Source organism: Papio anubis, chromosome 1 (genome assembly GCF_008728515.1).
Source record: "Papio anubis isolate 15944 chromosome 1, Panubis1.0, whole genome shotgun sequence".
Lineage (NCBI taxonomy): Eukaryota > Metazoa > Chordata > Mammalia > Primates > Cercopithecidae > Papio > Papio anubis.
Window position 1 is genome coordinate 29,182,559 of NC_044976.1, and position 288,358 is coordinate 29,470,916.

The 288,358-nt window shown below is 45.5% G+C and overlaps 4 protein-coding genes, 2 long non-coding RNA genes, 3 other non-coding genes and 1 pseudogene across 42 annotated transcripts; 1 reads left to right on the forward strand and 9 right to left on the reverse strand.

The window, feature by feature from the left end:
- Window positions 1–29,770: 29,770 nt before the first annotated feature.
- On the reverse strand, window positions 29,771–33,054 carry LOC108586076. Its single transcript, XM_017959011.2, has one exon. The coding sequence runs from the start codon at window positions 32,903–32,905 to the stop codon at window positions 31,994–31,996; it is 912 nt and encodes a 303-aa protein (XP_017814500.2). The 5' UTR covers window positions 32,906–33,054; the 3' UTR covers window positions 29,771–31,993.
- On the reverse strand, window positions 29,771–40,525 carry SDC3 (syndecan 3). The gene is made up of 4 exons (XM_009203364.4): window positions 38,891–40,525; window positions 36,830–37,443; window positions 34,581–34,872; window positions 29,771–33,661 (listed from the first exon to the last, which is right to left on the reverse strand). The coding sequence occupies exons 1-4, from the start codon at window positions 39,207–39,209 to the stop codon at window positions 33,495–33,497; spliced, it is 1,392 nt and encodes a 463-aa protein (XP_009201628.2). The 5' UTR covers window positions 39,210–40,525; the 3' UTR covers window positions 29,771–33,494.
- Window positions 40,526–79,621: 39,096 nt separating this feature from the next.
- Window positions 79,622–89,121, reverse strand: LOC108586085. The gene is made up of 3 exons (XR_001902832.3): window positions 88,820–89,121; window positions 83,287–83,409; window positions 79,622–79,656 (listed from the first exon to the last, which is right to left on the reverse strand). It is a non-coding gene; the product is annotated as an uncharacterized LOC108586085 (long non-coding RNA).
- Window positions 89,064–91,126, forward strand: LOC110743298. Its single transcript, XR_004183824.1, has 3 exons — window positions 89,064–89,126; window positions 90,669–90,744; window positions 90,934–91,126. It is a non-coding gene; the product is annotated as an uncharacterized LOC110743298 (long non-coding RNA).
- A 489-nt stretch (window positions 91,127–91,615) lies between these two features.
- PUM1 (pumilio RNA binding family member 1) lies at window positions 91,616–228,224 on the reverse strand. Of its 34 annotated transcripts, none has more exons than XM_031666400.1 (24): window positions 228,056–228,224; window positions 221,006–221,379; window positions 190,026–190,094; window positions 167,508–167,613; window positions 166,370–166,548; window positions 155,930–156,096; window positions 153,238–153,508; window positions 148,815–148,886; window positions 141,805–141,898; window positions 140,555–140,671; window positions 135,192–135,343; window positions 133,732–133,764; window positions 129,221–129,359; window positions 128,024–128,167; window positions 126,839–127,135; window positions 125,536–125,772; window positions 114,384–114,651; window positions 112,933–113,062; window positions 110,805–110,939; window positions 105,627–105,764; window positions 102,278–102,403; window positions 101,431–101,552; window positions 97,047–97,239; window positions 91,616–93,459 (listed from the first exon to the last, which is right to left on the reverse strand). In XM_031666400.1, the coding sequence occupies exons 2-24, from the start codon at window positions 221,366–221,368 to the stop codon at window positions 93,328–93,330; spliced, it is 3,684 nt and encodes a 1,227-aa protein (XP_031522260.1). In that variant the 5' UTR covers window positions 221,369–221,379; window positions 228,056–228,224; the 3' UTR covers window positions 91,616–93,327. The 34 variants fall into 34 exon arrangements, with proteins under 34 accessions (XP_031522260.1, XP_031522268.1, XP_031522266.1 ...); XM_031666408.1 differs by having other exon boundaries at window positions 140,555–140,656; window positions 167,508–167,616; XM_031666406.1 differs by having other exon boundaries at window positions 140,555–140,659; window positions 167,508–167,616.
- LOC116272146 lies at window positions 96,088–96,173 on the reverse strand. Its single transcript, XR_004180865.1, has one exon. It is a non-coding gene; the product is annotated as a small nucleolar RNA SNORD103/SNORD85 (small nucleolar RNA).
- Window positions 109,786–109,871, reverse strand: LOC116272148. Its single transcript, XR_004180868.1, has one exon. It is a non-coding gene; the product is annotated as a small nucleolar RNA SNORD103/SNORD85 (small nucleolar RNA).
- LOC116272149 lies at window positions 129,031–129,103 on the reverse strand. The gene has a single exon (XR_004180869.1). It is a non-coding gene; the product is annotated as a small nucleolar RNA SNORD103/SNORD85 (small nucleolar RNA).
- Window positions 228,225–259,893: 31,669 nt separating the features above from the next.
- Window positions 259,894–261,816, reverse strand: SELENOW (selenoprotein W). Its single transcript, XM_031666458.1, has 2 exons — window positions 261,180–261,816; window positions 259,894–260,512 (listed from the first exon to the last, which is right to left on the reverse strand). The coding sequence occupies exons 1-2, from the start codon at window positions 261,316–261,318 to the stop codon at window positions 260,004–260,006; spliced, it is 648 nt and encodes a 215-aa protein (XP_031522318.1). The 5' UTR covers window positions 261,319–261,816; the 3' UTR covers window positions 259,894–260,003.
- A 12,280-nt stretch (window positions 261,817–274,096) lies between these two features.
- Window positions 274,097–274,900, reverse strand: LOC110743303 (annotated as a pseudogene).
- Window positions 274,901–288,358: the final 13,458 nt, after the last annotated feature.

Sequence of the window (288,358 nt, forward strand, 5' to 3'; positions counted from 1 at the left end):
CACCAGCCCAAGAGCATAGGGTCTGGCTCACAGTGGGCATCAATAAATGTTTGATAGATGAATGGATGCATGGATGGATAAATGAGGGCTGCATGGATGGATGAATCGCTATGTGGATGATGAGTGAATGGAAGATGGAAGGAGTGGCTGGCACATTTGCCTACTCAACAGCCACCCCCTTCTTCCCCTGCCTTCTTCGTTGCTAAATGAATCCCAATTTTATTCAAGTCTCTTGCAGCTTAGGAGAAGCCTGTGCCCCCTCCACAGGCAATGCATCTTGTTTAGTTTAAGGCCATCAGGATGATCTCTTTTCCCTTGCCAGAGACTTGTTTAGGAATCGTCATGGGATGCAATTCTGGCCCAGGAGATATGAGGGGAAGTCTACTGGGGACCCTCTGGGAATATTTTCCTCATTAGAGGAACACAAACAGGAGATGTTCCTTCTTCTGCCTTTGAACACTAATGTGTGAGGATAACATGCATAGAGACGGTGCAGCCATCTTGCAACCTTGAGGAGATGAGAGAGAAGAAAAAAGCCTGATATTCTCAGGACCACACAGCAAAAATGCAGAAAGAGCCTGGGTCCTTGAAGCTTGTCATCGAACCACTGAATTAACCAATGTGTGTGGGTGGGCATCTGGATGAACAAATGGATGGATGGGAGGATGTGTGGGTGGATGGTTAAATGGATGGGTTGGTGGGTAGATGGGTGGATGGGTAGATGAATGGGTGGGTGGATGGATGGGTGGGTGAATGTGTGGATGGATGGATGGGTGGATGGATAGGGAATGGATGGGTGGGTGGATGGATGGATGGGTAGATGGATGAGTGGATGAATGGATGAGTGGGTGGATGTGTGGGTGGGTGGATGGGTGGATGGATAGGGAATGGATGGGTGGATGGGTGGGTGGATGGCTGGGTGGATGGATGGATGGGTAGATGGATGAGTGGGTAGATGGGTGGATTCTTGAGGGGATTGGATGTGTGGATGGATGGATGAATGGATGAATGGATGGTTGGATGGATGGATGGATGGGTGGATGGATATTTGTGGGAGATGTGAGGGTAGATGATTGGGGGTGAATATATATATATCTCCACATATAAAAAATATAAAGGACTAACAATAGTATTATTGTCTTCCTCTGAGTAGTGTTATTGTCTTCCTTGAACTCCAAAGTGTTCAAGGTCAGAACTGGCTGAGGACAACTGAACTTTTCCAGTACTTTCCTCCAACATCCATGCTCCCTACCTACTTCATGTGCCCTGGGCCCACCTGTCAAGGCTGATACATGCCTTCAGTGCCTGTCATCTGGAAAGTCTTGTGCCCCCCTGACTCACGTGCAGGGCCTTGCCCTGCCAGAGAAATGTTTGATCTGTAAAGAAGCTCAGGTAAGATAGTCTGGCACAGTGGACTCAGATGGTCTTGAATCCAAATCCTTGCCCTGCCTCTCATGAGCTCCCTGTCCATGGGCAGCTCCCTAACCCACCTGAGCAGCCTTCTCATCTACAAAAGAAGAACAGAGTTCCATTAGCGGGTCCGCTATAAAGATCCAAGCACCCAGCACCGTGTGAAGCCCCCAGTATGTCCTCAATAAATGCTGAGTCCTCCTGAGTTACTTTAGCCAGCTCAGCCACAGTTGGGCAAGCATGGGCTGTGGCCAGGCAGCATCCTACATACAAATGCAAAGGAGACCTGACCTCTGCCCCCTCCAGTCATTCTGCTGCAAAACGCTGTCTTGAGGCATTGTTTCTTGGAGCCAGCCACAGGGCTCACGGAAGGACTAGAGGAAACTGAGCAAACCTCAATTACTTCCTGCTTTCTTGTGCCACTGGATATGGCAGGGCGGATCAGCAACTGGAAACCTTAAGAGCTTGCAGGTTGAGAGCTGACAGAGTGGACAGCTGGCTTAGCAGGTTGGCCCCGGGCCAGCCCAGGGTTGCAACCTCACATCCTGCAGCTTCCAGTGCCCTCTTGGACAGAGACAAATGATTCCAGCTCTCCACGTCCAATTCTGCTTCTCCTTGGGATATTCCCTAATGCCTGAGATCACCACCATGCCCTATTACCTCCTCCATTCTTTTCCCTCAAGACGTTCATGATCTGTCCTCTTGTTCCTCTCCTTTCCTCACGCTCACTTGTGGATCCGACTGCTGTACTACCCACGGCACCTGCTGCACCAAGCCTTCCCTCCCTACAGGCCCCTGCATAGGCTGTTTTCCCCGGCTTATTTATTCCTCCCTGCCTTGTCCCTCATCTGTTAAGACTCACCCTAACTCACCCTAACTGTCAAGTGTGCCAGGAAAACCTTCTGGGTTCCCACCCAGGTCAGGACCACACACAGGACTCGGAAGCCCAGCATTTACTGCATGTGCCACACTGTCTTCTGGATCGGTCTCCCCAACTAACCTGAGCATTCCTTGACATAAGAGATCATATCTCGTGGATCTCTGCAGCGTATAAAATTGTGCCCCATTCATTCTTTCATTCATTGAATGTGTATTCTGATGCATCCCAGTGGTCCTCTCTTTATTGTGGACATGTGACCATGCAATGATGGTGACACTGCCTTTAGCTTATCCTTGGTCCTGTATACTTTTCAAAGCCCTTGAACTCTCTCCTCTCATTAGTATGAAGCTCTCAAACAGATTGATTCTTGGCTCTAAGAATGATTAACTGTCTGTTCTTGGGCAAGTTACTGAACCTCTCATGAGCCTTAGTTTCCTTATCTGTCACTCATTGATTCAACAAACATTTATAAAGACTCTACTAGAGATTCTGTCCCAGGGGACACCAACTACTGGGGATACTAACATGAGTCAAAAATTGTCTTGGCCTTTGCAGAAATCTCAGTTCAGACAAAGACAGTTTTGGACAGTTCAACCCTCAGGACAGTAAAGACCCCACCAATGGCTGGGGAGTGGGGTACAGAGAGTCATTTGATCCACCCAGAGGACCCCAGGAAGATTTCCAGTGACACCTTGGTCAAGCCTTGTTTGGAGGATTAAACGGAATCTCATTTGTGATCCATAAAAGGAACTCCACAGTATTTGTGAAAAGTCTCAGCACTGCGTCAAGCACAGGGTGGGTGCACACTGAGTCAGCTTTCCATGCCACCGAGGAAGGGGGCGTGACAGACTGCAAGCCAGCCCAAGACCCTATCCCTACTCCTCAGATAGTCCCCACAAGCAGGTCTCTCCTCTCACGGTGGCTGGGATACCTGTCGGAGTGCAGACCACCTCCAACCCCAGATAGCTCTTGTGCGACGCTTCATAATCACGCTTCACTCTGAGTTTGATAAATAAAGGTAATTGTAGGACAATTAGACTCTATTCTCTTCCAACATCGTAATTGGCATGAGATGCATGATCCTTTCTTGCACATCATTTTGCCAGGTGTATTTGAAGCTTTCCATCTTGGCCTCCTCACATAGTGCGGAAAGAATAATGGCTCAGAAGCCACTGCTGTGACACACCAGAAGCCAGTAGGCAGCCCCCACGCGGCCCCTGACTAATCACTGTAGATGCCTCCTGTCACATGCTGGGAGGGTTCCCAAGTAGATGGTGCCCTTGTCACCACTGTCATCAATCACATGGTCATAAAGCTCCCCAGAGTGCCTGCGTGAGAGAGAAGCACATGACTTTTGGAATCAAGGATCCAATTTCAAATCCCAGCTCTGTCACCAACTTGCTGTGTGACCTTGGACAAAGTGCTCACCCTCTCTGAGACTCAGTTGCCCCAAGTAGGAGTGATTATCCTTAATGCAATCAAATAAGACAGCACATATGACAATGCTTCCTAACAGACCAGGCAGATAGCACCTGAGTGCTTCCTACCCCTACTGCCAGCCTCTACCCACATAACTAGCAAAGCACAACCTGACCAAAGAGGAGGGAAGGACAAAGGTGAAGATGAGCATACGCTTCTCCCAGTATATAGGGAGCTTGGAATTACACACTAGGATCCAGACACACAAAGGGAAAGCAAATGTAGCTCTCTTCTACTTCTTACACGTGACCTAATCTCTTGCTCCAACCTCCATCCCACTGATGGGGAATAGGGGTAGAAGAGAGGACTCTTTTTTTTTTTTTTGAGATGGAGTCTTGCTCTGTCGCCCAGGCTGGAGTGCAGTGATGCAATCTCGGCTCACTGCAAGCTCCGCCTCCCGGGTTCCAATGATTCTCCTGCCTCAGGCTCCCAAGTAGCTGGGACTATAGGCATGTGCCACCACATCCAGCTAATTTTTTTACTTTTAGTAGAGACAGAGTTTCCATGTTGGCCAAGCTGGTCTCAAACTCCTGACCTCGTGATCCACCCGCCTCAGCCTCCCAAATTGCTGGGATTACAGGCGTGAGCCACCGTGCCTGGCCGAAAAGGGGACTTTTAATTGGCAAGTTCATCACCAGTTGAGTACGGCTCTGTTCCCTCCGGTTTAATATGCTCTCTCTGGTGTTCACACCATTGCCTTGGGTGAATACTCAGTGTTTCAAGATTTCTCCCCCTTCCTATTTCTCCTCCAGACATGGCAGCCTAAACGTGAGGGTGATCTGGCGGTGACATCTGTCGTCCTATTGATGGCAGGGTTGATTCAGTTGATCTGGCTGCCTAGGCGGGTGTCCCCTTCCTCCCTCACCACCCTTGTGCATTCCTCCTGAAGCTGCACACTCAGTCTAAGAGGACAACCATCCTCGATAGAGGAGGACCGTTCTTCAGTCAAGGGTATATGAGTAGCTGTACTCTTCTTCTAGAACCTTCCAACAAGTTCTCAAGGTCCAAATATGGCAGCCAGGAAAGAGGCAAGTGGAGGAAGCTGGGAGTCTCCTGGGAGCAGTGGGTGGGGTCTCCTGTCGCTGTGTTACACACCTGGTCCACAACGGCACCCATTCAAGGCCCCTTTTCCTGCTCCTCTCAGCACTGGCCACAGTCCCCACTGGCTCCATCAGCCACGGAATGGGTTTCACCAACCTGGTCCTGAGCCACCCTCTCCTGCTGTGGCCCAGGAAGCCCCCCTTCCCTCCTGGCCACAAAGTGCCCTGCTCTGCTGGCCTCTTGATCTCAGGCGCATGCTGGAGTTCTGGGCCTCCTGTGCACCCAGCACAGGTCATGAGGACCCCCTCAGTGCCCAGTCAACCTCATCTAACCAGTTCCCTCTTTCTACCCACGTCGTGTTTCCACCCCCCACAATCCCGCCTCCTTCCCCAAGTTGGATAAGTGGTAAAGTGGATGTTCTAGGACTCTGTCTAGGATTTCTAGTATCTGTGGTCTCATCCCCACTAGGGGCTGATGCCCAGGAGGGAGGGCCCTCAGGGCTCTCCTTGGGACCCACACGTGTCCTCACCCTGGCCCCTCTTCACCAGAATCCTTGTCTCCCCACCCTGTGCTGGCAGACCCTCCGACCTTCCGCTTGCTAGTCTTGTCCGGTGAGAATGTCCCTCTCCATCTCCTTCATCCTTTCCACATTCCTCCTGTGATCTCAGAGTCTGCCAGGCTGGGCTCTTGATATGCAAAGAGGGCTTTGGGGACTTAGAAAGCCTTTCCCCTCTCTCAACAAAGCCTGGCTTTCAAGACCATTATCTGGCTAAAGACTGCAGGATCCTATTCCATCAAAAGCTGAACATCAATTCTTTCCTTTTGTACTCCTGATCCCCAATCCTATTGCTCTATAAGACCCTGGATGCCTCTGGCTGAAAAGGAAAAGAGTGGCATAAAAGCAGTTCAGAAACACATAGGTACATTAAAAATATCTATCATTCCTGTTACACCAGACTCTCTGGATGTCAGCACACAAAGAGACCTTGGAAAGAGTCTCTCCCATCCTCTTCCCCCAGTCACGCTGGAGGCCCAGAGAGGGCAAAGATGGGGCTCAGGCCAGTGGCTAAGCGGGAATGAGAAGACATGTCCCTGATGCCTGGTCAAAGCCTCTTCCCATGATGTCTCCACTAGGGAAAGGGGTGCAGGCCATTCCTCTGTGGAGCACCCTGCATCTGAGCACTTTCCAGAACTCTGTGAAGCAGGGATGGAGCCTGTCTTGCTCACCAGTGCACTCCCATCATTGAGCCCGGAGTCTAGAATGCAGTGACAGGGACATCTCAGCCCATGTTCCCACTGCTCCTGTGTGTTACTTCACTGCTCTGTCAAAGGCGTTTGAACCACAGCAACTCCATCTTGAATAGGGACTGGGCAAAACAAGCCTGAGACCTACTGGGCTGCATTCCCAGACAGTTAAGGCATTCTAAGTCACAGGATGAGATAGGAGGTCGGCACAAGATACAGGTCATAAAGACCTTGCTGATTAAACAGGTTGCAGTAAAGAAGCTGGCTAAAACCCACCAAAACCAAGATGGTGACGAGAGTGACCTCTGGTCATCCTCGCTGACTGCTACACTCCCACCAGCGCCATGACAGTTTACAAATGCCACAGCAACGTCAGGAAGTTACCCTGCATGGTCTAAAAAGGGGAGACATGAGTAATCCACCCCTTGTTTAGCATATAATCAAGAAATAACCATAAAAATGGGCAACCAGCAGCCCTCCTGCGGCTCTGCCTATGGAGTAGCCATTCTTTATTCTTTTATTTCCTAATAAACTGGCTTTCACTTTACTGTAGGGACTTGTCCTGAATTCTTTCTTCTGCGCAAGATCCAAGAACCCTGTCTTGGGGTCTGGGTCAGACCGCTTTCCTCTAACAGTCACAGTGAATTCTTCTATCCAGGCACCTCAGAGGCACTCCGTGTCTGCACCTGTGTTCACGGGGCTGGCTGCCACCTGAGATGGAATCTTACTGCCTGCTGCCCCTTGCTTCACACCAGGTGCTGTGGGGCATCTTTACCCTACCCTGCTGTTCTCAGCTTCTGTCCACCATGGTCTCTCTGAGCCTCAGTTTCCTCACCTTCTCCGTAATGGTTTGACTGGGCGTGGCTTTTAGACATTTTTTAGCAGCAGAAAAACAGAGCTTCTCTTTGGTAAGCAAGGAGATGGGGTCCTCCTGTAATGCCTGGAAACTTGAGAGGTAGACATACACATCTGTGTAATTTGAATCAGTGGTTTTGGCTTTACAGCTCCCCTAAAGCACAGACGCACAGAATTTGAAAATCAACTAGATATTTCCTCAGGGTTCTTGCAACACCAACTTGATTAAAATTTAAGACTCAGACAGTCTAGACACAAATAAGTAAAAACTACATCAGCTACAAGCAACAAAATTAAAAACAAACAAAAAAACCTGAGCTTTGAATCAAAGAGGGATGTTCTCCCCTAACAAGAAGTCCAGGAGAAGGCAGACCCTGGGCTGGGAGAAGCGTACCCCAAAGCTATCGGGCACCCTCCTCGCTCCACTCAGCCATATTCCACCTGTGGCTTGCTCCTCAGTTTCACAGCTTCCTCCTCAGATTCGTGGCCTCAGGACCACAAAGTGGCTGCTCTGGCGCCAGCGTCTTGCCTGTGTTCTGGGCAGGACAAAGGGGACTGGCAAGGAGCCAAAAGTCTATAATACCAGCTGGGTGGCCTCCAGACTTTCCTGAAGACCCACCCAGTGAATCTGCTCAGATTTCATGGGCTAGAATGTGTCATATGGCATCCTAATATACCAGGGAGAAGGGGGGAAAAAATAGTTTTGGTTTTGTAATCTGGGTGCCCTGCCACCATGAAGAAAGTCTGGGCTCTGTGTGTAAAAACGAAGAGGGTGGCAAGCAACTGGGTCCACCCCAGGGAACCTGAGACCAGCCCCCGCCTGCCATTAACCTGTTGTGTGGTTTGAAGCATGTCCCTTCCCCTCTCTAGCCTCAATTTCCCCATTTCAAAATGGGAGAATTGGGCCAGATGCTACCGGACTTTATCCAGCTCTGACTGGCTGGTGCAAATCCCGATGCTGCTACCTACCAGCTGTGTGACCTGGGGTGGTTATTGGACAAACCTTTGGCTCAGCTTCCTCATCTGTAAAATAGGGGTAATCGGGGAGCTGCCCCACAGGGTTCTAAGGACTGGACGGGCTGTTACTTGTAGGGTGTTCAGCAGAGTCTGACAGGAAGGCAAAGACAAAAGCCATCAATGACGTTGTTATGCTAAGCTCTGAGAGTCCACAAGTCCTGAGTCTTGTTTCTGCATGCCTCTGTGTGCTGGGTGACCTGAGGCAGATGCCCTTCCCTCTCGGGGCCCAGCAGGTCTGAGAGTTGCCTTCAGAAGCTGAGCCTGGCTGTGACAGGACAGTGAGTCCCTTCCTGGGCTGGGAGGGGGAAGAGGAGTGGACGGAGTCAGCCGGTTTCCTGCAGCCGGGGCAGTGACCTGGGCAGCAGGGACTTCCTGTTTCCCAGAGGGAATCCAGGCCACTACATCCAGCCCCTCCCTCCCCTCCCGGCAGCTCCCCTCTGTACTGGAGGAAACTTGTCGCTGCGGCAACGTTCCCTGCGTCATCTCCCGGGGCGGGCGGCCCTGTGTGGGTGAGAGAAGCACCAGCAACAATCGCCCTTTGTCTCCAGCTCAGCCGCTCCCAAAGCGCTTTCTGACCTTGCCCTCATCTCAGCCCTGAGAGTCTCATGCCCATTTTCCAGATGAGGAAACTGTGGCCCAAGGAGGTGAGGTGACTTGCCCCAGGTAGTAGGTCACACGGCTGGTGAGAAGTAAGGCTGGGATTAGAACCTGAGTTTTCTGAAAACATGGGCCAGCTTCATCTGGGGCCCTCGGTACCCAGTGGACTCTCAGTCAGCGCCCCCGAGACCCTGTCAGAGGCTAGAGCTTGACTGTTCGGTGCCCTGATGACCTAGGATGTGATCCTTGGCCACTGTTGCCTCCCTGGCTGGTGCCCTGAGGAAGGAGGCTTGGGGTCTCCTGCAGGATCCCTTTGTCTTTAACATGCACACACCGTCCAGCTTCGTGGCACTGGTCCCTGGGGACACAGAGACCAACCAGATCCACTGTGCAAAACCTGGGCACAAAAAACCCTAACTCAAGGTAGCCAGTCTGACATGCCACTGGCTAGGAGCAGAGGCTTTGCCTCCCCAGGTGCACATCCTGACCTTGGTACTTGCCAACTGTGTGCCTTAAGCTGGTGACTTAACATCTCCGAGCTTCTGTTTCCTCGTCTATGAAACGGAGGTCATGTTAGTTCCTTAGTGCTACCATAAACAAACTGCCACACGCTTGTTGGCTTAAGACAACAGATACTCAATCTCTCGTAGTTCTGGGGCCAAAAGTCTGAAAACAAGAATTTTGGCAGGGTTGGCTCTGGGGGAAAATGAGGCCCATGTTTCTCTCCTAGCTTCTGGTGGTGGCCAGAGATTCCTGATGTTCCTTGGTTTGTGGCTGCATAACTCCCGTCTCGGCCCCCGTCTTTGTCTTCCCTCTGTGTCGGTGTGCATCCAAATGTCCCTCTTCTTATAAGGACATTGGTCAGTGGATTAGGGCCCACTCCAATCCACTGTGACTTCATTTTGACTGGATTACATCTGCAAAGACCCTATTTCCAAATAAGGTCACATTCACAGGTACAGGGGTTAGAACGTGAGCCTGTTTTTCTGAGGGACATAATTAGACCCACAACACTGTTGTGGGTTGGGGTGCAGATCATACAAGTAGTTCATCTAAACTGCCCAGCCCTGAGTCAAACTCACAGAAAGTCATCAGACAGGAGATGCTGTTATTCTCACTTTGAATCTCCCACCCCAGCAACCAGCCCCAGCTTTGACTGTCTGCCTAGTGCCCAGCCCTCCGGGTCTGAAATCCTGACTTGTGCCCCCAACCTCCCAAAGGCTGCACTAATAATAAGAGCCTTTTTTTTTTTTTTTTTGAGTCAGGGTCTCTCTCTGTCACCCAGGTTGGAGTGCAGTGGTGTAACCCCAGCTCACTGCAGCCTCCACTTTCTGGGCTCAAGTGATTCTCCCACCTCAGCCTCTCAAGTAGCTGGGACTATAGGTGCACGCCACCACATCTGGCTAATTTTTGCAATTTTGTAGAGATGGAATTTTGCCATGTTGCCCAAGCTGAAGAGCTCATACCTTCTGAGCACTTACTGTATGCCAGGCACAGTCTAGGCACTAAACAAATATCGTCTGATTCTGTCCTGATAATAATCTTGTGAGGTAGCAACTATTCTTACCTTCTTTTATGAAGGAGAAAACAGATTCAGAGAGTTTTAGCAACTTACCTGGGGTCACCAGCTAGAAAGTAGCAGCACTACTCAAACCTAGTGGGTCTGGCTTGGAGCTTTTAACTCTATAGCCTTCCTGCCTTTCGAACAGCAGCCCCCAAGCACAGACCACCAGCCCAACTCCATGCCTGCTTCTCCTCTTGCCTATTGCTGCAACTGTCCCCAAGCATCTTTCTCGGGGCATTCTGCCTCACCCTTGTCTTTGTTCCTCCCACTGCTGAGCCTGCCCAGGCCTGGGGCTCAGCCACACTGCTGGGCTCCAAGGAGAGACCCCATTTTTTTCTTTTTTTTTTGAGACAAAGTTTCACTCTTGTTGCCCAGGCTGGAGTGCAATGGCGCAATCTCGGCTCACCGCAACCTCCGTCTCCTGGGTTCAAGCAATTTTCCTGCCTCAGCCTCCTGAGTAGCTGGGATTACAGGCATGCGCCATCACTCAGCCAATTTTTGTATTTTTAGTAGAGACGGGATTTCTCCATGTTGGTCAGGCTGGTCTCGAACTCCCGACCTCAGGTGATCTGCCCGTGCCTCAGCCTCCCAAAGTGCTGGGATTACAGGAGTGAGCCACTGCTCCTGGCCAGGAGAGACTACATATTAAGTGGCACAACTGGAAGAAAGAACCCCAGTCCAGGCAGGAAAGCAACACAGGTGTGGAATTTGGAAGGAGTGAGCAGTGGAGCCACAGGAAGTGGATGCTGGGCAAAGAACAGCAGGAGATAAGATGGGAAAGCAGGTTGGAACCTGGTTGTGGGGAGCCCTGAAGGCCACACTAAGGTTTCTGATTGGGACCCTGCAGGTGACGGGGGACACGGGAAGGGGATGGGAGCAGGGAAGGGACGTGGTCAGGCTAGTACGGAAGAAACCCTCCTCCAGCACCGCAGGCTGGGCGGGGTGGTAGAGAGCACCTGGAGGCGGTCCCCAGAGTGAAAGCTGTCACAGACTTAGCAGATGAGGGGCTTGTGGGCCGATGTTTCCCGGATGTAGCTGGGCTGAGGCCCTGCTATGGCCCCTGCAGCCCTGCATGTGTGCAGAACCCCATGGGCTGTCTCATCACCAGGACAGTCCCCAGCCTGGTGGCCATGTCTGTCCTCATGAGTTAAATGGATGTCCTCATTTGTTAGCAGGTGTAGAGGTGACCTGAGAGCAGGGGCCCCATCCGGCCTCCACCCCGTCCTGAGCTGAGTCTCCCCAAAATAGGACAGGTCACAGTAATAGCTAAAATCACATTTACAGAGTAGCGATCATGTGCCTGCTGCTGTTTTAAGCATTCACTGTGGATTAATTTCTTTACTCTGATGAGCAACCCTGTGAAGCAGGTGCAATTATTATCCCCATCTTATAGATAAGAAAACTGAGGTTAGGATAATTGCTAAGGTCACATTTGCTAAGTGCTGGGGCTGGACTTGGCGCACACACCCAGGTCCAGAAAAAACTCTGTGCACCTGGGAGGAGCTGAGAGCTGGAGTTGGACAGATTTGGGATGGAACAAAAGTCAGTGTGGCTGTGACTCTGAGTGCCAGCCACAAAGGAGGGGTAGCATCTCAACGGGGGCCAGACAACCCTGAGGACATGGCTCCAACCACAGCACCTGCCACTACAGAAGCTCCTCTGCCCAATCTCCCCAACTTAGACATAATCCCCAGGTAGGAGGTCCCCAAATAACTAAGAGTATGTTTCTGCTACACTCAATGAAATGGGGGCTCAAAGTAGAAATCCAGTCAGTGATAAAAAAGAAAGTTACATTTCTTATGCATCAATTTTATGACTTCATACCTGATACACTATCATTGAACCCATTGTACAGATGCGAAAATTGAGACTTAGAATAAGCAGTGAAGATGAGTGTGGATGGCCTCCAGGGCCCCAGCAATGAGCTCACACTTCACTATTCAGTTTGAGTAAACCTAATATACAGTGGAACAAACTGGGGTTTGATACTTTGACAGTTCCTAGGTTCTAATCCTGTCTCTGTCCCTTGGTCACTGTTGAACAAATTGCCTCTCTGAACCTCAGTTTCCATGTCTGTGAGATGGACTGGTAATGCCCTCCTTCATTGATTTGCTCCACATACATTTATTGAGCATCTACTATGTGCCAGGCACTGTACTAGGAACTGGGGATATAGCAATAAATAGACCTTTGGGGGTATGTCAGGATATACCTGGTAAATGATGGGCCATTCCCTCTTCTATCCTCACCCTGTGGGTGTGCCCCACAGCACCTGCAGGGTATAGTAATATAAATACCTGTCATGGTGGCTCTAAGACGCCCTGGCTAGAAGACTGCGGTGCTCTTGAGTGTTGTCTGAGAAGGGAGACAGCTGAATGAGGTTCCAATACCTCTGTGTTTTCCAGAACCAATGGCCTACAGGGCCAGCCTGCTAGCCTGCTGTCAGAGGTGTGGCCTCCGGAGTGGAAATGGAAGTTGCATGGCAAGGCTGGCTCTTAGCCATTGCTTGTGCACAGGAAAACATTCTCATGTGAGGAGGGAAAGTCCCGGGAATCCACCCCAGCCAGGCTGCCTGGGACAAGGGCTCCCAGCCTGACATCTGAAGGGTAGCCCCATCCACAGCCAGCCCTGGACAGGGTTACGGGAGGCAGGGGTGTGTGTCTGCGGGCATGTGTGTGTGTGTGTGTGTGTTTGTGTATCTCTGTGTGGGTCTATTTCTGTGGATCTGTAACTCTGTGTGGATCTGCATGTGTTTATGGGTGTATACCTCAATATTACCAAGTCCCAGAGGGGAGGAGTACCCCAGACTACCTTATACACACAGTCACACTGAGGCAGGAACACACAATTCATATATAAAGACCACACCCAGACACACAGACACATACGCATATACTCAAACATCCATGGTCACAGTCACACCACACATCCACAGTCTTCTAAGTGCATAGATTTATATGTATACACAGACACACACCCGTAAGCACAGACACACACAAACATGCCTTCACCCAAGGACATATACAGAGACACAGGCAGATACTCAACGGCTGGTGGGACCAAAGCTCAGGGAGGGAGGCCGGAGCAGGAGGTGATAACTAAAGGCAGGCAGTGCACGCCCGAGGGCTCCCAGCCTAGGAGGACATAGCTATGCGGGTTCCTCACTGGAGCACAGGGTGAGATGTACCTGGAGAGAGGGCCCTAGCAGGAACGTTGGGCCCAGAGGAGGGAGCACCAAGCTCTGCTGGACTGGGCTGAGATCAGGGAGGACTTCCCAGACCCAGTGACAGAGTGTGCTTTAGAGAAGAGCCTATGCTGAGTGTGGTGGCTCATGCCTATAATCCCAACACTTTGGGAGGCCATAGCAAGAAGATCGCTTGAGCCCAAGAGTTGGAGACCAGCCTGGGCAACACAGCAAGACCCTGACTCTACAAAAAAAAAAAAAAAAAAAAGTTCTTTAATTAGCCAGGCATAGTGGGCACGCCTGTGGTCTCAGCTACTCTAGAGGCTGAGGCCAGATCATCATGTGTGCCCAGGAGTTCAAGAACAGAAGAGAAGGAAACCAACAGAGTAGAGAGGGGAAGAGTCCCAGCTGATCCAGGTGCGCCTGAGCAGATACCACCCCATGCCTGCCAGGGGTGAAGCCAGTGCAGCCCATTTTTCATGTATTCTGGTTGGATTTCTGGTACTGAAAACTAGAAGAGACCTGACTAGCACAGTCCCCTTCTTCATTATTTCTCCCATTTGTCCTTGCCCCATCACCATCGCCTACACAGCCCCTTCCCCAATAGGGTCTGTCCCATCTACCTCTCCCTCCTCCCCAAATCCATCCTCCAGAGCCCCTGCCTCCTGCCTTCAGTCCTGCATGACGAACTCCCCAGAAAGGGCTGTCCTGGGCTCTACTGGCAGCTGAAGGTCAGATTTCACAAGGGGGCCTCTGGGTTGTATTCAAGGCTGGAAATTCTGGAAGTAATGGGAAGGGACAGTGACTGCAGGCAGCCCACAAGGCTGGGCTTCAGGCCTGGGTAGGGAACCTGGCCTTCCCTCTGTTAGCAGGCACCGACAGAGCTGGCCTGACCTGGGTCAGGCTTGGTACCTCTGCCCCATTTGAAAGCATCAACCCCTTCTCTAGTCTCTCGGCCTCCAGTCTCTCTCCCCTCCAACCCATCGTGCATTCTGTGGCCAGAGAGAGCTTTCAAAAATGCAAATCTGACAATGTTACTGCCCTCCCCACAGAACTCTGACAGCTCCCTGTGCCCTAGGAGATAATAGCCTTTAGTCTGGTTATTAGCTAGGATATAGGTTGAGCTTCTAAAGCAGAGACCCAAAATAACTCTGGCTTAAAGAAGAGAGAAGTTTATTTATCCCTCATATAATAATTTACATATCAACCATTAATGGCTGGTGCTCCTTGGCATAGGAGACCCAAGTTCCTTCTGTCTTGTTAAGCTGTTGTCATTCCGTGTTGCCCTCATTCACATGTTCAAGATGGGACCACATGCACCTTCCACCAATGGCAGGGGAAAAGGGACGGGTCAGGCTCACCACTATCTTTAAGTGATCAAAGGGAAACAGCCTACCCTTCTGCTCGCATCCTATTGGCCACATTAGTCACATGGCCCCACCTAGCTGCAAGACAGGCTGGGAAACGTAGTCTTTCTTCCAAGCTGCCATGTGTCATGGATATGAAAGGAAAAACAGAGATCATTGCAAAGCCAGCAGTCTCTGCCATAGCCTGGCATTTGGGGTTCTTCCTATCTTTGCACATTCTGTGCACCACTGCCTACCTCCCTCTTTCTACCTCCTGGGTGCCTGTTCATTTATGAAGACTCAGCTCAGGCCAGGCAAGGTGGTTCATGCCTGTAATCCCAGCACTTTGGGAGGCCGAGGTGGGTTGATCACTTGAGGTCAGGAGTTCGAAACCAGTCTGGCCAACATGATGAAACCTCTTCTCTACTAAAAATACAAAAATTAGCCGGGCGTGGTGGTGCATGCCTGTAATCCCAGCTGCTCAGGAGGCTGAGGCACCAGAATCGCCTGAACCTGGGAGGCAGAGGCTGCAGTGAGCCGAGATCATGCCACCACACTTCAGCCTGGGTGAGAGAACGAGACTCTGTCTCAAAAAAAAAGACTCAGCTCAAATGACCCCTATTCTGGGAAGGCTTTCTTGACTGCCACCACCCCAGCCTGGAGGAAGAGTCTTCATGTTCATTGACAACATGGTGACATGTGTAAGGAAGGATTCATCTCCCACCCTAGATTGGAAGCAACATCAGGACAGAGACTGCAACTGATTCAATTCTGTGTCCTCCTGCCCAACATCAAGCCTGAAATGGATGGGCATTAGGGAATACAGAATGAATGAATGAATGAACGAAAAAATGAGTGAGTAAATGAACTACTGAAATCAGAAAATTTTAACTGTTAAGTGATGATTGATTGAGTGAATGACTGTGGGCCTGAGGAGACACCTGAGCATTGATGGTGAACTGATTAGCCGGGCAGGACTGCCCTGGGGTTCTCACCTCCTCATAGGCAGGTTCCTCCGCCGGAAATGCTCTTCCTTTTGGTGACTGTCTAGCTCCTGCTCAGCCCTTACATCTCATCTTAAATTCACCTCCTGAGAGAGGGCTTCCCTGCCTCACTCCTCCCTCACTCCAACAGCACTCTTCCCTCCCGCACAGTCCACAGACCACCGTCCTTCCACTGAAGCACTCAGAAAAACTGACACTAAGTATACGCCATGTACTAGTTTGTCCATGAGACTGGGAGCTCCATGAGGACGGGGCAGGTCTGTCTCTCCCATTGTTGTGTCCCCAGCCTGGCACAGTGCTGGACAGAATAGCTGTCCACTAAAAGTTAAATGAGAACCCAACTTCTTAGGGTGTTTCAAAAAGGATTGACATTTTGGCCCCAAGAAGGGCCAGGATAATGCTTGTGGCATAAATGTGTAGGTGTAGGTGGCAGCCTCAGTTCTTCATGGCGGGTGGCACTAGGAGTCTGTGCCCAGAGGTGACCTGGCTGAGGGGGCCTGTGGGGACAAGAGACAAGCAGAAAACTGCCCACAAGCATCTGATCACAGAGCCTTGAGTGTGGTCGGCTATACAGAGAATGACCAAGGGTTGGGAGCCACACCTTTACCCTGACTGCTGGAGAGAAAGGGGCTTGCTGGAAGGCAGGAGACATTGTGATGCAGATGGCAAGTTACTTAACTACTGTGTGCCTCAGTTTCCTCATGTGGAGGGAGTTAACAAGAGCACCTTCCTCGTGGCACTGTCATGAAGACTAAAAGATTAACCCATGTAAAGTGCTAGGTCTCAGCTCATTGTCCATGTTTGCAGATAACATGAAAGGGTAATAAAAATATCAATGCTCCCAGGTCAGACAGAGCCCTTGCTGAGCCTCAGTTTTCTCACCTGTAAAGTGGGACCGCCAATATTTAACCCCAGGGGTTTGGAAAGATGCAGTGAGACAAGGCTATAAGGGGATTGGCACTGTGCCTGGCACCAGGGAATCCTCACCCCTTCCCCTGAGACAGAGAGAAGAGTGGTGGGTGCAGAGAATGCCTGCCAGCCTCGCCTGCCATAGGCACGAGCCTGGTGAAGGGGGGAGGCTCCCTGGTGACTAATCTCGTTAATAGTAATCATCACCCTGGTTCTCATTAATATAATAACACTGGGCTCCTAGCCACCGCCTGGCTCCAGCGCTGGCTCCTCCGTGCCTCTCATCTCTGCCTGGCGGGGGGGCTCTGCAAACACTCATTACACTCCAGTCCCTGGGGAGGCCGCCAGGAGAAGCAGCTATTCCGGGCACAGCTCAACTCTGGGCCGCAGGCTCTGCTTTTAATAAGCACCATCGTACACACTCGAGCACACACACACACTCACATGCACACACAGGTGCTCACACACACAATTGTGCAGTACTTTGCAAGCTCTTCGCTGACCATTCATAATAATCGCTCACAGTGACTAAGCCTTATGTGATAACAACGATCGTGGATGCCTGCTAAACACTTCCACTCGCCAGGAACGGTTCTAAGTGCTCGCTCCACTTGTATTAACCCGTTTCACCTAAACGAGCATTCCTGTTGTTTCCATTTCACAGCTTTGGAAACTGAAGTACCTGAAGGTTGTGAGACTTACCCCAAATCACCCACCCTTGGAGCGACAGAGCTGGGATCCGAATGCTTCACGCCGTCTCAAGGGATATTAGCTCCTTGAGTCAATCCTCATGGTGATTCCATCCTTATTCTCCCCATTGCACCAGTGAAGACATGGGCTCAGAGAAGTGAGGTCATTTACCCAGGATCACACAGTCAGGGAGGCCTGACCAGAGTGGCGGCCTTACCACTCCCCAAGGGTGGAAGTAGGAAGGGAAATACTATTCTCTTTTAAAAAGGGAGAAACTGAGGCCCAGGGAGGTTACACAGGGATTAGTGGAGCCCTGGCCCCTTCTTCCTGCCTCCCACCCTCACCCCCACCTCTTGTCCTCCCACCCTCACCCCCACCTTGGAGACCTTAATTAAGACACAGACCAGCTGGCTTGGCCATGGGGGACTCAGCGTCAGTGGCCCTCAGGCCACCTGGGGCTCCCTCCCGGCCACTGATTTGCTGTGCCACCACCTCCTAGCTGCATGTCCCCGGACAAGTCACATCACCTCTCTGGGCCTGGGTTTCCTCAAAATGGGGAAAAAAGTTGACACTTAGGGAGTGTTTACAACATTCCAGGCCTATTCTATGTGTGTTTTTTTTTTTTTGACACGGAGTCTCACTCTTTCACCAGGCTAGAGTGCAGTGGCACAATCTCAGCTCACTGCAAGCTCTGCCTCCCAGGTTCAAGCACTTCTCCTGCCTCAGCCTCCCGAGTAGCTCAGACTACAGGTGCACGCCACCACGCCCAGCTAATTTTTTGTATTTTTAGTACAGAAGGGGTTTCACCATGTTGGCCAGGATGGTCTTGATCTCTTGACCTCAGGATCCTCCTGCCTTGGCCTCCCAAGGTGCTGAGATTACAGGCATGAGCCACTGCACCCGCCCTCCATGTAGTATTTCATTTTATTCTCACCACACCAGAAGGAAGATATTAAAAGAGTCTGTGGGTTTTAAGATTCTGTTATTCTGTAGAATAGAATTCTGATTCCCACAGAGTCTGTTATGAAAGATTCCACAATCTTAGAAAGATTCCATTATTCTAGAATTCTCAGGTACTGGAAGGTTCCATCATTTTATAGATCATGGTGTTAAAGAATTTAATGAATTGGTGATTCGTTGTACCTCAAGGGCAAGAGGCAATTTGTCAGCCCTTGGACAGCCTTGAAGGCCACCACTGTCCGCCCCCTGCCCCGTCCCCTCCCTCGGCAATGACATCAGAGCCAGCCAAGGCAGAACAACCTGTCTCTATGGCCTTGAGTGTAAGGTCAGTGAGGACTGTGGAGACCGCCAGAGCCCTTGGTGGGTGACTCGGCAGACAAAGGGCTCTGTGCACCCGCCTCCGCTGTCCTGGCTGGGCCTCACGCACAATGGAAGGACCTTTCGAAGCTGCACCCAGCCTGCCCCCTCCCTCAGCCAGAGACACCCAGAGATGCAGCTGAGCTCAGTCTCACAGCACGCCCCCTCCCTGCTCAAAAGGTCCACAGAAAGGAGGTGGGGAGGACAAGGCACAGAAAGGCAAGAGTCTCCCCACTCTTTCTTAGCTACCAATGGTTCCAACCTCTCTACCTTTGCTCACGCTGTTCACCCTGCCCGGCATACCCCTATCCCTCTATGAATCCTTCAAGAGCCCCCTTAAGTCCTACCACTTCCAGCAAGGCCTACCTGGTTATTCTACCCCACCCCCATCCCATTTCCTCTTTCTCCAAAGTCCTGTTGTGTGGCATTGGGGGCTCACGTGGGGCTCAGAGACTCCCGTCTCTCCTTTCCTATCTGTCCTCCCTGCTACCACCAGAGTGATCTTCCTGGAACACAAATGTGGCCTTGTCACGCTCTTTCTATAAATGCAGACTCAGAAGTGTGGTATTCAAAACTTCCCAACTCAGGCCCCATTCTTTGTGTCTGGCTTCAATTTCTGCCTCAAATCCATGTGCTAAAGCTTGGCCAGATGAAGTGGGGATCTGCCCTCCAGACACATGGGCACCTGGGCAGCCTTTCTGAGACAGGAACAGCTGAGACCCTGTCTTGATCGCAAGACACAGGCACTGACGGTTCCCTTCCCCACTCAACTTCACAGACACACAGACACACACACACACACACACACACACACACACACACACCCCGTAGGCTGCCACCAGGGAGCCCACTGGGATTGCAATGGTGTGTGTTAGTACCATGGACAGTGCTGGGGGAGGGCAGGCTCTGAGGGCTGTGAAATCCACCGACTCAGGACATGCTTGTGTTTCATACAGCAGACATTTGTTGAGCACCAGCTGCATGTCCCATCCCTGCTGGGTGTTATGGAAAATTCCAGAGGAAAAGACATGTTGTCACTGCCCACAGGGGCCTTAACAGCCTGGCTGGGGAACTGATAGTCCTGCCACCAACCTCCCACCTACCTCCCTACAGACTGCCACAGCCATTTTTACAAACCACAAATCTGACCATATCTCTCCCCACTTTTTTTCCCTTGAGATGAAGTCTTAATATGTCACCCAGGCCGGAGTGCAGTGGCATGATCTCGGCTCACTGCAACCTCCATCTCCTGGGTTCAACTGATTCTCCTGCCTCAGCCTTCCTCCCAAGTAGCTGGGATTATATGTGCATGCCAGCACGCCCAGGGAATTTTTGTATTTTTTGGTAGAAACAGGGTTTCACCTTGTTGGCCCGGCTGATCTAGAACTCCTGACCTCAGGTGATTCACCGCTTCGGCCTCCCAAAGTGCTGGGATTACAGGCATGAGCCACCGCTCCCAGCCCCATATCTCTCTCTCTTAGAAGCTCCATGGGACGCGCACACACACACACACACACACATTCATACACACACACACACACACACATCAATTGCTTATAAGATAAACTCCATCTTAAAAGCTCCATGGGATGCGCACACACACACTCATACACACACACATATATACACATCAATTGCTTATAAGATAAACTCCAAACTATTAAGCATGACAGTCAAGGCCCTTTCTGACCCAGCGGGCCAGCCACCCTCCTGCCCTTACCACCATCCCCACCCTCATGAGCCCAACACTCCAGCCCTACTTGACTTCCTTCATTCCCCAGACATGCAAGGGTGCTTTTCTCATTTTTGTCCCCTAATCTGGGGAGTATTTGCCCCTCTTCTTTTCACAGAGAACTCCTACATAGACTTCAAAATTCCAACCAAATATTTCCTCCTCCAGGAAGCCACAAAGTTAGTTGCTCCTTCCTCTGTATGCCAAGTGGCCTTGTACCTGTCTCTATGTCACTTGGCGTATTGAGTTCTGAATTACCATGCGTCCCTCATGTCAAACAGAAGTTAGCTACATTTGTCTGGGCCTGTTAGGAAAGGCGTGGTGGCTGCCAGAAGTGGAGGGGCTTTCTAAGAACTGTAACTGATCAATCACTATGTCAGTAATAGTTGTATTTGACAACTTTAGATTTTCTGGAAGCCTAAAAATAATGTCGAAGCTGTGCTTTGTGTGCTACTTTTTAACTCTAGAAGCCTGTCTGTCTTATCTTTGGGAAGAGAGAGCATTGTTTATTGTGTCGACCATATGCCCAATAATTGTTAGAAAATGATTAAATAAAACATAGCCTCTAGCAGATCAATGCAGACATCAGATCCAGCCCTCCTCCTTCAACGTTATCAATGTTCTCAGGTATCTGACTTCACATCTGTGCTCCCCACGCCAGGCTGTGAGTTCCCTGAGGGCCAGGACTGTGGTGTCTGGCACACGGTAGGTATCCATCGGTACTGGGAGACTAACAAACTAGAAAGAATCACATGGGCTTCAGGGTCAGATTGCCTGGGTTCAAATCCTCATTCTGCCATATACTTGCAGTATAATTTTAGACACGGTTTTAACCTTTCAAAGAGGCCTCTATTTTCTCACCTGTAAAACGCGCATATTACTAGTATATGCCTCACGGGGTTATGGTGATCTCTACGACACTGTGTGAAAAGGACCAGACATACAGCCTGCCCGGTAATAAACACCTCATAAAAGGTCACTGTTATGGTCACTAATGTTGCATTGAATTGTGCGGTTTAGACTTAAGCATAACAGGAATTCAGAGAAAAGAGAGGGCACCTTCACCAATAATCCAAGATGACTTGGATCATCCAAGTCAGTATTTACTGAGTACTTCTTATGTACCTTGAATTAACGATAAAACCTCATGGCAATTCTATGACGTGGGTGCTGTGATTATCCCCATTCAATTTCCATAAGCAGCCAGGTAAAAAGGGTCAAATAACTTGCCTGGGATCACCTAGCCGGTAAGCAGAAGAGTCAGGAGTCAAAGCAGGGCAATTTGGCCCCAGAGTGGGGCTCTTCACTTGCACGCCACAGAGTCAACCTCAAGGAAGCTGGAGGCTCAGTTGGGCTTTGCAGGACAAGCCACAAGACAGAGGCACCTCTGCTGGGAAGAAGGACTAAGGACTTCCCCTCATGCACTTCCCATGAGCCAACCCAGGGTGTCTCCCAAAGGCCTGCATCCCTCTCTGTATTCTGTCACTCCTGCCTTTCCCACCCAGCCAGCCTCCCTCATGCCCTTCTTTTCCTTCCTCCTACTGTTGTCCACGTCTAAGAGTTCATCCTGGCCAATGATGGGGAGCTCCCAGAGCGGGTGATGTTGGAGTAGGTGATACGGATCCTTTGAAGGATCCGTAGGAGTTTGCCAGGAGAAGGTGGAGGAGAAGTCAAGGTTGACTGTACAGTTGTCTCACCTACATTGTCGGCATTCTGGGAGTCTCCGTGTTTCAGTTTCCTCATCTGTAAATATGAGAGTAATGAGTACCTACTGCTTCTCAGGGTTTTTGTAAAGATTAAATAAGCTACTACATGTACAATAATTTTACTTAATAAACACTCCTGTAGTGCTTACCACATGCCAGGCACTGTTCTAAAGGCTCCACACTATTAAAAAGTGCTTAGAGCATACCTGGCACATGGTAAGTCCAATATGTGTGTCTTCTGCTGTTATTATTACAGTCATGCTCCACATAACAATGTTTCAGTCAACCACAGATCGCATATACAGAGGTGATCTCATAAGATTATAAGGGAGCTGAAAAATTCCTGCCACCTGGTGACATCATACACTGGTGTGAACAAACCTACTGCACAGCCTGTTGTATAAAACTCTAGCACAGGGCCAGGCGTGGTGGCTCAAGACTGTAATCCCAGCACTTTGGGAGGCTGAGGCGGGCAGATCACTTGAGGCCAGGAGTTTAAGATCTGCCTGGCCAACATGGTAAAACCCCGTCTCTACTAAAAATACAAAATTAGCAGGGCGCGGTGTCGCGTGCCTGTAATCCCAACTACTTGAGAGGCTGAGGCAGGAGAACTGCTTGAACCCAGGAGGCAAAGGTTGCAGTGAGCTGAGATCATGCCACTGCACTAGCACTACAGCCTGGGTGATGGAGTGAGACTCCATCCCCCGCACAAAAAAGAAAGTCTAGCACATAGGATTATGTACAGCATATAATACTTGATAGTGGTAATAAATGACTGTTACTGGTTTGTTTACTATATTATACTTTTTATCACTATTTTAGAGTGCATTCCTTTTACTTATTAAAAAAGTTAACTGTAAGACAGCCTCAGGCGGGTTCTTCAGGAGGTATCCAGAAGAAGGCACTGTTACCACAGGAGATGACAACTCCATGCATGCTATTGCCCATGAAGACCTTCCAGTGTGACAAGATGTGGAGGTAGAAGACAGTGATACTGATGAACTTGACACCATGGAGGTCTAGGCTAATGTGTGTGGTTGTGTCTTAGTTTGTAACAAAAAAAAAGTTTAAAAAGCAAAAATAAAAATTCAAAAATTCAAAAATTGCTAGAATAAGGACATAAATAAAGAAAATGTTTTGTAGAGCTATACAATTATTATTATTATTATTATTGAGATGGAGTCTCACTCTGTCACCCAGGTTGGAGTGCAGTGGTACGACTTGGCTCACTGCAACCTCCACGTCCTGGGTTCCAGCGATTCTCTTGCCTCAGCCTCCTGAGTAGCTGGGACTATAGGTGCACACCAACATGCCTGGTTAATTTTTGTATTTTTAGTAGAGACGGGACTTTACCATGTTGGTCAGGCTGGTTTCGAACTCCTGACCTCAGGTGATCTGCCCACCTCGGCCTCCCACAGTGCTGGGATTACAGGCGTAAGGCAACACAACCGGCCTACAATGTGTTTTAAGCTACGTGTTATTTCGTGAGTCAAAAAGGTACTTTGGGGTTTTTTTTGTTTTGTTTAGCTTTTTGGTTTTTGTTTTTTGTTTTTTTTGAGACAGAGTCTTGCTCTGTCGCCCAGGCTGGAGTGCAGTGGCGAGATCTCGGCTCACTGCAAGCTCTGCCTCCCAGGTTCACGCCATTCTCCTGCCTCAGCCTCCTGAGGAGCTGGGACTACAGGTGCCTGCCACCATGCCTGGCTAATTTTTTGTATTTTTAGTAGAGACGGGGTTTCACCTTGTTAGCCAGAATTGTCTCGATCTCCTGACCTCGTGATTCGCCCACCTCGGCCTCCCAAAGTGCTGGGATTACAGGCGTGAGCCACTGCACCTAGCCTAAAAAGTTTTTAAAACTTAAAAAGTTTATAAAACTCTGAAAAAGTTACAGTAAGCTAATTATTATTGAAGAAAAACATTGTATAAATGTAATGTATGCAGTGTGCACTGACAGTCCTGCTAGCTCCATTCATGGCAAATGCCTTATACATGTGCACCATTTTTTGATCTTTTATAGAATATTTTATTGTACCTTTTATTTATTTATTCTTAGAGACAGGGTTCCACTTTGTCACCCAGGCTGGAGTGCTGTGGTGTAATCATGGCTCACTGCAACCTCAACCTCCTAGGCTCAAGTAATTCTGCCTCAGCCTCCTGAGTGGCTGGGACTACAGAAATATACCACCACACACAGCTAATTTTTTAAAATTTTATTTTTATATAGAGAGAGGCTCACTATATTGCCCAGGCTGGTCTCGAACTCCTGGCCTCAAGCAATTCTTCTGCCTCAGCCTCGCAAAGTGCTGGGATTACAGGCATGAGCCTCCGTGCCCAACCTCTTGAGCTTTTTCTATGTTTGGATATGTTTAGATACATAAACACTTGCTGTTGTGTTATAGTTGCCACAGTGTTCAGCAGAGTAGCATGCTGTGCAGCTTTGTAACCTAGGAGCAATGGGTTGTACCATATAGCCTAGGTGTGCAGCAGGCTATCCCACCTCAGTTTGTGTAAGGACACTCTATAATGTTCACAAGGTGAAATCGCCTAACAACGCATTCCTCAGAACACATCCCGTCGTTAGGTGACGCATGACTGTACTGCGGTATCTTTGGCATCTTCATTTTTAGTGCTGTGCACCTGCTGTGTGTCATTGTGCTGGACACTTAGATCTGTCCACTTTTTGGGTCCCCACAAATCTTCTCTGCAGCAATCATCACCGTGCCCATGACACGGAGGAGGAAGCCAAGGCTCGACGGGTGGGGAGGAAGTGAAGGGGCTTCCCCAGGATGACCTAGGAAGAACTTACTGTGGCTAACTATGAATGACACCTGTATGCCCCCAAACCCATGCCCTTTCCTTACAGCATGCTGGTAAGACTACTTCAATATTTCCAGCAAGGCAAGATAAGGGTCTAGGCTTGGCCAGAGCCTTGAAAATGGGCAGGGGCGGGCAGTGAGGGTAGGGGATGGTGATGAACAAATCTAATGTCCTCCAAGGTGGGAGGAGTAATCCCCAGCCAGCTCATCTCCCAGGACTGATGTGAATGGCAAGCAAGGCCAAGGACTTCCTGGACAGTGCTTCATGAGCTGAAACACGTGGCTCATTGGGAAGAGCTGCTTTTGCTACTTTCTCTGGCAATGGACAAACACCTCTGGAGGAGGGAAATAGCTGAAGCCACGTCATTCATGACCATTTCATGCAAATTATTTCAACAGAGCCATTCATGAGAGTCAGTTTTCATAGAAGGGGAGGGAACAGGGTCCATGAAGGCACTGACCACCTGGAAGTGGATGACGTAGAGCCGAGGAAGATAGGGCATTGCAGGAGTTCAATGCCCTGGGCGAATGGCCAGGGCCCTAGACTTGCAGCAGGGGAGCCAGCTCTGCGTTTCCTGGGGGTGCAACCTTAGGCAGTTCCCTGTGCCCATCTGGGAATTGCTTTCTTTTTTTTCCTTTTTCTTTCTTTCTTTTTTTTTTTGGAAACAGAGTCTCGTTCTGTCTCCCAGGCTGGAGTGCAGTGGCCTGATGTCGGCTCACTGCAAGCTCCACCTCCCAGGTTCATGCCATTCTCCTGCCTCAGCCTCCCGAGTAGCTGGGACTACAGGCGCCCACCACCACGTCTGGCTAATTTTTTGTATTTTTAGTAGAGACAGGGTTTCACCGTGTTAACCAGGATGGTCTCCATCTCCTGACCTCGTGATCTGCCCGCCTCGGCCTCCCAAAGTGCTGGAATTACAGGCGTGAGCCATCACGCCCAGCTGCTTTCTTTTCTTTTAAGCACTTTATTATGGATAATTTAAAATGTAAACTTAGAGTAGATAGAATAATATAACGAAGCCCCTGTGTGCCCATCACTCAGTGTCTACAATGATCAACTCAAGACCCATCTTATTTCCTCTGTTCCTTCACCCACTCCTCCCCATATGATTTTGAAGTCAATTCCAGATGCCCTGTCACTTCATCTACAAATATTTCAGTCTGTATCTCTAAAAGGTAAGGACTCATTAAAAAAAAATAATAAATAACTACAGGGCCCTTATCACATCTAAGAGCATTGACAATGAAGCCTTAGTAACAAATATTCACTCGGTCACTTGAGCCCAGGAGTTTGAGACCAGCCTGGACAACATGGCAAAACTTTGTCTCTACAAAAATACAAAAATTAGTCGGATGTGGGGGCGAGCACCTGTAGTCCCAGCTGTTTGGGAGACTGAGGTGGGAGGATCACCTGAGCTCGGGGAGCTTGAGGCTGCTGTGAGCCATGATCAGACCACTGCACTCCAGCCTGGGCAACAGAGTGAGACCCTGTCTCAAAGAAAGAGAGAAAATATAAATATAAATATACACATATATGTTTTTACTCATTCACTCAGTATTCAATTTCCACTTGCCTCATAACTGGGACATTTTAGAAAATACAATTTATTTGAATCAGGATCTGAGTCAGGTTCCCACAATGGTTAGCTAACATGTCATTTAAGCTTTTCTATAAATTCTCCATCTCTCTCTCTTTTTTATTTGTCTTGCTTATAATTTATTTGTTGAAAAAAACTGGATTGTTTTTTCCTACAGAGTGTCCCACGGTGTGGATTTTGCTGATAGGGCCAATGTGTTCATCGTAAACACATTGTTGATGATAAAAATGGGATAATAATTGTCTCCAAGAATTAAATAAGATCATGTCTATGAATGAACGACAATAATTGGAAGGCACCCCACAAATGTCATGTGTTAGTGCTTCATTAGAGCCTTTCAATAACACCCTAGTGCTCCTGTTGTTCTGATGATATAATTGACGTTCAGAGAAGCGTAGTAACCTGCCCACCCTCACAGCTAGCTCATGGCAGGGAGGCAGCAGAATCCTACCGCACCTTCCCATTGCTCTAGGGCTTTGGGATTCTGCTGTTTGAGCCTCAGTTGCTGCAGTTGCAAAAACAGGCCAGGAGGCCAGGCCTGGGGCTTCAATGATCTAACAAGATGCCCCGTACCTGGCATAGTGCCTCACTCCATTCCTTTCGCTGCCTCTCTCATCCCTACTGGTTATCTAGTGGTGATAAACCTAGATCCTTGTCTGCCCTGAGCCTACCCTCAGGCCGGCAGAGGCAGGGTGGGCAGCCCTGGAAGCTGAGCACACTCTGTTCTCAGGGCAGCTTGAGCCGGGTGGCTGTGACCTCTTGGGCTGCAGGAAACAATCAGCTCTTCTTCCTCCTTCCCTCTTGATTCTGTTGCTCTTATCTTGGGTGACGGGGCCCAGAGGGAAATGCTCCAACTTCCAGCAGTGCCCAGCCTATCTGTGCCCAAATACATAGTTTCCAGGCTCTGCCCTTGGCTCTAACAAGCCTAAGGCGTAGTTCCTCCTAGAGCTGACTCTGATAGTTTGATTTCTACCCAAGCTCAGTGTCACTTAATCAATAGACAGTGTGCTGGGCCCTGCAAATAAGAATAACAGTAACAGTGATAGCAACAACAGCAGTAATAATTGCCCACATTTGTACAGCACCTACTCTCTGCCTGCCATAGTTATAAGCACTATGCATATGAGGCCAGTACTAGTATTGCCCCCATTTTACAGGTGAGGAAACTGAGCACTGAGCTTGAATTGCTCACCCAAGGTCACATAGCTAGTCACTGACAGAGAAAGGATTTGAATAAAGGTTTGCCTGGTAAAAGGTAGGTGCTGCAAAGAGAAGAATACAAATCCAACTGCAGATTGGCATATATGCCACGCTTCATGCCTCCATATACCAACCTTATTGTTCTCATTTGCCTTCAAGGATATCGAGGCTCAGAGAGGTAGAGCAATGAGTCTGCTTGACTTCAAGGCCATGCTCTTTCTACTCCTCCAAGCTGAAAATCAAATCACATCACTAGAACTCAAGAGAGGAGGGGAGAAGAGTAGGAGGGAGACAGCAGGCTGACAGCACTCAGAAGCTGGGGCATTGCCTTCTGAAGCTCCCTGCATGAACAGCCACGCATGCTTGGCTTTGAATCTTGGTAAACCAACCCCGCACATCATAGCAGGTGTCTAACTGACTCACTCCTGTGAGGACCTCCCAGCGGCAGGTCTGGCCCCTTCACCCCATTTTATAGCTGTGCAGACTGAGGTTCTAAGGTGTCAAACTGTCTGAGGTCCCACAGTGAGGCCCTGGGGACCAGGGCTCTGTCCCTGAACTGCCTAGCAGTGAGGGGCAATCTTGGGGGGGGCTTGGAGGTGGCCGTTGAGGAAGAATGACCCTCCCCCACCAAAGACCAGTGTCATCACAGTCACAAGACTCTGGTTATCAGCCATCTCCCGGATAGACTGTACATGCTCTAGGCAGAGAGGCCGGAGCTGTCATGGGGACCCCTCGGCTCCCAGTTCCAAGCACAGAGCCAGGCACAGAAACTTTACTGGAAGGAGGGAGGGATGGGTAGGACGGTGTACCAGAGCCATAGGCCTTAGGCTCCAACCACTCCCAGGGCCAACAGCACCCTGGCTATCACATATTACGAAGAAGAAAATTCTTTTTTTTTTTTTTTTTTTGAGACAGGGTCTCTCACTCTGTCACCCAGACTGGAGTGCAGTGATGAAATCCAGGCTCACTGCAACCTCTGAATCCTGTGTTCAAGCGATTCTCCTGCCTCAGTCTCTCAAGTAGCTGGGATTACAGGCACCCGCCACCAAGCCCAGCTAAGTTTTGTAATTTTAGTAGAGATGAGGTTTCACCATGTTGACCAGGCTGGTCTCGAACTCCTGACCTCAAATGATCCAGCCGCCTCGGCCACCGAAAGTGCTGGGATTACAAGCTTGAGTCACCACGCCTGGCCAAGAGGAAGACATTTCTAGAAGAAATATTTGTAGGACATGTAGAGCTTTCCCTTGAAGGAGGGAATTTTGCGACTGTTACACCCATACCTGGGGGCTGTCCCATTGCAAGGGGCAGAACAATCCCGTGTGCCCCCAGAGCGTACGAGCGCTGGAGATGGGCAACACTGGAGAGATAGATTTCAGCTGAAATTAGGAAGTACTTCAAAATAGGCAGAGTGGCCCGCTGGCCCTCAGGACACACCCAGCTGGCTGGGACAGGAGTTATGCCAAGTAGGGGCTGGAAAAGGGATTTCTACACCAAGGAGGGCCCCAAGGCTGGCTTTGAGGCCTGCCCAGCTCTATAACCCCAGGTGTCAGGAGCTGACATGTGATTCTGGGTCACATTCTCCCATCCGGAGATTCTATTCTGTTCCAACGCCATCATCAGAGCACCTGTGAGCTACGCGCCGACTGTGGCAGGTGCCGTGCAGAGCATTCTAGCTCATGCAGTCTTCACAGCACTCCACGCAGAGGGTATTCTGACCCCATTTGACAGATGGGGAAACTAAGACTCACAAAGGTCAAGTGGCTTGTCCAGAGTCAGCGCTAGGAAATGTCAACACCTGGATTTGAAAACAGACTTCAGACTTCAAAGCCATCTTGTCTCATCTCGGCTGCTCTGATCCTGGTATCCTGTGGCCCCAAAATTTCCTCTGTGGCCTAAAGCCAGAGTTTTTCCCCTGGGGGTGAACCACAGGCCCCTCTCACCACTGCTTGGCCCCTCCCAACCACAGCCCCCACCCCAGCCTCACCGCAGCGGCTCCGTGGTTTCCTGGACACTCTCAACCAACAGCAGCTTTGACCATAATGGTTCCCACGAGGGGCTGTTAGTCAATTTTCCCTGCTTGGTTCTCAATTTCTTTGATGGGGGAAGATGGCTGGGGCCCAGGATGCAGCCATGGGCTGCCCTCCCCAAATAACCGTATTTATCTCATACTCTGGACACAGCACAACATTTCAGCTTAATTTTATTTCCTCTTATAAATGGGCACAGCACGGGAAGTGTTAAAAAACAAAAAACAAAAACCAAAAAAAACAAAAACAAAAACAAAACCAGTTCCTTCACAAGGCTGGAACAGGTGAGTACCCGCAGCGGGGCAGGCGCCTTGGTCTCTTTTTTCCACTGTCTTTTTCCTTATTTAAGGTTTTGGCCATGAACTCAGGACAGGTACAGTTAATAAACAGGTTACAGGGGAGAGAAGGGGCAGGGAAGGCCTGGGGGAGGGAACGGCAGACTCCCACCCACCCCCGGCCAGTTCTGTACAGGAGAAAGGACTCACCAGAGGGAGGGACACTGTCTTCAGGGGGCTCTCTGGAGCCACGCCGCCTACGAAAAATATTTACATGCATTTGCCACGCTGAGGCCAGGGTCACTGTGGTGCCAGGCAGGCACCTGGGGGATGCTGGGGCCATCGGCTCTCAGATGGCAACTCCCGGGGCCCAGTCTCGATGCCTCTGAAAATCTGTACAGTTTGTGGGCTTCTATTTACAGGCAAGAGGCCTGGGGAGGCAAGTCCAGGGTTGTAGTTGTTGGGAGAAGAAATCCAGAGAACCCAGGAGGCAGCTACTCCTGCCCTGCGAGGCAGAGGGTCTGCTCCCTGCGTCCAAGGGCCCCCACCTGGAGGCCTGACAGGCAGCTTTGCCAACCCTAGAGGGGTTTGGTCCACACACCCTAAGCCCTGCCCAGCCCTGGTTGCCACCCACACACCTCCAGCAATCAAGGGGATCAGCCTTTCAGGCAAGGCCCCATCTGGCCTCCTAGAGACAAGGCCTGGGCTCTCCACGTCCTGGCCTGCCTCGTGCTCTGGCAGCCAAGGCCCCAAAGGCTCTCAAGCCACACAAGCTTCCTCTCATTTGGAACTCACTGTGCTTCCAGCAAATGCCAAAGCCCCTCAGAACACCCCATCACAGGCAGGGGTAGGGGTACATGAGGGCCCTGCCTCGGCATTGCACCTTGGAGAACCCTAGCTAGTCCTCACTGAACTCTCTCGTACTGCCTTGCCCTGGTCAGGCTGGCCAGGGCAGATTTGGGCTGGTCAGACTCTTCGACCTCACGAGGATAAAGCCTGGACATCTGCCTTGGGTCCAGGGCTCCATGAACAAGGCCCCTGGCCTCTTCTCTCCAAATGCTAAGGACACAGAGAAGAGAAGCCAGTGCCAGGAGCCCAAGCCGCAAATCAGAAGCCAACCCCTGGGATGTGAGGAGCCAGGTCTGCTGGGGCCACCCCCACCATGGGCTCCAGCCCTACAGAGAACCTACACCAACTGGTGGGTCTCCCACCCAAGGTCCGGCGCCTTCTGGGGCTGGTGGCCCAAGCCCTTTTCTCCTCTATCCTCCCTGGTTTCTCAGCCTTGGCCTGCCCAGGCCGTCTCACCAGAGCTGTGGTCTCCAAGACAGCAGCACCCCAGGGAGCAGGGTAGGGAGGCTGAGCCTTGTGGTCTCTGGCCCCAGGACCCAGCCCTTCTGCTCCAAAAATGACTGAGGCCAACCCACCCCCTCCAGATATTGGGGGCCCCCCATGCCCACTCTTCTAAGGCGGGGTCTACCTGGCTTCCTCACAAGCCTCTGGGCCCTGTGAAGGAGGGTTTTGGGACTGGAAGATGGAGCCCAGCCTGGAAAAGACAGGCTGTGGGACAGCCCCCGGAACCTCACCCTCACTGCCTACACACTGCTACCCCTCATCCTGCAGAAATCTGCTGCCAGGGCATCTTGCAAAGGGCCCTGAAATAAAACCTGCCTTCCTGACTTGAATCTGGGCTGTGGGTGAGGGGTGGGAGTGAGTGCCAGCCAGTCACAACTCACACCACATCCCTTTGGCTCCAAGAGGCCCCCTGCCAAGCATGCCCTCCCCCGAAGATCTGTGACCCCACATTTAAAATACCGATGGAAATAGCCCTACTTGCTAGGTAACAAAGGAAGTAACCCCTCCCCCACTATCACCTGGTCTCATCCCTCAAACCCTGACCTCAGGGCCTGAGGGATTTGCAGGGGCTGCTTCCAGCCATGGCCCCTGAAGCTGCAGCCAGAACTGTCTGGCCAAATAGGTGAGGGGGTGCCCACAGGGAGGGCCTCTGGGCAGGTGGGCTGAGGTTGGCCTGGCCAGGCAGAGGGCAGAGGGTGCGGAGGGCCCGCCCTCACAGGCACTTTGGAGACTTGTGTCCTGGGAGGCAGAGTCAGCCCCCTAGCTCAGAGCAGGAAGGGGACACAGGGAGAGAAAGGAGCCCAACCACATGCCCCCTCCCTGCCCTGGGCCTTCTGTCCTGGGAGACCCAAGACCCCCCAACAACCTGGGGCCAAATTTCCTTCCTCAGCCTTAGAGGAGCCCCCAGGCTGCCAGCCAGTGGGGGTCTGGCCCCAAACCTCCCCCTTTGCCAACTGCAGTGGGGAGGAAGAAGGTAGGAGTGAGGCCAGGCCCACCTGTGTGCAATGCCCTGAAAGGGCTGTGGCCCCACACTTTTTCCAAGAAAGGCAAGGGCCTGCCTGTTTCCCTCCAGCATTGAGAGCAGGTCATGTGGAGTGAGACTGTGCATCCACATGGAATTGTGTCTGACACTGGCTGGGGTTGGTGGCTGCATGGTTGGTGTGGGCACCATGGCATGGAACTGAGTATGACGGGGCAACTTAGGGGGACCCAATATGGGCTGATTGTTCCGGCTCGATTCCACCCTCCCCAGTGAGCCTGAAAGCTGGAGACAATGTGTGTGGTGCCAGAGGGTGGGTGTACTGGGGGTAGGAGGAGGCCACACTGTCACTATCATGTGACCATGACTAGTGACTTGCATTGCAGTGACTGGGGGTATGTAAGTGATGCATGAGGATAAACATTCTTGGAAGGATGTGTGTGTTCTGTGATATGTCTTGATTGGCTGGGCAGTCAGGATTGCGTATGGTTTTGTCATTGCATGCTTTTGTCTTGTGTGTGACTGCATGAAAATATGTGTGACAGTGTGGGCAATGGTGTCTGTGCAGAGTCCCCTCATAGGAGGGACATCAGAGCAGCCCCTCCTCACCAGTGGCTGCCCCAGCACCCTCAGGAAGCTGTTTCTTGGAGGAAGATGCAGAAAGAAATGAAGTCTGGGGTACATGTGTACTTGGCAGGCAAGAGGAGAGATTCAACAACCCCAGAGAGACCAGGACAAAACAGGCTGGTGACAAGGGATACCCTCTCACCCAGGCAGAGAGAGGCCCTGGGATAGGAGCAAGAGGTTGCAGTGAGTGTCTAGATGATTTCAAGGGCTGTGTTTACCAAATGTTTGTCCTGGAAATCAGTCTGAGTGCCTCTCTGCCCCAAAAAGGAGATCTCAGTGAGCCCTGTGGGTGCCAAGTTGGGGCTCAGGCCTATCTCAAGCCCCACCCTTTCTTCCACCACCAGCCAATCAGGAGCTTTCTTCCTCTCATCCATCTGACATGAGGTCCTGAAGCCCCAGACTGGTGGCAGGGATGAGGGGAACAAGAGATGAGCTCATAAGGGCACAGTCTGGGGCAGATGGCAGTAGCCCCTCTTCCTCGGGGAAGATCTGTGTGAGGCTGGCAGCCTGGGCAGACCTTGGGAGGGAGGGCAGAGAAGAACTGGGGCCAGGTTCCAGGCCCAGTCCCAGGCTTGGGCTGGTGAGGCCAGGCTGGGGACTGGACGGCAGGGTGGTGTTGAGGCTGCAGGGAGGCACTGTGGCTCCACTAGGCATAGAACTCCTCCTGCTTGTCAGGCTTCTGGTATGTGACGCTCGCCTGCTTGGGTTCCTCCAGCGTGTAGCTGCCCTCATCCTTTTTCTTCATGCGATAGATGAGCAGTGTGACCAAGAAGGCGGCAAAGAGGGCGCCCACCACCCCGCCCACAATCACAGCTGTGGAGGAAGAGGGCAGAGGTCAAGGCCCAGAGGCCGGGTACAACCAGGGCAAAGGGTCCTCAGGGGTGGGGGCCAGGGTATGGAGTGGGCTGGGAGTCCTGGATCTGAGTTGGAGTGAAGATGGAGACAATACTACTACTACCAGCACTGGGTACCACTATAGGCCTTCACTGGCTGCATTCTAATTGCCCAACACACTAACTCACTGAAGCCTCACACCAGCCCTATGAGGGAGGGGTTATCTGAGGGCTTCATCAAATTTAAAATGCCATCAGTCATAAGATGCCCCAGTATTTTATAACTGCTAGGAAAGAAAAAACTCTGCTAACTAAATATGACATACCCCAATTACAGAAGAGTTAACATGTGAACAGATGTACCTCTTAGAATTGATTAAGGGCAAAATGACTATCCCCATTCTACCCATGAAGAGAAGGAAGGTTGGAGAGGTGAAGTACCTTGCCTTGAGTGCAAAGCCAGAATTTGAACCAGGAGTCCAGAGACTCCCTAGATGCAGCCAGGGCAGGTCCACAGGGACTGGGGTCAAAAATTGGGGAAGGTCAAGCTGAAGGATGGGTCAGAGGTTAGCATCTAGGAAGTGAGGTCCCAGGGGGTCAGCCAGTGTGGCCCAGGAAAGCAGGGATCAAAGTCAGAGTCCACGGAGGGGTCAGAGGGCACTGAGGAAAGACCTAGAGATGGACATGAAGTCAGGGTTGGATATTGGGAAGGAGAAAGGTTGGGAGGAGCCAGAAGGCAGGTCCTGGGGGGTTGAGTTCTCAGGTTTCCTTCCTATCTGGCTCCTAGGAAACCACGCCCTGATCTTCTTTCTGGGTTCCTAGAGGCAAACTGAGGCCCAGCCAGGTGCCTCACTCTGGGATCCTCCCAGGCTCCCCTTGGCCCAGACCCCAATCCTCACCTACGAGCACCTCCTTCCGCTCCAGGATACTCTTCTGAGGCAGCTGAGCAGCTGAGCTGCCCGAGTCGATGGCATTGTCCAGGAGGCCAGGGCCCGGGCGGGCACCCTTGGGCAGTGTCCCAGGTGGAGATGATGGCTTGGCCGCAGCCCCTCCCACAGCTACCACCTCATTGGCTGTGTCTGGTTGTGTGGTCTCTTCTTCTGGCAGCTCAAAGTCTCCGCTGGGCCCCCCACTCACCGGCACCTCTGGCTCATCCCGGATTGTGGTCAGGAAGGTCTCTGGAGTTGGGGTCTGCAGAGAGGGTGGCATGAGCCCAGGACAACCACACATGCATGCATAACCCCCCACCACCATCCTACTGCCCTGGGGGGGCTAACACTTCGCACTCCCTACACACCAGGCGCTGTGCTACTCACTATCCCCACGAAGGAGTGTAATAATGTCCCCAGTTTACACAGCAGGAAGTCAGCTCAGAGCGTAAATGACCTGCCCAAGGACACACAACTAGTAAGTGGGGGACAGAACTAAAATCCAGATCTATCTGCCTCCAGAGTCTGTGTTTCTAACCACTACCACACTGCCTCTGTTCTTGCTCTGGCCACATCCTGTCCCCATCATGTCCCCTCCAGCAGTCTTAGTAACAATTCTCGGGGGATTTCTGTCGAGATGTTTGGGAACTGCTGGGTGCAGCTGCTATGGATGTGGGCCTGGTCCGGGTCCATGCCTAAGGCAGGGGAGCATCCTGTAGCCTGGAGGCCAGTCCAAGAGCAAAACCTGCAGAGCATGATGGCCTCAGGGGCAGGTGTCCTGGAAACCAGCTCAGTGACTGACAATCTCTAGGACTCCCACCACTCAGAGGCAGGATCAGAGCCGGGAATCATGAAACCAAAGTGGGGGCCGTGGGAGCCATTTGGAGCAGGGATGTCGCTACTTCAAAGGTGGGCATGGAAAGGCAAGCCTGGTGTCCAGGCTGAAGAGAGGCTGCAGCAGTGCCCCAGTGTACACAGTGTGCACAGTGGCTCCTCCAGCAACCTGGGCTCTGTGCACCTTCTCCTGAGTTCCGTACCCTGTCATTGTTTCCCCTTCCAGCTGTGTGAAAGGGAAAACACCAGGCTGCCCCAGCTGCTTGAGGCGAGGGAAGGGCCTGCACCCTGCTGCAGCTGGCTGGGGAATCGGAGGGACAGACACTGGCCCCAAGGCAGCTCCACGGCCCAAGGGCCCTCCTCAGTGAGGCCAGCTGCAGAGGGCTCTGGCACCCAGTCCATGTTCCCACCTCTCCATCTTACTCAGTGCACACAGCAGGGACCAGACCACCTCTCTCATGTCTTTAGGATTCATCCATCCCTGGCATTCCTGACATCTTCATCCTCTTCCCGTCAATTCCCCTGCCCCATCCAGAATATCCCAAATGCACACACATGCAGCCCTAGCCCTGTGAGACTGCCCGGCTCTGGCGCCAACTGCCTGGGTTCAAATCCTGACTGCCACTGCTGGCTGCAGAGCCTTGGGAAGTGGCTTCACCTCCCTGTGCGCCAGCAGTTGCTCGTCTGTAAGGTGAGATGACCACAGTGTTGCCCGTGGGGTGGGCATGAGGGCTGGGGCTAACACAGGTAAAGTGCTGAGCACTGAGCCACACCCAGGCAGCCCTCCACAAGGCAAGTGATGCATTCTCATACAGCCGGCTCTTAACCACCCTCAGACCCATGGTATTAACAACCGTGATGAGGACAGCAGCTGAGAACCTACTGGCTGCACCATCACCAGGCGCTGTTCTAAGCACTGTGGATGTCAGGAGACTTCATGCTCACAATGAAATGATACACATTCTATTGTTTTCTCCTTTCCGTAGATGAGGAATAGGAGGTATAGAAAGGATCAGGGACTGGCCTGAGGCCCCATGACGAGGAAGTGGCAGCGGAAGGATTCTGATCCAGCTACCAGACTGCCGAGTTAATGCTCTCAACCGAAACACTCCGCCTGGCCTGCCTTGTCACCAATGCACATTTTCACCCAATTCCTTCCCCACCAATGGCCCATCCCATTAGGATCCAACCACCCCAGCCCTCGTTTTCTGTCCCTCTTCCCTCCCCATCTGATCTCTGTCCCTTGGTCCTGCCCCTTGCCCCCACTTTGTCTGGCTCATCTCTATAGCCTCCTGGTCCTCAGTCCTGTCCAGCTCCATCCTCCTCATCCCTCCCCTGACCCACCCTCCTCTGCCCTCCTCCCTGTCCCTTCTCAACACCCTCACCTGAGCCACCTCTGTGGGTCCAGGGGCAGTGGTCCCCAGGGGCAGGGTGCTCCTCTCAGGGATGTCAGGCTCCTGGGTGGTGGCCGGCCTGGGAAGGGCTCTTGGCCGGGAGGTAGCTGTGCTGACCAGCCTGGGTGTTGGGGCCTCAGTGTCCAAGACAGCTGCCGTGGTAGGGGGTGAGGGCGCCTCAGGGGTAGTGGCCCGTGCCGTGGCTACCGTGGTCAGTGGAAGAGGCAGAAGCCTCCGTACGCCGGTGGTCCTTACAACAGCAGTGGTGGCCGTAAAAGGGGGTGCTGCAGGGGTGCTGGGGGCGGCGGTGGCCACTGTGGCAGGCACTGTGGCCACAGTCGGGGCCCCCGTTGTTGTGGCAGCAGTGGTAGCCGTGGTAGTGGAGATGGTGGTGGCTCTCTGGCTGGGCTCTTCCGGGACTTCTGTCACCACCAGGGGGCTGGTGGCTGGCTCTGGGGTGGGGCGCTCAGAGGGGAGCTCTTCAAATGGTGTGCCCACAGGCTGGATGTTCGTGGTGGGCAGCACCGCAGGGGTGGTGGACACCGCCAGGGCCACATCTGGGCTGAAGCGCATGGCTGTCTCAATGCCCGACTCCTGCTCGAAGTCTGAGGGGGTGGGGGAGAGGGAGAGAGCTAGGGAGCTGGGTGGTTGTGAGGGGCATGAGGATCCCAGGTAAGCAATGGCCGTCAAGATTAGGTCTCCCAACCCCCTCTCTTTGCCCCATTTTCCCAGAAAAGATGAGAGAAAGGAGGAAGGCACAGCCTGGCCAGAGGTGGCCAGTTGCTGATGTTCCCCAACTTCTCTCTGCCAAGTCAAAAATTCTGGGGGCCGCCTCTCCCAGGAAGCCTTCCATGACTATTCCTGCCCACCCGACCTACAGCTTCTATGAGGTTTAAACCAGGCAGCAGCAACTGAGGCGCTTCTGGTTGCAAAACTTGCTGGGGCTTGCAGGGGAACACAGGAGTGGCATTCTGGGAAGAGTCAGACCCCAAAGGCACCCCTACCACACGGTCAAGGCAGGGGTGGTACACTAAGGGCTTCCCCCCAGAGGCACAGGCAGAGAGTAAGAGGGAGAAGAAGCCCTTGCAGCAGGGGAACAGCTTGAGCAACCTGGTTGATGCAAAGCCGGGACAGTGAAGGAACTTGGGAGGAAATGCGACAGGCGAAGCGGGAGGGAGAAGCCACAGCCAGCTCCTGGGCTCGGAACCAGGCAGGAGGGAGGGGAGCCAGGGAGCTTTGCGAGTAGAGATGTGACCCAACAGAAATAGGTTTTACAAAGAATAATTTGAAAGGGGCTCAAAGGACTGGGCTAAGGAGGGGAGACCAGAGGCAAGGGCTGTGGGGAGCCAATTCTGTGGCGTGCAGACCCCGTACCATCTCCTCAGATGCCAGCCCAGGCCCTCACTGGGCCCAGTCTCAGCCACCGTCTTTTTGCTACTGTTTTGAGAGCTCCTCCTCTGTGCCAGACCCCAACTTCCTACCCCAAACCCTCCTAGAGGCACCGAGAGGAAGGCGTATTTCTCACCATCCGCAGGTGAGAACACAGGGACTCAGGGAGGGGGAGCACCGAGGGGCACACAGTTGCTATGTGGCAGAGTGGGGCTCCCAGCGTCCTTCTCTCCCGAGACTCTGCTAGACCCACCTGGCCTGGCTCCCCTTCCCCAGGGCGGAGCCAAACCAGGCACCACTTGAAGCACCTGCCCTGTCTCGTCACAGCCCTAACCCCACCACTGGCCACAGCTTATTGGACCTGATGGGACCACCCAAACCAAGCAAGGTCTGCAGAGAGAGCCACATAGCACACACAGAGATGCAGACGGGGGGCCCTGGAGAGCTGGGCATCCTGGGCTCTGAGGTCCTCCCAGGCCTGGTTCCGTCCCCAGGAGGGTGTTCTGCCCTTCTTGTTCTGGGGATCCTGCCCAAGAACTTGTCTGACCCATACAGTAAACGCCCCCTGCCTCACTGAAGCAAGCCCCCATGGGCTGTGCAGAGAAGGGGCTGGATACAGACTGGTCACTGCCACCAGGCAGGGGTAGGGAAGGGGGTACTTACAGCCCGAGCCCGACCCTGAGTAGAGGTCATCCAGTTCATCATCGGGAAAGGAGTCATCGTCCCCAGAGCCCTCCAGGTCCACGGGCCTCTCAAAGTTCTCGCTGCGCCAGCGCTGGGCCTGGGGAAGGTAGAGGCGGACACAGGGCTCGGCACCTGAGACTCGCAGCTGGGTGTGCCCAGAAGGGCAACAGGTGCCCTTGTGGGCCGAGTGACATCCACATGGGTGACAGAGATCTTGTGTGCACCCGGAAGGAAAGTGCGTGCGTGTGAATAATTCACAGGGCAGGGGTGGGGCGGGGCAGGTCGCCTGGGGCCCCATCCCAGAAGGCTTTCAGTGTCTGGCTGATGACTTTCTCTTAGAAACTGGTCATTTTTCATCTTGACTGCACATCTGAATATTGTGAAAACTAAATTCAGTGGTTCAGTAAGTCTGAGGTGGTCTCTGAGCAGCTGCAATGTTGGACTGGCTGTGGGGAGCCCTGGGGTGTGTGTGAGCAGGGGAGGGCTAGACTGGCCCTGCATTTGGGGCCCAGCCTCTCACCCCCTGCCACTGATGGGCCCCCTTCTGGAGTTGATACAAAGCCAGAGTGAGGATCTCAGTCCTGTCTTCATATCCCCAGCCTCAACCACCTGCTCCAGAGCCCTGCCCAGCCCAGCCAGGGCAGGGAGCCAGGAGGTGCCCCTCACCAAATGCACACACACACACAGTCTCAAAGTAATGAATTAATCAGTATTTACTTTCTACCAGTGAGTCATGGAGTGGAACAATTAGTGTAATTGCTCCCGTGACGAATTGCTGGGTCTTCCTCCTTTTTAGACATTCCAGGAGCTCAGAGCAGTAAAGGCCCAACTTTTCCCCAGCTCCCCTCTGCCCAGAAAGACAAACACCCACGGTGGAGGAGCTAGAGCTCCCCATACCACTTCCCTCCACAACCGGAACCAGCCAACCCAGAGTCCCTGCTCCCTCCAGCTCTCTGGCAAGCAGCCTGAAGTCACACAGAAGAATGGGGACTGAGCAGGGACCCAGGCTCTGGCTCCTGCCCCTGCCCAGGGCTGTCTTCACTGTCTTTCTATCCTTCCCAGCAGGCTGGGCAGTGGCTTGGAGGCCTTTAGCTGGGAGGAGGGATACTAAGAGGTCTATGGTCCCTGGAAGCCCCCAACTGAGGTAAATATGGGTATCAAAACAAAGGAGTCCCCAAAATTCCTCAGTGACCAGTGACACTTAGCCCCTAAACTCCTGCTTCAAGAAAAGCCTGTACAAATCCAAAGACCTACCCCCAAGCCACTTAGACCCTTGAAATGACACACCCCAGAGACACAGCACATGCACAGACACACACTGACACATGCTCACCTAAAAGCAGCTACATAGGGCTCGGCGTGTCAGCACGCCTGTGGGTACAAACAGCCACTAGTATGGGGCAGGAGGAGCTGGGCCTGCCGTGCAGCTCTGAGCTCAGAGACAAGCATCGAGCCTCCTGGAAACCCATCAGCCTCCACTCAGGTAGCACTCACCTAGATACTATTCATCCCCAGCTCAGTAGCCATCGACATGACAACCGTTACCATGACGACCATCTTCTCCATGCTAAGGACCAGGAGCTGCAGCTCCCCACAGGGATGGGGGGGTGCAGGAGAGGGAGAGATCACAGGGGAATGGAGAGGATGACAGGGAGCGGGGAGGTGGAGACAGAGACGGGGACAGAGAGGCGAGGACAGAGGGAGGCCAGGGGGCAGAGGGGCAGAGACGGGGAGGGTGGGCTGGGGCATACGAGAGAGAGGGAGAGAAGGCAAGGATGGGAGGCAGAGGGGGAGAACTCACACATCCTAATTTAGCCTCATGCTGATGAGGCAAGGCTGGGGAAGGGGCCACCTCAGTAATTTTCCAAACCTGCTTCCAAGAGCACATTCTTTCCGAACAGCAAGCACTCCCAAGGCGGGATGGCAGGGGGAGGAATGGCCTGGTCACCCCTGAGCCCACCTGGGATGCTCAACAGGAACTTAATGCAAGGACACCTGGGACCTGCAGGCATGGGCGCTGGGACTCAGTGAGGCCTTCGCAGGAACGCTACAGAGGGGGTGCTGGTAGCTGCAACTCCCAGAGGGGACAGAGGAACGAGGGGTGGGGAACGGAGCCTGAGAGGCAGCAGGGAAAACCTTAAGAGTCACAGAATGCCTGAGGAGGAGGGTGACAAGCAGCCTTTGACCCCCAAACGACCTCTGCATTTGCATAATCCATCATAATGAGCATAACTATCCATGCCATTCCCTTAAAGGAGAACTGAATCCAAAAGCCCCAGGACGCTGCCAGCTGCTCCTTGACCCTCACTGTGCCCCCTCCAGGTAAACAGAACCCCCCCACGCCTGATAGGAAGCCTCCACACCCCCAACACACACGCGCACTCGCAGAAACACACACACACAAAACAGCCCAACATCCTCATGCGTGTACATTCTCATGCATGTACTATGCACCCCAACGGACACACACACACACACACAATTAAGTGCAATGTCTGCCCACCCCAATCTGTATACTCACCACAGCCTATAGGCAATATAGCCCAGCCCACACCAGCACACACTCACCCATCTACTTCACCCCTAGCTGCATATACACCTGCCCTAGGGTACTCACAGCCACACACACACTCCTCTCCTCACCACATACCCCACAGATGCCCCCGACAAGCCTCAGCACATTCTCCTGACCCCACGCACCACACTCACCTCACCAAGGCCCACAACATGGAGCCACTGCCACGGCCACGCATGTTCCCTAAACACACATCGCTCCTAGACATCACCTCCGGCAGGTGCATCCTCTGACTCAGACATGAACCTCAAAACTCGGATACAACCTTTCCTCTCGGCTGCACCCCCCACACACAGCGAGCATGCCCGGCAGAAACATGGAACCTGCTGCTTCCGGCCACCACCAATCTCGGGAAGGGACACCCAGCGGAGGCTCCCTGAGCAGCCCATGAAGGCCTGAGCATCGGGTCCCAGGGGAGCCGCTGAACATTCCCAGGGCACTCTAGAGACCTCTGCCTGCTGCTGCCCAGGGCCTGCCCCAGGTCAGGTGCTGGGAGCACGTTACTTATGCGGCCTCCTTTAACCACCACAACCGCCCAGGGTTTTATCATCCCTATTGCACAGATGCAGGAACTGATGCAGAGGTTAGAATTCAGGCATGAGGTCTCTGTCTCTGAAACCCTTGTCCTGGACATTCCTGGGCCACCCCCAGACCCATTGCTCGTCCAGGGCTGAATTCATACATCTGTGCCCCGCAGCTGCCCCTCACCCCCTGCATGATATCAACTCAGCAACACCCACAGCCATCCACGCCCACTAAACATCCACACCCACGCACCAGCACACAATGGTGATGAGACTATGCAGCTCACAGCATTGCAGGAGAAGGGGCTGACCACAGGACCCAACACGCCGAGCGCTCCCAACACCCTGCTCCACACGCGTGCAGCCTACTTGTCCCTCACTGAACCCGCCCCAGCAGACATACACCCACCTCACATGCCATTAACAGACCCACAACACCTGCATCCGAGTTCCCTCCCCTCACACATGCGCTCAAACACGCACTTTCCTTCCGGGTACACACAAGTGCACACACACATAGGGATGAAACGTGGCACCCTTCCTAATGGACTGACGCCCCCCGCCTTCCATTTTTCCTCACAGTCCCCTAGTCATCACACCCTCCTGAACTCACCCACAGCCTCACTCCACAGAGGCACCTCAGGCTCCCAACCCAGAAGGGACCAGGACCAGCAGTGACCCACGGGCCCCCTCACTCCACATCTACTCCCACCGATCCTCTCCTAGAGTTTTAGAGCAGCAGCTGGGGAGGCTCCCCTGGGCCAGCGGCAAGGAGGTGTCACCTCCCAGGTTGCCCGGCCCCCTCCCTCCCAAGAACACCCCGTCAGGGCTGTGATGGGTGAGGGTCCAAATGAGCTGGATATCAGCTAAGTCTCCTCACTTCCAAGGCTACCTCTGCCCTCCCTCTCATCACTCACTCTGAGTGCAGGGGACACGTTCAGGAAGGCCAGTGCGTCCCTCCCACTCCATCCTCCCTTAGAGCCCACTCCAGAGTTTGGGGTCCCTTGTGCCCAGCCCCCACACCACCATGAGCCTTCCTAGAGAAACAGGTCAGCACAGAGGCGAAGCATAATGAACCAGCTCCTCTTTACTACGCGGTTGGCTGTCAGGCAAGCCATTTAATCTCGGCACCTCAGTTTTCTCGACTGTAAAATGGAGATGATGATAAGACTATGCAGCTCGTAGCGTTGCTGTGGGAAAGGGCTGAGCACAGGACTGAACACCAAGTGAAAAATGAATAAATCAATGTAGCCACGATTACTGTTAGCTTACGTTAAAATTTCTATTATTATTTCCAAGTCTTTACCTCATGTAAGCCTCAACCTCCTCATGAGGGAAGCCGAATTGGGATGACTACACGCAGGCAGATGAGACAATTAATGCCCAGAGAGGTTAAGTGGCACTGCCAAGGCCACACAGCAGGGGAGAGTGCAGAGAGAAACAAGAAGAGAGAGGTTGGATGAGGGGGGGAGAAAGGGCAAGTTACAGAAACAGATACAAGCACACAAATTAGGTCAGCAGGCTGGGGGCCAGGAGCCCGGCACCCCTGTGCAGCACTAATCATGTTGCAAAAAGACAAGAATAAAATCGAGTGTAATTAGTTCTGCCCAAGCTTCCTTCCCCTAATTAGCCAGACTCAGGCCTCACTTTCCTGGTGACCAGAGGCGACATGAGCAAGGGTTGGGGGCCCAGCTTTAGGTTCTGACAGTCTTGGATTCAAATTCAGCTCTGCCTATTTGCTGGGTGACTTTGGACATGTTACTTAACCTCTCTGAGCCTGTTTGGTTAAATGAGGCCAATAATGATACTTCATAAAGCAGTTGTGAGAATCAAGTAAAATCATGCATGCACACAGTCGGAGCCGCATAAGGCTTTGTCTGTATTCCTACGGCCTACATTTCCCACCTCAGGCTGCAACTTCAAGGATACACTGGGCCTGAGGGATCACTGAGTTCAATTTTCCCCTCTTACCGATGTGGAAACTGAGGCACAGAGAGGGGAAAGCCTTGCTTATCACACTTGCTGAGAAGAAAGGAAGGGCAGGGTTAGTCTGCCATGAAGCATTCAGAGAGGTAAAGTGATTTGCCCAAAGACACACAGCGACGATGTAACGACTAGCTCCTTGGGGCAGGGAGGGAGAGCGTCTCAGCATGGCCCTGCAGGCTCCGTCCCCAAAAATCCCTCAGTCCTGTGAGAACTCAGTGCCCCTCACGCTCACCAGATCCACCCTGGAGACCCAGAGCATCACCGTAGGAATGTGGGCTGGGGCCAGGCTCCGGGCAGCAAGACAGCCAAGGGGGCTGCACAATGGGGAGCCTGGACCAGGAGGGGGACGTCTCAGTCCCCACCCCCACCAAGCCGCAGCTGCCCTGGCCAGGAAGCCAGCAGCCCCACACCCACTCGTGGCTGGAGATGAGGGGTATGAGGACTGCACCCGCTAGGGAAGGGGCCACAGAGCCCAAGTCCCAGAGAGCAGAGGCCTGGGGAGGAGGGGAATGCGGAGAGCAGAGAAGGCCAAGCTGAACACCACAGACCCCCCTAGAAAAATCCACCAAGCCCAGAAACACACCCTCCCACTTGCCCCAACTCTCACACACTCAAGCCTCTCACCAACCAAACCTATTCCCACACCCCACTCCCATCTACAAAGGCATCTCAGAGGGCAGGAAATGCTCCCTTTGGGCCCGTCCCATCCCAGTCAACTCCCCTGCAAAGACATCATGGCAGCAGAGCCCTCCCTACCCCAAGCCTGCATCTCCCCGTCACCTCCAGTCTGCCCTCCACCCAGTCCTGTGTTCCCACCATCCCCCCAGGATCCCCTTTTTCCCACTGGGGCAATTGCCCCCACCCACGTCCCCACCCCAGCCCCAACAGGAGAGCAGGTAGCAGCCCTGGCTCAGGCGCCCACAGCCTCCAAGACCGTGGGCAAATCCTCTTTCCCCTTCTCTGCCTTTCCTTTGCCCCATTTGCAAAATGGAAAACCAAGCATGGTGGTTTAAGGGCCTTTCTGATTCTGACACTCTGAACTCCCAAAACTTCGGTCCTTAGGTCGAGGATATCCAGCACAATGTTATTTACGAGAGGGAAAAAACAGAAATAACCCACATATCCAGCAACAGGGGACGAGTGAAATAAATGAGGGCACAGGCCGGGCGTGGTGGCTCATGCCTGTAATCCCAGCACTTTAGGAAGCCAAGGCAGGTGGATCACGAGGTCAGGAGATCGAGACCATCCTGGCTAACACAGTGAAGCCCCATCTCTACTAAAAATACAAAAAACTAGCCGGGCGAGGTGGCGGGCGCCTGTAGTCCCAGCTACTGGGGAGGCTGAGGCAGGAGAATGGCGTAAACCCGGGAGGCGGAGCTTGCAATGAGCCAAGATCACGCCATTGCACTCCAGCCTGGGCGACAGAGCGAGACTCCATCTCAAAATAAATAAATAAATAAATAAATAAATAAAAGAAAATGAGAGCACAACCGTAACATGGACTATTATGCAGCTATCAACAACTGAGTACTCACAAATCTACACTGTCTGATTAGGTTATTAAAAAACACAAATGCATCATAGAAGGCTTTTTTTTTTTTTTTTTTTTTACTTGTTTCAAGGAATATTGAAGAATGTGGGAAAATGTACATATTGATCATCAGAAGACAAGACAGGATAGCTGTTGATAGGAATCTGCAGATGGCTCTCTCTATTCCTCTGTGACTTTGGGCAGATATTTAACTCTCTCAGGCTGCTTTAACTGGTAAAAAAAAAGATAAGAATGCCCACCTCGTGGGGTTTACAGAAGGACGCTGGGCATGTTCACACATTAACAAATGGCTCAGTAAATGCCAGCTATTAATATGAGTATCATCATTATGTTTAAAAAATAGGTTACAAAAATATGTAGAACTTGATCCTGTTTTAATGAACTCACTACCAAAGTGAATTTCTAAATGCTGCATTATAACTAAAGGCTCCCAGAGGCTCTCTCTGGGTGGTGGGATTACAGGCAGCTTTAATTTCTTCTCAGGACCTTTCTGTATTTTCCACAATTTCAACGATAAACCCATAGCACTTTTGTTACTAGAGAGAGCACATTCTCCCTGAGTCTCCGTCCCTGGCGTTCTCTGGTCTGTGAAACTTCCGGGTCCCCTGGTTCTGCTGAGACCCCATTGAGACTGTCCGTGAGCAACCTTACGAGGAAACTGAAAAGGCGGGTGGAAAGGAAATGAACACAAAAGCCTCTGAGGGAGCTGGCAGGGCCCAGCGGCCCGACCGAGCCTCACCACAGGCGGGCTGGCTTGGCAGGACCTGGCTCCCTCCCCTGGCATCAGCCTGTCTGGCGGCCACCTTGGCCTGTGGTGCCCAGACACCCACCCGCCTGCCTTCTCCCATCAGCCCCATTCCTGGCTCAGCTGGCCTGGCCAGTCTCCATCAAGGTGCAGACTGACTGCCCTACAGCAGCCCACTCTGTCCCCTGTGCCTAGACAGAAGCTGACAATGCAACCCTGGGAAAGCCAGGTCCCTTCCTCAACCGGGGGCTGGGACGCCTCCATCACCGCCCCATCAGTCCCAGCCACCTGCCCTCTCACGTCACTCTTGGCCGCCCTGACTCACACTGCTCATTGATGTCTGTCCCCAAGCTCGTGCCTGAGAGCAGGACCACCCACTGAGGCCTCGTTTCCAGACCCAGCAGCACCCCCCACACCCTACTCCCAGCTGCCCACCCCCATAGTCCTCCCACACAAAACTATTTACGGCTCTGGGAACACGGGGATCCTTCAGGCCTGTTTCTGCTTCCTGGAATACCTTTCCCCACCATCTCTGCCTGGCCAGCACCTACTCAGCTGGTTAATCAGTAAAACCAATGGTTATTAAGCACTTATTGTGTGCCAAGCACCATCCTAGGCACTAGGTATGTCCTCACGAAGCTGGCTCAGCTCACACAATGACTCCTTTGTGAGCCTGCTTGAAAGTCACATACGCACGCCAACCACCTCCCTGGTCCAAATTAGGAAGTCCTTTCTTGGGGACTCAGTACCTCCACTGTGTTGTCATTTACTAAGGGAGAAGGCCCACCAACCATGCTCCGATCACTCCAACGGACCTTTCCACCGGATCTCAGTGAACCCACTTGGCCGCCTTGGGAAGCAGATAACATGGTCTCCATTTATAGACGAGGAGACTGAGGCTGTTAAGCCATCAGTGGGGTCACACAAGATTTGAATTATGGCCTTGCTGAATCTAAATCCTGTGTTCAGTGAACTCCTGAACCCCTGAGAATGCATGCAGGGAACCCCAGTTTGTGATTCAAGACTCCTTCCACCGAGCACTTTTCTGGAAAAGGCTGGGCCATTCCATCCGTTATGAAAATGATCACAGCCCCCGCAGAGGGAGCCCTCACTAAGTGCCAGGCTCCTTACATGCACATTGCCTCATTTCTCTTCTCAAACAGTTTACCAGAAAGGGATTGTCATTCCCATTTCACAGATGGGCAAACCAAAGTTCAGAGAGGTGAAGCAACTGGCCCAAAGTCACACAGCAATGGGCCAGGATTTGAACCCAAGATTAGCTGAACCCCAAAGACCATGCCCTTTGGATTACAGAGCACACCTGCTCCTAGCCCTAATCAGTTCCCCTGCCAGAAGGCTCTCAAAAGCAGGGCAAACGTCAGAGACCAGCACCACCTCACACCCAGCTCCCTGCACAGAGAAAGCCTGAAAGCCTGGGAATAGAAATGGAGGACAAGGCGTGCTCACACGACAGGTGGCCCGGCTTAGGTAGGCACCCCCCGCCCCCACCGTGACTCACCAGCAGGTGCCTTTAGGAGTCCATCTCCAGGCTCCATGACTGTCAATGCCAGCAAACATGGCAAGGGTTGCCCGCTCCTGGGGCCCATGAGTCTCCGAGGAACAACCCGGTGTGGAGTTAGGTGTTCCCGCCCTGGCTTCCCACTCCCAAACTGCTTGCCTGGTCCTATCCCTTCGCCTCACTGGGCCTCACTCTGTCCTCCTACGAAATACGAATAATGATCCCCAACACACAGAGATACCAGCTGTCATGTGCCTAGCGGTGAACAGGCAGTCAGTAGGCACTCAGACATGACACTGTGTCCCCACTCAAAGCTCACCTCCCTGACCACCAAATCCACTCAAATGTCCTCCCCACATGCCCAGCTAGTCTGCAAAACCAGGGCTAGTCCTCAATTGCTCACCACTAGCCTGAAATTGGCTGGTTTATTTCTGGGCCTCACAGGAATGTGTCTGTCTCCCCCTCCAATTGCTCCTGGTGGCAGTGACTGGGTCTGTGTGGTCGTTCCTCTAATCCCAGGGCTCAGACTGCTCCTGGAACACAGTCAGCCTCCATCAATCTTTGTTCAGTGAATAAACTGTGGGGTGGATCACCCCCCAGAGATCCACATCACCTGCCTGCTGCTCCCAATCGCTATGGGATCCCGAGCCAGGCCCTGCTCTTCTCCGGCCTCAGTCTGTGTGTAACACTGAGGAATGGATAAGAGTTCTCTCTGGTCCCTCCAAAATCCAGCCAGCAGGACTCCAAGTGAGCTGGGAGGAGAGAAGAGAAACGGACACTGATCCCAGCATATTTTGTCATAAAATGTTTATGTAAATTATATGCAAATATGCAGATCAGTGGGCTCACAGTGGAGCCTACATTCTGGCCATTTCTCAACCAGGCCTGGCCCTGGAGGAAAGCAGCCTTCACTGAGCACACACGAAGCACTGGACCCCACCTTCTCAGGAGCCAGGTGAAATGGGCCTCCTTACTCCACAGAGGCAGAAAGCCCAGGCGACTTGCTAGAGGTCAGTGAGCTCGGCTGGAGAGTGAGGATGGGGTTCGGGACTGGAGCAGGGAGGGGGAGAGCAGGCAGGGTGGGACGTGGCAGTGGGAAGGGGCTGGGGGATCACATGGAGGCCCCTAAGAGCAGAAGGATCCTCAGCCTGACCTTGGAACCACTTGAAGCCAGGTGAGGGGGCTCCAGGGACCCCGCCAGATGTCGAGCTCTGCTGGGCTGACCCCAGCCTCCTCCAGGGAACTGAAGAGACCCTGCTGGAGTCAGCCCGAGCAGGCCCAGCCCTTCCAGCAGCCCCGGGAGCCCGGGAGCTCTGACGGCTCCCCAAAGCCCTCTCCACACACAGGCTGAGCATACACCCTGGGCACACACAGCACACACACACACAACTGAAACGGCCCTGTCTGTAAGAGTGTGTGTGTGTCCAGGCCTCTCCTCCTGAGGAGGCGGGCTGTGGTTCCCCACACCCTCCTGTTTGCTGGGTTATTTATAACCAGCCCAAACTCACACACAGTAGAGATGCCACTCCCCGCCCCCAGCTTGGAGCAGTCCCACTGGCTTCTCGGCTGCTCCTCTTCAAGGGACAGGACAAGCCAGACTCAGATGGTCTGAGCCACAGCAGACTTGGGAGTCACCACCACCATCAACCAGATGGGAAACTGAGGCACGGAGCAAGGCATCAGACAAAAAGCCTGGAAGAAGGGCTTGCAGGGACCTCAAAAGCCAGCCTAGGGCCACACTTGCCCCTAGGACTGTCTCTAACCCAAGATGAGGCTCTGTGGGACACAGTGGAGTGGGAAAGGAAGGGAGAGAGGGAGCCAGACATGTCCAAGCCCTCACCCTCACCTCCAGAGGCCTAGGACACACAGCAGGGACTCTGATGCTAGACTATGTGGCTCCAAATACCAGGACTGAACTTCACCAGCTACGCGACTCTGGGCAAGTCAGTCTACTTCTCTGAGCCTCTGTTTCTTCACCTACTAAATGGGCATAGTAACAGTACTGACCTCAGGGGTTGGGAGGATTAAATAAGATGTTCCAAACAAGGCTCTCGGCCCACAGTCTGACTACTTCTCAGCCTGGTGACCCAGGACAAGCTGCGTGGCCTGAGCCTCAGTTCTGTCATCTGCAAATAGAACAATGATATGGCCCAGAGGGTCATGAGGACTGAAGCACCGGTTCCCACACACAGTACGTGGTCAGCACGTACAGATTCCATCCTCTATTCCTCCATTCCCAGGGGGCCCCATGGTTCCTGACTAGCCCCAGATCCTCTCCTTGATACTCCCTGTCTCCCATCTCTGAGCATCTACTATGTGCTGGGCCTGGTGGGGGTTATTCTAGATATTATGCCATGGAATCTTCTAAACAACTCTTCAAGGGATAAATTCCCTTCCCAGCTCTGCAGTGGGCCTTCTGCCTTGTTGAATATAGATGTTCTATAAATACTTGAGGGATGAATGGATGCAAGAATGAATGTGATCAAAAAGTCAGATAATCACAAGCGTTGGCGAGGACGTGGGGAAATCGGAACCCTCACACACCACTGGTGGGAACGTAAAACAGCACAGCCGCTTTAGGAAAGAGGCTGGCAGTCTCTCAAAATGTTAAATGGAGTTTCCATATGACTCAGTAATTCTACTCTTAGGATATACATTCAGGAAAAATGAAAATATATGTCCACACACCAAAAAAGGTAGCATTATTCGTAATAGCCAAAAGGTTGAAACTACCCAAATATCCATCAGCTGGTGAATGAATAAATAAAATGTGGTATGTTCATACAATGGCATATTATTCAGCAAAAGAAAAAAAAAAAAAAAAACAAAAAAAACTAATACTGAGGCCGGGCATGGTGGCTCACACCTGTAATCCCAGCACTTTGGGAGGCTGAGATGGGAGGGTCACCTGAGGTCAGGAGTTACAGACCAGCCTGGGCAACATGGTAAAACCCCATCTCTACTAAAAATACAAAATTAGCCAGGTGTGGTGGCATATGCCTGTAGTCCAAGCTGTTTGGGAGGCTGAGGCAGAATTGATTGAACCTGGGAGGCAGAGGTTGCAGGGAGCCAAGATCATGCCATTGCACCCCAGCCTAGGCCACACGACCAAAACTCAGTCTCAAAAATAAACAAACAAATAAACTAATACTGATACTACAATGTGGATGAACCTTGAAACCATTATGTTAAGTAAAAGAAATTGGTCACAAAAGACCACATATTATAATATTCCATTTATACGAAATGTCCGGGATAGGCAAATCCAGAGAGATAGAAAATAGATGAGCGATTGCCTATGCCTGCAGGGGATGGGGAGAAACAGGAGCGACTGTTAATGGGTACAGTGTTTCTTTCTGGGGTGATAAAAACGTTCTAAAATTAGTGATGGTTTTACAACTATGCAAATATACTAAAAAACACTGAATTAAATACTTTAGATGGGTAAGATGTATGTGAGTTATATATCAATAAAGCTGTTGTTTCAAAAATAATAATGAATATGAGACTGAGGCTCAGAGAGGATGAGAAACTTGCCCAGGGTCACACAGCAGAACCTGGACTCAAGTTCAGGTCCTCCAGAGAAGCCCAGTGTTCCTTATCCTGACAACACGCTTGTCCTGGCCCTGCTCACTTCCTCTCCCATTTGAACATCTTACCAAGCCCCAGGTGAAGCCTCCACAGCCCCCACCCCCAGACAGGCAAACGTTTACTCTGCAGACCACAAGTAGGAGAGGCCCAGCTCAGCAACTGTCTCTTCTATGCTGTTCAAAGACCACTTTGTCAGGTGGGGCCAGTGGAGGGGGACAGGCTCAGCCCAGAGCCTTCAGAGACTCCAGGGACTCCAGACCCAGGCTGGCTGCCATCCCCAACCCTCCACCTCAGCGTTCCAACTGCAGCCCTCAGTGGTTCTGGATGCCCCACCCTACCCTCTGACCATGTGCCTGGCCCCTGGCTGCACTCAGGAAAAGGCATGAGGATATGTCCCCGCCAGGGAAGGGGCAGAGCCTGTCAGGGTCCCAGTGGTAAAACACGTCTGCATTTAAACTCAAGTCCATCTGCCCTCTGTCCCCATGGCTGTCTAAGGCAACTCTGAGGACAGGCGCCTCTTCAGGCCCCACCCTTCACCCTGGCCCCAACTTCACCTGGCTCCCAAGCACCAGCCCTGCCCAGCACAGCTGGCAACCGCCAAGCCCCTCGGGTGGTTTCCACTCTACTCTCTGGCAGAGGCCTGTCTGTCCTGGGCTAGGCCTGGGCTGGAGCTACCAGGTCTTTGTCTGGAAGTTGCTCGTTAACCCCCTCTCTCCTGCCTGGCTGAACTCAGGTATGAAGCCTAAAACCCCTTAGGCCCTGTCTTGAGCCTCGACACCTTGGCTTCACCTCCCAGACTTTGATCTCTCAGCCATTAAGAAGGGAGGAAGAGGCCAGGAGCGGTGGCTCACACCTGTAATCCCAGAACTTTGGGAGGCCAAGGTGGGTGGATCAGGAGGTCAGGAGTTTGAGACCAGCTGGCCAACATGGTAAAGCCCCATCTCTACTAAAAATACAAAACTTAGCTGGGTGTGGGGGCACGCACCTGTCATCCCAGCTACTCAGAAAGCTGAGGCAGGAGGATGGCTTGAACCCAGGAGGTGGAGATCACAGCGAGCCAAGATCGTGCCACTGCACTCCAGCCTGGGCAACACAGTGAGACACCACCAAAAAAAAAAAAAAGAAGGGAGGAGGCCTCGCAGTGCCTTAGACTGCCAGGCAGAGACCACAAAGGATCCTGAGTGGGGAGGCCAAGAACTCTACAAGGACCCCCTGCCCTCAAGAATGGGGTGCAGAGAGCCAAAGAAAACCCCGTGCTCACCTCCCCTAACATCCTCCTCCAGTCTCCTGCAGGTCCTGTGTGCCCCAGGTATCCTGCCAGCCCCTCCTCCACACAGCCACAGGCTCTTCCTCTCCCCCACTGAGCTCAGATAGAGTCCAAACACCTGCCAGGGCTCAAAGACCCTGCGTGCTCTGGCCCCTACTCCTGCAGCCCAGGGATGGGGCCTGCCCTCCACTCCTCATGTGTCACCTGAACGTGGCTTCCATGACCCAAACTACTTCAGGTCTCAGCTGACCCACCCTCGCCACCAGGAATCCCTCCCTGAGCCTCCCCAGGCAGGATCAGAAGCCCAGCTGCTGCCAGTATGGACCTAGTCACACCAGCTTGGCCTCCTCCCCTGTAGGGAGCTCCACCAGGGCAAGGTTGCCCACCAGCCTTAGCCCCAGGCCCCCAGGCCCCCAGGGAATGAATGAATAAATGAGTCTAAAACAGTCTAGCCCAGAAACCAAAGCTGTGCAGTAGATAGTGCGTGTGGGAGAGGAACTGGGCTAGGAAAGACGGACTCAAAACTGGACATCAGGCAAGTGGCTGTTGCTAGAACACAGTCTTGTTCCCCAAACCCAGGACAAGGATGGGTAGTGACTGCCACCTTTGTGGTGATGGTGGGCTCTCATGGCCACTCCCCCAACATTTACCGTAACTAGTCAGCAGCCTGTGGGCAGAGCAGTGTGCTGGACTCTGTGCCAAGTAAGCCCTAGCTCTTGCAACACCCTGTAGCACCACAGTCACCCTCCAGCTTCATGGAAGACAACACAGGCTCAGAGGATGACACAAGTACAGTGACCTGCCCAAGGTCACCCAGCTGACATGCAGAGGTCAAAGTCCAAGTCCAAGTCAAGACTCAGCTGATTCATCCCCCGCACCAGGAATCCTTCCCTGAGCCTCCCCCGGCAGGGTCAGAAGCCCAGCTGCTGCCATTAGGGACCCAGTCATGGCAGTGTGGCCCCCTCCCCTATAGGGACCTCCACCAGGGCAAGGCCAGCCCAAGAGCCAAGTTGGGTTAATGCCCAAACGCCCTCTTTCCACCATTTATGATGGCCATGCCCTTAGAGACAACACAGGACACTCACCCCTCTAAATATGGAAAGGCAAAAGGGAGGGAAGTGCGGAGGGTGAGGAAGGTGCAGGGTCCGGGGACTCGGCCCGTGCAATCTCTGTGCACCCCCACAGTGCCCCGGACAGAGTGGAATGGTCCTCCTTCCCGCAGCATGAGAAAGACAGTCTCACCTCTGTGCCATGGTCCATACCCGCCCCACCCACCAGGAGCCCCACCACCACGTCTCATGACCAAACATTTGTCAAAAGAAACACCATTGATATCTGGGCAGGACGATTTTCCACCAGTGGGACTGTTCTCGACACTGCAGCCCTTTAGCAGCCCGACCCCCACCTGGCCAATGCCAGCTGCACGTCCACTACTAAGACAACCAAAAATGTCCAAATGTCCCAGGAGCCAGCACCCTCAATGCCCAGATCAGGCGTCTCCTCCTCATGGAGGTGTCCCCATCCCACCCTAGTCCCAGGCGACCACCCCTCCTCCCTGTTCAGGGCCTCAACTTCAGCATCTCTTGGTTGGGCATCATTTTCCCATAAGTCAGAAATACTCTCATCAAAGAAACAGAATCCCCCCAGAAATCAGAATCCCCACGCGGCCTTAGTGCCGAAGACTCTGATCAGGGTTTCCCCAGGCAGGCGGTGAAATAAAGGGATCCGCATCTCCTGGCCTCTCTGACCCCAGCTGTCACTCTCCTCAGGGGCACAGCCACACTCCCTCTCCTGCCACCCCCCAGCCTGCCGGCATCCAGAGTCTGGCAAATAACATACAACTGAATCTCCGAAGGAATCCAAGGTTGGTTTTTTAGTGGAGGGTGCGGGGGAGTGAAGTGTCCCTGGAGGTCAGGCAGAAAACAAAGCTCTGAGGCCCTCCACACACACACCACACACACTGTTCTTGCCTTAATCACCTCTAACGAGGCCAGATGACCAGCTGCCCCTCTGGCCTGGGCTCCTAGACCCTGGGATTAAGAGTTGGGATTAAGGACAGACATATTTTGGTAGCTCAGAGCCCCAGCAGTGTGAGTGTGGGGGTGTGTGTGTGTGAGTGACAGTGTGTGTGTGATTGTGTGTGTGATCGTGTGCGTAAGAGTGTGTGGGGGGGGGTGAGGATGTGTGTGTCAGTGTGTGGATGTGTGTGTGAAAGTGTGTGTCAGTGTGTGTGGATGTGTGTGAGAGTGTGTGGGTGTGCGTGTGTGGGGAGGTGAGTGTGTGTGGGTGAGAGTGTATGTGAGTGTGAGTGTGTGTGGGTGGTGAATATGTGTGTAGGTGAGAGAGAGTGTGTGTGTGTGTGAGAGAGTGTGTGTGGGTGAATGTGTGTGTGGGTGACAGTGTGTGTGAGTGTGGGGGGTGAGTGTGTGCGAGTGTGTGGATATGTGTGTGTGGGTGTGAGAGTGAATGTGTGAGTGTACACAGACATGCACACATCCAAGCACATTCGGGGTGTTTCTGGGCGTGTGTCTATGTCTAGGTACATCCATGTGTGTATGCCTAGGGCTGTCTGGAGTGGCTTAGATGTCTGTGTGCATCTGAGTGTGTTCACATGAGCGTGGAGGGCTGTGTCTCCGAGCGGTACCTGTGCACATGGCAGCGTATGTGTGTCCCTGTCTCTGTCTCTACATGTGTACACAGGACAAGGGTATTTGCACAGGTTCACGTTTCTTCATTTGTAAGCATGCATCTGAGCCTCCCAAGGTAGAGAGTGTCTCCAAACTTCCTTAATCCACAGTGCTGGGGGGAAGCCCCTGGAGCTGAGGCAGGGGGAGGGACAGCAGTTGGGGGACTCCTGATCCCCCAGCATAGGATACAAACACCTTTTCCTACAAAGACACCAGGGCTCCACGCATCAGCACAGACACACAGCAACACACCATCACACATGTTGCAGGCACGTGCAAACCCCTAACCCAAACTAAAGTCCTAAACAGAAACATGGCCTTAGTTCCACGTGGAAAAAAGATTACCTGGCCTCACTCGCAGTCTTGCAGACCATCCCTCAGGACACAGCTGAGCTCCCTCTGGATCTGAGATTGTCCCTACAAGCCCCCCAGCTCCCCAGCTCACATGAGAATAGGATCCAGCCAGCCAGGGCTCAGCTCCCAGAGGCCATGTAGGGGCTTCAGCCCCAGGGGAGCTGTTCCACTTCTCACTGCTGAGTGACCCTGAACAGCCACACTTCATCTCTGGGTTCAGTCTCCTCATCTGAACAGCAAGGCCAGGGCTGATTCCTGGCTCTTTGCCCCAAAACTCCATTTCAGGAAGGACAGATGCAGGCAATTGTGAGTTCTGGGGCCAGGAGGGCAAGGAACTAAAGAAGAATCAAGAATTCCTCTAGCCTTGGTCCTAGCTAACCCTTCAACCCTCGAGACCCCTGTCCCCAAGGGGAACCCTCAGGTCCTGGCCCTGGTGAGTCACAGCCAGGGAGATGGGAGGTTCCAACCAGTGAGGGAGTAAGATAAGGGCCTCTAGGGAAGCTGAGCAGGGGGAGGAAGGAGTATGAGGAGGAGGGTGGGAGGTGGGAAGGAGGGAGGGGGGCTGAGCAGAGAGGGCGGAGGAGATGGAGAGGAGGGAGGTTGGAGAGGAGGGAGGTTGGAGAGAAGATCTCCTCATAACCAAGCCTGAGCCTCCAAGCCCACAGTCCGTCCACCCTCCAGAAAGACGGAGCCAAACAGGTTCCAGGGCACCCTTCCCTGCCTGCACCTCCACAGCTCACTGGGGCTGGAAAGGCTACATCCCCTCGTGCCCACTGCTCCCTGCTGCCAGGCTCCACTTTCCTCTTCTCCCAGTCTTGGGGGTCACATGAGTGGGGGCTGGGGAGAAAGGACCAAGTGTGACAACAGGGGAGAACTAGAAGTGAAACAGAGTGAGGAGTGTGAAGGCAGAAAAAAGAAACAAAGCAGCAATGTCAGAATTTGGGGAAGTGTAACAAAGTACCATGTGTGAAGGTTGAAGGGGAGATGATGTAATGGGGAATTAGCAGCTGCAACAATGTATCCAAGTGAGAGCTCCAAGGTGGTAACAATGTAACCCTGCGGGGAAGCAGACACTATGAAGTGAAATAACAGAATTGGACTTGGCAAAGAATCCTAACTTGGAGAAGAGGCACCTGGGAACCTAGAAGAGGGAGGCAGGAGAGAGGGGGCTGAGGAGTGTCTCACTGTGCTTGGGGGCTGGTAGGAGGGGTCATTATTGGATTCCCAAAGGAGGGGACATCTGTGCTGGGTTTTAGAGGATGAGTAGGAGTTCACTGAAGAATAAAGGAACAGTCCATGAAGAGGGAACAGCACACGGGTAGGCATGAAGAAAAAAGAGACAGTGGTATGCTCTGTGCTCAGGATGGCTGGTAGAAGTGTGGGATGTACGGACTGGGCTCAGTGGCTCACCCCGTAATATCAGCATTTTGGGGGGCTGAGGTGGATGGATCATTTGACGCCAGTAGTTCGAAACCAGCCTGGCCAACATAGTAAAACCCCGTTTATACTAAAAATCCAAAAATATTAGCCAGGCATGGTGGCAAGGGCCTGTAGTTCCAGCTACTCAGGAGGCTGAGCCAGGAGAATCGCTTGAACCCAGGAGGCGGAGGTTGCAGTGAACCAAGATCATGCCACTGCACTCCAACCTGGGCAACAGAGTGAGACTCCATGTCAAAAACAAAAAACAAAAAAACAGAAGTGTTGGGAGGCAAAGGGATGAGGCTGGAGAAGCACATTGAAGGCACTGACAGGAATTAATTTGGCATAGGAAATATTGGGCATATGGGCAGCTGGGGTGGTCAAGGAAGGCTTCCTGGAAGAGGGGTATGGGGGCAGCTGAGCCTGCATTCTGGACAGCGCAGAGTCAAGTACAGAAAAGAAGCACAGTGTAGGGGATAGTGCCCTGCCCAGGAGTCAGAGACAGAGTTCTTAGTCCCAGCTCAGCCATCAACTTGCTGTGTTACTTTGGGCAAATCATTGTATTTCTCTCAGTCTCAACTTCCCCAAATGTCATATAAGAAAGTTGAATTACAGAATCTCAGAAGATTCTGTAATGATGACTTGAGATCAATGCTTTGGCCTCAGTGTCCCCTTTGGAACAGTGAACAGTTTGGACAAGAGTATTTTCAAGGGCCCTTCCAGTTGAAATCCTCTCCAGCCGTCTGATCTTTCCCCAACCTGGGTTAGCCTCTGCCCACAGCCCCATATAGACAGAAAACATGCGGCAGGAAACAGATCCATGTGGAAGCCAGGAGCCCGAAGTCCCAGGAAAGGTCCTGCTCGACAATAGCCACTCAAGTTCTGGTACCTAGCAAGGCCCAATTAGCCCTACGTTCATCCTGTAGGGTACCACACTTTACAGTTTGCAATGCACATGGCAGCATGAGGCAGTGCTTATGTACTAGATGGGACTCTGGGGGCAGGCTGCTCGGGTTCAAATCCCAGCTGGGTCACTTACTAGCTCTGTGACCTCAGACGAGTTATTTAACCTCTTTGTACCTTGATTTCCTCTTTTGTAAAATGAAGATTACAATGGTATCTCCCTCATAAGGCTAAGGATTGTTTATAGATGAGACATTTGGCAGAGCGTTTTGTGTGTGGCGGGCACTCAATGGACAGAACTCAATATTGTCACCTCCAAGCTCTGGCATCTCATGCTACCTCCTCATGACAGAAGGGCAGCACCCTGTACCTGCACGACAGTACCCAAATGCCTTGGTTTGGACTCAAAGACCACCTTGTGAGTCAGTGAGGTCTTCCATGTGGAGGACCTGTGGGGTTCAACTGTTCAGCCCAAGAACACTGAGGCACAGGGCCAGACACCCACGAGGAACCTGGTGACTGTCTCTTAAAGGCATCAGAAAGGGCTGCCCCCTACAGCAGTGACCCCTCGCTGCCAAGGGAGGTGTGTTCCCCTCTCCACATGTGGTAGCTCCCTGATATACTGCAACCGTCCCCACTACTCAGACTTTGTCCATCCTAGCCCACCTATCAATGTGCTGCCATCTGTCATGGCCTGGTACAAAGGATGCCTCCTCCATGGAGTCTTCCTAGTTTTCAGGGTCTAAATCAACCTCTCATTCCCTGACCTACTCCCGCACAGAATTGAGAGCTTCCTAATGTCAGGGACCAAGCTGAGCCCCCTGGGGGGTCCCTAGTGCTCGGCTGAGACCAGACACAGAGGGGTCATGAGTAAACAGTAGCACAGTGGCGATAAAGATCCAGGTACTGGACTCCCTGCCCAGCCCCCAGCTAGCCTGGAACTGATGATCATGTTCCAGGGTTCAGGGAGGGAGGTGGTGCCCAGCGTGATGGGCAAGGAAAGAGATGCCTCCTACCCTGGCCCAAGAGGAACCACAGACAAGCCACGTGAAGGAAGCAGGCCTCCCCTCCCCACCCAGGCCAGCCATCCTGCCTGCCCTTCCCCACCGGGCCAACCTAGGTCAGGCCCTGTCCTCTCTGGCCTCAAGTCTTTCTGATAGTTCCTCAGATCTGAAGACTGCAAGGGCCCCTGGGTCACCGCATTCACTCTTCCCATTTAACAGATGTAGAAGTGGAGGCCCAGAGAGGGAAAATGCTGCCCACTACCACTTGACAAGCTAGTGGCAGATTCATTTCTGAGGCATAACCACCTTGGGGAATGTATAATAATTAAAAGTCATCACCCAGCAGCAGGTTCCTTTTAACCAGCTGCACCTCCCGCCACTCCTCACTGCCACCGAACGGGTCAGGGATCACTGGCTCCATTTGACAGAAGAGGAGACTAAGGCTGAGTCAAGAGTCAGCCAAATCCACCCACTTCTTCGTTTTTGTTTTTCTGTTTGTTTGTTTTGTTTTGAGACAGAGTCATGCTCTGTCGCCTAGGCTAGAGTGCAGTGGCACAATCTCAGCTCACTGCACGCTCCGCCTCCCAGGTTCAAGCAATTCTCTGCCTCAGCCTCCTAAGAAGCTGGGATTACAGGCACCTGCCACCGCCTGGTTAATTTTTGTATTTTTAGTAGAGATGGGGTTTCAACATCTTGGCCAGGCTGGTCTTGAACTCCTGACCTCATGATCCACCTGCCTCGGCCTCCCAAAGTGCTGGGATTACAGGCGTGAGCTACCTTGCCCGGCCAAAATCCACCCACTTCTAATGGCAGAGCTGGGGCTCGGCCTGTCAGGGAGGAGGGGTAGGGCTTCCTCCCTGCTTCTCTTCAGCTCCCTCCTCGAGACCACACAAAAGCACATGCACCTGCCACCAATAAACCTGCCTGAAGCAAGACATGGCCAGACAAGACACAGAACACACATGACACAACTGAACACTGACAACCCCCTGAACAGGGCTTCATATACAGCAGGTGCTTAGTAAATGTCTGCTGAGTGAGCAACGCAGTCAATCAACACTGGCGCCCATGCAGGAGCCCACACGTCTGCCTGATGCCCTTGTGTGGGGAAAAGAAAGAGAGATCAAAAAGGAGTTTCTTACGTCTTCCTTTTCTACACAGACACAGTAACAATCTGATCGCTCTTTCTTTTCCCCACACCCTTGAACGAGCATCTCTGTAAGCACCCAGGCTCCAGGCTCAGAGTCCTGCTAACTGCCTCACTGTGGGCACACTGCTCAACCTCTCAGGGCCTCTGTGTCCCCATCTGTAAAATGGGATAACCATGCCTGCCTCACAGGGCCATGCTGAGGACCCACTGAGATAAAGCATGTTAAGCACTTAGAACCACACCTAGCACATGGCGTGCAGTGGTAAGTATTGGCCGTTGTCTTTGTCATCTTCATCCTCGCCATCATCTGTGTTTGTGTCTGTCTCCCTGACACAGGGAGCATCTTGAAGTCAGGAACCAGGTAAGATGCAGCTGCAGACACCCGCCCCCTACAATGGCAGCCAGGCCTTAAGGAGGGGGGCAGTGAGTAAGGGGTGGATGACAGAGGGTAAAGACTGACACAGGCACCTACACTGCAACTGTGGGCCTGGACAGGGAATAGTGTATGGCTTCTGTCCAGCAAAAATACCCTTCCCCTGCTCCCAAAACAACAGTCCACCTCCCCCCAGCTCTCCAGGAGCCTTGCCTACTCAGGCCCTGCATCCCCCATGGAGCCCCCGCAAGCCCCAGCCCAGGGAGGGGCACAGGTCTAATGAGCCGCCTGCAGCCCCCTGGTGCCCGCAATCGAATTGGCAATCAGTTTGCTGCAATTAGATTTCCCAGATCCCGCTGGTGATTGATTCTAAATTACCCTCATTAAAGTCTGGGCTGGCGGGCATGGATGGGGGAGGGCAGGATGGATGGCGGGGGGTCCTAGCTGGCAGTGCAGGGGTTACAGGAATCTCTAGGGGCGCCTGGACCAAGGCTAACCCCAGGGTGAAGCAGCACCAGACAGCAGCGTAGAAGCCCATGGCCCACCCAGAAGAAGGATGAAGGCCCGAGTCAGTGTTATCCCCAGTCCCAGCCCCACCGCCAGAAAACCCTGGCTCTGTAGGGCATGTGATGACAAGATCAGATGGGGCTCCAGGGTAGGAGAAGGGGCAAATGAACATCAGGCTCCACCAGCTCCTGGCTGTGTGTGCTTTGGCAGGTGTCCTAACATCTCTGAGCCTTCCTCTAAATAAGGGGAATCTCACCAGCCCCCCAAGAGTGGTGGGAGGCTCAGTGGGACCATCTAAGGCTGGAGAGCCAGCCCCAATCCATGGGCAAGGCCCCGGGCTGTGGTTGGGCCACCAGCTGTGGGATGTCAGGCTGTAGGGCTGGCCATCTCTCTAGGACTCTCCACCCCTGAGGTCCTGTGTAAACATCAACAGTCACCCACTCTGGGCCAGGGCCCATGTGACAGACAGAACACAGCCGAGATGCTCCCTGGCTGGGAGGAAAATGGAAAGCACCTAGTCTCACCATGTCCTGGGCTCAAGCTGCAAATAACAAGGCCTCTCTGGTGTTCCAGGACTGGAAGGGCCTGAAGAGTCATCATGCAGGATGGACTGCAGGCTGCCCAACAGCTCTGGAGAACCAGCCCCCCAGAAACTCAGCACCATGGACCCTAGAATGTGCTTCCTCTAATCTGACTTAAGTCCTGCTGGCTCCAACTGGGAGTCCAGCCCATGGTCTCCTTCTAAGGGTACCCCCACCCACAGGGTTCTCCTTCAGGCCATCCATGATCATTCAAACTTAGTTCCCACTCTCTCCAAAAGAAAACACTGCTCCTCACCTCCAAGCAGTAGTTCTTCAGTAAGACTCAGAGAAGGACAGGAAAAGAACAAAAACCAAGGCAGGTGAATGGAAAAAAACAAGATTTGCAGAAGCAAGATTTACAGCCTGCTCCTTATTTACTTTAGTACTTTATTTACTTTATTATTTTATATTACTAATTCTCAAACAACCCTGAGGCTCCATTTTAAAGAAGAGGAGACTGCAGGTTCAGAGAGGTTAGGTGAATTTGACAAGGTCACATAGCAGGAATGTGACAAAGCCAGGGTTTCAACCCTGAACCAGCTGGCTCCAGGATCCCTGCTCCTTCGATGACTTCAAGCTGCCCCCTCAGGCTTGGGACACCACAAAACAGACACAGCACCAAGGCCAGGGGTGGGGAGAAGGCAGGCCTCAGCCAGCTGGGGTAATAGGGGTTGTAGAACCCTCTCCACCTGGTATAAAAGGCCAGCATAGGCGTTCCCTGCCCTCTACCCACAGCAGCCAGGTAAAAAAAGGGCCAGATCATTTGTCGGGGCCACCGCCACCCCCACTGCTGGGCCCTCAGCCATGGCTGCTCAGGCTCCCCCTGTAATCACAGCTTCCTGTTTGGCGCTGAGACTGGGCTTGGCCAGTGGGGGAGGGGAGTGGCTGCCCCTCTGGCCATGGTGGGAGGGGGGCCGGAAGTGAAGGCTACCGGGCCTCCTGGAATCTGGGGAGGCTGGGAGCCAAGGGGAGTGAGGGTGTGGAGGGTGCCGTCAATAAATATTTACCAAGAGCCAGCCTGATGTTCCCAGGATGTGATGTTAGGACAGAGGCCTGGAGGGGCCAGTGAGATGGGTCAGGAAGTCCGGGACCAGCCCAGACCCTGCTCCCTGCTGGGACAGGGGTTTGGGGGGGATGATGGGAGCAAGGGCCTTGGGGCCTGGGCAGCTCCTGGCTCTGGCCACCCTGTCCCTCGAGACACAAAATCACAGGGATCCAAGCAGCTGGGCTGGAGCCCAGAGCCACAGTCCCTCGGTCCTGCCCAGATGTGGTGGTGGCAGTGCCTTGGCACTCAGACCTCAGACCGAAGGCCCACCCAATGCAGTCCCCTGGTGCCTCCCAGCCCACGGGCACACGCCTTGCATGCAGCAGGACTCTGCCAGCCTCACTGTCCCCAACCAACCTACACAGGAAAAGATGCAAGCTCCCGCCTGAGCTCCATAGCTCACAGTCCTGACTTGCTTCATTCCTTTATTCCCTCATTCATTCATTCACTCCTTTGAATCATTCACTAAAGCCTGTGCCAAGCACAGAGTGGTCCCTGGGGGTTCAGTGAGAAAACATGGCAGCCACGAGCCTGCCCAGGAAGCTCAAGGTCTATCAAGAAAGCACTGACATCGCTCCTGACAGCTGGGGGACCCCCACCAAGACACACCCTATCTCTAAGCCTCAATCACTATTAGGCCAGAGAGAATCTTGGCTGCAACTGGGCCAGTGCTCAGAGATGGGGCAGGAGGAACATGGATTTGGCCTCCGCACACTTTCTAAGGGCCAGAGGGGGTTAAAGGCAGGCCTGGTCACCTCTGCAGACTCAGCCAACACTGGGGGCATCTGGCACATATCAGGGCTTATGGTGGCTTTTTAGACTCCTCTCATCCTGAGATTCCAAATATTTGCCCTCTCCTGTGCCCTGATCACATGACCCAGACATCAACCCCTTCTGCACACACATGTGCAGGCACACACACAAACACACACACACACACATGCATGCACACACAATCTTGCTGACAGCCCTTCGCAGTTTATAAAGCTCTCTCTCCCCATCCCACACACCCCCAGTAGCCCTCAGAGTAGCTGCTTTTACGGACTACAGAGCCTTTCGTGGCAGTAGAGGAGGAAGAGCGCTGGCCAATCCCTCCCACATGGTGAGACAGCATCACCGACCTCCAGGGCTATGGCAGAATTAAGTGAGAAAAGGTACGGGACCAACCCCCCTCCCAGCACCCCCCACTCCCCGCCGCCACGAGAGCAGGCATTTACTAAACAGTAGCTAATGCAGACATAATCCAGGGGGTAGGGAGGCCCCAGAGAGGTAAAGTAGCTTGCCTAAGATCACACAGCAAGAGGGTAAATTTAGGACTGCAGCCCAGGTCCATTAGCCTGTCAGGCTCTGGCTCAAACCAGCTCTGCCACTTCTGGCTGTGTGACTCTTAGCAAGTCACTGAGCATCTCTGTGCCTCAGTTTCCTCATCTGTAAAAATGGGGGTTCTGGCCGGGCACTGTGGCTCATGACTGTAATCCCAGCACTTTGGGGGGGGCTGAGGTGGGCAGATCACCTAAGGTCAAGTGTTTGAGATCAGCCTGGGCAACATGGTGAAACCTCATCTCTACTAAAAATACAAAAATTAGGCAGGCGTGGTGGCAGGTGCCTGTAATCCCAACTACTTGGGAGACTGAGGCCAGAGAATCGCTTGAACTCAGGAGGCAGAGGTTGCAGTGAGCCAAGATCATGCCACCACACTCCAGCCTTGGCAACAGAGGGAGACTCTGTCTCAAAAAAAAATAAAATAAAACAAAATGGGATTCTAATAACTCCTACACCAAAAGATTATCACAAAGATGAAATAAGTCAATACATGTAAAGTGCTTGGTGGGTGGGACTCTCGGTAAACGTGACCTCTCTCTCCCTCTTGGGATGAGCCCCTCCTTGCTCTCCCCGCCACTGCCACCACTCCTGCTGCCCCGGACCCCTCAGGGACCCTATGCCCCCTTATATGAGGTAGGAGGAGCCAATGGGTTTCAAAAGGCCATTTTTTCATTTTTTGTTTGTTGCTTTCTTTTACTTTTTTCTCCAGCACAGCTCACCTCGCACCAACCCCCAACACACTGAACTCACCGCTGGAGGCATTGTGCTCACTCCTCCCCAGAGAGGAGGAGGCTTCAGGTTCAAATCCCAGCTCTGCCATGAGGATAGTGTCACATCCCCCAGTAATGATTCTAAAAGCCAAGTATTTGCCCCCAGTTGACATGTAAGAAAGCTGAGGGTCAGGGCAGGCTATAGCCTCCTAGTGTCACGTGATGACCACTTTCATTGCTTAGCTCAAAACCCTCCTCCTCCAGGAAGGCTTCCCTGACTCCATCCATGCTCCCTCCCAGAAAGGTCCCATGTCCTGAGAGCTCACTATGTGGCAGGTGTGTTCAGTCTACTCAAGCAGCTCATTTCCAAATCACAACATCCCTGTGAGGCTGACACCATTACTGTCTCCATTTTACAGACAAGGACTTTGAGACAGAAAGAAATCCCTTACTGGAAATCACACAGCAGGTGTCTGTCCCCAGAGCCCCTGGTACCTTGGGAGCTAACAGGCAGCATACATCTGTGGTGTCCCTGTGCCTGTCCCCCACATGCTGGAAGGGGAGACGGTTCACCCAAGAGCCTGGCCCAGAACAGCCCAGGGGCCCCCAACTTTCCATTTTTTTGGTGAAGACAATCTCATCCTGGTAACAGAAGGCTCACAGTCACCAAGGGGAGCCTGGAGGGGAGAAGAGCAGGGATGCCTGAAACGGGGTGAGGAGGGAATGGAAACCACCAGGCCTGGGGCTGAGACTTCAAAAGAATTCCCTACTAATTCCCCTGTCCCTGCCCCCGCCCCCACCCCCGCCCCCACCCCCACACTCTCTCTGTCTCTCTGTCTCTCTCTCTCTCTCACACACACACACACACACACACACATACACCTCCCACCCTTCCCACCTTCCCAACCACAGTACAGCAACTTTGTAAAACAACAAGAAATCCACATTTTTGAGCACTTAATAGGTACCAGCCACTGGGCTAAAAGCTTTCCAAATTAAGCCCTTCCATTCTCGCATTCTCTCCGTCTTAAAGAGGTGGAAACTAAGGCACAGAGAGGTTAGGTAACTTTCACAAGGTCACACAGCCACAAGGTAGTGGTCTTCCATCACTGGGAGTATTCAAACAAGACTAACACCTAAGATCCCTTCCAGTCCTGGACTTTTAAAAGAACATGTTTCAAAAGCTAACATTTTCAGGATCCTCACACTCCAAAACTTTGAGTGGTGACTTAAGTACAGTAGCTGAGGTGGCCTTAAAGGCAAATGTCCCTCAGCGTCCTGGTCACGTGGTCTGTCAGAAGAGGGACTCCTCAAAGGAGATGCCAGGAGACACATACATACACACACACACACACACACACACACACACACACACCACAATTCACCATCTGCAGTGTGAATGAGGCCTGCTATCCCTGCTATCCCCATCCTGAAAGACACGAAGACATGCAAACACACACACACACACACACACGCGCGCACACACACACGCACGCAGGCAGGCAACCCAAAGGTCATCATGTCCCTGCCCTTCCCTGCCCTGAGCCAGCCACCGCTCATCTACCAAGGCCACTCCTGGAGCTTCCCGTCTTCTGATCTAACCTCAGTCCCTCCTGCTGCAGGCACTGCCCTCCCCACCTGGTGTGGAACCCTGTCAACCAGGTACCACCCATTAACCCTTTTCCTCCCAAGCCAGGTGAGGACCAGAGGGATGATGCCCCTCCTTGACAGCCTGACCCCTGGGAAGATGTGAGGCCTGGAGGACATTCTACTTCCCATCACCTGGTCAGGAACCCCAATCCCTGCCCTGGCCCGGCCCCGCCCACCATCTCAGCCTCTGGACTCAGACTCTCGGGGGTCTGTTTCATCTACCACCCAACACTGGGTCTCAGCCACACCTCTCAGATTCAGGGCACCTGCCTTGCGAGGCCCTACTGTGCATGAGGTTATTAAATGCTCTCATTAAGTCCTTCCACCACCTCGTGAAGTGTGAATTGTTAGCCTTAGTCAGCAAGGAAAGTGGCCTGCCCAGCGCTCCACCTGGCCTCCAAATCTAAAGCTTTCTGTCCTGAGCCCCTTTCATTCACGTGCACACCACGTGAATCCTGAGCTCCTTCTCGGGACACTCGTCAGTCATCTCATTGAATTTTTGCCATCTGAGGAAGGTGTCATTAGCCCCATTTCACAGAGAGACAACCAAGGGTCAGAGAAGTAAGATGCCCTGCCCAAACCATGCCATGAATCGGTGGGGGTAGCAGGATTGGAGTCCAGCGTCCTGTGATTCCCAGATCTTTGATTTTAAGGATGGTCTTTCAGAAATTTGGCTGAGAAGGCAACCCCAGCTTCTAGGATGTGCTGGGTCTCTATCCCTCCCAGGGACCCCTTCCTCCCACCCCACTTCCGGGAGAGCTGGGAATGAGACATCCTGGCCAGCAGGCACTTCACACTGGTCAGCACTCAACACTTTCCCTCCCTCCAGCTGACAGCCCCCTAGCTGGGGAAGACTGAGGAGGGGCCTGTCCATCAGAGAAGCAAGCTTGGAGCCCCTGCCTGTCCTCCTCCTGTCTTACTGACTGGCCCACTGAGGCTGGAAGAGGGAAGGGACTTGCAGAGGCTGGCTGGACACCCAGGGTTGCTTGAGAGGCCTGGGTCCTTTTCAGCCTGGGGCATGCAGGACAGCATAGCTCCTGGAACCAACCCTGGAGGCTGGACCTAGAAATCCTCAGCCCGCCTGGGCCAGGATCTGGACACTTATCCAACAAGAACTCACTTGAGACCTGAGTCCCTCAAAGGGGGATGAGATCCTTCCTTCCTCTGCCCTCCCTGACAGAGCTGGGACCAAGCATGGTTGCTGCGGTCACTCAAAGGGATACTCAAGGGTCACCTCATATATACTCTCACCTCCACCTGCACATGCTTGGTCCCCTTCAGGGTCCTTGTCCCATGCCCAGGGTCCCCCATGCACCTGCATGCACACGCTGGTATGTGTGTTCACACACACTCACGGGTCCGAGCACACGCCCACCACAGAGGTCTTTCGTACACACACCCTCACCCACTGCAGGCACACACGGCCATGGCCAACAGTGGCCCAGCTGGGCACAGGCACACATCATGCACAATGGGTCACCCTCCCACGACCACGGACGGGAGGGCACGCTGGCATCCACCCATGTGGCAGACACATCCTTCACCTGCACACGCCCCACAGGTCCCTGCACCCCTCACTGAGGTGGCCACACACGCCCACACACAGGGTCACCCTCACTCCCCCCTCAGGTCACCTTCACCAAGTCACCCTCCACCTTCACCTCCCCCTCCCGGGCCCACTGCCCTGGCCGGCTGCCGCGACCCTGGGAAGAACCAAATGTATACCCTCCCCTCGGAGGGGGAACCGACCCGATTCCCAAAAAGTGGCCACGGTCTGGGCACACCCACGAGGCAAAAGCCAGACTCACTCCCACCCTAAGACACACCCAGCCTGGACGGCGACCCCCAGCCCGCCGCCGGGCCCTTCCCGCGCCTCCCAGGCCAGCGCAGGGGTCCCCGCTCCGTCCCCGGGAAGACAGTTCCCGAAGCCACTGGGAGGTGGGGGAGCAGGGCTGAGGATCCGCGATCGGGTTCCCACCCGGGATTCCCTCTGGGGAGGGGTCCCAAAAGGAAGGAGAGATGCGCCCCTGAAGATGAGACTGGCGGCGGGCGGCCTCATGGGATGCTGAAGCTTAGGTGAGATTCTGGCGGCAGGCGGAGGGGCTGGGGAGGGGGCGAGGGGCTGTGAGGGGACTGCGGCCTGGGGAAGGCAGCCTGGGAGTGGGTCCCAAGGGGGTCGTGGCGGGGGGACTGGCACTTACATGGGGACGGCTCCTGGGAGCTGTGGTGGATCTGGCAGGCATGTTTACCACCTGCCTGCCAGGAGTAGTAGTAGTGGTGGAGAAAGCCAGGTCTTGGGCCTGGCTGGTGGATGGTCCTGGATGCTGGTTTGGTGCCCTGGAAGAGGGTGGAAGCCATGATGGTGGGTGGTGGTGGTGGAGCTTGGCGGCGGCGCGGCCCGGCGCCGGGACCGACGCGCTTCAGGCCTGCGGCCCGGCTCGGCCGCCCAACTCCGCCTCGCAGCTCCGCGCCCACAGCAGCCGCGCCCGCAGGAAGCGTGCGCCGCCGCCGCCGCCGGGCCGCCCCCAGAGCGGGCGGAGCGGGAGGGAGGGGCTGGGGTGGGCGGCCCAGGTGCCCCGCGGGCTCCGCACCCTCCGGCCCCAGGCCCGGCCCCCGCCCCCACCCAGAAGGAGTACCACGCTGCCGAGTGGGCACCCGGACACCTGGGCGAGCGGCCGGCCTCGCCGAGCCGGGGGCTGGAGGGCGCGGAGCCCGCCGGACGCACCTCCGCGGCCGCCGTGCTAGGTAGAAGGGAAGGGTCCCGCTTGGGATGCCAGGGCCCGGGCCTGGCTCCCTGGAGTCGCCGAGCGGAGGGTAGCATAGGCGTTTTCATCTACAGCCTCCCCCTATGGGGTTCCACGCTCGTGTCTCTTCCTGGACTCCCATCGTCACCCTCACACACTCAGCCAGTCCACCCAGTGGGCCAGAGGTCGTTCAAGACCACGGGCTTTCATGCCTCCAGGACACCCAGGGGCTGTGTGACCTCAGACCAGGGCCCGGCCCTCTCTGGGCCTCGGTCTCCCCAGGGGACCATAGGGGTGGTCACTTCAAGGCCCTGTCACTGTGGATCTGCAGAGGAAAAGCCATGCAGACCTGAGCGCAGCTGCTTCCACACCAGCTGTGCGCCTCCAGCAAGGCCCCCAGTTCTCTAAGTCTCAGATCCCCCATGGTTGAATGGGACCACCCCCTCCTGTGCAGGGTGGTGAGAAAAGTACATCTCTGAGTGGCAGTCTCTAGTGCTGGTGGTCTTTCCACCCTGTGTGGTCACGGTGCCTTTTCCCCCTGCACCTTCATCCCCAGCGGCATACCCTACTCTGTACTTACTTCTCCAAGTCTCCAATGGCCTGTGAGCTCCAGCGGGAGCAGGGGTTTGTGTCTGTCTTGTTCACTGCTATGTCCCCAACACCAGGACAGGGCTCGGCATGACATCCATGCTCAATCCAAATTTGTTGAATCAGTGAATGTGTTTCCCATTTACTGGGGCTTACCGCCATCCAAGTGTTTTGGGGCAAGATGGGGGAGAGTGAAACATTTCTTGAACCCTGACCACATGCCAGGTGCCCAGCACTTTCATGTTTTATATCATTTCTCAGGAACCCCATAAGGTCGGTGCTGTCAATGTCTCCACTTCTTAGGTGGGGAAGCTGAGAGCCAGCGAGAAGAGGTTATTTGCTGATGACAGCTGGCTGGATGTCTCTACCTTCAGCTACTCTCCTCTCTGGCCCCTGTGTCCCAGCACCTAGCTTACGGCCTGCCATTAGAAAATAGGAATGAAACTGAGTTGAAACTGGAACAATTCCCTCAAGAAAAGGGGAACCAAAACCAGAATGAATGGAGGGGCGGGCCTAGAGGAAGAGACTCTGGGGGACCAGCCATGGGTTTTTGATGTTGGTGACAACTGGACTTGTCCTGCAGGGCCCTTGGGAGGAGGACCAGAGGACAAAGGTCAACTCAACATGAAGTAGAGATGAATTAGAAGGGGCTCCCCGGGAAGGATGGAGAGCCCAGTCCCTAAAGCGTATGGAAGGCCAGCTCACCACCCTCTGACAGGGATCCTGGAGAGGGAAGACAGGGAGATTTTCCAACTAGGAATTCTGAGGTCCCAGCCTCTGAAAATTCAATTCTCAAATCTTTTGGAATTCTCAAATCTTTGGCATGACATCAATGCTCGATCCAAATTTGACTGGCACCTTGGGGAGATGGGCAGGGAGAATCTGATGGGGAGCAGAAGGTGAGAAGTTGGTTTCTGTTGAGGTAGCACAGCTTGGAATTGAGCTCTGGCTCTGGGTTGGCCAAGTACCTGGGTTCAAATCCCAGTTCTGCCAGTTATGAGCTGCGTTGTGTTGGATGTGTGACTTAACCTCTCTGAGCCTCAATTTCCCAACTGTGATATAGAGATAATGACCATAGAGAGTTCATTCATTCATTCATTTAGCAAGTATAAATTGAGTGCCTGCTGTGTGCCAGGCCAGGTGCCAGGTTGTGAGGATTACATGAGCTCTTCCCTGCCATTTTAATGGAGTTCAACGAAGGTGGGTGGGATGAAGCTTATAAAGGAAAGGACTCAGATGCAGGGATAACATCGTCTTTCAGAGGGACTGAGCAGATCCCAGGAACAGACCAATCCTGAGGTGCTCCCAAAGGGCCGGCAGGGTTAGGGTGGGGATTATGAGGAGCCAGATGTCAGCTGGTCACAGACAGCAGTGGCAATTCTAAGAGGCAGTGAGTACCCTGTCTTGAGAGGTATTCAAGGCTTGGAGAACTATCTAGCAGGGAGACCATTAGGATGGTTTCCATGAGTAAGGTGAGCAGTGAGCATGGCCCATCTTCAGAGGTTCCTGCCAGCTCTGAGACTTCTGGAAGCAGCAACCCTACTTCCCTGACACCCCGGGGAAGAGGTGGGGGTGGGGCAGGGCAGTGGAGAATCTTTGGTCTGGACAGGCCAGGAGCGCCACCTGCTGCTCTTCAAAGACACTGGTCACAGCCAGAACTAAGACAGTTCTGGGCCCCTGAAGGTCCTTTTCGTCTTGCTTCCCCACCCCTCCTGTCCCAGGTTTCCCTGGGGTTCACAGATGCACACATTTGCCTGCCCTCGAGCACACAGGGCATCCACACAGTCACCCTTGCCCAGGCCTCCTTGTGCATTGAACCACATCCCCACATACTCAGGGTCTCCCTTCACAGCACCATAACCTTACCCACAGGCACCTGCTGCTGCCTCCTCCTGGCACAATACTCACAGTCCCCTCTGGCCTTTAGAATACACACTGCCTCCTCTGGGAAGTCTTCCTGATGTCCTCTGGGTGATCAGGCCTGGTCCTGTCCTGTCGGCATCCTGATCACACTCATCCTGCACTCCTCACCCTGCTTTCAGTCCCTACTGTCTGTCTTGCTCCAAAGTGGGAGCATTCAGTATCCCAAATGAACAATAGCTGTAGAAGAGCGCAAGTGGAGCTGATTATGGGCCAGGCACTGCTCTCTCAAATGCACACTCACATTAGCCCCATTTCCAGATGAAAAACAAATGCACAGAGAAGATAGGAGACATGCCGAGGCAGCACGACTGGCAGTGAGAGCTGAGATCCTGACCCAAGCCAACAGTTACACTGCAATGCCAGGCCCAGAGGTGTATTGGGAGGCGTTTGATGAATGAATTAGAGTCACCGAGGGGATTCACATAGTCACACGCCAACATGCAGACATACTCAGATGCAGTCTGGCCCTTGGGGAACCCCGCAAGGCATGCCTAGTGGCTGCATCTCAACCTTTCCATCTCACCCCCACCCCAGTCAGAGCCTTCTCTGTCCTTGACAGGGCCTCCTAGCTCTAACCAAGCATCTGAGGGTTGGGGAGGCCTCGGCCGCATCTCTGAGCTCCACTCAGGTGAACCTGAGATGCCTTATTCAGAGTGGCACGCCCAAGCCTGGCACACAGTAGGTGCTCAGTAGCTGTCACCTGACTCTACGTGTCCCCCAGGGGATTGGTTAAGCCAACCGGCTCTCTGGACTTCAACAGTCCCGTGGCATCCTAAGAGCCAAGATTGATGGAGGCTTTACTACCTGCCAGGCACTGTTCTGAGCCAAACACACCCTCATTTACTCCTCCCCACAGGCCTGTGATTTGGGCCCAACAAGCAAACTCGCCTCCCAGGGCTGCTACTGTGAGGACCAAATGAGCTGCCAGCCCTGGAGTCTGGCGCACAGTGAGCCCCATCCGTATGCTTGCTCTCTACTTCGTCCCATTTTACAGTTGGGGAATCTGGGGTTCGCGGGAGTTCAGTAACTTGTCCCAGGTCACACAGCCAGGAGGAGGGCAGCCAGGATTTGAACCATGTGATGACAGAGCCCTGGCTCTGATGTGATGATAGAGCCCTGGCTTTTCACCTTGTGCTGAGCTGCCTCCGTGGGCAGAGGGGACTTTGTGATCCTTACCAGACCTCCCAAACACAAGTGCTGTCTCAGCTCGAGGCAATCACAGGGCTTGCAAAACAAGTCTCCATCCTCCTCCCTCCCCACCCCAACCATCTCCCATCACAACTTCCGGTCTTGCCCAAGAGTCAGGATGGAGGCCACAGCCCAGGCTTGCTTCTGAGAAAATCCAAGTGACAGCAGTCCTGGAGGTCAGTGACCCCCAAAGCCGAGGAATTGAAACGGGGCTCTGACAAGAGGGCTCCAGATCGGGAGGACCCCAGAGTCCTCCTAGGGGAACCTGGGGAGACGTGGAGGCCATCTGGTGCCCCAGTGAGTAGAAATCTCACTGGGGAAGGATCTGCAAGGGCTGTGGCGGGGCCAGGGTGACCGGTGAGAAGCCTTGGCCTCCCCCCAACAGGGGGCCTCCATCGTGGGGAGCCTCCTGCCCGCCCAAGGGACCTGGCCTGTGTGAGGGTCTCACAGAGCCATGCCCCTGCCCTTAGTACACAGCCAGGCTCGGCCAGCCTTCCCTGACCTCTCTGTGTGCTGGGAAAGTCCTTGTAGGATGAGAGGCTAGGTGACACCCCAGGACACACAGCTGCTAGACACAAGTTAGGATTTGAACTCAGGCCTCGCCTAGGTCTGTGAGTTGAGGGTTTGCAAACTGTGGGTCCCAAAGTGTTCCTGAGAGGTCCCTCAGGGCTGGCATGCAAGGAGGGGGAGTAATCAGATTTTGTTTGAGCTCAGTGGCCTGTAGGTCACAGAGCAAGTCCTGGGCTGGCCTTGTAGGAGGGAAGAGGCTGTGTAGACTCAGCAGGGCCTGTGGCTGAAGGAGCCCCAGATGGGCAGTCAGGGAAGGGATCTGCTTGAGGGGAGAGGAGAGCTCTGGGACCCCAAGCAGGGTAGGGGTGGAAACAAAGTCGGTGCCACCTCTGTGGGGTCTGAAGCTTACACGGTTTGCAGGGATTTTGAGGACACATTTAGGAAGAAAGCTTTGGAAAGCGGCTGTGCAAATGAAGGGCCCTGAAGCATCAGCTTCATTCATTTTACTGCAAATGTGCCTCTGAATGGCGGCCCGCCACCCCGCCAGATACCATCGCCTGAGTCCAGCAAAGTCAGAGGTGGACTGGGTTAGGCATTGGCTCACTCCTGTAATCCCAGCACTTTGGGAGGCTGAGGAGGCTGGATCACTTGAGCTCAGGGGTTCAAGACCAGCCTAGGCAACATGGCAAAACCCCATCTCTACAAAAAATAAATTTTAAAAAAACGAGCCAGTTGTGGTGGTGGGCACCTGTGGTCTCAGCTACTCAGGAGGCTGAGGCAGGAGAACCACTTGAACCTGGGAGGCAGAGGTTGCAGTGAGCTGAGATCGTGCTACTGCACTCCACCCTAGGCGACAGAGCAAGATCTTGTCCCACAAAAACAAAGGAAAAAACAGAGGGAGCCTGGGCAGGGAAGGGCTACCTCCTCTCTGAGGGAATCTAGGAAGGCTTCATGGTGGCAGTGGCAACATCTCCCCTGGGCCATGGCAGGCAGGCCTCGGAGAATTGGGTGCTCTAAAGGGGTCCTACAGGGGCTGAGCCCCACCCAGGAGGAGAGCCTCCAAGGCCCTAAGCTCCAGCTTGAGGCTTCATCCTGACCTCGTGTGTGGACAAGGCTGAAAGCATTCTGGAGGCTTGTTCCCTGTGATCTAGAATGGAAAGAGCAGGCAGGGCCTACTTTAACTGACCATTTCACAGAGGAGAAAACTGAGGCCTGAAAAGGGAATGTGACTGACCCCAGGTCACATAATAAACCTGTGGCAGAGTTGGGACTAGAACCCAGCTCGCTTCACTCCTTGTCCTGGGGCCTTTCTCTCTTGCACTCCCTTCTCCTGGACCAGCTGCTCTGTTTATACAGAGCTCTTAGGATAAGCCCCCTCCCCAATCAAGATCTTCATTCAAACCCACAGGCCATCCCACTCTGGCCATCGAAGGTCACAGGAGTAGGAAATGACCTTTGGTACAGCCCAGGCCCGGGAGCTGTGCTCACACACAGGCCCTCTTCTCTGCGCAGGGGTGGGGAAGCTGGATGAGGAGAGAGGAGGGGAGGAGAGAGAAAGAGGAGGATGGGAGGAGGGCACTGCCCCAGAAGCCATTCCAGGGACACACCCCCGTGCCTGGGAATAAACTGCTCATTTGGAATCATTTTCCTGGAATCAAAAATAAGCCTCCCTAAAAATACATTTTCTTTCTCACCTCATTCTGAGGCTAGAGCAGCTCAGCTGCCTCTAGGATGTGGGCGGGGGAGAGTGACCGAGGCCTGTGGGGGGAGATCCCCCTTTCCCAGGGCTGTGGACACTGACCACTGGGTCCCCCTCTCTGAGCACAGCTGTCATTGAGATATGCAGTACATCATGTTTGTGTGTGTGTGTGTGGTTTTTTGGATTTTCGAGACGGTTGAACCCACATTCAAACTTCAACCTAGAGTTATCAAGCCCCAGCAAGGGCTGGGCACAGATGTGGACATGGAGAGAGCTCCCACAAAGGGTGGGAGGCAGGCAATAGGTAAGCAACTGCACCAGGGGACGCCCTAATGCTGAGCTCACCTCCTGTGTGCCCCTGAGCAGGTGCTTCTCCCACCCTGGGCCTCAGTCTCCTCGTCTGTAAAGGGATCAGTTGTGGGTAGCCACACTGAATTCTCTGCAGGCAGTCCTGCCGCTGGCCATGGTGGAGGGGAAGAGCATCTGCCCTGGCAGCACTGGCTCCAAAGAGAGGCCTGGGACACTCGGGGCTCAAATTCTGGGTCTGCCACTTCCAGGCCAGTGGCCAGGGCCAGTTTCCTCCCATGCGAGTTAGGGTGAGTGACGGCTCACAAGGCTGGGGGGAGGTAAACAAAAGCAACACAGGACAGCACCCAGCACAGGGCAAGGCCCACAGTCACATGCAGCAGACCCTGTGTTTTTGTTGTTGCTGTTTTTAGAGACAGTTGTTTTCAGTCTGTTGTCCAGGCTGAAGTGCAGAGGCACAATCACAGCTCACGGCAGCCTCTATCTCCTGGGCTCAAGAGATCCTCCGGCCTCAGCCTCTGGAGTAGCTGGAACTATAGTGGGCCACCACACCAACCCTAGGCCTTTTTTTTTTTTTTCTTTTTTTTTTTTTTGAGACAGAGTCTTGCTCTGTCGCACAGGCTGGAGTGCAGGGGTGCAATCTCGGCTCACTGCAAACTCTGCCTCCAGGGTTCACACCATTCTCTCGCCTCAGCCTCCCGGGTAGCTGGGATTACAGGCGTCCGCCGCCACGTCAGCTAATTTTTTTGTGTTTTTAGTACAGATGGGGTTTCACTGTGTTAGCCAGGATGGTCTTGATCTCCTGACCTCATGATCCACCTGCCTTGGCCTCCCAAAATGCTGGGATTACAGGCGTAAGCCACCACATCAAGCCCCTAGGCCACTATTTTTAAGTCATTTTTTGTCTGGTTCACCCCAGGCCTGAGGTGGGAGGGTAGGGATACCCCACCCACCCCCCACGGGAACTGAGAGAGTCTGAGGTTCCACAGGGAGGGGGCGGGTGGCTGCCAGGACCCTGGAACAGGTTGGCTTTGGCCCCTGAGAGTCGTTGGTCCAGCCCTGCTGGACAAGAACATGTTCCTACGCTGGGATCTGGGAGCACCAGGAAGTGTAATCCAATTACACACTTTAAGTTATTTCTAAATGTATGATTAAATTATGATTATTTATTTATTTATTTGTTTTTTTTTGAGATGGAGTCTCACTCTGTCACCCAGGCTGGAGTGCAGTGGCGCGATCTCAGCTCACTGCAAGCTCCGCCTCCTGGGTTCACGCCATTCTCCTGCCTCCGTCTCCTGAGTAGCTGGGACTACAGGTGCCCACCACCACACCCAGCTTATATGTGTGTGTATATATATATATATATATATATATATATTTTTTTTTTTTTTTGTATTTTTAGTAGAGATGGGGTTTCACCATTTTAGCCAGGCTGGTCTCGATCTCCTGACCTGGTGATCCACCCGCCTCAGCCTCCCAAAGTGCTGGGCTTACAGGTGTGAGCCACCGCGCCTGGCCAATTAAATTATTGTTGGCTAGGCTGAGTACGGTGGCTCACGTCTATAATCCCAGCACTTTGGGAGGCCAAGGTGGGCGGATCACTTGAACCCAGGAGTTCAAGACCAGTCTGGCCAACATGGTGAAACTCCGTCTCTACTAAAAATACAAAAAGTAGCCGGAGGTAGTGGTGGGTGCCTGTAATCCCAGCTACTCGGGGGGCTGAGGCAGGAGAATAGCTTGAACCTGGGAGGCGGACGTTGCAGTGAGCCAAGATCATGCCACTGCACTCCCACCTGGGCAACAGAATGAAACTCTGCCAAAAAAAAAAAAAAAAAAAAATAGGCCAGGGGTGGTGGTTCACGCCTGTAATCCCAGCACTTTGGGAGGCCGAGGTGGGTGGATCACAAGGTCAGGAGTTCAAGATCAGCTTGGCCAAGATGGTGAAACCCTGTCTGTACTAAAAATGCAAAAATTAGCCAGGTGTGGTGGCGGGTGCCTGTAGTCCCAGCTACTCAGGAGGCTGAGGCAGATAATTGCTTGAACTCGGGAGGCAGAGGCTGCAGTGAGCCGAGATCGGGCCACTGCACTCCAGCCTGGGTAACAAAGAGAGATTCTGTCTCAATAAAAAAAGAGAAAAGGTTATTATTGACTATAGTCACCCTTTTGTACTATCAAATACTAGGTCTTATCATCCTTTCTTTTTTGTTGTACCCATTAACTGTCCTCCCCACCTCTCCTCTAACCCCTTGCTAGCCTTCCCAGCATCTGGTAACCATCCCTCTGTTCTCTATCTTCCTGAGTTTCATTGTTTTGATTGTTAGATCCCACAGATAAGTTTAAAGTACTTCTTTGAGTGAAAAGCAATACATGAATTGGGAAACACCAAACCAGAAGAGGTTTAATGTTCCAGTGACAAATCGTCAGAGACAAGTATTTAAGGGATAAACGCAGAAGTAAAATAAATTATTTGATTGGTTGCAATTATGTAGTTGTTTATTTGGTCTATGCCATTAGAAAGTCCCCAGTTACATAAAAATTTCTGGACTACTTCTGATTGGTTGAGCTGAAGTTCTGTTTTCTTGACTAGAGGCATTTACAAGAAATAGCTCAAGTTTTGCTTATGTTTGCAAATCAAGCAAGGTTGAGGTCATGTATGAGGCCTAACTGGTTTTGTCTACCCTGGTATTCTTCAGGCCTGGTCTCCATTTTAATTTAACAAGTTAAAGTGTTATAGGGCTGGGCACAGTGGCTCACACCTGTAATCCCAACACTTCGGGAGGCTGAGGCGAGTGGATCATCTGAGGTCAGGAGTTCCAGACCAGCCTGGTCAACATGACGAAACCTTGTCTCTACTAAAAATACAAAAATTAGCCGGGTGTGGTGGTGCACACCTGTAATCCTACTCAGAAAGCTGAGACAGGAGAATCACTTTAACCTGGGAGGCAGAGGTTACAGTGAGCTGAGATCACACCATTGCGCTCCAGCCTGGGCAACAGAGGAGACTCTATCTTTTTTTTTTTCTTTTTTTTCTTTTTTTTTTTTTGAGACAGAGTCTCACTCTGTCACCCAGGCTAGAGTGCAGTGGTGCCATCTCAGCTCACCACAACCTCCACCTCCCAGGTTCAAGCAATTCTCCTGCCTCAGCCTCTGGAGTAGCTGGGATTACAGGTGCCCACCACTGTGCCAAGCTAATTTTTGTATTTTTAGTAGAGATGGGAGTTTCACCGTCTTGGTCAGGCTGGTCTCCAACTCCTGACCTCAGGTGATCCACCCGCCTTGGCCTCCCAAAGTGCTGAGATTACAGGTGTGAACCACCACGCCCGGCCTCAGGAGAACTTCATCTTGAAAAATAAATAAAGTATTACAGTACTATGGTTCCTGTGCCCACTGCACAGTAACAGACCCCATGACATGGAGACAGCAGGGTGCCCAGTGAGGAGATCCTCAAATCCATCCCTCCGAGGAGTTCTGGGCTAGGATTTCTAAGGGGATTGTTGAAGGTGAGGGGCTAAGAAATTTGGGTCATTGATGGTTTTGGGTAAGGGGGATGAAATCATCAGGACATGGAAACTGCATTTTTTGGTGAGTCAGCTCTTCAAACTAGTCAGGTCCTTCAAACCAGCTGAGTCAGCAGTTTCCTTAGTATGCAGGACGTGAAGGAATAGCTCAAAGAGAGAACTCAAGGCTTCCTAATGTTCAAGTTGTTATCTGTAGAGCAGCTAAGGGGAACTATTGTCCTGTAACAGGGTCTCGTGATTCTGGGTCAACAGGCTGCAAAAAACAGCTGTGAGGAGGCAGGTCAGGGAGTGAGCTGACCTCATGGTGAAGGCTGAACGTGCTACAAGCTCGGTTTATTTTCATTTTTTCCCCCTCTCTTCTTCCCTGATTAATTTATAAAGTTTATAGGGGCAGTTTCAAAAGCAAGCTGAGAGTATGACCAGAGTACAGCATTATTCTCAGTTACCACTGTTAACGTAGTCACTGGAACAGAGTCTTGTTAATGCTATCATCAACAGCTCCGTTAGGACGTATGGTCTTGTGGTCATTGGTATCCAAAATTGCATAGTCACTATAGGCTCAAGTGTGGGCTTGCTGAGTTCTCCAGGTTGTTAAATCCTGATGGCAATCATTCGATATGCAAGTGGCTGCTGGAAAGCATTTATTTATGTATTTTTTAGAGACAGGGTCTTGCTCGGTCACCCAGGCTGGAGTGCTGTGGCACCATCATAGTTCACTGCAGCCTCGAATTCCTTGGCTCAAGCGATCCTCCCACCTCAGCCTCCTTAGTAGGTGGGACTACAGTCACATGCCACTGTACTGGGCTAATTAAAATAGATTTTTTAAAATTAATTTTTAATTAATTTTTTTAGTTTTAATTTTTTAAATTTTTAACTAATTTTTAAATTAATTTTTTAATTAAAATTAAAACAAGGTCTTGCTTTGTTGCCCAGGCTGGTCGAGAACTCCTGGCTTCAAGTGCTCCTCCTGTCTTGGTCTCCCAAAGTGCTGGGATTATAGGGTGAAATGGTGTCATTGAAAATCCTTGAAAGGATACAATGCACAAAGCGGGTGAATACAGTAACTGTAAGGAAAATAATAGCCAAAGACTGAAAAATGCCCTGGGTCAAAGATTCCCAGGAGCCAAGATTTCACCAACTAAACCATATCGATGAAGGAAGTAGCACTTATCTGCTAAGACTTATATTTGTTTCTTAAGAGGCTTTGTTAGCCAGGTGTGGTGGCTCACACCTGTGGTCCCAGCTACTCAGGAGGCTGAGGCAGCAGGATTGCTTGAGCTCCGGTGTTCCAGGCTGCAGTGAGCCATGATCGCACCACTGCATGCATTCCAGTCTGGGTGACAGGGTAAGACCCTGTCTCAAAAAAAGAGCCTTTAAATTTTGGGCAACAATTTCTTATTAACAAAAAAACAATTTTTTTTTTTAGATAGTCTCACTCTGTTGCCCAGGCTGGAGTGCAGTGGCATGATCTCGGCTCACTGCAACCTCCACCTCCCAGGTTCAAGTGATTCTCCTGCTTCAGCCTCCCAAGTAGCTGGGATTACAGACGCGCACCACCACGCCCGGCTAACTTTTGTGATTTTTAGTAGCGACGGGGTTTCACCATGTTGGCCAGGCTGGTCTCAAACTCCTGATCTCAGGTGATCCCCCCGCCTCAGTCTCCCAAAGTACTGGGATTTCAGGCGTGTGCCACCGCGCCCGGCCCAAACATTTCTTAATCAATAAAAGCACAAGTTCCTCCTTATTAAGCTGTGAAGGTATCAAGAACTATTTTGGAGTACTCTTGAGGCAAATTGTTCATTTCAGATTGTATCCCTTGAAGGGAATTCAAGGTTTTGTTCTATGAAAACGAAAGAAAAACAAAGGTTAACCTCTGGAGCAAATTATGATTTTAGTTTTTGAGTCTGAAGGGCAGTTAACTAAGAGGTCTAGATGTGAGTTGGAAGCATGTTTAGACAATGGTACGAAGATGGCATTAACTGTTTCCGGCTATGGCATCAGGCGGTGTTCCAGTAAGCTCTCCACATGACTCGTATAGTAGCAGGCATGAAAGTTATCTGTACGTGATTTTTTGTAGTGATAGTTCTAAAACTTAAAGTCATTGAGTTTCAGCTTATAGGGCTTAGGAAAGGAGTAGTTTTAGTTTTTAGTGAAACTAGAAAGTTTCAGAATGTAATTCAGTTTACAGATAGATAACAAAACTTCAAAGAAAATGAACAGAATTAGAATTTGATAATGGGTGCACTATAGTTTTTAACTGAAATACAATTCTTTTTTTTATCATCACTCCTGTTTTTACCAAAAATAATCATAGTTGTTTTTTTTCAAAATAAGTCTAATTTCCATTAAATTTGACCTGATTGTTTACAGAAATATAACATAATTTCTATGTATATTTTAAAATATGATACTTTAATCAGCGCTCTGGTAATATCCAAGGGGCTTCTGTGACTTTGTATCAATCAACCTTAGTTTTTAAAAACTGTCTGATAATGAGAAATCTCAGAATAAGTCTTTTAAAACTTCCTGAAGAAGCCAAACTAAGAACTTGCCCAATTATGTTCTGAGAACCGATTGTTATTGAACCTATGCTAATACTCATATTGCAAATAAAAATATTGAATAAGAGTTTCCAAATTCTGAAGTAATCAGGTAGGGAGAGAAAGATAAATGTTTCATTTTTGTTTACAAAGATATATATGTATATCTTTGTAAAGATATATATGTATCTTTGTAAACAAAATACACACACACACACATACACACACACATAAATATATACTTTTTTTTTTTTTTTTTTTTTGAGACGGAGTCTCACTCTGTCGCCCAGGCTGGAGTGCAATGGTGCAATCTCGGCTCACTGCAAGCTCCACCTCCCGGGTTCAGGCCATTCTTCTGCCTCAGCCTCCCGAGTAGCCTCCCGAGTAGGTGGGTGCCTACCACCACGCCTGGCTAATTTTTTTTTCTTTTTTTTGTATTTTTAGTAGAGACGGGGTTTCACTGTGTTAGCCAGGATGGTCTCGATTTCCTGACCTCGTGATCCGCCCGCCTCAGCCTCCCAAAGTGCTGGGATTACAGGCGTGAGCCACTGCTCCCAGCCTACAAAGATATATTTTATCAAATTGCTATTAGTTGTAGACAGCTTAAGGGAAGAGAAAAAAAGGCTTCTTAAATTTAGAAAATAAAACACTTCTTAGAACCAGTAATGCTTCAAAGAAAAACTCTTAAAAGTTAAAATTATTTTCATCGGTTAGTCTCACATAATTAATTTTTGTTTTCCTTGATATTGGATTAGCAGTTTTATGAACCCATCAGTTTCCCATTACAGTTTTGAAAATTTTTATGCAGTTCCATAGTATGATCTTATCAGAAAGCTGTATTGGCAATCTTTTCTAATGAATCTCTTGTACTTTTGTATCATAGTGGCATTCAAATGCTTTCAGGAAGGAAATATAGCATCTTAAGATAATAATTAGATTTATGACTGATAACAATATACCAGGATAGATCAGATTTCTAGGAATTCTATACATTTCCTGGGATACGCACATCAATAACACATATAACTTAAAGAAGGATTAGTATCACTTATTATTTGACAACATCTTCCATGCAATTAACTTATCAAATAAGCCTAATTAGTTTAACACTTCTCATTTTACAAGGAGAGAAAATAAATTATTTTGAAATATTCCAGGGACACTTCTGGAAACTCCCAAAGTTAATTTGAGGTGGAAAACACTTAATTTAGAATTAATTTTGAGAAGCTGTCAAACATGTCAAAATGTTTAAAACACTTGATTAAATAGCATCACAAGTCACTGTGAAACAATACCAAAGTGATAAAAGATTTTAAAGGCAAATACAGAAAGTTACATAGTTAAAATGGCTTTTTAAAAAATACTGAAGACTAATTTTTCTCAAATAATCGAAGACCTACTAAAAAACAACACAATTTGGACTGCAGGGAAGACAATAAAAACAACAACAACATCAGACTGGGCGCAGTGGCTCACGCCTGTAATCCCAGCACTTTGGGAGGCCAGGGTGGGCAGATCACTTGAGGCCAGGAGTTCGAGACCAGCCTGACCAACATGGTGAAACCCCGTCTCTGTGTGTGGTGTGCGCATGCCTATAATCCCAGCTACTTGGGAGGCTGAGGCAGAAGAATCGCTTGAACCCAGGAGGTGGAGGTTGCAGTGAGCCAAGCCTGGGTGACGGAGCGAAACTCTGTCTCCAAAAAAAAAAAAAATTATCTCAATACAACACAATCTTTGTTTTCTTGGGCAATTACTTAAAAGGTAAAGAAAAAAAAAGTTCATAATCAAGAGCAAATCAACACTCCAAGAACATGTTGTCCTTTTAACAGAGAGAAAACAGACTTCTAATGACCTCAGTACGTTATTGAGCCGTTAGATACAAAACCTCGCTCACCTTAGTAGTTTAACCACACAAAAAGTTTCTTTTTCACACACCTTCCACAATTTTCTGTATCTGTTCAATTTTTGTCTTAGTCTTTTTCTTCTTTTTTATTCCGGAACAATCAGTCATCTTGCTCTAAGACAAAATTATTCTTGTTGATCTTAATGAAAATACATACCTTGTATACTTTTTCTATTAAATATACACCTACTTTATTTGTACACTTTTATATACACCTGTTTTCTTTTATCCTTATTATTTCTAGTAGTTTGAAGAACATATATTAATTAAAATTCTTAGCCCTTAGTAACCTTAATTTTACCTTCTTTTTTTGGAGACTAGGTCTCGCTTGGTCACCCAGGCTGGAGTGTGCAGTAGGACAACCACAGCTCACCGTGCCTTGACCTCCCAGGCTCAAGCAATCCTCCTCCTTCAGCCTCCTGAGTAGCTGGGACCACAGGAATGTACCAGCACACCCAGCTGATTAAAAAAAAGATTTTTTTTGTAGAGATAAATTTTCCCTGTGTTGCCCAGGCTGGTCTCGAACTCCTGGACTCAAGCAGTCCTCCCACTTCAGCCTCCTGAGGAGCTGAGACTACAGGCACACACCACAGTGCTGGGCTAATTTTTTATTTTATTTTTTTATTTTTTTATTTTTTTATTTATTTTTTATTTTTTGAGACAGAGTCTTGCTCTGTTGCCCAGGCTGGAGTGCAGTGGCGTGATCTTGGATCACTGCAAGCTCCTCCTCCCAGGTTCACGCCATTCTCTTGCCTCAGCCTCCCGAGTAGCTGGGACTACAGGTGCCAGCTATTTTTAGTGGAGACGGGGTTTCACCGTGTTAGCCAGGATGGTCTCAATCTCCTGACCTCATGATCCACCTGCCTCGGCCTCCCAAAGTGCTGGGATTACAGGCGTGAGCCACCGTGCCCGACCTGCGCTGGGCTAATTTAAAAAAAAAAAAAAAAAAAGTATAGAGATGCGGACTTGCTTTCTTGCCCAAATTGACCTTGAACTCCTGGCTTCCAGTGATCCTCCTGCCTTAGCCTCTTAAATTGCTGGGATTACAGGCACAAGCCACTGCACTCAGCCATTAATTTTTCATGAAAATTAGGAAACATGATTTCATAGTTTTTCGTTTTTGTTTTTGTGTTTTTCAACAGAGTCTCGCTCTGTCTGTCGCCCACGCTGGAGTGCAATGGCTCCCTCTCGGCTCACTGCAACCTCCACCTCCCAGGTTCAAGCGATTCTCCTGCCTCAGCTTCTCGAGTAGCTGGAACTACAGGCAACCGCTACCGGCGCCGGATAATTTTTTGTATTTTTAGTAGAGATGGGTTTTCACTGTGTTAGCCAGGACGATCTTGATCTACTAACCTCGTGATCCGCCGGCCTCGGCCTCCCAAAGTGCTGGGATTACAGGCGTGAGCCACGACGCCTGGCAATAGCATGTGTTTTCTTGGAGCATGTGCTATGCCTACCAGTGAACCCAACTCTCTTTAGTCTTTAATAAGAAACCAAAAATACATAAGCTTAAATTTATGCTCAGGAATTAATGTTTTAGTAGTTTATTTTATTTGGACATAATGTCGATATTTAATAAATATCTATCGGCCAGGTGCGGTGGCTCAAGCCTGTAATCCTAGCACTTTGGGAGGCCGAGATAGGCGGATAACGAGGTCAGGAGATCGAGACCATCCTGGCTAACACAGTGAAACCCCTCTCTACTAAAAAAAATACAATAAACTAGCCGGGCGAGGTGGTGAGTGCCTGTAGTCCCAGCTACTGGGGAGGCTGAGGCAGGAGGATGGTGTGAACCTGGGAGGCAGAGCTTGCAGTGAGCTGAGATCCAGCCACTGCACTCCAGCCTGGGCGACAGAGCGAGACTCCGTCTCAAAAAAATTAATAATAATAAAAATAAAAATAAATATCTATCATTTAATTTAACTTAATATAATGTTATTTATTTGAGACAGTCTTACTCTCTTACCCAGGCTGGAGTGCAGTGGCAAGATCTCGACGCACTGCAACCTCCGCCTCCCAGGTTCAAGTGATTCTCGTGCCTCAGCCTCCCGAGTAGCTGGGATTACAGACGCCTGCCACCACACCCAGCTAATTTTTGTGTTTTTTGTTAGAGATGGGGTTTCGCCATGTTGGCCAGGCTGGTCTCGAACTCCTGACCTCAGGTAATCCGCACACCTCAGCCTCCCAAAGTTCTGGAATTACAGGCATGAGCCACACCGCACCTGGCCTACTTAATATAATTTTAAAGTTTCAAGTTTTCACAAAGGTTTCGGAAACTTTTCAAGCAGACATCTTGTAACATTTAAAAACCTACTTGTCACCTCAGGTTACTTACCTTGTTAACAAATTTTGTAACGGAGATAACATGAGTTTAACTAGTAAAGCTAAGTAGAATATGAATATGCATTAAGAATGTCCATTTTTGCTAAATCACCAATATTCTTTTTTTTTTGAGACAGGATCTCCCTCTGTTGCCCAGCCTTGACCACAGTAGGTGGAATTACAGCTCACTGCAGTCTCCACCTCCCGGGCTCAAGCCATCCTCCCACCTCAGTCTCTCGAGTGCTAGAACTACAGGCTTGCCTAGCTAATTTTTGTGTTTTTTGTACAGACAAAGTTTCCCTATGTTGCCCAGGCTTGCCTTGAACTCCTGGGCTCAAGCGATCCACCCACCTCAGCCTCCCAAAGTGCTGGGATTACAGGTGTGAGCCACCATGCCTAGCTTAATATTCTTATTAAATATTATTCAAGTCACGTAAACTTAAAAAGCATTTTAATTAGTTACTTTCTTTTCTGAGAAAATGATTTATGTCAACACTTATTTTTCTCTAGGTCAATTAAGTATTAAGAGCTCTTTTAATATTTTCTTTTAGTAGGGAAAAAGATAATTATAAATTATTTCTGGCTAGCTGGGGTGGTTCACACCTGTAATCCTAGCGCTTTGGGAGGCTGAAGTGGGCGGATCACCTGAGGTCAGGAGTTTGAGACCAGCCTGTTCAACATGGTAAAACCCCATCTCTACTAAAAATACAAAAATTAGCTGGGCATGATGGTACATGCCTGTAATCCCAGCTACACGGAAGGCTGAGGCAGGAGAATTGCTGGAACCTGGGAGGCAGAAGGCTGCAGTGAGCTGAGATCTCACCACTGCACTCCAGCACTGGGCAACAGAGAGAGATTCCATCTCAAAAACAAAAACAAACAACATAGAGAAACCCTGTCTCTACTAGGAATAAAAAATTATCTGGGTATGGTGGCACATGTCTGTAATCCCAGCTACTCAGGAGGCTAAGGCACAAGAATTGCTTGAGCCTGGGAGATGGAGGTTGCAGTGAGCCAAGATTTGTGCCACTGCATTCAGCCTGGGTGACAGAATGAGAGTCTGTCTAATATATATATATATATATAAAAGAGTGCAGTGGTGAGATCTCAGCTCACTGCAGCCTTCTGCCTCCCAGGTTCCAGCAATTCTCCTGCCTCAGCCTTCCGTGTAGCGGGGATTACAGGCATGCACCATCACGCCCAGCTAATTTTTGTGTGTATATATATATATAATTTCTAATAATACCATCTGGAGATAGAACAGTATTACATTTAAATAACATAGACATACATAGGCCAGGTGCACTGGCTCACACCTGTAATCCCAGAAATTTGGGAGGCTGAGGCAGGTGGATCATTTGAGGTCAGGAATTTGAGACCAGCCTGGCCAACATAGAAACCCTGTTTCTACTAAAAATACAAAAATTAGCCGGGCGTGGTGGTGGCACATGCCTATAATCCCAGCTACTCAGGAGGCTGAAGCAGGAAAATTGCTTGAACCCAGGAGGCAGGCGGGGGTTGCAGCGAGCTGAGATCGTGCCACTGCACTCCAGCCTGGGCGACAGAGAGAGACTCAGTCTCAAAAACATAAATAAATTAATTACAAAATGAATAACACAGACATACATAAAGACACAAATAGAGATTCATGGCTTCTGTTATGAAATTTGAGCCACACGTCAGTCACAATAATATAAAACTCCCTAGCTGGATCCAAATTGTGTTCTTGACAGTTAAAGTTACCTGGTCAGATGGCTAAAGGCTTTCATTAATATTTTTGGAAAAGACATTCAGGATTCTTTCATTTGCCACTTTTCTAAAAAGTTCTTTTTTTTTTATTCTGATGAGTCATTCTTTGAAGTTTGCATTTTAAAGATTTAAACATTTCTAAGGCAGAAAGGCTGTTATGTTTTCACCAAAAAGGAGTTTTGGAGCATATTTACTTAGTATTGGGAGTCAATCTTACTGAGACTGTGGACTAAGTTTTAGGTGAGTGACAGGGGAGAAATCCATTTTTTTCCAATTAGTCTCAGGCGGTTGCTTTTATAATAGCCAAGTGGTGTGCAAGACCAAGATTTGCATTTAGTTGTTGCAGATACTCCTGGCTCATTTGAAGATCTTTTAAAGGAAGATGGTGTTCAGAATATTCAAATATTCAGATGCAAAAAGACAAGAGATCAAACAGCCTTGCAGATTTAAATTTTTTTTTTTTTTTTTCATTTTTTGAGACGGAGTCTTGCTCTGTCGCCCAGGCTGGAGTGCAGTGGCACAGTCTCGGCTCACTGCAGCCTCTGCCTCCCAGGTTCAAGCAATTCTCACGCCTCAGCCTCCTGAGTAGCTGGGATTACAAACGCCCACCACCACACCCAGCTAATTTTTGTATTTTTTTTTAGTAGAGATGAGGTTTCGCCATGTTGGTCAGGCTGGTCTTGAACGCCTGACCTCAGGTGATCCGCCTGCCTCAGCTTTCCAAAGTGCTGGGATTACAGGCCTGAGCCACTAAGCCAACCTCAAAATAATTTTTATAAGTGTGCTGTAAAGATTTCTTTAGAGAGGCTTTTTTTCTTTTTTAAGTCATTCTGTCTTTGGGAAGCTTCTGTGTACCATCGAAAAATGCATCTCATTGTTTCTTAAGTACTCAGGATCGTCTTTTTTTAATGTAACCATAGATGAATAATTTCATCTAGAGTCAAACTTCCCTATTGTGGCCGCTGTAATTGTAAGTTACCTTCCTGAGGCGCATCCATTTCACTAGAATGGCACAGGTTCTGAATCTTCAGTTTCTAAACATAAAATTAGCTGGAGCTCCAAACAGAGGAGTTTCAGACTCCCCAGATTCTGATGAACCCACAATGCCCTGTCCTTCTAAATATGTGCTTACTTGAGGCCTCCAACTGGACCCTGTTCATTTCCTGTCAAACACCCACTTCAACCTCCAGATCCCAATCTGGATTCCAGTCTGGAAGTCAGTATACTGGACTGGACCTAGTCCAGCTCCTGTCAAACACCCAGTTTCACCCTAGTGAAAACAGCAAGGGCCCCAACATAGCAGGGAAAATTTGGAGGTAATAATAACTTCTATTTATGGCTTACTGTGTGCCCAGTCCTGTGTGCGCCAAGGGCTTCCAGTATACCCTGTGAAATAAAACTATTATTAACCCCATTTTACAGATGAGGAAAGAGAGGAAGGCAGATGACTTACAAAGGTTACATAGGGCCAGGCGGAGCTGGGATTTGAAGCTCAGTCATTAAAATAGACTCGGAGGTGTGGGTTGTTTGACAGCTTTGTGCAAAAGCCAGGAAGTGGCCCCAGAAAGAGGCACCAGGGTTGCATTAACAGAGGCCAGGGGCTGCTCCCCTGTCTTCCTGTGTGACCTCACACTAGCCCTGTGAGAGTGACAGGCCTGGTCTACCACTCCAGGTGACGGCTGGAGAAACCACGGTCCAGAGAAGTCAGTGATTTGCCCGAGATCACAGAGTCAAAAGCAAAGCTGAGGTCCGTGAGCCAGGTCAGTAACCATACCCTCCCACCCCACACCCACCCTACCCTAACACCCCGTGTTAGGGCCTAGTGCTAGGCATTGCAGACGCTGGAGGGAGCAGGAGGAGAGGGAGTGAAGAAGGGAGAAAGCTTAGTTTCAGGGCAGACGCCAGACCTCTGGTCTCTGGGTGGGATTCCTACAGTGCTGAGCCCTTCAAGCCAGGGAAAAGCCATCCCAACTCTGACCTTGACCCCTTAGGCCTCCGTAATGCTTGCTTTAGGTGGCAGCACCCTCGCGTGGCTACAGTGGGTAACTACACAAAGTCACAGGTTTCCTCCCTCAAAAGGATGCCTCACTCCCTGGGGCCTCACCCTTCTGCAATCCCTCTGAGCCTCAAAAAGAGAAGATGGCCATTCATGGGGCTGACGGCGGGTAAGGGCAGGATGGCATGGACAGAGCACTGGGCTGGGAGTCAGGAACCCTCAGATAAAATCCTCACTTGGCTACTGACTGTGGGGCTTAGGTCTCAAACTCCTCATCTGTATAAAGGGCTGAAACATCTCCCCTCCCTGACTCCCTAAAGCTTTCCACAAAGACCAATGGTATCTCAAATACAAAGTACTCTGTAAACTGTAAAGCACCGTGAGAGGGTAAGAGTTATTACATAAACTGAGGAATACACTTTGGAGGAACTCTGGAAGAGAGACCAAGAATGCCAGCACCCAGTGCATGACAGCCCAGGTCATAGAATCCTTGGGATGGACTTGGTAGGAGAGTAATGGTGGTCAGAAGAGGGGGTGGCTCAGAGCCCAGCCCGCTCCATGAAACTCAGTCCTGCAGATGGGGGGATCTGCCCCCATGCCCACCCCCTCGCATGACGAACTAAGGGGAAAGCCACAAGCTTTATTAAATCAGAGTTGGTCTATCAAAAGACTTCCATCAGATCCTAGGACCTGTTTCCACATCTATGAGACAGGGATAGCCACATTCTTTTTTTTTTTTTTTTTTTTTTTGAGACGGAGTCTCACTGTGTCTCCCAGGCTGGAGTGCAGTGGCGCGATCTCGGCTCACTGCAAGCTCCGCCCCCCGGGTTCACGCCATTCTCCCGCCTCAGCCTCCCAAGTAGCTGGGACTACAGGCACCCGCTACCGCGCCCGGCTAGTTTTTTGTATTTTTAGTAGAGACGGGGTTTCACCATGTTAGCCAGGATAGTCTCGATCTCCTGACCTTGTGATCCACCCGCCTCGGCCTCCCAAAGTGCTGGGATTACAGGCTTGAGCCACCGCGCCCGGCCGATAGCCACATTCTTTGCAGGGCTGTCGGTCCCAGAACCGTTGTTGAGAACATGTAAAAACCATCTCATGGGTGACTTGGTGCAGAGTCGGTTCACAACAATTTACATTATTATGTAAACTAATGAACAAAGTTTTGTTCATCAAAAATGGTGCAGGAAAACTGGCATCATTTATTACACCAGTGTGCTAGACACTGAATTTAATAGCCATAACTTCCCATAACATGACAAGAGAGCCACTTTACATAGATCTGTTACCTCTGGTCCACTTCCAGCAACGAATTTGATGAAAGACAAGGTGAACTAACTTGCCGAAGTGCACAGAGTGGCAAGACCCACACGTGAGCCCAGGTCAGTGTGACTGGAGTCATGGTATCAGAGCAGCATGGACTGCAGTTCCCAATGCCTGCAGCATGCCACCTCTGCAAGCCCCATGATGGCTACCGTAGCGGCCCCAGCGACAGCTGCTGAGGCAAAATCGCATGCTGGACTGGAAACCCGCATTCCCTCAGCTTCCTTTTCTTCTCCCTCTATTCCCAGGGCCTGTTAGTGACTATCCCTTACCCTTGAGGGGCCTATGTGAAGTTCCTAAGTTCCTTCAACCACCCTGAGGCTCCACTTCCAGACACCAGCTGGTGTGGGCTTCCACCTGGCCTCTCTGGTTGGACCCAGCCTGTAACTGCCAACACTTACCAAACCTGCCCCTGGAGCAAAGTTGGTGAAGAAGGGCAGATGGCATCCTCAGGCCTGGGCCACAGGCACAATGGTGAACTCAAGTCTCCTGTGTTACAAGCTAAAAGAGGCTCCCAGTCTGAAAAGATGAGCATGCTCGGACATTGGACCACTTGGCGGGCCTCAGCAGTAGGAACAGGTTGGCAGGGTGCAACTGGAGCAGCCCAAACACAGAAAACAGGGAGAGGCCCAGACAGACAGTGCTGTAACCCAGACACCTCATCTGAGAGGCCCAAGGAGAATATTCTGACATGCAGAGTTGGAAATCTGGATTTTTATGTGCAGTATCTTGATTCTGAATGCACTGGGCAGGCTGAACCAAAGATCTTTAGTTTAAACTGGGCTCAAAGAGCCATCAGTTTGATACCCCTCCCCCAACTCTCACAAAACAACAAAAAAACCACCAGAAAGCAGCATGAGCAGGAAAGGGCTGTCCTGGGGAACTACACTGGGGGTAGGGCGGGGGGAGAGGTTAAAATAAAGCACAAACCCAGATTCCAAAGTTCTGTATTTTTCAAAATAAAGATCACACATTGTTTAGAGACAATCTACACAAGAGTTACAAAAAATAGTTGCCCAGGCATAAGCATACACAGGTTTGTTAATTATACACATATGGTTACAAGTGTGCTTGCAAAAAAGTTCATTGGAAATATACACAAGGCTCTGGAAATGTACACCGTGTAGTGTTACAATTCTATATTCAAACAAGGAAAATTGACAGTATGTTACATTCACTTACAAGTAGACAAAATGCAAAATACAGTTCATCTTCTGTACAAAAGGGAAGGGCGATTCACACTTTACAAGGTGAGAGGGGCTCTGATTGTAAGGAAAGCTCGGGCAGGGCTAGACTTTTGCACGTCCTTTTGACTGTCACAAAATCAAAACATTACTTTTTTAGGATTAAAAAAACACTAGTGAGAACTCAATCTTGAATAACATTTAGAAAGAATCTCGCTATACTTGAGACTAGATGACAAATAAAACCAAGCTATTTTTTTCTTTTTAAACATTAACTAGGCTGTATAAAGAACATTTATTCCTTCAAAAGAAAAAAATTTACTTCTGGTTGAAATTACAATTTACAATATACAACACTATATGCTACGACCATAAAAGGTGAGAATATACACTGAATGCACAGGGCTGGCTAATTCTCTTTTCTTACCAAAAAACGTGTTTATGTTGATTCAAACTTCTCCACATTTACATTACAGGTATACAAATGTACAATTGTACAATCAAAATTATGTTCGACTACTAGGGTACATTATAGATACAGATTAGACATCAAAACAAGAAAATACTACAAATTTGTATATATGCAAAGTCTACACCAAGTATACACTATATATTTATAGAAGCAAGACCAAAAGCAGAGTTGGATTTTTTTTTTTCTCATGCTAAATAATCAGATTTTGCCTTTCAATGTTAATAGAAAAAAATCCAGTAGGCAGTAAACAATCACACCCGCCCAGCCTCAAAAGACGGTTCTGGGTGCTCGCATCTCCTCCTCACGAACAGCCTTCTTCAGCATCATATAGTCTCCAAAAAAGGCATTTTTTAGAATTTCATAAACTTAATGTCACAAACTGAAGCTTTAGCAACTCTGAAACCTTTTTCATTATATATATATATATGTATATATATTTTTTATAAACAGTGTTAAATGCCAGTTTGGGGTCATTTAACTACAATTCAAACTTCTCAGGTTTTTTTGTTTTTGTTTGTTTTTTACTAAAATGAGGAGGTGGGGAAGAGCTATTTGCAAAACTTGCCGGCCAGGCAAATGAGCTAAAAACCTTTTCTTTTCTTTTTTTTTTTAAAGCTTTTTTTTTTTTTTTTTTTGTTAAACCAACCACCCTGAAAGTTTCCACATGTGAAATATAGATACAACAGTGAACAAAATATGTGGCCTCCCATGTACATTGGTTACCTATGTACAAGTATCCTATACACCAGTAAAACAGCAGGGCAATTAGTCAATTAAAAAAAATAGTACATGTTATGTGTAATAAAATTAAATTTACAAAGGCTTTTCCACTTGTGGATTTGATTCCTTTTTTGGAGGAGGGAGTAATCCTGGAGCAACCACTTGCCCGTCTCAGACTCTACACTAGAACATTTCTGGTTGCTGGTTGGATTTGCCAGTGGGCCAGTGAGGTCAGCGGGAATAAGGGAACAGCGGGTGACACTGCCTCAGATGATACCATTAGGGGGGCCACAGATGGGCCCTAAGTCAACGCCGTTCTTCATATAGTACTTCTCCAGCTTGGCCAGAATGTGCTTGCCATAGGTGTACTTACGAAGAGTTGCGATGTGGGGCCGGATCTGGGGAGGAAAAACAGTCTGTTACACGGCCTGAGAAGAGACTTGGGGGCAGGCTTCTCGGACATGCATTTGCATGTCACGCATCTCACACACACACACACACACACACACACACATATGCACACCCCACAGCAATACGTTTCACTGGTTCAGCCCAGTCCCCTGACTTCTAGCACTTTGGCAACCCATCAGATGAGGAGAGGAGCTCCTATTCTGAGTGGTACTACAGGGCCTGAGGGCCCTGGAGGCTGGGTGGCCATGGGCCACTCCCAAGACAGCACATGGAGAAAGTGCATCCTAGCTGGGAAAACACACTACCCACCACCCACCAGCTACACAGTGCTTCCCGGCAAGCATGTGAACAGGTCCCTCTGGCCCCATGCATGGCATCCAGGCTGTCCTGAGCAGTGGGGGTTATTTCTGGGCACCACGAATCCTGAGCTTACCACTTGACCCCATCTCTCCAGGTCACAGTGGATCACAGAAAGCTAATCAATGACAAGAAGAGTAATGATGAACATCAGGAGCTGGTGTGATTATCCCCATCTTACTGATGGAAAACATGAAGGCAGAGTGGTTAAGTTACTCAGCCAAGGTTGAATGGCTAACAAAGGACAGCACAGATAGCTGAGCCCAAACTGTGTGGCTCCTCCACAAATTAGGTTTCTCCCCACTGTGCTCTCAAGGCATGCCCGTCACACCAGCCTCATCCTTCACGCTCTCCGACCTACGCTCTGGGTCACTTCTTCAAGTATTCCTTTCTGTTCTTCCCTCCCTGGGCTGATCCATTTGAAGAAGTCCTGCATTCCAGAAAACTTGAGAGGTGCTTCTTCTCTGGAAGCCCCTTTTCTTTTCTGTAAGCTCAGGGAGCATTCTACATACCTCAGCTGTGTCTACAATCTTTTGCTTAATTATCAATATTTCCATATAAACAGTAAAGGACCAGTTTATTCATCAGATTCCCCAGAAAATAATCCAAACCTGCAACTGCATACATAAACACACTAGATAAATGTACTGCAGTAGACAGAGGCTCTCCAGGTTGAGAGCTCCATGAGGGCAATTTTTGTCATTTAGCTGTGTCCTCAAAGCAAGCAAGGGTCGATCCGGTCTAGAAATCACTTGCGCATGCTTCCCAGGACACAGAGCTGTATCGGGTGTCACATTCCCACTGAAGAGCCTACAAGGGGCTGGGCGTGATGGCTCACGCCTGTAATCCCAGGACTTTGAGAGGCCAAGGCGGGCAGATCACGAGGTCAGGAGATCGAGACCTTCCTGGCTAACACGGTGAGACCCCGTCTCTACTAAAAATACAAAAATTTAGGCGGGTGCGGTGGCGGGCGCCTATAGTCCCAGCTACTTGGGAGGCAGAGGCAGGAGAATGGCCAGAAGGGAGGCAGAGCTTGTAGTGAGCCGAGATCTCGCCACTGCACTCCAGCCTGGGCGACAGAGCGAGACTCAGTCTCAAAAAAAAAAAAAAAAAAAAAAAAAAAGAGCCTACAAGGGAAACTGGCTGGTGACAAACAGTCCTTGGTTCCAGTTTAACCTCCCTTAAACTCACGTGTAGAACGGCATATGTAATAATGCTACACTTTCCTTTCAGTTGTCGTACTATGTTACTAATGTTTCTGTCATGAGAACTTGAGGTTCACGATCCCCTTGCTTTTGGTAGCTTTCCTTTTAGAAAATAACCGAAATCCAATCCATTCCTCCGTCCCTGGAACTGGCTGCTGACAAGTCCAGGAACTTCACCTTTGTACTTCTCCAGAATAAACCAAACCAAAAACTCCTAACAAGCCACACACACACAACATGTTGAATTCCATTTTTTATTGGATTTAACAAGAGGTGAAACGTTAATTACCCGCTTCTCTCCTAGTGCCCCTTTTGCTGAAAAGGATACCACTTAGTAATGGAAGAGCTGAAAAATTAAGAGGGCTTCTCGGGACTCTCCCCATCAACTCCCTCAGCCAACCAACTGCTAAACCCTACCAATTCTAGCGCTCTATTCTGTCCACTTCTCTTCAATCCCAAACCATCACAATCTGGTGCCCTGACAGCCTCCCATGTGGTCTCATCACTGTCTCCCCTCCTCTAAACTACAAAGGCCACATGGCAGCCAGGACAATTATTTGAAATATAAGTGTGATTTTGTCCCCCACTAAACTTGTTTTACTTCTTCAGATACAACACGGTCTGGCTTCCAAGTCTTCACACACCATGTTCCCTCTTCTGGAAAGGGTCATCACTCTATTAAGTATCACTCACTTAGAGAGCCTCCTCTGTGCCCACAAGTTATAGAAGACACCCTGCACATTCCTGGACAACCCTTTCCCCTGTATTTCTCCAGCATCCCAGTAACTATCTGTGCACAGCACTGTCGTGTTTACCAATACAACCCTGTTGAGAAGACGACCTGCTGTACAGCAGGTGTTCAGCACTTAATGATTGAATGAATGGACATGTCTTAAGCTCCTACTTACCTCCAACACTCCCTCCACCTTCACCAGTATCCTCAAAACTTCAACTTTAAGAACTTGGGACTCCCCAAGCCTTCAACTGCCATTGCCAATACCAGTGCGGTGGTCTGGATTGGTTTAGTTTGACTCAGGGGTGGTGGGTGTCTTGTCTGGCTCAGAACTTGAGTCCATTAACAAAGATTCTCATTACCGAACTTTGTTCTCAGTGAGGGCAAGTGGGTCATCATTGCCAGACAATGGCCAACCAACCCCTCAAATGAGAAGGGCTCAGTAAGTTCACAGCCCAAAAGCTGCAGGCTCAGATGAGAAGCACCAGAGGCTGGAGGCACTGCCTAGCACAAACACAACTGCAGCATAGCCTGCCTGTGGGTCTGTTTTGCTTCCTGGGCCCTGTGGTGTCTGCAGTGCTCACTGGACCCACACCGTGACTTGTCGAGAAGCTGTGGGCCTGTTCAGGTGATTTCTCTGTCAGTTCCCCACTCACATCACTTAAGTATTCTCATTTCTGTTCCTTCTTCCCTGTCTAACCCTTCTTTAGCCTTGCCTTCTCCTGCAAAGCCGGCCCTCAGGGACTTTGGGAAGGGTGAAGGGTCCTTCTCATGTCCTCACCACTGCTCACCACCATGGCTCTTCCCCACCAGACTGCACTCTGCGGGCAGGGATCAGCTGTTAGTCATCTCTGTGCTGATGAAGTCTGGCACAGAGTGGGCTTCAGGTCAATGTACCAGGCTATGCACCACGCTGGGCAGGCCCTTATTCAATAGATGTTGGTGGGATGAAAGAACAGGAGGGAGGAGTGAGAAAAGGAAATGAGGCAAGCAGGCTGATTTGTTGGACTCATAAGCTGATTCTCTAGAGATCAGGGATGGAAATACTTCAAAAAACATAGCTTAAGACTCTCATACCAGTTTGGCTATTGATAAGGGAGGGTTGGCAAATGTGTAAGGACAATGGTGACTCCACATAAAAGAAAAACAGAACACAGCATGGGACACAGGTCAGTGACAAACTCTTCAAAAACAGCAGGGCACCCACCCTCCTTTGTGTTTCAGAAAGGAAGCCACAGCCTTGCACACTTTCTCTGATACCCTGCCCAGCCCAGCCTACCTTATGCATGACGATCTTCCGCTGGCCTGGCTCCGCCACATCAATCATCTTCTGGACCACATAGTTGGCATACTGGTCCTTCATCATGGTGTATAAGGCACTGTGGGGACCGTCGTTCATGGTGCACACCTCATCGATGAGCACAGCACGCTCCGTACGTGAGGCATGAGTAACACATTTCTCCACGACATTGCTGTAACGAGATAAAACCAGGGACAACTCTTAGAAGAGGGGCCCCTGTTAGTGAGGTTGTGCTTGCCTAGCTTCTGGCCTGACCTCAGGACCAGCAGGAAGAGAGAGCTATTTAGCATTTGAGGAAGATGAGTCGCCAACTGTCTGACTCTGTCTCTGACTCTCCACCTGTGCCATCTGTGGCATCCAACTGTAGGAAAGGGGGAACATGAGGGTGATCAAATTATACACTGCCATGCTACTGCATACTGATCACCCAGAGAGACCAGGTCTTCAAGGACATGGGACCCAGCCCTCTAACGGGTGAGGGTAAGGAGCCCAGGTAGGTGAGGAGACTTAAGCACAAGGTTTAGGGCACTGGTTCACCACTCAGCTGGTTATTATTTTAACACTTACCAAAATCTGTCCACTCTTTCCTTGCCTCTGTGAGTTCACCAAGGCCAGGAACGAACCTTACTTATGCCTATCTCCCTGCTGCCAAGCAGGGCATGGTGGCACGCACCCATAATTCCAGCTACTCAGGAGGTTGAGGCAGGAGAATTGCTTGAACTGGGAGGTGGAGGTTGCAGTGAGCCGAGATTGTGCCAAAGCATTCCAGCATGAGTGACAGAGTGAGACTCCGTCTCGAACTCCTGACCTCAAGTTATCTGCCCACCTCAGCCTCCCAAAGTGCTGAGACTACAGGCGTGAGCCACCACGCCTGGCCTCAGATAAACAATTTTTTTAAAAAACAGGAAAAATAGAAATTTTAGAAAAGAAAAATAAAACATCTGAAATAAAATCTACTGTATGACTTTAATAGTGGATTAGAGATGACAGAAGAGTCAATGAACTTACAAATAGATCAATAGAAATAAAAAAATACATCAGTAGCTTTCAGACATTTATTTTTTATTTTATTTTTATTTTTGAGACACTGTCTCTCTCTGTCACCCAGGCTGCAGTGCAATGGCATGATCTCGGCTCACTGCAACCTCCGCCTCCCGGGTTCAAATTATTCTTCTCCCGCCTCAGCCTCCCAAGCACCTGGGATTACAGGTGCCCGCCATGACACCTGGCTATTTTTTGTTTTTTTAGTAGAGACAGGGTTTCACCATGTTGGTCAAGCTGGTCTCGAACTCCTGACCTCAAGCAATCTGCCCGCCTCAGCCTCCCAAAGTGCTGGGATTACAGGCATGAGCCACTGCACCCGGCCCTAGTTTTATTTTTATAGAGGCAGGATCTTGCTGTGTTGCCTAGGCTAGTCTCGAACTCTTGGCCTCAAGCAATCCTTCTGCTTCGGCCTTCCAACATGCTGGGGTTACAGGCATGAGCCACTGTTCCTGCTTCCAGACGTTTTTGATGGTGACCCAGAGTACAAAGTAAATTTTTCCACTGTTTGAAAAAATTTTTGTTTGAGACAGAGTCTCAATGTCGCCCAGGCTGGCGTGCAGTGGCACGATCTTGGCTCACTGCAACTTCCACCTCCTGGGTTCAAGCCATTCTCCTGACTCAGCCTCCCAAGTAGCTGGGACTACAGGCATGCGCCACCGTGCCTGGCTAATTTTTGTATTTTCAGTAGAGATGGGTTTTGGCATGTTGACCAGGCTGGTCTGGAACTCCCGGCCTCAAGTGATTTGCCTGCCTTGGCCTCCCCCAAAGTGCTGGGATTACAGGTATGAGCTACTGTCCCCAGCCCCTATTTTTTCTTTTTAAAATAAGATTCACAGCCAGGCACAGTGGCTCACGCCTGTAATCCCAGCACTTTGGGAGGCCAAGGCAGGTGTGGATCATGAGGTCAGGAGAACGAGACCATCCTGGCTAACATGGTGAAACCTCGTTTCTACTAAAAATACAAAAAAATTAGCCGGGCGTGGTGGTGAGCGCCGGTAGTCCCAGCTACTCGGGAGGCTGAGGCAGGAGAATGGAGTGAACCTGGGAGGCAGAGCTTGCAGTGAGCCAAGATTGCGCCACTGTACTCCAGCCTGAGTGAGAGCGAGACTCCGTCTCACAGACAGACAGACACATAAGATTCATAATTTTCTACAAGAATCTCCTATCTTTTCATTCACTAAAGCATATTTTCCTTTACATCCTGAGTATATTTAAATAGCTGCTGTATAATCGATCCTTCTTTACTAAGTCCAATAACTGGGTCATTTTAGACTATTCATTGACTTTTATTTCTTTTTTCTTGAGTATAGGTCACATTGTCCTATTATCCAGATAGACACTGCAAGTAACAAGCTACAGAAACTCAGAATTCTGTTATGTTCCACCAAAGAGAAGTGCCCTCCACTCCTGTTTTAGTGCAGTTAACTTGGCTATAGTCAAACTACAAACTTCTCCCATACAGTAAGCAGCAGCTAGAAATCCCAGTTCAATTCTTTTAGCCTTAGTTGGAAATGTGGTTCAGGGGTCAGCGAGACTTGGGGAAGGTTAAAATTGGGCCTCCCCCGAACCCCTGCTGGCTCTCTCCCTTTCTAGGATTTCTCTTTGATGTGGTTGCCCTAAGGATTGCCTATTCCAGCTTTAGCTGCCCAGCATGGAAAAGACTGGGAAGTGATCAAAGGCTGACGGTCATCAGAAATAAGAAATTTCCCCAGTGCAGTCAATTCTCTTCCTCCAAATGGCAGCCCCCATCTCTCTGGTATCCACCTGCCCTTTGGTTACTCTCTAGTGTCTTCAGGTAGTTCTTGTATTTCTGTCCACAATTTATACATGTTATCAATGGGAGGACTGGGCCCACAGTAGCTACTCAGTTACTAATTGTAACTGCTGTACCTGGACATGGTGGTGTGCACCTACAGTCCCAGCTACTTGGTAGGCTGAGGTGGGAGGACTGCTTGAGCCCAGGAATCCTAGGCTGCAGTGAGCTAGGATTGCGCCACTGCACTCCAGCCAGGGCAACAGACTCTGTCTCTTAAAAAAATAAAAACTTTTTAAATTGTTTTTGAATTTGTTGTAATATTAATTAATGCTTAGGCTACATCCAAGGGTGAGAAATTAAATACCGTGAACAAAAATGTAAACAGGAGACTGACCCGAAGAAGAGAACCCAAGAGATTCTGTCCCCCATTCTTCAGTCCTGGCAACTGGTCAAAAGGAACCCCCCAAAACAAAACAATATAAAGTCATAAGAGATAACTCTGATATGGTTAGGCTATGGAGACACTGGATCTACAGGTACTTTCATTTCTTTTCTCTATTTTTCCATGCTGTGACACGTTATAAAATTTCACAAATTTAAAATGAATGAGGTCAAGTACTGGTGGCTTGTGCCTGTAATCCCAGCACCCTGAGAGGCCAAAGTGGGAGGATTAAGTCCAGGGGTTCAAGACCAGCCTGGCCAACATGGTAAAACCCTGTCTCTATAAAAATACAAAAAGTAGCTGGGTGCAGTGGTGTGCGCCTGCAGTCCCAGCTACTCAAGAGCCTGAGGTAGGAGGATCGCTTGAGCCTGGGAGGTGGAGTTTGCAGTGAGCTGAGACTGGGCCACTGCACTCAAGCCTGGGCGACAGAGTGTGACCCTGTCTCAAAAAATAAAATAAACAAATTAAAAACATTAAGGTGGTATGAGTCCTGCCTTGCAATTTATTCTAAAAACCAGGGAAGAATATATTCCAAAAACAAAAAATACTATGTTATGTAGGTAGTAGGAGGACATATACAGTATCTTCTCAGAAGACCATACCACTATCCACATGGAAGGGCCATAGATTCCTTCTCCAACCTCTGCTACTTATAAGTGACCTAAGACACCTTTCACAACCTGGGAATAACTACTGCATTTCATTCTTGAGCTTGCACAATATGAAGACTGGAAAAGAGATCCTAAGAACACTAAGGCCTGTACATAGATATACATATGGTAAACTGCCTTTCTTTCAGGTGCCAAAAAGGGAAACTGAGTAAACAACATTTCACAATTCCAAACAAACAAGTTAATAAAATATTCAGTTCATCAAAGTGCAACACTCACATTCTTTAGTAACATATTCTCCAGATTTCAAAGTAGCTGACTCTATCAGAGTAAGAACCCCACTAAAGGACCTCTTAGAGTTTATACTTTGTAATAAGACTATTTGACTTTTTAAGCTACATATACTTTGAAAAAACAAACAAAAAAAGACAATAGTAAAAAATAGAATCATAGTTCAATACTACTAATCCTCTCTTCTGGGAAATAGTCCTTGTAACTCAAAGCACATACCTTGCAAATTTGTGCTGACTCAATACAAGTACATTGCCTCGGATTTCTGCTACAATTTTGCTTTTATCCTCAGGACGACCATGCTCCAATACATGTTGGATTACATAATTTCCATATTGATCCTGTTTGAGAAATAGTAAGAGAAATAAAGTGTATGTGAAAGCCAGTTCTGTGGGTTACCTACGTCCTTATATCTAATTAAGACCTATCTTTCTTTTAGCACCATAATGGTTTATATGAATACTAATGAACACACAACAATTTTTAAAACAGGTAGTAACATTTTTCTCTATTATCACAAAACAGGAACATATTACTAGACAATAGAATATACATATTCATTCTTAAAAGGGGAAGGAGTGTTATGACAATAAATATTCATTTTTCTCAAACACATATACAAATGGTTCACTGCACCTATTTATAACAGAGAAAAACTGGAAATATTTATATCCAACAAAAAACAAGGGCATACCTAATTATTTAATCAGTGGTATAAGCAGAGAATGTATCAAAGCTAAAAACAAGAAATCAACAAATCAACTTATTTCATTTAACAATTATGAAACAGAGACCCAGAGGGATCAAATGTCTACCTAAGGTGACACCACAAGTACATGACAGAGTTCTGGAAGTCAGATCTCCTGACTCCAGGGCTAGGGCTCAATTCACTACTCATATTCATAAAACACAAACCAAGCTGCTCTGAATACAAATACAACCACAAGATTTAAGGGTATTTTAAACACATTAACCTCTTCTGGAACCTACACTGACAAAACACACAAACTCTGGCCCTGGACGAGCCCACAGGTGTTTGCAGTTCCTCTACTGGCAACTCCACTACCTGTACAAGTTGCTCTGTGTGCTGGTGAAGCTCCTCTAAAATAGGGAGTGTCTGGTCAGGGAGACAGTGCTCCAGGATTCTCTGAATCACTCGGCAGCCATAAGGATGTGTGGACAAGGCAAATACCTAGGGTAGACAAACACAAATGAGAGGCAAAAATGACAGTCACCACCTTCAATGCTTCAGTATTGTTTATAAATATATATATGTATTATCCCACTAATCTTCACAAATGAACTTAATGGCATTTAAGTTCTCTCTACATATAATAAGGTGTGTGTGTGTAAATAAACTCATTGCTTATTTTAGGAATTCATAGATGTGCATAATTCAGAGCGGAAAAGGACTTTTCCAAGCCATCAAGAAACAGATAACTAGTCAAAGTCATGAAGAACACACTTAGTTAAGAGAGTCAAGTGTGTCGACTGACAACCTCTCCAAAAGACAGCGCTAACAACAGAAAAGGGAAGGACTGGGACCAAATCCTGAATGCTTTCACACTGCCAGAACAACCAGAATGCAATGTTCTGATTTAACAGTGATGTTTTTCAGCAATAAGAAAAGGTTCTTTTGCTGGGTTTGGAGCAACAGAAAAGCACACTACCCTTGAGATTCTGCCCTTCCTAGCTTAATGGCATACACCTCACAACTGTAATCAAGAACAATAATAAGAGCAATAATAGCAGCTAACACTTACTGGATGCTTGCCAAGTGTAAGTCATCCCACCCAGTGCTTTCTGTATGATTTTGTTTTGTTTTGGAGACAAGGTCTCACTCTATCACCCAGGCTGGAGCACAATGGTGATCACAGCTCACTGCAGCCTTGAGCTCTTGCACTCAGGTCATCCTCCTGCCTCAGCTTCCCAAGTTGCTGGGATTACAGGCACTTGCCACCACATCTGGCTACTCAAAAAAAAAAAATTGTGTGTAGAGATGGAGACTCGCTATGTTGCCCAGGCTGCTCCTGCACTCCTAGCCTTAAGCAATCCTCCCACCTTGGCCTCCCAAAGTGCTTATTCTTACAGGTGCGAGCCAACACACCTAGCCTTATGTGTAACCTTATACATGTAGCTTTATGTTTACAACTGTAAAGATAAACAGTATACTGTATGGTTCTGCTTGAATTTAGCTTTATAAAAATGCTACACTTGTAGTCTGGAGCAACTTAATTTATTTCACGCAACATTATGATTCCCATGTTCATTTACAATACTGTAAGTTTCTGTAGTTTATTCTGCATGGTATACAGAAAGAAATTGGCTGAGTATATGAGATTTTTTTTTGGAGACAGAGTTTCACTCTTGTTGCCTAGGCAGGAGTGCAACAGCACCATCTCGGCTCACTGCAACCTCCGCCTCCTGGGTTCAAGCAATTCTTCTGCCTCACCCTCTCAAGTAGCTGGGATTACAGGCACTGGCTAATTTTTTTGTATTTCTAGTAAAATGTGGTTTCACTATGTTGGCCAGGCTGGTCTCAAACTACTGACCTCAGGTGATCCACCTGTCTCAGCCTCCCAAAGTGCTGGGATTACAGGCATGAGCCACCGTGCCCAGCCATGTATATGACATTTTTAGAAAATGCAATCCCCTGCTCATGGTTATCTGGGTTGCTTAAGTCTTTTAAGAGAATAATGGTGTTTAAACATGTCTAAATAGGTCTTGTGGTATATATGTACAGATATTTCAACAGGATCACAGAAATTACCAAGGTTGAAATTTGAAAGACAATACTAAATTATTTTCCAAAATGGTTGTGTCAATGTCTATTCCCACCAGCAGTGTATCTCTTTCCTGTCAGCACACAGCAACTGATGGGTAAGTAACAGTCTATCATTTATGGCTTAATTTTGCACTTTCCTTGTTCCTAATGTCTACTGGCAATTTGTGTTTCTTCTATGAAAAGTCAACTTGTGTTTTGGGCTCACTTTTACATCACGTTGTATTGTTTTCCTTCATTACAGAGAGGTTCTTTATACACTCTAGTTATCAATTCTTTGACAGTTTCATCTTGAAAGTATTCTCTCCTGGTGGCTTAATCGTTTTACCTTTTTTGTTGTATACTTCCATAAATGTAACATCTTAATGTTAAGGTAAACAGATCTACCCTTTTTTCATTAACTCAGAAACTCCCAATAACTACGTGGGTTGCTGTCAGTAATCAACCATTGTGGTCACTGAGCAAACAGCAAAACCTAAAGATTACTACACATCACATATCACTCTATACTCTGCAGTACATACAATTATACCTGAAAATCTATGTGCTTTTTCTCATTTTTCCCCCTTCCCTAAAGAAAAACCAATTTCACACACCCAAAAAGGGAGCTGAATTTTACTGTCCTGTCCCATCCACCTTAGGAGACTGTAAGGACCTTTGTGTTTTGGCAAAAAAGCAAAAACAAAAAAACAAAACAAACAACAACAACAACAAAAAACTATAACCAATTCAGAGGCAATTCCGGAAAAAGGTATTTATATATAAAAGTAACAATCTTACTTGGAAGTTGATGCTAAGAAGAGATTTTTTGACATACGGGAAAACAGGAGAAACTAGAAGTTATCTCTGATTATGTGGTCATTTAATACAATTCAAACCAACCTGGACTGCATCCCCTCCAAAAAAATTTAAGCAAGAAGCACCTTGTTATTTTAAAGATATATTCACACATGACCTACAACATTAGTTCCATAAATTACCTGAATTTTAAACCAAATTTAAAACGAAAGCACTGAAATATCAGAATAAATAGTACTGAACCAAGGGAAATAATTTATTCTTCAAATATGAGATTTCATCTTAACAACTCTTAATGACTGTGTTTCATCCCAATATGAGCAGACATCTGCATTAATGACGGAAATAAGGCCCAGAGACCCAGATACTTGGCAACACATAGACAGGTACTTGACAGTACTATACAGGATTGCTTTTTACTGCAGTCTAAAGTACATTAAGATCAGGCACAGTGGCTCATGCCTGTAATCCCAGCAACTGCGGGAGGTTGAGGCAGGTGGATTGCTTGAATGCACGAATTCAAGACCAGCCTGGGCAACATGGTGAGGCCGCTGTCTCTACAAAATATTTAAAAATGAGCCAGATGTGGTGGTATGTGCCTGTAATTCCAGCTACTTGGGAGGCTGAGGTGGGAGGATTGCTTGAACCTGGCAGTTCAAGGCTGTAGTGAGCCGTGATGGTGCCACTGCACTCCAGCCTGGGCAATAGAGCAGGATCCAGTCTCAAAAACACAAAGTACATGAAGCACATTGACAACATGCCACAAATCCTATTCTGTTTTCTGCTCACGAAGGAAATAAATTTGTTTCAATTATTGCTCTCCTGAGTCACTTACCTGTCCTTTAAACGCATCGATGATAAATTGCAAAGACTGGGGCTGTACACATTCAATGCATTTCTGAACCACGTGATTGCCATTCTGATCTTTCACACACTTCAAGACATGGCCATCTAGTTCCCGAACCATCTCATTCTATTGGAGACAAAGAAAGCACCACCAGAATCACAGCAAGCAAACATGTGGACAAAGAATATTCTTTTCACCAAACACGAAAGCACTACTGAACAGAGAATCTGTGATGACTAAAGTGGAATAGCAACTGTGGAACAATGACAACAAACAGGGAAACAAATGAGGACCTGAGTCTTTTCATACATTAGCAAATTTACAGTAAAATTTCCAACAATAAATTTACTGTACCAATAACCAGTAACCAAAAAGATCTCACACCGGTAAAAACAAAAAACAAAGAAAAGCCTTTTTTTTTTTTTTTTTTTTTTTTTTTTGAGACGGAGTCTCGCTCTGTCGCCCAGGCTGGAGTGCAGTGGCGTGATCTCGGCTCACTGCAAGCTCCGCCTCCCAGGTTCACGCCATTCTCCTGCCTCAGCCTCCCGAGTAGCTGGGACCACAGGCGCCCGCCACCTCGCCCGGCTAGTTTTTTGTATTTTTTAGTAGAGACGAGGTTTCACCGTGTTCGCCAGGATGGTCTCGATCTCCTGACCTTGTGATCCGCCCGTCTCGGCCTCCCAAAGTGCTGGGATTACAGGCTTGAGCCACCGCGCCCGGCCAAGAAAAGCCTTTTAAGAGTGCTTTTTTTTTGGAGACGGAGTCTTGCTCTGTCACCCAGGCTAGAGTACAGCAGTGGCACGATCTCAGCTCACTGCAACCTCTGCCTCTCAGGTTCAAGCAATTCTCCTATCTCAGCCTCCCAAGTAGCTGGGATTACAGGTGTGAACCACCACACCTGGCTAATTTTTGTATTTTTAGTAGAGACGGGGTTTTGCCATGTTGGTCAGGCTGTCTCAAACTCCTGACCTCAGGAGATCTGCCCTCTTCGGCCTCCCAAAGTGCTGGAATTACAGGCGTGAGCTACCGCACCCGGCCAACTCTTAGAGCTTAAAAGAAGTATAAAGCGTAGACATCTTCAAATACAAAGCAGCCTACATCAGGAACAGATACTCCTTAACTTACGAAAGAATTACATTCCAATAAACCTATTATAAGTTTTCATCATTAACTAAAAAATGCATTTTAAATATCCCTAATTTACAGAACATCATAGCTAATCCTAGGCCCTCAGAAATGCTCAGAGCACTTACAGTACCCTAGAGTTAGACAAAATTATCTAACACAGAGCCTGTTTTATAATTAAAAAAAAAAAAAAAAAAATTATAGGCCAGACACACTGGCTCATTCCTGTAATCCCAGCATTTGGGAGGCCTAGGCAGGCAGATCACAAGGTCATGAGTTCAAGACCAGCCTGGCCAAGATGGTGAAACCCCATCTCTACTAAAAACACAAAAATTAGCCGGGCATGGTGGTGCACGTCTGTAAACTCAGCTACTCGGGAGATTGAGGCAGAAGAATTTCTTGAACCAGGGAGGCGGAGGTTGCAGTGAGCCAAGTTGTGCCACTGTATTACAGCTGAGCAACAGAGTGAGACTCCGTCTCAAAAAAAAAAAATTATTTTATATACATATATATAAATAAAAAATAAAAACAATAAAAAATATTCAAAGTACAGTTTTTACCGAAGCATAATGCTTTCACATCATTTGTAAGTTGAAACATCATAAGTCAGGGGCTATTTGTACACTGTATTAAAGAATTTCTACATGGCACACAGCCACAGTCCCAGCTATTCTGGAGGCTGAGGTGGGAGGATCACCTGAGCCCAGGAGTTTGAGGCTGCAGTGAGCTATGATAATGCTACCAGAAGCCTGGATGACAGAGCAACACCCTGTCTCTAAAAATAAAACAAAACTAAACCAAACTAAAGAATTTCACATACAATTCATCATGTTTTTATTATGACAACCCTGTAAAGTATTCCTAGTAATGATACTAATTAAGCTAGAGTTTACTTAGGCATACCTCTAAGTGTGTAACACGTTTTAATTAAATTTTCCTAACAATCTTACAGAGTGGACACCACCATAGGTGGAGAAACCAAGGAAGAGGCAAATTAAAAGACTTACAAAACTATAGACCTAGATTCCCAAGGTTCAAACCCAAGCAATCTGGCTGAACTGTATGATAAACTACTATGTCAGTAAACCAAACTGTCAACAATACATTATCCTGAATACCCCAACTCTGCTGGTATATAAAAGAAACTGAGACAGAGGAGGCTTAAGTCACATATTTCAAACTATGGATAGAAAGTGACAGAATTACAATTCTAGCCTAAGCTGTGACTCCAACACCTATGATCTTACTACTAAGGCCATAGTGACTGCAGAGTCAGCAGGAATGGTTCTCAGTTAATTAATGAAAAGTGTGCAAACACAGGAAGTAGATGAAATGGCCAGAAACTGAGTCTGTGAGTAGGAAATGGGTGATGGTGACAGGATATATATATAGAGAGACACTGGGATTTCGACTGGAGCCCTTCCCCCAAACTCACTGTCCCAGATCTTAGGTATCTTGAAATTAAATGCCTGCACTATGGCTATACCTGGTGCCTCCTGCCTAATTTCCTTGCTGTCTCCAATCTCTGTACATTGGCTAAACTGTGTTGCCAGTGGATTTATGTTAGAAGACTGCAAGTCATGTCAAAATAGTGATGCTAATGAACGCAATGTCTTAAATGCCCAAAATGTTGAGTACCTCAAAGCAACTAAGATATCATATAATTAAAGAAATTAAAGATGACAATGGCAGGGGCTAAAGAAGCAAAAGGCAAGAGACACAGTGATTAAATGTCAGAAGGGAATTAATTTTTTTTTTTTTTTTTTGGGGAAACAGGGTTTCTTAGGATCTGTCACCCAGGCTGGAGTACAGTGGTGCAATCATGGCTCACTGCAGCCTCAACCCCCTGGGCTCAAGCAATCCTCCTACCTCAGCCCCCCAGGCAGCTGAGACTATAGGAGTGCACCATCAGGCCCAGCTAACTTTTTATAGACACGGGGTTTCACCATGCTGCGCAGGCTGGTCCTGGGCCCTAGCAATCTACCCACCTTGGCCTCCCAAAGTGCTGGGATTACAGGCATAAGCCACTGTGCTCAGCCCAGAAGAGAATAATTTACTCTGAAAATACAATTATGGGAATGATGGGAACTGTGGAAATAATTATGACAATGAAGCTTTCACAAAAAAAAAGTCAAGGAATACTTATAAACAAAAAGAAGGAGAGATGGCTTCTCTGGATATTTCTGTGATCCAGAAGGAATAAAAATTCCAACAAAGATGAGTTAGTTTTACCTAAAATGGCAAACTTGCATCTAGAAAGAGTAAAATAATCCATGGTAGGAAGCATAAGTCAGGCCCAGAACAAGATACCACAGAGAAACATGACCAGAAAAAATATGTGAAAAATATAACACAGAAAAGAACAATAGCTGGGTGGGGTATCTCACACCTGTAATCCCAGCACTTTGGGAGGCCAAATCGATCGAGTCCAGGGGTTCAAGACCAGCCTGGGCAACATGGTAGAAACCCCCATCTCTACCAAAAAATACACACATTATCCTGGGGTAGTGGCGCATGCCTGTAGTTCCACCTGCTCAGGAAGCTAATATGGGAGGACCACTTCAGCTCAGGAGGTTGAGGCTGCAGCAAGGCACAATTATGCCACTGCACTCCAGCCTGGGTGACAGAGTGAGACCTTCTCTCCAAAAAGAAAGAAAGAAAGAAAAAAAGAAAGACAAGAAAATTAAAAAAGAAAAATTCAACTATCTATGAAAATCCAAGAAAAATTAAAATTGGCAATGATCTGAACATTAAAAGAAAATTAAAAATAGCTTCACACTTGCTTCTAATTACTTATACTTTCTTATTAATGCTACATCTCCAGTACTAAGCACTGAATAAATGAACTCCAGACCTGCTCTATCTCCAGCATTCCTCTCTCCCTTCACCAGCATCATGGCACATACCTATGAAACGCACCACTTTAAAAACTTTGGACTTCTTCAGACTTTAACTGCCACTGCCAACACCAGTGCAGTGTTCTGGATTGGTTTACTATGACTCAGGGGTGGTGGGTGTCTTGTCTGGCTCAGAACTTGAGTCCATTAACAAAGATTCTCATTACCGAACTTTGTTCTCAGTGAGGGCAAGTGGGTCATCATTACCAGACAAAAGGCCAACCAACCCCTCAAATGAGAAGGGCTCAGTGAGCTCACAGCCCAAAAGCTGCAGGCTCAGATGAGAAGCACCAGAGGCTGGAGGCACTGCCTAGCACAAACACAACTGTAGCATAGCCTGCCTGTGGGTCTGTTTTGCTTCCTGGGCCCTGTGGTGTCTGCAGTGCTCACTGGACCCACACCGTGACTTGTCGAGAAGCTGTGGGCCTGTTCAGGTGATTTCTCTGTCAGTTCCCCACTCACATCACTTAAGTATTCTCATTTCTGTTCCTTCTTCCCTGTCTAACTCTTCTTTAGCCTTGCCTTCTCCTGCAAAGCCGGCCCTCAGGGACTTTGGGAAGGGTGAAGGGTCCTTCTCATGTCCTCACCACTGCTCACCACCATGGCTCTTCCCCACCAGACTGTACTCTGCGGGCAGGGATCAGCTGTTAGTCATCTCTGTGCTGATGAAGTCTGGCACAGAGTGGGCTTCAGGTCAATGTACCAGGCTATGCACCACGCTGGGCAGGCCCTTGCTCAATAGATGTTGGTGGGATGAAAGAACAGGAGAGAAGGAGTAAAAAAATATGGAAGGTGGGTTGGATGAAAGTTTGACTTGTTGGAGAAAATGATGGCTTATTAGTATTTTACCTGCTTTAATTCATGGAGGAAAAAAAAAAAAACCACCTGTAAAATTGAACCTATTAAAGGCTAAGTTCTAGCCAATGGAAGAGTATTGGATACCACAGGTTTTAATACAAGATACTTGATCTACAATAAATTTAAATTATTTGCACAGTTCATGCTTGCCATGCACAAAAAGGCAGCCATAAGCAACAATGCAAAACCATAAAAGAAAACTGAAAATTGACAGAATTACAGGGTTCACTACATGTACCATGGAGAAACATCAAACACCAAGAGAAAAGTTAAAGGGGAAACTTACAATTACCTGCTGGTCTGAAGGAATAAACTCAAGAGCTTTCTGGATAACACGGCAGCCATACATCTGTAGTGCCAACGACAGGACATGGCCTCGAATCCGTTCTGCCAAAGCCAGTTTCTGTTCAAGACTGCCAAACTAGACATAATGTGTGGGTGAACACCATTACTTAAGTAGAAGGAAATAAACCAGAGAAAGCAAAGCATTCATTATTCTGCATCAACCATTGGCATAACCTCTTTTAGCCCTGATACCTGTGATTAACTAAACCTTTCATTTAAAGAGCCATTGTCTCTTCAAGCCAGTAGTTCTCGGCCTCTAATTATGAGTAACCCTTTTTAATGTTAAAAAGTTTCTCAGATACCCAACAATAGTAGTTTCACTATTAATATCTGCTAAGCAAACACATAATTCCTCAAAACTGTCATTAAAACATACTATTAAATGAATCCGGCCAGGTGCAGTGGCTCACACCTGTAAACCCAGCACTTTGGGAGGCCAAGGAGGGTGGATCACCTGAGGTCAGGAGTTCAAGACCAGCCTGGCCAACATGGCAAAACCCCGCCTCTACTAAAAATACAAAAATTGGCCGGGCATGGTGGCACGCTCCTGTAACCACAGCTACTCGGGAGGCTGAGGCAGGAGAATTGCCTCAACCCAGGAGGCAGAGGTTACATTACAGTGAGCTGAGAAAGCACTACCACACTCCAGCCTGCCCCATAGAGTGAGACTGTGTCCAACAAAAAAAAAAAAAAAAAAAAAAAGAATCCATATTCTCTTACTGCCAAAGCACACATGGATACACTGTTTTGAAGTAGTATTCTACATCATTAACAGAATTGATTTTTTTTTTTTTCCTCCTATTTACACAAAGTAACAGAGTTGGGAGGGGAAAATTAGCACAATCAAGAACTAAGACTACACAATGTTAAAATTCTACTTAGAATGATTTTCCATCCTTGGCTTTTTATTTTCATTTGGATCACATAATCATGAGATTGGAGAAGACGTTATGAATTATCAGCCCATCCAACCTCCTCGTTCTCCCAAGGGGAACTAAGATCCAGAGAAGTTCTCAAGCTTGGTCCAAATCATGTGGCTATAATCCATTGTATATTTTGTCACCCCAAGGTACATCAGCCTCCAGAACTAGAGAGCTCAGTATTTTTATATATGTAACAAAATGGCAGTGCAAAGTCATTCTAAAATCAAAAATACAAATCATGTTTAGATTGGTTTCTTAAAGTTGAAGAATTCAGGGTGAAAAACCGTAAGTCTTCATGAAAAAACTTGGGAAGGTAACACTTGAGTACGTCATTTTTTCATCTTCATACAAATCAAACTGAATGAGATGTTAAGACGTTTACAAATTTGTTTTGTGGCAGGTAATGTGCAGAATTCCAGCATTTTCCTCCCCACACCAGACTCCTCCTCATCTCGAAGTTTTGTGCCATTCTGCATCTATAACTTAGGGTTGCCAATACCAGATAATAAGGACTACAATGGTAAGCAAAAAAATCCCTGCCTCTCTGAAATTTTGCTTTATTAGAGGAAAAAGACATTAACCTAACAATCTCGTTCTTTCCAAAGACAATGATTAAAAAAAAAGTGAACGTTATTCAAATTAACAGAAGTAAAACAAGAAATCAAGGCCAAACGATCAGCCAAGAAGCAGCATTGAACAATTCTTGTGACCCTAGCTGATAATGAAACATACTGGAGTTGGTGTCCAAAGACAATTCTCTTAAGAACCTTAGAAAAATTTGTTTTTGGCAATATTTTATTGTGATCCTGCTAAAACTACTTTACAGGGATTATTTCCTCTTTAAGTGACATGTTTTGTGAAACCATTGACACAATCTGAAATAATGTGCTGGGTCCTAAATGGGGACACCAGTTTTCCAAACACATTTCCAAAACAGACTGGCATTATCTGCTTGGGTATTTAAACCATACAGAATAGACAGACTGCTTCTAATGAATTGGAAAAACACTAAAAAGCTCTTCAAAAAGACTACTCACCCTTCATTCTGAAGACTGGAATGGGACTGCTATTCTTAAAAAGGCTAATGAAAATCAAAATGCTCTGCAGATTCTCTGAAGTCAAAGGATAGAAAGAACAAAGGCTTACTTCAAAGAACTTCTGAATGACGTAATTTCCAAACACATCTACCATGAGTTGGTAAGCAGCCTGGAGGATTTCATTGAAGACAAGCTGGCGCTCAGCTGGTGTGGCACGCTCGAGTTTCAGCTGAATGAATCTGAAGCACAAAGTAAAAAGGGCACTGAAGGAAGACCTGGAGATACGTCAGAGAACCTCGGTTTGTAGACTGCATCCGTTCTGAAATGTGTGTGAGTGAGCATGTGTGCACACACATGCACACAATAAACCAAACTTTATTTGAATGAATCACCTGAACTCCCCTGAATAATTTTTAAATAGAGGAAGAAGGCCGTAACTTAATTGAGCTTTGAAAATTACATATAAATGATGGTATATTTCATTCCAGTAGGGCATGTCTACTGAATCTTATTTATGTGCAAGGTGGGAGGAGATTAAAAGGGGGTGGGGGGGCAGGGGTGCAGGAAGAGAGGAGGGGTGGAGGGAGACAAAACACAACATGTACCCTACTTGACTTTTTCCTTTAGAAACCAGCCTCACATCAATGAACTCAAAGCTTACAGTCCTTACTATATTCTTTAACTTATTTTCATATAAAACAGCATCTATCAGCTACTCAGGAGGCTGAGGCAGGAGAATGGCATGAACCCGGGAGGCGGAGCTTGCAGTGAGCCGAGATTGCGCCACTGCACTCCAGCCTGGGCGACAGAGAGACACTCTGTCTCAAAAAACAAAACAAAACAAAATAAAACAAAAAACAAAAACAAAACAGTATTCATTATCTTCCAAAGTAGTAGCAGTCTGCCTTTTTTTAGTCCAGATGACCAGTATCAGGAAAATCATGTTGCCTCTCAATCTAGCCTATAGAATTCAAATATGAGAAATATTGGCCCAGTAGCAAGCTGGCAGAACTTAAGGAGGAGGTAGCTTCTGTAGAAACTGTTTCACTGGACACAGTCAAAAGAAAGAAACAGAAACAGAAATGGGAAAGAAGGATGGTGTTGTCACCATAATTATGCTCTATCCCCAGGACCAGATTCGCTTTCTGTGAAGCCCACTGCAGCAGCCCAACAGGAAGGGGTAACACAAACCAAATTCTGTCTTCTATAATAGTTTCTTCTCTCATCTCTACGTAGACTGTCACTTCTACAGAGTGGAACAACAAAGGAAGGTGGTAGAGCTGTCTTACTCCTAAGCACCCTAGATCAAACTTGTATTTGAATAGCATCTCTTCGAGAGCAAAAGATTCTTCATAATGTTTAAAGCAGCCAAAGTATATGTATGTCTTTGTTTTCATGTTTGTTTCTTAAATCCCTATGAAATAATGTGATGCAAACTAAGAGGCATGCTTTTAAAAAAATTACTATATGGCATTTTATTTCAGTAGATACCCATCTGAGCCAAGACAGTTAAGGCATTAAAATTTTGGTTACCTTAAAGTGCCAAAGTCAAGTACTCACCTGGACCCATGCTGGTCTTGGGAAAATTCCATTATATGTCCAGCAATCTCCCGCAGTTGTAAATTGGGGTACCGGTTGTTTCGAAAATCTTCCAAAAGCCTGCTCCTGCCAGAAGGCATGACATCAGACATTCCATATCGCAAACGAGAGGAAGAGAAAAGAGTGCTGCTCGGGCTGAAGAGGCTGGAGGCGCTGCTTGCACTGCGGTACTTGGCTTCAGCGCCTGGAGCAGCAGAGATGTATCTTCCACTGCCGTTCGTGAGTCCTCCTGTTGGTTACAGAGCAGGAGAACTTAAGACCATTCTTAAGAAACTTCATTCAAGAGAGGAAAAAGCATTCCCACACCCGAAAGCCTGCACCATTTCTGATTTCTTCAATGCTGTTGTTTTTGTTTTAAGACAATTCTATTAGCGTCATGACTTTCGTAGGTCAACTCAACAACCTGGAAGGAAACTTCTGCACAAAGATTGAGATGGGAATGCTTTTACCGTTGATGGTAGACTGCTAGTAAGACTGCAGCAATAGTTAGCATGGCCCCTAGTAATGAAATGAGGGAGAAATATGCCAACCAGGTGAACCCAGCACCTGAGTACCAGCAATAAAAACTCAGAAAATGCAAAACACACTCAGACTTGAGTGGTTTTCCATTCTGAGATCTGTGGAGATGCCTTTCATTCTTGAATAACCCCCATTTCCATCTGAAACCCACTTTAAAAAATCAGGCACCCAGATTGGTCTGTTTTATACAGAGCACCCCGTGAAAAAGCTTTCTTTGAAGGAATGATTTTGCCACTAAATAGAAGTGTGAAAATCACTAAGACATTCCAGGCCATGAATGAGACATAATGAGTAGAAGATAGCAGATACCTTAAAAACAAAAAATTTTTGAGTTTTCATTACAAATGGACAGCTCTTAACAATTTCTATTGTGACACAGCCTGAAATGACCGTAGTTTCAACAACCTTCATGCCATTGATAATGCTGTTTTGACGGGTGACAAGAGAATAATTGGGAATCTCTAGACAGATAAAATAAACATATGACCAAAAGGCATATCAAAACATACAACAGGCCAGGTGCAGTGGCTGATGTCCATAACCCCAACACTTTGGGAGGTCGAGGCAGGAGGATAGCTTGAGCCTAAGAGTTCGAGACCAGCCTGGACAACAGAGAGAGAACCCATCTCTAAAAAAATAAAAATAAATAAAAAATTAGCTGGGTGTGGTGATGCACACCTGTAGTCCTAACTACTTGGGATGCTGAGTTAGGAAGATCACCTGAGCCCAGCAGGTCGAGGCTGCAGTAAGCCATGATCGCACCACTCCATTCCAGTCTGGAAAACAGAGCAAGATCTTGTCTCCAAAAAAACAAGTATAGCAGCATAATAAATTATGAGTATTTTTAAATAACAGGCCGGGCACGGTGGCTCACACCTGTAATCCCAGCACTTTGGGAGGCTGAGGTGGGCGGATCATGAGGTCGGGAGATCAAGACCACCCTGGCTAATATGGTGAAATCCCGTCTCTACTAAAAAATACAAAAAAAAATAATTAGCTGCGCATGGTGGGGGGCGCCTGTAGTCCCAGCTACTTGGGAGACTAAGGCAGGAGAAAGGTGAACCTGGGAGGCAGAGCTTGCAGTGAGCTGAGATTGTGCCACTGCACTCCAGCCTGGGCGACAGAGCAAGACTCCGTCTTAAAAAAAAAAAAAAAACAGTTCTTATTTTATTATTATTATTTTTTAAATTTTGATTGCAACAGAAAAAAGATGTCAAGCCTTTCTGGGGTTGTTTCCCCCACCTCCTTTTAAACAAAAAGGCCAAAGTAGGTAAGAAATATTACATAAACCACAAAAAGTTTAGATGAATAACAATTAAAAATCCACGAGAAAAGTCATCCAACATTAACTACTTCTCAGCTCTTCAAAAGTTTTAATAAATGTCTGGTTTGGGGTTTAATGGTAGCCACAAAAAGATACCCAGGCTGGACTTCACAGAATTCCAGGGCCCAGCTTCAAAAGTCTGGGTCTCAATCAAAGTGATGAAACCACCAAAAGAAAACGGCTCAATGTTGAAATCTGTAAAATATTTACTGAGGATGTGTCCTAAGCCCAATTCTATGTTAGAAGATTTTTCATATACACTTTCTTTGGAATTCTCACTGGCATTTTGGAAAAGGAGTTTGTAACTCCCATTTAAGTAACAGAAAATTAAGCCCAGAGAGATGAAATGTTCATCCAAAGATATAAAACCCAAAATTGTCACGGCCAGAATTCAGAACAGGGCTCTTAACTCCAGGGTCAGGGTCCTTTTGGGGTCTGAAATTCATTTTCGGACTCAGTTTCATCAAGTTTTCTTGTTCTACAGAACGTTCTTGTCAAATTCCACAGTACTTCTGAATTCAAATGAAAAGTGATTTTTTTTTTTAAAAGGAAAGTAAGTCAGGAGATTAATATGAACAGAAAACAGCAGTCATAAGACTGTTCTTTTATTTATTTATTTTTGAGACGGAGTCTTGCTCTGTCACCCAGGCTGGAGTGCAATGGTGCCATCTCGGCTCACTGCAATCTCCACCTCCCAGGTTGAAGCAATTCTCCCACCTCAGCCTTCCAAGTAGCTGGGACTACAGGTGTGCGCCACCACACTCAGCTAATTTTTGTATTTTTAGTAGAGATGGGGTTTCACTGTGTTGGCCAGACAGATCCTGAACTCCTGACCTCAAGAGATCTGCCCATCTCAGCTTCCCAAAGTGCTGGGATTACAGGCATGAGCCACAGCACCCAGCCAAGAGACTGTTCTTTATTCCATTTCAGAAACAATTCTGTCTCACCTGTCTGAGGCTGGGGAGAAATGGGCAAAGAGGTGGTAACAGGGTAGGTTGGCAGGTATGGGGAAAGTGTGGCAACAGCAACATGCCAAAGAAGATGGGATGGGGCGAACACACAATGTTTTGAAAACAATTTAAAGGGATTTTAAGAAGCTGGTCACTGACCGAAATGGAAGGTAAATTATAAAGGAGCCAGGTCCTTGGTAATGATGTTTAATGATGAGACAAACCAACCCTGAACACTGCCCTACTACTATACTTCCAGTTATATAAGCCAATAAACGCACTTACTGTTTAAGCCACTCTGTTGGATGTTCTGTTATTTCTGGCAAAAACATAATGACTAATCCACACAAAGGACTAGACTGAATAACAGTTCATATGCGTACAAAAATGGTTAATACATTTACTGTGAGGTTTTGATTTTTGCCTCTTACCTCCTTAGATGTCAGACAAGTATATACTACAAGGACATTCATGCACACACACACACACAGAGTTTTTATTACTAAGAAATATAGACATCTCTGAAGAGAAATTTTCCCAGGTACTAAATTATAAATGGCAAACTGACAGTTCACAGACATATTTTGTTTGAGCCAAGTAGTACTTCTTTCAACATCAAGCCAATGCTTAAATTTTTGCTCTAAATTATAATTATCTTGTTTTTGAAAAAAATGTGTGACAAATAGTAAATATTTGACCATTGGTAAGTATTTGTTGACTGAATCTCATTTAGATAGCGAATGTGCATAAATGTGCTTTCTGACGCACAACAGTCTGAATACCAACATGTATTTGCACCCAAACCACTATAGCTCTGGGGGTTTCGGTGCAACACTCCGGAAGTGTTTAAATTTGCAACTGTTTTAAAAGAAACATTTCTCATAAGGCTTCAAAGGGACAGTGGTGGATTTCATAGGTCTGTGTCCTATGACAACTTTCCACAGACAGTAAGGGCTTAAATGTTTTATTTAAATTAATAAGCCCTTCAGTTATTTTGCATAATTGTATATAAGGGATTTCTGCCAGCAGCCATGTAGTATGTCATGCCCTTGCTACGTGGAATGTTCTCATTTACTTGCTTTTTGTACTCACAGATCTAATAGATGCCTAATGGGCAAAGCCCTGCCTTCCCACTTTTAAAGAAAAATTCCCATGGTCCCCAGTATCTAGTTCTGTGTTTAATACAACCAGAAGCAACAATGTTCATCAAAATGTGTTTTAAAAATAAGCTCGCTCCAATTCATTCTCCAACACAACACCAAGGTAGCCCTAAATTAAATAACCATGAAGACTGATCATCTAAGTGCATGATTAATAAGGAGTCCAAAATACGTTAATTGTCACATAGTTAGTTTTACAGCTGATAAGTCTCCTTCAGAGAACCAAGTGAGAAATCACAAAATAACCATTTTAATTCAGAATGGGGAAATACCTAAACACATACATGACTACTGGTTACTGACCAGTAACTTAGAAACTTCTTCATTTCAAGCAAGGACAGATAAAGGTATTTTGCGTTTGAGCTGTGCTTTTCCTAAAAAACTAAAAGGCACATAAAACCCTGAAGATAAAGAACAGAAAGAATACATTTTAAGAGGATGATAATTCTATCATGATAATAAAACTAAATGCTTTTTAGTTTAGAACTAAATTTCAGTTATAAATGCTTTGATTCTTTTGCCCTGGACAGCTTATGAACTTTTGAGCTCCTTTTTACTATTATATATTTCATTTCTGAAGTAATGAACAATCATAACACTTTCTTCCCGGGCAAATGAAAAGCCTGGGTATTGTCAACAAAAACTACCTGCTACCTCTTGATGTTTAAGAGTTTTTAAATGATACAGCCTGGGGATTGTGCAGAAAACTATAAGCATGGAGAAGCATTCTAAGAAATGAGTGAGAAAGGGTGGAGTAGGATAAGGAGATCTATGGGTAGGCAGGGCGTGAAACCGCTACAGTCAGTCTTTGGGGACACTCATATCCACATCCCTTACTTTTTTCTCTTTGAGATGGGAAGCAGAATTTACTAGAGACGGATGTTTCCGTTATAAGTGAGAGTTTAAGGTTTTCTATGTAAACCACATATAAACCACAAATGAGAGTTACAGATCTAGTTAAGAAAATTCATATTTATTAACTATGATTAATAATTACAAAAATAATACTGTTAAATTGAGACATGCAACACATAATTAGGTCAAATAAAATAAATAATTGCAACATCTGTCTTGTTCAGGGTCACATATTTTATATGTGCACATTCACGGGTACATATGCATGTATGGGGGAGATGGGAGAGGAAGATTGAGAGAGATTTCACTTATTAAAATAGTGCATTTTATGCTAACAAATTTGGCAGTTTAGATGAAATGGACAAATTCCTAGAAAGTCACAAATTACCAAAACTGACTCAAGAAGAAATAAAAATCTGAACCTATAAGACCTATAAGAGGTAAAGAAATGGGGTAAGTAAAAATCTTACTACAAATAAATGTCCAGGTTAAGACTGCCTTACCTAGTCAAGTTTATCAAACGTCTAAAGAAATAATGCGGATACTCCACAAACTCTTCTAGAAAATAGAGGGGGATGCTACACTTCGAAGTTCATGCTATGAGGTCAATATCACCCTGACACCAAGCCACAACAAATACCTCACGAGAAAGAAAAACACAGATCCTTCATTAATACAGATTCAAAAATTCTCAACAAAAATACAAACACACCGAATTGAACATGACCAAAGTAAGAGGTATATATGGAATGCAGGGTTGGATTAATATCTGAAAATCAATTAATGTAACATACCACTTTCACAGAATACAGGATAAAAGCCACATGATCATCATTTAAGATGTATATCTGGAATGCAGGGTTGGATTAACATCTGAAAATCAATTAATGTAACATACCACATTCACAGAATACAGGATGAAAGCCACAAGATCGTCAAATACAGAAAGAACAGCCAGGCAAGGTGGTGCACGCCTGTAATCCCAGCACTTTGGGAGGCCAAAGCGGGCAGATCAAGAGGTCAAGAGATCGAGACCATCCTAGCCAACACGGTGAAACCCCGTCTCTACTAAAAATACAAAAAATTAGCCGGGCATGGTGACAGGCGCCTGTAGTCCCAGCTACTTGGGACGCTGAGGCAGGAGAATGGCATGAACCCGGGAAGCGGGGGTTGCAGTGAGCTGAGATTGCACCACTGCACTCCAGCCTGGGTGACAGAGCAAGATTCCATCTCAAAAAAAAAAAGGCAGAAAAAACACTTGACAAAAACTAAAACCCATTCACAACAAAAACTCACAACAAACTTAGGCTAGAAGGAAACTTTCTCAACCTAATAAAGGGCATCTACTAAAAACCAACTGTTTTAGATTATGCTTAATGTATTAGATTATGCTTAATGGTAAAAGATAAATGCTTTACCCCCAGCTCCCGCCAGGTTCAGGAACAGGCCGGGCACGGTGGCTCAAGCCTGTAATCCCAGCACTTTGGGAGGCCAAGACGGGCGGATCACGAGGTCAGGAGATCAAGACCATCCTGGCTAACACGGTGAAACCCCGTCTCTACTAAAAGAAATACAAAAAAACTAGCTGAGCGTGGTGGCGGGCACCTGTAGTCCCAGCTACTCAGGAGGCTGAGGCAGGAGAATGGCGTAAACCCGGGAGGCGGAGCTTGCAGTGAGCTGAGATCCGGCCACTGCACTCCAGCCTGGGCGACAAAGCGAGACTCCATCTCAAAAAAAAAAAAAAAAAAGATCAGGAACAAGGGAAGGATGTGTGCTCTTACTTCTTCCATTTAACACTGTCCAGGTCGAGCACCCTTTATCCAAAATACTTGGGACCAGAAGTGTTTCAGACTTTAAAGTCTTTCAGATTTTGGAATACTTGCATTATATTTACCAGCTGAGCATCCTAATATGAGAATCAAAAATTCTAGAGCATTTCCTTTGAGCTTTGTTGACTTTCAACAAAGACTTTGTTGACACTCCAAAAACTCAGCATTTCAGAATTTTGATTTGGGATTTTCAACCTGTACTGGAGGTTCTACACAGCGCAATCAGACAAGAAAAAGAAACGTCATCCAGATTGGAAAATGGCTTTTATTCTTAGATGATATAATCTTATATGTAGAAAATCCTACAGATTCCACCCAAAAACCATTAGAACTAATAATAAATGACTACAGCGAGGCCGTAGTATATAAGATCAACATACAAAAACCAATTGTATTTCTATAAGCAAGCAACAGTCGATCGAAAGATAAAACCAGAACACAATTCTATTTATAATAGCATCAAAAATATATGCAATTAGGAATAAATTTAACAGAAACAGTGCAAGACCTGTACACCAAAATTACGAAGGAAAATGGTGCTAGGACAACTAGAAATGCATGTGCAAAAAGATGAACCCTGACCTGACACCCAAAATTAACTCAAAATGGATCAGACTTATATTTAAGAGATAAAACAATAAGTTTTTTTTAGAGCAAAACATGAGAAAATATTCCCCCAAGAGTTTGAGTTAGGCAAAGATTTCTTCGATACTATTTCAAAACCAAGATAAATTGAACCCCATCAAAATAAAAAACTACTGCATTTTAAAAGACAACATTTTAAAAATGAAAAAAAGGGACCAGCCTGGCCAACATGGTTAAACCTCATCTCTACTAAAAATAAAAAATTAGCTGGGCATGGTGGCACGTGCCTGCATTCCCAGCTACACAGGAGACTGAGGCAAGAGAATCTCTTGAACCGGGAGGCAGAAGTTGGAGTGAGCCAAGATCATGCCACTGCATTCCAACCTGGGCCACAGAGTGAAACTCATCTCAAAAAAATAAATAAAATAAAATAAAGAAAAAAAGGAGCCAGGAACAGTAGCTCACACCTGTAATCCTAGTGCTTTCAGAGGCCAAGGCAAAAGGATCACTGGAGGCCCAGAGTTCAAGATACCCTGACCAACATAGCAAGACTTAGTTTCTACAAAAAAACATTATTTTAATTAGCCAGGTGTGGTGGTGTGTGCTTATAGTACCAGCTACTTGGGATGCTGGAGTGGAAAGATCCTTTGAGCCCAAGAGTTTGAGGTTACAGTAGGCTATGACAGCACCACTGCATTCCAGTCTGGGCAACAGAGCAAGACCCTGTCTCAAACAATAAAAATGGGGGTGGGGAATAGAACTCAAAAAGGTTTGTTTTTAGTCTGAACTTTAAACAATCAGTAATGAAAAACCACGCCACTCAGTAAGTGATTTTTAAATAAATAATAGGAAAAATTACTAAACAGGTCACTGATTTTGTTAGACAATACTAACACATATCTGCCTACTGGGACAAAGTGTAAAAATGACAAGATGGGGAAAAGATCCACAAGAGATACAGGCTGGTATGCGCATTCAAACACTAGCTTTGTGGTTGGTATCATTAAGCAACATTCATTAAGACATGCTGAGTTTTAAGAGGTGAAGAGTTCTTTTGAGTATTCAACACAATGAATATAAAATGCTTAGTATGGCTGCTCGTCACTGCTGATGGCTGGTGGCAGCAGTGAAGCAGTATTAACCACAGAAGCTATATTAGGTGTGGGCCAGAAAGAAATGTTAAGTTTCTTATACTAAAACGTCTTTAAGGCCTCTTTATGGAGATCGTTAGAAACCAAGTAGCACACCTCTATTTTCTCAAGGAAACAGACTGAGCGGAGGCAAAGCTGTACTAATTGAGACAAAGAGTTCCTCAGGAATGGCATATACAAAACATGTACTACACACAACACAAGTCTAATGCAAATGCACACAAAGAAATTGCGTAAACAAGGTGAATGTTTCCAAGGAGAAGTTATGTTAAACATAAAACTAGCAAGGCAACAAGTCATTTGACAAGAAATAACTCACACTAATAATTATTTCCTTCTTCAAAGGGAAAACATGAATTAAGAGGTAGTATTACATTAAATTGCTGATACTTTAGAAAGGAAAGGTATTATGCATGAAAGTAACACTTCTGGCTCCATTTCCACGCACCAAGGAACCACAGCTTTTTATTTGATTTTATCTTAACTTATTTTGAAACAGGGTCTTACTCTGTTGCTCAGACTGGAGTGCAGTGGCATGATCTCAGCTCACTGCAGCCTGTCTCCCAGGTTCAAGCAATTCTTCCACCTCAGCCTCCCAAGTAGGTAGGACTACAGGCACGCGCCACCATGCCTGGCTAATTTTTGTATTTTTTGGTAGAGGTGGGGTTTCACTATGTTGGCCAGGCTGGTCTTGAACTCCTGACCTCAAGTGATCTGCCTATCTCAGCCTCCCAAAGTGCTGGGCTTACAGATGTGAGCCACCGTGCCCGGCCCATTTATTTTTATAAATAAAGTTTTATTAGAAGATAGCTACATATTCACTCATTTACATTTTGTCTGTGGTTGCCTTCCAACAGCAGAGTAGAATATTCACTACAGACACCATCTGGCCTATAAAACCTAAAACATTTACTATCTGGTTCTTTATGAAAATAATTTTAGCAGGTTCAGGTTGTTTAGTACATAGTATGGGATGACATAGTTTACCTGTTTTTAAACCAAGAAATTAAGATATAAATTTCTGGATTTGATAATGGACTGGTTCAAGATACTCTGAGTATATCATGTGACAGGATATACACTGAAACTGCATGCTTTGGAGTCAAATATGCTTGATTCTAAACCTGTTCAAATCCAAGATGATCTAGGCTAGGCAAGATATTTAAGTCCTCGACACGAAATAATACCTATACCTTCCAGGGTTGTATGTACAGGACCCAAAACCATTAACACCAGCAGGTAAATGCCAGGTCAATTAACATTGGTTCCTTCCTTCTAGCCATATATCAAACTGGGAGTCTGACACTCCTCTCCAGATTTTGCATTAACCCCCAGTCTTTAAAGCCAGGCATTGTGTCACTAGGAAACACTGTTGGGGAATGTACCCCATCGCCTGTCTACTTATTATGGACCTACTAATCAGGAAAGTCACAGTAACTTTTATAAAGTGATGTTCATATATAACCTGAGAAAATGAGTTCTACAACTACAGTTCTTACTGTATAAAACTTCAGGATATGCACACACATGCCAATGTGTATATATAAACATAGTTTTGACTTGAAACTCGCCTCTTTCAAACTCAAAGTTGTCACTCGTAGGTCTAGAATAATAAGTCTATTACGCTACCCACTTCAGACTTCTCTTGAATCCTATAAATCACTTTCTAGTCTGCCTATCCAAACGAAGGTATCCTGTTTGTTTTTAGTCAGTTCTCACTTCTGAGTCCATGAAGCCATTTAATCTCGCTGGTTAAAAACAGAATCTTCTTGGTAAAGTGGCCACACATGCTGATTTGCCCACGACAGTCCTGATTTAGGCCTATCATCACCAAGTAATTATTCATAGCACCCTCTTCCACTCACAAAAGTGTTATGGTTAGCATGATACATTATATGGTGACTCTACATCTAGGACTCAATTTTCCCCATCTAGCAAATAAATCAGTACTTCAAACTTAATACGTAACTGTGGGAGAGAAGTATGCACCATGTTTGAGATAAGAAAATATCTCCCGTGTCCTGAAAGAGTTAGAGATTTGCCACCCCCCCACCAAAAAAAAAAAAAAAAAAAAGTAATATAATTTTCTTTTCATTCTTATAGCCTGCTGCTTGGGATCCTCTTTTTCTTTCCCTATTTTCTAGACTCTAGATGGTAATAGTTTAAAATCCCATGCATTAAAACAACCTAAATATTTAACAGGGAAATATACATTTCCTCATTAGCATACTATATAATTTGAGAGTTTATATTTACAAATATTTTAAAATATGGCAAAATTTTAAAAATCAAATGCTTTTTGTGAAAAAGCAAGATATTATATGTACATATAGCAGAGGGGAAACTTGGAAAAGAAACAAGGCAAAATATTAATTGTGGTGGTATTGCAGGTGGTGATACTAGGTGATTAAATTCTGTCTCTGTGTTTCCTAGCTTCACTGAAATGAACCTGTGTTTATATTGTTTACATGGAAATACTCTCACAGGTAGCCAAAGAATAAAATGTTCATACTAAAGCTAACTGAATATACAGGGAATGTACCCAACTATAGTAAAGCCAAAACTGCTACACTATCTATAGGTACAGCCTGAATAACATGAGGTATTTACGGAAGGCACAGAATACCCAGGACACTTCTAGTATAAAGGGACTGTCCTTTGCTTATGCAAAGTTCTTGTAATGTCATCGGTGGCAAGAGAGTTCTAGAGTTCAAGGTGGTGTTAGAGTAATGGTTCTTACCCAGGTTTAAGCTTGAAGAGGATCCATGTGAAGAGAGGGAAGGAGGTGGTGTCTGTGAATGTCCTGGTCCCTGACTAGGGAGAGGCATGCCCACGGGTCCAGGAGAGGAGGAAAAGCTAAGGCCGTTATAAAAACTGTGTCCAATGGGGGTCAAGCTGCTCGATGTCCTCTTATAAAGGTCACTGCTGCCAGTCAGGGAGTCACGGCGGGAGCCACTGCCAGTGTTGGAGTTTGCAACTAAAATGGAATTAAAACAATGCAGATAAGAACAGGCCTGTTCTTCGAAGAACAAGCCCAGTGACCTGTTCCTAACACTTTGATCCAGACTCCTTACCACCGCAAATTTGTCAGCAGAGACAGCCTAACTGTTAATGTAGCAGTACTAGGGGCAGATAAGTAATAAAGAGGACATGGCTCAGGTTAACATGACCATCAAACGTATGCCAAATTTACCTTCCTATGGGGTGTTGTATATTATAGGATAAGGGAGGGTTAAAAAGCTCTGACGGCCACATGAGCTATGGAAAAGGTGGAAGAAAATGGACTAGAAGAATGCCTTTCATCAATTGAAAAGGTTCAAGTAGAAAAATGGGATACAGAAAAAAGATTTGTAAATGGGCTACTGCCCCACTACACAAGACTTCTATATTGAAAGCCTGTTTTCTCAGTGGGTTCAATCTAGAGTCAACGCTGCCCTCAATTCCAATTAAGATAATTTCTTTCACACATGCCCTTCTATTTAGGGATCACTTTTGTTTTTTATAATCTCTGCAATTATCCCATTATTCACCATACTACACTCCTGCTTTTTTCATCACAACATTAAAAATATCTTGGTCTAATATCCTTCCTCCTAATTTTCCACACATCTACCTTATATTCTACTCAGAAGACTGAAGAAAACTTGTAACTCTTTAAGGCCTGCAGGCCAAGAACTCAGCTCAGTCTCAATTGTAGAGTATTTCAGCTCTGCTATCTTTAGTAAGTCCTCCTCCCTCAGTTTTTGATATCAATTTCTATAGTTCCCTCCATATTTTTCCCAATTATAGCAAAAATCTTCCCTAGATTTCAAATCCCTGAAAGAAACTGATTAAGTAAGTAGCCACATGAGCATGGATCGAAATAGGTCCCATCTGTATAACTTGATTTCAATAGTCTATCATCTCACAGATTATGTGGGATGGCTGGATTCCCACAAGGCTTGGTCCAGATCTGCCTGTGGTTCCATGCATTGCCAGTATTCCAGAAGGATTGTAAAAATAATTAAAATTCAGTCTTAAGAGCATATCAGTCTAATTTCTACCTGCTGTTCCAAACCCTCCAAGGGCGGATCCCAGGGTGGCGCCGAGAGAACTGCTACTTCCGAATCCCAAGGATGTGTTGGCAGGCTGGGCAGAGCCCTGGGAGAAGAGGGAGCTGCTCTGTGAATTGCTGTTCAGAGAGTTGTTGCCGTAGAAAGAACTGGATGCCAGGTTGTTATTGGGCTGCTGCTGAGGCTGGGGCTGAGGCTGCTGTGTTCCTAAAGGGCGAAATGGTCCATTTGTTGTTCCAGCAAGACCACCAGCTGCTCCATTTGCTGAAGCTGCGGCTGCTGCAACAGCTATGAAGAAGAAAGCAAACCGTTTGGCTATGAAAGGGACTGGCCACATTTCCAAACTACATTTTTATCTTTTTTCAGAAAACCTTTTAATGCTGCCTATCTTTTCAAAACAGACACAAACCATACAAATCTGTCTTTGATCCCTTCATATGAAGCTGCTATTTTCTATTTCTACTTTCAATTTGAACTCAAAATACCACTAGAACAAGTTCACTATGCTGGTAGCTTTAAAGAGACTACAGATTAAAAGGGGTATAAACATCCAACATATCCATCAAATACAATTACTTCCTAAAATCTTAAATTCCATAAATATCTATGTTGAGGGTTTCTTCTAGAACCATGTAATGCATATACATCCTTCAAGTTCCTATTTTAGCACACTGCTGTCTTCTAGATGTTCCTGTTATTGTTCCTAGTTAAAAAAAACAAAACAAAACATATAAACACTTAAAGTAAAAACCTATTACTCCTCCCAACAAAATGTATTATTCTGTCACTTCTCACTACTGTTTCCCACTTCCTCCATTCCTGCCCCTATGGCAAAAAACAACCCCTCCTCTAAAATTATCTTAAAATAATGACTTGGATTTCTGTGAAATCAGCCTTGGATTTCTGCCAACAAAGCCATTTTGTGTGAGTAATGCAACTTCTATGTTCTCAGTGGAACCAGACTTTGCTTCTAACCAGCTGGCACATGCCACCCCTCCCAACAAAAAGGAGAATCCACCAAGGTCACTTATTGCTTCTGATCTCTTTTTGAAACATTACAGGGTAAAACTGATATACTGAGAATTGCCAAAAGTGTATTTCAACATACTTTAAGAATATCACTATCAGTCGCCACTTTTAGATCTCTGGCAGGAGTCCACTCAGATGTGCGCTCACCTGCTTGTGCAGCTGAGGAACTAATGATGACTGGGGCAGGAGCTACAAGTCGAACAGGAGCTCCAAGACCATTTCTCGCACCTGCATTCACTACAAGGGCACCAGTTTGGTCATAGTAAGCAGCAGGAGCCAACACCGGATAACCTACGAATATCAAACCAACAGAGAAATGTGTATGTTAAACAAACAAGTATCTCCTGGGCACCAACATATTGTCAATAATCATAAACTCAGCTTTGGGGTTGAATTGACCTAGATTTATATACTGGTTCCATCACTTAAATAGTTGAATAAACAAATAAAAGAGGCTACAAATGATTATAAAAATCATAGTACTTTCATACTACATAATAATCTAAGAACAAATATCCCGCAAAATAGCAGGAAAAACCTAGACAGGCTTTAAATAACATGATCTTTCAATATTATGTGAAATAGAATCTCCACATCCCAGTTTAAGCCATATGAAAAACTGCAGGTGACTTCCTAAGAACACACAAAGGCATAGCAACTAAAAAACAAATGAAACAGGTTAAAGTTATTTATTGAATTCATAAATGACTCAGTTAAATTGGCTATGCTCTATGATCAGTAAAGGTCCATAAAAATACGCTGACATCTCTCAAAGACTTGTTTCATATGTAGAACATGAAACTACATTTAATCCCATGCAAAGCACCAAACCCAGCTGACAGTGAACCAAAAACAACATATATTCAAGATATGTCTATATAAACACATATCTCAGAGGTAGGCAGCTAAAAAGAACCCCTACTATTGGTTTAAGAGAAACCTTAAAAATGTAAGAGATGACCCTATCAAGGTGTACCAGAAATTTCTCGCTAATCATGTTGTTCAAAAACATCAACATAAAGACTAAGCCTTGTAAACTAGCTTGGCCACTCCATCTACCACTAATTCTGAGACAGAAAACAGATAACCCACCAAGGAAAAAACCACATATTCCAAGCTGCATGGACATTTAGATACCTCCAATATGACTTAAGACTGGCTCAGAACAATGCTCTCATCAGTGAACTATAGTCTAAGTGAGGGCAAGTGTATATCATCCTTGCCAGTCCCCAAATCATGACAAGCCTAAGCAAGGTGAAAGCACTGCTCATTCCCCTCTGTAATCACCTCAAACGTGCAGCCTTTTTCCCTGCCAAAGTATTAGGAATAACAATGCAGCCGCACCTGGCATGCCTGCTGCCAGACCTTGTCCAAATGCAAGGGCAGAATTCACTGCTGCAGCTGCCACAAGGGGATCTGTTTGCTGTCCCTGCTGGTTCTGGTTTGGGGTCAAAGGACGTTGGCTGGCTCCTCCACGGAGAACCTGGGAAGGGAAGACAGAAATAACCACTTTCTTTTCATTGGAGAAGACCTACCATATGCTCAGGTTGGATCAACTTTTAAAACTTAATTGTAAAACATTTTCCCTATAATGGTTTTTATATGTCACAGCTGTTAGGGTATAAATTCAATTAATAACATTTCATATAGTGGAATTTCAGTCTACCATTCTTACTTTAAACACATTACCTTTATAAGCAGCAAAAAGCACAAAAAAGTGATTCATTCATTCAAACGTTTTATCTCATCTGCCTCATAAAGTTCTTGTGATAATTAACTTAAAAGATGAATTTGAAACATCTGGCATCAGCAAGTGGTAATGTTATCAAATATTTAATGCCTACGAAGTGGCAAATGGGCAAGTGAGACAGAGCAATCAACAAGACCGACAAAGCGCCTGTCCTCATGGAGCTTTTATTTTAATGAATGAGATAGACAATAAACCATACTATATAATGTCAGTGCTCTGACAAAAAGTGGGTGAAGAAAAAAAAATGTAACAGGCCAGTCATGGTGGCTCACGCCTGTAACCCTAGGACTTTGGGAGGCCAAGGCAGGTGGATCACCGGAGGTGAGGAGTTCGAGACCAGTCTGGCCAATATGGCAAAGCCCCGTCTCTACTAAAAATACAAAAATTAGCCAGGCGTGGTGGCAGGCGCCTATAATCCCAACTACTGGAGAGGCTGATGCAGGAGAATCACTTGAACTTGGGAGGCGGAGGTTGCAGTGAGCTGAGATCAAGCCACTTCGCTCTAGCCGGGGGGAAAGAGCAAAACTCTATCTCAAAAAACAAAAAAAGAAAAAAAGAGTATTAATGGTGGGGGGGAAGGGGTTCCAGACAGGATGAACAGGGGTAATTTACCCACATATTTAAAGTTAACTAAGTCTCACATGCACACAAAAGATGGAATGAGAATATTTCCTCTTTAACGCTAATCTATTTATTAAGGTCCACATGGCCCCAAATGAGTTCACCAGATTTGATTTGGTAGGGCTCTCACCTGACTATTTCTATTTCCCTCTCACAAATTCCACAAACATACGCATTAGTCAAGTTCAGTGCAGAATACCAGTTATGCCACTGTGATAAAGGATCTACCTTTTTGGGGCGAGGGTTGGGGCAGGGAAGAGACAGGGCCATGCTCTGCTGCTCAGGCTGGAGTGCAGTGTGACACCGTCTCAGCTCACAGTAGCTCACAGTAACCTCTGCCTCCCAGGCTCAAGAGATGCTCCCACCTCTCCTGAGTAGCTGGTACTACAGGTGTGCACCACCACACCTAGCTAATTTTTCTATTTTTTTGTAGAGACAGGGTCTCACCATATTGTTCAGACTAATCTCTAACTCCTGGGTGCAAGCAATCCACCTGCCTTGGCCTCCCAAAGTGTTGGGATTACAAGTGTGAAGCCACTGAGCCCAGTCAAAGATCTACTTTTTATTAATAAAACATAGACATCAAAATGCTAGCAATCATTATTATTCTGAATGATGTGAAGAATCTATCTCACAAGATCTACACACTCCAGAAAGCAAAAATGCAAAATCCACAAACCAAGGCTAAAATTACTAAAGTTCCTAACAATGTGTTTTGCCATATTGTCAAGTGCACAGTTCTTATCAGACCACTTTCAATTTCACTGTGTTATTTATAAAAGTTAGACATATGGTCAAGAAAATGGGTACAAATTATTATTGGTACCATTGGTAAAAAAAAAAAAAAAGCAAAAAGAGAAACAACACTAATAACCAATTAAATATTTGTTAAGTGGGTATAAAGTGACCAACACTGTCCACACTGGCAAGAAGAGATGGATGGACACTTAATTTGCCCAATCTTTTACTTCTATATCAGTAATAAGTAAGAATTAACAAATGATCTTGCAGATTTGCTGGAAATATCTGAAATAATGTCTTTAAGCCACACTGATACCTAGGAGATAATCAATAACCAATAGCAAATCACTATTATCAAGATATTATATAATTTGTTTCTGACCTAAAGAACCTAACCAACTTTATAAGAGAAAGTGTGTTTCAAGCTACATAGACAGAAGAGTCTGGGGACTGTACAGGTGAGTTTTGCCAAATACTTAGAATTTACATACCCAGTAACTCAAAAGAGATCTCACTCTAGGATAAGTAAATAGCAAGCACAGAAATACGGCAAATGTTAATAGTTCAAAATTGCTGAAGATTTTAAAAAACAATGAAAGCACTGCTTTCATAGAATATAAAGAAGTAGGTTTATGTTTGATTAGGTGTTCTTTGAAAGGACAGGAGTGATGGAGTGGACAAGGTACCTAAAGAAAGAAGTAGTCTAAGACTATTGATGAGTCTTGTAATAAGGAAAACAGTGTTAGCTTTTTGTTCACTCTCTAGAAATCTGTCCAGTACCCCTAACTATACATAAAAGTCCTTCAGTTACCTGCCAATATTCATATATTTTCATTTCATCAATAGCTGTCAAATCGATGATTTTATGGAAACAAAATGTACAGTTTCACAAGTAACGTTTTAAAGTCTAACAAAATCTACAAAATGACTGAATTTATAAAAACTATCCTAGAACAGTTAGCTTGCCTAGAATGCAACAAATACTTTCTGATAAAATACAAGGCCAACAGCAAAGTTTAAAAAGAACCTCTCATTTTAATTACTATGACAAGGCAGATTACCAAGAAAATCATATTTTCGAAACAATGGCTGCTAATTAAAAACTAATGCTAAAAACTTCTCCTTAGTAGGGTTTGACAGAACCTGAAGGGCCTGACAGAAAACTGAAAAGTTAATGATTATTATGTCCATTTTATAACAAAAATATATGCATTTAGAGAACCCACCCAACTTGCCCTAGTTGTAGCTAGTTAACGATAGAAGAAGCACAAGATCTCAGATTTTCTTTAAGTCAAGACATCACAATATGGTCAGGAAACAAGTTATCAAGAAATGGGCTTATATTCAAATCTTAACAACTTTGCACTTGTGTGACTCTGGGCACACAAATTATATTTCTTCAATCGGTTTCCTCTCAATTATGAAATTCTATTTCATAAAACAAGAAGTTGTACATCTATCATAATTAGTAAGAGAAACAGAAATTACATGTAGAACACTTAATTCTGCACAGAAAGCTTTCAATTAACAGCAGTTATTAGTATTATTCTTGTTCACTGTATTAGAGCTAATTTTAAAACATGGTAATTACTTTAGTCTTCCAAATGCATAATAATTTGGCAGCCATTTAAACAAAAAGATGATCACACAAAGAAATACAGACTTATCCACAAAAAGCAGTTATTAAGAAATTTATTTGCTAGGTGCCGTGGCTCACACTTGTAATCCCAGCACTCTGGGAGGCCAACGCTTAAGGTCAGGAGTTTGATATCAGCCTGGACAACATGGTAAAACCCCGTCACTACTAAAAATACAAAAACTAGCCAGGCGTGGTGGCACGTGCCTGTAATCCCAGATACTAGGGAGGTTGAGGCAGGAGAATCACTTAAACCTGGGAGGCAGAGGTTGCAGTGAGCAAACATGGCACTACTGCACTCCAGCTTGGATGACAGAGCAAGATTACGTCTCAAAAAAAAAAAAAAAAAAGAAAGAAAGAAAGAAAGAAACTTATTTAATAGGCCAGGCACAGTGACTCATGCCTGTAATCCCAGCACTTTGAGAGGCCGAGGCGGGTGGATCACCGAAGGTCAGGAGTTCGAGACCAGCCTGGCCAACATGGTGAAATCCCATCTCTACTAAAATACAAAAATTAGCCAGGTATGGCAGCACACACCTCTAATCCCAGCTACTCAGGAGGCTGAGGCAGGAGAATCACGTGAACCCAGAAGGCGGAGGTTGCGGTGAGCTGAGAGCTCAGCGCACTCCAGCCTGGGCAACAGAACTAGACTCCATCTGAAAAAAAATAAAACAAAAAAAGAAATGTGGCCAGGCGTGGTGGCTCACGCCTGTAATCCCAGCACTCCGGGAGGCTAAGACGGGTAGTCACCTGAGGTCAGGAGTTCGAGACCAGCCTGGCCAATGTGGTGAAACTCCGCCTCTACCAAAAATACAAAAATTAGCCAGGCGTGGTGGCACATGCCTGTAATCCCAGCTACTTGGGAGGCTGAGGCAGGAGAATCGTCTGAACCCTGAAGGCAGAGGTTGCAGTGAGCCAAGATGGCACCACTGCACTCCAGCCTGGGTGACAAAAGCAAAACTCCGTCTCAAAAGAAATTTATTTTAACAGATCACTCATTCTGCCAACAAATTCTTTACTGAATTTCCTTATATATGGTATGAGAATGGCATCTGCTGCCAAGAAAATAATTTCATAGTGTCCAAATAACAGGTAGAATTTCAAGACCTGTTCTTCTTTCTTTCTATAATTGTGTGGAATCTAAAAAAAAACAAAACAAAACAAAAAAAATTAAACATACACCCACTGAGTAAGACTGATGTCAAGCAAAAAATTCTTGTTTGGATCATATAATACATTCATATATGAGCAGGGTGTTTTGTCTCAAATGACAGCTTTTATCTGACAATGCATATCGAAGCCTAAAAGGTGATTTCATTTGCTCCAGAAAAATTCCATTACTAGGAATTTTTTCCAAGGATAAACTTATGTAAAGGACGTTAATCAGTCTCATTTAAAACACCAAAATACTGATATAAATGAAATATCAAATATAACAGACTAAAGTATCCTTTGATGGATTTAAATGTACCTAGTAAAAATGTCATTTAAAAGAACACAAAATAACATAGTAAAGTAGGAAATCAGAATGGAAAACCACGTGGACAGAATGACAATTTTGTAAAATATTAAATAGTAAGGCTAAAATAACAGATACCAAACATATTAGCAGTGGTTTTTTGACATAAGGATTTAAGGTAATTTTTTTGTTTCAAGTTTTCTAGTTTACCACAGTTTCTATCAATAAAGAGGTGTTATTGGCCAGGCGTGGTGGCTCACGCATGCAATCCCAGCACTTTGGGAGGCCCAGGCGGGTGGATCATGAGGTCAGGAGTTTGAGACCAGCCTGACCAACATGGTGAAACCCCGTCTCTACTAAAAAGAAAATTAGCTGGGCATGGTGGAGTGCGCCTATAATCCCAGTTACTCAGGAGGCGAAGGCAAGAGAATTACTTAAATCCAGGATGCGGAGACTGCAGTGAGCCGAGATTGCACCACAGCATTCCAGCCTGGGCAACAGAGTGAGACTCTCTCTCAAAAAAAAAAAAAAAAAAAAAGAGGTGTTATTCTAGCAATCAAGGAGGAAATGACCTGTGTAAAAAAAAAAAAAAAAAAAAAGAAAGAAAGAAAAAAAGATGTAGTTTTGCAGTTTACTGTCCTTTCTCAACTCAAATAAAAAGCTAACACAGATATCACAGGTTTAAGATTTACATCTAATCCAGTAAGTACTATAAATAAGCAGTCTAAAAATCTAGTACCCCTGCTTTGGTGTCAAGCCCCTTGAAAAACCCTGAAATGATCTGAAAGTGGTGCTTGGCAAGCCACTACAGTATGGCAGAACAAAATTTTACTATAACTTTGAAGATCCACTTTGCCACTTGCAGCTAAGCAATTTCCCTGTAGGTGAATTGATGAGTATCATTACCCCACCTAGGTACAATAGTGTCTAACATATAAAAGACATTCCATAAGAGTCGTTAAATCTGAGCCTGAACTCAGACACATACACACACACAAGAGGAAATTCATGCATTCACAGTGCTTTTCTATTAGGCGCAATATCACCTATTAATTACCCACAATACTACAATTCCCACTTAGAAGAGGTAAATTTTGTCTACATTTACCTGCTGCTGTCCTTGCTGAGCCTGTGGGGTGGTCTGTTGATTAGCTGAATTAGTTGCTGCGGCGGCAGCAGCAGCTTGCTGCTGGAAAAGACTGGCAGGGTAGACTCCCCAGGGAGTAACTCCATAATACTGGTGAGGGACCACAGCTGGGCCTAAAAATAGCAAAGGAAAGGTAAAGAAAGTCTGAACTACTGAGGCTCATCTCAGGCTTTCCAAAGATTACATCTGACTCAACAGATCCTACTGTAAAATATTAACTTAAAAGTATATATTGATTTATGCTAGCTAATCATTAACTCTTTTTAAAGAACAGTAAACATTAGATGAGATCCTTACACCAGTCTTCTAATATAATCCAGGCCTAGAGGAAGAAGCAATGAGGAATGAAACATCAGAAAACTAAAAGGGGGAATCACTGATAGAAGGGGTTCGATTTAAGAACAGATGGAGGATGTAGGATAGACAGAGACAATATCTGTTGGTAGAAGGGAGTAAATGGAGGGTCTGTGTGCTTAAAGTGATGGAATAGAACAAAAGACTAGGTTGTATCCCAGGTTCAATGGTAAGAATGGCACCTAAGGTGATTTAATAGAGTGCTGGTGTTTCATTAACTCTAGAAAAATGAACATCTATCAGTCTGACAACAAAACCCAGACACTCAACTGAACCTCCACTGCAACTTCAAAGTTTTTTTTTTCTTTTTTTTGAGACAGGGTCTCTCTGTGTCACGCAGGTTGGAATGCAATGAAGCAATCTCAGCTCACTGCAACCTCAACCTCCTGGGCTTAAGCGATCCTCCCACTTCAGCCTCCCTAATACCTGGGATTACAGACGCATGCTACCATACCTGGCTAATTTTTTTTTTTTTTTTTTTTGGTAGAGGTCTATGTTGCCCAGGCTGGTGTCAAACTCTTGGGCTCAAGTGATCCACCCGCCTTGGCCTCCCATATTGCTGGGACTATAGGCTTGAGCCCCCAGGCCTGGCCCCTATTTCTACTTTTAAAGTCACAAAGGCATTCAACACAACTACATTGAGACATTGCTGTGAAATTTTAAACTTAAGTCAACATTGAACACAAATAGAAACAAAAAATACAACACCTTGACTTGTTACAGACCTGCTAAGAACCTTAAACAAAATTAAGCATTCTCTGTAACCCCAGCACTATGGGAGGCCAATGTGGGAGGATCACTTTGAGGTCAGGAGTTCGAGACCTGGTGAAACCCCATCTCTACTTAAAAAAAAAAAAAAAAAAATACAAAAAATTAGCTGGACGCGGTGGCAGATGCCTGTAATCCCAGCTACTGGGAAGGCTGAGACAGGAGAACTGCTTGAATCCAGGAGGCAGAGGTTGAAGTGAGCCAAGATTGCACCACCGCACTCCAGCCTGGGCAACAGAGCAAAGAGTATGTCTCAAAAAAAAAAAAAAAAAAAAGCATTCTGCTTTAATCCAAATTATCTGTTCATTTTCTTTGGCAACAAAGTACAGTTGCAGTTGGCCACATAAAGTAGACAACAGAGATGTAACAAAGTTATGCAGATAACAACTTAAGTGTGGCAGAAATCTAATCATAGAATTCTATGATGAAGCTGATGGCAAGAAACACCAAAGACACATTTGCTAACCAAGAAATGGGCTCAAAGCCAATTCTTCAAATCTGCTGAAACGTATCTCCAAGTTGAACTTCCTTAAAGCACAGAGTTAAATACTTCCAACTTGATTCATTAACAATAACCAAGCCTTACACTGAAGTTCTGAAGAGCTGTTTCAAATATTACAGCTACTCTGATGCAACAGCTAATTCTGGAGAAACACATACTTCATTAAGCCAAAATAAATAGATACATATTCTTGTTTCCCCCATTTTAAGCTTCTAAAACACAAACAAGTCAAACTGTATCATTGCCCAATATAAATGTTTTGACATTTCTAATTTGGTGTTTTCTATACCTGTGGGCTTAGAAAAGATTAAGAAGCTCCGTTTACAAGCAAGGGTGCACACTGAAACACTATAGCTGGGGCAAAGAATAAAGGTGCTGCTAAGAAAAGCTGTTACACTATGAAGTATTTTACTATAATAAGGAAAGAGGTTAAAACATTTTTAATTTGTCAGAAACTGAACAGCCTAAAAGCCATGTATTCAAGTTAAAAAAAAAAAAAAAAAGAGTGATAGAGCCTCATACTCATAAGTGTTTATAAAGCAGGGTGGTCTTGGGCAGTTAAAGAAAAAAATAAGAAAAAACACAAAAAAAGACCCTAAGTGTACCTTAGTTTCCTCACCTGTAAAAATGGGTAAACAGGTAGAGTGTTCCTTAACCAAAGGGCTTGGGACCAGAAGTGTTACAGATTTCAGACTGTAGACTATTTGTGTATGCAAGAGTTACCTTGGGGATGTGACCCAAGTCTAAACACAAAGTTCATTTATGTTTCATATATGCCTTATACACATAGCCTGGGAGTAATTCTACTTTTCCGTTGGGGATGCTGAATAAATGAACTGTGTGTTACGTGCCTGTGGTTTTGACTATGACCCATTACATGAGGTCAAGGTCAAGTGTGGAATTTTCCACTTGTGGTGTCATGTTAGTATTCAAAAAGATTTTTAATTTTGAGATTAGGGATGCTCAACCTGTAATAGATGTTGGGGGTACAGCCGTGTCTACCTTGAACGAGTGGTTGCAACCTGCAATGATAGTCCCAACACTCTCCCAAAAGCCAATAAAAGAGAACCTTTACTGGGCGAGGACTGCTATTACCATTAACATTTGCATTATTCTCTAAATTTTCTCAACTGGCATTTCTACTACTATACTGTGGTCACATGGCCTAAGGTTAAATTTAGGAAAACATCCCAGGGCAAATCAACTGAGCTTGGCACATCAGGCACCCTCTAAGAATACACATATTCATAGTTTGATCAGTTAACATTTCCTGTTATTTGTGAAAGTATTAACTCATTTTCACCCTGGCTCAACTGACAAATACAAAAAACAAGATTCTCACCACCAGAATACCATCTCAGTGACAGCAGCAGTGTCAACCCTAAGATCAGTTCTTTGTTTCAAATAACATAAATTAGTAGAGGAAAAGAATTCTAAAGAAAGTACAGAAAAGACAATTCAAGACAGCACAGGCATTCTATATACTATAGTGAAGCATAGGCATGGGCTTTGAAGTTAAACCTGGTTCAAACTCCAACTCTACAACATTTAAATTGTGTGACTTCAAATGAGACAGCTCTCTAGGTTGGGCACAGTGGCTCACACCTGTAATCCCAGCACTCTGGGAGGCCAAGGTGGGTGGATCACTTGAAGTCAGGAGTTTGAGACCAGCCTGGCCAACATGGCGAAACCCCATCTCTACTAAAAATACAAAAATTAGCCAGGCATGGTGGCGGGCACCTGTTGTTCCAGCTATTCAGGAGGTTGAGGTGGGAGAATCACTTGAACCCAAGAGGCAGAGATTGCAGTGAGCCGAGATCGTACCACTGAACAAAAGCAAGACTCAGTCCCCCCCAAAAAACAAAACAAAACAAAAAAACAGAAAACAAAAAAACATAACTAACAAGGCAGCTGTCTGATCCACAAATTTCTAATCTCTAAAATCATCATGTGACAAATCATATGAAAGAAAAGCATTCAGGACAATGCCTGAGAAAAGTTATGTATTAATAAATATTAATGATGGTTAGCACAGATCATTCTCCTACGAAGAGCTTTCGTTTTCCCCAAAAAGGGGGTGACCATGGACAGACAGATGACCCTATGTTAACTATGTTCCTATCATAACCATGCCAAAATGTAAACAATTTTTTAAAAAATCTAAGAAATGCTAGGCTACATTTAAGTTCATAATTGCAAATCATATGCTACATAATAAGAAATAAAATTTCAAAGCAATATTTAGTCATGGTTAACCTGACTTGGAGGGATCTTCCCCCAACAAAGATCTAAACTGGAAGACACTGTGTTTGTTCTAATGCTGAATTCAATCCATCATACATTTATGGCCTCACTATGGTGACGGTAACTGTACAACACAGAGTCAAATAACAAAGATGCCTGTCTTTTAAACATCTAGTCTCAAGGGAAAGAAAAAAACACTCATAGGCTGGGCACAGTGGTTCACACCTGGAATGCCAGTACTTTGAGAGGCCAAGGGAGGAGGATTGCTTGAGCCCAGCAATTTGACACAACACCAGCCCAGGCAACACTGGCGAGACCACCCCATCTCTACAAAAAATTTAACAATTAGCTAAGTGTGGTGGTGCACACTAGTACCCCTAGCTACTCAGGAGGCTGAGGCAGGAGGATCCAGTGAGCCCAGGAATTCAAGGTTACAGTGAACTGTATTCACGCCACTGCATTCCATCCTCGGCAACAGAGTGAGATCCTGTCTCAAAAAAAAAAAAAAAAAAAAAAAAAAAGAGAGAGAGAGAGAGAGAAAGAGAGAAAAAAAAACTCGTGTATACATCCCACAAGCAAATAAAAACAGTGCAGTAAGTAGCCAGCTAGGGCACTTCACAGGCAAACAATGGGAAAAAGAGCTTACTACAGAAGACCACAGTGTCCAATGACAGGGGCCTAAACCAATGCAGTATCTTCAGCAAACTAAAATCAGATCTGTATTGCTACAATGTATGGTGTCAGCCAATGGCAGTCAACTAGGAAGGGAACTGGGTGGTACACATGTAGAGACCTGTATGAGGCATGGTGATAGAGCCCTATATGCTCTGGGTCCCAACCCTAGTTAATCCACAGAATTATCTGGAAGCTCCTTAAAAATACTGATTTCAAGGAACAAAACACCACCAACCCCACCCTGACTCCAAGTAAGTTGTAATGATCAGCCATGTTTGGTAATAACTGTAGTATGCCATATTAGGGTAGAAAAAAGGGAAATCAACAAAAGGTTTAAGCAGAAAGATGATGAGGTAAGATCTAAGTCTGAAATCATTTTCTTGAACAATTTAGAGGGGAAAAGGAAGTGAGAGAGGCAAGGAAATTAGAAATTTCCACATTAGAGACCAATAAAAGTACCTGAACTATATGATAGACTAGAGGTGGTAGGAGATCTAGGCAAGGGGAGAAATACCCAAAATATAAATGAGCATCTGGTGGCTCCATGGATCAAAAATACATATGCAAGCGGTAGGTGATTAATTTGCCTTTGAACATTTTCAAGTCTGAGGGGCCTATGATACTGCTATGGAGAGATACTAAGCTGGTAGGTAAATGGCACTGAAAATCTGGATGATCTCCACCGGAGACACAGATTTGGGAAAGAGTATAAAGAATGCAAGCCCATCTCAAATGACTTTTCAGCAGGTGAGAAAATCCCTCATGCAGCAGAATGTCTCACCTAGTGTCGCTGCTGCAGCCAATCCAGCTGTGTAGGGGTCCGTCCCTGGGGGAGCAGCGCTGATGATGTATGGATTGGGGACAAACGCAGCGGGAGCTAAACCTGCTGAAAACATACCTGTCAGTAAAAACAAACTTGACTAAAACTGCAGCCCTATCAAATACCTACACAGTTTGGCTATTCACTTCAGGCTGTAGATAAAGAAAAAAATGAAAAAAGAGAAGACGGGACAGGTTGAGGGTAAAGAGAAATTTTAAAAAGGTAACTGCTATACTAAAGATTATAATGAAATGTTTATAGAGTTAAATTTTACCTTTGCTAAAGAAATACTTAAAACTGTATATACAGTTTTAAATTCAGCATACTTTCTAAAAGATTATTAAAATTATAACAGCCTACAATGGAACAATTTTAAAGACTTATATTAAAATGGGATGAAGTATTTCTACTTAAAATAATTTTACAAACAGTTTTCATGAAATAAAATCTATGGGTATTTATAAAGATTACCATCTACAACTATACATTATCAGACCCAAGGACTTTATGCCTGGACTTTATTTATTTAGGTTGGAAGTAAGTATATTCTTCTATAGCCTATCACATTCAAGATTAGCTATCTCCTTTCTACTCAATCATGCCATTTTGACATATTAAAAAAAAAATTCTACTTCTACTTGTTTACACTTAATGCACTCTATTTCTAAGAGACCCTAAGAAGGTCCAGGGGGAAGAAACATCTAGGCAGTACGATGAAAACATCGCTCAAAACTTTTACTAAACTTACAGGAAAAGGGCAAAGCTACTTTAAAACCAGTAATTATACGAGAATACTTTTAAACTTTTTCAATGCATACTGACTGGAAAATGGATTTATACTGTTTTGCTAATAAAATGAGAGGCTGATAGTCTATAGAACCACAACTTATTTAATCAATGTCATCCAAACCTTACCAAAAGAGCTAATGGTAGTCACCAATCGCTATTGTGATAAATACTTTAAATCCTGAAACAGCTGAGGTAGGGCAATGGGTGAACACTGAAGAAATCTTATGATGTGGGTCTACAAGCAAGGTCAAAAATAATGTGGCTTGAGAGACAACTGGACAAAAGGAAGAGGCCACTTACTCTGTCTGAGGGATTTGTCTGAACTTTTAGAATCAGTTTAAATTACTGGGTTTCACAGCAACCAGTTATCCTAAAATGGCGGCCACACCTATCATGAAAGAGCTATGGGCTTAAGGACTTACCGATGTGCGGCTGATGAGCAGCTGCCAGTGCATACTGCTGCTGCTGAGCAGCTGTCAACTGCTGGACAGCAAGCGCATTAGGTCTTTGGAACAGCTGAGGCAAGAGGAAAAACACGGTGTGGTTAGGGAAACTGTCTTACAAAATCATTTAAAAACCTCTCTGACTAAAAATTTTAATAAACACTTGTTTAGGCATGATACTTTAACAACAACAAATGTTCTCATACTCTACTCCATTCCCATGGGATTAAAATGTTTCATAGTTCTATTCTCCCTGTCTCTCTTTCTTTACTTCAATTTGCTGTGCCCTGGTTCCATGAGCTGCCCACTTCACAGATTATATGTCCCCTGAACCACAAACACACTCTCTCTCTCTCTCACACACACACACACATATATGAGATATCTATATATATATAGATATCGATACAGATACAGATATCTCATATATGTGCATGCAAAAGCCCTAAAGCTTATCAGGTCTACAGGTCTTGCCTGATCTAAGGCAAAGTTAAAAATTAGACAACTGATTTGCCACATTGCCCCTAGTGCTGAATCTCCTTTCAAGAGCCCACAAATAACTGAATTAATCCTCACCTACTCACATTTTGGAGAAGAATATGAAAAGTGTTCACTTCATCCTCTGAGCTGTCTCATTCCCAAAATGGTATTGAATAACTTCCTCAACTAGTAGCTTATCCTAATGAGTAAATTAGACATCTGCCCAACTTTCGGGAGCTCCAGAGTCTTCTGGGATATTATTCTTTGTATATTGAAAATAAAACAGCAGAAAACAGCAGCTACTAACAAAATTTGGATTATGAGCTCACACCTAGCATACTTCTTAATTCTAAAGAAAAGAAAGCTCAAAGGCCTTAACAACACTAAGAATGTCTTATGATTAATACAAAATCAGTCATTCACTCATTAATTCAACAAATATTTATGAAACAAATGATACCTGCCAGGCACTGTGCAAGGAACTAGGGATACAACTAGTGAATGAAACAATACATAATCCTGCCCTGATGGAGATTACATTTTAGTATGAATAGTATTGGAACAAAGAAAAAGGATGCCAGTAACCTGATTTGTGGTTCACCTAAACGGGCCTCCTTCCAAGGAGTCACACTGAAGACTTCAATGATTGCTAAAATCAGACTGAAAGCACTTACTGAAGGGACCTCCCTGGATAGGACCTTCAACCTACCTGCTCTTCCTACAGGATTTTTCAACAGCTCAGCTGACATTGCTGGATGATGTATAACAGACACCATGGATCTTGAATTACAGATGTCCTCATAAAGAGACCTGATTGTTTCAGACATTAGGAGATAATGTCATTCTACCAACTCAGCTTAATCACTGTCATGACTGGACTTACTCTTATCTTAGGTGATGGAGAGATTTTATCCTGAGATTTGGCTACTCTCTACACCTCAAACATGAGGAGGCTAATTTTAGATTAAAATAAAACAAAAAGTGAATACTTTGAAGGTACTGGCCAATTTCACCTGTTAGCTCTCTAGTCTTAGTCTCTGCTTTTGGAGTATGAATGTCAAAAGTAACCATGCACAGATTTCAAAAATACTTTTTTTTTTTTTTCCCCCAAAAGTTAAAGAAAAACTTCAGTGTGATGCTGGTAAAAAGGAAACAGTATTACTAAATATCAAGTCTTAAAAAGAAATAGGGGAAATGAATCTACTGACAGACATTATGAAAACATTTGTCCTCCAAGAAGGGAGCCAGTCAAGACTATTTGGTAACAGTGTGCTTGTGATTTCTGCAAGTTGGTTTCACATTTCTGTCTTACTAAAGATGTGCTCACACAGTATTCCCTCCAACAGGAGGCAGTCCACCCAAGAGGGGTAGCCAGGAGTGGGAAAATAAGTAAAACAGTAGAAAGTTACTTTTAAATTATTTCCAAGGTTGTGAAAACATCTCATAGTTCCACTAAATATGTACTGTCTCTTCAATGGGTTTCTGGAATTTTCTTGATCTAAAACCTTTTGCAACATTTAACATATCAGGCACTGCTTGTGCTAGCTTCTTCTCTCTACCCTTCTTCGCCCTACTGAAAACAAAAGAATTCATTTCATTCAACAGACGTTTTTTGAGCACCTATTATTAGGTAGGTGCTGTGACATGGAACTGGGGAAATAAAGACAAAATGCTCAGAACACAACTCTTAAGGGTATCTCGATTTATTAACCAAAAACAGTAGTCCACTGCCATTCCATCTGACTTAACCTCACTGCATATATTTTTGTTTGTTTGAATAGTCGAAGTCTTACTCTGTCTGTCACCCAGGCTTAAATGCAGTGACATAATCATGGCTCACTATAGCCACAAACCCCTGGCCTCAAGCAATCCTCCTGCCTCAGCCTCCAAGTAGCTGCGCATGCCACCACGCCTGGCCAATTTTTTTTTTTTTTTTAACTTTTTTGTAGAGATGAAGTTGCTCAGGCTGGTCTGGAACTCCTGGGCTCAAATGATCCTTCCACTTTGGCCTCCCAAAGGGCTGAAATTACAGGTGTGAGCCACCACACCTGGGCTATATATTTTTTAAATATTACATGTAAGTCATTTTATGTACTGTATCTGTAAATATACATGGAAATACATGGCATGTGGGAATACCACAAAAGTAATCATTCCACGTAACATTACCTTGTGGTTGGTTTTCATCATATTAAAACATTTTGAAAGCAGGAACTACTTTTAACTAAAAGTAAACAAGCCTTACAAGAGACCCCATACAGCCTATGCTTGAGAGCTGATTAATATCTTAGTAATTATGGTGAATAGAAAAGGATTTTCTTGAGACCATTTTGCAGTAAACAACTTAACAAAAGTAAATTGTACATCTATAGCAGACAGATTTGATTACAGAATAGATTACAGCAATTTTGGTACATTCTCTTTATGTAAATGGTGCAATATTAACTGGAAATACAGAGTATTCAAAACAAATTGGGTAATTGGCAAGTGACAGATTCCAAAGGATCCTGAAAAACTCACATAAATGCCATCTGCGGGGCGAAGCATTGAGCTCTACTAACATTTTCATGTTTTTCACAAAGCAGGCGAATATCCCATAACTGAGAAACAAAATACTGTGAGAGTTGGGGGAAATGCTTAAAGGTCAGTATAATGATAAATGTGAAGCTGTTAATTATAATTCACTTGGGTAGATTTCACAAGTTGTTCAAGAGTCTGAATGCTGGGGAAAATGGATCATCTACTTCAAGCATATCAAGGTTCCTAATAAATACTGAAGGCATAGTTTAAGAAGTAGACAAGCTGGTTTGCCTCCTTTCTCTGTCACTTACTATATTAAAAATACTCTATAGGGCTCTTATTCCAGAAAGGAATCCAGGCAGCCAAAAACACCCAATATAGTGACTGACATGTAGTTGGCATCTTATAAAAGACAGCTACTACTATTATTACTGTTGTTGTTATCGACAGCAGTTGCTAACATAAAAAATTATGGCGTTTTCTAAATCTGGAGGAGTAATGTCTAAATAAGGAGTCAGTAAATGCAAAAGACTACTCAGCCCCGCTCCCCTGCCGGCCACAATAAAATGTACTGCCAGCCCTGACTTTTTTTTTTTTTTTTTTTTTAACCAGTTTGAGACTATATAAATAGCAGACAAGGGTTAAGAGCACTGACTCTGGAGCCAGACAGCCTTGGTTTCTATCTCAGCTCACCAGTGACTTGCTATGTCACCTCTGGCAAATCGTTTAATCTCTCTGTGCCTCATTCTCCTCTTCTCTTTAATATGATGATAAAGATATATGTAACACGGCAGGTTGCTGTGGGGATTAAAATTAACACATGTAAAGTATTTATAAAAGTCCTTTATGTGTGATGTTCTTTCTGATGAATGGGGAGGGCACCCCCAACAGACTCAGCCCTTCTGAGAGTCACCCTTTACAGTTCCTTCCCAGAGCCAGGCAGCCCAAGCACACCAAGAGCAGAGGGCGGGACTCCTCCTAATCTGTATTAAGAGTCAAAATTGGCCAGGCACAGTGGCTCACACCTTTAAGGCTAGCACTCTGGGAGGCCGAGGCAGGTGGATCACCTGAAGTCAGGAGTTCGAGACCAGTCTGACCAATATGGAGAAACCCCATCTCTACTAAAAATACAAAATTAGCCGGGAGTGGTGGTGCACACCTGTAATCCCAGAATTACACCTGCAATTCCCCCAATCCAGAGGCTGAGGCAGAAGAATCGCTTGAACCTGGGAGGTGGAGGCTGGGGTAAGCCAAGATCACCATTGCACTCCAGCCTAAGCAACAAGAATGAAACCCCGTCTCAAAAAAAAAAAAAGAGTCAAAATCTCACTGCACCAGGACCACCAGCTGCTATCAGCGGGTCACAAAGATAACAGGAAAGAAAGAAAACCATTTTTGTTTTAATGGATGAGTGCTTTCTGCATTATACTACTTTAAGAAAAAGCTATGTAGTTGAATTTGAAGGTGAGACAACTCCACCTATTAGAAGGCTCTGCATTTCTAATACAAAGTCCAAAGGAAACGGCCTGAGGCTAGAAACCAAAATAATAGCTATTTGCATTGCTTGTATTAGATGACCTTCAAACAAGTCCCTAAACTTCACTGTTTTTTCTTTTTTCTTCCTTTTTTTTTTTTTGAGACAGACAGAGTCTCGCTCTGTCCCTGAGGCTGGAGTGCAATAGTGCGATCTTGGCTCACCGCAACCTCCGCCTCCCGGGTTCAAGCGATTCTCCTGTCTGAGCCTCTAGAGTAGGTGGGATTACAGGCTTGTGCCACCACACCTGGCTAATTTTTGTATTTTTACTAGAGATGGGGTTTCACCATGTTGGCCAGGTTGATCTCAAACTCCTGACCTTGGGTGATTCGCCAGCCTCAGCCTCCCAAAGTGTTGGGATTACAGGCATGAGCCACCGTGCTTGGCCTCTTATGTCTAAAAATAAAATAGCTGCCCTACCTCATGGGGTTGTTTTCAGAGTTCACAGAGAAAATCCCTTCAAGACAGTAAAAGCACTATATCAATGATGGGATTCTAAAATTTTAAGAAAAAGGTTTATTTTGGAGTCACTCCTCGGCATATGAAATTTGTGAAATCTTACTACTGTTTGAAGCTTCTAGATCAAAGCCCAGTTTATACCAGGTTATTTGAACTACTACAATGATCAATTAATGATTACAATGATTTTTGGTAGGCGCATACAAATTAAACTATGTTGCTAAACTAAAAAAAAATCATCATCATCATCTTCATCATCATCATCTGTGCATTTCTTTGGCAGATAAAGAATCTGATTCCAAAACAAATGAGGTCCTAGGGAAAAACAAAACACATCCCTCCACTAAGTATATTAATACCTTTTGAGAAAAACTTCACCATAAGTAAAATTTGAACAAAGTCAAATAACAATAGAGGTAAGCTTCAACTGATCAATTACTAGTCACTCTTTGTCAGTTAACTATACACATGACACTTGATAGAATAATCATTTGTAAATTAAAGAGAAAGTTGAGCCTATTAAATACCTACATCGAAAGTATATACACACTTGGCCTCACGAGAATGACATTTAATCACACTGTCAAACTTTTAACAACACATGCCGATTTCCACTCCCCTCTGACTGTAGTCGTGCAGGAATGAATACCACACTTCAGCTTTCACTTTCAGAATCTGAATCTTTGTTAAAATTCATGCTTAACAGATGACAGTTTTGGTACAACAGTGTCCAATTTTGTAAAACATACTACATTAGGCTATTTTTAGATTAACCTAGATTAACCGAACTCTAAATAAAGAACATCAACAATACAATTAATTAATTCTACACTGATATAACCCTGGCTTTGGTTTGTGCCATGTTTGTAATATAATACAACCTGGTAACAATTTTTTTTTAAGATGGAGTCTCACTCTGTCGCCCAGGGTGGAGCGTGGTGGCATGATCTCAGCTCGCTGCAACCTCCGCCTCCCGGGTTCAGGCGATTCTCCTGCCTCAGCCTCCCAAGTAGCTGGGCGTGCTACTTTTTGTATTTTTACACGCCCGGCTAATTTTTGTATTTTTAGTAGAGAGGGGGTTTCACCATATTGGCCAGGCTGCTCTCGAGCTCCTGACCTCGTGATCTGCCCGCCTCGGCCTCCCAAAGTGCTGAGATTACAGGTGTGAGCCACTGTGCCTGGCCAAAACCTAGTAATAATTTTCTAAACTGCATTTAAGGAAAGAAACAGGCAACTGTACAGCATTTTGTAAAAAATAAATACTGCTCCAACATCGCAGTACAAAATGGTATGAACACATTATGCATGAACTGCTCACAGCTGTTTTCCAGGATTAAGAAGACAATGAAGTGAATTTGAGACAAAGGAAGAACACTTCAGAAATAACGAGCATTTCAAGCTGACAAAATACTCCAAATCAGAGGTTCTGAACCCAAGGTATTTGTACTCGGGTGGGTAATACTGCATCTTTATCTCACGCACATCCACCTGAAATTTAGCATGTTCTTCAATTAAGATTGTAGACAACAAACTACATTAACTTTAGCAATACACCTGTGACATTATCACAAACAGAACTCAAATATTCGTTCATGTTACTTTACAGTTGTTAGAGATATTTCAAAATCTTGCTCATGCTCATTATGACAGCTAGTACATCTACTTCTATTTCATGCATCATATCATAAATAAATACATAATTAACTTTGTTTTTAAATATGACAGCTATTTTTATACCACTGGTTTCCTTTGTAATCCTGCTTTATACATTTTAAACATCATTCTGAGAAGTAGTCCACATGGTTCACCTATTAAAGAAGTTCATGGCACACACAAAAACAAACAAAAAAGAATTAGAAACTCCCGCTCTTATAAATAAACCTTAAAAGGGTTAAATTCAGAGTGATTAACAGTGACCAGACAACCAACTAACTAATCAAAATCCTGTGTCACAGCTAACAAGAACTAAGTTTGCAATGAATTAAATGAAAATTACCTTTTCCCTATTTGCAGGCTGCTCCATGTCATCTATCTCATTACAGGCTGGTAATAAGTTTGATGAAACCAGCTTATTACACCAAATCAAAGCCAAGATTGAAAGAAAATAGAACAAAAGAGGGAATTACTTATTTTGTCAACCTCCAAACCAGATTCCTATTCTAAAAAATCACAAATAAAGCAAATCTACCATTTGCAGCAAACAACTCTAAACCAAGAAAAATGATCACCTTTGTTGCTTATTTCAGAAAGCCAAGATAAAAAGAGCAGAATGTACAGAAAAATATGTACTGCACTAGATCTCTGGTTCAATCCTCACAATCAGCAGTACCGTCTGAGACTTCCAGCTGGTTCTCAAGGCGTCCAGGACCTGGACTCAATTTTCAAAGGCATCTGTACCTTCTTGTCGTCTTCTACACTCAACTTCTACTCCTTTCAGCATAGGCCCACACCGTGGTCATTCCCAGCTCCACACCTCTGCTCTGACCTGCAACAAAATGTATTCTACCTGTCCTTCAAGTCAGTTGCATGCAACCTTTGTCCTCACTGAGCCCTCCCCTTGTCTGATAGGATTCAGAATCCACCAATTTAGCGCTTAGTTCCCCAAATGTTCCACTACTGTTTCATTCAGAACCTAAGGTTCCTAGAAGAACACAACAGTCAACAGTTAACTGAATAGTAAGAGTAAGAGAACGTCTCAAACTGCTGCTAAACTCACATTAACCACAAAAAAACTAAACTAGGCCGGGCGCGGTGGCTCAAGCCTGTAATCCCAGCACTTTGGGAGGCCGAGACGGGTGGATCACGAGGTCAGGAGATCGAGACCATCCTGGCCAATACGGTGAAACCCCGTCTCTACTAAAAAATACAAAAAACTAGCCGGGCGCGGTGGCGGGCGCCTGTAGTCCCAGCTCCTCGGGAGGCTGAGGCAGGAGAATGGCGGGAACCCGGGAGGCGGAGCTTGCAGTGAGCGGAGATCCGGCCACTGCACTCCAGCCTGGGCGACAGAGCGAGACTCCGTCTAAAAAAAAAAAAAAGAAAAAAAAAAACTAAACTAAAACAATTAAGTCATTCCTCCTTTAAAGTGTCTTTTCATTTCCTATAGTGAATACGGCATAAGACTCACAACACCATCTCTTCAACCTCTCTAGTTATTTTTCTTCAACCTAAACCACCAACCAGACTGACTACTTCTACATTATCTAATAGTGAACACATACCTGTTTTACTATTTCCTCCACTAGAATTCTCACCTTCTTCTTATATAAACAAGTCTTTCACGGCACAGCTAAAGAACCAGCTCCTCTGGCCAGGCGTTGTGGCTCATGCCCGTAATGTCAGCACCTTGGGAGGTCGAGGCGGGCAGATCACCTGAGGCCAGGAGTTCAAAACCAGCCCAGCCAATAAAGCGAAACCCCATCTCTATTAAAACTACAAAAATCAGCCAGGCACGGTGGTGGGTGTCTGTAATCCCAGCTACTCAGGAGGCTGAAGCAGGAGAATTGCTTGAACCCAGGAGACAGAAGCTGCAGTGAGCCAAGATCGTACAATGGTACTCCAGCCTGAGCAACAAAGTGAGACTCTGTCTCCAGAAAAAAAAAAAAAAACCACCTCTTCCACAAGTTCTTCCCTTCCGCAAGAGACCAGAAACCAGAGTACACTCTCCATAGTCGTAGGGTTCCAAGGATATGGGCATAAATGGTCTCATCACTTGTCATTGAGTACTTCCAAGCACAATTTAAATGATAAAATGAGTCACAATGACTAACCTGAGAGCAAATCAAGAGGAGGAAAGGGAATCAGACTCTATTCAAGAAAGATATGGTTGGCTACAAAGAACAAAAGATATGAACAGAAGGTTGTATCTGTAGAACACAGATCTGTGATCTCCCTGAAGTTACCTACAAAACTGAGTGTCAGAGAATTAATGTACATTCTTCTCATGAGACCATGGTTTCTGATCAGATGACAACAGAGTGAACCTAAAAAGATTAAGTTCTGATCCAAGAACTAACTTTCCTGGATATAATACAGTATAGTTATTTGTACATAAGGTGTAAGCTGGATCCAAAGAACACACATATTAGAAAACATGGTAGTTCTCAGAGAGTAGCCTCCAGACCTCCTGAAAGGCTAGTTTCAAATTTTAATTTTGGGAAGAATATTACATACAGAGGATGCACTGAGATATTATAATAGGGATGGGGGAAAGTCCCCTGAAACCTTGTTCTGCTAAAGCAATGCAGAGGAAACGGGATACGGTTCAGTCTTTGCCCTCAAGGAGCTTACAACCTGGCAAGGACTATTAGACAAGTAATCACAACACAAGACAAAACATGGTAACACCTTCTCTTAAAGGAAACACAAAATGCTATGGAGTTCAAGGGAGGCAGACATGACAGCTTTTTGGTTTGGAGACTAAAAAAGGAACGTGACAGTACTGAACCTTGACAAATGAGGTGGATTTAAATTAAAAATGAAAAGTGGAATAAAATGTAATGAAAACCAAAAGGGTAAGGAATAAAATGTAAGAAATAAACACCAATTTCCAATAGAAAAGGAATCCTTCCTTCTTGACAACTAGTAGCTCTTATACAGGAACACTGAAAGATTGAGGGTCTTAAAGATACTAGGAGGCTTACGCCAGTGGTTCCCAGGTATGCTATTAGGGCCCCCGATACAAGAATGTATAAAACAAACTACTCAGAAAAGAATTATGGCCCACAAGACAAAACAACACTCACATCATGACAATCGTATGTCTGTGTAAAAATGCCTCTATGTTGCAACAACCAAGACATGCATAGGAAACCTGAATGCAACAAGAGATTAACTTTCAAAATAATGTTTACTTTCAAAAACTGCTGAGATATATGGTGAGGGCACCCTTGGTTTTTTATTTTTGAATAAGTGGTAGCTACGATGTAATCATGTTAACTACTTGTGGCTACACAGAAGTACACTTCTGTTCAAGTTCTCATAATTGTCCAGCCTCCAAAAATTGGTAAAATTATTTTGAAACCAAAGATCAATAAACCAAAAAAGAATCTCAACTCTGATTATGAAATGAAGAAGAGTTAAAAAAAAAAAAAAAAAGAAAGAACCATATATTTTTGTTTGTAAGAAATCTGAGACACACTCTTCTTAAAAAACACAGAAAGGGTTAGACTGCATTACACTGGGAATGGAAGCTAAGAACCAAAACTGGCCGTAAAGAAGAGAAAAAAGCACAGAAAGTCAATTCACATGGGGAGGCGGGCATACCTACTAAGAACTGCATGGAGAAGAGTGTACACTTTTAGTTTACTCGCTCTGAAAGATATTTTGTTAATTTAATCTTATATGAATATGCACAGTCACACAATCCCTTAGAGGTATTTATTGTTCATAAACCACAAAGGAGACTTAAATTAAAGGAAAACTTCATATGTTAAACTTTTTACTCTATCAATCAAAATTAATTTAGTGTCAGTTATTTATGACAATAAAGGTACATGTCATAACTAATCTCCAAAGACCATAAGCAAATTTCCCTACATAGAATTTCTCAACTTCAAAATGAGATGCTAACCTTTCAAACCTAGAAGTCTGTATTAACCATCTATTACGAACCTACTAAAGAGTAACAGAAATTCACAGTCAAACTGCTTCCACCACAAGAGAGAACTTATACTTAGCAAGATTGGGAAACTAGTAGCCCCTCTTTTGTAGTTCAGACAGCTGACCTTTCTTTAAAAATAAAATAAAATAAAATAAACACAGAGATCAGTTAACCCTAGAGGTAGTCCTACATGTCTTCAAAAATAGAAGGCAGACATACGACATCTTCAGGGACTTATGAATTAAAAAAAAAAAAAAAAAAAAGGCCAAGCAATTTCACGGTCGAGTTGAAGCTGAATGATTTGTGTGTGTGGTTTCCTCTGATCACATTCTAATACTTTTGAAAGATGCCAAATCTTTATCTATGTTATCTGGAGTAACTCGTTTAACTCTAAGACACAACCGGTAAGATGACCTGGCACTACACTCCTGACAGCGGTGGATAGTAGAGTTTACTATTTTAAAAACAAAACAAATCAACAGCATCACAACCACATAAATCTTCAGAGAGATTAATTTAGCACCCAAGAGGGTTGTGTTACAAGAGGCAACACTACCTCATCCATTCCCCAGCTACTGAGGAGAGATAAGAGCCAAAGGAAGTACATATAGAGCAGGGTGGCCTCTTGCCAGTGACCTCAGCATAGGCACCAGCTTCATGAGGGGACTCTGTAAACCTACATCACTAACAGGTTCATAAGGGCTAGCTATGGATAGCCTGAAACAATGCCACCTCCTCCCCCATTCCCCCTTCCTTAATTACTTGAACAACGTGCTGGCTGGAGGGAGAGTAGAGAGGATGACAGAGACACACACAGTACCTGTTGTTGAGAATTGTAGTCAAAAAGTCCCACAGTTGCTGCTGCTGAGTCCACAGGTACCTGCGTGCCTGAATAATCAAACTGAAGAGGCTCCATGCCCACATGTTCCATGGGGTCCAAGGGGACACTCTGGGACTCCATGTTGGAGAAATCCTCCACAGGCTTGGCACCATTGGTGCTGGTCAGCTGGGCTAAGCCCTCAGAACCATTCTGGTTTGGACCCAGAAGATCCACTTCATTAGCAGAGTTCTGGCAATTACCAGGGGTACGGCTAAACAGAGAAAGTAAAGGGCATTAAACCTTATTTTCAGTGGGGAGGGACTACAGCAACCCAAGTTTAAGGACAATGTCCTCAACATAGCTCATTATCAACAGTATTTAAAACTATTTCTATAAAACAACCAGAGATACTTTACAGTGCTTACAGGGTTACATCTTCTAAACTGATGCTTCTATTGCTGGCAATTCCATGTAATTCACCCCTTAAATTCACATTAATTGCTATTAATTTACATCCCTTCACCAAGGGGGCCGAGTTTGAGGAAAACTGAAATAAAGTGGAAAAATCACTGTCTATGGCATCCATGAAAGCAGATCCTAAAATGCAGGTAGCAAAATATGTCCCATCAAAATGCAACATTTACTCTTTAAATACAGAGACAATGGAAAAAGTTGGTTTCTGGGGAAAATTCCACAACTCAGTGATTCTAAAAAGTTTTTATGTTCCTGGCATATTTGTGAGGAAAAAAAGAAAATGAAAAAAGTTTTTACATATCGTTGGTATTACTGACCAATGCTAAAACTAACTCCCCTTCTGAGAAACCAAAAGAAGCAGACTATTCCAAAGCAGTACAAGATAAACTCTTTATCTAGGCTATGTCCCTGTTAAGGAGACAATTCTAAGAATTAAAAGTAATGTGAAGATGTAGTTTGTCATCCAAACCATCTTTTATCTTAGGACATGCCTAAGACAAAAAAAAGGGGGGGGCACTATTGATAATTATTGTGGGACACAAGGTTCTGGGTAACCCAGGGTCTACCATCACCTTATATAAAAGGACTTCAGGATTATATGATCCAAAATCAGACTAATATATAATATTATATTATTAGGAGACTGTAGCCTATGGCAACATTCAATGCCGTTCTTCTCCACTTTCACCCCCCCACCCCCCAAAAATCCTGTAGTCCAGTAGTTGGTACATATTAAAGATATTATTCTGGTTCCTTCTCTTTCTTTCTCTCACACACACACACTCACCACCACCACCACCAGCCCCCATTTAATAATACAACAAAATACTGCTATAGGCTGCTGGATATTCAAGGTGGAGAGGACACCTGAACTCATCTGAAAGACCTTAGGTAAGTATTTATTACCCTGTGCCTTAAATTTCTTCTAAAGATTGTAATTTAGGCCGGGCATGGTGGCTCATGCCTGTAATCTCAGCACTTTGGGAGGCCAAGGCAGGCAGACCACTTGAGCTCAGGAGTTCAAGACCAGCCTAGGCAATATGGCGAAACCCCGTCTCTACAAAAGATATAAAAATTAGCCAGGCATGGTGGTGCGTGGCTGTAGTCCCAGCTACTCGGGAGGCTGAGGTGGGAAGATTGCTTGAACCCAGGAAGTGGGGGCTGCAGTGAGCTTCATGTCACTGCACTCCAGCCTGGGTAAGAGAGTGAGACCCTGTCTCCAAAAACTAAATAAATAATTTTAAAAATGTTTAACACTGTAATTATTCACACATGCAACATAACGATAATTAGATTAGGAATACGAAACAACTAATATTTGTCCTACAACGATGGTGCAAAATACACTTTCATTTTTACTTTGGCAGACATTAGAATAAGCAAAGGGGTGTGTGTGTGTGTGTGTGTGCGCGTGCGCGCGTGCACGCACACATTAGCTTTAGACTGATATTAAAATTACTCAAAATTAAATTCTCTACCTGTACTATCACACTGGAGATTTTAAAAAAATCCTCTACCTGTATATAACTGGACAAGGATTTTTATAGATTTTTCAAGAAGAATACGTGCCAACTGTGGAAGATAAATATACATTATTTTAATACTGTGTAAGTTAAATAATAGGGTAAAACCTGTAAATTAATCATGACCAGAGATGGGATGAGAGGCATCTGCAGAAGAGATATGATTAAGAACAAATCATTTAAGCTGCATCTCTGGTTCTTCAAAATGAGGAAAATGATACCTGGTCCACCTACCTCAAAAGGAGCTCATGAGACTCAAATGAGATAATGCACAAGTTCTCAACTGTTTCTCCCTCTAAATCACCAGAGGGATATGACATACTCCATTAGTAACCATAGCTCTCTAATACAGTAACTTGGGAGAAACTTAAGAAAGGTCTGAAGGCATCTATCCTAGGTGATTTTAATATTTGAGAATCACTGAAATAGTCTTCTCTGGAACCCTTCTTCAAATTGTAGAGTTCTATGCGAATGCAAAATCTACCATTTTGGCAATGCTTTAGGCATTGACAACTTTTACAAAATTCCACCTCTCCAGTTAATTTACAATCTTTGTAGCATAGCCTACACTAGATTGGATTCTTAAAAAGAAAACATGAGGAGGGGAAGAAAACGAAAATCAAAGTAAAACTAAATCAAAACAAACAAAACCCCATAGCCCACATTCAAAAATCAGAAGTGTAAAACATACAAACCTAAAATCTTTGACGTCTGCATCAATCCCATTCTGCACTGGTAAACCATTGGTCTTGTCCATCACATCACCCTCCTCCTTCAAATCTCCTAGCTTATCTCCATCAAACGTACCCTTGTTCTTCTTTTCACCTTTGTCGTTTTCATCACTGTCTGCATCCCTTGGGCCCTGTTTAAAAAATAGCTTCAGCTTCACTAATCGTCATCAACTAATAATAATGGGCAACCGTTGTGGGCACCAGACTATACTAGATGCTACTCAGAAGAGGATGGTGTTGTGCCCTTTCACACATTACAATCTAATTAACAAACAACACAGAGGCAGGAACACTGCAGAAGGTCTTGCCAAATGGGGGAGACAGACATACATTTATGTTACAGAGTTCAGAACAGTCTTACTATATCCAATGTCCCATCAACCCATTTTCTTCCTTCCTTTTTTTCCTTCCTACCCAAAGCCCAGCCATAACTCTATAGCTCTTGGTCAAGTTCTCTACTCCCAAACCTAACTCTACATAATAGCATGACTCTTAATAAGCCCCAGGTATGACAGTTAATAGCATAGAAAAAAAAATTATTATGCCTGTAAAAAGAATTTCATACTTCTCCACTGCACTATGTAAATTCCTCCCTTACTTCTAAATATTGAGCCAAGTGTGGTCTGACATCATATCAACTCAATTATTCTGTACCTGATCTTGGGATATATGCCCTGTCAATTTGCGTCACCTCCCAGCTCTACCCTATAAGCCTCACAGGTATGCATCAACAATTCTCTGATGACCCTTAAGTTTTTTAATGCCTCAAAACAAGTTAACTCTAACTATGAGATTCTTTCACCAAAAGTACTCTAATAACTATCTTCTACCATCTACCGGTAACAAAGATTATTCATGAGATCTTTAAGTGGGAGTATGTTAAATTGAAGCATTTGACACAAGAGAATTTCTGTCTCAAGTGTTTCAAACTACAAAGCTTGAAACACTGGGCCTAAAAGAATTTAGTGCTAGACATGTCATGTTTATGTCCTGCCTTCTACAGAAATTAAGTCTATCTCCTCTTACCAACATCCCAAGTTAAGCCCTGGACATATAAAGTACATGTACCTTGGTTTCCAAAAGAAAAGATTTGGTATAGTGACCCTTGGTTTCCAAAAGAAAAGATTTGGTATAGTGACTGGACATAGTACAAAGAGATTTGCAGAACCTTACATCAAAGGGTTAAGGGTTTAACCTTTGTTTTTGCAAAACTAGAGGGAAACAGCCTTGCTTTTCCCCACCACTGACTCCTAGTTTAAGGAAGAGAAATGCACATGGACCAAGTTCAAGTTCCTGGTACAAGGCAAGATCCACTCAATAGAAGATCGGAGTGGCTGCAAAGCATTTCCAGTCACCAAAACCAAATGTCAATGGGGAGAAATCAACAATGGAGGACACAGCAGCCGACACTCAGTTATAAATAGACTGACTGTGGATGGGCCTGTAGATGCAAAACCAACAGACGCTCTTAAGAGATCACTGGCCCAGAAAGGCTGACATTCTTAAACCTTTCAACTACTACTTTAGAGCCCATTTTACTTCTGAAGTTATTCTCTGTTCAAATGTGATACAGAAAAAGATAATATAAAAAAGGAACAAATATGACAAGGAACTGAGAAAGGATATACAACTTAGCTTCATGTGGCATCAAGACAGTAAATCATAGCTTTGATTTGGCCATTGAGATGTGCCTTTCAGAATACAATCTTTAAAGTATGTGGCTGTTATTGATTCAAAAGGACTGAACGATAGCCAATTACGCACCACATTGAGATTCCCCAAAGCTGAGATGGGAATATGATAGGGTTCTAAAGACAAAAAGATCTTTTAAAATATCCAAAGGCAATAGCTTCCTCCATACCCGCAGAGGCAAAACTGACTAAAGCTGTGTATTCATTTTTATATCCCTAGCACTGATTGCAGTGCCTGCTAAAAGTGATGAAGAAAATTAAAAGGAACAAAAAAATCCTGCAAAACTGAACTGTTAAAATAAGAATGATCTTCCTGTTGTCTTTATCATCATTAAGTAAGAGTCCCGGGGGTGGTAATATGGTCTAGATGACAACTATGCCTGAATCAGAAACCATTAATGTCAACAGCAAAAGAATATTACAAGAATCATCCCACTGCCTAGCCTAAGTCATCTTCTTCCATAAGTCTACAAATCAAATCACTGGCTCAGAAGAAACAGTTCAGCTCCAATTTCTCAAAAGGAGTTCAAAAGGTCTGTAGGCAAAAATGCACAGAAAGGGCCAGGCACAGGGACTCACACCTGTAATCCCAGCACTTTGGAAGGGCCAGGCAGGATCACTTGCGGTCAGGAGTTTGAGACCAGCCTGGCTAACATGGTGAAACCCTGTCTCCACTAAAAATACAAAAATTAGGCAGCACCTGTAATCCCAGCTACTCAGGAGGCAGAGGCAGGACAATCGCTTGAACCCAAGAGGCAGAGGTTGGAGTGAGCTGAGATTGCGCCATTGCACTCCAGCCTAGGCAACAAGAGTAAAACTCTTTTATTTATTTATTTATTTATTTATTTATTTTTTAAAAGGGGGGGAAAGAAAGGAGGATAAAGCAGCAGTAGGAAGTTTCAACAAGCAAGACAGCTGGTTGCAGGGGATGTGCACTAGTCAAATCAATGCTCTGCATTATCTTTCCTCAGGGGCTCTTCACAAGGGCTTTACTGAGAACCTGCTCAGCTCATCTATAAGCTGAATGGCCTGAAATCTCTTTTGTGTTGTTGTTGTTGTTTTTTAAGACAGAATCTTGCTCTGTTGCCCAGGCTGGATTGCAGTGGTGCGATCTCAGCTCACTGAAACCTCTGCCTCCCAGGTTCAAGTGATCCTCCTGCCTCAGCCTCCCCAGCAGCTGAGATTACAGGCATGCGCCACCATGCCTGGCCTGGCCTGAAATCTTGACCACTAAGTTGCACTCTAAGTCACTAATTTACATTCTCAGTTCATACTGCCATGGGACAGATTTTCAAATATTTCCCTGCAATGTGCTGCATTTTACCAATATCGTACAGGCCATTCCTACAAAATACCTGGTTTTCTACTCTGAATAAACTATTGATGCCTAACCAAAATAGTAGATTCCTTCTTTTAGAGCGTGGGAGACCCAAGGGAATTTTCTAATTCTTGATCTAGGTAAGTGTTATATGGGTGTTTTGATTTTGAGGAAATTCAAGAAGATGAACATTTATGGCTCGTACACTTCTCTGAACATAGGTCATATTTCAATAGAGAGTTTACTTAAAAGAAGAAGAAAAAAAAAACTCAAGAAATCAACAATGGCTCTCCATAAAAACAGGTGGCAGAAGTCTGACTTCTGAGTAAAAACAAAAGCACAAATAGGAAACCATTCTGTCAAAAGTCTACTATTAAGAGATGGTATCAGCTGCATGCAGTGGTTCATGCCTGTAATCCTAGCACTTTGGGAGGCAGAAGCAGAAGGATCTAGGTTGAGGCCCAGAGTTCAAGGCAAGCCTGGGCAACACAGAGGAGACGCCGTTTCTACAAAAAAGTTTAAAAGAAAATTAGCTAGGCGAGGTAGCATGTGCCTGTAGTCCTTGTTACTAAGGAGACTGAGGCAGGAAGACCACTTGAGCTCAGGGGTTCAAAGCTGCAGTGAGCTGTGGGGCAGGCACCTGTTCTACTCCAAGAATAAATAAAATAAAGGATATGAAAAGAAAATAAAAATAAAAGACCTGACTGATATTTTGAGCTCTCCTATTATTCTAAAAGTTGCTCTCCTGAAGTCTGAGATTCCTATGGGGAATACTACCAAAAATTTACAGTGAATGCTAAAAACAAAATATGCACTACCAATGCACTCCAGTCTGGGGACAAAGTGAGACCCTGTCTTTATTTCATTAATAGACAGCAGTTATCAGGTTCAAGATACTTAAAATGGTATCTTAAAAACATGAAGACCCTAGAGACAATAGGAAAGGTATAAATGGGCTGTTAAGTTTTATGAAAATTTTACACTTCTGAAAAATATTTAAGATAAACTATTCACAGCTATGTGATTTTTTTTTTTTTTTTTTTTTTGCAATCCTCCCACCTTAGCCTCCCAAGCAGCTATGACTACAGGTGCACATACCATGCCTGGCTGATTTTTATATTTTTTGTAGAGATGGGGTCTTGCTATGTTTCACAGGCTAAATTCAAACTCCTAGGTTCAAGTGATGGGCCTCCTTCCTCAGTCTCCCAAAGCTCTGGGATTACAAGTGTAAGCCATAACACCTAGCCCAGTCTTTTAAAAAGTAGTGAACTCGCTAGGCGCAGTAGCTTACGCCTGTAATCCCAGCACTTTGGGAGACCGAGGCAGGTGGATCATCTGAGGTCAGGAGTTCAAGACCACCCTGGCAACATGGTGAAACTCCATCTCTACTAAAAATACAAACATTAGCCAGACGTGGTAGCGCACACCTGTAATCCCAGCTACTCAGGAGGCTGAGGCAGGACAATCGCTTGAACCCAAGAGACGGAAGTTGCAGTGAGCCAAGATCGCACCACCGCACTCCAGCCAGGGCGACAGAGCAAGACTCTGTCTCAAAAAAAAAAAAAAAAAAAAAAAAAAAGTACTGAACCAGGGTACACAGAACCTACATTCTATCCCAACTGTTAACACTTACTGGTCACAGGACTTTGGACAGGTTATTCAATCTCTCAGACTTTGTTTACTATGAATAACAATGAAATAATGCATGTGTAAAAGTTTTATAAAGATAAGCCATTTTACACAAATGTAATATAATAGTAGTAATAGACGCACTGGGATGGTATTTCTTATGTAATACTATACACGACATCAAGAATAAAAATCTTAAATGTCCCAATTAAGTGGTTTAAATCTCAAATACAAGTATATAGCCAATATGGCCCTCCCAGGGGCACTGTCATTTTCACAAAGCAGTGGTTCTATGATTAAGGTTAAGCAACGCAATCTTTTTCAAATTCACAGGTGGCTGAGCCCACCCTCTGCACCAGAGATTGATCTGATTGGTATGTAGAGGTTCCTGCAAATGTTGTGAAAAGCTTCTGCTCAAATAGCTCTGATAAGTATCCACAACTAAGAAACAAGGTAATTAAATTCAACATAAGCATCAGAAAGGCATAGTTTGTGATTTGCTTTTTTATTACATATTATCTAGGACATACAGTACTGGAAAAGTCTATTAGCTAAATGAATAAATTAAAAAGGCTTAACAGAATCTTTTAATTATGGGCTTTCTTTAGCTGAATGTTAACTCAAAGCTATAGTGCTCAAATACAAACTTCAGTAAAATGCTCAAATTTCAAGTGGCCTGGCCCAATTGAAATCTCAAGAGTGGAACCAAGATGGGTGCTGAGAGATCCCATACCTACAGAAAGGCAGAGAAATTGCTAAATATCAAAGAACTGGGAGAAAAGCAGATGGAGTTAGGACTACATATTGTTGAGGTCAGAATCCATGCACTTATGGCTCGGCTTCCTCAAAAGACTCACATAAAGGGGGGAATACTTCCTAATATATCTATTCTGAATGAAATCAGAAGATTTCAAATCTATTTACTACTCTTACTGCAGTGATCTTAAAAGAAAGCTTCACACAGCAGAAGTCATATTTAATGGGATTAGTAATTTTCCTCCCTTCTTTCTACAAAGAAGTATTTTATACCTGCTTGACACACTGAGTCCAAAAACTGTAACAGTGTTAACTAAAACATTGGTTTCTCCTGCACACACTTACCCATTTTCACAAAATGCCAAATAACTGAAATGTCTAATTCCTTTAAAGTACAACAATGCCAAGCTCTACTGGTAATTCAAATTTTCAAATATAAATTAGCTGGCTGTGGTGGATGCATGCACTCCTGTAGTCCCAGCTACTTGGGAGGCTGAGGCACAAGAATCACTTGAACCCAGTAAGTGGAAGTTGCAGTGAGCTAAGATCACACCATTGCCTTCCAGCCCAGGTGACAGAAAGAGACTGTCTCAAAAAAATTTTTTTAAAAAAATTTTTTTCAAATATTAAAAATTATAAGTTTGAAACTGCTAGCCACGTGAAATACTTCTTAATTTAACATATTAAATCTGATCCTTTTTTGAGGATTTCTACTCACAAACAATGCCAGTATGGCACAGTAGAAAGCAATATAGCTAAAAATTAAAATTAGAACAAAGTTTGAATTCAGTCCCCCACTTCCCCTCTAAAGACTCATTTTTCTCATCTATAAATTAATAGAGACAATAGTATCTACCTCAAAGTGTTGTTCCAAGGACTAAATAAGGAAATTCATGAAAGTACAGTTGTCTTTTTAAAAAAATACTTTATCCAATTTTCACATTTTTTCCCCATTGCCTTTTTCACAGTGCCCTCACCAGTCCTCCCCACCAAGGCTTAAAAACTGCTGGACATACTATGTTTTTTCCCCCAGGAAACTTTTAAGGCTCTAATCATTAGACTCGTTGTCCAGCCGAGTTTTCTGAGATATGTATATGATAGCAGTGCTTATCAAACTTTAATGTGCATACAAATCATCTGGGTGGTCTTGTCAAAATGCAGGTTTTGATTCATTCGCTCTGAGGTATGATCTGAGATTCTGAGTTTCTGATAAGCTCCCAGGCGATGCTAATGCTGTTGGCCCACTGACTTTGAGTAGTAAGACTTTTAATGTTTACAAAGCATTTTCACATATGCTACATAGCCATATGAATTACTTTGTCATGTTTTGATTATCCCCATTTTGCAGATGAATTAAGGTCCATTGGAAACTCAAACCCCTGACTTCTATCTGCATTACACTGTACGGAAGTTTTCAAACAAAACCTATGAAAGTAAAGTAGTAGCACTGATTACCTAAAGTAAATGCAGTGAAACCTCGACAAACAAGTCATTAAGTTTCATGGCCCAAATAGATGTACACTATGAATGTGTACATATCCTCTAGATCAAAAAGCAGATACTCTCTACAGAACAAACAGAAAGACCTTCCCAATATATTTTTTCTAAAAATCTTTCTTCTGTGAGGTTACAGTTGGTCATTACCCTAATCGAAGTTTAGAGTGGTCTTCTCATTTCCCTGGGCACCATAAACCAGAAAGGTGGAAATCATGATCCACTTTGTGGCTGGCTAGGCTTCCACCTATTTGAAAAAGATCAGCTGGTATTCCAGACAGCAGGGTCCTTAGATGGCAATCTCACCCACGGGCCTCAAAAAAACAATAATTACATCTCATTTTGTAACCACCCTGAACCATGGGGGGCTGTGGGGCGGGCAACTGTTCTACTCCAAGAATAAATAAAATAAAGGATATGAAAAGAAAAGTAAAAGATTTGACTGATATTTTGAGCTCTATTATTCTGAAAGCTGCTCTCCTGAAGTTTGAGATTCCTATGTAGAATACTACCAAAAATTTACAGTGAATGCTCAGAACAAAATACGGTTGCCAGATTCTTCTTGTTAGCCAGAATGTACTCTTATCACAGAAGCCAAAACCACTAAACGGAGACCATTTGTACAATCAAAATGAATTCAAGCTAGACAAAGAGCTAAACAGCTTCAATCTAGCTATAAGCAGGAAAGTTCACTGAAAATGGTAAACTACTACAGAGAGATTTATTTTAGTTCTGAACCACCTTTACCTGAAAAGTTAGAGTATAGATTATCTGTTGTCAGTGTTCTTAGTTACTTGCTTTGAGGTCTACAATCACTATACTGTCAGAGATGATGTTTTCAGCTCTCAGGATTAAAGTGAGGCTTACTGGAGTTAATGTTGATACAGCTACCCCAAAAGTAAAAATACCTGTATGCCCTGACCCCATATACTACCAAGTACCACTCCTCCTTTAGAACAATTATCTACAAGAAGCCGATATCCTATCTTCCTGGTTCTCTGAATTCAACACTTTAAATGATAGACTAGACTTAAAAAGAAAAGGCTCACTTTCCTCAAGAAGAGGCATACATACTATGACAACCACAAAGTGACCCAGGCTTCCACAAAAAGAGCTTTGGTCAGGTGTCATCCTGACCAACAGGCAGAGCAAAGCCAGGTTACGTATAAAATCAAGAGGATACAACCACAAAGCTGATAATCAGTTCACTGGCCGGGCGCAGTGGCTCATGCTTGTAATCCCAGCACTCTGGGAGGCCAAGGTGGGAAGATCACCTGAGGTCAGGAGTTTGAGACCAGCCTGGCCAACATGGTGAAACCCCCGTCTCTATACTAAAAATACAAAAATTAGCTGGCCATGGTGGCAGGCACCTGTAATCCCAGCTACTCAGGAGGCTAAGGCAGGAGAATCGCTTGAACCCTGGAAGTGGAGGTTGCAATGAGCCAAGATCATGCCACTGCACTCCAGCCTGGGCGACGAGAGTGAAACTCCATCTCAATAATAATAACGATAATAAAGATAACTGGTTCACTGAGCCACAGGTCTCCAGACACCAGAAGACTGTATATGCCAACAAGTGGCTTAATGTCACTAGATCAGTCTGCTTCTATCACTCTATAGATACAATCTAAGTTAAACTATGGGATAATATTCCATTACCCACGATCTTCCTTCTAAAAGAAGCTGGAACACAAATTTGGAGAATTTTCATTTATTTTTATGCATACCTCAAAATTTTCATTTATCTTTATGCATACCTCAGAAGCTCAGTAAATTATCTTGATGGTTAGAGTCCAATCTTCTGACCCCATCTATCTAGCCTGAAGTCTTAACCTCCTCTAGTCACAATTCTTTTGTAATAGAGGTAAATCACCAGTCTCCCAGGACAAATGATACAGTTTTTGTCATCAAAATAACTGTATGAGATGATTGTTTAAAAAGAGAAAAATAAGTGGCAAAATGATTCAATCCCACCATGTATCTTTCTCCTAATTCCAACTATTTTTCTGCCTCCTACAAGCTTCACAGTAATGCAGGCACACGCCTCCTGGTTAGTGCCCAAGAATTGGAAACTGATAACACACGACAGAGAATTCACAGCTAGAGTCACAGGTTCCAGTTCACCACACTAGCAACCTACTGACGCACAACACTAATTTCTGCTGAAGAATCTGTGCTCATAAGATGAGGAAAGAGTGAGGACAGAAAAAGAGGTGAGCTGGGGATAGGGTGAAAAAAGAGAAATAACTCACATCCAAAGGGTAGATCTTGTTCTTCCCAAGCAGCCCCTTGGGAAGGTTCAAATAAAAGGAGCCATCTCCTATCTGATTCACAAGCTACTAAACCCGACCTAGGTCTCTGCAGGGTCAAAACACCAAAAAGCAATCAGGTCAGCTTTAGAATAGCTAGTACTTAAGAACTGCACTTGACACTTGAGGAAGCTGCACCAAAAATGAACTACTGTTTCTCTAACAAAATTTAACGTGGATTAAGGAAAACAGGACCAAGCCTCTGATACCTAGCAAAAGATGTATAACACTAAGAAATACTGAGCAACAAATGCTATTAAATAAAGTTATAATATTATTAATATAATTTGTGAGAAAGAATTATATTAAAATCTCTTAAATGACCACTATCAGGTGTATCAGCCCGAAATGACTTCGGAGAAATGGCTTTGAAAAAGTACAAAACACGTTTAGACAGGAGAAAGGGAGGGAAGACAGATTCAAGTGCCTCTCACGGCCTTCCTATCTGTGACCTGGAATATGACAACAGTCACAGAATTCAAAATGAGGAAGACTCAAATGGAAATACATCTTAAGACTTCTCAATATAGAAAGTTAATGATAAAGAAATTGTTTTGAGAAAGGTTATCACAGATGCTCACGGAAAAATGCTTAAGACTTAAAAAGAAAGAGGCTATAGACACAGAGACTTATTTGACTACAATTTAGCATCGGAAAATTCATAAGAAAGAATTAACAGAATCCCTAACTTCTTGACAGGCCAGGTGTGAGAAACAAAGCCGTTCAAGGAGGGCCAAAGAGGATTCTATAATTAAATCGTAGCTAACAAAACAAGAACAGCCCTATAATCTGATCTATATTAAGGTTTCTCAGGTATTGGCAAATCACTGCTCTCAAACCTGGAATTCCCTGTTAACATCCCATCATCAGCTTTATGTTTTAAATTCCTTCACCACCCTCCTTTTGTTTTTATTTTAAAGTAAAAATGGTGTTTTCTAATAGACCAATGAACTGTGATCGAGATTGCAGTTCTCATCTCACATGACTATCAATGTGTCCCCCCGAAAACATTATTAGTTTAGTTTTTAAAAGTTTAGTTTACATCTCCTACTATGTTTGCTGAGTTCTATTTACAACAAATGTTGTTTGAAAATACCCTGTAATTAATGCTGTGAATATCTAAGGAAACTAAACAGGCATGTTTTGCTTTAGGGGAAAAAAGAAAGAGAGAGAGAGAGATAGGAACAAGTTCCTCAAGCCAACTTACAAATCCTCCTTTTCTTAGACAGGAATCGCCCGGGGATGAGCTCAACACATACTCCACCATGCTAACGCCTAGTCCCCCACTCTCCGATCGTGGGGACAGTACAGAATTGACCTCACTGTTCACATGGAAACTCTGACCAGGTCTTCTCTGCACCATGATTGGCTGGGAAACTGAATGATCTACAAAAAAGATACACAAGCATGATACAGTGCAGCCAGAGGCTCAAACAAATTATGAGTGACGTCTCATGGATAAACCAATGGAATCAGGAAACTTGCCAAGGTCAGTTGAGCCAAAACCTCCTATCATGTCTTTCGCTGTATGATATTCAACATAAGCTAAGGAAATGGAACACACTCCTCATTTATCCGGGATAGCAGAGGAATACAACAGTTTATCTCGCTTATCTGGTTTATCTAGCTGAGTGGATAAAATGTTTATCCCTTTATAAGTAAAAGGATTTTTAAAATATATTTTATTAGTATTACTAAAACAAAATATGATTTTACTGCCCTTTTTAAAAACAATGTAATTTGTTCTTTTCTGATAATTCACTGCCATCATGAGGTTCCATGCTTACGTTGTGCTGTAATACACGACACTTGTTTGGGTTTTCTGTCTCCTTCCTCCCTAACATCTGTCACTTTTTCTGCTGTCAGTGTGTCTACCTTTATAAGTTCTCCCCATCCCTCTTCAGGGGTAGTATGCCAGAAGAATGTCCGTGCCCAGTGACTTGATTTGGTCCCAATCACGTTTAAAGATAGATCATTCCATACACGGTACACAAGGGCAATGGGAGAAAAAGAAACATGAACTTCAAATGGCAGGTGTGGATTTTCTAATTCCAAGTATGCTGACAGCAGTACAGAACAAAACGTTACAGCTGAAATTATGGTCGTTTCAAATAAGACCATTCCCCTGTGGCTAGCACTTCAAAAAATACTGAAGATTTGATTTTGTGTTAATTATGTTTTAATAAATTACATCATATAAGCTCCTTAATGGCAATTACACTACAGGAGAGGACACTGCTTGACATGCTTATGTCACTGATGTAAAATTCATGACTTGCCAATTGCTGAGGAAAGGAGCTCTAAGACAGGCATAAATCACAGTACAGATGCTAGATCTAGATTACCTGATGTTCCCCAGGCACTGTCTCGCCATTGATCACCCAGGAATATTCCTTTTGGTCCATCTTTGCTGGATTCATCTGTTTCCCAAAACTTTTTACCTGGCAAGAGCTGCTGCAAATTAAAAATAATAGATGCTTTTAAAGAATTCATAAAGGATGAAAGTACAGCAGTCAACACTTTCTTTTAGACAAGGGTACTGAAGATGCTCACGTGCCCTGAAGGTCTTTAATTAAAGTGTTCTAACTACACAACTGTGGTCAGAGCACTACTATATATTTGGTAAAAGTCACAGAGAGGCCTAAGGCAAGGTGGGGACAGGGGTGGGGACACTGATCAAACCATCCAATAGAGGCTCAACTTAAATAACTAGAATTACTCACTTAACCCATGCCAAGATTTTTAAGGAGGGGGGGGAAGGAACTAATAGTGACCCTATTAGTTAACTACGAAGTAGACTCCTATTGAAAAGAAAGTATCTACAACTATTAAAACACTTCTCTATGTGTACTAACTACCAGACAAAGTTACTCAAGCTGGAGCATGAACCCAGCTAGGAACCTCAGCTATGGAATGCCAGAGGCAAAATTCACTTCCTTTATACACAGAGACTCCATTAACCAAAATACTTCCCAACCACAACACTAAGCTATTCCAAGATTTTGGAAGGACAGAAAAGCTATTCCCCTTCATTACTGGAAGGGAAATAAAATCTCCTAACCTCCATTAATTTTTTAACAATACTTGGTAATGCCATTAAAGTGACTTCACAAATCACTCCATGCTTCAGAGAAACACAGGGATCGCTGGCCATAAGCCAACATGAGAAGTTTATACTAGCTTCAACAAAAAAAAATGCAAAGTACCCTTCAAGCAAAACACAGCACAGTTTTAGATCAAAGCACCAGTGATCAGGCTTACAAAGTAAAATTCCACAGAACTCTATAATTCTTGGTTCTGGTCATCAGCTTTACTGGCTAAAATGCCCCCTCTTATTTCCTCTAATTATGTTTTCAACTGCTATTACACAGGAAACTAAGACGTTTCAGATAGTATTTAACCACCATTTTTGAGCACAAAAATACCTGGAGAGTTGAATTTCTCAGAGGAACACAATAAAAAATCAGAAAGCACAAAACATTTCCTCTCCTTGACAATAAAGGTTTACCTTTCCCATTTAACCCATAACCCAATGATAATGGAAAAATAATTAAACTCTGCTCTCACTAAAATAAATCTCTGCTTCCCAAATCTAATTTCTGGGTTTCTCAGCATAATTTTCATCTATAGATTAAGTGGCTCTATAGATTCATCTATAGATTCATCTATAGATTTCATCTATAGATTAAGTGGCTCTATAGATTCATCTATAGATTAAGTGGCTCTATAGATTAAGTGGCTCTATAATCTATCTCATGGACATGGGCTACTGCCTGGACCAAAGCAGTTTGCCACACACTTTGCTCTTAAGGACCTAATTTGTTGTTTACTAATTAAACAAGGTTAGGACAAAACACACATCTGTCTGGTATTTAATTGCGCAGATACTTAAGTTTCCTTGAAAATGAACAGTTATAAGTAGTAGTCTTCCTGGTATACCGCTTATTGCCCTAAGGGCATTTGGGGGAGGGTGGGGATCAGGGTAAAATGGGAAAGAGCCCTGATCAACGCTAAGCATTAGGGTCGGGAAGCACTGAACTAGACAACTTTGAAGTGCCCTAGGAAATTTTACTAAACTGCCCAGAACCTCATTCTCTTTTCATTGATAAAGAAAACATCATTCAAGTTGCTGTGATGATTAGAAATATTATTGGTGAGTGCCTAGCACAACAGGTTCTCAATAAATGTATTCAAAAACATCACACCTAGGTAAAATAACTGTCAAATCAGGTCACAGAGGGGATACTGAAAATTAATGTAAACTATGCAAAGGACAATTCAAGAATTATTTTTAAACTTATTTTTCTCCTTTTAGTCTCAAAAATGTCCTGTCCGCTGCAAGGCCGGGCGCAGTGGCTCATGCCTATAATCCCGGCACTTTGGGAGGCCGAGGCAGGAGGATCACGAGGTCAGGAGATCAAGATCATCCTGGCTAACACGGTGAAACCCTGTCTTTACTAAAAATACAAAAAAAAAAATTGGCCGGGCATAGTGGCGGTCGCCTGTAGTCCCAGCTTCTTGGGAGGCTGAGGCAGGAGAATCCGTTGAACCCAGGAGGGGAGGTTGCAGTGAGCTGAGTTCGTGCCACTAAACTCCAGCCTGGGCAACAGAGCAAGACTCCGTCTCCAAAAACAAAAAGAAAGAAAGAAAGAAAAATGTCCTGTCCGAAGATTACAAATAAAATTTCTTTCCCCATTGGTTATACCCTTTCTCCAACTAAAATTCTGATTTTTTTTCCTCCCCTATTTTGTGCAAAGCAAGAGCAACTACTCTTTTGTATTCCAGAAGAAAGAATGTCAGCGTAAGGAGGGCCTCACTTGTTTTATGCTCCACATAACAGTGCAAAGAGCGCTAAGGTGATCAAAACCATTCTTGTCCTTTAATTTTTAAGAGTTCATTCTTCCCAGAAACTTGTAAATCTTTATTTAAAACTCAAGGAACAGGGGGCCCAGTGTGGTGGCTCATGCCTGTAATCCCAGTACTTTGGGAGGCTGAGGCAGGTGGATCACCTGAGGTCAGGAGTTCGAGACTAGAATGGCCAACATGGCGAGATCCCAGTCTCTACTAAAAAACACAAAAATTAGCTGTGTATGGTGGTGCACACTTGTAGTCCCAGCTACTCAGGAGGCTGAGGCACAAGAATTGCTTGAACCAGGGAGGCAGAGGTTGCAGTGAACCAAGATCTCGCCACTGCACTCCAGCCTGGGCGACAGACAAGACTCTCTCAAAAAACAAACAAACAAACAAAAAACCTCAAGGAACGGTTTCCAAAAGTACCAGCCTCCACCCTACATATGTAAATATAGTCTTGTCCATAATTTGTAAAATTGCTTACAGAAAGCAGCAGCCTTTCAGCTCAAAAATCAGTTCTGGGATCCTGTCACCTTTCATGATAGTATACCAGGTTGTCATAATGTGCAAAGCCGGCAGAAGCAGGTGAACACATAAGCAAGGCTATTTTCAGGGTAAATTCTCTCAAAAGGAAACAACAACACAGCAAACATGAAGCAAAGTGCTATTAGGTTGGTGCAAAAGTAATTGTGGTTTTTGCCACTACGGCAAAAAAGGAAGAAAGCAAAAGACTGAACCAAGGTGCTTGGGCAAAGACAGAAGCAAAATTAGCAAAGCTCTTAAAAGTCTCTGGATCTTAGTCTTTCTCCCTTTCCTCCAAAACATATGGAGTCTACACTCAACTGCTGTGGTTAGCAGCATCTGAAATGACTCTTAATGATCTTCACTTACAAGTACTCATGCCCTGATGTAATCCCCTTCCCCTAACTGTGGGCTAGACCTATGACATGCCTCTAAGAAATAACATAAGGCAAGTCATGGGATGTTACTTTCAAGATGTTACAAAAGCTGTGATTTCCATCTTACTTGTCCTCTTCTATCTACTGTTCTGATTGCTTACTCTGATGATAACTGCTATGTTGTGAGCTGCCCTACAGAGGCCACATGAAGCCAAGAGAGAGACATCTCTGGACAACAGCTACATATACAAAGCTGTTGCTCCACAGCTTCCCACTGAACTCTGTCTCTGCCCTGGGTCATTTACACACAATTAAGAACTGAGATCCTCAGTCCAACAACCAGCCAAGAATGGATTCTGACATCAACCACATGAGTAAGTTTGGAAACAGACCTTTTCCAAGCAAGCTTTGAGATGAAGGCAGCCACAGTTGAAATCATGACTGCAGCTTCTGAAGGACCCTGAAGCAGATGACTCAGGAAAGCCATGCCTACGTTCCTAACCTACAGCAACTGTGAGGCTTAAACAACTGTCTTGTTTTAGGAAGGGCATGGTGGCTTACACCTGTAATCCCAGTGTTTTGCAAGGCTGAGGTCAGGAGTCTAAGATCAGACTAAGCAACCAACATAGCAAGACTCTAGCTCTACAAAAAACTTTTTAAAAATTAGTCTGGAGTGGTGGCGCACCTCTGCAGTCTCAGCTATTCAGGAGACTGAGGTGGGAGGACTCCCTGAGCCCAGAAGTTTGAAGCTGCACTGAGCTACGATTACACTAGTGCACTCCTACCTGGGAAACAGAGTGAGACTCTATCTCTTAAAACACACACACATACACACACACACACATACACACTGTGTTGTTTTAAGCCACTAAATTTTAGGGTGATTTGTTAAGCAGCAATAACACAGTTGTGAATATGTGGAAGTGTTTTTGTATATTTGAAACACTTCTCTAGGAGTTTGTTTTCAAGAAACACTTCTTGTTCCATTTCTAATATTTAAAAGTAAGTGATGAAAGTAAAATCCTTTTGAATTTGAAAAAAAGTAATTACCTCTGTTCCACTGCATCTTTTCCCCAAATTTGTCTCATAGCCCTTCTGTATTTAAAAAAAAAAAAAAAAAAAACTGGCTTTTTTTAACTCTGCAAAATCAAATCAATTTAGATGTGTTGAGCTTACTGAGAATTAGCAGCAATCACTTATATTCAACAGTCAGCTAAAAGATACCTAACTGTTCAAATCTGATCATATTAAAAGGAGCCAGAAACTACTGAATTATAAAAGCAAATGATAATGTGTTATCCAAGTACAATTTCAAATTCAACAGTAACCTCTCTGCAGGTAACATCATCCACAGCATTGGATAAAATATCCTGGTTTGCCAACCCACTGGCATAAATACCAGCAGTTGCCAAATCTTCACTTAACACACAATAACCAAAAATGTAAACGCATCCAACCTATGAAAAGATAGTCCCTATCCACCCCATCAAGAATTTGGAAATAAAGACTGGTTTTTTTGACAAGGGAAAAAGTAACAGATCACAAAAGAGATGTACAGAGTCTGTTTTAAAGAATAATTTGGTAGTAAGAGGATTAAACAATTTGACAATTCCAAAAGAAGATAACAGGAGTTAGGAATTGGTCCAATAAAAGCAAAGGAGACCCAAGGAGTCAGATGTAGCCAGTATTATCCAGGTGACACATTTAAGGGCAGGGCATACAACACACAAAGAAGCCTATTCTTATTAAAGCAATCAATACATCTGGTTAGATAGTAGCTTAATTACACTGGACACTAACAACACCCAAGTAATCTCCTTGGCTCCAACTCTGCTTACCAAGCCATATTCTTAGAGGAACTGGCTTCCTCCTATAGCCAACCATGCCAATCACCAAACACAACTATCCTTGTCCATCTAAGAGTTGCTTTTTCTCCTTAAAAAAAAATCAGTAGACTGCATTTTGGTTTTCATACATTAGTCTCTTGTTGTTCTGGTTAGTGTGGGGTCAATATCATAACCCAATCATCTGAATTAGTAATAACAGTCCATTTCAAGATCTACAAACTGAGAACCAAGACTTGAGGAGTCCTATCATCCCCAGCAATACAATAAATAGACCTTGTACTCTTCCTTATAATGTCACATTAAGTGGAATTCCTAACTGCACCACCAATAGTGTCTGCTCTCAAATCTCTGGGAGAAACACACACACATACACTATTTATCCCGTCCTGGATCATAAGTTTATAAAAGAAAAAAACTTATGAAAATTAAAAAAAAAAATCAGTAAGCTTATTCACGAGGCTTCTGGAAAACAAAACAGAAGGCAAGCACTGGTTTACAAGCAATGTCAGCCACTTGAGACACTTTTAAATTTTGTCTGGAAACACCTTTTTTCCTTTCCATCTAACAAAAAAGAACAATACGCAAAACCACACTTAACAATCAATCGTGTCATAAAATCCTACACCAAGAACCCTTAAAACACGGATTAAGACAATAAAAAGTGGAGAATATCAAGAAACTCTAGGTTTATTTTAATAACAGTGATAAAGACCCATGAATGCTCTGCAATCACTTTATTTTAAACTAGTTTTAAATCCCAGCTGTGTGAATTCTATCCTTTATCCTCTTCTGCTTTTTCTCACCTACAAAATGACCTATTGTGTACAATGAAAGAGATAACACATGTAATGACATAATACAATGCTGAAATAGTAACCAAAAAGTCAGCTACTATCCTTCTTTAAAAGAGCAAAGCAGCAGCCAATAGACAATACTAATGGTCTGTCAATGAAACACTCCTATGTCACACTATCAGACACAGTGATCATGGCATCACCTAGGCCATGGCAGTACAAATCTCATTACATTAACTACCCCAACAAAACAACACTACAAGAACCATGATTACGGCTTTTCAGGAACTGCAAAGAGGCAAGACAATTATTGCCTAGACTTGTTTGACCATACCACCACTAATATTTGAATAGGGATTTATCAATGAGGTTTAGTGATTATCTCAACAGTAAAAGGGCTCTCTAGCAACTACTCTGTTCTCAAAAGGAATAAAATATTAGGTAGCTAATTACACACTCAATACAGGCTGCACAGAGCGTCTCTCAGAGCAGAAATTGAGCATCTTAAGAAATACTACTAATATGGATGTGCCAACCTTGCAGACGTGATCAGTTTGATCATGTTATTATCTAGCATCTCTAACTTACAACACAAGCTTAGTTTCACTGGAATGTAGCCAATGCAGGAGATGAATGTTTGATATTTAACTAGCTGGTAAGACAGACCAACAACCAAAACAATTCTTAATCTCTTAGTATATATCTCACCACACTCTCAGTACATTAAGAGAAGATGATATCAACTCAGAGAAAGGACCTTTCAGAACTAACTGAAATGAAGAAGTTTGATTGGTAACCACTGATAATCACATGTGGTAGTCTTACTTGTAAAAACTGTATATTTTTCACACAACTTAGTCTCTCCATACCACAGACTGTTGTTGTGAAATCAAGTGAGATAGTATATGAAGTGCTTTTACAAATACTAAGAACTATACTGATATTAAGTTATACTAAAGCTTTATTTAAAGTTTTAACTTATTAAAACATATCTTTTAAAAAAGCCAAGTTTGGCTGGGCACGGAGGCTCACGCCTGTAATCCTAGCACTTTGGGAGGCTGAGGCGGGTGGATCACGAGATCAGGAGATCAATACCATCCTGGCTAACATGGTGAAATCCCGTCTCTACTAAAAATACAAAAAATTAGCCGGGCGTGGTGGCAGGCACCTGTAGTCCTAGCTACTCGGGAGGCTGAGGCAGGAGAATGGCATGAACCCAGGAGGTGGAGCTTGCAGTGAGCCGAGATCGCGCCACTGCACTCCAGCCTGGGCGACAGGGCGAGACTCCGTCTCAAAAAAAAAAAAAGGCAAGTTCATCCATTCCTGGTTAGCATAATTCTTTTGGAAGGGCTTCAGAAACTACATACGTATCAAGAGTCACGCCAAGTGTGGTGGCTGATTCCTGTAATCCCAGCACTTTTGGGAGGCTGAGGCAGAAGGATAGCTTGACTCTAGGAGTTCAAGACCAGCCCAGGCAACACATGACACCCCATCTCTACAAAAACTTTAAAAAAAAAAAAGGCCAAGTGTAGTGGCACATGCCTGTGGTCCTAGCTATTCAGGAGGTTGACTGAGGTGGGAGGATCACCTGAGCCCGGGAGGTCAAGGTTGCAGTGAGCCATAACTATGCCACTGCACTCTAGCCTGGGCAACAGAGTAAGATCCAGTCTCAAAAAAAAAAAAAAAAATCTACATTCAAAGTGTTTGTAAGAATAAAAAAAAGTTGAGGCTAAGACTGAATGCAGTGGCTCATGCCTGTAACCCCAGCACTTTAGGAGGCTGAGGTGGGAGGGTCACTTCAGGAGTTCGAGACCAGCCTGAGCAACATGAACATGTCAAGACCCCATTTCTATTTTTAAAAATTAAAATTTAAAACAAGAATAAGATAAGCTGAAAGCAGGCCTATAATCCCAGCACCTTGGGAGGCTGAGGTGGGCGGATTGCTTGACGTCAGGAGTTCGAGACCAGCCTGGACAGCATGGTGAATCCCTGTCACTACTAAAAATACAAAAATCAGCCAGGTGTAGTGGCCAGGCGCCTGTAATCCCAGCTACTCGGGAGGCTGAGGTAGCAGAATCGCTTGAACGCAGGAAGTAGAGGTTACAGTGAGCCAAAATCGCACCACTGCACTCCAGCCTGGGCAACAGAGCAAGACTCTGTCTCAGGGAAAAAAAAAAAAAAAAAGTTGAAAGCAAACTGCAAACTAAGTATTCAACAATAAATTAGCTGTGGGCCTGATGCAGTGGACCACACCTGTAATCCCAGCATATTGGTAGGCAGAAGGATCACTTGAGGCCAGGAATTCAAGACTAGCCTGTGCAACACAGTGAGACCCTGTCTCTTTAAAGAAATGAATAAGCAAGCAAGTAAGTTATAGCACAACAATGCAGGCTCACCAAAAATGGCCATAATGACTACACGTAATATTTATAAAATAACATTAAATTTTAAAAGTAAAATACAAAATTGTATATGTAAAGACTGCTTCTCCTCATGCATTCTTCCCTTTTGGATCAAGACTGGAAAGAAAAATAAAAGCAAAAGGGTGTTTGCTAGTGCACTGGGATTGTGGATTACTTGTTTCAAAATATACTTTTGTTATGATTTTAAACTAATTTTCTAATAAATAAAAACTGAGAGTATGGTGGTCTGAAATAAATAAGGCCTATCTCTCAAGCAGATACATTTCACTTCAACATAATTTCTTTTCCTTTTTCTTTTTTTTTTTTTTTGAGACAGAGTCTCGCTCTGTTGCCCAGGCTGGAGTGCAACGGCGCAAACTCAGCTCACTGCAAGCTCCGCCCCCCAGGTTCACGCCATTCTCCTGCCTCAGCCTCCTGACTAGCTGGGAATACGGGCACCTGCCACCATGCCCCACTAATTTTTTGTATTTTTAGTAGAGACAGGGTTTCACCGTGTTAGTTAGGATGGTCTTGATCTCCTGACCCTGTGATCTACCCGCCTCGGCCTCCCAAAGTGCTGGTAATTACGGGCGTGAGCCACTGCGCCTGGCCACTTCAATGGAATTTCAAAAGGGCAAAAGTTAATAGCAATTTTAAGAAAAGAGCTCATGTCCTAAGTTTCAAACATTTTTAAGCAAGCTGATACAGGATTAGCATCCTTAACCCAAAAAAACGCAAAATTTGAAATGCTCTAAAATCCAAAACTTTTTGAGTGTCAATGTCACAGTCAAAGGAAATGCTCACTGGAGCATTTCAGATTTCATGTTTCTGGATTAGGCTCTTCAGCTAGTAACCATAATGCAAATATTCCAAAAATCAAAAAATTCCAAAACATTTCTGGTCCCAAGTATTTTGGGTAAGAGATACCCAACCTGTAATAAATTTCCAACTCATTTTGAAAATTGTTGCTTAAATAAGGAATATTAAAAATGTTCAGTGTTCCATCACAAGCCAGTTTTTTTTTTTTAACTAAAAATAAGTATATAAAGCAAAAAATTTTTAAGTTTTCACCTTCTCTTTCAGTGAAGGAATAAGATCTTCCAAATTCTCATTTCACATTTACATAAATGTATATATTCATGGTATTAAAAATAATCTACATATAAGCAGAGTAAAGTGGATTACTTCCTGCATCCACTTAATGTTACTCAATACTTACATGTAAAGATTATTTTTAAATGTTAAAATCTGTGTTCTCATTAATTTAATTCAAATCACCAAAAAAACCATCTAAGAATCAACATCTGCAATAATTTTCTTTGTATTTCTCTACTAGGTATCATCACAATCTGGCATGTAGTAATTACTGCTTAAAATTTTTATCCTACTGTTGCAACTGGTTACTACTGAAAAAAGACTTCCATAGACATGGTGGTGTCTTAACAAAATACCTCTTTTGGCTGAAATCTAATATATTGCTTTTTAAAAAAGCAAACTTTAATCTGTTGCGTAATTAACAGATTTTTTTGTAATTATGCAGTATATAAATTAACAGATTTTTTAAAGGTTTTCCCAGGTTATTAAGTACCTTTTCTAAGCACTGTTAATACTTGTATCTAATGCCTTTAAATAACACTTCCACCACTAAGGATGAAATCAAGGAGACTGCAGAGTATAGGACAAGATGAGGTAATCTGATCTCTCTCCCACAACTGGGAAATCAACATTGCTTTTCTGACTATTGAAAAAATGAATTTCAGTATTTGAAGTACTTGCTGATGTCCAAAAGTACTACTTGCACAAACCCTAAAACGCACAGCCTGCATTAGACACTACTGGAAAAACAAAAAAAAGCAGTAAAAGACATTCTTTGCCCTGAAGGAACTTAAAAGATTAAAAAGAAAAACCAGAGTCAAACGGACAAGTAATTTTAAGATAAGCACACTGCCTAATAGTGTAGTATAGACTGTTAGAATTCACAGCTTACTACAGATGAAGAAAGGAAGAGCAACCAACCACCAATAAAGAAATGAACCTGGGATAGGATGGTCAAGAACTATCTTAAAGAAGGGGACAGAATTTAGAGCAAGTCTGTCCAACCTGCAGCCCAGAACTGCTTTGAATGTGGCCCAATACAAAGTAATAAACTTGCTTAAAACATTATGAGATTTTATTTTGCAATTTTTTCTTTTTTTTTTTTTTTAGTTCAGCTATCATTAGTGATTGTGTATTTTATGTCTGGCCCAAGATCACATTCTTCCAATGTGGTCCAGGGAAGCCAAAAGACTGGACAACCCTGATTTAGAGTGAGTGAGACGGTGCAAAGGACCTTCTACAATGAACAAAGGTAGGCAGAAGTGAAAGCAAGTGGAACAGGTGCCCACCTGGAAACTGGCCATCAACACAGGGTAGCAATAAGAAGAGGGTGAAAAATCACTAATGTCAGCTGCCAGTGAGACTAAAAAAAGCACCCCTAGGGCTTTAATCCAATAGGCAACAGGTAGTAACATTATAAAATTTATCTTTAAAAGATTGATCTGACAGTCCACCATAAAATGGGGTGAAGGAAAGCAAATGAATGTTAGGAGTCTAAGCAAAGAGGCCAATGTAGTAATCCAGACATGAAATGGTAAGAAAAGGAACTGTGGAAGTGGGTGCAAGGACAAAATTGCTGCTTAGATGTCTCTCAGCTTTCAAAGCAAGTTTTTTTTGTTTTGTTTTGTTTTGTTTTTTTAAGCTATATAATTTTACCAGGCGCATGGCTCACACCTGAATTCCCAGCACTTTGGGAGGCCGAGGCGGTGGATCACCTGAGGTCAGGAGTTCAAGATCAGCCTGGCCAACATGGTAAAATCCCACCTGTGCTAAAAATACAAAACTTATCTGGGTGTGGTGGTGCATGCCTGTAATTCCAGCTAGTTGGGAGGCTGAAGCAGGAGAATCATCTGAGCCTGGGAGGCGGAGGTTGCAGTGAGCCGAGATCTCGCCACTGCACTCAAGCCTGGATGACAGAGCGAGACTCCATCTCAAAAAAATAAAAATAAAAACAGTTAAAGGCTGGCCAGGCATGGTGGCTCACACCTGTAATCCCAGCACTTTGGGAGGCTGAGGCAGGTGGATCACCTGAGGTCAGGAGTTCGAGACCAGCCTGACCAATGTGGTGAAACCCTGTCTTTACTAAAAATACAAAAAGTTGGCCAGGCGTCATGGCATGCACCTGTAGTCCCTCCTACTTGGGAGGCTGAGACAGGAGAATTGCTTCAACCTGGGAGGCGGAGGTTGCAGTGAGCCGAGATCATGCCACTGTAATCCAGCCTGGGCAACACAGAAAGGCTCCAACTCAAAAAATTTTAAATCAAATAAGACAAAAGCTATATAATTTCAAAAGAGTCATTGCCTATTATGACGATTGAGAATGAATTCATTAGGTATACATAAGCCAGTCTATCACTGGAGTTCTTTTAATTAGGAATCTATTCTGCAGACAGCTGAGTGCAAAAGCTAAATGAAAACAGAATCCATTAAGTCTCCTGTGTGGTACATGAAGAAAAAGAAAATACAAAAATAAAAAATAAAAACACAAACAGATCCAAATCTGTACATATAGTATCAAAAGTTCAAGTTTTATGTATCCAAAGGGTATTGAGGCTGCCCTGAAGATCCACTGTAGGCTGCTGGGAGACAGTAAGAGCAAAAAGAGCAATCAAGTCAAGATAAGAATTTGGTAGATTTTAAATTTCAGGACAACCAGGCCAAGTGCGGTGGCTCATGCCTGTAATCCTAGCTCTTTGGGAGGCTGAAGCGGGCGAATCACTTGAGCCCAGATTTTCGAGACCAACCTGGCCAATATGGTGAAACCCTGCCTCTAGTAGGTACAAAATTAGCCAGGTGTGGTGGCAGGCACCTATAATCCCAGTCACTTGGGAGGCTGAGGCACGAGAATTTTCGCTTAAACCCAGGAGGTGGAGGTTGCAGTGAGCCAAGATAGTGCCACTGCGCTCCAGCCTGGGCAACAGAGCAAGCCTCTGTCTCAAAAACATAAATAAATAAACAAATTTTAGGACAACCACAAATTAGATATTAGATAGAATTGCTAACTTGATGACTACCATTAAACTTCAAAACGCACAGGGGTTTCCTGTTTTCTGCACACACCAAAGAACACAACCCTGTCTGGCTACGACTTCATCCTAGAAACCAAGCACTTCAAAAGATATCATTCATACTTTCATAAAGCAAGTCCATTAAAGAACATTCAGAAATACTGTTAGCACCTTACACTCCATGTTATTTTGTCGTGAATTAACCTGAACAGGCTCCCATACACATGCCCTTCTGAATCTGAAAGTAAAGCTTTTTTTTTTTTTTTTGAGACGGAGTCTCGCTCTGTCTCCCAGGTTGGAGTGCAGTGGCCGGATCTCAGCTCACTGCAAGCTCCGCCTCCCAGGTTTACGCCATTCTCCTGCCTCAGACTCCCGAGTAGCTGGGACTACAGGCGCCCGCCACCTCGCCCGGCTAGTTTTTTGTATTTTTTAGTAGAGAAGGGGTTTCACCGCGTTAGCCAGGATGGACTCGATCTCCTGACCTCGTGATCCGCCCGTCTCGGCCTCCCAAAGTGCTGGGATTACAGGCTTGAGCCACTGCGCCCGGCCCAAGTAAAGCTTTCTTTATATCTTCCCATTTCGTTAATGGAAGACAGCCAAGAAATTTCTCTTCTCTACTATCTTCATAAAACCTGAGAGACTGACAGTAAAGTATGTTGATAAAATGATGAAATTCCCAGAGTGAATCAGGCTTTTCTGCATGATACAGGAACAGCATATAAGGGATGTTATATTATCTATAGGTTACCTATAAATAAGGTCACATGTTTTTATATATGAATAAACTACACGGTTTTTTTTTAGATTCAGAGAGCAAATGTGCAGGTTTGTTACATGGCTATAATATATTGTGTGACGCTGAGGTTTGGGCTTCAACTGAACCTGTCACTCAAATAGTGAACATAGTTACCCAATAAGTAGTTTTTCAAACCTTGCCTCCCTCCTTCCCTTACCCCTTTTGGAGTCCTCAGTGTCTACTGTTCCCTTGTTTATGTCTATGTGTACTCAATGTTTAGTTCCCACTTACAAGTGAGAACATGTGGTATCTGGATTTCTGTTCCAGTGATAACTCACTTAGGATAATGGACTCCAGCTGCAACCATGTTGCTGCAAAGGACATAATTTCATTCTTTTTTTATGGGTGTAGGTGTACCACATGTTCCTTATCCAATTCACTGTTGCTGGGCACCAAAGTTGATTCCACGTCTGTGCGATTGTGAAGAGTGTTGCAATAAACATGCAAGTGCAAGTATCTTTTTGGTATAACAATTTGTTTTGATTATATGGTTTGATCTATAGCATAACCACATTCATTTTATAATAGGTCTTCACTTTAATAATTACATATTACAGTACTTGCGAACCCAGTATACAAAAGATAAGCTCCAGACCCCTCAGGATACTGTAAAGTTCACAAATACAATGATGAAAACATCTAGATTGCTTCATGACCCCCTCACATCCCCAAAGCAGGAAGCAAACAGCCCGACTGAGATAACAAAGAATAATCTGCATCAAGATGGGACCAAATACTCTAATGAACCCACACCCAGTCAGCCTCAGGGTATTTTAAAAGTTTTGATCTGACAAGACAAAGATCTCAGTATGGACAAGTTCCCCTTTTCCTTCACTATAGGAAATAAATATTTCATAAATATGCCTGCTATGTATATAGGGAATACAACACAAAAAATAAACATTTGCTACATGCTTCACTACAATGAGAACCACATCATATACTAATTAATCAAAATACAATGTATTTGCTTTGATGTTCTGGTTCCTTATTAGCAAGGTTACAGTAACCAAGAAGGAATTACACACAACATAGTTTAATACTAGCTTGAGAAAGCAATGTAACAAAAGTAATTCTATTTTTCTAAACATCATTATGTCTGGTTACTGTATATATAATGAGGATATGTTTCTGTGCTCCAACAGATGGCCCAGAGAAAGTACTATCGATCAGTAACAACAATATTAAACAAAAGATCCTTTATTTAAAAATGCCTTTATACATCGGATTTAATTTGGATAACAGCACTGCTGATTTATTGTTTGTATTCTACACTCTATTTTTGCAAAAGTAGCTAATGAATAGCTTTTAAATGTATATATTTGCAGACAGCCTGAATATATGCTTTCAGTTTTGTCTGTTCCTTATTCTCTCCTTCTACACCCCAACATCCCCGAGGATAAAAAAGTCATGTGAACAGAAAATACAACCAATATTTACTAAATTGAACTGAGCTCCCTTGGGGGAATAGATAGGGATACCAATTTCTGATGTAAAAGGAAAAGTAAAAAGGAACCCATGCTTAGGAAAAAATATTTACTGATATATGATTCTTTCAATAAAATATATTTAGCAGCTACTGTTTACAAAGCACATTATTAGCTGAAGCCCCACCCTCAACAAACTTTTGTATGAGAAAAAAGAAAACATCACCGTATATACACGAATCATTATGTATAAAACTGGGCTATGACTGTTGAAACAGTACTTGAAGTCCAGTATGCAGAAGATAAAGCCCAGATCATCATTTGTATCATCTCTGTAAGAATACTACAAATCACTTGCTACTTGAATTCCCCTTCACAGCTTCTAATGGGGGGGAGCAAAAAAGCTTTAATAGGGGAGCTGATAGCTGAAGCTAAATTTTGAATAAGTAGACTCTGAATATGCAGAAACCAACCAGAAAAATTCAGGATTTGAGTAGTAAAAGATCTGGGTTCAAACACAGTCTTAATGATTACATTAACCTCTCTAATCTTTGTTCACCTCATCTTAAAAAAAGGGCACCATAATATTGCAGGACCACTGTAAAAACTGTAACATACATGAGGTGATTAGCAAAGTTCTGCGAAAATTGTATACACTCAATATTTTGTAGCTACTATTACTTCCGAGCCTAGAAAAAAAAACAGAATTTGAAGATAATCCCCATCTTGACACTTAAGAATTTAGCTGGAGTCATTTAACCTTAGGGTTCATTCTGCTCATCTAAAAAAAATGGGAATAATACCTCTCAAAAACCTATTGGGAGAATCATATGGATAATGATATCATATAGATCATTATATTGAAAAGTGTTACTGTTTATTATAGTCTTCCCTCCAATAAAGCATGCTAATATGGATAAAAGAGTCAAAGGAGGTTGATGAAAGGGAAGAAATTTAATGAAGACAAAGTAAGCAGCATGTGGATCTTCTGCTGCAAACATATGATATGCTGCATTCAAACATTCCAAGACAGCTTAACATCTACACACAGTAGTAGGTTCCTGGTCTTCCCAGTGCAGGTCAGAAGACAGATAGAAGAATGGGTGGGGTTTGTGCTTTGGTCTCAAAGTCAGGACTGACCTGGGAACCATGTTCAAAATGTCAAATATGACCACATTTCCAGGGTTAGAAAACACCTTCTCCTATCTCGTTCCTCAAAGTGCCCAATCCCAATCCAAAAATTATTATTTTGGGTCCCAGGAGCTTCCTCAAACAATAATGATAAAAAGGTCACTTTATCTCTAGCAGTCATTAACCTAATATAAGCCATTTACCAAGATCTTCTTCCTCCAGGCCACTTGGTGTGGCTAGCAGTTTCTTCTAAAATAAACATTTCCTTTTAAGAGTAAGATGTCAAAAAAAAAAAAAAAAAAAAAACCCAAAAAGTTAAGGGAACTAGGGTGTTTTTACTATTACTATTGTACTTGAAAGTTACATTTTGGCCAGACGCAGTGGTTCACGCCTGTAATCCCAGCAGTCTGGGAGGCCAAGGCAGGTGGATCACTGGAAGTCAGGAGTTCGAAACCAGCCTGGCCAACATAGTGAAACCCTGTCTCTACTAAAAAAAAAAAAAATACAAAAATTAGCTGGGCATGGTGGCACACACCTATAGTCCCAGCTACTTGGGAGGCTGAGGCAGGAGAACTGCTTGAACCCAGGAGATCGAGGTTGCAGTGAGCTGAGATCGCACCACTGCACTCCAGCGTGGGCGACAGAGTGAGACTCCATCTCAAAAAAAAAAAAAAAGGAAAGAAAAGAAAAAAAGCTACATTTTGAGGAAAAAGGGGAATTAATTACACTGCTTGGTCAGATATTTTTATATTAATATACCTCAAGGTATTATTAATTTTTCATCCCTTCAGCAAGAAAGTCTATATGATTTTGCTGATAGACATCTTCCCAAAATTCAATCCATTTTGGAGTCAACTACGTTGCTTTTATGGCATCCTAATTGCAAGGAACAGCCAGTGTCAAGGTAGCCCTCCCAAAGCTGTGGATTCTAGAAGTACTTTTAGCTATTCAAAAGCCTCCAATTCTATTGAGACACTGTTTGCCATAATGGAAAGATGTGGAAAAAAATTGAACAGATTTAGTCTCCATACTAGAGTCAGGCTAATACTTGCCCTGACTCCAGTACTACCATCCCACGAACTCTCATGGACACTTACAAATGTCTTGGGCAGCTGCAGACAGTGAATAAGTCACTTTAAAGAACCCAATGAGGCCAGGCGCAGTGGCTCACGCCTGTAATCAGAGCACTCTGGGAGGCTGAGGCAGAGAGATCACAAGGTCAAGAGAGACCATCCTGGCAAATGTGGTGAAACCCTGTCTACTGAAAATACAAAAATTAGCCGGGCGTGTGGTGGCACACATCAGCCACTCAGGAGGCTGAGGCAGGAGAATCGCTTGAACCCAGGAGGCAGAGTTTGCAGTGAGCCAAGATTGCGCCACTGCACTCCAACCTGGTGACACAGCGAGACTCCGTCTCCCCCCCCCAAAAAAAAAAAAAAAAAAAAAAAAAAAACCAATGAAAAGTTACAAAATCTCTAAATCACAGGGGGAAAGTCAGTCTAAAAGGATATCTTTTAGACACTCTCTAGTATATCCTAAAAAAGCCAGAACAATTCCTCTTTTCTATCTTTTTTAAGAAAGAAACAAGGGCAAGCTCTCAGAATCTTAGACCTGAAAAGGTCCTGGGAAATTATCTAGTTCAACACCTTTATCTTACGGGTAGAAAAAAGTAAGTCCAAAGAAGATAATGTTTGAACCTCGGCTCTAAGAAGTTGTGGTGTCAGAGTTCTGGCCCAATCCAATGCTACCTCTAGCCCACCAAATTTTGCCTTTCTTTGGATTAAAGCTCACCCAAATCACTATCAAATTCCTCCCTCTGCCATTCTGCTATCCCACACCTATGGATCAAGTACTATATAATGTCTAATGAGAATATAAAGCTACAATTTAAATACATCTCAAGTTATCCTAATTCCTGTGAAGAAGGTAGGATTCGTTATCACTCTATACACAGAAGCACTTTCTAGATTTCCTTTGTCAGGTTGACAAACTTGTTATAATCAAGGGTATGTTTTTCTATGCTTCAGCTTTCTAAGACAAAGATGAAGACTCACATATCTAAATACAATTCATTTGTTGTAGAAATAAGCTAGTATTCACTACTATTTTAACTTCCCTGGAAGCTGTCAAGTTTACTACACATAAAACATTAAAGAATCTTAAGGGAAAAAAAGGTCCTTGATTTTTAAAAGTTAAAAAACCAATTATGCGAACAAAGTACCTTTCTGTCAAACTCTCAAAGTACTTTCCAACTACAACTTCTCTCTTTTTTAAAAATCCATCCTTTTCTAGGTCATGAACAGTAACAATGCTGCCAACCTACAGGTGGAGCAAACAGGTTATGCAAGATCATAAATCAAACCAATTTAGAAATAGAGCCCAGAAGCCCAAGGTCAGTGAGCCTTCCTCTGTACTACAAACATCTTTTTCTAGGATCCTTGATTAATGGACTGATCTCTTGATATGCAAATAAAATCTGCTAAAGTATGTGCCTTTAAACTTTTCAGGGCTTTAAGCCAAATGAAAGGGGCTAACAAGGAAAGTAGACAAAACATTTTTAAATAATTTGTGGCCCTGATCCTAACATATTTTCCTATCTTCTTTTTTATATGAGCTTTGTAGAATAGGAGGCACATAAAGCACTTGTACTATGAGTCCTTCAGCTAAGAACAGCTTGGAGAGTGATATTTTAAGTAGTCACTTCTTAGCAAGATTTCTTCTAAGAAATACTCTAAACCTTTCAAAGTGACACCAAGAGGCCAACAGTGGCTTTGAAGAAAAAAAAGTAACAAGAGCCAACCAGCACTAACTTTAACTACTAGAAATCAATTACTTTGAAGGGAACCAATTCTATTTGAATTCTAAAGACTCCATACATTCTTTACATAACTAGCGTTTACCCTAGACTCACACAGATGCACAAGCACATAGGTGCCCACACAGCCACAAAAAAAAAAAAAAAAAAAAAACAAATAACTGTAACGAAGATACTGTGCCTGGCTTAAAAGTCATGCAATTTACGTCTAGTGTTTATATGGGTAAATACTGGTTTGTTTTTTGTCTTTTTTTTTTTTCTTTGAGACGGAGTCTCACTCTGTCGTCCAGGCTGGAGTGCAGTGGCACTATCTGGGCTCAGTGCAACCTCCACCTTCTGGGTTCAAGTGATTTTCCTGCCTCAGTCTCCCAAGCAGCTGGGACTACAGGCGCACACCATCACACTCAGCTTATTTTTGTATTTTTAGTAGAGGTGATCTGCCCACCTCGGCCTCCCAAAGTGCTGGCATTCCAGACGTGAGCTACCGCTCCTGGCCAGTAAATACTGTATTTACACACACTCCCTCTCAGAGATATTTTATTGCTAAAAAGGAAGAAAATTTAATGAAGTTAAATTTTTTATTATAAAAGCTTATTTTCTGCCAGGCACGGTGGCTCACACCTGTAATCCTAGCACTTTGGGAGGCCGAGGCGGGCGGACTGCCTGAGCTCAGGAGTTCAAGACCAGCCTAGGCAACACAGTGAAACCCTGCTCCTACTAAAATAAAAAAAAAAAAATTAGCCGGGCATGGCAGCGTGCACCTGTAGTCCCAAGCTACTCAGGAGGCTGAGTCAGGAGAACTGCTTTAACCTGGGAGGCAGAGGTTACAGTGAGCCGACATTGTGCCACGGCACTCTAGCCTAGGCAACAGAGTGAGACTCTGTCTCTTTAAAAAAAAAAAAAAAAAGAAAAAGTTTATTTTCATTTTTTCTTTTGTGCTGTTCTCACGTTGCTGCAAAAAAACCTCTCTTAATCTGTACCTATCCAAAGCCTAAACTAGAAGATGCTTTTTATTTATTTACTTATTTTTTTTTTGAGACTCTTTGAGACGGAGTCTCCCTCTGCCGCCCAGGCTGGAGTACAGTGGCCGGATCTCAGCTCACTGCAAGCTCCGCCTCCCGGGTTCACGCCATTCTCCTGCCTCAGACTCCCCAGTAGCTGGGACTACAGGCGCCCGCCACCTCGCCCGGCTAGTTTTTTGTATTTTTAGTAGAGACGGGGTTTCACCGTGTCAGCCAGGATGGTCTCGATCTCCTGACCTGGTGATCTGCCCGTCTCGGCCTCCCAAAGTGCTGGGATTACAGACTTGAGCCACCGCGCCCGGCCGAAGATGCTTTTTAAGGAATATGTCTCCTCCTCCATTAAAGTCTAAATAGTCCTGTCAATAATGATTCCCTCCTTCTCTGAACACCAACCATACATAGAAAAAAATTTGCTCTTTCTGTTTATATGTATATTCATTGTTTCCTCAACTAGCTAATAAAAGAATTCCTTGAATAAAGAAACCTCATTCCACACTTAGGAAATGTTTAACCTCTCAATTATTTTACAGATATTAACTTCATTTACCCTAATTAAGGGCACATGCTTTGCAGTGGGAGGAAGCCAGGGAAGAATCCTATCACTTACTAGATGTGTTACCCTGGGCAAATTATTTTGTCTCTCTTGGACTTTTTCCTTATCCAGATAATAGAACTGTCCTCATAGAGTTATTAATCAGATAATGCATAAGAACCCCTTAGCATCTACCTATGGTTGATAAATGGTAGTTGTTACTGTTACTTGTGAATAGTGGGGAAAGGAAGAATGACACAGCATTACTAATGGAATATACTGTTTTGTTATTAACATATGCCTATATCCATGCCCGAGGAATTATACACATATACCAAAAAAAAAAAAAGCAAGCATTTCTGGAAGAAGAAAAAAAATGATAAAAAAGAATTTAACACTGTCAACTTGTCATTTAAATAAACTTTACCCTCTAGTGAAATTGCTTGCTATTCAATTAAAATTAGGCATTCGTCCAGCCTGGGTGACAGAGTGAGACTCCGTCTCAAAAAAAAAAAAAAAAAAAAAAAAAATTTAGCATTCGGTGATTATAAACTGTTGCTCACAAAACAATAATAGGGCATTATTCTTATTTTGTATCATTAATTTTTTTAAAAGGAAAACAGGCTGGACACAGTGGCTCATGCCTGTAATCTCAACACTTTGGGAGGCCAAGGCAGAAAGATCACTTGAGCTCAAGACCAGTCTGGACAACATAGTGAGACTCTGTTTCTATTTTTATAAAAAATTCAAAAAAGAAAGAAAAACAACCTGGAATTGGATTTTTGGTGGAATACACCAGGTTAGAATTACAGGAGTAAGAAAGACAATAAACACAGTTTCTCTTTCTATGCTTAATATCCAACAAATACGTTAACTTTCTGTTCAAATCTGCTCCAAAAACTTAGTGACAAAGTCTTTTAGACTTTCTAAACCATACAGGGTTTATTGATTTGCATTGTGTCAGTGACAGGCACAGGAAATACAAGGACATCTCCCAATCATCTCCTAAAATTCTAGGAGGAAAACAGACCAAAAATGTATGAACTCAAGATGATAGGACACTGGACTCTGTGGCCACAAGACGATTCAGAAAGTTAGAAACAAAATCCTATAACAAAGAAAGCAAGAATCTCAGTTTAGACATCAACAATTTTTAACTATTCACTGCCTAACCACAAAGGCAATCAAGGAATATTTGCTTCAAACTCAGAAGTGTGATTATCCTAATTTTGACCTCAGAACCTAGCACAGTGCCTGGGGATCAAATATTTGCTAAATCACAGGACAAATGTATCTAATAAATGGTATAAATGAGGACCGTAGAATAAAGTAATTCTCCCTCTTGTGAAACATTAAAATCAATGTAGGAGCTATCAAATGTTAGATACACAAAAAATGAAATGGAAGAGAAAACCTAACGTTACTTTCCAGAACAAGAAAGCCACAACAAATACCACTTGTGGGTCTGTGGTATTTTAAGTAGTTAATTCAAACTGTATATTCTATCTTTGTCATCAATACATGCTTATTGTCACAGCTAGAATAGCCAGCAGTTGGCTACATGTTAATATCTATACTCCCCTTCCTTTTTAAGACTTATGGCAACCTTCTCTATTGATGCAATGGATAAAAGTAAATTTTGTTTCTGCAAATTTTAAACATTACAATCAAAGCAAAATTCTTATTTCTGAATTTCCTGTAAGGTATGACTAGCTCAGGTCTCTACCTTCCGTAATTCCTCCACCAGAAACCTAACAACTTCCTTTTCACAATGGAGCTCTAAACAACTTCCTCAAAAAAGGCACTACTCTAAAAATAGGTTACTGACATTTTCTGATTAGTAAGCCAATCTAAGACTCCCTTTGCCATTGGGGGGGGGGGGGGGGGGGGAACCTAGCCACTGGAAAATGAGGCAAAGGTTGGCCTTTAATTTAATGCATATAAAATTAAAATACTTCTTAAGCTTTTAATGACTCAATTTATAGCTGACATTAATATTCAATAATTTATGCTCACATTTTGGCTACTTTGTTTTTTTTTTAAGACATTAGGTTATGGTTAACATTCTTCTTTTAATGACATAGTTTTGGCAAAATTCTCCAGCATCCTGTCCCTATCATGAGAATGGCAACAAGGAAAAGCAAGCACATATTTCTGGAGACTAGATTTGGACACATTTGATGAAAGACAACTCCAACCTTCCCTTAAAAACAACCCACTTTTCTGACACACCAGTTCACTTACCTCTCCCATCGCTCTTCCCTCCAGAGCAAGTGCTTGAAAATCATGATTCAGTTCATCCATGGAACGCACCTATTGTTTAGAATAGAGATGGAAAAATCTTCAAGTCAGCATCTTGAATTTTACATACACATTACACACAACTGAAAATTTATTCTATGCTAACTTTCAGACATTGGCAAAGACAATAGCCATGATCAAGCGACGGAGATTAAACATTCACCTACCTTTAAGCATCAGGGTTCAGCAATGACCCCTACTTTCTCCCCTCCCATTCCCTTTTATTTTCAAAACATGAAAAGCACAAAATCCAAATAAATGAAAAAGCAAATTCCATCAAGAGAATTATGTTAGCTATTTTTCATACTTTTTAATTTAATAAGTAAAGACCAACATGCTGAAGAGCAATGATGTCTTCAAGATGACTATGTGACCTGATGAGTCAAAAGATCATGGCTCCTCCCCAGTTGTGAATAGTTAAGTTAAAGCAGGGAGTGCATTTGCTCCAATCCACTATTTTTCTTTGGTAAACCTCAGGAAAGGGGGGGATGCAAACCCTATAATGAAGTATATCCCAATATTTCTCCACATTGGGAGATCCCTGGGATTCCCCAAACCTCATATCCAGGGGGAGAAAATAACGTGTCACAAGAATCCCTCCAAACCTTACTCATTGTTAAATGTAATCCTACCTACAGCATAACAATCTCTTTAGGCTTCCATTTACCTACCTATCTCCAAAGTCATTCCTACAAGGTAGTAACATCAAGGATGATGTGTGAAATAGATTATTCAAAACAGTTATAATTCAACTAGTTTACTGGTTTTCTCTGTTATAAGCAGCAAGCTGTTTCTGCTGCCTGAGGTTAGAGTCACTACCCATCCCCAGGCAAGGGATTCAAGAGTACATTCCTTTATTTATTAAAGACGTAGGCTCCCAGCCTGGGGAACATGGCAAAATTGCCCTCTCTACAAAAAGTATAAAAATTAGTTGGGCTGTGGTGGCACACAACCAGATACTCAGGAGGCTGAGGTGGGAGGATCACATAAGCCCAGGAGCTAGAGGCTGCAGTTAGCCGTGATCGCACCACTGCACTCCAATCTAGGTAACAGAACGAGATCCTCTTTAAAAAAAAAAAAAAAAAAAAAAAAAGGCTGCACGCGGTGGCTCAAGTCTATAATCCTAGCATTTTGGGAGGCTGAGGCGGGAGGATCACTTGAGGTCAGGAGTTCGAGACCAACCTGGCCAACATGGTGATATCTACAAAAAAATACAAAAATTAGCCAGGCATGGTGGCAGACACCTGTAATCCCAGGAGGTCGAGGTGGGAGAATCACTTGAAGCCGGGAGGCGGAGGTTGCAGTGAGCCAAGATCACGCCATTGCACTCCAGCCTGGGCGACAGAGCGAGATTCTGTCTCCAAAAAAAAAAAACAACAATGTTGACTACCTGAAGCAGGAGTTTCTCTCAAACTCCTCCCTCTGATCTCCACTACCTTCCAATGTCAGTTTACAATTTCTACCACTGGATAAACGTAAAGAGGGTCAAGTTAGGGCCAAGCAATGAGAGAAGAGTATCGAGAACATGAGCCAGAATACAGTTAAGAGAATCAGTTTAAGAATTTTATTTGAGGCAAGATCACTAAAGCTCAGGAGTTCAAGACCAGTATGGGCAATAAAGTACTCCGTCTCTACAAATAAAACTTTTAAAAATAAAAATAAAAATAAAAGAGCCGGGCATAGTGATGCACGCCTATGGTCCCAGCTACTCCAGAGGCTGAGGCTGATAGCCTGCACCTGGGCAGTCGAGGCTCCAGTGAGCGGAAATCAAGCCACTACACTCCAGCCTGGGTGAGACCGGCTCCGGAAAAAAAAAAAAAAAAAGGAATTTAATTAACATGCTGCCTAGCTGCCTATACATTACATCACTAAGAATCTTAACTGTCAGAACTAACACTGCATAAAGATACAGTTGCATTATTGTTTTCAATCATATATTTTTAAAACCCACAGCCAATACTATGCTACAAATGAGACACACTGTATCACTAAGATACAAAAGATTGGGAATGCTCACTGAACACTGAAATTTATAAAAGTCAGAGTAAAATTCAGTTAGTTACATGAGCACAAAGAGGCAGACAAGGCTTATAATATTGTGGTGTTTCAAAAAGGCCCTGAAATAGGAGCTATGATCATCTTACACAGTATTTACATTATTTAGATGAGCACAATAAATAGACTCCTAAACTGTATATAATAAAAATAAAGGAGTGTAGGGAGGATGAAGACAGGATGTTCGTTGGGAACTCTACAAATGTTATATGAAATGATAAACCTTTAGGCCAGCATTAACATTGACAAAGCATGTAAATCAAATGCACAAAGCTCTGTATCTAGCTCTTTCTGTGGAATCTAATTATACATTTAAATAGAGCTAGGCATTTCTTGGAAATCCAAAATCTACAAATACAGTTTCAACCAGAAATATTGAAAATTCTATTTATATGTCCCAAGGAAACTAAGTAGGAAGAATAAGAAAAAAAGTATGTGCTGTGCATATTTATGTAGCCATCACAACAATCTCATAGTGATTATTCCCATTTTAGAGATTAGGAAACTTATCCTCCGAGAAATGCCTTCTCCAACCATTGTTAAGTAGGGAAGAGCACAGGAGGAAACTAAGGCTCAGAGCACTTAAACGGCACTGCCAGGATCTTAATCCAAGTCTTCCAATTTAAAGTTCAAGGCTTTTTCTGTGCCACCAGGCTGCCCCTGGCAGTCAAAGGAAGTTCCCACCTCCAGTACTCTATTACTTTACTAGATAAAACTGCTGTCAGTTTCTGCTGTGGGTTTTGATGAATGCGCTCTCTTGGTCTTGCCTTTGCTTTTCACTATCTCTTCCCCTACGTTCAAAACTTGCTCATCCTGCCCTTGTAGCATTTTCCATTCCTTTCTACACTATCTTCCTGCCACCATTCTCTTTCACCATTTATCTACGCTCTCTTGATGTGTGCACTCTCTCTCCCTGTCTCCCCCGGCCCTCTCTCTCTGTCTGGTCTCCTCTCTCCCTCTCTTTTTCTCTCTACTCACCCTCCCCTCTTTCAGGGTATCTCTCTCTGCCTCATTTATACAAGAACCACACTCTTTCCCTATCCCTGTATACCACCCTCCTGCCCTACCTCTTATAGTCAATTGTTGAGAAAGGAGGCTCAATTTCTAAGAGTTTCACTAGTGCAGAAACTCCACTTTAAACCATTCACCCACGTTGACTACATGAGATAAACCAAGTCATTCGCTCACAAAAGTTTTTAACTATTTGGGAACGTATATATTTATACTGGGAGCTGTATTTTGTACAATCACAGGCACAGGGCAGACTCTCCAGACAAAATTCTTCCTAGGAAACAAATTACTCAGAAAAAGATGTTCAGGAATCAAGAGAAACCAAAGAATGAAGGCACTGTAAGAAATATTTGTAAGAAATATTTTAGAAAAGTGAAGTATTTTCCATGATAAACGAGAAAAGCTAGCTGTCAATTATAATTAGAGTAAATGCTCCCATCAAGGTAGAATAAGCCTTTCAAGTTTCTTCTACACTTCCCTTTTCTCTAGAAATCTATTTGAGTGTCAGGTTAATGTTTTGTTTTGTTTTGTTTTGTTTTTTGAGACTCTTGCTCTGTCGCCCAGGCTTGAGTACAGTGGCGTGATCTTGGCTCACTGCAACCTCCGCCTCCCTGGTTCAAGTGATTCTCCTGCTGCAGCCTCCCAAGTAGCTGGGACTACAAGCGCATGCCACACCACATCTGGCTAATTTTTGTGTATTTTTAGTAGAGATGGGGTTTCACCATGTTGGTCACACTGGTCTCGAACTCCTAATTTCACATGACCCACCCAACTCCCTAAGTGCCGGCCTCCCTAAGTGCTGGGATTACAGGCATAAACCACCGCACCAGGCCCTACTTTCTAGTACTATTTACTAATTCCTTTTTTGCTTTTGCAAAATATCTCCCTTCGACGTCCCCCCCAGCCCCCGCCTCACACCCCCTTTCAACTGATTGACCTTATCTATCTCCTCTGGTTTCACAAAACCATTTCCTACTTTTCTCTTTGGGCCACTTGCCAAAAATGTGTAACTTCCTCATCCCAACCCAGGCTTTCTCTGCTGCTGCTCCTCCCAATAAAGGCATCTCCCACTCCCTTTACTAAAGAGGTGAAGTGAGCTGACAACTTTAGTGCCTAACCTAACTCTATATTCCATTCTTCATCCCACCCAAGGCTATCATCCATATACATAATCTGCGCTTCTGAGCTTCTTCCCATTTCCAGATCTCAGAACTTTCTTCTGTAATTCTCAATACCTGCATTCTTTTTCAAACATGGATTCTGCCCTAACCAGAACCATAATTTAGCACACTGAGTTGGTATTTTACCACATAGCATATTATAAAATCAAAACAGATAGCTGGATGCAGTCTCGTCCACCTGTAGTTTCAGCTACTCAGGAAGCTCAGGTAGGAGGACTGCTTGAGCCCAAGAGTTCAAGGCTGCAGTGTACTACGACTGTGCCCATAAACAGATGTCACACTCCAGCCTGGGCAACACAGCAATTTGAAGCTGCAGTGAGCCATGAGCACACCACTGCACTCCAGCCTGGGCAAGAGTGGGATCCTGTTTTTTTTTTTTTTTTAAAGGTTTTTGGGCCAGGCTCAGTGGCTCAAGCCTGTAATCCCAGCACTTTGGGAGGCCGAGACGGGCGGATCACGAGGTCAGGAGATCGAGACCATCCTGGCTAACACGGTGAAACCCCGTCTCTACTAAAAATACAAAAAATTAGCCAGGTGAGGTGGCGGGTGCCTGTAGTCCCAGTTACTCGGGAGGCTGAGGCAGGAGAATGGCGTGAACCCGGGAGGCGGAGCTTGCAGTGAGCTGAGATCCGGCCACTGCACTCCAGCCCAGGCGACAGAGTGAGACTGCGTCTCAAAAAAAAAAAAAAAACCAGGTTTTTGCTCAAATAGACAAACCTGGAACTATATTACCACATTCTGGAAAATGAAAAATTAAAAGCATCACTTTACAAATCTTTTGGCATGTGCCTGTAGTCCCAGCTACTCGTGAGGCTAAAGCAGGACTGCTTGAGCCCTGGAGATGGAGGTTGCAATGAGCCAAGATCATGCCACTACACTCCTGCCTGGGCCACAGAGGGAGACCCTGTTTCAAAAATAAAATAAAGTGTGCTGGGCATGGTGGCTCACACCTGTAATCCTAGCACTTTGGGAGGCCAAGGCAGGCGGATCACCTGAGATCAGAAGTTAAATACCAGCTTGGCCAACATGGCAAAACTCCGTCTCTACTAAAAATACAAAAATTAGCTCAGCGTGATGGCGCGCGCCTATAGTCTCAGCTACTCGGGAGACTGAGGCAGGAGAATCGCTTGAACCCTGTCTCTAAAAAAAACATACAAAAAAAAGAAAAAAAAAGTTATTTTCCATGACTACAGTGTAGACTAGTAGAAATAAAAGATGGAAATCTAAGTAGAGGGCTAGGAAGAGAATTAGGAGACCATACTGGTTATCAAGCCAAGAAATAAAGGAATTTTAGAAGACGACCTTACTGATTTTTTTTTTTTTTTTTTTTTTTTTTTGAGATGGAGTCTGACTCTGTTGACCGGGCTGGACGCAGTGGTGCGATCTAGGTTCACCGTAATCTCCACCTCCCAGGCTCAAGGTATCCTCCTACCTCAGCCTCCTGAGCAGGTGGGTGGGGCTACAGGTATGTGCCACCATGTCCAGCTAATATTCGTATTTTTTGTAGAAAATGGGGTTTCACTATGTGGCCCAGGCAGGTCTCAAAGCCCTGAGCCCGAGTGATCCTCCGGCATGGCCTCCCAAAGTTCTGGTCTTACAGGTGTTAGCCACCACGCCCAGCCTATTTTATTTTTTTGAGACAGGGTCTGGCTCTGTTACCTAGGCTGGAATGCAGTGGCGCAATGACAGCTCTCTACAGCCTCAAACTCCCATCTCAGCCTCCCAAATAGCCAGGACTAGAGACACACACCACCACATCCAATTAATTGTTTTTTATTTTTTTGTAGAGACAAGGTCTCACTATGTTGTCTAGGCTGGTTTCGAATTCCTGACCTCAAGCAATCCTCCCACCTTCTAAAGTGCTGGGATAACAGGTATTAGCCACTGCACCCAGCCATGGAAAATAAATTTAAACAGACGTGGGCACAAAGGAATTCTGAATTGTAAGAAGTTAATGATCCAAATAGAAATATCAATTATTTGAATAATTACAATTTATCAATTTTTCAAGCAGATATTATTGAACACTGAATCTCAAGCAGAATAAAGCAAACACTATGTTAGACCATGCATTCTGGAATAAAACCACTAAAAACACAGGCTTTGCTAGCATTCTGGTTCAGTTCTTGTATTTGCTTTGCTGGCATTCTTGTCCTGAACTTCTCAGTGTGTCTTTACAATGAACGTCCCTTTACTGGAGCCAATTTGACTAGTTGTCTGTTGCTTGATTACAGAAAGCAAACTCAGTTACAAAAGTATCACTGAGTTGGGGAGTTCATTAAATCACACTGAAAATGTCTATATTAAAACAAATTTACAGGCTCACACCTGTAATCACAGAACTTTGGGAGGCCGAGGTGGACGGATCACCCGAGATCACCAGTTCAAGACCAGCATGGCCAACACAGTGAAATCCTGTCTCTACCAAAAATACAAAAATTACCCGGGTGTGGCGGCTAACTGATGTATACGCAAAAAGTAGCAGTCAACACGGAGAAAGAAATGTGCTGAAGGAAGCAGAGACAATGGACTACTGTGCCCCTAAAAAAAACAGAAAGCCTCCAAGTATTCAGGAAGCCCACGTATATATTTCTTGCTCTGGGGTTCAGAGTGTCCTTAGTGTTCTTTCATTAAATACCCTGAATTTTTGTTAACTAGAGTAGATTTTCATACTTTAATAATAAAACTGCCTCTCCTAGATTATTTCCTCATAAAGATAGGCTATTCATCTCCACACCTACTTTTGTTCTCAAGGACTTTTTGCATACAGAAACCTAGATCATGATGGTTCCATTTCACTAAAAGGGATCAGAACAATATAATCAGAATAGTTGATGCCAAGAACCATTATGGAAAGGAAATACCAGTGAGAAAATGGCAGGCAAAGAGGAGAAACTTGAGCAATGAGAAAAAGAAAGAGAATATAAGTTTTAATCTAATTTGAATTTAATCATCAAAGGGAAAAAAACCTAGTAAGTCTGTTCTACAGCATCTTCTGCACACGACATATCTGTATTAATAACAACAACTATTACTAAGACTTACTTTGTGTCTGGTCCTGATCATATAAATACTTTACACACTTCATCATCTCTTTTAATAGTCATAACTACACAGAAGGTTGAGATAAGTGGGTCCCTTGAGCCTGCCACCAGCCTGGGCAACATGCGAAAATCCTGTCTCTACTAAAAATACAAAAATCAGCCAGGCATGATGGCACATGCCTGTAATCCCAGCTACTTAGGAGGCTGAGGCACAAGAATCGCTTGAGCCCAAGAGGCGGAAGGTGCAGTGAGCTGAGACTGCACCACTGCACTCCAGCCTGGGTGACAAAACAAGATTCTGTCTCAAAAGAAAAAAATAGTCATAACTACCCCGAAAACACAGGTACTGTTATTCCCATTTGTAAGCAAAGCAAGAAGTTGATGGGGCGCAGTGGCTCACATCTGTTATCCCAGCACTTTGGAAGGTCGAGACAGGCAGATAACCTGAGGTCAGGAAGTTGAGACCGGCCTGACCAACATGGAGAAACCCCATCTCTACTAAAAATACAAAATTAGGCCACGCGTGGTGGCTCACACCTGTAATCCCAGCACTTTGGGAGGCCGAGGCGGGCGGATCACGAAGTCAGGAGATTGAGACCATCCTGGCTAACGCGGTGAAACCCCGTCTCTACTCAAAATACAAAAAATTAGCCGGGCATGGTGGCGGACACCTCTAGTCCCAGTTACTCGGGAGGCTGAGGCAAGAGAATGGCGTGAACCCAGGAGGCGGAGCTTGCAGTGAGTCGAGATCGCGTCACCGCACTCCAGCCTGGGCAACAGAGCAAGACTCTGTCTCAAAAAAAAAAAATACAAAATTAACCAGGCGTGGTGGCATGCACCTGTAATCCCAGCTACTCAGGAGGCTGAGGCAGGAGAATCGCTTGAACCTGGCAGGCAGAGGTTGCAGAGAACCAAGATCGCACCATTGCACTCCAGCCTGGGCAACAAGAGTGAAACTCCGTCTCAAATAAAAAAAAAAAAAAAAAAAAGAAAAGCAAGAAGTTATTACAGTCCTTAAACAAAATATAGATAAATCATTCTTTCCTAATTACTGGAGGGGAAAAAAACCCAAAAACCTCTTTTGGTATAAATAGCTGCAAAACCTATTGCATGACGTTATGAATGAATGTTTGTATCATTTATTAACCGTCAATAACAACAACACTGAACACCAGGCACTGTGCTGCAACACAGACATTATTCCATTTTATATATGAGGAAACCAAGGTTTACAGAAATCACGTAACTGATAAAGATCCGAAATAGAATTCAAACTCAGCTTTTTTTTTTGAGACAGAGTCTCACTCTGTTGCCCAGGCTGAAATGCAGTGGCACTACCTCGGCTCACTGCAACCTCTGCTTCCCGGGTTCAAGCAATTCTCCTACCTCAGTCTCCTGAGTAGCTGGGACTATGGGCACGTGCCACCAAACCTGGCTAATTTTTTGTATTTTTAGTAGAGACGGGGTTTCACCATGTTAGCCAGGCTGGTCTCAAACTCCGACCTTGTGATCCGCCTGCCTTGGCCTCCCAAAATGCTGGGATTACAGGTGTGAGCCACCATGCCCGGCCCAAATTCAGCTCCTTATGCCTTTTACCACTTGTTCCTATTGTCATCAAAGGCAAGAGCAGACTGGACAGGGTGGCTCACACCTCTACATGGCCAGTACTTTCAAGGCCAGTACTTTTGAGGTGAGGCCAGGAGTTCAAGATAGCTTGGGCAGCACAGCAAGACTCTCATCTCTATAAAAAGTACGTTCAGGCAAACATCCTGCTCCCTCGTCAGGGCACACAGCTAAACATGGGATTGGACAGCAGGGGGGGCAGGTATTCAGAGTGCTCTGGGGGCCACTCAGTGTTCTGTTTAGAAGAATGCTATAAAGATCCTGGCTATACATGAGGACATGTTTAGGTCTTTGGAGCTACACTCAAGAGGACACGAAGGGTAGGAAAAACCACACAAAGGCAAAGAACTTACATCAAGACCAGGCCTAAAATACATTAATGTGGGTGGTTCAGCACAAGGGCAGTTGTAAATGGCTATCATGAAGAAGAGTATGATTGATTGCCCCATTTTAGACGAAGATAAGAGTAATTGATGAGTCAGATAACCATATGAGAGAAGGTAAAGATACTGTTGATTACCATGGTTGTGGTTTCTTCCCTGAACACTGGCTTCACATAGTTTTTTGTGCTAAGAACAGATACCAACCAGTGTACTGTACACAAGACTTAAACAAGGGGTTATGGTCAGAAGAAACTAAAAGACAATATTCAGTGTGAGATTTTTCACTCTTTATGAAGTCACAATATCCTACAAAGAAAAACCATGCATCGACTATTCAGCAATAAACCAGAAGAGCTAGAAAATAATATAGATCAGATCGAAATAAATTGAGCAGTGGATCAAAGATCGTAACACCTGGATTTTAAGACTAGCCACTTTACAATCACTCCTGTTGATATTTCTCTGCTGACATGACAGAAACTAAGTATCGGTAACACTTCATTAAAATTCTTTTCCAAGACTAGCAGGTTGACAGTGAAAAGGTTTAGGTCTGGGTATTTATTTCCCCATGAGAAAGCTAAACATCTAAAACATAATGAATATAGGCTGGGTGCAGTTGCTCATGCCTCCCAGCACTTGGGAGGCCGAGGCAGGCGAATCACTTGAGGTCAGGAGTTTGAGACCAGCCTGGCCAACATGGTGAAACCTTGCCTCTACTAAAAATACAAAAAATTAGCTGGGCATGGTGGGAGGCGCCTGTATTCCCAGCTACTCAGGAGGCTGAGGTAGGAGAACTGCTTGAAACGGGGAGGCAGCCAAGATTGCACCACTGCGCTCTAGCCCAGGTGATAAAGCACGATTCAGTCTAAAAAAAAAAAAAAAAAGGAATATAAGATTATTCAGGATTTAAAATAAAAACTAGCATCATTCAGGGCCGGGCGTGGTGGCTCATGCCTGCAATCCCAACACTCTGGGAGGCCTAGGTGGGCAGATCATGAGGTCAGGAGATGATCCTGGCTAACATGTTCAGGAGGTCAGGAGACCATCCTGGCTAACACGGTGAAACCCCATCTCTACTAAAATATACAAAAAATTAGCCAGGCGTGGTGGCAGGGGCCTGTAGTCCTGGCTTCTCAGGAGTCTGAGGCAGGAGAATGGCGTGAACCCGGGAGGCGGAAGTTGCAGTGAGCCAAGATCGTGCCACTGCACACCAGCCTGGGCAACAGAGCGAGACTCCGTCTCAAAAAAAAAAAAAATTGGCATAATTTAATACTTCAACTGCTAAAGAATAAATAAATATGGCCAAATGGGTGCATATCTTTTATTTCAGAAGAAAATGCAGATGATCTTTAAAGCTAAAGATTTAAAAAAAGAGAGAGAAATATGTTCAAAGGAGAAATATCAGCTACCAGGCATGCCTACAGTGTTAGTCTCCATGAACTGAGGGTGTAGAAATCATTTAAACAAGGGGGAAAAACTTTAACCTGAGATTACTTCTCTAGTTGATTCGCTCTCCCTTTGCAATGCACTAGGCATTGCAGAAATGTAGACTACTGTTCAAAGACCATGGTAGACACTACTTTCTACATTCTCCTTAACATCTGAAGTAACACCCGCCAAGTACCAAACCGTACCTTATTAACAGTGCTATGGTGACTTGTCTTATCTCCCTAAAAATAATCCCTTGAGCATCTAGCACAGTATCAAAAACATGACACACGCTTTACATAGAAATATTTATAATGTGAGAAACTGCCCTTAGTCATACAAGTGGTAAAATAGCAGAAATAGTACTGCTAGAGCTAGGTTCTTTAAGATGATTCTTACCTTTCTTTAAAACACGCACACAAACAAACACAACTTTACCTTGCTTTATTTGACTTTTCTGGACATCTGACAATATGTAATATGGGTTTGATTAATATTCATGCCCTCTGATCTGGTAATTCCACTTCTAGGAATTTTATCTAAGCAAATCATGAGAAATACAGGCATAGATTTGTTAACAAAGATCTTTAACCTGGTACTGTAATAGGAGAAGAGGGAAACAGTCTAAACATAGCAGTAATTATTAAAGCATATACTTATTGAGAGAATTTATATAGCTATTTAAAATGTTTTAAAATTATACACACACACACACACACACATTTTTTTTTCCCCCTTTTCACTTTTTGAGACAATGCCTCATTCTGTCAACCAGGCTGGAATGCAATGTCACAAACATGGCTCACGGCACCCCTGACCTGCCAGGTTCAAGTGGTCCTCCCACCTCAGCTTCCTGAGTAGTTGGGACTACAGATATGCCACCATGCCTGGCTGACTTTTTAATTTTCTTATAGAGATGAGGTCTCCCTGTTACCCAGGCTAAAAAAAAAATTTTTTTTTGAGACGGAGTCTCGCTCTGTCACCCAGGCTGGAGTGGCACGATCTCGGCTCACTGCAAGCTCCCTCCGCCTCCTGGGTTCACGCCATTCTCCTGCCTCAGCCTCCCGAGTAGCTGGGACTATAGGCGCCTGCCACCAGGCCATTAATTTTTTTGTATTTTTAGTAGAGATGGTGTTTCACTGTGTTAGCCAGGATGGTCTCAATCTCCTGACCTCATGATCCACCACCTCGGCCTCCCAAAGTGCTGGGATTACAGACGTGAGTCACTGCACCTGGCCTACCCAGGCTAAAACTTTTTAAACACAGAAAAATGTATGTATGTGTAAGGACTCTATAACGTAGGCTATAGATGGGTGTATATAAAAAAATATGTTAGACTGGGCCCAGTGGCTCACGCCTGTAATCTCAACACTTTGGGAGGCTGAGGCAGGCTAATCACCTGAGGTCAGGCATTCAAGACCAGCCTGGCCGACATGGTAAAACCCCGTCTCTACTAAAAATACAAAAATTAGCCAGGCATGGTGGCACACTTGTAATTCCAGCTACCTGGGAGGCTGTGGCAGGAGAATTGCTTCAACCCAGGAGGCAGAGGCTGCAGTGAGCAAGAGAGCTGAGATGCTGCCACTGCGCTCCAGCCTGAGCAAGACTCTATCTCACAGGAAATTTAAAAAAAACTCATGCCAGGTCCAGTGGCTCACGCCTGTAATCCCAGCACTTTGGGAGGCCGAGGCAGGCAGATCATGAGGTCAAGAGATCAAGACTATCCTGGCCAACATGGTAAAACCCTGTCTCTACCAAAAATACAAAATAATGAGCCAGGCATGGTGGCGGGCGCCTGTAGTCCCAGCTACTCAGGAGGCTGAGGCAGGAGAATTGCTTGAACCCAGGAAACGGAGGTTGCAGTGAGCAGAGATCACGCCACTGCACTCCAGCCTAGGCGGCAGAGCGAGACTCCATCTCAAAAAAATAAATAATAAATAAAAATTTTTTTACAAACTCATAACCATAATATAGGAGGAAAAAATGTATCTATCTATCTAGCCAGACACAGTGGCTCACATTTGTAATCCCAGAACATGAGGAAGTAAAGGCAGTAGGATCCCTTGAGGCCAGGAGTTTGAGACCAGCTTGGGCAACACGGTGAGATCCTCTCTCTAAAAATAATAAATTAGGCCAGGTACAGTGGCTCACGTCTGTAATCCCAGCACTCTGGGAGGCCGAGGCAGGCGGATCACTTGAGGTCAGGAGTTTGAGACTAGCCTGCCCAACATGGCGAAACCCCCTCTCTACTAAAAATACATAAAATTAGCCAGGCATGGAGGCAGGGACCTGTAATCCCAGCTACTCGGGAGGCTGACACAGGAGAATCGCTTGAACCTGGAAGGCACAGGTTGCAGCAAGCCGAGATTATGCCAGTGCACTCCAGCCTGGGCGACAAAAGTGAAACTCCATCTCAAAAATGATAACAACAAATTGAATATTAAAAACAAAATACATGAACTGTGTCTTATCACTGAGAATTCTGATTCAGTAGGTATGGACTTAAGCCCAAGAATCTCTCTCTCTCTCTCTTTTTTTTTTTTTTTTTTTTTTTTAGTAGAGACAAGGGCCTCACACTATGCTGCCCCAGCTATTCTTGAACTCCTAGGCTCACACGATCCTCTCACTTTGGTTTCCCAAAGTGCTAGGATTACAGGCGTGAGTCACCACACCCCACCAAGACTCTCTTTATTGAAACAACTTCCTAGCACCGGATGGTAAGGGAAAAAGTAAATATTAAACTCCAATACAGGAAGCTAAAAGCTTCAATGAGATGTATACAACATACAATAATGGCATTAAAGGCAGGCACCCAAACTTGGAGAAAAGTGGGAGTAAAGGAGAATGTTTATCAGAGATGAAGATACATTAGTTGAAGCTTGAAAGATGAGGAAAAGGCTAGGTGAATGAGGAAGGTAGGGGATTCCAAGTGGAGAAAATTCCATAAATAAAAATAGCACTAGTATGCTGAGAAACCGCACAAACTACAAAAATAGGATGGGTATTCACAAAGCTACAAATACTTTAGTATAGCCAAAATGGAGTGCCAGCAAGGACTGGAGAGGCAAGCTGGGCCAAAACACAAAAGGCAGCTGGGCGTGCGATGGCATGTGCCTGTAGTGCCAGCTACACAAGGGGGAAGGGACTGCTTGAGCCCAGGAGTTCAAGTCCAGCCTGGGCAGCATAGCTGAGACCCTCCTCTCTAAAACTAATAATAAATTTAAAATAAAAATATATATCTTTTTTAAAAAAACATGAAAGGCCTCCTATGCCATAATGAGGAGCTTAGAAGTTATCCCAAAAGCAATAGGAAAGAAAACATACACACGAGCGTACACACACGAGCGCGTGCGCAAAAGGGTGAGACATAAGGAGACTGTATCTTCAAAAACATCAATTTGGCAGCGGCACAGACAATTGCCACAAAGAAGAAAAGGGGAGATGCAGGAAAGCCAGTGAGAAGACTACTGAACATCTCCAGGCAAGAAACATGAGCCTATCAAATAAAGCAACATAGGTATAATCTCGGAACTACTATAGGCAGGAACAGGAGGCAGAAATCTAGGATAGCTCCTAGTATGCCACAAATGAAGATATCGTCCATAGAAACGGAACACAGTAGAGGAACTGAAGGAAATAATTAAATTCAATTTTGAATAGCATCATACCATTCACTGAGCTCCTATGAAAACTAAAATCTTAGGCTTTTATTTTTTTAATAGATATTGCTATGTTTAATAGATATTGCTATGTCTTGCTATGTTGCCCCAGCTGTTTTCCAACTCCTAGGCTCAAGTGATCCTCCCACCTTGGCCTCCCAAAGTGCTATGATTACAGGCATGAGCCATCATGGCCAGCCAAAAAGCAGTAAATTTTTTTTAAAGAAAAGTTATCCTCTGGTGGGGGGAGGGGAGTGGGGAAAGGATATTATACTTTGATATAGCTTGGATGTTTGTCCCCTCCAAATCTCATCTGAAATGTGACTTCCAAGGTTGGAGGTGAGCCCAGGGTGTAGTGTCTGGGTCATGGGGGCCGATCCCTCACGAATTACTTGATACCCACCCCATGGTAATGAGTGAGTTCTCACTCCATTAATTCACACAACAGCTGGCTGTTTAAAAGTGCCTGGAACCTCTTCTCTCTCCAGCTCCCTCTCCGACCATGTGATACATGTGCTCCCACTGTGCCTTCTGCCATGAGTAAAAGTGTCCTGAGGCCTTAGCAGATGCTGAACCTTACTTCCTGTACAGTCTGCAAACCTGAGACAAATAAACCTCTTTTTGTTATAAACTGCCCAGTCTCCTATATTCCTTTATAGCAACATGAAATGGACTAACATACTTTTTTTGTTGTTGTTGTTGTTGTTTTTTGAGACGGAGTCTCGCTCTGCCTCCCAGGCTGGAGTGCAGTGGCGTGACCTCAGCTCACTGCAAGCACCGCCTCCCAGGTTCACGCCATTCTCCTGCCTCAGCCTCCCGAGTAGCTGGGACTACAGGCACCCGCCACCTCACCCAGCTAGTTTTTTGTATTTTTTTTAGTAGAGACGGGGTTTCACTGTGTTAGCCAGGATGGTCTCAATCTCCTGACCTCGTGATCCGCCCATCTCCTCCTCCCAAAGTGCTGGGATTATAGGCTTGAGCCACCACGCCCGGCCTAACATACTTTTTTAAAAAAAATGAGGATAAAAATGTGCATACAGTACTAGGTGGTTCAAATCATGTAAAAATATTAGAACACTTCCAGGACAAAGCGTATGATTACTCATTATTACTTCTAGATACAGAAAGGAAACACTTAATACTAAAATAAAATTATTTCTAGGCCAGGCCCGGTGGCTCACGCCTGTAATCCCAGGACTTTGGGAGGCCGAGGCAGGTGGATCATCTAAGGTCAGGAGTTCGAGACCAGCCTGGTCAAGATGGTTGGAATCCTATCTCTACTAAAACTACAAAAATCAGCCAAGCGTGATGGTGCATCCCTGTAATCCCAGCTACTCGGGAGACTGAGGCATGAGAATCACTTGAATCCAGGAGGCAGAGGTTGCAGTGAGCCGAGATTGCACCACTGCACTCCAGCCTGGGCGACAGAGCGAGACTCTGTATCAGAAAAACAAATAAAAAAATAAATGAAATGAAATGAAATAAAATCACCTCTAGATCTCATTGAATACACCCAACCTATTTCAGCAACCTATATTCAACATATCTACTAACCTTTTTAAAAATTAAAAGAGAGATAATTAATGTAAAGGACAGTACTTCATTGAGGGGAAAAAGCTAAATAATTTCGATTTCCAAGGTCTTTTCTAACATCAAAACTCCACAGGAAATGTATCAACCATCTGCTTTCATTCAAAATGGCAGACCAAGCTCTTAACAGATGGTATAAGGTTTGTCTTTTTTATAACTGTTTGAAATTCAGAAAATACAAAATGTACAAGAGCAAAGCATACTACCTGTAATCTCTTCATGCATACAAATATAAATATTTTGCAGTACTTTCTTCCAGTCCTTAATCCATGTACATCACTTTTAAGGGATACACTGAGCTTAAAGACCATTTTCTTAAAAGACAGGGTCTTGCTCTGTGGCCCAGGCTGGAGTGCAGTGGCACAATGTCGGCTCACTGCAGCCTCCACCTCCAGGAGCCAAGCCATCACAGGCATGCACCAGCTAATTTTTCTTTTTTTTTTTTTTTTTCAGTAGTGACAGGGTTTCTCCATGTTGGCCAAGCTGGTCTCAAATTCCTGACCTCAGGTGATCCACCCGCCTCATGTGCTGGGATTACAGGCATGAGCCACCACGTCCAGCCAGAAACAATTATCTTTGTAATTCCCTCCTCTCTTTATGAAACTAAGTTTCTCCAAAGGAACAACAGATGAATTTCATTGTTTTGCATTCCACAAGGCTTCTGACACTTAAAAGTGGTATCTCCCTAATTTGGGACAACTGGGGGGTGGGGGAAGCAATTTGACTCAATAAACTCTAACAAATTAAAGAACATTTCTTTTTTTTTTTTGAGATGGAGTTTTGCTCTTGTTGCCCAGGCTGGAGTGCAATGGCGCGATCTCAGCTCACCACAACATTCGCCTCCAGGGTTCAAGTGATTCCCCTGCCTCAGTCACCTGAGTACCAGAGATTACAGGCACCCGCCACCATGCCCGGCTAATTTTTTTTTTTTTTTTTTGGTATTTTTGTAGAGATGGGGTTTCACCATGTTGGCCAGGCTGGTCTTTAACTCCTGACCTCAGGTGATCCCCCTGCCTCAGCCTCCCAAAGTGCTGGAATTACAGGAGTGAGCCACCGTGCCCAGCCAGAATTATACACTTTAAATGGATAAACTACATATCTGTAAAGCTGTCTTTTTTTTTTTTTTTTTTTTTGAGATGAAGTCGTCACCCAGGCTGGAGTGCAGTGGTGCGACCTCAGTTCACTGCAACCTCTGCCCCAATCGGGTTCAGGGGATTCTCCTCCCTCAGCCTCTCGAGTAGCTGCAATTACAAGCGCCCCCCCCCCCCCCCCGCTAATTTTTTTTTGTATTTTCAGTAGAGACAGGGTTTCACCATGTTGGCCAGGCAGGTCTCGAACTCCTGGCCTCAGAAGAGCCACCCACCTCAGCCTCCCGAAGTGCTGGGATTTATAGGCTTGAGTCACCACACCCAGTCAAAGCTGCTATTTTAAAAAATCTTTAACAGGCCAGGCATGGTGGCTCATACCTGTAATACCAGCACTTTGGGAGGTCAAGGTCAACTGCACTCCAGCCTGGGCAACAAGAGCAAAACTTTGTCTCAAAACAAAACAAACAAAAATCAACAGTTTTCAAAAAATATTACACAAAAAAACATGCAGAGCATTCCTCTAAAGAAGTCTAATAACTGCAGGGGTTTTTTTTGTTTTTTGGGGGTTTTTTTGAGACAGAGTCTTGCTCTGTCGCCCAGGCTGGAGTGCAGTGGCACAATCTTGGCTCACTGCAACTTCCGCCTCCCAGGTTCAAGCGATTCTCCTGCCTCAGCCTCCTGAGTAGCTGGGATTACAGGTGCCCGCCACCACACACGGCATGTTGGTCAGGCTGGTCTCAAACTCCTGACCTCGTTATCTGCCCACCTCCGCCTCCCAAAGTGCTGGGATTACAGGCATGAGCCACCGCGCATGGCCCAACTGCAAGTACCAACACATGTACACCATTCAGGGCCAAGTTCTTTAACCAAATTCCCAAGTATTAAACTTACCCAACCTATTGCCAATCACTGACCCCACCACTTCTTACATGGAGGTCTAAGACTATATTCACAGCAGTCCAGGCGCAGTGGCTCACGCCTGTAACCTCAGCACTTTGGGAGGCCAAGGCGGGCGGACCATAAGATCAGGAGTTCAAAAACCAGCCTGGCCAACATAGTGAAATCCCATCTCTACTAAAAATACAAAAAGTAGCCAGGCATGGTGGTGCACACCTGTAGTCCCAGCTATTCAGGAGGCTGAAGCAGTAGACTCACTTGAACCCAGGAGGCAGAAGTTGTGGTGAGCCAAGATCGCACCATTGCACTCCAGCCTGGGCGACAGAGCGAGACCCAATCTAAAAAAAAGATTATATTCACAGCAAGGAGCAAAATGCCAGGGCAGCCAACAACTACACACTGAGCTGAAGCCACAGTGCTACTATGGCTCTTTACAATATCCAGAAGTCAAAGAAACTGAATGTAAAAAACAAAAAGGGGATCAGAAATCTCTCAAAAGAAAAAAAAAAAAAGATGATTTACCCTACCCTCAGCACTTCAGCACTGACTCCTCTCCTGGCATTATGTTGTCAGTTCTTTCATCCTGCATGAATGTTTAAGTCCTTTCACAAGAGTGAATAACTAGATTCTAATTTTTAAAGTATTCTTTCCACACACCCAGAAACCTAATTTTGTACTCAGGCTTAGCCTGCAGAGTATTCAGCTAATGCTGTTGCCTGAGAGAAAATGGGCACATGCACCAAAGATATGTGTGTCTTCTGAAAATACAGAAAGGTGTGATGAAAAACAAGCAATAACATCCTACTGGCTGGGCGCAGTGGCTCACTCCTGTAATCCCAGCACTTTTTGAGGTGGAGGCGGTGATCACCTCAGGTCAGGTGTTCGAGATCATCCTGGCTAACATGGTGAAACCCCATCTCTACTAAAAGTACAAAAATTAGCTGGGTGTGGTGGCACATGTCTGTAATCCCAGCTACTGGGGAAGCTGAGGCAGGAGAATGGCTTGAACCCAGGAGGTGGAGGTTGCAGTGAGCCGAGATCACACCACAGCACTATACAGCCTGGGTGACAAAAGTGAGGCTCCGTTTAAAAAATTTTAAAAAGGCCAAGTGCAGTGGCTCATGCCTGTAATACCAGCACTTTGTGGAGGCCGAGGCTGGCAGATCACAACGTCAGGAGATCGAGACCATGCTGACTAACACGGTGAAACCCAGTCTCTACTAAAAATACAAAAATTAGCCAGGTGTGGTGGCAGGCACCTGTAGTCCCAGCTACTTGGGAGGCTGAGGCAGGAGAATGGCATGAACCCAGGAGGCAGTGCTTGCAGTGACCCAGAGCTTGCAGTGAGCCGAGATCACGTCACTGCACTCCAGCCTGGGCAACAGAGGGAGACTGTCTCAAAAAAATAAAATTAAATTAAATTAAATTAAATAAATAAATAAACAAAATAAAAATCTTACTACTTTACAGTTTAGAAAGCACTTCAACCACATCTGTAACTGAAATTCAAAGTACAACGCTTCCTAACTGCTGTTTTTTCCTCTAAGTAAGAATCTCATGATTCATTATGCTTTCCTCTTCTCTTCAGCCAACAGGACCATCAAAGTACTCTTTATTTATTTATTTATTTATTTTTTTTTTTTTTGAGACAGTGTCTCGCTCTGTTGCCCAGGCTGGAGTGCAACGGTGAGATCTTGGTTCGTTGCAACCTCCGCCTCCCAGGTTCAACAAATTCTTCTGCCTCAGTCTCCCAAGTAGCTGGGACTACAGGCGCATGCCACCACACCTGGCTAATTTTTTGTATTTTTAGTACAGACAGGGTTTCACTGTGTTAGCCAGGACGGTCTCGATCTCCTGATCTCGTGATCTGCCTGCCTCAGCCTCCCAAAGTGCTGGGATTATAGGCTTGAGCCACCATGCCCGGCCCATCAGGGTAAATTCTATAACCCATTATTCTGGTACATATATCTAACTTTACTCCAATTTATTTTCCTGTCATGACCTTTTATTCCCATGGTCACATCTCACTACCACCTATCATATAACTTTTACTAATTTCACATCAAAAACCTTTTGAAGACGGGCGCGGTGGCTCACGCCTGTAATCCTAGCACTTTGGGAGGCTGAGGCGGGTGGATCACCTGAGGTCAGGAGTTCAAGACTAGCCTGGCCAATATGGCAAAACCCCGCCTCTACCAAAAATACAAAAATGAGCTGGGCATGACGGCGCATGCCATTAATCCCAGCTACTCAGGAGGCTGAGGCAGGAGAATCACTTGAACCCGGGAGGAGGAGGTTGCAGTGAGCCAAGATAGTGCCACTGCACTCCAGCCTGGGTGACAGTGAAACTCTGTCTCAAAAAATAAAAAAACAAACAAAAAATACAAAAATTTGCCAGGGGCGGTAACTCATGCCTATAATCCCAGCACTCTGGGAGGCCGAGGCAGGTGGATCACTTGAGGTCAGGAGTTCGAGATCAGCCTGACCAACATGGTGAAATCCTGTCTCTACTAAAAATAGAAAAAGTAGACGGGCATGGTGGCACATGCTTGTAATCCCAGCTACTCAGGAAGTTAAGGCACCAGAGCTGCTTGAACCCAGCAGGCAGAGGTTGCAGTGAGCCAAGATCAAGCAACTACACTCCAGCCTGGGCAACAGAGCAAGACTCTGTTGTCTCCAAAAAAAAAAAAAAAAAAAAAAAATTAGCAGGGCATGGTAGCAGACACGTATAATCCCAGTTGCTCAGGAGGCTGAAGCAGGAGAACTGCTTGAACCCAGGAGGCGGAGGTTGCAGTGATCTGAGATCCTGCCACTTCTCTCCAGCCTAGGTGAATGGATGAAACTCCATCTCAAAAAAATAAAAATAAATAAAAACCTTTTAAAATTAAAGAAGGTAAAGAGATACATCACAAATATCTCTACAAACTGCCATTTCAGAGGCATATACAATCAAGTACCATTCGGCATTAGAGAAGAGCATCTGACTGAACCTTTTTTTTTTTTTTTTTTGAGATGGAGTCTTGCTCTGTCACCCAGGCTGGAGTGCAGTGGTGTGATCTCAGCTCACTGCAATCTCTGCCTCCCAGGTTCAAGTGATTCTCTTGCCTCAGCCTCCCAAGTAGCTGGGACCACAGGCACCCACCACTACACCTGGCTAATTTTTGTATTTTTTAGTAGAGATGGGGTTTCACCATGTTGGCCAGGCTGGTCTCGAACTCCTGACCTCAGGTGATTCACCCACCTCGGCCTCCCAAAGTGCTGGGATTACAGGCATGAGCCAATCGTGACCAGCTGAACTTCTTTTGTTTATACTGGAACAAGGTAATTCTTAAAGTTATAATCAGGCTAGGTTAAAGTTAGAGTCAGGCCGGGCATTGTGGCTCACACCTTTAATCCCAGTACTTTGGGAGGCCAAGGCGGGAGGATTGCTTGAGGCCAGGAGTTTAAAACCAGCCTGGACAACATGGCGAAACCCTGTCCCTACTAAAAATACAAAAATTAGCTGGGCATGGTGGTACAACCCTATAATCCCAGCTACTCAGAAGGCTGAGGCACCAGATCACTTGAACTCAGGCGGCAAAGGTTGCAGTGAGCCAGCCCAGATAGTGCCAGTGGGTGACAAAGTAAGACTCTGTCTCAAGAAAAAAAAAAAAGTTATAGTTGAAGAAGGCCTGCTGACGATTCTTTTGACCAAGTACATAATGTTAAGCCTTGTGAATTCTGAGTATAATGAAAAGGCTCTAAGAGTATATGCCTAAGAGAAACAAAATATGAAAGACGGATTATTCAGCTTTGACACGTTAACTAAATGCTACTAGCACAAATGCTAAGGCAATCTACCCAAAAGACAAGATTTATTGTCTAAGAGAGTCCATTAGCAGGTACAACAGAAAGACATTTCTAGGAATGTCGAGACTCCCCAGTTTGGAAAATACTTGGGCTCCCTCCCAGTTTAACATAGTAGTTCCTATTAATTACAAGGTATAAAAATTAACCGGAGCTCTTTCCTTTTGCCTCATTGCTCTCCTGAGAGCAAGATGGGTCACCAGCAGCTCTACTGGAGCCACTCTCAAAAATTCAGCCAGGGGGCCAGACGCGGTGGCTCAAGCCTGTAATCCCAGCACTTTGGGAGGCCAAGACGGGCGGATCACGAGGTCAGGAGATCAAGACCATCCTGGCTAACACGGTGAAACCCCGCCTCTACTGAAAAATACAAAAAGCTAGCCGGGCGAGGTGGTGGGTGCCTGTAGTCCCAGCTATGGGAGGCTGAGGCAGGAGAATGGCGTGAACCCGGGAAGCGGAGCTTGCAGTGAGCGGAGATCGCGCCACTGCACTCCAGCCTGGGCGACAGAGCGAGACTCTGTCTCAAAAAAAAAAAAAAAAAAAAATTCAGCCAGGGTTCTCTCTCTTGTTGCGTATGCTCAGACCAGCAAGATCTGATCCAAATTACGGCCTCAATATGCCCCATCAGTGTTTTCGTCAGTAAGCGAAGAAAATGGGTTTCATTAAGTTGGGCTGCATTAAGTTGGATGAAGTGATCTTCCTTGAATGGATTATCCAAGGCATCCACCCAATCCAAGAAACCATGGTAGCTCTTTTTCTAATATACAATAAAAACAAAATTTTTAAAACCCTTCAGGAAAAAAGATTAACAGCACTGAAGAGTAAGACTGGTTGACACATCAGGGGTGGGTATCAGAATATCATTGTAAGATGGCCATACCAAGTGAAAAAGAGAAAGTACAAGTGGAGTCAAAATATATTCATCCACTGAATTTTTTTTCGGGGGGGGGAATGGTGTTTCACTCTTGTTGCCCAGAGTAGAGTGCAATGGCATGATCTCCGCTCACCGCAACCTCTACCTCCCAGGTTCAAGCAATTCTCCTGCCTCAGCCACCCAAGTAGCTGGGATTACAGGCGTGTGCCACCACGCCCCACTTATTTTGTATTTTTAGTAGAGATGGGGTTTCTCCACGTTGGTTAGGCCTGTCTCGAACTCCTGACCTCAGGTGATCCGCCCGCCTTCGCCTCCCAAAGTGCTGGGATTACAGACGTGAGCCACGGCACCCAGCCTCATCCACTGAGTTTTGCCTGGCTCTCTGGAATTATCTCCCATAGGCAGTCAATGTATGGTGAATACGACATATCCTAGTGCTAAAAGAGTGCAAGCAAAGTGGGTAAACTCAGTGGAATTGTCCTCCAAATTTCTCTTCCCCCAGGGGAGAGCTTCTACCTATCTCTGTCCCTCATAATCCAGTACCGAGGCTACAGTTCAGCCAATCGACTTTAAATTTTTTGCCCTATTTCATCAACCACTTTATCTATCCCACAGCAGTTTACACAGAAAACAGATTTCACAATACAAGAATAAAACACTCTCAAGTCAAAGACTTGACCTTCGGCTTTTAGTAATGAAATTTTCAATGTCATTCAGGAAAAAAAAAAAATCTAAAGGTATAAAAATTACTGTCAAACTAAGAGTTTGTTGTTTGTTTTTTTTTTTTTAGACGGAGTCTTGCTCTGTCATCCAGGCTGGAGTGCAGTGGCATGATCTCGGCTCACTGCAAGCTCCACCTCCCGGGTTCATGCCATTCTCCTGCCTCAGCCTCCCGAGTAGATTGGACTACAGGCACCTGCCACCTCACCCGGCTAATTTGTTGTATTTTTAGTAGAGATGGGGTTTCACCGTGTTAGCCAGGATGGTCTCGATCTCCTGATCTCGTGATCTGCCCGCCTCAGCTTCCCAAAGTGCTGGGATTACAGGCGTGAGCCACTGTGCCCAGCCCAAAATAAGTAACATTTTTAAACAGACAACTCATTTGGGTGAGAAGATGTTTTTCTAGTGTTTCCTAGTATTTGTTTTTTTTTTTTTTTTTTTTTTGGAGACGGAGTCTCGCTCTGTCGCCCAGGCTAGAGTGCAGTGGCCGGATCTCAGCTCACTGCAAGCTCCGCCTCCCGGGTTTACGCCATTCTCCTGCCTCAGCCTCCCGAGTAGCTGGGACTACAGGCGCCCGCCACCTCGCCCGGCTAGTTTTTTTTGTATTTTTTAGTAGAGACGGGGTTTCGCCGTGTTAGCCAGGATGGTCTCGATCTCCTGACCTCGTGATCCGCCCGTCTCGGCCTCCCAAGTATTTGTTTTTTATAATTTCCTTTATTTCATTCTTTTTCTTTTTTTTTTTTTTTTCAAAGAGACAGGATCTCACTCTCATACAGGCTGGAGTGCCTGAACTCCCTGGGCTCAAGCGATCCTCCCGCCTCAGCTTCCTGAGTAGGACTACAGGCATATGCCACCATGCCCAGCTAATTTTTTTCCTTTTTATTGTAGAGACAGTGTCTCACTATATTGCCCAGGCTGGTCTCAAACCCCTGGCCTCAAGCAATCCTCCTGACTCAACCTCCTGAGTATCTGGGATTAGAGGCAGGAGCCAATGTACCCAGCTTTGTTTTCTAGTATTTTGCTCCATATCCATTATCTCCTTTTTTTTTTTTTTTGAGATAGAGTCTTGCTCTGTCGCCCAGGCTGGAGTGCAGGGGCGCGATCTTGGCTCACTACAACCTCTGCCCTGCCTCCCGGGTTAGAGCAATTCTCATGCCTCAGCCTTTCGAGCAGCTGGAATTACAGTAATGCACCACGACGCCCGGCTAGTTTTTGTATTTTTAGTAGAGACAGGGTTTCACCATGTTGCCCAGGTTGGTCTCGAACTCCTGGCCTCAAGTGATCCGCCCACCTCGGCCTCCCAAAGTGCTGGGATTACAGGCACAAGCCACCACGCCTGGCCCAATATCCATCATCCTTTTTCTTTTTTTTTGAGACGGAGTTTCCCTGTCACCCAGGCTGGAGTGCAGTGGCAGGATCTCGGCTCACTGCAACCTCTGCCCCCTCCCCCGGATTCAAGTGATTTTCCTGCCTCAGCCTCCTGAGTAGCTGGGATTACAGGCACGCACCACCACATCTGGCTAATTTTTGTATTTTTGTTAGAGACAGGGTTTCACCACGTTGGCTGGTCTCAAACGCCTGACCTCACCCTCCCAAAGGGCCTGCCTCAGCCTCCCAAAGGGCTGGGATTACAGGTATGAGCCACCACGCCCGGTCCGCATTATCTAATTGTACACTGTGGGTATAATTGTACAGGCAAAACAAAAAAATTTTTTTTTCATGAGACTTCTTTCCCTTACTTCCCTCCAAAGACCTCAATTTGGCCCAAAAATGAGGGCTCTAAAGTTTCTACCTGTACCAGATACAACAATTTTATGTATTATACCAAAAGATGTTTCTATTATTAAAGTAGAAAAAAAGAAAAATACGGAAAGACCGTAAAGAGCTTGCATGTTTTAGGCCAGGAATGGTGGCTCACGCCTGTAATCCCAGCACTTTGGGAGGCCGAGGCGGGCGGATCACCTGAGGTCAGGAGCTCGAGACCAGCCGGGCAACATGGTGAAACCCCATCTCTACAAAAGAAAAAAAAAAAAAAAAATTAGCCGGGCATGATGGCGGTTGCCTGTAATCCCAGCTACTCAGGAGGCTGAGGCAGGAGATTCACTTGAACCTGAGAGGCAGAGGCTGCAGTGAGCCAAGATTGAGCCACTTAACTCTGGCCTGGGCAACAGAGTGAGACTCCATCTCAATTAAAAAAAGAGAGGAAAACTCAACCACTAAGAGGATTTGCTACATCAAACAGGAAAATCCTAACTTCAAAAGGGCTTCTCATGGGCTCAAGTGATCCTCCTACCTCAGTCCTCCAAGTAGCTGGGACCACAGGCACAGTGCCACCATGCCTGGCTAATTTGTGTGTATTTTGTAGAGACGAGATATCACCATGTTGTCCAGGCTGCTCTGGAACTCCTGGGGGCTCAAACCATCCATCCTCCTCGGCCTCCCAAAGTGCTGGGATTACAGGTGTGAGCCACTGCATCCAGCCAAAATATGAAAAACTTTTCAATGTAAGAATACAAGTGGGTCAGGAATGGTGACTCACGCCTATAATCTCAGCACTTTGGGAGGCTGAGGCGGGCAGATCACCTGAGGTCAGGAGTTTGAAACTAGCCTGGCCAACATGGTGAAAGCTCGTCTCTACTAAAAATACAAAATTAGCCAGGCATGGTGGTGCACACTTGTAGTCCCAGCTACTGGGGAGACTGAGGCAGGAGAATCACTTGAACCCAGGAGGGTTGCAGTGAGCTGAGATCGCACCACTGCACTCTAGCCTGGACTACAGAGCGAGACTTTATCCCAAAAAAAAAAAAAAAAAAAAAAAAAAAAAGGGAGTTTGAGACCAGCCTGAGCATGGTGAAACTCCATCTTTACAAAAAATACAAAGATGATCTAGGCGTTGTGGCGTGCACCTGTGGTTCCAGCAAAGGGAGGCCAAGGCAGAAGAATCGCTGGAGCCGGGGAGGCAGAGGTTGCAGTGAGCCTAGATGGTGCCCACTGCACTCCAGCCTGGGCAACAGGAGCAAAATCCTGTCTCAATAAATAAAAAGAAAAAAGTGTAAAAGTGATTGCTCTTTAAAAGGGAGTAATTATGAGAGAAAAAGTAGCTGGCATGATATGGAGTTCCCCTCACTCCAACACTACTGGCATCACAGCCTGTGATATTCTTTACTTCACTAATTCACTGGTGAAAGCATCCTGCCAATTTGATCTTAAACTCTGTTCCATTATGGCCAAAGGGCCATTTAAAAAAAAAAAGAGGCCCAGTGGTAGGGTAGAATGAGCTGGCAATAGATCACTTTATATTGAGTCATTCTGTCTCTACAGAGATAAGTTTCCATCCACATTACCACTTAGAACACATATGTAATAAAAAACAGACCTGAAGAAAAATGGACTTTACCATTACTGCTTTTGGGAGCTGGGGGGAAGTACTCCTGCAATTATAGGAGAATGGTCAACATTTGTATTCATCTCATTATTATTAAAGTTTACGATCTCTAAATTTCAAGCAAAATCATGGCAAAGCAATTCTTTGGCCTTGTAATGTGCCACTTGGTTGCATAGTTTTGTCTGGTTTATCTTGCCTAGGCAAGCAGAAATAGATCTAGAACATGGACACTGGAATCAAAGACTGATTTCAAAAACCAGGTATTACCTGGTAACAAAGGCTCAGTTTCTCACTTTTCAAAAAAGGATATTTATCTCCTTCACAGGATTGCTGAAAGGATTAAGTATAGGAAATACAATAGCCCAATGCCTAGAACATAATAAATGTTTCCATTATCATCAGTGGTTCTCAACCTCTTTTCCACTCTGGCCCGCGTGACAGATCAGGCACCCTCTTACACCTCCTATCAGTAACAGTGGCTAATAAGGGCAAAGATTCTCCACCTAGAGATGTGCCCCTTTGCTCTTCAATTATACTACCCTCACCACAGCTGCCTATCCAAGTGGCCTCTACCTGTTGCCATGTGTTTCCCAGCAGGATGGCTGAGCTGTAAGATCCACTCATTTACCTGAGCGCAAAACTGAAGAAACTCTGGTCTTCCCTCATTCAATCAACACGAAAGTTTCATAATACCTCCTGGAAAAGGGGCATGAAAAACACAAGTCTCTGATCTAGAATAGTTCAGTCCAGAAGGTGAGAACAACACTAAAACCAGTACAATACACTATAATGACTACAGAAAAGTAATCTGTGGGTGGTCCACAACTGCAACATACCAACTACCCTGAGTTCCCCAACGTTGTTCACTATTTCATGTGTCCAGCCCAAAGAATTATGTTGTAATGATGAATGCCAATTCCAAGGTCACTGGTTTAGGCCACCTGGGTGGGAAACAGGTTTTGCCATTTACTAGTATTAACTCAAGTTTGCTAACTGACCTGGATAAAACTGCTCAGTAAGTCAGATGTGATTCCTTATGATAGGGCTCAGTGTAAGACAGAGGCCTGAGTAAGCCTTCAATAAATGCTTGTTAACTTGCACAGCAATAATCAGATCTTAGAGCTCTGCCAAGGACTGACCTAGAGTTTGATTTGCTCACCTAGCAAAGAACAGGCCAGGCACCTTGACTCTCCTTTCAGCTTTCACCCATCAGTCTATCATTAGGAAACACAACAAAAGATCTTATAGATCTTTATTACAGATTTTAAAAAACCAATGTTTATGATTTTTAAATAATGTTTAGACAAACAGTACAGAGATTACAGGGTTTGTTTTTGCCCCCTACACAGATGCTACCCAAATTAAATACCTCCTACCTTGATCTCCCGCTACATGTAGAGCTGCCTACAGTCCACACCTAGATATTCTGCTTCTACCTCAAACTCAACAGGTGTACTATCAAATGTAATTGCCGTGTCCCAAACCAGAGCCACTCTGCACTTTTCCTCCATTACTTCATCTTTCCAGGATATAAGATTTCTAATTCAATCACCAAATTCTGTACATATCTTCATCCCAAAGAAAGAGAAAATCTTTTTTTTTTTTTTTCCTGGAGACAAGAGTTTCGCTCTTGTCACTCAGGCTGGAGTGCAACGGTGTGATCTCTGCTCACTGCCGGGTTCAAGCGATTCTCCTGCCTCAGCCTCCTGAGGAGCTGGGATTACAGGTGTGCACCACCAAGCCAGGCTAATTTTTTTGTATTGTTAGTAGAGACGGGGTTTCACCATGTTGGCCAGGCTGGTCTTTAACTCCTAACCTCAGGTGATCCACCTGCCCTTGACCTCCCAGTGTTGGGATTACAGGCATGAGCCACCACACCCAGCCAAAAATCTTCTCTTTTTTCTTTTCTTTCTTTTTTTTTTTTTTTTTTGATACAGTGTCTCACTCTGCTGCCCAGGTTGAAGTGCAGTGGCATGATTTCTGTTCACTGCAATCTCTGCCGCCCAGGCTCAAGCAATCCTTCCACCTCAGCCTCCCAAGTAGCTGGGACCACAGGCATGTGCCACCACACCCAGCTAATTTTTTACTTTATTTTTTTGAGATGGAGTTTCACCCGTTGCCCAGGTTGGAGTGCAATGGCAAGATCTCAGCTCACTGCAAACTCCCTGTCCTGGGTTCAAGTGACTCTCCTGCCTCAGCCTCCCAAGAAGCTGGGATTACAGGCATGCGCCACCATGCCTGGCTAATTTTTGCATTTTTAGTAGAGACGGGGTTTCACCATGTTGGTCAGGCTGGTCTCAAACTCCTGACCTGAGGTGATCCACCTACCTTGGCCTCCCAAAGTGCTGGGATGACAGGCATGAGCCACTGCACCCAGCCTGTCTTTGTTTCTACTATGGCAAAGAAGTGGCCAGATGCAGTGGCTCACACTTGTAATCCCAGCACTCTGGGAGTCCAAGGTGGGTAGATCACTTTGAGCCCAGGAGTTTGAGACCAGTCTGGCCAACATGGCAAAACCCCGTCTCTACAAAAAATACAAAAAGTAGCCGGGTGTGGTGTTGCACACCTGTAGTCCCCAGCTACTCAGGACGCTGAGGTGGGAGGATCACTTGAACCAGGGAGGCCATGGTTGCAGTGAGCCAAGATCACATCACCACACTCCAGCCTGGATGACAGAGCTAGACTCTGTCTCAAAAAAAAAAAAAAAAAAAAAAAAAGGCTGGGCGCGGTGGCTCACACCTGTAATCCCAGCACTTTGGGAGGCCGAGGCAGGTGGATCACTTGAACTCAGGAGTTCAAGACCAGACTGGCCAACATGGTGAAACCCTCTCTCTACTAAAAATACAAAAATTAGCCAGGCATGGAGGTGGGTGTCTGTAATCTCACTCGGGAGGGTGAGGCAGGAGAACTGCTTCAACCTGGGACGGTGAAGCTGCAGTGAGCTGAGATGGCGCCACTGCACTTCAGACTGGGCGACAGAGCGAGACTCCGTCTCAAAAAAAAAGAGAGAAAAAACTATGGTTCACTTTTGGGGGGTTCAGAGGAAGTATAATAAATTCAGACTTGCAGGTATGTTTGTACCTGATTTTTTCTGAAGTAAAACAGAAGGATTAGAGTCCTAATGAAAAATGTCAGTTCTCACTAATCAGTACTCAGTTGGGTAACACAAAATGAACCTTTCCAAATTCAATCTATACCCAATTTCAGAGAGTACCCTGATCAAAACAGTCTAATCTTTTGCTTGGTCACTATCAAGAAGTCAGGAAACATGATCAGGCTAACCTCTCTTCTCAGTAAAATATGCTATGATTCCCACTTTGGTTTTAGATTTATAAGACTAAACATGCTAAAATTAAAAACTAAACAATAACAAGAGGACAAAGGTGGTTAAAACCTAAAAGCCACAACCACTGCTCTCTGACACAATATATCAGTCCCATTTCAAATAAATTTCACTTGAGCAGCTGATGTTATCAACTTCCCCTACTTTCAACTACAACATCTTAAAATCAAGTCACCCACACCCAAGAGAAAAGATTCAAAAATATGTATCTGTCCTATAAACAACCCCAGCAGTTCTTATATCAATAGTAAAAAAAAGTATCCTTTGTTCCAAAAAAAGTGTTCTTAAAAATGCATTGTATAGGCCAGGCGTGGGTGGCTCACAACTGTAGTCCCAGCACTTTGGGAGGCCGAAGCCGGCAGATCACTTGAGGTCAGGAGTTCAAGGCCAGCCTGGTCAACATGGTGAAACCCCGTTTCTACTGAAAATACAAAATCAGCCAGGCGTGGTGGTGCACGCCTGTAGTCCCAGCTACTCAGGAGGCTGAGGCAGGAGAATTCCTTGAACCTGGGAGGCGGCGGATGCAGTGAGCCGAGATTGGGTGACTGCATTCCAGCCTGGGTGACAGAGCGAGACTCCATCTCGAATGAATGAATGAAGTGGCTATTTACTATTTAGCACCAGAATGATAAATGACCCAGTAACAGTATTACAACAATCAACCTTTAAAACAAGTAACTGTTTGTACCAAATGAAATTAGCAATTTAAGTTTTTAAAGACATTCATTGAAAGCAGATATCCTAAGTGGACAGTGATTATAAAGGAAGGTCAAAGCTGAAATAGTGAACTTTTTTTTACCTGATGCTCTGCATGAATGTTATCCCCAGTAGGCCATCGATGTTTGCTATTATTATAGCCGCCTCCTCCACTTCCTCCTCCCCCAAGCTGCTCACCATGCTGCCTCTGAAAGAAGTAGTCCACCATAGCGTCGTCCTGGGAACGGCCTGCAACTCCTATGGATCCTGGGACAGGGCTGGAGTGAGTCCCAGCTGCAAGAGCCTGATTTGCAGCTGGTTGTGGCTGCGCTTGCGACCCTGTTCCAGATGTCAAAACAACAGGCATGTTGGGATTAGCTGGTTCTTGAGGGTGATGTTTCAGGTGGGGGCTGAAAGAGTCCTGCCAAAGCACTGCTTTTCTCTTCAAGACACATGCAACGCTCATTCCACCAACACCTAAGGACAAACAGGTTACAAATGTTTAATATTTGCATCTCCTGAAACATAAAATACACCAAGATAAAAACATGAACCCCACATCTTTTGCAATAAATAAATCATTGGTGGCATGCACTCTGGCATGGTATTGAGATTAGAACTCAATACTACAACTTCAGGGAAGTTTATGTTGTTAACCAACATGTTAGACTTCTATCAATCTACCCAACTTATTTATACCTCAAACCAACTGACAGTTTCTAAATTAACAAAAGCTTTTTTTTTTTTTGAGACAGAGTTTTGCCCTTGTTGCCCAGGCTGAGGTGCAATGACGCGATCTCAGCTCACTGCAACCTCCGCCTCCTAGATTCAAGCGATTCTTCTGCCTCAGCCTCCGGAGTAGCTGGTCCTACAGGCACCCACCACCACGGCCGGCTAATTTTTTGTATTTTTAGTAGAGACGGGTTTAATCAGTCGGCCAGGCTGGTCTTGAACTCCCGACTTCAGGTGATCTGCCTGCCTCGGCCTCCCAAAGTGCTGAGATTACAGGCGTGAGCCACCGCGCCCAGCCCCAAAAGCCTTTTTAAAACTATCACAACTTCGGCTGGGTGTGGTGGCTCATGCCTGTAATCCCAGCACTTTGGGAGTCCGAGGTGGGTGGATCACCTGACGTCAGGAGTTCGAGACCAGTCTGGCCAACATGGTGAAACCCCGTCTCTACTAAAAATATAAAAACCAGCCAGGCTGGGTGCCTATAATCCCAGCTACTCGGGAGGCTGAGGCAGGAGAATGGCTTGAATCCAGGAGGCAAAGGTTGCAGTGAGCCGAGATCGCGCCACTGCACAGTGAGCCGAGATCGCGCCACTGCACTCCAGCCTGGGCGACAGAGTGAGACTCTGTCTCAAAAAATAAATTAATTAAATAAATAAATAAATAAATCACAACTTTACAGCTGGAGCAGACATATGCTAATAAGTAAACAAAAGCCTAAACCCATATATAATTAGCAATGTGGCTCAGCTTGTCTAATTTGAAAGGATCCCTTAAAGTGTCCAACATATTGGCCAGACGCGGTGGCTCAAGCCTGTAATCCCAGCACTTTGGGAGGCCGAGATGGGCGAATCACAAGGTCAGGAGATCGAGACCATCCTGGCTAACATGGTGAAACCCCATCTCTACTAAAAAATACAAAAAACTAGCCGGGCAAGGTGGCGGGCGCCTGTAGTCCCAGCTACTCAGGAGGCTGAGGCAGCAGTATGGCATAAACCAGGGAGGTGGAGCTTGCAGTGAGCTGAGATCCGGCCACTGCACTCCAGCCTGGGCAACAGAGCGAGACTCCGTCTCAAAAAAAAAAAAAAAAAAAGTGTCCAACATATTGGCCGGGTGAGGTGGCTCACGCCTATAATCCTAACACTTTGGAGGCCAAGGCGGGTATATTACTTGAGGTCAGGAGTTCCAGACCAGCATGGCCAACATTATGAAACCCCATCTCTACTGGAAATACAAAAATTAGCTGGGTGTGGTGGTATACACTTCCCAGCTACTTGGGGAGGCTGAGGCAAGAGAATCATTTCAACTCGGGAGGCGGAGGTTGCAGTGAGCCAAATTCACACCACTGCACTCCAGCCTGGGCGACAAATCAAGACTCTATCTCATTTAAAAAAAAAAAAAACCTCCAATATATTGATAGGATACTCCTTAAAGAAACAATAAGACCCTCTGACCAAGAACAGAAGCAGAATGCTCTTAGCCTAAGCCCTCTCCTCAGTTGTCACTGATTTTTTTTTTTTTTTTTTTTTTTTTGAGACGGAGTCTCACTCTGTCGCCCAGGCTGGAGTGCAGTGGCCGGATCTCAGCTCACTGCAAGCTCCACCTCCCGGGTTCACGCCATTCTCCTGCCTCAGCCTCCCGAGTAGCTGGGACTACAGGCGTCCGCCATATCGCCCGGCTAGTTTTTTGTATTTTTTAGTAGAGACGGGGTTTCACCGTGTTAGCCAGGATAGTCTCGATCTCCTGACCTCATGATCCACCCGTCTCGGCCTCCCAAAGTGCTGGGATTACAGGCTTGAGCCACCGCGCCCGGCCCCCAGTTGTCACTGATTTTTAAAAGCATCAATATTTTTACCAGTAACTTACAACTATTAATTGTAATCGCATTATGCCATTAGTACTTCAGCTACTATAAACAGGATAAGACCAAACCAAATTTAAACACTTTATATTGGTATAGAAAGCCTCACTACAGGCTGGGCACGGTGGCTCACTCCTGTCATCCCAGCACCTTTGGAGACTTAGGCAGGGAGAATCGCTTGAGCCAGGAGCTGAAGACCAGCCTGGGCAACACAGTAAGACCCCCATCTCTATTACTTTATTAAGAAATAAGGCTCTAAGAAGGCCAGTGGAGGCCGGGCACGGTGGCTTATGCCTGTAATGCCAGCACTTTGGGAGGCTGAGGCAGGCAGATCATGAGGTCAGGAGATCGAGACCATCCTGGCTAACATGGTGAAACCCTGTCTCTACTAAAAACACAAAAATTAGCCAGGTATGGTGGCACACGCCTGTAATCCCAGCTACTCAGGAGGCTGAGGCAGAAGAACCACTTGAACCAGGGAGGTGGAGGTTGCAGTGAGCCGAGATCGTGCCACTGCACTCCAGCCTGAGTGACAGAGCGAGACTCTGTCTCAAAAAAAAGACAAATAAAATAAAATAAATAATTTTTTAATTATTAAAAAAAAAAAAAAAAGCCTCACTATAAAAACTAGAAGCCTCAGCTGGGTGTGGCGGCTCACACCTACAATCCCAGCACTTTGGGAGGCTGAGGTGGGCAGATAGCTTGAGCCCAGAAGTTCAAGACCAGCCTGAGCAACATAGCAAGACCTATCTCTACTAAAAATAATTAGCCAGGCATGGTGGCATGTGCCTATAGTCCCAGCTACTCGGGAGGCTTAGGTGAGTGGATCATTTGAGCCCAGAAGTGGGAGGTTGCACACCCGCTTGGGCAAGAGTGAGATCCTGTCTCAAAAACGAACAAACAAAAAACAGAAGCTTCAACACGGTAATAGTGTAACAAATATATCGCAGACATTGTCTCATCACAAAAGCACTGAAAAGCAGCCATTATTATTTCTATTTTACAAATGAAAACACTAAGGTACAGGAGGAGAATGTGGTGTGTCCAAGGCCATTCAATTAGCAAGTAGCAGAGAAAGGATTCAAACCCTAATCTGTTCTGTTCCCAAGCTTACTTCTTTCTACTAACTCCTTGCAGGAGTAACTCAACAGTATCTCTCACTTGTATCCTCTGGAAGACCAACAAAGAATCCCTGAAATGTTACTATGAAACGTTAAAGTTACTTAAAATCAAAAACGACATCTGTATTTAAGATAGAACACTTACCAGCCTGTGGGTGCTTTTAAAAAATGCTACAAAGTGTCCGGGCGCAGTGGCTTATGCCGGTAATCCCAGCACTTTGGGAGGTGGAGGCAGGCACATCACAAGGTCAGAATTCGAGACCAGCCTGGCCTATATGCTGAAACCCTGTTTCTACTAAAAATATAAAAATTAGCCAGGTGTGGTGGCACGTGCCTGTAGTCCCAGCTACTCGGGAGGCTGAGGCAGAAGAATCGCTTCAACCAGGGAGGCGGAGGTTGCAGTGAGCGGAGATCCAGCCACTGCACTCCAGCCTGGGCAACAGAGTGAGACTCCATCTTAAAAAAAAAAAAACCTACAGAGTAAATCAGTTACCAATTAGGACACACCTGTCCACAGCCACCAGTCTAATTTCAAAGCCATCAGCCTAACAGTCTACTGCTACAAATGCCTTATCTCTCCTCCCAACTCCCACTGTGATGCTTCAAAAACAAATTTATAACAAATCTACTATCTCTCTGTTGCATAAATAAACCTTCTGATAAAGTAGCATTTGCTTCTCACAAGTAAATTCATGTTCGGAAGCCAGCCTAAGAAGACACAATGGAATCTGTAATTTGTTTAAAGTCTAATTTGGAAATGCCTAGTCTAGCTTAAGAATTCCAATCCATCAGAACCTTAGCAGGGTACTGGAGTAGCCTAACCTAGACACTAATCCATGCTCAAGTACCAAAACCAAAAAATCATAGCCCTGTTTCACCATTGGTCTTTCAAAAATGCAAACCAGCCTAATGCCTCCCTGCTTGGTTTTTTAAAGAATCCATTACTCTCTTAGTACCAATACTAGACGGTCCCATTTTGTTCTAAAAGGAAATTTCGATCTAACAATCTTTGTTCTAAAGCAGGCCAAGGGTTCCAAAACCCAAGTTCTGCCACTAAACCAACAACCTGTTTCCTCATCTAGAAAATGAAAGAAATCCTTACTCTATGACTCTCAATGTTTTGGGTTTTTCTTAATCAAAATGAGATAAATGTAAAAGTTTTTGGTAAATTTAAAGTCATCGTGCTTAAGAGTCTTAGAATTTAGTTAAGGCAATGGAACTCCAGTCCCTAACAGAATTCCTAAAACAGCAAATGCAATCTTTTCTGAAATAAAAAGCCTTCTCAAAATAGTTATCTAGGAGGGTGAGAGAAGGATAATGAGATTACTTAAGGAGGACAATGTACAGTATTCCAGTGATGGACCCACAAAAAGTCCTGACTTCACCACTACGCAATACACCCAAGTAAAAATTACACTTGAACCTCACAAATTATACAAATAAAAAATTTTTAAAAAAACAATAGTTATCTAACAAAGATATCCACATAAAAGAGGAGTTAATCACTGAAGCACACTAAACACAACTTCATTCTAAAAGGAATGGGGGGAAGGAAAGACTCCTATAAAAACGTTCAAACAAAACAATTGGCTTTTGTAAAGCTATCTGTATGCCCTAAGACTTCCTGCTTTACCTAAAGAGGCAAGGCAGTTTCTCAAACCAGAGAAAACCCGGCAGGACAATTTCAAAGTGAGCAAATACCTAAGCAATTAACATGTATCTAGGGTAGTTTTGTAATATTTTGGCAAATACGGCACAAAAATTTAAAACTCAGTATCCTAAATATCAGAAAAGCTCACTAAAAACTTAGGTGTAGCATTTAAAATGTGATTTTTTTAACAAATGACTCCTTATAAGTACTTCAAGCAACTAGCAGCGCTCAGTCTAGCTACTCTTTCAGCTTTCAAGTGTTTACAAAGTTTTTTAAAATATCACTAATTGAGTTGAATTCAAAGGAACACGGTTCAATCTATTTCCATGGCTCACCTTTTACTAAAATGCTCAGTGGTTTAAAAGGTGTTTATTTTTACCACACTTAACAAACATTCTGTGGTCATAAATTTATTTTAAAGCAGTTCATCCCAAACCTAAACAAATTCCAACTTCAAAAAGCTGTGGCCTTGAACAAAATGAATTGTGGCTAAAGCAAAACACTAACTCAAAGTTCAGAATCCGGAGAGCGTTTCCAAAGGGCCCAGATAAAGAATCAACAGCCCCCGAGTGTTTTATAAAGTTAAAATTAGCAATGGGTCAAAATGTTTATTTTGCTTACGAAAACTGCATCGGAAGCTACATTTCTTGAGGGTGGGCCTGTCTTGGTAAGTTTTTAGGTGCTTTCAAAAAACAAAATGCTAAGCCTATTGTTTCAGAAGTTAACTGACTTTAAAACAGAACCCAGGAAAAGCTTCATAAAATCTTATTCTTAATTAATCCCAGTAATAACAGGAATTGAGCAAAATGGTACTGAGAGCTGAGAACAGTGTTTTCTTAATTGAACAATAAAAGGTAACAATCCTTTAAGAGTTACGGGAGGATAAAGCCTTCTCTGGTAATGCTGTGTGTGGGTTTCTGGCTTTGTTTTTTTCGGCGGGGGCGGGGGGGTGCTATAGGAGGGAAAAGTTACAGGAGTGTATTCCTCGCTTGACGTGGGAATGGTACTGACAAGTAAAACAAATGACCTATGTTTACCAAGCACGTTTGTGAGGACTAAAACTATCTAGTATTGTGTATCTAGATTTTCCTACAAGCAAGGGGTGAATCCCTCTTTGAGTTAAGAGATACACCAACACCGGGAGGCTCAAAGAGGAAGAACCCACCAAAAACACAAGCTCACACGGAAACAAAAGGCCACAGCACTCAGGAGCCTAAAAAGCATTCTGAAACTTCCTGATCGCCACTTCTCCACATTTAAGGATCGCAAAGTTCCCCCACGGTGAATCTCGCCTGTGAACAAGGGCCACGGCTGCTTCTAAAGCGATTTATTGTTCCTCCTCCACCGGCGCTGCCACGGAAGCTCAAGAAGTCGAAGAAATCGGGGTGGCACAGAATTACACTCCATGGCCACACAGAAGACTCGGGGCTTCGCAAACCCATCAAAAAAAGAAACCCGAATAGCAACATCAATCTTCGGTGGTTCCCAACAGGGCCGGGCAAAAAATGTAGAGGCACGTCTACGCCCTGGGCTCGGGCCTAAACCCCCAGCATTTTCCTAGCTTCGACCCCGCTCCCCACCCCCTCCCTCCTTTGATAACAATAGGGGCCTTGCTGCTGACTCCAAAACATGTACGAGGAACAGCGAGTGAGAAGCCTCAGCCAGGGCCCCGGCGGCTTTTCCAAAGCCCTTCTCACCCCCACAACCGCTCTCAAACACCAATACGAAGGGACAATCTGCTCGCTAGGGGTCCGGAGCAGCGTTTGGGGCCGGTGGGGTGCGGATACTCACGGGCGGAGCGGTAGGATGAAGATGGATTTCAGCCCCCCGATCTTCTCTCTCCGGCGCTCTCGCTCCCCCTTACCTTTCACTCCGACAACATGGCGGCCCACTGGGGACTGGGCTGGCGCGGTGCATCCTGGGATAGGCTCCGGCCCCGGCCCCGGCGGTGGCAGCGGCATGTGCGGAGAAGGCTGGCGGCTGTGGAACAGGTTGCCTGGTTGCCATGCCAACCCAGGGCCTGTGTGAACTCGGGAAACTCTCAGGCAACACAAACGCTGCGCGCGAGTGCCCGCCCGCTAGGCGAGCGCGCGCCGCCAGGGCCTAAGGCGGGGTCCCGCCGGCCCCCACCTGGGAGAACACGGCCCGGAGCTCGACCGAGTCTCGGACGCGCACCCTGCCCTCGCCGCGCCCTCGCAAGCTCGTCCCCGAGCACCACAGCCCGCAGGGTTCGCGGACGGTCACCCGCACGGCGCTGGCCCTGGAGGTTCAGGGTTCAAACCCCTTCTCTGCAGCTTTCTGCCGCTTTCTAGCTCTGTGGCCTTATTTAAATCGACCTGCCTCCATTTCCACATTTGTACAATGAAGAAGAAAGTAACCCCCACTTAACAGAATGGCCTGGAGGATTAAGTGGAATAATGTATGTCAAGTACTTAGTGCAGTGCCTGGGCCTGGTAAGCGGTCCCACAACATACAGGACGAGGTGCGGTGCAGAATGAAAAATACGGGGTCCCTTATTCAAATACCATTACGAATTTCAAGATGGCAACACCACAACATTCAACCAAGAACATAAAACTGCCCTGCTTGTAAGCACTGAATGTTAATGTTAGCTGTTATTCTATCCAGTTTCGAATATCAATGGAAATTTGGCCACTTGATGAAAGTGACTTTTCAAATCACTCGTATTTGTTAAGATATAGTCATACTATCTCTTTTTTAGTATTATTTTTTGAGACGGGGTTTCGTTCATTGTTGCCCAGGCTGAAGTGCAATGGCATGATCTTGGCTCACTGCAACATCCACTTCCTGGGTTCAAGAGATTCTCCCGCCTCTGCCTCCCCAGTAGCTGGGATTAGAGGCATGCACCACCACCCCCAGCTAATTTTGTATTTTTAGTAGAGACAGGGTTTCTCCATGTTGGTCAGGCTCGTCTCAAACTCCGGACTTCAGGAGATCCGCCCGCCTCAGCCTCCCAAAGTCCTGGGATTACAGGCGTGGGCCACCGTGCCCGGCCTTTAATCATACTATCTCAAACTAAACTCAAAATAGATTGAAAACAGACAAATCACAATGCTGTAAAAGACCAGAAGAAGATATGGGGGGAAGCTCTATAATTGGAGGAGGGAAAATGTTTACACTCATGAATCAAAATCAAAAGATCACAAAAGAACAGATTGAAAGAAATATAAACATCTGTACAGGAAGAGATGCCATCAACAAACTAGAACAAATGGCTAAAAAATGTTTGCAATGCACAGCCGGGCGCGGTGGCTCACGCCTATAATCCCAGCACTTTGGGAGACCAAGACGGGTGGATTAGGAGGGCAAGAGATCAAGACCATCCTGACCAACATGGTGAAACCCCACCTCTATTAAAAATACAAAAAAATTAGCCGGGCATGGTGGCGGGCGCCTGTAGTCCCAGCTACTCGGGAGGCTGAGGCAGGAGAATCACTCAAACCCAGGACGCGGAAGTTGCAGTGAGCCGAGATTGTGCCACTGCACTCCAGCCTGGTGACAGAGTGAGACTCCATCTCAAGAAAAATAAAATAAAATAAAATAAAATAGGCCGGGCGCGGTGGCTCACGCCTGTAATCCCAGCACTTTGGGAGGCCGAGGCGGGCGGATCACAAGGTCAGGAGATCGAGACCACGGTGAAACCCCGTCTCTACTAAAAATACAAAAAATTAGCCGGGCGCGGTTGTGGGCGCCTGTAGTCCCAGCTACTCGGGAGGCTGAGGCAGGAGAATGGCGGGAACCCGGGAGGCGGAGCTTGCAGTGAGCTGAGATCGCGCCACTGCACTCCAGCCTGGGCGACAGAGCGAGACTCCGTCTCAAAAATAAAAAAAATAAAATAAAATAAAATAAAATAAAATAGTGAGTTTTATGGTATACGAAATATATATCAGCTGGGCATGGTAACTCATGCCTGTAATCCCAGCAATTTGGGAGGCAGAGGCGAGTGGATCATGAGATTATGAGATCAAGAACATCCTGGCCAACATGGTGAAACCCTGCCTCTACTAAAAATACAAAAATTAGCTGGGCGTGGTGGCACACACCTGTAGTGCCAGCTACTTAGGAGGCTGAGGCAGGAGAATCACTTAAGCCTGGGAGGCAGAGGTTGTAGTGAGATGAGATCTTGCCACTGGATTCCAGCCTGGCGACAGAGCAAAGTTCTGTCTCAAAAAAAAAAGAAAGAAAGAAAAGAAAAAGAAATATATCTCAAAGCTGTAAAAGATGAGAAAAAATAACTAATAAAAAATGCAACTTTAAAGTGTAACATTTTCATCTATTAAACACACTGGCCAAAATTAAAATGATTATCAACATAGCGTTTCTACAAGTGTATAAGAAAATCAGTACCATGTTGTTTACATTGCTTGAGTATGTATTATCTTTATTTTTTTTTTAATTTATTTTTTTTGTGACGGAGTCTTGCTCTGTCGCCCAGGCTGGAGTGCAGTAGCACAATCTTGGCTCACTGCAACCTCCGCCTCCCGGGTTTAAGCGATTCTTCTGCCTCAGCCTCCTGAGCAGCTGGGATTACAGGCATGCACCACCACACCCAGCTAGTTTTCCTATTTTTTAGTAGAGACGGGGTTTTGCCATGTTGGTCAGGCTGGTCTTGAACTCCTGACCTCAAGTGATCCACCTGCCTCGGCATCCCAGAGTGCTGGGATTACAGGCATGAGCCACCACGTCCGACTTATCTTTACTTTAAAAAAACAGAATGTGACTTTTGTTTAAAAAAACAGAAGAGAGAGATTTTAATCTGTGAATGAGCTGGAAGTTGAAGATGTGAGGTTTCCTATTTTCTAGCAGTGTGACCTTGGGAGCATGAGTCCAGTTCCCTCATCTGTTAGATGAGGATATCTATACTCTTCTCCCATGTTACGATGGTTAAATTAACTAACACACGGTAGTGGCTGATACAGCCAGGTGCAGTGACTCACATCAGTAATCCCAGTTATTCCAGAAACTGAAGAAGTAAGATCTCTTGACCCCAGGAGTTCGAGACCACCCTAGGCCATATAGCCAGACTCCCTCTCAAGGAAAAAAAAAAAACAAGTATCTGATACAGAATTATTATTATTATTATTATTTAAAGAATAGAGATGAGGTTTCCCCATGGTTCCCAGGCTGGTCTTGAAATCCTGTGCTCAAGCAATCCTACCGCCTCGACCTCCCAAAGTGCTGGGATTATAGGCTTGAGCCCCCACGCCTGGCCCTGATACAGAATTAGTACTCAATAAATATAGCTGTTTGGAGCTGGGCGCAGTGGCTCATGCCTATAATACCAGCACTTTGGGAGGCCAAGGTGGAAAGATCACCTGAGGTCAGGAATTCGAGACCAGCCTGGCCAACATAGCAAAACCCCGTCTCTACTAAAAATACAAAAATTAGCCAGGCATGGTGGCAGGCGCCTGTAATCCCAGCTACTCAGGAGGCTGAAGTAGGAGAATCACTTGAACCTGGGAGGTGGAGGTTACAATGAGCCAAGATCGCACCACTGCACTCCAGCCTGGGCAACAGAGTGAGACTCTGTCTCAAAAATAATAATAATAAATAAATATAGCTGTTTGGTTGTAGATGTGGAGTTGTATTCACTTCTGAATCCTCAACTTAGTGCAGGGCATACACTAACTGCTTATTTAAAAAGGAATGAATTTAACAGCTACTGAGAGTGTGGGCCAGTGCGATGATGCACGTCTGTAATCCCAGCATTTTGGGAGGCCAAGGTGGGAGGATTGCTTGAGCCCAGGAGTTTGATGTTATAGTGAGCAGTAATCACACCACTGAACTCCAGCCTGGGTGACAGAATGAGACCTCATTTCCAAAAAAAAAAAAAGTGTCCACACTCAAATTCAACAACCCCATAGGATGTTGTATTTGGAAATCCAGCTCTTGAGCCAGACAAGAAATCACTTACTTAACCTCTCTGAGCCTCCATTTTCTCCCCTGTAACATGGGGCTAATAATACAACACTAAATGAAAGAAAGCCGATAAAGTATTTAGCCTCATGGGGCCAGGACATTGCAAAGTGCTGGTAACCATAATAGGAAAACCTGCAGGAGAAAATTGAGCAAATGAGCACACATGAAAAAGTTACAAAGTTTTCAGTTTTCAGAACCTTACCACAGGTTCTGTGCTCCATGATTTCATTCTGAGATCCATTACTAACTCCTTAGGTTTTGTTTGTTTGTTTGTTTTGAGCCGGAGCCTTGCTCTATCGCCCAGGCTAGAGTGCAGTGGCGTGACCTCAGCCCTCTGGGTTCAAGCAATTCTCCTGCCTCAGTCTCCCTAGTAGCTGAGATTACAGGCCTGCGCTGCGCTACCACACCCAACTGATTTTTGTATTTTTAGTAGAGACGGGGTTTCACCATGTTGGCCAGGCTGGTCTCGAACTCCTGACCTGTACGATTACAAACGCCTGTAATCCCAGCACTTTGGGAGGCTGAGGCAGGCAGATTGCTTGAGCTCAAGGAGTTTGATATCAGCCTGGGCAACATGACAAAACCCTGTACTAAAAAATACAAAAATTAGCCTGCAATCCCAGCATTTTGGGATGCCAAGGCATGCGGATCACTTGAGGTCAGGAGTTCAAGACCAGCCTGCCAATGTGGCAAAACCCTGTCTCTGCTAAAAATACAAAAAAAATTAGCCAGGTGTGGTAGTGCATGCCTGTAATTCCAGCTACTGAGGAGGCTGAGGCAGGAGAATCACTTGAACCCAGGAGGCAGAGGTTGTAGTGAGCAGAGATCACACCACTGCACTCCAGCCTGGGTGATAGAGCAAGACTCTGTCAAAAAAAAAAAAAAAAAAAAAAAAAAGACTTTTATAATCATTATTTCATTTAAAACTCCCAAAATATCTATGACATAGACGAAATTATTATTCCCATTTCCCATGAGAATACTGGCTGGGCATGGTGGCTTATGGCCGGAAATCCCCAATTGCTTGAGCTCAGGAGTTCAAGACCAGCTTGGGCAGCATAGTGAGACCCCCATCTCTACAAAAAAAAAAAAATTTATAAATTAAAAAAATTAGCCAGGCATGGTGATGCACACCTGTGGTCCCAGCTACTCAGGAGGCTGAGGTGGGAGGATGGTGTTGCAGTCTTTCTGCTCCTTAGCTCAGCTAGGTCCGAGTTCTTTACCCAGAAAAATATGGACACTGGAGAGTGAGTGGAGTAGAATTTACTAAGCAAAAGGAAAGCTCTCAGCAAAGAGAGGATATGAGGGGTGGTTCTCCTACCCTACTTGAAAGCAGGTAAGTCCCCCAGGTGGTTGGGTCCGGGGACCCTTTATGGACTCAGAATGGAGATTGTGTGCTGATTGGTTTGTGAGTATGCAAAACAGGTTCAAGTAAAGACACCACTCAAAGGTGGGCACAACAGTGCAAAAAAACCAATTAGGAAAGGGTAGATATATGTAAAAAAGGTGAAGGCTGGGGCCCAATAGGAGGAAAGTGCACCAAATAGGAAGAAAGTTCTCAATCCAGTTGGAGGATTTAACTTGTAGCTTGGCCTTCAGGCTTTAAACGCTCTTCAGCTTGGAGCTGGGGTTTCACCCGGTACTCACCTTTATCTGCGTAGGCATTTGTCGGCCTCCTGCCACTCTCACTGGCTTAGGCCCGGGAGGTCAAGGATGCAGTGAGCCATGATGACACCACTGCTTGCCAGCCTGGGCAACAGAGTGAGACTGTGTCTCTAAAAAAATAATAATTAAAAAAATTAAAAACTAATTTTAAAGAAGATGAGAAAACCAAAACTTGAAGAGGTAAAGGAAACAGATTCGTATTTATCCAAACATTGTCTAAGGCTGTTTTCTGAGTGTTGTCTGATCAAGACAATGTGGAAATTATGTCTAAAACTTGGCAATCTTCTCAATTCATCTGGTTAAGCGGATACATAATAGATAATATTGTCAAACTTTGGGGGTTTGTGAAACCTAAAAATCTAATCAAGCTGACCCAGGGAGAGGATTAAGGTGGATTTGAGAAGTGTATTTTGTTAATCTAATCATGAAAACCTAATCCATTCCATTGTAACCTAATCAGAGAAAGATAGAAATCTCAAAATAGAAACTTGTAGTGAAGGTCATTCTAGAAAGCCTGGGTTCAGGAATTTTCAATGCTACTTCTTCATAGGGTAGCGGTTCTCAAGGTGTGCTCGGAGGCTTAGTGGTGTATCAGCCAACCTGGCCCTGCTGACCACTGAGAACAAAGTCCACAATAGACAACTGTGATACAATTCCACAGATTTTCATTCTCTTACAACCACCTGTATTTGGCTAGTACGTTCCTATCATCCGGTATTTGTAAACTGAATGGAAAGCATTCTCAGCCGGGCATGGTGGCTCATGCCTGTAATCCCAGCACTTTGGGAGGCCGAGGCGGGCGGATCATGAGATCAGGAAATTGAGACCATCCTGGCTAACACGGTGAAACCCCGTCTCTACTAAAAATACAAAAAATTAGCCGAGTGTGGTGGTAGGCACCTGTGGTCCCAGCTACTACGGAGGCTGAGGCAGGAGAATGGCGTGAACTCAGGAGGCACAGCCTGCAGTGAGGGGAGATCACGCCACTGCACTCCAGCCTGGGCAACAGAGCGAGACTCCATCTCAAAAAAAAAAAAAAAAAAAAAGCATTCTCAAGTAAAGTTTATATCCCTCAATTTTCAGGAAGGATTTTTCTCTTTGGGGGAGGTAGATATTTTCCTATCAATGTTTGAGTTGCTTTTTCAACTATGTTACACTTGTGTTTTTCTATTTGTAGAATCTCCCTTGGATGGCACTTCAGTTCATTGTTTTGGTGCTTAGGTAATTGTTACACTGTTAGCATTTCCACTGTCATTTTGTTTCTTAGCTAGTCATGATTATTAGAGTGCTTTTCCCATAGGAAAGTAGGAGTGAGGAAGAATTTGGACTTCTGGTATTGGTAACTATGTAATTCTGACCAACCCTGGTAAAACTGGAGACGGAGTCTCGCTCTGTCGCCCAGGCTGGAGTGCAGTGGCCGGATCTCAGCTCACTGCAAGCTCCGCCTCCCGGGTTCACGCCATTCTCCTGCCTCAGCCTTCCCGAGTAGCTGGGACTACAAGCACCCGCCACCACGCCCGGCTAGTTTTTTGTATTTTTTAGTAGAGACGGGGTTTCACCGTGTTCGCCAGGATGGTCTCGATCTCCTGACCTCGTGATCCGCCCATCTCGGCCTCCCAAAGTGCTGGGATTACAGGCTTGAGCCCCCGCGCCCGGCCTGGAAAAATATTTTTAAGATCTCTGCTTGATATTATTGGAAAGCCAATAAGGTAGTGAAGAATTACTGAGCCAGAATTTCTGAAAGGAAAGAAACTGAGGGATGTAAACCCCACATTTAGAACTACTTTTCTAGGTGAAGTATTTCCTAACAGATAGCTAAGAGGGTGAATGGTGTTTGGTTTCTGTTTTTTAAGACTTATTTGAGATCTAGAGTGGTGTTTTTGTTTTATTTTGTTTTGTTTTTGTTATTTGTTTATTTATTTATGTATTTATTTTTAAGGCAGCATCTCACTCTGTCACCTAGTCTGGAGTGCAGTGGCACTATCATAGTCCACTGAAGCCTCAACCTCCCCGTCTCAAGCAATCCTCCCACCTCAGCTTCCTGAGCAGCTGGGACTACAGGCAGGCACCATCACACCCAGCTAATTTTTCAGTTTTTTGTAGAGACAGAGTCCCACTATGTTGCCCAGCCTGGTCTCAGGTCATGTGCTCACCTTGGCCTCCCAAAGTGTTGTGAACCACAATACCCAGCCTATTATGATTTTTTAAAATTATATTTTATTTTGACGCAGGCTCTCTGTCGCCTAGTGCAGTGGCACAATCATGGCTCACTGCAGCCTCAATCTCCTGGGCTCAAGGGATCCTCCTGCCTCAGCCTCCCCATTAGCTGGGACTGCAGGCATGCACCACAACACCTTCCTAATTTATTTATTTATTTATTTATTTTTTTTTTTTGAGACGGAGTCTCGCTCTGTCGCTCAGGCTGGAGTGCAGTGGCTCGATCTCCACTCACTGCAAGCTCTGCCTCCCAGGCTCACGCCATTCTCCTGCCTCAGCCTCCCCTGTAGCTGGGACTACAGGCACCCACCACAGCGCCTGGCTAATTTTTGTATTTTTAGTAGAGACGGGGTTTCACCATGTTAGTCAGGATGGTCTGGATCTCCTGACCTCGTGATCCGCCCGTCTCGGCCTCCCAAAGTGCTGGGATTACAGGCGTGAGCCACCGCGCCTGGCCTTTATTATTATTATTATTATTTTAGACAGCGACTCGCTCTGTGGCCCAGGCTGGAGTGCAGTGACACAATCTTGGCTCAGCCTTCCAGGTTCACACCATTCTCCTGCCTCAGCCTCCCAAGTAGCTGGGACTACAGGCGCCCGTGACCACGCCCAGCTAATTTTTTGTGTTTTTAGTAGAGATGGGGTTTCTCCATCTTGGTCAGGCTGGTCTTGAACTCCTGACCTCAGGTGATCCACCCACCTTGGCCTCCCAAAGTGCTGGGATTACAGGCATGAGTCACTGCGCCAGGCCTTTTTTTTTTTTTTTTTTGAGATGGAGTATCGCACTCTCACCAGGCTGGAGTGCAGTGGCATGATCTCGGCTCACTGCAACCTCTGCCTCCTGGGATCAAGGGATTCTCCTGCCTCAGCCTCCTAAGTAGTTGGGACTACAGGTGTGCACCACCATGCCCAGCTAATTTTTCTATTTTTAGTAGAGATAGGGTTTCACTATGTTGGCCAGGATGGTCTTGATTTCTTGACCTCGTGATCCGCCAGCCTTGGCCTCCCAAAGTCCTGGGATTACAGATGTGAGCCACCAGGCCCAGCCTAATTTTTGTATTTTTAGTAGAGATGGGATTTTGCCATGTCGGCCAGGCTGGTCTCAAACTCCTGACCTCAGGTGATTCGCCTGGTTCAGCCTCCCAAAGTGCTATTATAGCATAAGCCACGGCACCTTAAAGCCACTTTAAAAGTGTTTATAACTTTTAAACCAGAAGAAGAAAGCTTTGTTGTGAAAAGAACAAAAACAATGTACAGTAAATAGGAGATATAAAATATAGCAGAAAAAAGTCTTAAGAGTAATTCCAATAAATATAGAAGGGTTAAACTTACCACTAAATACAAGAATGCTATGATGGGGCTGCCTGGGTGCGGTGGTGCACTCCTGTAATCCCAACATTTTGGGAGGCCAAGGCAGGTGGATCACTTGAGGTCAAGAGTTGGAGACAAGCCTGGCCAACACAGTGAAACCCCATCTCCACTAAAAATACAAAAATTAGCCTGGGTGTGGTGGCACACACCTATAATCGCAGCTACTTTGGAGGCTGAGGTGGGAGAACCCGGGAGGTGGAGGTGCAGTGAGCCGAGATCACACCACTGCACTCCAGCTTGGGAGACAGAGCAAGACTCCGTCTCAAACAAAACAAACAAACAAAAAAAAACTATGATTGGGTAAGATTATAAGAGGGATGGTTAAAAATAAATACCACCTAAATATGAACCTAAAGAAAGCTAGTATAAAAATGTAAATATGTAATATAATAAACTTAAGTTTAAAAATACCAATAAGGGCTACTCTGTATGATAGCATACAAGTGCATATGGCTGGGCACAGTGGCTCACGCCTGTAATCCCAGCACTTTGGGAGGCAGACGCAGGCGGATCACCTGAGGTCAGGAGTTCAAGACCAGCATAGCCAACATGGTGAAACTCCGTCTCTATTAAAAATAATAATAATAATAGTAATAGCCAGGTGTGGTGGCACTTGCCTGTAATCCCATTTACCTGGGAGACTGAGGTAGGAGAACTGCTGGAACCCAGGAGACAGAGGCTACAGTGAGCTGAGATCACACCACTGCACTCCAGCCTGGGTGACAGAGAGACACTCTGTCTCAAAAAAAAGAATAAAAAAATGTATACATGTCATTATACAATTTGTCAAAACTCATAAAATGTGCAATACCAATTGTGAACTCTAATGTAAATATGGACTTGGGGTGGTGATGATGTGTCAATGTAGGTTCATTGATTGTAACAAATGTACCATTTTGGTGCTAGATGTTGATAGTGGTGGAGGCTGTGCATTTGGAAAGGCAAGGGGTACATGGGAACTTTCTGTACTTTCTGCTCAATTTGCTGTGAGCCTAAAACTGCCATAGAAAATGGACTCTATTTAAAAAATATATGAGGTAGGCCCAGCACGGTGGTTCATGCCTGTAATCTCAGCACTTTGGGAGGCCAAGGCAGGCGTATCACCTAAGGTTGGGAGTTTGAGACCAACCTGACCAACATGGAGAAGTCCTATCTCTACTAAAAACACAAAATTAGCCGGGCGTGGTGGCACATGCCTGTCATCCCAGCTACTCAGGAGGCTGAGGCAGGAGAATTGCTTGAACCCGGGAGGCGGAGGTTGTGGTGAGCTGACATTATGCCATTGCACTCCAGCCTGGGCAATGAGAGCAAAACTCCGCCTCAAAAAAAAAAAAACCTATGTGTATATATGTGTGTGTGTGTGTGTGTATGTGTGTATATATGTATGTACACACACACATATATATAATAAGGGTAAAGAGTAAATAAGTATGTTATATATTGATAAAATGAATATATGGGCCGAGCACGGTGGCTCACCACTATAATCCTAGCACTTTGGGAGGCCGAGGCAGGTGGATCACCTGAGGTCAGGAGTTGGAGACCAGCCTGGCCAACATGGCAAAAACCCATCTCTACTAAAAATACAAAAATTAGCCGGGTGTGGTGGCAGGTGCCTGTAATCCCATGTACTTGGGAGGCTGAGGCAGGAGAATTGCTTGAACCCAGGAGGCAAAAGTTGCAGTGAGCTGAGATCGCACCACTGCACTCCAGCCTGGGCAACGGAGAAAGACTCCGTCTTAAAAAAAAAAAAAAGATAGAGTATATGGCCATCATAAACTTTATTTACTTTTTTACAAACAAGATCTTGCTCTGTCACTCAGGCTGGAGTGCAGTGGTGTGATCATAGCTCACTGCAGCCTCACCCTCCTGAGCTCAATCAATCCTCCCATCTCAGCCTCCTAAGTAGCTGGGACCACAGGTGTACACCACCATGCCTGGCAAATTTTTTTTTTTTTAGACAGAGTCTCGCTCTGTCACCAGGCTAGAGTACATTGTTGCACTCTCGGCTCACTGCAACCTCCGCCTCCTGGGTTTAAGTGATTCTCCTGCCTCAGCCTCCCGAGTAGCTGGGACTACAGGCACCCGCCACCACTCCTGGCTAATTTTTTTTATTTTTAGTAGAGACAGGGTTTCACCATGTTGGCCAGGATGGTCTCGATCTCTTGACCTCGTGATCCATCTGCCTCAGCCTCCCAAAGTGCTGGGATTACAGGCATGAGCCACCGCGCCTGGCCAATTTTTGTCTTTTTAGAAGAAACAGGGTTTCACCATGTTGGCCAGGCTGGTCTCTGACTCCTGGCGTCAGATGATCTGCCGCCTTGGCCTCCTTAAGTGCTGGGATTACAGGCATGAGCCACTGCACCTGGCAGATGCCTGGCTAATTTTTTTTTTTTTTTTTTTTTTTTGAGCAGGGGAGTAGGAGAGTCTCACTATGTTACCCAGACTGATCACAAACTCCTGGGCTCAAGTGATCTGTTGGCCTCCCAAAGTGCACAGCCCTCTCTCAATCATTTTGGTTATTATATACTTCAGTCTATGTTTCTGTCTCTGGGGTTATTGTGTGTTTTTTTTTCTTTTTTTCCCCTTTCTATTTATCTCATTATTTTTCAACTAGCTTGTCTTTTTTTTTTTTTTTCGGTAGAGATGGGGGTCTTGCCATAGTACCCAGTCTGGTCTCAAATCTTGGGCTCAAGCATTCCTCCTGCCTTGGCCTCCCAAAGTGCTGGGATTACAGATGTGAGTTACGGTGCCCAGCTGTTCATGATAAACTATATGTATCAATAACACAGCCTGAGCCAGGTGCAGTGGCTCACACCTGTAATCCCAGCACTTTGGGCGGCTGAGGCGGGCAGATCACGAGGTCAGGACATCGAGACCATCCTGGCTAACACAGTGAAACCCTGTCTCTACTAAAAATACAAAAAATTAACCAGATGTGGTGGCAGGCGCCTATAGTCCCAGCTACTCTGGAGGCTGAGGCAGGAGAATGGTGTGAACTCAGGAGGTGGAGCTTGCAGTGAGCTGAGATGGTGCCATTGCACTCCAGCTTGGGCAACAGAGCAAGACTCCGCCTCAAAAAAAAAGAAAAGAAGAAAGAAAGAAAACCACAAATCCTGTACTTGAAACTAAACAATGTTATTAAAAAACTATTGAGTTAAGATAATTATACAGGAGGCTGGGCATGGCAGATCGTGCCTGTAATTTCAGCACTTTGATAGGCAGAGGTGGGTGAATCACTTGAGGTCAGGAGTTTGAGACCAGCCTAGCCAACATGGTGAAATCTTGTCTCTACTAAAATACAAAAATTAGCTGGTCGTGGTGGCACACACCTGTAATCCCAGTTACTTGGGAGGCTGAGGCATGAGAATTGCTTGAACCCAGGAGGCAGAGGTTGCAGTGAGCTGAGATTATGCCACTGCACTTCAGCGTGGGTGACAGAGCTAGACTCCTCTAAAAAAAAAAAAAAAAAAAAAAAGACAATTGTAGAGGAAATTGCTTAGAAATGAATAATGAAAACACTACATGTCAAAATTTGTGGGACAGAGCAAAAACAGAATTTGGGGGAAAATATGAAATTTAAATACATTTTTTAGGAGACAAAATTGTTCAGAATGAACAGGCTAAGGATTTCAATCAAGAAATAAAAAGTTACAGAGCCAGCCTAAAGGAAAAAGAAAGGAAACCCATGTGGATTCTTATAAGCGAAAGCCAAGAGAATATTAACACAAGAATTAAAACTGCAAAATATTCGTTGGCTGTTATTCTCTGTGGAGATGCCCCTGGTCAATTCTATGATCTTGCAGAATATTTTTTAAAGTGTAGAAAATTACTAGACACATCTGTTTAGCGAAAATACGTATATAAGCATGATTATTCAGTGGACACTGTGACTCTGTTTGTGATATTAAAGATATATTATCCAGAGTGGGTGCATTGGCTCACACCTGTAATCCCAGCACTTGGGGAGACCGAGGCAGGTGGATTGGTTGAGCCCAGGAGTTCAAGACCAGGCTCAAATGATTCACCTGCCTCGGCCTCCCCAAGTGTTGGGATTACAGGTATGAGCCACCGTAGCTCGCCAATTGTTTTTTTGTAAAGATGGGGTCTCACTAATTGGCACAGGCTGGTCAACCTATTATTATTATTATTATTATTATTATTATTATTATTATTATTATTTGAGATAGCATCTGGCTCTGTGGCCCAGGCTGGAATGCAGGCCCAATATCACAGTTCACGGCAGCCACGACCTCCTGTGCTCAAGCAATCCTCTGTGTAGCTCAGACGTATTTATATATATATATATATATATGTTTTGTTTTGTTTTGTTTTTTGAGATGGAGTCTCACTCTGTTGCCCAGGCTGGAGTGCAATGGCACAATCTCAGCTCACTGCAACCTCTGCCTCCTGGGTTCAAGTGTTTCTCCTGCCTCAGCCTCCTGAGTAGCTGGGATTACAGGTATACGCCTCCACACCCGGATAATTTTGTATTTTTAGTAGACATGGGGTTTCTCCATGTTGGTCAGGCTGATCTCAAACTCCTGATCTCATGATCTGCCCACCCCGGCCTCCCAAAGTGCTGGGATTACAGGTGTGAGCCACTGTGCCTGGCTATATTTTTTAAGCTCAGAAAACTGAGAGTAGAATCTTAACTTGTTTTTTATACCATGGTATAAAATGTTTGGTATAAAAATATTTTTTACCAAAAATCTACAGCAAATATTACATTTAATGGAGACTTTTTTGGCACATTTCTTTTAAAACCGAAAACAAAGGCCAGAGGCCCAGCATAATGGTGCCGGCTTATGGTCCCAGCAACTCATGAGGCTGAGGTGGGAGGATCGCTTGAGCTCAGGAGGTCGAGGGTGCATTGAGCCAAGATTGTGGCACTGCACTCCAGCCTGGGAGACAGAGAGGGGCCATATCTTTGCAACTTTTTTTTGTTTGTTTTGTTTTGTTTTTTGTTTTTTTTAAACAGAGTCTCCCACTGTTGACCAGGCTGGCATGCAATGGCATGATCTCAGATCTTGGCTCACTGCAACCTCCGCCTCCTGGGTTCAAGTGATTCTTATGCCTCAGCTTCCAGAGTAGCTGGGATTATAGGCACCCACCACAACACCTGGCTAATTTTTGCATTTTTAGTAGAGACAGGGTTTCAACATGTTTTTCAGGCTGGTCTCAAACTCCTGACCTCAGGTAATCCACCTGCCTCAGCCTCCAAAAGTGTTGGGATTACAGATGTGAGCCACCACGCCTGGCCTGCAAATTTTTTTTAAGTGACAATAATAATAAAGAAAATAACCAGGATGCCCAATCACCACTCTTGTTTACCACATGACTACAGATCTGGGCAATGCTGTGAGGAAAGACAAAGGACTTAAAACAGATAAGGTTTCAGCGCAAACGTGGTGGCTCACAACTGTAATCCCAGCACTTTGGGAGGCTGAGGCAGGTAGATCACTTGAGGCCAGGAGTTTGAGACTAGTCTGGGCAACATGGCAAAACCCCATCTCTACAAAAAATACAAAAATTAGCTGAGCGTGGTGGTGTGTGCCTGCAGTCCCAGCTACTAGGGAGGCTGAGGCATGAGAATTGCTTGAACCTGGGAGGCGGAGGTTTCAGTGAGCCAAGGTAAACCAAGATTGGGCCACTGCACTCCAGCCAGGGTGACAGAGTGAGACTCTGTCTCAGAGAAAAAAAAAAAGGATAGGGGGCCGGGCACGGTGGCTCATGCCTGTAATCCCAGCACTTTGGGAGGCTGAGGCAGGTGGATCACCTGAGATCAGAAGTTCAAGACCAGCCTGGCCAACATGGTAAAACCCTGAAACTCCAATTCTACTAAAACTACAAAAATGAGCCGGATGTGGTGGTGTGTGCCTGTAATCCTAGCTACTAGGGAGGCTGAGGCAGGAGAATCGCTTGAACGAGGAAGGTGGAGGTTGTAGTGAGCCAAAATCGTGCCACTGCACTCTAGCCTCAGTGTCAGAGTGAGACTCTGTCAAAAAAAAAAAAAAAAAAAAAAGATAAGGATTCAAAGGAAAGAGCTGAAATTATCACTGCTTGCATATATCTATCTACTGGGAAAAGCCAACAGAATCATCAGAAAAACTATTACAAACTATGGAAAGGCTGAGCAATGTTGCTGAATATATTATCAAACCACTAACACCAAGAAAATTTCTCTACTAGCAATAACCAGAGAAAATACAATTCAAAAAATGAGGCTGGGTGCGGTGGCTCACACCTATAATCCCAGAACTTTACGAGACTGAGGCAGGAGGATCATCTGAGGCCATGAGTGTGAGATCAGCCTAGGCAACATAGGGAGACCTCCCCTCTACAAAAAATAAAAATAAGACTGGGCGTGGTGGTTCACTCCTGTAATCCCAGCACTTAGGGAGGCCGAGGTGGGTGGCTCACCTGAGGTCAGGAGTTAGAGACCAGCCTGGCCAACATGGTGAAACTCTGTCTCTAATAAAAATACAAAAAAATTAGTCAGGTATGGTGGCAGGCACCTGGCTACTCAGGAGGCTTAGGCAGGAGAATCACTTAAACCTGGGATGCAGAGGTTGCGGTAAGCCAAGATTGCGCTACTGAACTCCAGCCTGGTCAACAAAAGCGAAACTCCATCTCAAAAAATAAAATAAAATGCAATAAAATAAATAAAAATAAAAACAAATTAGTCAGTGTTGTGGGGCACACCTGTGGTCCCAGCTGTTTGAGAGGCTAAGATGATAAGATGGCTTGAACCTGGGAGGTCAAGGTTGCAGTAAACTGATCTTGCCTCTGCACTCTAGCCTAGACAACAGAAAGAAATAAAAATGTCAGAATACCAACAGAAACTTTAATGTATTTAAGAACTGAACAAAAACATGCAGACATATACAGAGAAAACTTAAAGATTATATTGAAAGGCTGGATGCAATGGTTCATACCTATAATTCCAGCACTTTGTGGGGCAGAGGCGGGAGGACTGCTTGAACCCAGGAGTTGGGGACCAGACCGGGAAATAATAGCAAGAACTCGTCCCTACAAAAAAAATAAAAAATAAAAAAGCATAGTGATGAACACAGATGATAATCTATATAAACAAAGAGACTAGTCTTAGACGAAATAACCAAACATATACATGTCATCACTCCCTAATATTCCATAAATTAATTGCAGTCTTAATGACAATAATTCCAGATTAAAGGTCCACAAATAAAGTTCCATCATGGAAAACCTGAATGGGCCGGGTGAGGTTTCACAGGCCTGTAATCCCAGCACTTTGGGAGGCCAAGGCGGGTGGATCACAAGGTCAGGAGATCAAGACCAGCCTGGCCAAGATGGTGAAACCTCATCTCTACTAAAAATACAAAAAAAAAAAGCCTGAATGAACAGGGAGGATTGGGCTTCCTAGATATTAGGGCATACTACAAAACCACAGCAACAAAATTCATTGTGGCATTGTTCAAGAACAGACAAATAGACCAATGGAATAAACTAGAAAGCTTGGAGTCAAGCCCACGTAGCTATGAGAACTTCATATACAAGAAAGGCGACACCACAATCACTGGGGAAGGGATGGCTTATTTAGGAGATGGTGCTGGCAAAACTGGCTCACAATAAACCTCGTGACTGCTTAACACAACGTACAAAAGTAGACTCCAAATGGAATAAAGGCATAAATGTGAAAGGCAAAAGTCGCCAGTTAATCAAAGAAAATACTGTAGTCCCCCGACTTAACCACAGGTGACACAAGCAGCATCTCCCAGTGAATGCCTGAAATTTCAGATAGTACCAAATCCTCTATAAACTGTTTTTTCCTACGTGTATATACCTATCACAAAATTTAATTTATGAACTAGGCACAGTAGGAGATTAACAGCAAATAATAGAATGGAACAATTATAACAATGTACTGTGAGGACTAAAAATAAAAATTTTAAAACCAACCAGACTCCCTCTTGGCCTAGAGGATCCAAGAGAAACCTTAAAAACTGGCAAGAGAGGTTAGACACACCTCATTATATCCCCTCCTTTTTGTGGTTTAGACCCAAGTGGCCAGCATTAATGCTAAAACAGAAATGATAAGACTGATGAAACAGACTCTTAGTGACAATAAGATACCAAATTATAAACAATACTCGACCAGGCACAGTGGCTCATGCCTGTAATCCCAGCACTTTTGGAGGCCAAAGCGGGCGAATCACCTGAGGTCAGGAGTTCGAAACCAGCCTTGCAACATGGCAAAACCCCGTCTCTACTAAAAACAAAAAACAGAAAAACAATACTCAAGGCCATGCTAGGCAAGGGTTAAGCCATCCACCCCTACACTTAAAGAACAAACTATGTTCTAACTGCCACAGGTTTTTCTTTCTTTCTTTTCTTTTTCTTTTCTTTTCTTTTCTTTCTTTTTTTTTTTTTTTTTTTTTGAGACGGACTCTTGCTCTATTGGCCAGGCTGGAGTACAGTGGTATGACCTCGGCTCACTGCAACCTCCGCTTCCGAGGTTCAAGCGATTCTCCTGCCTCAGTCTCCCGAGTAGCTGGGATCACAGGCATGTACCACCACTCTCAGCTAATTTTTGTATTTTTAGTAGAGATAAGATTTCACCATGTTGGCCAGGCTGGCCTTGAACTCCTGACCTGAGGTGATCTGCCCGCCTTGGCCTCCCAAAGTGCTGGGATTACGGGTTTGAGCCACTGTGCCCAGCCACAAGATTTTTCTTTTTCTGTAACAGCCAAACAAGCACTGACCTGGAGATAGACAACCTTAAAACAATTACAACGCATCCAACACCAGATGCTGACAAACTGACCCCCGTACCACAAACTGTAACTACAGCTTTAACTGGGCTAGTTCAGTGACTTTCTCCTGATAAGAGACCACCGACCGTGGAGCGGCTCTGGTGCTTTACAGACGCTGTGCACTTTGAGTGCCTTCGTGTCCCTGTTTTACCCTATGTCATATAGGGCCAGATTGTAATGCATTTAAATGTTAAGTCTCCACTCTAAAGTAAACATGAGATGTATGTAACACATGTGTTCATTTAATATACATGTATCAGGACTCCCTTCATAAATATTCATAGATCCTCCTATAACCTGTTGAATATGTATAGGCGGCCAACCTGCTCAACATAAATCCCTGTTCCACTCTCCACTCGCTCAAAGTGCCTGCCTTTCAGTCTGTAATGGAGGCCACATTTCCCAGCCTATCAGAAGGGCCCCCTTTCAGGCTATAACCTATGTAAAAAGTAAAGCTCTGCTTTCTAAATTTATAATTTGTTGACCAGGCACAGTGGCTCACACCTGTAATCTCAACACTTTGGGAGGCCTAGGTGGGAGGATCGCTTGAGTCCAGGAGTTCAAGACCAGCTTAGGCAACACAGTGAGACCTTGTCTCTACAAAAAATACAAAAAGTAGGGGCTGGGCATGGTGGCTCATGCCTGTGATTTCAGCATTTTGGGAGGCCGAGAAGGACGGATCACTTGGGGTCAAGAGTTCAAGACCAGCCTGACCAACATGGTGAAATCCCATCTCTATTAAAACTACAAAATTAGCCAGGCAAGGTGACACATGCCTATAAACCCAGGTACTTGGGAGGCTGAGGCAGGAGAATCACTTGAACCCAAGAGGCAGAGGTTGCAGTGAGCCGAGATCAGATTGTGCCTTTGTACTCCAGCCTGAGTAACAAGAGGAAAACTTCGTCTCAAAAAAAAAGAGAGAGAGAGAGAGAGAGAGATGTATATATACAAAAATTAGCCAGTGTGGTGGTATACTCCTATGGTCCTAGCTGCTCAGGAGGCTGAGACAGGAAGATAACTTGAGCCTAGGAATTTAATACTGCAGTGAGCTATGATTGTGCCACTGCACTCCAGCCTGGGTGGCACAGTGATACCCTGTCTCAAAATATATATATATTATTTTAATCTGTCATATACTTAATTACAATTCCATATGTTAAATGATTGTCTTTGAGGGGAGTGGTAGGGGGGAAGGCGATGCAAATGGTGGGAGCAGAAAGAACAAAGGAGTGAGAAGGAAGAGTAGGAGAGGAGGTCAGGCCTCGGGGGCCACTGCAAGACTAGCCAACAGGATATTGATCAGGGCTGCATAATGCAATCTGACTTGGGTTTCTCAAAAATCGCTCTGTATGTTGCATCAGGAATAGACTGTGGCAGGCCAAGGTGGAAGCACAGAGACTTGTTTAGAGGCTATTTACAGTAAACCTGGAAAAAAGATAATGACAGCTCAGACAAAAGTGGTATGAGTGGGGCTGGTAAGAAGAGTCTGGATTCTGGATATTTTTGCAGGCAGAGTAAATAAGATTTCCTAAATGAAGGAGTCATGGAGAAGGTAAAAGAAAATAAAAGAATCAGGCCAGATACGGTGGCTCACGCCTGTAATCCCAGCACTTTGGGATGCCGAGCTGGGTGGATCACCTGAGGTCAGGAGTTCGAGACCAGCCTGGCCAACATTCTGAAACCCCATCTCTACTAGAAATACAAAAATTAGCCAGGCATGGTGGCAGGTGCCTGTAATCCCAGCTACTTAGGAGGCTGAGGCAGGAGAATCGCTTGAACCCGGGAGGTGGCGGTTGCAGTGAGCCAAGACCGTACCACCGCACTCCAGCCTGGGCAACAAAGCGAGACTTGGTCTCAAAAAATAAAAATAAAAATAAAAAAAGAAAATAAAGGAATCAAAGACAATAGCATACCAAGAGAGTTAGTTGTGGTGATAAGGTGGTCTTCACTGGGTTTAGACAACAAGAAATAAAGATGTGCATTGTCAGTAAAGAATTCTAAAATAGACTAAATGCTACTCTGCTATTCATTATCATCATGTACCAGCAATTTTAAACAATGTCTAAAAGTTATAAAATATTTCTCGGCCAGGCACGGTGGCTCACACCTGTAACCCCAGCACTTTGGGAGGCTGAGGCAGGCAGATCACCTGAGGTCAGGAGTTCGAGATCAGCCTGACCAACATGTAGAAACTCTGTCTCTACTAAAAATACAAAATTATCTGGGCATGGGGATCCATGCCTGTAGTCCCAGCTACCCAAGAGGCTGAGGCAGGAGAATCACTTGAACCCAGGAAGCGGAGGTTGCGGTGAGCCATTGCACTGTAGCCCAGGCAACCGAGCGCAACTCTGTCTCAAAAAAAAAAAAAAAAAATTCCTCCCCACCTTAGCAGACCACTCCTACTGCTTATTCCCATCAACCTTGGTGTGCCCTAAGGTGACTTAAGGATTTGAGGACTAGAGTACTAGAAAATTTTGCTGAGGGCCAGGCAAGGTGGCTCACACCTGTAATCCCAGCACTACAGGAGGCCGAGGCAGGCGGATCACAAGGTCAGGAGTTTGAGACCACCCTGGCCAATATGGTAAAACCCCGTCTCTACTGCAAATACAAAAATTAGCTGGGCATGGTGGTGGGCACCTGTGGTCTCAGCTACTTGGGAGACTGAGGCAGAAGAATCACTTAAACCCAGGAGAGGTTGCAGTGAGCCAAGATTGCACCACTACACTCCAGCCTGGGTGACAAAGTGAGACTCTGTCTCAAAAACAAACAACAAAAAAAGTTGTTCTGAATTTTGTTGGGAAAGGCTATGATCAGAGCAGGTTTTAGGGGAGGGGAGGGGTGCAGGAGAGACTGGGAGTTCAGTTCTGAACATTTTAAATTTGAGATACTTATTCAACATTCAAGCAGTTCAAGCAGCACTGTTGGGTAGAATAAGTAAGTCTGGTGTTTAGGGAAAAGATCTGGGTTAGAAATGTACATTTGGAAGTTGCTGGCATACAAACGGTTGGGTTTTTGGGTTTTTTGGGTTTTTTTTGTTTGTTTGTTTGTTTTTGAGACGGGGTCTTAACTCTGGTGCCCAGGCTGGAGCGCAGTGGCGTGATCTTGGCTCAGTGCAATCTCTGCCTCCAGGATTCAAACAATCCTTCCACCTCAGCCTCCTAAGTAGCTGGCACCACAGGCACGCGCCACCACACTCAGTTAATTTTTGTATTTTTTGTATTGACAGGGTCTTGCTGTGTTGCCTGGTCTGGCCTTGAATGTCTGAGCTCAAGCATTCTGCCTGCCTTGGCCACCCAAAGGGCTGGGATTACAGGCCTGTGCCCCCATGCCCACCTAATTTTTCTATTTTTAAATTATTTTTATCTTTTTTTTTCTTTTCTTTTCTTTTATTTTTTTTGAGATGGAGTCTCGCTCTGTCGCCCAGGCTGGAATGCAGTGGCGGGATCTCAGCTCACTGCAAGCTCCGCCTCCCGGGTTTACGCCATTCTCCTGCCTCAGCCTCCCGAGTAGCTGGGACTACAGGCGCCTGCCACCTCGCCCGGCTAGTCTTTTTTGTATTTTTTAGTAGAGACGGGGTTTCATCACGCTAGCCAGGATGGTCTCGATCTCCTAACCTCGTGATCCACCCATCTCGGCCTCCCAAAGTGCTGGGATTACAGGCTTGAGCCACCGTGCCCGGCCACTTTTTTTCCTCATTCTTATCTGAGACAGAGATGATGCAATTCCTGTATTTTTTGTAGAGTTGGGGTTTTGCCATATTTCTCAGGCTGGTCTCTACCCCCTGGACTCAAGTCATCTGCCTGCCTTAGCCTCCCAAAAAGCCAGAATTACAGGCATGTGCCAGGGCACTCAGCCACAAATAGTATTTATTTATTTATTTTTATTTGTTATTATTGTTATTATTATTTTTATTTATTTATTTATTTATTTTTGAGATGGAGTCTCGCTCTGTTGCCCAGGCTGGAGTGCAGTGGCGTGATCTCCACTCACTGCAAGCTCCACCTCCCAGGTTCACACCATTCTCCTGCCTCAGCCTCCTGTGTAGCTGGGACTACAGACGCCCGCCACCGCGCCCGGCTAATTTTTGTATTTTTTTTTAGTAGAGACAGGGTTTCACCATGTTAGCCAGGATGGTCTTGATCTCCTGACCTCGTGATCCGCCCGTCTCGGCCTTCCAAGGTGCTGGGATTACAGGCGTGAGCCACCGCACCTGGCCTATTATTATTTTTTGAGACAGAGTTTAGCTCTTGTTGCACAGGCTGGAGTGCAATGGCACAATGTCAGCTCACTGCAACCTCTGCCTCCCAGGTTCAAGGGATTCTTCTGCCTCAGCCTCCCGAGTAGCTGGGATTACAGGCATGCACCACCACGCCCAGGTAATTTTTTGTATTTTTAGTAGAGACGGGGTCTCTCTATGTTGGTCAGGCTGGTCTTGAACTCCCACTCTCAGGTGATCCACCTGCCCCGGCCTCCCAAAGTGCTGGGATTACAGGCGTGAGCCACCACGCCTGGCCACAAATAGTATTTAAACCATGAAATTGGATGAGATTAGCAGAAGTGTAAAGACAGAGAAGGGAATGGGACAGAACATGGAGTCCTGGAGCACTCCTCACTGAGAGTTCTGGGAGAAGGGAAAGGACCCAGAGAGACAGTGAAGGAAGCAGATGATGTGGTGTCCTGGAAACCAAAGAAGTGCATTCACAGAGGAGTAAGCAAGTGTGTCAAACAAGGGAAAGATCGAAAATTAACCACTGAATTTAACAAAGCAGAGGCCATTGGTGACCTTGGGCAGAACAGTTTCTGGGGCAAAAACCAGATTGGAGCAGGACTGAAAGAGAATGAGAGGACAGGCTGGGCGCGGTGGCTCACGTATGTAATCCCAGCACTTTGGGAAGTAGAGGCGGGCGGATCATGAGGTCAGGAGATTGAGACCATCCTGGCTAACATGATGAAACCCCGTCTCTACTGAAAATACAAAAAAATTAGCTGGGCAAGGTGGCGGGCACCTGTAGTCCCAGCTACTTGGGAGGTTGAGGTAGGAGAATGGTGTGAACCCAGGAGGCAGAGCTTGCAGTGAGCCAAGATCCCGCCACTGCACTCCAGCCTGGGCAACAGAGCGAGACTCTGTCTCAAAAAAAAAGAAAAAAAAAAACAGAGGACAGGAATTAGAGATAGCGGATGGACACAGCGTGTTGGACGATGTGCGTTTCAAAGAAGTTGTAACTGGTAGGAAGATGAGAAGTGTTTTTGTTTTGTTTTGTTTTGTTTTGAGACGGACTCTCGCTCTATTGCCATGCTGGAGTGCAGTGGCGCGATCTTGGCTCGCTGCAACCTCTGCCTCCCGGGTTCAAGCGATTCTCCTGCCTCAGGCTCCTGAGTAGCTGGGATTACAGGCCCAAGCCACCACGCCTGGCTAATTTTTTTGTATTTTAGTAGGGACAGGGTTTCACCATTTTGGCCAGAATGGTCTTGATCTCCTGCCCTCACGATGTGCCTGCCTTGGCCTCCCAAGGGGGGAGTGGGATTACAGGCATGAGCCACCATGTCTGACTGAGGTTTTTTTTAAGATGGGAGAATTAGAATGTTTGTAAACTGATGGGAATGATCCAGTAAGAGAGCAAAAGTTGATGATATTGCAGAGAGAAGAAGAGTTGCTAGAGCTCTGTCCTTGAGTCTGATGGCTCCGAGGAGATAACGCTTTAGAAAGGAACAAAGAAAGCATATCTCTGATAGCTAGTAGGAAGGCTCCTGTATGTGGGTGCAGATTTTGAAATTCCCATTGTTTGCTAGACCATTTCATTAACCAAATCTCCACTCCAAAGTCAAAACACATGGGCCAAAGTTTTGTGATGACAGAACATAGCAAAATGTTGGGCATATAGTAAGTGCTCAATAAATGATAGATATAATAATATTATCCTCCCTAGTTCTTTGTTTTCATTAGGCTCAAGTCTCTGCCCATTAGCAACCAGCCAATCTCTCTCTTCCCCTTCACAGCCAGTATACTTTAAACAGCTGTCTACACACACTGTTTCTACTTCTTTGCTTATCACTCACTCTTCAACTATTGAAATCTTGCTTCACTCTCACTACTCCAAATAAAACCTCTCAATGCTAGATCCAGTGAACATGGCTCTGTGTTCATCCTCTCTGATCTCTCATCTGATCCTGATGACTATGTCCTACTTGAAACTTTTTCTTTTTTTCTTTTCTTTTCTTTTTCTTTTCTTTTTTTTTTTTTTTTTTTTTTGAGGCAAGTTTTCTCTCTGTCACCAAGGCTGTAATACAATGGTACAATCACTGCTGGAACCACAGGTGTCCCATGACACCCAGCTAAGTTTCCTTTTTTTTTGCCCTGAGATGAAGTCTCGCTCTGTTGCCCAGGCTGGAGTGCAGGGGTGTGATCTCAGCTCACTGCAACCTCTGCCTCCCAGGTTCAAGTGATTCTCCTGCCTCAGCCTCCCAATAAGCTGGGACTACAGGTGATCACCACTACACCAGGCTAATGTATATATTTTATATATATATTTTTTTTTTCTTTTCTTTTCTTTTCTTTTTTTTGACAGAATTTTGCTCTTGTTGCCCTGGCTGGAGTGCAGAGGCATGATCTCGGCTCACCACAACCTCTGCCCCCTGGGGTTCAAGGGATTTTCCTGCCTCGGCCTCCCAAGTAGCTGGGATTACAGGCATGCGCCACCACACCCTGCTAATTTTGTATTTTTAGTAGAGACGGAATTTCACCACATTGGCCAGGATGGTCTTGAACTCCTGACCTTAGGTGATCTGCCCGCCTCGGGCTCCCAAAGTGCTGGGATTATAGGAATGAGCTACTGCACTGGTTTCTGTCTCTTTGCCTCCAATAACACCACTCCCTTGTGGGGAGCACCTTCTACACCTCAACTTCCTCCTTTTTCATCTCTTTACTTGGGTTATCTTCATTGTCTGTGTGATGGGCATTGGTGGCTTTTGTATACCGAGGCTCCATAACCCCTCCAACTCCTAAGCATGTCTTTTTTTTTCCTGTGGGGAATAATTCTTCCACAGCTCTCAATCCTCTTGGTTTAGGGAACACCAAATCCACCACACACAGGAATAAATATATGGTCTGGGCCTGGTCAATTAGTCACTGTTCAGGAAATGTCTGATGACTCAATATGGATCATTAAGGATCATCCCCAGGACTTTTGCTGGGACTATTAAGAAAGAACTGGGGTCAGACATGGTGGAGGTTGCAGTGAGCCAAGATTTCACCATTGTACTCCAGCTTGGGCGACAAGAGCAAAACTCCATCTCAAAAAAAAAAAAAAATAGAGAAAGAAATAAAGAGAGACAGAAAGAAAGAAAGAAAAGAGAGAGAGAAAGAAACTGGTCTGCCGTGATGGCTCATGCCTGTAATCCTAGCACTTTGGGAGGCTGAGGTGGGAGGATCATTTGAGCCTAGGTGTTTGAGACCAACCTGGGCAATGTAGTGAGATCTCCTCTCTACAAACAAATTTTTAAAAATTGGTCTGGCATGGTGGCTCATGACTGTACTCCCAGGACTTTGGGGGAGCCAAGGCAGGAGGATCTCTTAAACCCAGGAGTTTGAAACCAGCCTGGGCAACATGGCAAGCTTGCCTTTACAAAAAAAAAAAAATTAGCCATGTGTGATGGTGCACGCCTGTAGTCCCACCTACTCAGGAGGTTGAGGTGGGAGGGTCACTTGAGCCCAGGAAGTAGAGGCTACCGTGAGCTGAAATTGCATCACTGCACTCCAACCTGGGTGACAGAGTGAGATCTTGCCTCAGATAAATAAATAAATAAATAAATAAGAAGAGAAAGAAAGAAAAGCCTAGATCTGCTGGTTCCCATTTTTGCCACCTCATAGGAAGATTCTGCCTGAGAGCAAAGCTAACCCAGAGGGAAACAAAGCCGAGACATGGTGACAGGTGGTGACCTAATGACACTGAGGTAAGGTTCTAGCCATGCCCAAAAGCTAGTTCTATCACCTGAGTCAGTAGATTCTTTTGTTTTGTTTTGCTTTTGCTTATGTCAGTTTCAGTTAGGTTTCTGTCATTTACAGCTGATCACAGGTAGCGATCATAGCTCACTGCAGCCTCAAACTCCTGGGCTCAAGGCATCCTCCTTCCTCAGCATCCCTAGTAGCTGGGATTCCAGGCATGTGTCATCAAACCTGGCTAGTCTGCACTTTTTTTTTTTTTTTTTTTTTTTTTTTGGTATTCAGACGGAGTCTTGCTCTGTTGCCCAAGCTGGAGTGCAATGGCACAATCTCAGCTCACTACAGCCTCTACTTCCCAGGTTCAAATGATTCTCCTATCTCAGCCTCCCGAGTAGTTGGGATTACAGACATGTGCCACCACGCCTGGCTAATTTTTGCATTTTTAGTAGGGATGGGGTTTGGCCACATTGGCCAGGCTGGTCTTGAACTCTTGGCCTGAAGTGATCCACCCACCTCGGCCTCCCAAAATGCTGGGATTACAGACATGAGCCACGGTGCCCGGCCTTAGTTTGCACTTTTTTTTTTTTTTTGAGATGGCATGTCACTGTGTCACCCAGGCTGAAGTGCAGTGGTGTGATCTCAGCTCACTGCAACCTCTGCCTCCCATGTTCAAGTGATTCTCCTGCCTCAGCTTCCTGAGTAGCTGAGATTACAGGCGCTTGCCACCACGCCCGGCTAATTTTTGTATTCAGGTATTGTATTTCCTTCCTCCAAGTCACCACTGAGTGTGGTAAGGATTAAATGAGCTAATCCATAGAAAGCATTTAGAATAAGTTCTGAAACATAGTAAGTTTACCTTTCTATGTCTTCCATTAGGCCAGGGGCAAGGGGCTATGAGTGGTCCATCTTTAAATCTCTGGTATCCAGGCTGGGCATGGTGGCTCACACCTGTAATCCCAGCACTCTGGGAGGCCGAGGCAGGAGGATCACAAGGTCAGGAGTTCAAGATCAGCCTGGCCAACATGGTGAAACCCCGTTTCTACTAAAAATACAAAAATTAGCTGGGCATGGTGGTGCGTGCCTGTAATCCCAGCGACTCGGTAGGCTGAGGCAGAAGAATTGCTTGAACTGGGACCCGGGAGGCAGAGGTTGCAGTGAGCTGAGATTGCGCCATTGCACTCCAGCCTGGGCTACAGAGTAAGACTTCCTCTCGAAAAAACAAAAACAAAAACAGAAAACCTTTGGTATCCTTATTGAATGAATGAATGAATAATGAGATGGTGGAAGAAGATAAACTAGAGAAGCTATTCAAAGATTCATTGCAGTAGTGTTGAGGAAGATAGGAAAAAGAACCAATAAAAAAAGCTTTGAGGAAGGGAATAGATGAAACAAGATAGTACTGCATTTCAGGAAGCCAAGACAGTGTGACCTTGGGAAAAAACAAGACTGCCAATAGGGTTCTGTACTTCAAGAGACAGAGAAAATGAGAGTAGAAAGAAGCCACTCTGTAGAATGATTGGGGGCACCCCTTGCAGGGCGTCATTTCAGGCTCACCCTGTAGCCCACATCTCTCTTTCCATCCCCTCTTGGAAGCAATGGTCATGGGATAAAGATAGAATAATAAAATAAAATAGATAAAATAAAAATTTAAAAAGGTCAGGCATGGTGGTTCACACCTGTAATCCCTGCACGTTGGGAGGCCAAGGCAAATGGATCACTTCAGGTCAGGAGTTTGAGACCAGCTTGGCCAACATGGTGAAACCTCATCTCCAGTAAAAATACAAAAAGAAGCTGGGCATCGTAGCAGGCACCTGTAATCCCAGCTACTCAGGAGGCTGAGGCAGGAGAATTGCTTCAGTCTGGGAGGCAGAAGTTGAAGTGAGCCGAGATCGTACCATTGCACTCCAGCCTGGGTAACAGAGTGAGACTCTGTCTCAAAATATAAATAAATAAATATGTAATTTAAAAGAATCTGCAAAATGAGAATTACACAGACATAGCTTCGCAATTACTATGTAAGGACCTGCTAATTGTATCATGTCAACTGTTTATTATTATAAAACTTTATGGCCAGCAAGGTGGCTCACGCCTGTAATCCCAGCACTTTGGGAGGTGGAGGCCAGGAGTTCAAGATCAGCCTGGCCAACGTGGCAAAACCCCGTCTCTACTAAAAATACAAAAATTAGCCAGGGGTGGTGGCACACACCTGTAATCCCAGCTACTCGGGAGGCTGAGACAGGAGAATCGCTTGAACCCAGAAGGTGGAGGTTACAGTGAGCCAACATTGTGCCACTGTATTTCAGCCTGGGTAACAGAGAGACTCAGTCTAAAAAAAAAAAAAAAAAAAAAAAAAAAAGAAAGAAACTTTATTACTACAAATATTAAGTACTACTAAAGTTTATTAGCATATAACATTGACATGATTTCTTCCTATTTTTTTTATTATGTTAAAATACATGGGCTGGGCATGGTGGCTTATACCTGTAAGCCAAGCACTTTGGGAGGCCAAGGTAGGTGAATCACATGAGGCCAGGAATTCGAGACTAGCCTGACCAACATGGTGAAACGCTGTCTCTACTAAAAATACAAAAATTCCCAGCTACTTGGGAGGCTGAGGCATGAGAATCACTTGAACCTGGAAGTCAGAGGGTATGGTGAGCTGAGACACCACTGCACTTCAGGCTGGGCAACAGAGCAAGATTCTGTCTCAAAAAATAAATAAATAAAATAAAATAAAATAAAATACATGAGCTGGGCATGGTGGCTTATCCCTGTAATCCTAGCACTTTGGGAGGCTGAGGTGGGAAGACTGCTTGAGCTCAGGAGTTTGAAACCAGCCTGGGTAACATAGCAAGACCCCATCTCTCTCTAAAAAAAAAAAAAAAAAAAAAATTAGCCAGGCATGGTGGCTCACACCTGCTTGGTGCTACTTGGTTTTTCTGCTTGTTTGCTTGTTTGCTTTGAGATGGAGTCTCACTGTGTCACCCAGGCTGGAGTGCAGTGGTGCAATCCCAGCTTACTGTAACCTCTGCCTCCTGGATTCAAGTGATTCTCCTGCTTCAGCCTCCTGAGTAGCTGGGACTACAGGCGCACGCTACTATGCCCAGCTACTTTTTTCATATTTCTAGTAGAGACAGGGTTTGGCCATATTGGCCAGGCTGGTCTTGAACTCCTGACCTCAAGTGATCTGCCCACCTTGGCCTTCCAAAGTGCTGGGATTACAGGGGTGAGCCACCACACCCAGCCCTTGGTGCTGCTTGGGAGGCTGAGATGGGAGGATCATTTGAGCCCAGGAGGTCAAGGCTCCAGTGAGCTACAGTCACATCACTACACTCCAGCATGGGTGACAGAATAAGACACTGTCTCTAAAAAACAAAAAACAGAACATAAAACAAAATTGATGAAATGAACCATGGCTAAGTGTACAGTTCAATTGCACTGAATACATTTATAGTGTTCAACCATCACCACCATATATCTTATTATTTTATCCTTGTAAAACTGAAACTCTATACCAGTTAAACAATTATTCCTCATTTACCCCTCCCTCTAGTCCCTGGCAACCACCATTCTACTTTCTGTCTCTATGATTTTGACTATTATCATTATCTTATATAAGTAGAGTCATACAGTATTTGTCGTTTTGTGATTGACTTATTTCATTTAGCCTAATGTCCTAAAGTTTCATCCATGTTGTAGCATACTACGAAATCTCCTTCCTTTTTAAGCCTGAATCATAATAGTTCATTGTGTGTATCTACCACATTTTGCTTGTTCATTCATCTCTAGATGGACACTTGGATTATTTCTACATGTTAGCTATTTCAAATAATGCTACTATGAACATGGGTATACAAATATATCTTGGAGACTCTGCTTTCAATTCTTCTGGGTATATACCTAGAAGTGGAATTGCTGAATCATAGAGTTAAACTTCTATTTTTTTTTTTTTTTTGTGAGACGGAGTCTCGCTCTGTTGCCCAGGCTAGAGTGCAGTGGCCCGATCTCGGCTCACTGCAAGCTCCGCCTCCTGGGTTCACGCCATTCTCCTGCCTCAGCCTCCCAAGTAGCTGGGACTACAGGCGCCCGCCACCACCATGCCCGGCTAATTTTTTGTATTTTTAGTAGACATGGTGTTTCACCATGTTAGCCAGGATGGCCTCGATCTCCTGACCTCGTGAATCCACCCGCATCAGCCTCCCAAAGTGCTGGGATTACAGGCGTGAGCCACCGCTTCCAGCCTTAAACTTCTATTTTTAATTTTTCTGAGGAACCATCATACTGTTTTCCACAGCAGCTGCACCATTTTACATTTTCACCAGAAGTGCACCAGGGTTCCACTTTCGCCACATTGTCACCAACACTTATTTTCTGTTTTTTGAAAGTAGCCATTCTAATGGGTGTGAGGACACTGATACTATTTTAGAACGTTGTAAATAATAAAATCCTAAACCATGAAATAATTTCTCCCCAGACATCAGAAAAAAAATGTTTATTTTATTTTTTTCCATTTAAAACTTTTTTCTTTTTAATTTTGAGGCAGTCTTGCCGTGTCTCCCAGGCTGGAGTAGAGTGGTGCAATCATCGCTCTTTGCTGCCTTGAACTCCTGGGCTCCAGCAATCCTCTAGCCTCAGCATCCTGAGTAGCAAGGACTGCAAGCACACGCCACCACACTTGGCTAATCTAAATTTTTTTTCTTTTGTAGAGATGAGGTCTTGCCATGTTACCCTGGCTGATCTTAAGGTCCTGGCCTTAAGCGATCCTCCCTCCTTCGGCCTTCCAAAGTGCTGGGATTACAGGCATGAGCCATAGTGCGCAGCCAAAAAAAAATTTAAATCATGAGATCCAGGGAAAAAAAAAAAAAGCCTGTTAAAAAAATTTTGTTGGCCGAGCAGAGTGGCTCACACCTGTAATCCTAGCACTTTGAGAGGTAGGAGGATTGCTGGAGGCCAGGAGTTTAAGACCAGCTTGAGCAACATAGCAAGACTCCATCTCTACTATTTAAAAAAGAGGGCCTGGCCGGGCACGGTGGCTCAAGCCTGTAATCCCAGCACTTTGGGAGGCCGAGACGGGCGGATCACGAGGTCGGCAGATCGAGACCATCCTGGCTAACACGGTGAAACCCCGTCTCTACTAAAAAATACAAAAAAATAGCCGGGCGAGGTGGCGGGCGCCTTTAGTCCCAGCTACACGGGAGGCTGAGGCAGGAGAATGGCGTAAACCCGGGAGGCGGAGCTTGCAGTGAGCTGAGATCAGGCCACTGCACTCCAGCCTGGGCGACAGAGCCAGACGCCGTCTCAAAAAAAAAAAATAAAAAAATAAAAATAAATAAATAAAATAAAATAAAATAAAAAAGAGGGCCAGGAATGATGGCTCACACCTGTAATCCCAGCAGCTTGGGAGGCTGAGGTGGACGGATTGCTTGAGTTCAGGGGTTTGAGACCAGCCTGGGCAACATGGCGAAACCCCATTTCTACTAAAACAAAAAAGAAAAGAAAAAGAAAAAGGAGAAGAAAATTAGCGGGGTGTAGGGGCATTCATCTGTGGTCCCAGGTACTCAAGAGGCTGAGGTAGGAACGGATCACTTGAGCCTGGGAGGCAGAGGTTGCAGTGAGCCTAGATGGTGCCACTACATTCCTGCCTGGGTGACAGGGTGAACCCTGTCTCAAAAATAAATAAATACATAAATACATAAAATAAACTTATTTTTCTCCAGACAGCAGGGCAAATTTCTTCTTCTTTTTTTTCGGTTAAATTCGTCCAATATTTATTGAATCGTGAACAGTTGCAAACGTTGCCGCAATCAGAGACTCACCTATCCTGACGCCTCTTTTGGCGTCCCTTTGAGAAGGAAGCCTGAGGTGGGACATCCCACAAACTCTGGTAGACAACCAGGGAAACATGGGGTATGCACAGAGATCTGATGAAATCAGGGAACAAGGGTAGGGCGGTGTGGATTCTGGGGAAGACACATACTAACAGACTCTCCCACACAGAGGCAAAGACCAGGGGCATCAACCTCTGCCCCCAACAGCAGCTGCAAGAACAGGGGGAGACCAGGCGTCCTCGAGACATTTCAGTCCTTCCTGTCATGAAGTGTCTGCTGAGAGGAGCCAGGTCAAGGTCCTTGGACTCTGCCTTCAGGGCACAGTAGCCCTGAGTCAAGGTGGCTTTGATGGCGGCCACCAGCTTCAGAAATTTGTTTTCTGTGTCCACGTAGCCATCATCTTGCTTCTTAGAGTGAATCAACTTCCCGGCTACCATTACTTCAAAGAACCCAGTGGCCTGGGGAGTTCTCTCGCTGCAGATATCCAAAGCCCAGAGGACCTCATCTTCTTCTTTCTTTTTTTCTTTTCTTTTCTTTTTTTTTTCTTCCTTTGAGACAGAGTCTGGTTCTGTTGTCCAGGCTGGAGTGCAGTGGTGCAATCTTGGCTCACTGCAAGCTCCGCCTCCTAGGTTCAAGCGATTCTCCTGCCTCAGGCTCCCGAGTAGCTGGGACTACAGGCGCCCGCCACCATGCCCGGCTGATTTTTTTGTATTTTTAGTAGAGACAGGGTTTCACTATGTTGGCCAGAATCGTCTCGAACTCCTGACCTCGTGATCTGCCCGCCTTGGCCTTCCAAAGTGCTAGGATTACAGGTGTGAGCCACTGCGTGGTCGGGGGGAGGGAGATCTCATCTTCTTTTTTTTTTTTTCTTTTCTTCTTTTGAGACGGAGTCTTGCTCTGTTGCCCAGGCTGGAGTGCAGTGGCGCAATCTCGGCTCACTGCAAGCTCCGCCTCCCGGGTTCACGCCATTCTCCTGCCTCAGCCTCCCGAGTAGCTGGGACTACAGGCGCCCGCCGCTGCGCCCGGCTAATTTTTTCTATTTTTAGTAGAGATGGGGTTTCACCGTGTTAGCCAGGATGGTCTCGATCTCCTGACCTTGTGATCCACCCGCCTCGGCCTCCCAAAGTGCTGGGATTACAGGCGTGAGCCACCGCGCCCGGCCGAGATCTCATCTTCTAACTGCTTCTTGAGCTGAAGATACTTGGACTTGTAGCCTCAAGCGCCACATAAACAACTCACGAGAGCCATGGCTCTGGGCTGCCACACCCGTTGGGGAGCAGAGGCCTGGGTCACAGCCATCTCCTGCCTGGACGCATGAGGTCTGTGCCGCAAATTTCTTTGAAAAAGGAATTTTATTCATTTAAAATATATGCATACAGTTGCTTACTATAATCTAGGCACTGTCTTCAGTATTTGTTTCCACCAGCCATACTAAATGACTCATCTACATCACCAGATTTTGGGAGAAAGTAGATGCGCTGCCAGAAGAAAAGGAAATACTTTAGATACTAGTTTTAGCAAAACATGGCATTAATACATTGCAGATGGAGCAGGATGTGGATTTACCTTCAACTTCCACACTCTGTAACTGATGGATTTTGAGAAAAACTGGGAAAAAACATTGATAAAGAATCCATTAAACCAAATTTCTTGGCTATTCATCTACTTGACCACACAATTCTGCATATTAAACAGCAACTGTAGTTAAAATTATCTATCTCAGATAAGAATCTTTTTCTTTTTAGTCTGTCTGTCTGTATGTATGTATTTAGAGGCAGAGTCTCACTCTCTCACCTAGGCTGGAGTGCTGTGGTGTGATCATGGCACACCGATGCTTGCCCTCCCAGGCTCAAGTGATCCTCCCACCTCAGCCTCCCCAGTAGCTGGGTCTACAGGCATGTGCCACCACATCTAGCTAATCATGATACTTTGTGTAGTGACAGGTTCTCCCTGTGTTGCCCAGGCTGGTCTCGAACTCCTGGGCTCAAACAATCCTCCTTCTCCAGTCTCTCAAAGTGCTGGGATTACAGGCATGAGCCACTGTACCCGGCCTTTTTTTTTTTTTAATATGAGATGGAGTTTTGCTTAATTGCCCAAGCTGGTGTGCAGTGGTCTGATCACGGCTCACTGAAGCCTGGAACTCCTGGACTCAGGCAACCTTCCTGCTTCTTCCTCCCCAGTACCTAGGACTACAAGCATGTGCCACCACGCAGGCTGATTTAAAAAAAAGTTTTTTGGGCCGGGCGTGGTGGGTCATGCCTATAATCACAGCACTTTGGGAGGCCGAAGTGGGCAGGAAGTGAGATCAGGAGATAGAGACCATCCTGGCTAACACGGTGAAACCCCATCTCTACTAAAAATACAAAAAATTAGCTGGGCGCGGTGGCACATGCATGTAGTCCCAGCTACTCAGGAGGCTGAGGCAAGAAAATCGCTTGAACCCAGGAGTCAGAGGTTACAGTGAGCCAAGATGGTGCCATTGCACTCTAGCCTGGGTGACAGAGTGAGACTCCATCTCAAAAAAAAAAAAAAAAATTTGTAGATATGTGGTCTTGCCATATTGGCCAGGCTGGTCTCAAAATCTTGATTGCCCAGGATGCCAAATGTCTTGTTATTTTCTAGAATCTAATATGAGAACTGTTGAATAATTACAATATATTTGCAACAATGATAATTTTCAATTATCTTATGTTCAGAATTTGATTTGTATAATTTATACAGAATGATTTAATGCTTGTCATAATTGTTATTCTTTAAATTTTTTTTTTTTTTTTGGTAGAGATAGAATCTTACTATGTTCCTGAGGCTGGTCTGGAACTCCTGTCCTCAAGTGATCCTCCTGCCTCACCCTTCCAAAGTGTTAGGATTATAGATGTGAGCCAGTTCTATGCCCAGGTAGGTATGCCCAGTCCTATAATTGTTATTCCCGAGAAATAATAAGCTAACTTATATAGCGTTTTACTGGAGGATGGAGCAACTTTTTGTAATTCTCTAAAACAGGGATCAGCAAGTACAGGCCATAGGCTAAATTCTCAACTTGCTCCCTGTTTTCTTTTCTTTCTCTCTTCTTCTTCTTTAAATAGGATTTATTTATTTAATTTTTTTTGAGACGAAGTCTCACTCTGTCGCCCAGGCTGGAGTGCAATGGCATGATCTCGGCTCACTGCAATCTCCACCTCCTGGGTTCAAGCGATTCTCCTGCCTTGGCCCCCTAAGTAGCTTGGTTTACAGGCACCTGCCACCACGCCCGGCTAATTTTTGTATTTTTAGTAGAGACGGGGTTTCACCATGTTGGCCAGGCTGGTCTTGAACTCCTGACCTCAAGTGATCCATCCGCCTCGGCCTCTCAAAATGTTGGGATTACAGGCATGAGCCACCATGCCTGGCCTATTTATTTTTTGAGACGGAGTTTTGCTCTTGTTGCCCAGGCTGGAGTGCAATGGTGCAATCTCCACTCACTGCAAACTCTGCCTCCCGGGTTCAAGCAATTCTCTTGCCGCAGCCTCCTGAGTAGCTGGGATTACAGGCGTGTGCCACCATGCCTGGCTAATTTTGTATTTTTTTAATAGAGATGGGTTTCAGCATGTTGGCCAGACTGGTCTCAAACTCCTTACCTTAGGTGATCCCCCCAATCTTGGCCTCCCAAAGTGCTGTGATTACAGGCATGAACTACCGCACCTGGCAGACAGGCTTTATTTTTGAAGATCAGTTTTAGGTTTGTGGCAAAGTTGAGCAGAAGATACCATATTTCCTGTATACTTCCTACCCTTACACATAAATAGCCTCCTCCGTTTTCCAATATATCCCCCATCAGAGTGGTACATTTGGGTACATTTGTGACAACTGATGAATCTACACTGACACATCATTACCACCTGACTCCCTGTTTTGTAGGACCCCTGCAAGCCAAGAATGATTGTGACATTTTTAAAGGTGGGGAAAAAACTTTAAGAGTACTATTTCTTGACATCTGTCTACAGATGATATGAAATTCAAATTTCAGTGTCCATAAATCAAGTTTTGTTGGAACACAGTCAGATCCAGTTGATTAAATAGTGCCTGTGGCTCCTTTTGTGCCTCCCAGCTGAGTTGAGTAGGTACCACCCTGACCATATGGCCTACAAAGCCTTTGGGAGGCCGAGGTAGGCAGACCAGTTGAGGCCAGGAGTTTGAGACCAGCCTGGCCAACATGATGGCCGTGCTCTCAAGCCTGTGTGACAGAGGCTGGATCATAGTTCACTGCAACCTTGAACTCCCACCTTTGATCCTCCTGCTTCAGTCTCCCGTGTAGCTGGGACGACAGGCACAAGCCACAGTGCCCAGACAATTTTTTAATTTTTTTGTAGAGACTGGATCTCACTTTGTTGCCCAGGCTGGTCTTGAACTCCAAGGCTTAAGTGATCCTCCTGCCTTGGCCTCACAGAATGCTGGGATTATAGGAGAGAGCCACTGCACACAGCTATGTGTCCTTGAATTTGCCAGCCTCTCCCTTTGACTCTCAGGACCCAGATTCTTGGCTCTCCAATCCTCCAGTCAGGTATGTTCTCTTCCTATTCCTGCACCCCTGCCCTTGCCATTCTGGTAAATAGAAACAGGTCACATTCTACTGAGAGGCCTCTGGAGAATGGCAAGGCCTGTCCTACTCCCTGCCTTCCCCACAGGCTTAGCTGAAGAGACCCATGATAACCCCCAAGGATCAAGATTTCCTCACAATTTACTTTCCATAGTCTGCATTAAGAACAAAGTTAGAGTTTTGTTTTGCATTTTCCAAAGAAAAATGCTGTTGTAGTACGTAATATTCTTTTACAAATGGCCCACACATGCGTGGGATACTGCTACACGCCCTTCCTTCTCTCCCCTTTTCCTCCTCCCTTCTCCTGCATTCCTTGGGCACATTTATTGTATTTTACTTTCCCCAGGTCAGAAGCAGGCTGCTGGAGGGCCCAGTTGGCAACTTCCCCACCTGAGAGGCCCCAGAGCCTGCCCAGGGTGGAGAGCAGTTAATGTTTAATGAGTGAGTGAATTAATACATTTTAAAAGGTACGAAGGCCAGGCCTGGTGGCTCACGCCTGTAATCCCAACACTTCAGGAGGCCCAGGTGGGCAGATCACTTGAGCCTAGGAGTTCAAGACCAGCCTGGGCGGCACAGGGAGACCCCTGACTCCACAGCTAATTTTTTTTTTTTTTTTTTTTTTTTTTTTTTGAGACGGAGTCTTGCACGGTTGCCCGGCTGGAGTGCGATGGCACGATCTCAGCTCACTGCAACCTCTGCCTCCCAGGTTCAAGTGTTTCTCTTGCCTCAGCGTCCCGAGTAGCTGGGATTACAGGCGAACGCTACCACACCCGGCTCATTTTTTTTTTTTTTTGCGACAGTCTCACTCTGTCACCCAGGCTGGAGTGCAGTGGCGCGATCTCGGCTCACTGCAAGCCCCACCTCCCGACACCTGGCTAATTTTTTTTTTTTTTTTGCATTTTTAGTAGATATAGGGTTTTACTATGTTGGCTAGACTGGTCTTGAACTCCTGACCTCGTGATCTGCCGGCCTCGGCCTCCCAAAGTGCTGGGATTACAGGCGTGAGCCACTGTGCCTGGCCCAGATAATTTTTTTTTTTTTTTTTTTTGAGACGGAGTCTTGCTCTGTCGCCCAGGCTGGAGTGCAGTGGCCGGATGTCAGCTCACTGCAAGCTCTGCCTCCCGGGTTCACGCCATTCTCCTGCCTCAGTCTCCCGAGTAGCTGGGTCTACAGGCGCCCGCCACCTCGCCCGGCTAGTTTTTTTTGTATTTTTAGTAGAGACGGGGTTTCACCGTGTTAGCCAGGATGGTCTCGATCTCCTGACCTCGTGATCCGCCCGTCTCGGCCTCCCAAAGTGCTGGGATTACAGGCTTGAGCCACCGCGCCCGGCCCCAAATAATTTTTAAAAATTAGCCAGATATAGTGGCACATACCTCTACTCCTAGCTACTTGGGAGGCTGAGGCAGGAGGATTGCTTGAGCCTTGGAAGTTGAGGCTGCAGTGAGCCATGATTGTGCCACTATACTCCAGCCTGGGTGACAGAGCAAGACCGTGTCTCAGAAAAAAAAAGGAAAAAGATAAAAAGTATGAAGGAAATTGGGGAACTATGCTCTGTCCCCGGGGACCTTTCTGCTGAGTCACAGTGGCTTCTCTGGGCAGTAGGATGAAGCCTTACTCTCTGGTCAACTCATTGTTCACGAAGTCCTTTCCCACAGCAACTGAAGGACAAATTCATGGTCCTTGCCCAGTCCTCTGCACCAGCCACCCCTCTGGTTTAACCTCTCCCAGGTCTTCTGCCTTGACTACACCCTCTAAATCCTAGAGTGGGGAGAGACTGAAGATGTGAGGTAACAGATAAGGTCTCTTCCCCAGCCAGAGGGTGCAGAAAGCCCCAACATCACAGATGTCCTGAAACCCAAAGAGAAGACAGAAATTGTCAGCAAAGGTTAGCTAGCTCCTGGGGTCATAAGTAACCTTATTTTTATTTTGTGTTCCCAAACGTGTTGCCTGGAACATGTATACATATTATGTATTAAAGCAAAAGCAAAATCAGAATAAATATTGCCTTCCAAGTTGTCTTTGTTGGTGTGTTTTTGTTTTGTGGTTTATTCCTCTTTCTTTTCAGTTGGGTGGAAGCCAGCTCCTTTCTCCCAACACATGCACAGACTCAGCACACACAGAAACCTCAGGAATTAAATGACTCTCCAAAATGATAAGTAGGAAGACGGGGGTGGGGTGGAGAGTGGAGGAAGGGGGAGGGAGGAGGCCTTTTCCCCTGACCAGGGGGAAAGGTCCAGGAGAGGTCAGGGTGTGCAAAGGCCTCTGGATAGGAATAGGGACAGGGCCATTGGCCAAGTGTCCTCTGCTCTGTTACTCCCAGAGCCAGCTCCCACCCTCAGGCCTGTGAGCTTGCCCTCTGCTAGTGAGGGGCTTCAGGAGTGGGGGGAGAACAGATGAGCAGCCCTCTTTTTCTCACATTCCCCCTTACCTCAGTTTAAAAAAAAAAAAAAAAAAAATTCTAAAATTAACCAGGTGTGGTGGCATGCGCCTGTAATCCCAAATGTGTTTCTACTTGGGAGGCTGAGGTGGGAGAATTGCTTGAGCCTGGGAGGTTCGGACTGCAGTGAGCTGAGATCAGGCCACTGCACTCCAGCCGGGGAGACAGAGGGAGACCCTGTCTCAAAAAAAAAACCAAAAAAAAAAACAAGGAATAATTTTTGCCATTTTTCTATAAGCATCTTTTAAAACTTTTTTCCAGGCGGGGAGTGGTGTCTCATGCCTATAATCTCAGCACTTTGGGAGGACGAGGCGGGAGGATCACCTGAGGTTAGGAGTTCGAGAAGGGTATGACTAACATGGAGAAATCCTGTCTCTACTAAAAATACAAAATTAGCTGGGCATGGTGGCGGGCACCTGTAATCCCAGCTACTTGAGAGGCTGAGGCAGAAGAATCTCTTGAACCCGGGAGGTGAACCAAGATCACGCCATTGCACTCCAGCCTGGGCAACAAGAGTGAAACTCTGTCTAAGAAAAAAAAAAAGGCAGTACTTTGGGAGGTGGAGGTGAGAGGATAGGAGTTTGAGACCAGCCTGGCCAACATGATGAAAGCTCATCTCTACTAAAAATACAAAAATTAGCTGGGTGTGGTGGTGCACGCCTGTAATCCCAGCTACTCGGGAGGCTAAGGCAGGAGAATCGCTCGAACGTGGAGGTGGAGGTTGCAGTGAGCCGAGATCGCGCAGCTGCACTCCTGCCTGGCGACAGAGTGAGATCCTGTATCCAAAAAAAAAAAAAAAAAAAGAACTTAAAATGAAAAAAAAAATAAATGATTTGCACAGCAACTTTGTGAACAGAGCCCCCTTTCCCTTCATTTTCTGCCTGACCGCCCCCAACAGAGTCCCACGTGGGGGCAGGAGGGTCAGGGATGGGCTGTGGCATCTGCAAGCAGGCTTGCCTCCACTGGCCTGAATCTCAGCAGGAAGAAGCAGCTCTTCCCTCAGGCCAAGCAGGAAATGATTCTGCCACAAAACACATGACCCTGAGACCTTCCCAGGGAGTTGCACAAATTCATTTTATAACCAGCATAGCAATTCTGAGTGTTTTAGAGTGGGAAGGGCTTGCTCCTAGTTCTCCTAAGACCGTCTACTGTTTAATTACGAAAGCCACTGCTGTGCTCAACAGCTGAGGAAACACAGGAAGGATCAAGAAGTGAACTTTCCCCAACTCCACCTCCCCATACTGCCTCAGAGACCGAGGAACAGGCTGTCCCCCAGAAAGGGCTGCCTGGAAGGACTGAGCAGGCACTGACCGCTCATGCTCGGGAACCAGGCCAGTGAATGCAGCTCTGAATCTAGGCTGGATCACCTCCAAGTCCTCATCTGTAAAATGCCAGGCACGTCACATGCTTGGTACATATTCATTCATTGCATCTGGGCCACAACCCTATGAGGGAGGTATTATTATCATCTTTGTTTTACCGAGAAACCTAAGGCACAGGGAGGGTAAGAATGTTACTGGGCCAGGTACAGTGGTTCATGCCTGTAATCCTAGCACTTTGGGAGGCTGAGGCTGGAGTATTGCTTGAGCCCAGGAGTTCGAGACCAGCTTCACATAGTGAGACCCCCGTTTCTACAAAAAGTAGAAAAACTAGCTGGGCGTGTTGCACAAGCCTGTGATCCCAGCCACTTGGGAGGCTGAACAGGAGGATAAGGATCACTTGAGACCAGGAGGTAGAGGCTGCAGTGAGCCATGATGGTGCCACTGCACTCCAGCCCCAGTGAGAGTGAGACCCTGTCTCAAAAGAAAAAAAGTGTTACTAAGGTCATATATCCCATACATGTACCTGAAATTTGAGACCAGGCAACCAGGCACCACTAGGCTCTACCGCTCCTATGAGGAGCACATACTTACCTCTACCTGTCTCAGAGAATCTCTTCTAATTAAAGGCGAGAACGCATGTAAGGTGCTCTGAACAGAGCCTGGGACTTAGTACTCTCAGTAAACACAAGTCTGACGTCATCATCGTCATCAGTTATCTTATCTATTCAGAATTCTTTATTATTACTATTGTTATAGAAGAGGTCTCACTGTGTCACCCAGACTGGAGTGCAGTGGCATGTTCGGCTCACTGCAGCCTCAAATTCCAGAGCTCAAGCTTTCCTCCCACCCCAGCCTCCCAAAGTGCTAGGATTACACCAAACCTGGCCCAGTCAGAATTCTGAAGCAGTCGCACTCCTGGTCCTGGCTGCACAAACATGGTGGAAACCTTATATGCTTAAAAAAAAAATTGTACTGGGATCAGGCACGGTGGCTCACTCCTGTAATCCCATGGTGAAACTCTGTCTCTGCTAAAAACACAAAATTAAGCCAGGCACGGTGGCGGGCACCTGTAATCCCAGCTACTTGGGAGCTGAGGCAGGAGAATTGCTTGAACCCGGGAGGCAGAAGTTGCAGTGACCTGAGATCACGCCGCTGCACTCCAGCCTCGGCGACAAAGTGAGACTCCGTCTCAAAAAAAATCAAAACAAAAAAAACCAAATAGGTTTTAGTGATTATTGCCAAGCGGGATTGTGGGGGAAACTCATGTTTCATAGACCTCTATAATCATAACTATTTTATAGAGTAATCATGTATTATTTTGTAATTAGAAAAATATGCATAGATAGGCCAGGTGCAGTGGCTCACGCCTATAATCCTAGCACTTTGAGAGGCCAAGGCAGGCAGATCACTTGAGTTCAGGAGTTCAAGACCAGCCTGGCCAACATGGTGAAACCCCTTCTCTACTAAAAATACAAAAATTAGCAGGGTGTGGTGGTATGTGCCTGTAATCCCAGCTACTCAGGAGGCTGAGGCAGGAGAATCACTTGAACCCAGGAGGCGGAGGTTGCAGTGAGATCCTGCCATTGTACTCTAGCGACAAAACAAGACTCTGTCTAAAAAAAAAAAGAAAGAAAAAGAAAAAATAAAAATATGCATAGGTGAAGACATAATATATAAATGCCAAGTGCAGGTAGTGAGCACTCAGTTCACTTATTTGTGTATGTTTCTTTCTTTTCTTTTTTTTTTGAGACAGAGCCTCGCTCTGTCGCCCAGGCTGGAATGCAGTGGCAAGATCTCAGCTCACTACAACCTCCGCCTCCCAGGTTCAAACAATCCTTCTGCCTCAACCTCCTGAATAGCTGGGATCACAGGTGCCCGCCACCTTGCCCAACTAGTTGTTGTTTTTTTTTTTTTTAATACAGACGAGTTTTTACCACATTGGCCAGGCTGATCTTGAACTCTTGACCTCAGGTGATCTGCCTGCCTTGGACTCCCAAACTGCTGGGATTACAGGCATGAGCCACTGCACCCAGCCCCTCTTCCCCTCTTTTTATTCTTTTTTTTTTCTTTTTTTGTATTTTTAATAGAGAGGATTTTGCCATGTTGGCCAGGCTGTTCTCAAACTCCTGGCCTCAAGTGGTTCACCGGCCTTGGCCTCCCAAAATTCTGGGATTATAGATGTGAGCCACCAAGCCTGGCTTGTTCATGTATGTTTCTCTCTCTCTCTCTTTTTTTTTTTTTTTTTTTGAGACAGAGTTTTGCTCTTGTTGCCCAGGCTGGAGTGCAGTGGTGGGATCTCGGCTCACTGCAACCTCTGCATCCCTGGTTCAAGTGATTCTCTTGCCTCAGCGTCCTGAGTAGCTGGGATTACAGGTACCCACCACCATGCCCGGATAATTTTTTGTATTTTTAGAAGAGACAGGGTTTTGCCACGTTGGCCAGGCTGGTCTCAAACTCCTGACCTCAGGTGATCACCCACCTCAAACTCCTGAAGTTCTGGGATTACAGGCATAAGCCACTGTGGCCAGCCCATGTATGTTTCTATTCACCATTTATGGAGCATCTATTGGCTACCAGGCCTTGGCCACAGGAACTGCTATGTAGGGTCAGAACCCTGAAGAAGTTCCCAGTGAGATTCACCAGATGGGGTGGGAACAACTTCTATGTGCTATGGTAGGAACAGAGGGCTGTGTGCAGGTGACAGGCCAGGCCTGGAATATGAACCTCTAATTCCCCATTAAGTGTGATAGAAGAGGCTGAGTGCGGTAGCTCACACCTGTAATCCCAGCACTTTAGGAAGCCAAGGTGGGTGGATTGCTTGAGCTCAGGAGTTGAAGACCAGCCTGGGCAACATGGCAAAACCTCATCTCTACACAAAATACAAAAATTAGTCAGGCATGGTGACTCGTGCCCATGGTCCCAGCTATTTGTGGAGCTGAGATGGGAAGATCGCTTGAATCCAGGAGGTCCAGGCTATGGTTAACTGTAGAAGCACCACAGCACTCCAGTCTGGGCGACAAAGTGAGACCCTGTCTCAAAAAAAACCAAACAAGAGGTGTGATACAAACACTGAGAGAAGCAGGCTCTCAGAACAAAGGTTAGGTTTTTGGTTTTTGTTTCATGTTTCTTTTTGAGACAGAATCTCACTCTATTGCTGAGGCTGGAGTGCAGTGACATGTTCATAGCTCACTGCAGCCTCAAACTCCTGACCTCAAGCGATTCTCCCATCCCAGCCTCCCAAAGTGCTAGGATTATACCACACTTGCCCCAGTCAGAATTCCAAAGCAGTCACACTCCTGGCCTTGGCTACACAAAGATGGTGGCGCTCTTATATGCTTAAAAAAATTGGGCCGGGCGCGGTGGCTCAAGCCTGTAATCCCAGCACTTTGGGAGGCCGAGACGGGCGGATCATGAGGTCAGGAGATCGAGACCATCCTGGCTAACACGGTGAAACCCCGTCTCTATTAAGAAATAGAAAAAACTAGCCGGGCGAGGTGGCGGGCGCCTGTAGTCCCTGCTACTCGGGAGGCTGAGGCCGGAGAATGGCGTGAACCCGGGAGGCGGAGCTTGCAGTGAGCTGAGATCCGGCCACTGCACTCCAGCCTGGGTGACAGAGCGAGACTCCGTCTCAAAAAAAAAAAAAAAAAATTGTACCAGGCCAGGCACAGTGGCTCACGCCTATAATCCCAACACTTTGGGAGGCTGAGGGGAGTGGATCATCTGAGGTCAGGAGTTCAAGACCAGTCTGGCCAAAGCGGCGAAACCCTATCTCTACTAAATATACAAAAAATTTACCAGGCGTGGTGGCGGGCACCTGTAATCCCAGCTACTTGGGAGGCTGAGGCAGGAGAATTGCTTAAACCCGGGAGGCGAAGGTTGCAGTGAGCCGAGCTCATGCCATTGCCCTCCAGCCTGGGCAACAGAGAAACACCCTGTCTCAAAAAAAAAAAACAAAATGGAAATCTTTAAAAAAAAAAAAAAAACAAAGGCCAGGAGCAGTGGCTTACGCCTGTAATCCCAGCACTTTGGGATGCTGAGGCAGGCAGATCATGAGGTCAGAAGTTCAAGACAAGCCTGGCCAACATGGTGAAACCCCATCGCTACTAAAAATACAAAAATTAGCCGGGTGTGGTGGCTGGCATTTGTAATCCCAGCTACTTGAGAGGCTGAGGCAGCAGAATCACTTGAACCTGGGAGGCGGAGGCAGTGGGCCAAGATCGTGCCATTGTACTCCAGCCTGGGCAACAAGAGCAAGACTCTGTCTCAAAATAAAATAAAAAAGGCCGGGCGCGGTGGCTCAAGCCTGTAATCCCGGCACTTTGGGAGGCCGAGACAGGCGGATCACGAGGTCAAGAGATCGAGACCATCCTGGCTAACACGGTGAAATCCCGTCTCTACTAAAAATACAAAAAACTAGCCGGGCGAGGTGGTGGGCGCCTGTAGTCCCAGCTACTCGGGAGGCTGAGGCAGGAGAATGGCGGGAACCCAGGAGGCGGAGCTTGCAGTGAGCTGAGATCCGGCCACTGCACTCCAGCCTGGGCGAGAGCGAGACTCCGTCTCAAAAAAAAATAAAATAAAATAAAATAAAATAAAATAAAATAAAATAAAATAAAATAAAAAGAAGAGGAAGAAGAAGGAGAAGAGGAAGAAGAGGAGAACACTGGGGGAAAAGGAGAGAAGTAGGGAATAGGAAAACAAAATTAGACTCTGGTGATTTAGGCAGTCTGCTAAGTTTTTCTCCTTGGTTCGTATGTTTTATTTATTTATTTATTTATTTATTTATTTATTTATTTATTTATTTTGAGACAGAGTCTCACTCTCCCAGACTGGAGTGCAGTGGCATGATCTCTGCTCACTGCAACCTCTGCCTCCCGAGTTCAAGCAATTCTCGTGCCTCCGCCTTCCCTGTAGCACCTGCTACACCTTGCCTCAGCTAATTTTTTTTTTTTTTTAGACAGAGCCGTGCTGTATCACCCAGGCTGGAGTGCAGTGGCACGATCTTGGCTCACTGCAACCTCCACCTCCCAAGTCAAGCAATTCTCCTGTCTCAGCCTCTGGAGTAGCTGGGACTACAGGCGTGCACCACCACACCTGGCTAATTTTTGTATATGTGTATAATTTTGTATACTCTTTGTATTTATCATTCTGTTGTATTGGAAATAACTCGTTACCAGTTTGGTACCTTTAAAAGAAGAAAGGGAAGCAACCTATGTAAAGAAATATATACTTAAAATGGTGACTAGGGAAAACAAACAAAAGTGACATATACAAATGCCACGTCCTGTGTTTGCATGAGATTTGTTTCACAGCAAAGTAGTTACGCTTGCAAACTCTAAACTCCTGGGATCAGACATTTCGGCTGAATTGTATTTGCTTATTATAATAGCATTTCTCACTATTTACCAACCTCTATTTTCATTTCTTTTTTTTTCTTTTTAACAGCCCAGAGGTCTTTTTATTTTTATTTTTATTTTTTATTTTTTATTTTTGAGACAGAGTCTTGCTCTGTCACCCAGGCTGGAGTGCAGTGGCACGATCTCGGCTCACTGCAAGCTCTGCCTCCCAGGTTCATGCCATTCTCCTGCCTCAGCCTCCCAAGTAGCTGGGACTACAGACACCCGCCACCACGCCTGGCTAATTTTTTTGTATTTTTAGTAGAGACGGGGTTTCACCGTGTTAGCCACAATGGTCTTGATCTCCTGACCTCGTGATCCGCCCACCTCGGCCTCCCAAAGTGCTGGGATTACAGGTGTGAGCCACCACGCCTGGCCTATTTTTTTTTTTTTTTTAACACCTATTCCATGAATTCATGGGGAGTAGGTTCCAGCAGCTCAGGCTCCTTCCCACTGGTTCTCACAAAGTGCGTTTCTCTGGGTGGAACAGGTTGGTGCTTCAGTTGAACCTAGGAACCTTTCTCTTTGGCTTCTTTCTTTTTCCTATCATTTTCCTTCATTTGCTTCAGGAAACTATCTTGGCTCTTAGAATGCTTAATATGTTCAATATGCACATTAATTCTCTTGGCAAGAATCTTGCCCTTAACTTGTTTGTTTACAACAATGCCAACAGCATGCTGAGGAACATTGTAGACTCTTCTAGTTTAGACATGGTAACACTGGGGAGCATTCCTTTTTGAACAGTACCCATTCTCTTGATGTCTACACTATCACCTTTCTTATAGGTTTGCATATATGTGGCCAAAGGAACAACTCCATGTTTTCTAAAAGGCCTAAAGAACATATACCAGTTGCCTCTCCTCTTTCCCTTTGTGTTTGTCATTTTGGCAAATTACTGGAAGACAGCAGTTCTGGCCAAAAGACTCTATTTTCATTTCTCACCCACCTCTATTTTCATCTGCATGTATCTTTTTTTTTCCATTTTTCTTCTCATTTCTCCTAAACCTGTTTCAACTTTGAGCATTTTTCATGAGCAAAATTATTCTACAGTGTTTACATTCATAATCCCAGCATTTTGGGAGGCTGAGGCGGGCAGATCACCTGAGGTCAGGAGTTTAAGACCAGCCTGACCACTGTGGTGAAAGCCATCTCTACTAAAAGTACAAAAATGCGTGGTGGCGGGTGCCTGTGATCCCAGCTACTCAGGAGGCTGAGGCAGGAGAATCACTTGAACCTGGAGACAGAGGTTGCAGTGAACCGAGATCACGCCATTGCACTCTAGCCTGGGCAACAGAGTGAGACTGTCTCAAAAAAAAAAAAAAAAAAAATGCAAGTTTGAAATTGGATTTTCAATCAGGCTCACACCTGTAATCCCAGCACGATGAGAGTCCAAGGCAGGAGAACCACTTCATCCCATGAATTCAAGATCAACCTGGGCAACATAGTATTTTTAATTTTTTCTGCAAAAAGTTAAAAATATTAGTGGATGTGGTCTGGGTGCGGTGGCTTATTCCTGTAACCTCAGCACTTTGGGAAGCTGAGGCGGGCGAATCACCTGAGGTCAGGAGTTTGAGACCAGCTTGACCAACAAGGAGAAACTCCGTCTCTACTAAAAATACAAAATTAGCCAGGTGTGGTGATGCATGCCTGTAATCCCAGCTACTCAGGAGGCTGAGGCAGGAGAATCACTGGAACCCAGGAGGCAGAGGTTGCAGTGAGCTGAGATCGTGCCATTGCACTTCAGCCTGGGCAACAAGAGTGAAACTCCATCTGAAAAAAAAAAACAAAAAGTGGATGTGGTGGTGCACACCTGTAATCCCAGCTACTCGGGAAGCTGAGGTGGGAAGATCACTTGAGCCCAGGAGGTCAAGGCTATAGTGAGCCGTGAGTATACCACTGCACCCCACTCTGGGCAACAGAGTTAGGTTATGTGTCAAAAAAAAAAAGGGGGGGGGCGTGGGCTGGGCACGGTGGCTCACGCCTGTAATCCCAGCACTTTGGGAGTCTGAGGCGGGCAGATCATGAGGTCAGGAGTTTGAGACCAGCCTGGCCAAGACGGTGAAACCCTGTCTCTACTAAAAATACAAAAATTAGCCAGGTTTGGTGGCGGGTGCCTGTAATCCCAGCTACTCAGGAGGCTGAGGCAGGAGAATTGCTTGAACCGAGGAGGCAGAGGTTTCAGTGAGCCGAGATCGCACCACTGCACTCTAGCCTGGGCGACAGAGCAAGACTCCGTCTCAAAAAAAAAAAAAAAGGTGGGGGGCGGGCACGGTGGCTCACGCCTATAATCCCAGCACTTTGGGAGGCGGAGACAGGCAGATCATGATGTCAGGAATTAGAGACCAGCCTGGCCAACATGGTGAAACCTCGTCTCTACTAAAAATACAAAAATTAGCCAGGTTTGGTGGCAGGTGCCTATAATACCAGCTACTCGGGAGGCTGAGGCAGGAGAATTGCTTGAACCCGGGAGGCAGAGGTTTCAGTGAGCCGAGATCATGCCACTCAACTCCAGCCTAGGTGACAGAGGAAGCCTCCTTCTGGGGGTGTGGGGGGTTGGGGGGAAGAAATTGGACTTTTAAACTGGACACTCTTCCTTTCCTTTCTTTCTTTCCTTTCCTTCCCCCGTCTCTTCCCTCCTTCCTTCCATTTCTTCCTTCTGCTTGTTCTTTCTTTCACAGATGTATTGAGCTATAACTCACATTCATATAATTCACATATCTGAAGTGTACAATTCATTGGTTTTTGGTATACTTGGAGTTGTGCAACCACCACCACAATCAAGTTCAGAATAATTTTTTTTTTTTTTTTTTTTGAGACAGAGTTTCGCTCTTGTTGCCCAGGCTGGAGTGCAATGGCTCGATCTTGACTCACCGCAACCTCTGCCTCATGGGTTCAAGTCATTCTCCTGCCTCAGCCTCCCGAGTAGCTGGGATTACAGGCATGCACCACCACACCCAGCTAATTTTGTATTTTTAGTAGAGATGGGGTTTCTCCATGTTGGCCAGGCTGGTCTCAAACTCGTAACCTCAGGTGATCCACCCACCTCGGCCTCCCAAAGTGCTGGGATTACAGGCATGAGCCATGGTGCCTGGCCTTTTTTCCAGTTGTTTTTTAGATGTTATCATGAACACTACATTTATAAACATTTGTGCACAAGTTTTTATATGGACATATGTCTTCAATTCTCTTCAGTATATTCTTAGGAGTGGAATTACTGGGTCACGTGGTAACTCTATGTTGAACATTTTTTGGAAATGCTCACCTGTTTTCCAAAGTTGCTGCGTCTGTTTTGTTTGTTTGTTTGTTTGTATGTTTGTGTGTTTTTGACTGGGTCTCACTCTGTCACCCAGGCTGGAGTGCAGTGGTGCCGTCATGGCTCACTGCAGCCTCCACCTCCCGGGCTCAAGGGATCCTCTCACCTAAGCCTCCTGAGTAGCTGGGACCACAGGCATGCACCACCACACCCAGCTAATTTTTGTATTTTGTAGAGATGGGGTTTTGCCATATCACCCAGGTTGGTCTTGAACTCCTGGACTCAAGCGATCTGCCTGCATCAGCCTCCCAAAGTGCTGGAATTACAGGCATGAGTCACTGCATCCAGGTTAGCTGCATAATTTTATTTATTTATTTACTTATTTTTGAGATGGAGTCTCACTCTGTCCCCCAGGCTGGAGTGCAGTGGCACTCTGCAGCCTCTTGGCTCCCCGCAACCTCTGCCTCCTGGGTTCAAGTGATTCTCCTGCCTCAGCCTCCCGAATAGCTGGGATTACAGGTGCCCACCACCACACCCAGCTAATTTTTGTATCTTTAGTAGATAGGGGGTTTCACCATGTTGGCCAGGCTGATCTTGAACTCCTGACCTCAGGTGGTCTGCCTGCCTTAGCCTCCCAAAGTGCTGGGATTACAGGCGTGAGCCACCGCGCCCAGCCAGCAGTTACTCAATTCTAGTGATGTAGTGTGGAAGCAGCCATAGACAGTATGGAATGAGTGAGGTGTGACTATTGCAATAAAATTTTATATACAAAATCCGAGTGAGCGGATTTGGCCCATAGGCCACAGTTTGCTGATCTTTGCAGTAGTCTGCTGTAATATGCCAAACTGGACACATCTTTAATAGCTGAAAGGGATTGAAAAGTTATGGAATCTGATCTAGATGTCATTAAAGACTCTATTACTGTTTGCGGCCATGCCACCCAGAACGCACCCGATCTTGTCTGACCTCAGAAGACTCTATTACCCGGAGTAAAGGGAGAAGATGGAAGAAATATTTAATTACCATGTTTGTTTGACCAGCAATAACAGTGAAATGGAATAAGTGCTGTGATAACTCATTCTATGAGTGCCTAACCTAATTCAGGGTGGGGACGGAAATATGAGGGGAGAGGAGAGTGATACGGAGGCTGAGATCTGAAGGGTGAATGGGAACTGGTGGTAGGAACAGGAGAGTGTTCAGGTGAAGAAAACCGGTGGCAAGAACAGGATTACTGTGTTGAAAGGAACTGAGAAAACATTAGTGTTGCTGGAGCCCACAGTGTGTGAGGTGAGTTCAGAGCTGCAGGTGCCAGGCGATGAGTTTCTTGTAAACCAAGTTAAGAAATTTTTACTTCGATTTTTATTCTGAGGGCAACAGAAAGCTATGAAAGGGTCAGGCATAGTGGCTCACGCCTGTAATTCCAGCACTTTGCAAGGTCGAGGCGGGCGGATCACTTGAGGTCAGGAGTTTGAAACCAGCCTGGCCAACATGGCAAAATCCCATCTTTACCAAAAATACAAAAATTAGCTGTGTATAGTGGTGTGTGCCTGTAGTCCCAGTTACTCAGGAGGCTGAGGCAAGGAGAATCGCTTGAACCCAGGAGGCGGAGGTTGCCATGAGCCAAGATTGCACGACTGCACTCCAGTCTGTGTGACAAAGTAAGACTCTGCCTCAAAAAAAAAAAAAAAAAAAAAAGAAAAGAAAAAAGAAAAGAAAAAAGAAAGCAAGCAATGAAAGGACTTGGGGTTTTAAGAGCTGTGTTTCAAAAGCTCTTAAAACCTGGCTAGGCAGACAACTCACCTATAAAATGGAAATAATACCTACTTCCCAGTGTTGCTGTGGCAATGAAATAAAATTGTGTTTATGAACCACTGAGCACAATGCCTCATAGTGATACACAGTAAAATTGTCATCAGAAGCAGTAGTAAGAAAAGTGACCCATAAATCAGATTTTGATTAGACACCTGAGGGAGTAAATCAGAAGTAACAGCTGTGGCTGGGCATGGTGGCTCACACCTGTAATCCCAGCACCTTGGGAGGTCAAGGCAGGCAGGTCGCTTGAAGCCAGGAGTTCAAGACCAGACTTGAGCCCAGGAGTTCAAGACCAGCCTGGGCAACATGGCAAAACCCATCTGTACAAAAAAAAAAAAAAAATTACAAAAATGAGCCGAGTGTGGTTGTGTACTCCTGTGGTCCCAGCTACTCAGGAGGCTGAGGTGGGAGGATCGCTTGGACCTGGAAGGCAGAGGTTGCTGTGAGCCAAGATTGTGCCACTGCATTTCAGCTGGGTGACATTTGGGGACCTTGTCTCAAATAAATAAATTTTAAAAATAAAATGAGATACGATACCTACACCTAAAAGAAGAAGAGGAGGCCATTCATTCACCAGTGAACCAAAGGTGGTTTTTTTTGTTTTGTTTTGTTTTTTGAAACAGAGTTTGGTTCTTGTTGCCCAGGCTAGAGTGTAGTAGCACAATCTTGGCTCTCTGCAACCTCTCCCTGCTGGGTTCAAGCGCTTCTCCTGCCTCAGCCTCCCAAGTTGCTGGAATTATAGGCATGCGCCACCATGCCCAGCTAATTTTTTTGTATTTTCAGTAGAGACGGGGTTTCGCCATGCTGGTCAGGCTGGTTTCAAACTGCTGACGTCAGGCGATCCACCCACCTTGGCCTCCCAAAGTGCAGGGATAATAGACATGAGCCACTGCACCCGGCCAAACTAGGAGTTTTAACAAATGTCAGGGTGATGGAAACCGAATGGGTACAAGTTAATAATGAACAATATTGGAGAAAGCAACAAATTAGAAAATGGGAGTGGGGAGGACGTTGGAAAAGAGGGTCTCCTTTACTGGTAAAATTCTAGAGAAGTTTCTGACTGCGAAATAAGAACTGAGATAAAGAGTTGAAGTAATAAATGGGCTGTAAGGCCGAGGCGGGTGGATCACGAGGTCGGGAGATGGAGACTATCCTGGCTAACACGGTGAAACCCCATCTCTACTAAAAATACAACAAATTAGCCGGGCGTGGCGGGCGCCTGTAGTCCCAGCACTCCGGAGGCTGAGGCAGGGGAATAGCTAATTGAATGCTCCACTCAAACAACCCTCCACCACACAGCACAGCAGACTATAATGGGAGGGTTCTCCTCTAAAGAAATTGACCGGCCGGGCGCGGTGGCTCAAGCCTGTAATCCCAGCACTTTGGGAGGCCGAGACGGGCGGATCACGAGGTCAGGAGATCGAGACCATCCTGGCTAACACGGTGAAACCCCGTCTCTACTTTAAAAATACAAAAAACTAGCCGGGCGAGGTGGCGGGCGCCTGTAGTCCCAGCTACTCGGGAGGCTGAGGCAGGAGAATGGCGTAAACCCGGGAGGCGGAGCTTGCAGTGAGCTGAGATCCAGCCACTGCACTCCAGCCCGGGCGACAGAGCGAGACTCCGTCTCAAAAAAAAAAAAAAAAAAGAAATTGACCTTGTCAGGCAGTGGGGTGGGGGAGAGAAACTGAACACACTCTGAAGATAATGAAGACATTTGAAGCGGGAACTACAGTCCCAAATAAATTCTTCCTTTAGAGGTACCCTTTCACCGTCATGGCCCTTCCCACTCCTCCAAAAATGAAGCCTTCGGTCAGAAATCTAGCAAGTGCACACGAAAGCCTGGAAAGCCTTTACATTCATTGCATTCACTCTTTTTTTCTTTCTTTCTTTTTTTCTTTCTTTCTTTTTCTTTTTTTTTTTTTGAGATGGAATCTCGCTGTTTCGCCCAGGCTAGAGTGCAGTAGCGCTATCTGAGCTCACTGCAACTTCTACCTCCCAGGATTACAGGAGTGAGCCACCGCGCCCGGCCTTAACTTTGGTATTTTTAGTAGAGACAGGGTTTCACCATGTTGGCCAGGCTGGTCTCAACCTCAAATGATCCACCTGCTTCGGCCTCCCAGAGTGCTGGGATTACAGGCATGAGCCACCGGGACTGGCTGCATTCACTCTTTCTTAAAAATGTACATCAGGCTAGCAGGGCACAGTGGTTCACACCTGTAATCCCAGCACTTTGGGAGCCCGAAGTGGGTGGATCACAAGATCAGGAGATAAAGACCACCCTGGTTAACACGGTGAAACCCTGTCTCTACTAAAATTACAAAAACTTAGCCGGGTGTGGTGGTGGACGCCTGTAGTCCCAGCTACTCCGGAGGCTGAGGCAGGAGAATGGTGTCAACCTGGGAGGTGGAGGTTGCAGTGAGCTGAGATTGTGCCACTGCACTCCAGCCTGGGCGACAGAGTGAGATTCAGTCTCAAAAAAAACCAAAAAAGTACATCAGGCCAGGTGCTGTGGCTCATGCCTATAATCCCAGAACTTTGGGAGGTTGGGACAGGCAGAATGCTTGACCTCAGGAGCTCAAGACCAGCCTGGGGCCACGCACGGTGGCTCATGCCTGTAATCCCAGCACTTTGGGAGGCCGAGGCAGGTGGATCACTTCAGTTCAGGAGTTCGAGACTAGCCTGGCCAACATGGCGAAACCCCGTCTCTACTAAAAATACACAAATTAGCTGGGTGTGGTGGCACACGCCTGTAGTCCCAGCTACTTGGGAGGCTGAGGCAGGAGAATTGCTTGAACCTGGCGGGCGGAGGATGCAGTGAGCCAAGATCGCGCCACTGCACTCCAGCCTGGGTGACAGAGTGAGACTCTGTCTCAAATATAATAATAAAAGACCAGCCTGGGCAACATAGACCCTGTCTCTATAAAAAAGAAAACACAAACATTAGCTGGGTGTGATGGCACACGCCTGTAGTCCCAGCTATTCAGGAAGCTGAGGTGGGAGGACTGCTTAAGTCTGATAGGTGGAGGCCGTTCATGCCACTGTACTCCAGCCTGGGTGAGAAAATGAGACCGTATCTCGAAACAAAACAAAACCCCAAACAAACACCAAACAAGACTTTCCAGGCATTTGAGGAAAGCTTGCTATGTGAAAGAAGACCAATATAAACAAGCATTAAAAAGGATTTCAGAGGTAGCAGAGATCATATAAGAGATCCTAGTTAGTATTTTTAGGGAAATGTGAGGTTATTGCATCCATTAAACAACAACAGTGTGCTTTGTAAAATGAATAGAGAGCAAGAAAGTCCTCCTGAACTAAAAATCTGATTGCTAAAATTAAAAAAAGAAATGTAGTTGAAGGATTTGAAATAAAAGGTGATAAAATTTCTCAGAATGCAGGACATTTGAGAACTGACCTCAAAATAAATAGAAAACTTGAAAAGACCAACCATCAAGAAGAGATTTGTCCAAGTCACAGCGAGAAGAAGGAGGAGGAGGAAGAGGAGGAGGAGGAAGAGGGGGAGGAGGAGGAAGAAATAGAGATTGGAAAGTGACTAAAGTGCTGTTATTTTCTTCTTCTTCTTCTTTTTTTTTTTTTTTTAGATGGAGTTTCGCTCTTTTTGCCCAGGCAGGAGTGCAATGGTGGGATCTCAGCTCACTGTAAACCTCCACCTCTCGGGTTCAAGCAATTTTCCTGCCTTAGCTCCCCAAGTAGCTGGGATTACAGGTGTGAGCAACCATGCCCGGCTAATTTTGTGTTTTTAGTAGAGATGGGGTTTCTCCATGTTGGTCAGGCTGGTCTAGAACTCCTGACCTCAGGTGGTCCTCCTGCATTCGCCTCCCAAAGTGCTGGGATTACAGGCATGAGCCACCGTGCCCGGCCTATTCTTTTCTTTTCTTTTTTTTTGAGATGAAGTCTCTCTCTCATAGCCCAGGCTTGAGTGCAGCGGTGCAATCTTGGCTCACTGCAACCTCTGCCTCCCAGGTTCAAGTGACCTGGGTTCAAGCGATCCTCCTGCCTCAGCCTCTCAAGTAGTTGGGACTACAAGTGCCTGCCATGACACCTGGCTAATTTTTGTATTTTTAGTAGAGACGGGGTTTCACTCTTTTGACCAGTCTGGTCTCAAAACTCCTGACCTCAAGTGTTCCATCCACCTCAGCCTCCCAAAGTTCTGGGATTGCAGGCGTGAGCCATTGCACCCACCCTTGGTATTATAGTTTTGAAAGACAGGGTCTCTCTATTGCCCAAACTGAGTGCACTGACACCATCATAGCTCCCTGCAGCCTCAAACTCCTGGGCATCAGCGATCCTCCTGTCTCAGCCTTCCATGTCGCTGGGACCACAGGCACATGCCACCACATCCTGCTAAATTTTTAATTTTTTTGTAGAGATAAGCTTTCATCATGTTGCCCAGGATGGTCTCATACTCCTGGGCTAACCTATTCTCCTCTGTCGATCTCCCTAAGTGCTGGGACTACAGATGTGAGTCATAATGCCTGGCTAAATATGATTTATTTTCTTCTTTTTTTTTTTGAGACGGAGTCTTGCTCAGTCACCCAGGCTGGAGTGCAGTGGCACAATCTCGGCTCACTGCAAGCTCCGCCTCCAGGGTTCATGCCATTCTCCTGCCTCAGCCTCCCGAGTAGCTGGGACTGCAGGTGCCCGCCGCCACACCCGGCTAGTTTTTTGCATTTTTAGTAGAGACGAGGTTTCACCGTGTTAGACAGGATGGTCTTGATCTCCTGACCTTGTGATCTGCCTGCCTCGGCCTCCCAAAGTGCTGGGATTACAGGCGTGAGCCACCGCACCAGGCCTTTTTTTTTTTTTTAAGATGGAGTGTCACTTTGTCACCCAGGCTGGAGCATAATAGCATGATCTCGGCTCACTGCAACCTCTGCCTCCCAGGTTCAGCGATTCTCCTGACTCAGCCTCCTGAGTAGCTGGGATTACAGGCGCCCACCACCATGCCTGGCTAATTTTTGCCTTTTTAGTAGAGACGGTATTTCACCAAGTTGGTCAGGCTGGTCTTGAACTCCTGACCTCGTGATCCGCCCACTTTGGCCTCCCAAAGTGCTGGGATTACAGGCCTGAGCCACCATGCCTGGACTCTCTCTCTCTCTTTCTCTTTCTTTCTTTCTTCCTTCCTTCCTTCCTTCCTTTTCCTTCCTTCCTTCCTTCCTTCCTTCCTTCCTTCCTTCCTTCCTTCCTTCCTTCCTTCCTCCCTCCCTCCCTCTCTCTCTCTCTTTCTCTCTCTCTTTCTTTCTTTCTTCTTGTCTTGCTCTGTCACCAAGGATGGAGTGCAGTGGTGAGATCATAGCTCAAGCGATTCTCTTGTCTCAGTCTCCCAAGTCGCTAGGACTACAGGCACTCACCACTACACCCTACTAATTTTGTTTATTTTTTGTAGAGATGGGGTCTCACTAAGTTGCCCAGTCTGGTGTTGAACTCCTGGGCTCCAGTGATCTTTCCACCTCAGCCTCTTAAAATGCTAGGATTACAAGTGTAAGCCACCACCTCCTCACTTTTCAACCTCTAAATGGCGACAGTCCCCAAGATATAGCCCTTGGACTTCTTCTTACCTATATTCCTTTTGGAGGCACTGTCATCCAATTCCATGATTTTCAATCCCATTGCTATTCCAACAATCCCAGATTTGTGTCACCAACTCTCACCTCTCCCCTGACCTCCAGGCAAAGAATCTCACTGCCTGGTAACCTTTTCCACTTGGTGATATAAAAACTCTGTCAATTTTTTTTTTTTTTTTTTTTTTTTTTTTTGAGACGGAGTCTCGCTCTGTCACCCAGGCTGGAGTGCAGTGGCCGGATCTCAGCTCACTGCAAGCTCCGCCTCCCGGGTTCACGCCATTCTCCTGCCTCAGCCTCCGGAGTAGCTGGGACTACAGGCGCCCGCCACCTCGCCCGGCTAGTTTTTTGTATTTTTTAGTAGAGACGGGGTTTCACCGTGTTAGCCAGGATGGTCTCGATCTCCTGACCTCGTGATCCGCCCGTCTCGGCCTCCCAAAGTGCTGGGATTACAGGCTTGAGCCACCGCGCCCGGCCAACTCTGTCAATTAAAAAAAGAAAAAGAAAAAAAAAAAAAAGTCACTCATGGCGGTTCAAACTTAATATAAGTTATATAAGTTAAACTTAATATAACCAGAATTAAATCTTAACTTTCCCTGCAAATCCTGTTCCTCTCCCACTCTTCTCCCATCTCATTAGTGAAACTCTTCATCTGATTGTTCAGGCCAAAAATACTGCGTCCTTCTTGATTCTTCTCTCATATTTCCCTTCTCTATCCATCAGCAATGCTTTCAGCTGTCTTCAAATTAGATCTCTAGCAGGGGTGCACAGGCACATTTCTATAATCCCAGCTCAGGAGGCTAAGGCAGGAGGATTACTTGAACCCAGGAGTTTGAGATCAGCATGGGCAACATAGTGAATATCCTGTATACATATATATAATATGTATAATATGCATATAAAATAGATAATATAGATACATAATATATATAAATATATGTATATATAATATGCATATATACTATATATTATGTATTTGTAGAAATGTATACTATATAATATATATAATATAAATATAGGCAATCCCAGCACTTTGGGAAGCTGAGGCGGGTAGATCACCTGAGGTCAGGAGTTTGAAACCAGCCTGGCCAACATGGTGAAACCCTGTCTCTACTAAAAATACAAAAATTACCTAGGCACGCCTATATTCCCAGCTACTCAAGAGGCTGAGGCAGGAGAATCACTTGAACCCAGGAGGCGGAGGCTGCAGTGAGCTGAGATCATGCCACTGCACTCCAGCCTGGGGCGAGACAGAGCGAGACTCCATCTCAAAAATATATATATTATATATATTAAATATTATATATTAAATATTATATATTAAATGTATATAATATATTAAATATATATTATATATAAAGTATAAATATATATAATATAAGGCCAAGCAAGGTGGTGCATGCCTGTAATCCCAGCACTTTGGGAGGCCAAGGCAGGTGGATTACCTGAGGTCAGGAGTTTGAGACCAATCTGGCCAACATGGTGAAACCCCATCTCTACTAAAAATACAAAAACTAGCTGGGTGTGGTGGCGGGTGCCTGGAACACAGCTACCTGGGAGACTGAGGCAGGAGAATTGCTTGAACCCAGGAAGCGGAGGTTGCAGTGAGCTGAGATCATACCACTGCACTCCAACCTGGGTGATAGAGTGAGACTCCATCTATATATATATATATATATAAAATAATATAATATACTACATATTACATATAATGTATATTATATATATAAATATGTATGTATGTGTGTAGGTGAACAAAAGTGAAAACAGTTAAGAGTCAAATTAAATAATCCCGGAGAGGCCGGGCGCGGTGGCTCAAGCCTGTAATCCCAGCACTTTGGGAGGCCGAGCGGCGGATCACTTAGATCAGGAGATCGGTGACCATCCTGATGTAACACAGTGAAACCCCGCCTCTACTAAGAAATAAAAAAATAGCCGGGCTAGATGGCGGGCGCTTGGTGTAGTCCCAGCTACTCGAGGCTGAGGGGCCGGAGAATGGCGTGAACCCGGAGGCCAAGCTGCAGAGCTGGAGATCCCGCCACTGCACTCCAGCCTGGGCGACAGAGCCAGACCGGCCTCAAAAGGGCCCCGAGGGAGATGAGGGTGGTTTGCACTAGGTGGCACGTGGAGGTATAAGACATATTATAGATGCATACGTAATATGCATGCATACATATATTATATACATAAACATACATATATTGCATTTATATATAATATATACATGTAGTTTATATCATATATAACATGTATAACATACATTATATATGTATATACACATATAATATATGTATTTTATATGTATATAAAATAGATGTACATCACAATATATGTATGTGTGCATGATATGTGTGTATAATATATAATGTATCTATACACACACACACATATATATCTGGTACCTCCACAATCAACACCCTAGGGAAGCCACCCTCATCTCCCTCCCAATTATTTAATTTGGCTCTTAACCATTTTCATCGTTGCCCACCTATAGTCTATTCTCCACTCAGCAGCCAGAGTGACCTTCGAAAACTTGTCCCTTCTGTACTTAATCCCTAATCCACAAAGCACATCATCACATGCTCACCTCCAGCCCTTCACTCCTGCCAAGAATGTTCTTCCAGTGATTCACATGATTCAAATCACTGCTCCGATGTCACCTGATCAGAGCGAATGTATCTAAGATTGTGTTTCTGATCACTTCCTACACCTAAGCCTGCTTTACTATTTTTTATGGCAGTTATCATCCCCTAACATATTTTATATTTATTTATTCATGATGATCTCTCCTCATGTATATATATAACCTGAAAGTGTCTAAGATATACATTGTCAAGGGAAAATAACAGGCTACACACAGCACATCTTCAGTAAGTCCTCTTCTACATCCATATTTGCACGTAACTGAAAGACGGCCTGAATGGATATGGGCAAGGAGTTCATGGTGGTATATGTGCTTGTGAATTCGGAGTGGTCATCTCCATCATGCCTGCTTTGCCCACCTTAATTTTGTTTACCTGTATTTTCTATTTTTTTTTTTCAAATTACTTTCAAATCTGAAAGGAAAGATAAGGGATAAATACATTCAGAAGGAGGGATAAGATCTAATAGGAATACCAGAGAGAATAGAAAGAGAAAAGGCATTGTAGTGCTTCACAGATAGTCAAACTACACAGCCCTCCAAAGGGAAGGGGTTAGCATCTCTAGCTGATCATTCCTAGAATGCAAATTTTGGGCGGGCTTGGTGGCTCATGCCTGTAATCCCAGCACTTTGGGAGGCTGAGGAAGACAGACTGCTTAAACCCAGTAGTTTAAGACCAGCTTGGGCTGGGCAAGGTGGCTCACACCTGTAATCCCAGCACTTTAGGAGGCCGAGGCGGGCAGATCACCTGAAGTCAGGAGTTCCAGACCAGCCTGGCCAACATGGTGAAACCCCTGTCTCTACTAAAAATACAAAAATTAACCGGGCGTGGTGTTGGGCACCTGTAATCCCAGCTACTTGGGAGGCTGAGGCAGGAGAATCACTTGAACCCGGGAGGCAGAGGTTGCAGTGAGCTGAGATCAGGCCACTGCACTCCAGCCTGGGTGACAGACAGAGCGAGACTCCATCTCAAAAAAAAAAAAAAAAAAAAAAAAAAAAAAGATCAGCTTGGCCAACATGGTGAGATCCTGTCTCTACAAAGTACAAAAAATTCAGCTAGAGGGCCAGGCTAGGTGGCTCACATCTATAATCCCAGCATTTTGGGAGACTGAGCTGGACAGATCACCTGAAGTCAAGAGTTCAAGACCAGCCTGGTCAACATGGCAGGAACCCCATCTCTACTGAAAATACAAAAACATTTAGCTGGGCTGGGTGGTGCATGCCTGTAGTCCTCAACTACTTGGGAGACTGGAGGCAGGGAGAATTACTTGAACCTGGGAGGCAGACTTTGCAGTGAGCCAAGATCATGCCACTGCAACTCTAGCTTGG

Excerpts from the sequence above, each read along its gene's own strand:
- LOC108586076 (XM_017959011.2), bottom strand. The coding sequence starts at position 32,905 with ATGTACCCCAGACTTCATTTCTTTCTGCATCTTCCTCCAAGAAACAGC.
- SDC3 (XM_009203364.4), bottom strand. The coding sequence starts at position 39,209 with ATGGGGCCCCAGGCGACCTGCCCCGCCCCACCCCTGCCCTGTGAATTA. Across the intron at positions 34,873-36,829 it reads GACCCACAGAGGTGGCTCAG|ACCCCAACTCCAGAGACCTT; the intron begins GTGAGGGTGTTG and ends CCCTCTCTGCAG. Across the intron at positions 33,662-34,580 it reads GCGGAAGGAGGTGCTCGTAG|CTGTGATTGTGGGCGGGGTG; the intron begins GTGAGGATTGGG and ends CTTCCTCCACAG.
- PUM1 (XM_031666396.1), bottom strand. The coding sequence starts at position 221,368 with ATGAGCGTTGCATGTGTCTTGAAGAGAAAAGCAGTGCTTTGGCAGGAC. Across the intron at positions 148,887-153,237 it reads ACTACAATTCTCAACAACAG|CTGGTTTCATCAAACTTATT; the intron begins GTACTGTGTGTG and ends TGGTGTAATAAG. Across the intron at positions 135,344-140,554 it reads GGCTGCAGCAGCGACACTAG|GCCCAGCTGTGGTCCCTCAC; the intron begins GTGAGACATTCT and ends TGCTATTTTTAG.